This window comes from Sphaeramia orbicularis, chromosome 5, assembly GCF_902148855.1.
Source record: "Sphaeramia orbicularis chromosome 5, fSphaOr1.1, whole genome shotgun sequence".
Classification (NCBI taxonomy): domain Eukaryota; kingdom Metazoa; phylum Chordata; class Actinopteri; order Kurtiformes; family Apogonidae; genus Sphaeramia; species Sphaeramia orbicularis.
Window position 1 is genome coordinate 26,078,388 of NC_043961.1, and position 208,203 is coordinate 26,286,590.

The window sequence follows — 208,203 nt, forward strand, 5'->3', positions numbered from 1 at the left end:
GAAACCAGAACTTCCATAGTGCCAGTGCAGGTAATACAGATGCTCTGGAGTGATGACGAAAGTGTAATTGAACCTATCGTGAGTTGTTGTACCACCAAAATGACCTTGAAAATATAGTTTGAAGGCTGAAAAACTCCATAGAGTTGCTTTAAAATCTTACATATTCTCAGTATAATCATTTGATATATTTTCTATTTTCGACTGTGCATTCTATTTTTCACTCTTTCTTACTTTTGCCTAATATACCATCTTCATTAAAAATATCAGCCCTGTGGGAAGGATGTAGTACTTACAGACCATAGTGACTACTATAAAAACTATGTTACATGATGTTTTCCAGAGGGACACAATTTTGTCTCATGTGACCATTTCAACATAGTGTTCTGTAAAGTCTTCTGTTTTTGTTTTTTGGAAGTCCGCTTGAAATAATCTTTGTTTTGTTTGACCAGTGTGAGAAAATACCACGTCTGCATGTCATAGTACAGCTTGTTTTAAGCTACAGCATTTCCAGTTAAGTCACAGACTGTCACATTTTTTAATAAGTGGTTTTCAAGAAAGCCATTTTCATGCAGTAGCTGATTGACACTGCCAAAAAATTATATAAACAAAGCATAAACCTGTACTCAAAGTTTGATAACAGGAGAGAAAGCAAACCATTCACTGACAGAGGCACTTAAAATGATTGTGATTCTTGGTTGGTATCACAGCAATACACAGTAGGCAAGCTGAGTGCCAGGAACAGAGATTGCAGAATGAAAAATTGACCTCTATTTCTTCAGGCTGTTTTCATATTAAGATTAATTCTAGGCATCATTTTTTAAGAAATTTGTCAGGTAACATTTGTTACCTTAGCTTATTTGGTATCCCTGCTGTCCACCATGCAATATTAAAAAAGAGGAGGAGGACAGAAGGTAGGGTCCTCTAGTATGATAAGAGTGAAGATGGTGACAAGATTGAAAATATCAGTGGCGGGAAGAGGGACTCTATAAGGCAGATGATGGAAAAAGGGATCACTGGCAGCAGATGTGGATCTGATTGCATAATTATATCATTTGGAAAACTTAACCAGATGAAAATGACCATATGCTTTTAAAAATGTCTTTATATTTATTACAGTAATGATGAAACACTGCTTGGATGTGCAGACAGCTGTTTTTTATGTTTCTATATATGTATATCCAATCCAGTCCAATCCAATCCAACTTTATTTGTAAATCACTTTAAAACAACCACAGTGGACCAAACTGTTGTAAATAAAAACCAAAATAACAGAGTAAAATACAAGAATAGATTAAAAACATAAACACTATACCTCAGGTGCGTCCGATGACTGATTTGGATTCAGTGTTGACCCTATTTTTCTAGTGTTACTAATAAAATAAGAGGAAACAGTCCAAAGTTTTTGAGCACATAGTGGATCTGGATCTGAGTGGATAAGTTAATTTAAACTAATGACACTGGAAACTGTGTTAGTTTTGGTCAGCACCAAGACATAGTATAATTTTGCACAGTCTGCTGTGTATTAAAAAATGCTTCAATGAAGCCAACACTTTGCTCTTCTGCCAAGTTTTCTGGAAGCTGGTGCAGGCGTTTTTGTGTAATCCTGCTGATAGCCAGACTGAGACAGACTAATATGAAAAAAAAGGAAAGGTCATTCTTGACGTCCAGTCTTTACAAAACAAATAAAAATGTATCACCGTTTCTCCCTGAAAAGCAGCAGTCGTATTTCATAGAGCACATGTGGTTGACATACTTCTAACATTTTAATGTTTGCACATCAGATTTCATTAGAATTGCACACAGAAAACAGTATGTGGTTAAGTCTGTTAGTATGCGACAATGAGTCCACAACTACTACAGCTCTCATGGCCAGTCAGCCTATGGTTATTGCATTTCAGACACAAGCTTGTATCTGGGCAAAAACATCCAGACTGAAAAACAGCTTCTGTCCGGATGTAGTCAGACTGCTGACCTGCTCCACCCCCCACAGACTGTCCACCATGCACCTTATCATGATGCTGCTGAAGTCACTTACCACTTCATTTCACTGTTGCTGCTGCTCATGCTGCTGCTACATTCACCATCACTTTACCTGTACTGTTACTGCATACTGTGTAAACATGTACATATTAAGAAATTATTTTATTATTACACCACTCCCCGAAGGATAAGCTTGGGTATTGTTTTTGGTTCAGTTTGTTTGTTTCTTTGTTTGTTTGTTAACAGTCTAGCAGCAAAACTGTTGGTTGAATTCATACCAAATTTGGTTTATAAATTGCCAGTGACCCAGAATAAATCTCATTACATTTTGGGCACAGTAGGTCAAAGTTAAAATTTTTTACGAATTTTCAAAACTTCCCATTTACTTATAATGGGGGAAATATGTGTGAGGGGTGGGGTTTGTTGTTCCTGGCACCACTTGTTTTTAATTTCTTTGCATTTTTTTATGGTAGTTTTTATTCTACCCTATCTACCTTTTATATATTTTGCTGCATATTATATAGTTGTATCTTTCTTATGCTACAAAAAACAAGACCTGGGTAATTATATTCCGTTCTATCATGTACCATTGATTGAATGACAAAACAGCTGAATCTGAGTATTCTGTAATCCAAAGCATACTTGTATAACAACATACTCATATAAAACTTTACAGAAGAGTAATATATTGCATGTTTTATTTAATTTTGCATTTATTTACTTTCTTCTGCAAACATTATAAAAATGCACAAATGTATTTGCTTCTGCCATATTTTCCACACACTACACACCAAGAAACAGCTTGTTGAATGTTGCAGGTGAATAAAATGTTAATTGTGTATTTTAGAGCAAAGCAGCGTTGATGACCTGAGGAAGAGCAACTCCCACATGGAGTCAGTAATGAATGGACATTAGCTATGTGTAAATTGCCTGTGCTGTGTGTTTGCTTTATGTTGCTATGCACCTCAGGACTCCTTTGTGGAAGTCACTGCGATGCAACATAAAATTAGGAGACAAGAGGAAGAACCAGATGGCCAGCTATACTTTAATGGTTCTAATCCAGCTGGAACTTAGTTATAACCATTAAGCATAGATACTTATTCTTCAAATCAAGTCAGCTTCTGTCATCTCTCATATACTGGAATTTACTAAAAAATTTGTTTCAGAAGCCTGAGCGGGAATTCAAGGTTGACACAGTGTCAAGTCTGACATTCACCAGTGGTCTCTCTGGACTGTGACGCTAATGCTGTGGATCAATGGCCCATGAAAAGGTGATCTTTAAATCCCTCATAATCGGATTTCACTTGACTGAAGGATACCCCTGATGAAATAAGAAATGTAAACACAGAGTCCTGCTCATTATCACAGTGCAAACGGACCATACTTTCACAGAAACATGTCAATAGACATAGGTGCTTATTTCTATCTCTGGACAGTTTATCCTGTTAAATTTTGTGGTATTTTCTCTCTGTATTTGAATATATTTCAGTTCAAATGTGTTTACTACTTATTTGACACTACTACTCAGGTGCTTGTGTTTTGTAAAGTAGTTTTGTAATAATCCGATTTGTCATGAAATACTTTGTAATGCACTGGAATTAAATAGATGTTATAAAGGTTCTTGATGGGTTACTCTCAGTTGTTCGTCTGCTTGAACACACTGGTAACCCTTCCATCAGTCGTCATTGTCTCACTCCCACAGAGCTGTGTAAACAACCAGCAAATAAACAAGTGGAAGTGATAAACCACAGACAGAGGAGGCAGGCTGCATTGTAATCAGGCTTCTACGCTCTCAGCAGGTCCCGGCAGATAATTGGAGGAATAACTTTACATTTGTAAGATCGTAATTTACAGCAAGATGTCATACGGCAGTTGGTATATCACATCATCATCAGTGTGAGGAATGAGAGCTGTAATAGTCTACATACAGCTTAAACGAAGCAGATGTTCCTGTTTGCATCACTCAATGTGATAACTTGCAAAACTGCGTTGCTCATGTTTTCAGTATCATATATGCCACTGATTTGAAGTATTAAATCTAATTTTTGTTTATCAGCAAGAACATTAACTTTCTGCTTCTCGCATTACTGCTGTCTGCAAAGAACAAAAAACCCAACAACATTACATTTCACCTAAAACTACACATAAAACACGTTTCTTCTGAATTCTTAAACTTCAGTGTTATTTCCTTGAACAATACAAGTAATAGTATCTCATTCACCCTCAAAAACTTAAATAGCCACTAGCCATGAAAAGCATCTACTGATCTAAAATGTTTAATAACCTCTTATCTGGTAGATACTAAGAAATAAGTCAAGTAAAATTGAATTTTTCAGCTTTTCAGCAACATCAGATATAACCCATTTGGATGTTCAGTGTCTCTGTGGTGAACAGGGAAACACAATCATGTTCCCAAAAAGTGATTCACCAGTAAAACACCTGTAGTTTGACAAATGTGGTTGTAGACACTCCTTTTTTCGTTCAGTTTGACATATTTTGCTGAAAAAGTAACTTTATCCTCAGTTTTCACTTTCTGATACAACAACTTTTAGATACGGACATCTACATGGTCAGTGGATTAAATACAGGAAAATGCCTGATTTTCACTGAGAAATACAAATGCAGAGTACAGTATATGATAAAAAATGATAAATAACTGCAGAAATGTAAAAAAATGTAGAGGAAAATCCATATGTAAACAACACAAAAATGATTCTGAGGGTCTTTAAGGGTGTCGCTTTGTTGCTATTGTTATAACCTTCCTGCAAATGAAGCACAATGAATTGAATAGTAAATTCTGTTGTTGATGTATATGTTTGTGTCATTTGCACCAGTTTTACGCTGACAACAGCCACAAAATTGTCTTGTAAATCTGGGCATATTTGCTTTTTTTTTTTTTTTTTCATTAATCAGACACATGCTCAAATGTTCATGGACTGCATCTGTCTGCACTTTTAATATGTTCAGCCACTAAAATGTCATGTCTGTGCAAGAAAACACACACTCACTACCTTGCAAATCATATCATAAGCCGTATGGCTCACTAATGCCCGTAGCTATTACTGTAGATGGGAGTAAGTGTGATGGACCAGCTGCCTCCACAGCATGTTATCTCAATTAAGATGATAGAGAAATACTATGTTATCATGCTCACTTTGATGATGACCATTACATCATCTGTGTTTGGCTCATTGCAGAAGGAAAGTGGCCTTGGACAATGAGCTGGCCCTGCTGGGTTTCATAAAGGTTGTGTGACACCTGCCAGCCTTCTTTTTGTTTGCGGTTGCAGCCAACATCAGATCTGCTCTTGTGCTGTGTTGTAGAAAATTGAAAGGCTTCGGCATCTGCTTGTGGTCAACAACTGGTCATTTTTCTTGAGATACAGGACCCAGGGATGAGAGCACTGTTTGGATTTCAGCGGGATTTATTTTCCATTTGTGTCAAACAAACAAAGATGCTTTTACACAAAAATGCAGATGATAAAGTTCTTTTCAGTAAATATAGGAAATAGTTGTCATGCAATAATTACTTTTGCAGACATGTCAGCTATGAAATGCAGAATTAGTGTCAAGGTCTTATGAAAGTCTTCTGTCATCACCATTGCCAGATAAGTCAGTCTTCTTAATGGTCCTCCTAGAAAACGTGGCCCAGAGTCATCCTAGTGGGTCCTCAAATGTCATTCCACTTTAAAGCAATAACACACAATTTTCTTAGAAAAAAATTCAAGAATAATATGTACAATGCACATGTGGATTTTTACAGAAGCAACACTTTCATTCATTCAGAACGGTTTCATCCTCTGGAGGTCACAGGAGCATTGAAGCACATCCTAGCTGCCATATATCACTCCCACATTCACACCCACAGGTGATTTAGAGTGACTCATTAACCTATTGAGGTGGAAGGTGGGAGGAATACCTGAAGAAAACCCACACAGACAGAAAGAAAGAGAATCACTGTGCTGCCCTTCATATTACTTATGAAATTAATTGCAAAGATTTCACAGCTCTGAAAATTTCTGAAATAGCAGAAATAGAAGATGTGTGCAATGTAACAAATGGTGCAAAAATTGTTTTGCATAGCCTATTTGTAACCTATTTTTGTACTTGATTACAATTGTAGCTGTAGATGCTGTAACAGTGCATTTGCAAAATAATTCTGGATGGCAAGTTATTTTGGTGGACCATGTGCTCATGAGGAATCACATAATAGTAATAAAATGACTAAACCTTTACAAAGAAAACAGCCCAGTCTAAACATTTCAGGGTGTAATTATTCAGAGGTTGTTGTTCTTTCACATATTGAGAGGGACGTTGAAAGCGATAACACACAGTGGATTGTTCTGTTGGAAAATGACTGCAGTGAATCTTATCCGATGCAGTGAGCAGCATCTCATTCCTTAAACAATCATCAGTTTGATAGAGCATAAAGATTGGACTGTCTCAATAGAAAAAAGGTCATGTGGTCTGATGAGTCCAGATTGACCCTGTTCCAGAGTGATGACAGTAAAGAGGGTGAAGTGATTACCCATCATGCCAAGTGCCTACAGAACAAGCAAGTGGGGTAAGTGTTATGATCTGGGGTTAAAGTTATGTGTCCATATAATGAGGTCAGCTGACTACCTGAATAAATTATATGACCAGCTTTGATGATGACGTGTATATATTACAAGATGATAATGCCATGATTCATTAGGCTCAAAATGGAAACAACTGGTTCAGGGAGCGTCAAACATCATTTCACACATGGATTAACCACCACAGTCCAGACCTGAACCCCACTGAGAAACACTGGGATGTGATACAGAAGACATTACACATTAGTTAAACTGTCCATCATCAACACAAGATCTTGGCCAGTGGCAGATGGTGAACCTATTTTTTGCAAGTCAGTTTTCAGATGCACTATAACCACATACCACCACTAGGATATGCCAAAGCACATGCACCATTATTACCTCTGCCAAGGAGGTTATGTTTTTGTTGGCACTGGTTTGTCTGTTTGTCTGTCATTCTGTCTGTGTGAAAGGTAACTCAAAAAGTTATGGACGGATTTGGATGAAAATTTCAGGAAATGTTGATACTGGCACAAGGAACAAATGATTAAATTTTGGTGGTGATCGGGGGGGGGGGGGGGGGGGGGGGGGGCTACTGATCTGCCTTGGCGGAGGTCTGCGCTCTACGAGTGCTTTCCTAGACAGACAGCGCAGACCTCCGCCAAGGCAGATCAGTAGGCCCCCCCACCCCCGATCACCACCAAAATCTAATCATTTGTTCCTTGTTCCAGTATCAACATTTCCTGAAATTTTCATCCAAATCCGGGGCACTGTTCTGCCTTGGCGGAGGTCTGCGCTCTCCGAGTGCTTCTAGTTTTAAAATATTAATTTAACCCAGAAAGACCCAAACAAACGACCAAAAGCATCTACTGTTCTAAAATGTTTAATACCTGTTCATCTACTAATCCTATCATACATGTAAATAATTGGTGTAAAATGCAGTTTGTCATCTTTTCATGGTCATCAGATATGACCCATTTGGACGTTCCATAGTGAACGTGGAAACATCATCTTCTACAACATTGATTCACCAGTAAAACCCATGGAGTTTGATCAGTGACAGTGGATGACGACACTTATGCTCAGTTAATGACAGATTTTTGCTGAGAAAGTCACTTTTTCTCCATTTAATCTTGGTTTCTGATAAAATAACTTTTGAATTTACTCAGCTTTTATGAATACCTACATGATCAGTAAATTAAATATAGAAAAATACCAGATTTTTACCAGAGAAACAAAGAATAATAAACAAACAAAAGGTGTAACAAAAGGTGATAAATCACAAAAGGGTAAATATAGAGAAAATTTTTTTGTGAACTGACATAAGAGTAGTACTGGGCCTTTATGGGTTAAATAAAAAATACACAGTACGTTTTTTCAGTCATTTATTTTTATATGTAAATTTCACCCATGTATCCTTCAAACATGCCATTTTTTCCACAGATTGACTGTTAAAGTCAGTCATGTCCGTGACAAGTGTCTTTTCCACTGAAAGTATAGCCAATGCTTTCAGACCAGGGCTTCTAAAAGTCAGAAGTTACATTACATACTCAATTGCACTATTATGATTACTGCCAGGATTTGTACTCTAGCCTATTACTGTCAGGGTTAGATGAGAGATGGACCCACGATGCAGACAAAGGACAAAAGAAAAACTTGTGAAATGACAAAATCTTTAATGATTATTCCACAATGAGCTGGAGCAGGACAAAGGTGGCAGTTGAATCCGGGGGGGCAGAAGCAGGAACTGGGAGAAAACAGCGCAATCAGAGTTAGCAAAAAATCCAGGAAAGTAGCAAATCAAACTATAGAGCCAAAGTTTATATACTACCACTGATGTGAGCAGACAGTCTGGCGATGGGTGGTGCAGTCCATCCATTATCTGCCGCTTATCCGGGGCCGGGTCGTGGGGGCAACAGTTTAAGCAGGGATGCCCAGACTTCCCTCATCAGGTCGTTGAGCCCTCTGCCATCGACTGCCACCCAATTCACATTGCACCCGGCCCCTATGGCTCCCTCGGTGGGTGCTGAGTCCATCGGAGGGCCTGGCCAGGCCCCATGGGCAAAGGCCTAGCCAGCAGGCGCTTGCTTACGAGCCCCAACCTCAGGTCTGGCTCCAGGGTGGGGCCTCAGCTGCACCATGCCTGGCAACGTCACGTTCTTCGGATGTTTCCTCTTCATAGGGGCTTCTGAATTGCTGTTAGTCTGGCCCGTCACCCAGGACCTGTTTGCCTTGGGAGACCCTACCAGGGGCATAAAGCCCCCGACAACATAGCTCCTGGGATCATTCGGGCACTCAAACTCCCCCACCACAGTAAGGTGGCAGTTCAAGGGGGAGGTGGTGCAATCAACCGGGCTTAAATACAGAGGAGTGGAAGTGGCTGATTGGTGGCAGGTGGCTTGATTGAAGATGGTGTGCAGGTATGTAGGTGAAAGGTAACAAGTGAACTCCAGCTCCACCCAGCTCCACCCAGCTCCACACAACACACACACAAACAAGACAGGGAAAGAACAAACAAGACACACGCCCACAAAAGGGAGGGGGAACACAAGAAAAAACACTAGGATCCTAACAACTGCATGAAAGTCAGCAATGTTGACCACTGAATTATATGTCCATCATGCTGTGTTGCACTCTTTACAGACAAGTCCCCACTGATCTTGGCCTAAACTTAATGCCAGTCTGAATGAAAATAAATGTTGTTACATTTACTGTGAAAATGTAGAAGTGCTGCATGGAATAATGAATGCATCCTGTAATCAAAGCAAGAGGTGATCCAATGAAATATTGTGTGGGTTTTTGTTTGGACTGGGCAGTGTATATCTTACTATCAGTAGACTATTTGTACTTTACTGGAGCGTTGCCATTTATGTAACTTCTACTCCTATACAGTAACCTATACTCTTTAGCTGCTAGTACAGCTTTAGTTGCATCTCAGGTTTTCTACCTCTTTAAATGTGTTGATTATTGAATCTTTACCATGAATAAAATGATTAAATGTTCCTTCATGGTTGGAGAAAATGAGGTTTACTTACTAAGCTAAATGACCTCTTTAATGTCTCTAAAATTACAAATTATTTTAATGAAACTAATGAATAGTTAATTTTTTTAGAGATACGTGGCTTTCATGGGACAATTGCACTTCATACATGATGATCTTATGGAGTATGATGCTTGGCTCATAAATTAAAATGACCTCAACCTTAAAACTTTCATTTTTCAAACCATCGTGCTTTTTAATTTAATGATAATATTTATATAATCAAACAGGCTGAGTATGGTCTCAAAGGCAGAATTTTTACTTGAGAATGTCCATAGCTTATTCATAGAAGGATCTGAACACTTCTTTCACAACAGCTGAAAACTGTGATAAAATAAGAAATATTGTTTTTCCTGCCAGACAGTTTATGTGTTTGCATTCCTTAAGTAGATTTCAGATTTTGTACCACTCAGTCCTCTCTCAGTGAGCTCTGAGGCTGTGGTTTACCTTAGCACTGTCCATCTATCACTCTGATAGACCCCAGGGAAATGAGCTCCTCCATAGTAAAGGATGCTGAGCATTAGTTGCAAGTCATAAATAGATTTATCTTCTGATTGATTTTAACTCACATCTCCAATTTCCAAAATCTTAATCACCAATTGTTATTCATGACGCTAAGGTCCTTCATGCTGTCAGCTTTGTTATTAGTGTAATAACTCTAAATTGGCATGAAAGACTTTAATAATATGAAATAACAAGAGATAAGAGGTGAGCTCTCTCATCTTATGGTTGGTATTTGGTCCAGTCACTGCTAAAAAAAAAAAAAAAAAAAAAGCAATTTTCTCCTCCCCGAGACCAAATCCCAAATTTGCTCCCTCTCAGTGCTCTCAGCGGTGCACTTTTATGGTGCTGCTGATGTTGAACCAACACATCGCCTCCTGGCTTTAGCATCAAATCCTGCTTCGACCTTTCTCCTTTGGACTACTTCTCCCACTCTCCATGAAGAAACAAAAAACAAATACTTCATGATGAAGCTAAAACAAAAAAGCTATTAAACATTATTGTACCATTGTCACCTATATTTGCAAATTCCTGAGACAGCATTGAGACAGCGTGATAATGCAAACTGCCAGGATAAGGGAGCACTTTAATTTTCACTTTTTTTTGACTGACTGCAGAACTGTAGCCATAGACTGTCTCACAGGGGTACCTATGACAAGTTATATTCCACAGCTCTCCTGATTGGACAATATTCTGTTAGATGGTGTATACTATAAAAAAGCATTGGATTCAGCTTCTCATTCAAATTCCTTGCTTGCCTGTTGGTTAATTTAATATCCCTGACTTTCCATTTTAATCAAAGGTGTATGCAAATCATGCTCTACATTAGAATATCCTCTCTCATCACATCTTTTAGATGAAGCTACTGGAGCAGAATATGAATTAGGCACCTGGTAAAAAGCTCTCGGCAGTAAATTGCCCTCTAGAAGGTATTGCTGGAGGGAATACCTGTGGATTTTTTGTTGTTGTTGTTGTTTTAATAATCTTGTCCCAAATTCATTGGTACCCAATGTGACATTAGCATTAAAAAGATGCAGTACAGAAAATCCAGATCTTTGTTGTGAGCTTTGAGTCATTTCTCTTCCTTTTTATTTTTACCAGTGTCATTACCATTTGTAATGAAAACCCACTTTAAGCTGAAAACCAAGCATGAATAACAATTTCATGAGTAATATCCAGATTGTTGTGTATGTGTATATATGTGCATGTATATGTATATGTGTACGTGTATATGTATGTGTATGTGTGTATATGTGTATGTATATGTATATGTATGTGTATGTATGTGTGTGTATGTCTATGTGTTTGTATATGTATGTGTATGTATGTGTGTGTATGTACATGTGTATGTATGTATTTATATATGTATATATGTGTGTGTGTGTGTGTGTGTGTGTGTGTGTGTGTGTATGTATATGTATATCCAATCCAATCCAACTTTATATGTAAAGCACTTTAAAACCACAGTGGACCAAAGGGCTGTACGGAAGAATAATTAAAACCAAAATAAAATGTATATGTGTAACATCTGGGCCAAAAATTGTCCCCACCTGGAATTAACTATTTAAACAGTTCAGATCTATAGTTCTTTAAACCCAACTGATGCAGTGAGTTGCATCTAATTTTCTTAAATGACCATGCTAGGAGACATATCCCATTGCGGTGGGAAAAAATGTAACTGTTTCATTAGGGTCAAATTATTGACCTGCGACAACCAAAGAAAACAACTAAGGGGATTGTTGACACCACTGAAACTGGATTAAAAACACATTATTAAAACCTTAGTGGGGCTGAACCTTCATCTTTGAGGAAGATATTTGGTGGTATTCACACATGATAGGTCTATTATATTCAGTCCTCCTGGAAGAAGATCCAAAGAATTCATAAAAAAGGACACTTTTGACTTTTTTTTTTTTTTTTTTCATTTTTTCATGCAGTTATTCCTCTGACAGAGTGATTTTTAACCACATATGCTGTTGCCCTATGAAATACACAACACATGAATCCAAATCTTAAGTATGTTTTAACAGTCTGGTATTTTTTTGTTTTCACATCATAGTGGAATTATTCACTGTGGTGGACTTGACCTCAGGGGCTGGAGATTCTGCCTTTTATAATAAAAATTACAGGGTTACTGCAGAAAATTTGGAAAGGGGTCCTGGTTTGACTGTGTTTACTGATCTGCTGATTCTGCCATAAAGTTTCAGATCATACACAAAAAAACTGTCTTGCATAAGTAATAGTTTTACAGGAGGTCAGTTACACCAAAATTGTTTCCCTTAGAGGCGACTGCATACTCAGTCACCATCACATGGCACTCAGATGTGAGATTTATGTCGTGCTCAGTTTGGACCTCCCCAAGTGTCTGCTGCATGACATCAGGTATTTCAGAGGTTTTGTTTTGGCTGTTCAGAAAGAACAGCTGTCCAACATGTGCTCACCATCTTCACGTGTCACAGAGACTTAACGTGTTCATCATTGAGCGTGAACTAGACTTGCCAGAATTTTTTTGTTTTAATTTACCTTTATAATAGTAGTGTCAGCTGGAAGATGAAAAAAAAAAAAGTGAATCAATATAATGTCATGAAATGTTGACATATAATTAAGTTTTTCATACACAAGCAAAATGTTTGCATGTTACAGCAAGATGTTTTCATATAAATATCTTCTAATATAAAATGGGACATTTATATGCTAATGGATAACATTTCAAATATGATCACTAGTTATAAAAAAGTTTATAGGTATAATATTAATAAGAAAATATCCTGTTACAGTATAAAAAAAAATACCTCACTAACATCTAAATGGCCTGTTTTAAGACAAAAAACACTTGTTGAAAGGTAAAAATTGTTATAATGTGAAAATATCTGCCATAATGACAAAATCTTATTATAAGATGATAATATTTAGATATAATATGAAAATAAAATGTATAATAAAGCTATCAAGGTTTAGTTGCAGTATTATTTTCAAATATTTTCCCTCCTTCTCATTGGCTTTATTTTCCTATCACCTGCCTTCCCTCACCTCTGCCTCCTTCTATTTGTTGCTGTGGTTCAAGTATCGACTCAGACAGACTGAGAACCAGGGTTCATTGTGATTCAGCTCACAGTACAACTGGAAAACTGTCCCTCCTCACTGATCTGTTAGAGTAACCTTCACAAACATACACATATCTGTGTTTTACAGTATGTACTGTGTGGCTGGCATTCTTTTTTTTTTTTTGTTTTCATTTGCCTTCAGGTCAGAACGTCCTCCAGAACGTCCCCTGTAATTCCCTGATCAAATTATGCAGAAGGTTAAATAAAGTAGAGAAGACTCTTGTGTCTGTTATAGTTATGTTTCAGGTTTAACAACACTGTCTACTGTATACTTGAAAAACAAACATCTTACTTCTTTGAGATTAATGGTTCATGTAGAATTCAGGAGAGCATGCTTCACTGATAACACGTTACATATGTATGATAGTGGTTTGAAAGACCTTCTCTCCTTTTTTTACACTTTGAAGGGCAGTCCTATCAATGTATGAGGACTCAGCTCAGGCCAAGAGCTCATCTCAGCTAAGTGGATTTCTGGCATGTTGACATTCAGTGTGATGCTGCTACAATGTGAATTTGAAGCTTGATAACGAAGATAGTTATAACTTGTGAAAATTGCTGTAATGAATGTCAAAGAAATAAATTGCCTTATAGGAACACACCTCCAGGGCTATCTTGAGAAAAACAGCAATAGTCAATATCACATTCAATATGTAATACAGCATTTAGTGGCATCTAGTGGTGAAGTTGCAGATTACAACCAACTGAAAATCTCCCTCACACACCCCTATGATGAGTGGTAGTGCTTAGATATTGCCACAGTATGCTTTAGTCTGTTGTGCTCTTCTCCTGTTCTCTATCAGACACAATGGTGGAAAAAAAGTTTATGGACACTCCATGCATTTGTGATATACTACATTAAGAATCAGTCTTCAGTCATTGAACTCTGCCAACTCTTGTGCCATTCACAAAATCTGCACATGCACTGTTCTGTTGAAATTCAGTCAAAACAGTCAGCAAGATAATGCCCCTTGATACACATCCAGGGCATGACATATTGAAACTGTCAAGAATTTATTTTATTTTTTTCTTGTTACCACTGAAAAAAAAAAAAGGGGGGTGCTCGGCACAACAAACCCTGCCCGTCGAACGTATTGTAGTTTATTTTGGCATCAATCCAGCTAATGTCATCATATCTATGTGTGTAGTGATGTCAGCATTACCACTAAACATGTGCCAAGTTTGAAGTAAATTGAAACAAAATGGATGTTTTTATAGACATTTGAAATTCTGGCCATTAGAAGTAAATTTAAAAAAAAAAAAGATGCAAAAACTTTATTAAAAATTTGAACTTTGACCTACTGTTTCCAAAATGTAATGCAATTTATTCTGGGTCACTGGCAATCTATAAACCCAATTTGGTATGAATTCAACTAAGAGTTTTGCTGCTAGTGTTAAACAAATAAACAAACCGAACTAAAACAATACCCCTTGCCTCCCCTTTGGTGGGTGGGGTAAAAAATGTGTTTGTTTGTGTCTGTCTGATGCAGCCGCACCTTTTGAAACACAAAAAAGATTTCAGATGGTGCAAAATTTTAAGGGTGTCTAAAAACATTTTACCCACTTCTGTAGATTGGTGGATGCTCTCCAACCTTGTTGTTCACTCTTGTTTTGATTTGTCTCTTTATCACTACTCACTGTGAGTTGTTTGTTTCTTTACAGACTGCTTGTACTCGGAATGTGTGAATCCTCTGAGTAAAGCTTTAATAAATAATAGAAAATACAAGATCCTCTATTTCAGTCTTTCTTTCTCTCACAATACAGAATTCCACAACAAAGGCATTTTAAGAGCTAGTGCTTGCTTTGTCCATGTAAGTGAAAAATAAAGAGAAAAAAAGGTCATTCTGACGTGCTATAGAATCATGGCAGTAGAACATGAAAGACACTATGGAGGGGAATCAAATGCACAAATGTTTTTGTTTTCTGGTGACTATTACACTTTTTTTAAAAAATTAATTAGGAATTTCAGGTATTCCATTTCTAAAGTTAGATCTCCTTAAATTGTACACATGGATCTTATGAAGCAAAAAAGTCACCTATATGTAATTTAATTTAGGAAAAAGACTTGAGAAGACAGGAGGCAGAACTGTAGATGTTAAGTTTTTCTTTGGGAGTGACATGGACAGGACATGGACAGGATTAGAAACGGGTACATCAGAGGGACAGTTCCGGTTGGACGTTTTGGGGACAAAGTGAGAGAAGCCAGCTTGAGACGGTTCAGACATGTGCAGAGAGGGATGATGAATATACTGAAGGATGATGAAGATGGAGTCGAAGAGGAAGAGCAAAGAGGAGATTTATGGATGTGGTGGAGGAGGACATGTAAGTAGTTGGTGTATGAGAAGAAGATGAAGGGGATGAAGGGGAACAGAAACAAGGGATTTTAATGGGTTTTCTAGGCTATGATATATGTGTGTGTGTGTGTGTGTGTGTATGTATACACACATACAGCTACACCAGGTTCCATCCATGTACCAAGTTAAGTTTCACTTCATTTTTCGTCACACAGACATGAAAGCATCATTTTCCATCTAACTCTGGACAATAACATAAATGAGATACTTCTCTGAGGAATGGATATGCTATATTGTGACACATTTGTGCTGAAAGTTCAAAGTTATAAAAATAATTGGAAAAACTTTCCTCCCCCTTGTCATTTTCACTCCATTCTCTTTCTACAGTGAATGTCATTTAGACTCTGATGCGTTATGACTGTTATTTTGTGTCAAACTATCAGGAAGCTTTGTATCTGCTAGATTGCAGTGTTGAATGCAGCTGCAGGGCTGATTATTGCCAAAGAAATTTGGACTCTTTATATTCCAAAAATAACATTTGCCATGTTTCACAGTATGTAGCACTGGCTCTGAATACCATCAAATTGCCAGTGTCTTTCTGTCCTCCGACGGCGAAACAACCCTTCTGTTATAACAAATGTCATCAACGGAGCATTTTAGTCACCATGTTGATTACCAGATTGCAGACTATTAACCCTGCAAATACATGCACCCACCCATTCATCCATCCAGGAGAAATTCTTAGTTGGACAAGTGTAATAAGAGAAATAAATGTAACATATTCAAAGAATGAATAAAATGATGATAGGGGAAAACAGAGTAAACACTTGAACTGAATGCTCATTAATCATCCAAGCAGGTAGACACAACTATACATCTTATGCTACTCTAGAGCCATAAATTCCTGATATACACATAAAGGAAGATGGAATATTTACAGAGCCAAAGCTTTGTAGGTTAGCAGCTGTGGGTCCCACATGTGGTGGTCAGTGCTTTGACATTTGTCTGATATATCACCGCCTGAAAGACCAGCGTGCCCATTCGCGCAGATATACTATGACTGACTGCTTTTCTCTGAGGAACCGACCCCAAACAGTAGCTGACTCAAACCTCGGCTTCAGCTCGCTCTGTTTCACTGGCATTTTACTTAACCATCACAGTCAGGGAATGGACTGAATTTAGCACTACCCCAGAGTATAGGAGATGCCTCTACTGACCGAATTTACACTAAAAACAAGTTCTCTTAATGTACTCATACATTGCAGCATCTGATAATTCTAAGCTCCTTTAATTTTTTTGTGAATGAATGTTAACTTAAAATTAATTAAAAGTGGTTGGTCAGTAGACTTTATAACACATTCATCTCAGTATCTGCCTGTTAAAATATACAAGACATCATTCTTCATGTTCTCTAGTGATCTGCTCTCTGACTCTGGTCTTTTCCCATGATGCCTTACCCTGGATCATCAGCCATCCTGATGTCAGCTGTTCATTGGTCCTCCTTCACTGCTGACCTGGATACACCTTCACTTGTCCTTGTCTCTTTTTCTTGTTTTTCTGTCCTTTGTGTGTGAATATCTTGAAGTGTCTGTTTGAGTATTTGGTTAAACTGTCCTGTCTACATCTCATGGCTGGAGGAGTGAAGTCCAGGTCTTGTACCAGTTTCTCATCACTCCACCTATATTTAAGTCATTACCCTGACCCTCGAAGGGGAGGCAAGGGGTATTGTTACCTCCACCAAGGACAGTGATGTTTTCATCTGGGTTTGTTTGTTTGCCTATCTGTCTGTCTGGGGGGGGCGCGAATTTTTTGTTTGTCTGTAAGCAAGATAAGTCAAAAGGTTATGACATTTTCAGGAAATGTTGATACTGTCACAAGGAACAAATAATTACATTTTGGTGGTGATAGGGTGTGGGTGTGTGTGTGTGTGTGTGTGTGTGTGTGTGTGTGGCGGGGGGGCGGGGTCTGCCTTGGTGGAGGTCTGCGCTCTCTGAGTGCTTTTCTAGTTTTTGGTATGGTTTGTTTGTTTCTTTGTGTGTTAACACTCCAACAGCAAAATTATTGGTTGAATTCCTACCAAATAGGTTTATAGATTGCCAGTGATCCAGAATAGTTGTCATTACATTTTGGGAAAAGTAGATAAAATTTCAGATTTTTTTAGGAATTTTTAAAATCCTTTTTCTTCTCCCATTTACTTATAATGGATGAAATTTCAAATGCCAATAAACATCCATTTTGTTTCAGTTTTTTCAGTACTTCAAACTTGGCACATATATAGAGGCAATTGATATACTGACATCACCACATGCACAGACATGATGACATCAGCTGGATCGATGCCAAAATAAGTTACAATATGTGCAAGAGGCGGGGTTTGTTGTGCCTGGTACCACTTCTTTTCTTTTGATATTTAATAACGTATTGCATGTATTTGGATGAAAGTGATGTTGTTCTACATTGCATTTGTATATATAAGTTATTTATTACAAAAAATGTTTGCTATAACTGTGTAACAGCACAACAGGAAAGAGAAAAACTAAGGATCAGGCTCTCAGGTTGTGTGACCCTATGCTCTCATTGGCTGGCGTTCTGTGTCGCTGCACTCTGATTAGCTGACGTTCTGTGACACTACACTCTCATTGGCCGGCGTTTCATGACACTGTGCTCTCATTGGCTGACGTTCCATAACGCTGCGCTCTCATTGGCTGGTGTTCTGTAATGCTGCGCTCTCATTGGCTGACGTTCCGTAACGCTGCACTCTCATTGGCTGACGTTCCGTAATGCTGCACTCTCATTGGCTGATATTCCGTAACGCTGCGCTCTCATTGGCTGACGTTCCGTGACGCTGTGCTCTCATTGGCTGGCGTTTTGTGATGCTACGCTCTCATTGGCTGGCGTTCTGTGACGCTGCGCTCTCATTGGCTGACGTTCTGTAACGCTATGCTCTTATTGGCTGGCGTTCTGTGACGCTGCACTCTGATTGGCTGATGTTCTGTGACGCTGCACTCTCATCGGCTGGTGTTCTTTGACACTGCGCTCTCATTGGTTGACGTTCTGTGACACTGCGCTCTCACTGGCTGACGTTCTGTGACACTATGCTCTGATTGGTTGATGTTCTGTGACGCTGCGCTCTCATTGGCTGAGGTTCTGCGACGCTCTGCTCTGATTGGCTGGTGTTCTGTGACGCTATGCTCTTATTGGCTGGCGTTTTGTGACGCTGCACTCTCATTGGCTGACGTTCTGTGACACTACGCTCTGACTGGTTGATGTTCTGTGACGCTGCGCTGTCATTGGCTGACGTTCTGTGACGCTGTACTCTCATTGGCTGACGTTCTGTGACACTACGCTCTGACTGATTGATGTTCTGTGACGCTGCGCTCTCATTGGCTGACGTTCTGTGATGCTACACTCTCATTGGCTGGTGTTCTGTGACACTGTGCTCTCATTGGCTGGTGTTCTGTGACACTACACTCTGATTGGTTGATGTTCTGTGACACTACACTCCAATTGGTTGATGTTCTGTGATGCTGCGCTCTCATTGGCTGGCGTTCTGTGACACTGTGCTCTCATTGGCTGGCGTTCCGTGACCCTGCGCTCTCACTGGCTGATGTTCTGTGACGCTGCCTTCTCATTGGCTGACAGTGTGTGACGCTCTTCTCTGATTGGCTGGCTTTCAGTGATGCTGCGCTCTCATTGGCTGGCGTTCCATGATGCTGTGCTCTCATTGGCTGACGTTCTGTGACAATGCGCTCTGATTAGCTGACGTTCTGTGACGCTACGCTCTCATTGGCCAGCGTTTCGTGACACTGCGCTCTCATTGGCTGGCGTTCCGTAACGCTGCGCTCTCATTGGCTGATGTTTTGTGACGCTACGCTCTCATTGGCTGGCGTTCTGTGTCGCTGCGCTCTGATTAGCTGATGTTCTGTGACGCTACAGTCTCATTGGCAAGCGTTTCGTGACACTGTGCTCTCATTGGCTGACGTTCTGTAACGCTGTGCTCTCATTGGCTGGCGTTCCGTCACGCTGTGCTCTCATTGGCTGACGTTCCGTAACGCTGTGCTCTCATTGGCTGATGTTCCGTAACGCTGCGCTCTCATTGGCTGACGTTCCGTGATGCTGCGCTCTCATTGGCTGGTGTTTTGTGACGCTACGCTCTCACTGGCTGGCGTTCTGTGACGCTGCACTCTGATTGGCTGATGTTCTGTGACGCTCCACTCTCATCGACTGGCGTTCTTTGATGCTGCGCTCTCATTGGCTGACGTTCTGTGACGCTCCACTCTCATCGGCTGGCGTTCTTTGACGCTGCACTCTCACTGGCTGATGTTCTGTGACACTCCACTCTCATTGGCTGACATTCTGTGATGCTCCACTCTCATTGGCTGGCGTTCTGTGACGCTGCGCTCTCATTGGCTGGCGTTCTGTGATGCTGTGCTCTCATTGGCTGGCATTTTGTGACTCTCTGCTCTGATTGGCTGGTGTTGTGATGCTCCGCTCTCATTGGCTGGGGTTCTGTGACGCTCCGCTCTCATTGGCTGGGTTCTGTGACACTCCGCTCTCATTGGCTGCTCAAAACAAATGAATGAATGAATGAAAAAAAGCCTGTTTTGTTTAAAATCATTGCTTCCTGGTGCTTTTTAAGACTAAAAACTCAAAAAAGACTGTTCTAGGTAATTTGCAAATGCCCATGTTCCTGTGACGTTTATAAAAGAAACCTCAAATCATCACATCTTTCACCACAATTTTTTGGAAAAGCTGCCACAAAATCAGGCATTTTAGGCCACAACAATAAAAAAAAAAATCCCACGAAATCCTGGAGGGACAGATATATACGTTTTCTGTATTCATTGTGTATCCAAATATAAATACACACAACACTGTCTTGAAACCTGGAAGAGAGACCCCTCCTCTGTGGCTGTGTCTGAGCTTTCTTTCTTTTTTTGGATGGAATTTTTAAAATATGGATCAGATCACTTATTAGAGGGTCCAAATAAAACATGAGACTGGAATGAGTCCTGGAAAAATAAAATGACTGACTGTATTTTTAGAGAGAAATTCAATGTATTTCCGTGGAAGTGGGGGCATTCTGCAGTAGTAGCAGTAGCAGTATTACAATACTTTTGCTTTGCCATGACCCTTGAATAAAATACATTATTATTATGTTATTGCATTATACTTGTGATGTAGTTCTGGAGTTTTAGTTCAGAGCTGAAAACTTAAAGAGAATAAAGTTCCAGTGATAAATGCAGCACTGAGTCTATATGGTATAAATGAAGTAAATCCTCTCACAGGAGAAATCTGTCCTGAACCAAGGTCACTATAAGCTTACCGTGTGGGAGTTTATCATTTTAAAACACAGCCAACTTTAAGATAGATTTCTCCAGAACTCATGGGAATAAAGGTTCATGGACCTAGAATAAGAAAGATTTATCAAATCTTAAAACAAAATAAGGATGTGGTGGATAAAAGGAAGAGCTTTTATGACGCACTCAAGAAGAGATTACTGATCTTATTTACTCTTCTGAATAGTTCTCTAAACATAGATGCGTTCCATTCTCACAGATCTACAAAAATGGTTCAAAGACTTATGTACATTATTTTAATTACCCTATTTATTGTGGTTTTTCCTAAAGGAATGATGAGTATCTCTTCTACAAGACATTTACTTATCAGATAAAGACTTTAGATGGGTACTTCTACGAAACTGGGTTTAATTCTGGTATCTGGCACTTTGCTAGTTTTTTAGACACAATAATAAAAGGGAAATTTAGACATATTTCCCAGGATGTAGATAATGATCACCTCAGATAAATGCAAAAAAATATACTCTTGCTATGAGTCATCCCAAAACTAATGAATTTTTAATATAATATTGGGGCCAAAAATAGAACCAAAACTGGGACATGAAAAGCTACTTAGGTGTCAGTGCATTTGATCTGGAAAATATGGCTTGAAATGGTCTTATATACCACTGTATATAAAGACACTGTGTTAAATTTGATGATCCTAGTGGTTTTACTAATCCAGACATGCAGGATTTTTATGAATCGGCAGTCTAATTCCAGGTTTTGTAACCCGTCATGTCCACTGGTGTTACATGCGGAACCTGCCCATTTAAACACATATAAATTGTGAGTGATTTTGCAACAGTGGTCATTTTTGTGAAACACTCTGCCTTGCATAATTAGTTTGATTCCCAAAATGTATCTGTGAGAGAATAAAAAGATATTCGAAAAAATAGTAGGGTGTAATTTTTGTGTCCTTTTACCGTGTTACATGCAGATTTTTGCATAAAACTAACATAGAAATGTGTTTTATCTGAAAAATACTTTCTCTTTTATCTCAGTAAATATTTAGTTTTACAATAGACCCAAAGTGCTTCCAAACTTGCTTCATAACATTAGTCTACATCTTGTTTGAGTTTTTTAGCCGCCATGTCCTGTTTTTAGGGACCAGTTTAATAGAAGCACCCAGTTGGCTCCTATATTTAACATTATTATTTCATAATAGCAAAAGTAATGAATATAATATTAAAATTATATAGAAAGCTCCCAATCTTCATGCAGGTCTCGGCTGTTTCTAAGAGTCCCTATTGGGCAGGATATAGCAAACAGGGTGCAGTAAATCCCTTCCATCATTTATTGTGTGCCTAAAATCCTTTCGACTTTCTTGGATGTTTGCCAGTTCGTTTAAAGCTTTAGTCTATTAATGTTATTGATTTCGAGCATAATTCATTTCAAGAAGCGAAACAAGAGAGGAACCCGAATGGGGCACCCCTGTTCCTGATGTAATCACTCAAACCTGTCCTCTGTTACCCGTCGCCCCACTGGGGTCAGAGCACCGAGCTAGTTAGTGAGTATTCTCTATTATGAAGCCTCATCTCTAATGAGGTCCACTAAACTCTGTGCCCACTGACCCACAACCCCCTCACCCTTTCATTTGGTTTCTCTTTCTTTCTCATATCCTTCCTCATCCCTCCTTCTTTCTTTTACTCTACCAACACAAGTAGTGACAACATTACAACACAGCAAAATATGACAATAATGAAGGCGTTTTCAGTGACTTCTTCAAAGTTGCCAGCTAGCACTTCTTACGGGAAAATTACAGTTTTATTTCTATCAAAGTTGGTTGTTTCAGCAATGAATTCCCTGCATTACAGGACCAACTTGCTGTAATGGAAACTGATAACCATCATGAAGCATAAATAATATCTGAAGCCAAATAAAACACTGTTCTGAAAAGTGACTCATGCATTTTTTTTTTTTTGTCAAATGAAGCTCACTTTCAATGTTAAAAAAAAGAGTTTGGTTTTAAATGGGTATTTTTGGAGCGATCCTCCTTTCTGTTCTAGCCTTTGTGTTGGAACCATACAGTATGTTGCATGTTACAGTGTTCATTCCCCTCTTGCGTCTCCCATGTCACCCTCCACTTAAAACTGTCCAATGAAGCAGAAACGCCATAAAAAGTCTTGTAAACAGGGAGCAGAGAGCACTATAGAGGTCCTTGTGATAGTTTACAATACTGAACAATAATGATGTATGAAGAAAAATTTGATATAAACAACATTTTTGGATTACACAACCCTTCACTGGTAAATAATATGAAATATTATTTACTTGGTGGTTTTGATACAAATATCCTGTTTTATCAGAAGAGGCCTGTTCGGACCTAAGCCAGCATGTGTGTTATCTAATGCCTGGTTTTATTCTTCATGTCTTTTTGATTTGCCACCCTACTCAACATCATAAAACACTAAAGCAGGGTGATTTACTTCGCCACTTACAGGTGATCACTGCCAGTAGGTGGAAAAACACACAGATTTCCCTGTTTGCCCGGATGGACGACCAGAGTGTCTACCGTCGTAGACAGCGTGCAGCGTTCACCTCGACCTACGTCAGCGTTAAAAGACCGCAGTGAAATATGACGGTGGGGCTGAGAGACCGCTGGGCTGTGAGAAAAAGTGAGAGTTGTGGAGGAGGTGATGAATGGGAAATGGGAGGGGTAGAAGAAAGAAGGAGACACGGAGAGGGGATAAATATAAAAGGACATTATGAAAAGAAAGGGGTAAAGAATAAGTTAAACAAATAGAAAAAGATGGGAAAAGGGCAGAGGTAACAGAGTGAAGGGGTAAATATGTCAGTCCCTGTTGTAAATTTAATTTCAGACACACTTTAATAGCTTTACTGTATTTCTTTTTTTTCTCTTTTTTCCTGTTTTTTTTTAAATCAACAAATCTGGAAAAAAAACAAAGTCCTGTCCAGATGTTTTATTATAATGAACAATGACAGGTTTTTTAACTAGACATATTTCTCATAAGTTTTCTTCTGTTTGTTATGAAGAGAACGTTTCCAAAACCTTCAGCTCTAAGTTTTCTTTTGCAGATTAAACCTGTCTATTTTTCCCCCGTTGATTTCAAAGACTGATCCAGTGCCAATCCCACATAACAGCATTCCTCAAAAAAAAAACCTCTTGACACACTAGATGCACTCTAACTTCCCTTCTTCTATATCTTTCTGCTCCACTGCTGCATTTAACCAGTGGAGTTCTAAATCTAAGCCTTTCCTCTGTATGTGTCCCTCCAGCTATTTGCTTAAAGCTGTGGAAAAAGAGAGGTACTGAAAGTGGATTCTACTGCTGATGGTATTTGTGACTGAGGTCTGTAATCCTATTATGACAAATTAATTTCCTGTGATGCTTGTTATGGATTTTCTGGAAGATTATATATAGTAATTAATTAGTTCAGGTGGCAAATCATATTAGTGTAAATCCATATCTGTGCAGTATGAGAGACTCTGACCTCAGTGACTTATTTGTCAAAGTAAAAACAAGGATAGAGTAATTAACCTAGTAGTTCATAGTTTTTAATGTGACTTTTGATATACTTGATCTCTACCTTGTGGATTATATGTTTAGAATATACAAAGAATCTGTGTTAGAATATACAAATATAAATGTTGTAGTCCTTAACTCAGTCTTGGTCTTGACACTGGTTTCAAGGCCTGTGTATTGATTTATTTGACATCATTACATGCAATTTGATGTAAATTTTTCTTAAAGGCTCCCAGTCTGCCATCGCATTGATTTTAAAAGTTTAATGTTTGTTTTTAAAGCTTTAAATGGTCTGGCTCCTCCCTATTTATCTGAGATTTTAACAGTTCACCGCCCCAGCAGAGCCCTCTGATCCTCCTCTCATATGGTTCTGAATGTCCCCAGGTCCTGATACAAACAATGGGGTTCATTTGCTGTTGCTGCACCAAAACTGTGGAACTCGCTGCCTTCTGACTTACGAGTCCTCACTGACCTGCCCCTGTTCAAGACACACCTGTTTAAACTGGCTTTTAGCTCTTAGTGCTGAGACACTATTAGGCTTTAATCTGTGGTCTTTTTTATGACTGTGTATTGTGTCTTATTGTTTTATGCAAATTTATGGTATTTGACTAAACTGTTAATATCTTATAATTTAATCATGCTTTTAGATGTAAAGTACTTTGGTCTTCTTCACGTTATTGTAAAGCACTATATAAATACATTTTGATTGACTGATTGATTGATGGATACAACCAGCAACTTCTGAAGAGGTTATCTTTAGCCAAATGAGCTACCAATACTGTATGTTTCATGGTGCTGGTTTCAGTTTCTGTCGGCTATTTGCAATCTCACCCGACGAACAGGGTTGCAAATTCAATCATTTATATTGAGCTATAACAACCCTGAGCAACAATTTGTAGTAACAAATTGATGATATGCAGCAAAAAGAGTGTCAGCCTAATGAGAAATTGAGGGAACAGGGCATGTGGTAACTGACACTAGACAGGAGGGATATAAAGTTATGTATGTGTATAGAATTATTTTACATGTCAGCTTTTTATCAGTTGATTTCACCACCATACATTGAGGGATGTAGCAAATACAGCGTTATCTTAGTGAGAGACATGAGGTGGTAAATTGTTGCTCTAAAGTGCATTTTGGTTTGTGATAAACAGTGATGAGACAGGCAGGACACATAAAGATATGTATGTCCTGCAAATAAAGTAACCTGACTTTAGCTAATATCACTCTTTTTCAATCTTTTCCATACTAAGTGTTACACACTTAGAGGAAACCCTGTTTAACTACCTCACAGATGATCATTTTAGGGTTATGGGGAGTAAATGATCTGGTTTGTCTGTGTCAGGCCTTACCAGTCATGTTCTTGTTTAATGATATGAAAAACTTGGATGCCATACAACTTGGCTGTTGATCTGGTCTGGTCTCATTCTTGTCTTGTCTTGGTCTCAATTATATTTTTAAGACCAGTCAACATCACAAGCACAGGATATCTGCAAAAGACATATGCATTGTCTGATTTATTTGTCAACACCATTACCTTGATTTGTAAAACTTCTAACTTCAAATGTACCATAACTTTCTTGAGAATAAACTATAACATATATAAAGCACCTATGCTGACTGTTTCAGGGTACATGTTTCAGTCTCTTAGCAGCTTTTTGTCACAGTTTGGTGAGAAGGCTACATAACTCATTAGCATATGTTGAGAAATGGAACTAATACAGTGTTATGGGACAAGACGTGTTAAAGAAGAAGTTCTTCTAAGGTAAATTGTGGTTTGTGATAAACAATTATAAGACAGGCTGGACATTTAAAGCCATGAATGCATATAAAGTTGCATCAAATCATCATCTATATTATAAAATCAAAGTGGACAGTCTGTGCAACTTGAGCAAAACACAAAATCCAGAAAGAGCTGACTGCTTCAGTTTAACATAATAATGTATTTTTGGTCAAGGAAGAGACTAGCGAAAATAAGTTGATAGGACCATATATTTTGGGAGATACTAGTAATTTTGGAATACAATAGCCTTGCAATATCCTTGCCCAGAATCATAAAATCATAGAATTGATGTGGGTTACCTAGCAACAGATAAACAATAGGGCCATGTTGCCATGGTGTCAAATTTCATGCAGAAACAGGCATGCCAGCTCAGAGGTTATTCAGCTGAAAATGCCAGTGGAATTTACCAAGAAAGTAAAGGAATGAATCAGAGGTAAGTTTATTATCTACCACATCTCAACGTGCTAGTTTACTAATATTGTTCAACTTTTCCCTCACATACCCCAATCGAAAGCCTCCAGTCCGTGTCTGCTGTGGCTGTGTTCAGTGCACCAGTCGTCTGCTTCACCAGTCACCTAAAACTGAATCCAGCAGGTCAAAATGAGGGATTCTTTTTGGCCAGCCACTGTATCCATCCTGTCTTTTCGGATCCCTGCAGTCCTTCTTTAGTTTGTTTAGGCTGGTCCAGGTCCGGTCGTAGCCATCTGTCTTTGTATTTTTTCGAACACCGGCTTTGTTCGTGAAGCTCCCTCCTACTTGTGTTGGACTTCTAATGAAGCCCACAGTGCCAGAAAGCACTGGGTCTCCTCCTCAGTTCACTACTGCTTGTTTTTGGCGTCTATAGCTCTTTCTAAAAACTAATCTAAACTAAAAACCCGCTGGTTGGAGTTTTAAAAATGGCGGTTCACAGTTTTCGCTTTTCCTGTTTGGGTCTGTAATCCCCACCCACCGATGACGCTGGCGGTTTAGTCATTAGTTCTTAGTCTGGCCCCAGTTTAGCCCAAGTCGAAGTTGGTGGTTCCTGTAATCACTTTGGAACCGGTTTGGCTGGTGATTAGGCGGTGGAAACACAAAGAACTGGTGCTTAGTCGGGCATCGGCTCCGACTCAACCCTGGAACCAGTTTGGTGGAAAAGGGGTATGAGTGTTGGTATGAGTGCCGGAAGGGAAGGAAACACACACATCTACCCCCGAGTTTGAATTGCCTTAAAGATAATTATTTCAAGGTTATGAAAGAAAATAATCTGGTTTGGTTTTATCAGGTCGTATCAGTCATTTAGAGAGTATGCACATACGTCACTTCTCTCCTGGGACATGTCCCTCTAAATCAGACTGAGTGGCAAAAACCAACCTGCTCAACATGACGGAGTGTAGCAGTAAACACAGTCAGACCGGGAAAATGTGAAATATGAAATTAAATTAAGAACAATTGGACTGGACATGGATCCGTATAAGCTACCAAAGAACAAGTGGTCCACGAACATCGACATGTGGACAGAAATCACGTATCCTGGCATCCAGGGTGGAGGGGATTATCGCTATTTTTACCTGAAACAAATATACATGGCTTCATCATCACTGACAACCAGGGTCCAAAACTAGGGCCCAGAATCAGCTGATCCAAAGTCCATTTACAGTAGACCGTGTACTGACCCCAGTGAGCATGATCTACTGGTACTGAGGAGATTTACGTCTATAGTTAAAATCAAGTATCTTACACAAGACAGATACGACTGCTGTGGACCAGCAGGGTATGACTGTATTCTTGTAAATTATGATATTTTTCCAACCTGTTTTTAAATTACGACATTATTCTTGTAATATTATGGCTTTATTGTCGGAATATGATGACTTTAATCTCATAAACAAATGACATTTTTGTGAAATTATGAGGGTTTTTTTTTTTTTTTTATAACTGCGACTGTATTTGACTTGATTCTCATAAAATTACGGGGTTTATATCGATATTTTATGACTTTATACTCGTAGTGACAAGCATTTTTATTTTCTTATGTGGCCCTAATACGCCGTCTTGACTTTATTCTCCAGTACACTTGTATTTGAAAAAATAGGTTAGCCTCAGTTTAAGTTAGTTTGCTACTCATGCAGGAACACAAGGTTCAGAATCACAAAATGAAGACAAAAACCATGAAAGATTTGATCATGAAACCAAGAGCTTTACTAAGAAGTAACATTAGCCGAAACAATACACCATTTAAGGTATGATTTTACCCACAAATACAGCATAAATTAATGTTAGCTGATGTAGCAGCTGTACATATACGTTGTGAAAGACTTTTCACACAATTTTTTTTTTCTTCCTTTTCCGTTTAATCTGGCACACACAAAAACGATATGTCATGAAAATCATGCAGTCCGTCTTATGAGGCAGGAGAAAAGGACAGCAAAACTGCTGCTTTTTATCAAATAACAATGTAAATATAAAGTAAATAAAATACATACCTGGCACACACAAAAACGATATGTCATGAAAATCATGCAGTCCGTCTTATGAGGCTAAAAAAATTTAAAAAAAAAAAAAAAACATAAAAAAATTTTTTTTAAAATCAGTTAGCTAACTCCACAATCATACCACGAACATACGTAAAGAACATTGCAATTAAAAAAAACATACTCAACCCACAGAGAGCCAATCATGACACTAACACAACAGTACATAACACTCATTCAAATATGACATAAAGAAAATTTTAAAAATGTAAAATAAAGACAGGACCAACATGTGTGCACTCACCAGGAGAAAAGGACAGAAAAACTGCTGCTATCTTCCGGGGTGCACGACCCCAGCTTGCAGGGGTGTGGCGTTCATGTCCCCAAAATAAAATTGTACTGAACACAACAAAAGTCTGCGATGGCAAGTGGAATCCTACACCACATACCTTAACTCCGTTATACTGACACCAAACAGGATCCACAGACCTAGGTTTGGTTTCCTGGATTTGTGGATCAATCTACCTCTCTTTTCTTTGTCTTTCAGTGTCTGTAAAACGATAGCTGCTTTTCAAACCTGTTCAAAAAATCAATCGTACAACAGCTCTTCCCCATTTTTTATTGAATATTGTTCTTAAATTTAGACAGTATTGAAGCCAACGCTGCCACTCATCTCCCTCTTTCTGCCACTCAGTGGGCAGAACCACGGTGACTTCCGGTAGCGGTGATGTCACGTGCATACCCTCTATTCTTGTGCAACTACATGAATAGTTGTTTCAGTTTCTATACACTTTGGTCTCGGTTTACATGGCCTTTACAACAACATACAATACAAAGAACCAACTGAAGAAGGTTTACCTGCCAAAGTTGGATTTGTTTGGTCTTTTTTCACATGAGAAATTCTATGTTCCTCTCCCTAAAAGTCAGTAGACCTTTATTTCTCCCCTGACAGACAATTAGTTCTGCAGCAACTAATCATTACTGGGGGTCCGTTGGGGGCATTTCTCAGGGTGTATTTCAGAACCTCCCTTCTCCCTTTACTGATGCTTGTCATCCTGAGAAAATCTAAAGAGATCACCCTTATATGACCTTTGAAATAATATACACTTCCTTAGACTACTTCCTCTTTTGGAGGAATATCCAAATGTTTGACATTAGTGTTTTCATCTGTACAAACATGTATTAACATCATGGGACCACAAACTCACGAATCACTCATGTGTCTCACTGTAACTCAATTTACATTCCTAAAATCCCCTCCTAACTTCTCTGGAAAGAGGTTCAGGTAGTCTTTGCATATGGTATTTGTTATTGGTATTTGTTCTGATTTCATTTCATTTTTTTAAAATGTTAAATACACAGTTATATCAGTTTTCATTCTTACAAAAAGTAAAAAAGTGATCACCTCAAAAGCGAAATAATGAATTAAAAAACATCAATTACATACACATTTGTTGAAGTATATGTAATAACAACTGATAAATTTACAGATTTAATTTAAAAAAATTACATTTGCTGATTGTGACAAAAATATATGTTAATACGCAATATGGCTGTATTTTCTGTTTGTGCTTATACACCTGTATTATTAGTCTCATAATTCAGTACTTTGATAATTACTATTTTGCATGAGTTTCAGGCTAACTGACATGCACAAAATGAGTGAATAGAACTTGATAATGGGTTACCTGTGTTTTATCTGCTTATTTTTCATATACTACATTCATAGGGTAAATTCCCACCACATCTGTCTCATGTCACTATTTTAACTTTTCAGACTAAATAAACATTAAGAACTGTTCTTAGTCACATCAATCCCCAGTTTTATACAGAGCTCACATTTTGTTTAGTGTTATTTATACCCTCACATCAAATCAAAACTCTCAGAACTACTCAATTATCCCTCATATCATCTGTTCATCATAACCTGGAAAGTTGTTCCATATTGAGGAAACAACAACTACAAACAAAATCATCCTAACCATGAAGCACATCAGTGCATAAGGTTTTCAGTCTGTTTTGCTGCAACATGGACTGTTGAATTTCATGAAACCTTTTCTTCATGATATCATGAAGATGGAGCATTATGTGGATATTTTGAAGCTTTACCAGAAAACATGAGCCATGAAGCTAAAGGTTAGTCACAGATTGGAATTTGCAGCAGGACAATGATGAATGCACACCTCGGAAATGGAAACAACATGGCTTAAGTCCAACAAAGCAGATGTTTTGCAATGGCCTTCACAAAACCCTGACCTCAGTCCAAGTGGGTTTTTATAAGAAGACCCATAAACCTGACTCAGCTTAAGAGCTACAAGTTCTGTAAAGTGCTGTGTGAAGCACATTTATTTTGTATTTTATTTTAATTTAACCTTTATTTTACCAGACCTTAACCTCCTAAGACCCAGCTATGGGTTTTCTGTCCACATTTGTGGACAAAAGTTTCACAACTTTATACAAAAAAAAAAAAAAAAAAAAGAAAGAAAAGAAAAGAAAACTGTCCACCACAAAGGACATTCCATAAAAATTGTAAAAACTGCATCTGAATAAACTGTTGCATCATGATGTTTCCAATATAGGCACTTATACAAAATAATACAAATATTAATACAAAACAAAAAAAAAGCTTGTACTTGCTAACATTTCCTGGGTCTTAGGAGGTCAAGGACAGCTTCTTATTTACAATGTTAGCCTGGTGAGAGGTAGAAACACTTGAAGGGTAGGGGAGAAGAGGAGAAATAAATAAAATGGGCTGCTACTCCAAGTATTTGATTCAGGATACACAATTTAAAGGGTATGACACCTATTAATAAAGTCTGAAGTTTTGATCAACTAAATAAAAGCTGAAATGAAACGTTCTCTTCTATCTGTCTGAAATTTAGCTTCATCAAAGTAAAGCAGCTCGTCTAACTCAACAAACAGTGAATAGATGTTTATTCATGAAATGTTTGGAATTGCAAAAAACCTGAGTTTGACTACATTTGTCCAAGGTTTATGTTTTTCAGTCTCTTTCTTTTAGGCTGCCCTTCAGATTACTAAAGCTCCTTGTCACCAAACAATATGCACTTTAATTTCCTCCAGAGACAGTGTCACATCTTCTGATAAAACTGGGATTATGCAGACACAGGCTTATCCTGCCATCTCCTTTGTGTTAGAGCCAGATCAATATGTCACTGAGTGGGCAGGCAGAAGCTGGAGCATGTTTTAAGACACAGAAAACAAATGATCTCCTAAAGATAGAAAGATCTACTACCTGTGGATGTAAAATCAATTTGAGGAAGATATTGCAGCAAAACTAGAAAACTTATTGAGTGACTTTGCCATCTTAAATATTATATGTTCCTGGGTAAAAGTGCATTCAATAGACCTGGTCAACAATTTCTATAAAGTCCTGTGAGGTGACTTTGTTGCGATATTGGGCTCTATCAATAAAATTGAATTGAATTGAATAGGAGACTGTGAAACGCTAAATTTCCAAGTCTACCAAACTCAACAACTTTGGAGGAAAGAGAATCATTTCGGAATAAACATTTTATTTTTCATATCAGTGCTCACCAGTAATGTTCAGGTAGAAAATGTAAAATGTAATTTACAGGCTCGGCCCTGAGTGGAGTCAGCCGCCTGCAGAGCGTGACCGCAGAAAAACAGTTTGCAGGCTCCCTGCAGGCCACCCTGAAAAGATGAATACTGCTGCCTTGGGGTGAAAGAAAAATCAATAGTTGTCCAGGAAACTTGTCTGTCTAACACACACGGCTTGGCCTCCAAAAACACGCAAATTTAGAAAAGAGGGAAAGAACAGCACACCATACAAATAAAGCAACAAGTGTAAGGTCTCAGCATGTGGTGTTTATATTGTCCAGACCAGCAAATCTGTAGGACTGAAATCTGATTTACTATCTCACCCTCCACAGATGCATTTGTTCAGAAGAATTACTGGAGCGCACAAAAACTAAAAATGTCCATTTCTTTTATAAAGCTGAAATATCACCCGTCACTCAAGCATTTATGTACAAAGGTGAGGTCAGCTCCTGTGGAATCACATCCTGACATTATTCTGTTTGTATTATAGAGACCCCATGAGTGATAGTCGGACCTGAACACAGCAACTGACCACAAAGAACAAAATGTATGCCAGTTTCATGGGTTACAGTCTGTCATCTCTGGAATGCTAACACTGGAGATGCATCAGTATTTGACAGAGATCCCTGGAGACCAGTCTCATCTCGCTGCCCACTCATCCATCAACAGCTGTCAGACACCGAAACCTCATTAGCTCATAAAACTTTGATTCAACCTGCTATTTTTAGATATCAATTGGGAGGGCTTCCTTTACATAAATTATAAAAAACAATGTGTATTCCCCACAACGATGGATACAACTTTCAGCTATGGCTTTGTTAGGGTATAATTATAAAGGTTTATGATGAACCCTCAGCCTTTCCACAAAACATCAGCCCAGAAGCTGAATGAATGAATGCTTTTAACCAATATAGCTTGGAAATTTTAATTTACAAAAAGCCTGATTATAGCTCCTCACAAAACTTAATTTACAACTGGAAAGGGGCTAATACACCTCAGAACCTAAGCAAATAAACCCAATGTAATTTTCTTGCTACAGCAACTGAATCAAGTGGGAAATAATCTTTTAGAAATGCAGTTGGGGAAAAAAATGTTAATAAAAATCTGATTCATTTCAAGAATCGGTATATTGATGAATCATAATTAAACTGTGAAAAGTTAGATTATATTGTCGAATAATTCCAATTCCTTTGAAAATGAGGTGAATATATGTATTAATTCACAACTGGGAGCCAAAAAGATACTGATGAAATAATTAGAGAGCTCCATGTGAATTGCTGATTGCTCAGTGGGGTTCTGATTTCATTGCCTGTGACTCAATAAATATCAAATCATGCAGTAACAATGCATTGCTTGTAAGACTGCCTAAACTGTGAACTGTAGATGAATATCTCATTAGGTAGTTACAGTAGTCTGACAAGAGCAAATGAAGCTCTCCATCTACAGTTACACCTCCAGGATATGCATCATCCCACTGTTTTACTTCCCACTGATTTCCCATCTCATAAGAGACAAATCATTGGTAATATTCCAGACGTTTTACTCTACCACTGACTATCAAAAATCCCTCATGAAAACACTGAAGTGGAAAGTACTCCACCAGGTGTTGTGTATCTGTTACTACAAAATAAACATCTGTATATCCAGCAGTGCTTTACTGCCTCTTATATTTTGTTGCTCAGCTGAACACTTAATCAATGCTCGGACATGTTTAAAGGAGTGATGTTTTGCTTTTTTTAAAAATGGAATTATGCATTTTAAAACATTTCCCTGTGGTCTACATAAACTGTAAATGCTATGCTTGGGTCTGAATTCTTCATTAATTCAACTCCCCAGGTCCATCTTCAACCCTATTTCTGAGTAATGACACCAGAAAAGTCGTTTTGAGCGCTGACCCTTTAAATGCAAATGAGCCACTTCACACCCCTTTCCCTCCAGGTTGTTGGCTGTGCTGCTCTGTCCCGTTCAACCAACAACTGAACATTTTAGGTAATCAGCTCAAATTTGGACACATTTTCAGTATGGACTACAACCACTGCTGCTGACAAACAATTATGTCATACTCGGAGAAATGTTCGTCAGAAGTCTTAACCTTTTACGTGCAAATGTCATGATATAACTATTTATAGATGTAACAAATTGAGCAGGAATTCAAACAGGTTGTAGAAATCCACTCGATTTTGGCCAAAATGAATATAAAGATAGCTTTACAGCACCTGGAAGGATTAAATTCAAACTTTATAAACTATTAGGATCCAAATACACAAATAAATAAACCAAAGACTAATAAAAGTGGGTTTAGCAAAATATGACCCCTTTAAATCAACTACAGTTGCTCATGTAGTGTGAAGTTATTATGATAATGTGCTTTGCTTACACAAGAGACAAAACAGATAACTCAATAGCTACTTTATTAAAAAATAACATTTAATGCGCGATGATACAACACTGTACAGTCGAGTGTGTGTGCAGGGGGAGCATAGGCGTCCCAGAGTAGACTGAGTGGAGGGAGAGAAGGACTGCTGGTCAGCTGTGAGGACATGCTGTGGTTATCTTATGCTGCATTCATCACATGTCGAGGGATGACTTAGCCAGGTTTGGCATCCCAGAGCAAAACTGAGCTCTAACCCACTCTGATGGTTCTCACTTTTCACATTTTATTTAGCTCATCTTCTCTAGAGATATCTCTTGCAACTTATTTCTGCAATAAGTAAAGACAAATTCGATGGGGAAACTCACAAACCCTGAGTTTCTGACTTATACAAAAGCAGATTCAAGTCAGACTTTGTACTTTTGGACGGCCCTCATGTTATGAATGCAGCACTAGTCCTGAGAGGAAAAAGATTACTGTAGGGTCTGTTGTTCAGGAGTCGGTCAAAGTGGGCAGAGGAAGAACTTGATTCAATTAATAAAAAAAAAAATAAAAAAATAAAAAAACTTCTGGAAGAAATAATCTGAGGCCAATCTAAAACAAATACCTCACATGTAAATGACTAGAGTGATGGAAACACAGGTGAATGTGACTCTTTGCACATTGAGACCCCTGACGTACCACAGATGGGTTCAGCTAATACTGTGTGGCCCCATTTTAGAGTGAATATCTGCAGTCTGGGACAAACGCCATAGTGCATGTCATAACAAAGACACCAGAAAGTTTCTAAATGCATGATCGAGCAGGACTAGTGGTATTTTACAGAAAAACTCACATTTCACAAAATAGTGGAGTAGTCTCACAATAGATTTCTCCATTTTTCAATAAACAAAATGAAGCAATGAAAATGAGATGGCAGTTTTTAGCTTTGCAACAATGAAACGGCACTGATGAGAACAGTCATAACAAAGACTAAAATTAAGTGCCAGATCAGACTCCTCGTCTATCAGTCAAGGCTCATTCTGTGTATATTTTATGGGGATAGTTCAAAGCCTCTCAACTTAAATATTCTCACATAAAAAGTTGGAAAAAACATAAATTTTATTTTTCTCATATTTAATTAGGAAAATGTAAAAAAAAAAAAAAAAAAAAAAAAAAAAAAAAAAAAAAAAAAACCTTCAAATGGCCATCTTCCAAATCATTGTTTTTTGTCAGTCACTCAAAAATTCAACAACATTTCAATTATGAAATTAAGAAGCAATTCTTCATATTTGAGAAATTTAAAAAAAAAAAAAAAAAGTTTGCCATTTTGCTTCAAAACTCACTAACATGATCGGACAAGTTGCCGTCTTTAAAGCAGTTGTTTCAGTTCTTGTGTTCTTAGTTGGTTCTGTGTGATACTTTTTTAACTATAAAAAAAACATAGTGGCAGTGTTAGACAAAGCCAGAAAGTCCAGTCCAGTATTTTGAGAGTGGTCACTCACTCATTCTGGTCTACATTTTCAGTACTAGAATACTGTTTTCAAAATAGTTTAAGTTTACAAATTTGAAACACAAATCTGAGCCCAAGGACAAGAAATTACTGGTTGAAAAAAAGTGGTGGCCGTGCTGAACATTGTTGCATTTTGTAATTTGTCTCAGTTTCAAGGCATGTGTGGAAGACTTCATCATGCTAATTATATGACTAAGGAAAGGCTAGATTATTCAGAAAGACTAGCTAATAACTCAAATTGTGTCTTTGAGATTTAATACTCAGTGACAAGTACAAAATTAAGTAAATGACATACTAAACTGGCTAATATAATTCTATTGAGGGATTATGGCATGGAGAAGTATTAGGTTAGATTAAAAAAAAAAAATCTCTAAGAGTTCCAGAATCCCTAGGTCTTCAACGGTAGGAAGAAAAAGCCTCATCTTATTGGCAGCGATTTCAGCTTTTGTAGAAAAGTTTCCCACATCAATATGATTCACAAACTTGGTTGTTTAACAACATATTTGTACTATTGCCCTGAGAAATATGTTCCCTCACGGCTATGGGTCTGGAGATGCCTTTTGATTTTGTCAGAACGGCTGAAGCACTTGCCACATACTGGGCAACTGTATGGCTTCTCTCCTGTATGGATCCTCATGTGCACTTTCAGGTGAGCCATTTGTGTGAATCCCTTTCCACAAATCTGGCAACGGAAAGGTTTTTCTCCGGTGTGGCTACGTTGGTGTTCCTGCAGCCTGCCAGATGAACTGCAGCATTTCCCACATACTCCACAACGATATGGTTTTTCCCGGGTGTGCACTTGTACATGCACATGCAAGTGGCCAATGTGACTAAATGCTTCACCACAAACTTTGCAGCAGAAGGAGGACATGTGCCCTTGTAGGGGTGATTTTTGATGGGGGCAGTCTACAGCATTAGCTGCTTGGTTGCGCATGTGAGATGCCTGTCCTCTGTTAGCTCCATTTCCAGCTCCCTTAGCACCAACCATCTGTCCTCCATTCTCCACCCCTATAATGTCAATGTTGTTCTCATTCGAACAGTTTGGGTTGACAGGTGCAAGAGGCTGTGCACCGCTATTTGAGGAAGATGAACTTCTGTGGTTTCCTCCAGTCTCTGCCTTTCCATGCCTTGAAGGGCCTCGAGATCCAGGATCCCTCTCTCTGTTCTCCACACCTTGAGTCTGAGGGAGGTTGGATGTATGGGGGGCATCTTGAGGATATTCATTTCCAACACGCGGGGGAGTGAACATATTCTCTGGTGTGTTGCAGGAGCCATGTGCACGAAGCTGATCATCACCTTGGTTGGGGCGGAGATCTCTTTTATCCTTAATCTGAATAGGAATACGTTCTTCATGCCCCATACTAGGACTCCACTCACGTCGTGGATGCTCACCATCCTCCTCATCCAACAATGCCATAGATGGACGATCTGAAAACACAACAGGGGTGAGCTCAGCAAAAAATATTAACACATTTGTAGCAATTATCACCATGTCCACTGCACAGTCCCCTCCATTAAAAAAAGAAAAACAAAAACCATCTTCTATGTACACAGATGTACGCAACAAAATCACATAAATATTAAAACAAACTTCCTCAAAACGTTTGGGGCAAACTTGACAGGACATTATAAAGCAGAGCAGCATGATCTGCCAGAAAAAGCAGGTCTCTTCTGAAAATACCCTTTAATCAGAAAAGTTTTCTGAAATGTGATTTGTTAACTACAACCAAAAGTACCGCAAGTTACACTTTTATAAAGACTATGTAATGTGCCATTACTATCTAGACATTCCTATTTAACGTACTTAATTGTAATTGTTTAGGGATAGCACAATGAAGATACGTTTACTGTTAAAACAGCTAAAAGAAAAAAGTCAAGTAATGTTCATATAAAATGTTTACCACAGCTGAGTTTAACTGTAGGGCTGTTTCTATAGTCTACTCTGTGACAATTAGCTACTTGGGAAAGAGTTTCGGTCTTTGAGTCGTGAGAAAAATATCATAGATTTGATGTTTCAAAATTACATGAACTGTGGCAAGAAGAAAGAGACTTAACATATGTGTCCATCGTAAAATTCCAATAAAATACATTCGCTAATATAGGCACATAGCTACATGTTAATCCGGGTGTAAACTAGTGGCTAATCTAGCCTGCTAGCTGGCTAACGAACAAAGGTTAGCTAATGCGCTAGCCGCTTCCCAACAACACTAGCTAACACCAAGCTAACGGGTAGAGTTAAGATGCTTTAAGATGGGTCTATAAGAGTCTAAAACTAATTTTGTGTGGTCAAGATTTTTATGATTGCAGACATTTCCAGATCACCACTAAATGCCACACCGGGGTCTGGGCTGAGAGGGCATTAGCTACAGTTAGCCTTCAGCAGAGCTAACCTGGCCATATTTCAATTCCAGCGTCTCGCAGCCTGCGTCTCAGATGGTCGTTCTCCCGCTCTCTTATCGCTATTTCCTCCTGGTACTCCAAAATCGTGTCCTCGACAGATTTGTAGATCTCCTGCGCCGCAAGCATGAGACGCTCAGTCAAAAAAACGTTTAAGAACTGCAGTTTGGTCATTTTCTTGGGTTGCACAGAGCTCTCGCTACCATCCAAAATGGACCAAAAAGATGCTCAACCCAATCACGTGACAAGGAGTTGCTTCTTCTTCTGCTTCTTCGGTTTCTTCCTCTGGTTCTTCGGTTTCTTCCTCTGGTTCTTCGTCTCCTTCTGCTTCTTGCAAGTGTTATTTGATTAATGTGTGCAGAATCTGACAAGTTAATATAGTAGTGGGATAAGTAGCGCCTTCTGTTTCAGGACAAGTTAACCTGATGAAAATAACAACATTTGTCTAACTTGTAGAACTTGTATGCACTAAGCCAATTAAGTTCCATTATTTACACTGTTTTTCACATATAGATATGCAGATATATAGACATATTGCAGATGGCAGTTTAACATAGTTTATTTTTAAAATAATAATAACAACCTAATAAAACACATAAAGCAGATCTGACTACCTTACGAGACGAACTTCTTCAAAGAGGTGGTGAGTGTATGTATTTGTCTAAAATATAAGGAGTAAAAGTAAAAAGTCAAAAACTCTGAACTGCATACTGTTTACTGTATACTGTGTACTATACTATAATATTTACACCTCATTTCTTCCCACCTCTGGTAATAACAAAGACATTCGAAAAGTTTGACATAAGGAAGATATTTCATTAAATATTTACATCTTTTGTGTGTATGTGTGCGTAAATCTTCCTCAGAAACAGGTTTTTTTTTTACAATATAGTTTCAGTAGGCATCACCTACCGTGACTGTAAGCGCAGCCTCCGATCGACAGGTGGCGCCATATAAAACAGTTTGGACTTCAACAAAAGCGGAAATGACCAAACATCAGAGTTGTTCACTACTCCACGTGTGAGAGTTTCAGTCACATTGGAAAGTTAGCAGCTTCACAATGAGGAGACCAAGTGAGTAACATTAACAGTGGAGGTGCATTAATGTATGATTTTATAAACAACACGTTGTTTAGTGGCTGTTGTTCTTGAAAAAGATGTTTTGCTATTCAAGAAGCTAGTCGTCTCCTCGGTAACGGTCAAAATATCTGCATTAGCATTTCCTAGCTTTCTGTTCAACTAACACAAAGCTGTTTTCCGTTTTTTTCCATTTTATTTTTAGAGTTAAAGAAAGCAAGCAAGCGGGTATCATGTGCCAAACGCTACAAAATACAGAAGAAGGTAGGTGGGACCTCGACATCAACTACCGACAAATGACATGTTTAGCTTTACCTTGAGGGCTGAATACTTTAAATGGCAGTGGTCTGGTGCTCTTATTCACAGTTCGACTCTTTTTTTTGTTGTTTACAGTGATATTAACAAGTAATGGGGCTCTGGGGAACCACTTTTTATATATGCAAAACTATCCACTTTATCATTAAGTCATGAGAGGTGCAAATTTACACATAAATGAATGATTCTAACTAGATATATTATCTAGGATTGGAAAGAGTAACAATGAAAAGGATGCATTTGATTAGAAATGTTTTGATTGTGTGTTCTTTGTGATGTACTTTGAAATAAGTTTGCACATTTATTTGAACACTAGTTTGTCCTCTCTCATCAGTAAACAATCATCCAGCTATCCATTCGTATTACAGTTCTTAAAATGAAACTTAAGAAGTCAGCAAAGTACCTCTCTTGTCTGTGAGAATGGATGATCTAAAGTATGAGTACTCTTTCAGGTCCGAGAGCATAACAGAAAACTTAGAAAAGAAGCAAAGAAAAAAGGAGTAAGCAAACGAGTGAAGAAGGATCCAGGAGTGCCTAGCAGTGCTCCCTTCAAGGAAGAGGTCCTCAGGGAGGCAGAGCAGAGGAGGCTACAGGTTTGTAGAGCTCATCATAATGCAGTGTTGCAGAAGCTGGATGTCAGGATGTTGCATTGTTGAGCAACTTCCAGACTTTTATCCCTCCAGCCAGGTCAATTTCACACAGTTTAAGCCCTCATAGCAAATTGAACAAATGCTTATATTGCAGATTGAAGCAGAAAAAGAAAAAAAGAAACAAGCCAAAAAAGAGGAGCGTGCTCAGAAGAGGAAGAGAGAGAAGGAAGCGGCAAGTAAAGGAACAGAACCTAAGGCCAAGAAAGCTCGACAGGTAAAAGGCAAATGATGTACACACACAGTGAAGTCAAACTGATGCCATATATTGGTCTGTTGACTCACATTGTTTTGCCTTTTTGCATAGAATGAGAATGGAAAGCAACAAACTGCACCAGACAGGAATTCAAAACATTTCCTTTGCTCTGAATTAAACAAGGTAACACACCCTGTCATAGTGTTTTATAATTTAAAAAATAAATAAATAAATACAGCCACCATGTACATTAGAAAGCCTCAATCTGATGTTCATCTTCACAGGTTATTGATGCATCTGATGTTGTGATTGAAGTCCTTGATGCTCGGGATCCACTGGGCTGTAGGTGTCCACAGCTGGAGGAGGCGGTGCTGCAGAGGGACGGCAACAAGAAACTGCTTCTGGTTTTAAATAAAATAGGTAAATGGAAATGAGATGCTGCACAGGCTGATTAGTACTTTTGATGGGACTTTTAATGGACATCTGTTTTCTTATCTTTTGTATTTTCTGTATGAAGATCTGGTACCAAAGGGAAATGTGGAGAGGTGGATACAGTGTTTACAGCAGGAGTTTCCAGTTGTGGCATTCAAAGCATCAACATACATCCAGGACAAAACACTGGTAGGTGAATATTTGTCTGAACCATAAGCTTTTGATATAGAGACATCTCCTTGTATGTGTTTACCTCACTGTTTCTGTAATTTAATTTAAGTCAACATATTCATGAGATGTCTATCTTAAATTTGCCCCTCTGTGTTAAACCTGTTATAAGATGGCTTGTATTTGGTTTATTCATGACGGTTTTGGTATCATTGCTATTTGGAGGATTGAGAAGGTTGAGCAGCTTGGTTTGTGCTGTTATAACTGGTTATAACCTCCAAGAATAAAAACAAAGCACACAGTTCAGTCACTCTGCCTTGTGAAGGGCTGATATGTGTATTTGTGAACAAAACAAAAATTGTGTTCAATGATTTAATTAAATGCCCTAATTAATGTAGATGACATGAAGTTGTATTTACATTATTTTCTGGTTTCATCTTCATCAGCAAACAAAGAAAAGCAGGATCATGCCTTCCAATACAGTATTGGACAAATCCAGAGGAGCAGCCTGCTTTGGAAACAGCTGTCTTACTGAACTGCTCACAAGTTATGCTTCCAAAACAGAGAGTGAAGCTTTACTCAAAGTGGGCGTAGTTGGTAAGCAATCTGATATTATGCCTGAAGTAAATTGTGTATTGAAGAGTATTAGTTTATATGAAGCATCAGTTATTTATCTCATTGTATTGTTAAAAAAAAAAATATATATATATATATATCACAGTAGAGATTGAAATCCAGTAGGATTCGTAATCCTACGAGGACAGATAGGAATTTTAATTTGTCCTAGGACAAACTGAAATCCTATCTGTCCTAGGGTTAGGGTTAGGGGGGGTTGGGGTGGGGCGGTTAGGGTTAATCTTCAGATCCTAATTTCTTGTAGGATTAAAACCTTCTGTGTGAACTTTTTCTGCACTGTCCTATAATGAGTGTTGCAACACTGGAATTTCCCCATTGTGGGACAAATAAAGGATTTCTTATCTTATTTCAGTTTGTCCTAGGACAAACTAAAATTCCTATCTGTCCTAGTAGGATTACAAATCCTACTGGATTTCAATCTCTACTGTGATATATATATATATATATATATATATATATATATATATATATATATATATATATTCAAACAGCCTCACAAACAATCAGTGCTCTGGAATACAAAGTTTGTTCACATTCCATTACTGCTAAGATCAATTCCAGCTATTTATCTTGTTGAGTGTCTGTTTCACTTGTGACATTTATGTTAATTCTGTTTGTTTTCATAGCTTTTAAAATTATATTGTATTTGTATTATATTTTAAAATCATGTTGTAATTGGTCTCTTTGTGAATCTCCTTGAACAAACAGGTTTTCCTAATGTGGGGAAGAGTAGTCTAATCAACAGTATGAAGGGATTCCTTGCCTGTAATGCTGGTGTCAAGAGAGGCATAACAAAGTAAGTGACATGTACAATAAATGGCATGAAGTAGTAGTTAATGACCAAATTGCTTTTTTAAATAAATGGGATATGTGTAACATTGAATACTGATTGCTGACATATTTCTCCCTGCCCTCTGTATACTGTCCCTCTACCCACCAGGTCCATGCAGGAGGTCCACATCTTGAACAACGTAAAGCTAATAGACAGCCCAGGGATTGTGGCCTCACCCTCTAACCCACCAGCCTCTATGGCTCTGAGGAGCCTGCAAGTGGAGGAGGGCAATGAGAGTGTGCTGGAGGCTGTCAGGACTCTGCTCAAACAGTGTGATAAAACCCAGGTAGAAGCAGAATGACTTTAAGTGTGAGAAGGTACAGCAAAAAGCAATTAGAGGAGAGATTTTTCAGGTCATCTGTCTTCACTGTTTCAGATCATGCTTCAGTATAACATCCCAGACTTCAGAAACTCCCTGGAATTTTTAACAGTTCTTGCTAAAAAGCGTGGCTACTTGCAGAAGGGTGGAGTTCCTAACACAGAGCAGGCGGCCATGGTTTTTCTAAATGAATGGACAGGGTAAGTGTTTTTTTTTAATTGGCTGGAAGGAATGGAGTCCTTTCAGATGTGAAAGAGCATCAATTTGGAAATGAGGACAATATCATGTCGTGAATTATTATGACGACTTTAATCCAACTCTGATCCAAACACTGAAGCAGAAAACAGTGTTAAATATTTCAATGTCTCTTGAGTCACAGATGGATTTATGTGCCTTGGTGTTTCTTTAGAGTCAAGCTGAGCTACCACTGCAGGGTCCCAGAGAACCACAGCCTCCCTGCCTACCTGTCTGACAATGTTGTTGCTGAGATGCAGAAAGGCTGGGATTTGACCAAAGTTAAAACAGGCAACGAGGAAACTCTGAAAGGTACCGGCTTTTAGTGATAATCACAATGGCAGAATAGTAGTCCTTTTGTACACTCACCTTCTCAGTGCATTAAAACCTCAGGAAAGAATAAGCACAGTTGACTAATTCACCAAGACCAACTGTTGTTTTTGTAGGTGTTAAATTCCCCAGCCAGGCTAGCAGTATAAGCTTCATTTCTCAAGGTCCAACTGCAGGCCTGTTGAGGGTCTGTGACATCTCTGAGGAGCAACCTGATACTGGATCCACAGACAAGGAGGAAGACCAGAATCACAAAGTAAGGGTAGATGTCATTTTCTAGAACAATTCCTGATATTACAGCTGTTTAAAATCAAGCCTGTAGTCCCAGCTCTGGAAATGAGGACAACAACGCAAGTCTTGATTTGTTTATGAAGACTTCTAATCCAACTCTGATCCTGCTGGCGAGACCTTTTGTGTGGAAAATATTTTTTTGTGGCAATGATTAATATTGTTGAAACATTTGTTCTTGCAGCCTGAGCACACTGTGGAAGAGTCAGTTACAGTAGATGAAACCAACGAACCACCACTCAAAAGTAAGTTCTCTACCTATACCATATGTGCCACGATTTGTGTAAATCTTAAGCTTTTTTCAATACATTTACACGTCATTTTCTGTTTGCAGAGAAGCCAGCCCAGGTGCAGTTCCAGTCTGTTCCCATAGACATCAGCCTCTCTGCTCCTACGACAGACGATGCCTATGACTTCAACACAGACTTTAAGTGACGCTTTCTTCAGTGACATACAGAACTGAACTTGTGCAACACATGACAAACCTGATGGATACAAGTATCATCAGGATGTGTTGAAACACCTTGTGATGAAAGGCACTGGTCGATTTGGAGACTGTCCTGCTAGTTGACTGGTTTCATGTATATTTGTGGCCTTCCTTCACTCTTGGACTCTGAAGAGCAGTAAAACAGTTTCACACATGAAATGTACAGTCTGTCCAAAACAGTCTGTTTTAAATGTCCAGGTGTTATTTGTGATCCCTTATGTTAATGCAGAATAATGTATATAGATTGACTAAACACATGAAACTCTCTACAGTGTCTGTTTTGTTTCATGTACCATTACTGGTTTTATGGTTTTCTCTATAACCAGTTTATAATTTGAACTGGTTATGAAATGAAATGCAGAGGATTTTGATTTCACATCTAAGAAACAAAATTTGAGACAAATGTGGAAATGGTCAGTTGTGTAAGACATTGAAAACTAGAGACCGAGGATGGAATATCCCTCGGGCACCACACATTTAAATGGTACATGTTACTGATGATTGGTTTCACTGACTTAGTGGAAAATACAGAAACTAACAATGGCACCTTAAATCACTCAACAGCATGTATACAAAATGGAAGAGATGGACAGACTGTAGCAAAAGGCACTGATTAACTGACAAAGTGAAACAAGTGCAGCAATATTTGAAGGTATAGGTTTGCATGATATGCTGATCACTGTATTCCTCAGTATTATAAGCCAAGGAGAATTTTTAAAATATATATATTACATCAGTTGTATGATAAAAAGTTTATTATGTACTTACAAAAGGTGACAAATATTTACACCTGCGAGGTGAATCCTTGGAGCATAAAAATCCTGATGGAACAAGAAGCATTTCTAAGCAAACATATTCTTAATTTCTGCAGGGATGCAGTGTTTTAGTGGTATTCGTGTAATATCAGTAAAAACCAGTCTGAAATAGTTGAGCAAAAGAAGCGAGGCAATGCCAAAATAGTATTTATGGTATTGAAAGCTGGGGCTTGTACTATAACCTGCCTCCAAAAGGTGTGGAGTGATTCGAACACTGTTTAGATGTTTGTACTGAGAGGAAAAGGGAATTGAACAGTATTTCCTAATAGTAATGTCCTTGTGCCGACCTAAACACAGGCCACTCGATAGATGTAACAACATGGTCTGCAAAGATTATGTGCAATTAAAAGTATGGTAATATTCCTTTTCCACAGGAAAATACAGAAGTGAGGTAATGTCAAGGCATCGCCACAGGTAACATAACTGCAGTACAGTGGTGATGAAGTTTGTAAATGTTAACTTGAAGGCAGGATAGTTAGCTGTATATATGATCCTTTAGTTTTAAAATAAATATTTAGTTATGTGCACCAAATGACACCAATGTTTACTTTGACACAGTGGCTTCAATCACAGTCTGGATGCAAAAGAAGGTCTTGGCACACTGTCACATGTCTACATTACGGTTAACTGTTGCTGATGATGTTAGACAATTCACTGATAGTGTTTAAGGAAACACGGGTCAAAGTAATCTGAAAAACACCTTACTTCTGAGAAATAAAACTTGGAGTAATTTGCATGGTCCAACAGTATAGGATGAGACAACTCTGTCGGTGTAGTGGAATGTGAAAATGAAATGATCCAAAAGTTCAATATGAATGATTTAAAAGGCTGGTAAGACAAAAGGCCTTACTTAGTATTTAGTTCCTGAGCTATAGGAAGGCGTGGTCCTGCTACGACAGGGCTGGCTGGTCTCTCTGTGAAGCTTTCTCAACATGTTTATCAGTCTATTTGTCCTCTGTGTGTCTTCGCACAGGATGAAATTTTCCTGTTGGGTCTGGGATGTACCATTTGTCCCACACATCAGAAAATGAGGATGTTCTTCCCCAGGGCTTATAGTGTCCGTTCCAATGGAGGAGTTTGGCTGCTTTTACAAATGGTAGGGAGTACCGGTTTCCAGCCCCCGTAGTTCCTGGAAAATAAGATAATTTCCTGTTGCTATTGTTGTCTACTCCCAGTTCTGTTTTATATATTTGTACTGAAAGACAGTTTTAGATTAGAAGAAAAGTCATCTGTTGTTCTACAATTTGGTGTGAAAGAGCAGTAACTATAACGTCAAAATGTGGATCCTTCACAAGGAATGGATCCTGAACAGGTCTTACAATTTTTAGTTAAACTGAAAGGACTTTATCACATGAAATTGTACTTAAATCCTATGGGCTGTAGCTGTTTAATTGTGGAAGTGCAGTACAAACATCACTGTTTGGTGTTGTTGGGATGTTATATTTAATAATTATTTGAAAATGAAACTGTAAAGGCCTTCTAGTGGCTTTTACGTACCAAGGTGCCTGACGTGCCACATGGGGTCAATGGTGGAATGATGTTTGTAGAAAACTATTAGGAGTGGAGGGCTTGTTATACTCTCGGCCAGTGTCTTACTGTACAGATCTTCCCTGGAGAAAAGAAAGGGAAGAGAAAGAGTTACCATTATTAGAATTTTTTGTACAGTTACAGAAAACATATTTGTGTTTGTGTGCTTGTCTTACTTAGTGTTCAGCTCCATCCAGTGCTCCAGCTGCTGGGTGATGTTCTGATTCTTCCATTCAGTTAAGTTGGCAACAATGACCCCGGGGTTAAAGGTACATGTGTTGGCCCTCATCCCCAGCTTCTTGATAGACTCCTTCTTGAAGTCCAGGAATCCTATGTAGTTATTCTATTGGAATGAAAACACCACAAACATAAATTACTAATAGTTTTAGCAACGTTAAAGTGTTTGATTTTACCTGTTAAAACTTGTACGATGTAAAATATTCAACCCTCGGCCAGACAGACTGTTATAAATAAACAGCTTTTGGTTTATTTCAGTCAACACTATAGGGAAGGGGTGCTCACTTGATTTCCAGCCCCCCGTACGATGCCCTTAGAAGACGCTGAATCACAGTCATCAGAGAAGGCAGCAGCATGTCCTTGTTTTATGTTAGTTTCATAAAGCTCTTGAATATCCCCTGAGACCAAACAGGAAATATCAATTTATTGACCCTTCAAAAAAGACTGGACATTTTAAAGAATACAGATACGGAATGTGACAAGTGAATGGAGGCGGTAAAACGATCCCCAAAACGTGTAACCAAAGAAATTCAATAAATATTTACCTTGTACGATAATGTCATCATCCAAATAGATGGCTTTCTCTGCCTCAGGTATATAAAGAGGAAGATAAAATCTGGCAAATGTCAACTGAAAAAGCAAGAAATTCAGATATCATAAGCTAGTGTCACATTTCAATAAATACCTTGAATATTTGTACTGGCAAAGTGACAGGGCATTCAGTTGTCTCACTGGTTTTGCAGCTTCCAGGTTCAGAGAATCTTTTGGTATTTTCCCTTTGAGGTGCTCGGGGTTGAACACAACAATTTTATGTTTAATATATTTCAGCCTTGTATCACTCAGCCAAGTCCTGTTGATAAAACAAAAACAGGATTTACATTTTTAATAAGTCCTTTCTGTCATGTGCAGTGTTAAATACCAGCAATAATGTACATAAAGCTATATTATCTTACTTCAGGTGATCCACTGTGTCATTCTGAGTCACTATAGTGAACACAATATTGGCTTTACTGTTCTGGTAGACACTGTTGATGGCAGCGACAACAGCACCAAGTCTTTCTTCAGCAGCAGTTATAAGAATAGGAATCTCTTCCCCTTTCCTCTCATACTCCGGTCTCAGGTTTGGAGACGGTTCAGACTCAAAGGGCAGGATCATCCCTGCATCTGAACAAAAGCACATTGGGGATTTCACTTGCTTCAGTTTATTATGTCAGCATTGACTTTGATATGGTGAATAGGATCAAATACTTGTGAGAAAAGCATATACTATATGTCTCACAGTTCTCAGATACATGGATAAACATACCTTGATGTTCTTTGTGTAAAAAGTCACTGAGGTTGAGGAGATTTCGTTGGACTATGATGAGGAAGGCCACAGCCAACAGCACAAGGATAATCACGTTTACTGAAAGACACAAACATTCAAACTACAGCTACTGAAGTGATATACAAGCAACATAATACTCTAAAAACCCATTAATTTCAAAGCCAAATCAGATGTAAGCGGCTGATGTTTTTGCGTCTGTATTTCAATCCAACTTTCTGCTGAGTTCTTGTTTCACGTCACATTCAGTCTAGATATTTATGAGAATCTATTTGAACCAAAACGACTCACCTCTCCTCAGTGTCATGACACCGTCCTCATCCGTCCCTCCAGTAAGTCTGAATATAAATACAACCCGATTGAACAGAGGTAAGTGGAGCCAAATATGTTCACTGGCTAGAAATGCTGCGGCACCGACTCTCACCAACTGCAGAAATAACGGCGTCTATTAATTAGTGCCCTGTAGCTACGTGTAGTGATTAAAAAAAAAAAAATTAAAAAAAATATTTAAAAAAAATACAGAAGCACAACTTGTAGCCACAGGTTCGGTTAAGCACAAACAGAACAATTTCACATTAAAGCCAACTGCCAACTCAACGGCTACAACTTTATTTGCTATCGCAGTGGCACATAGTAAGAGAAGGCAAAAAATATACCTGACTAAAAAAATAGAATATATTTCTGTTATCAACTTACATCAATTACTATCATCGTTCTTTTGCACTATATGTACATTTTTAAACACAAGATGTTGAAGGCAAAACTGTGCTTGTATAATATAAATATTAAAATAAAAGCTCCAGACTTTTTTTTCAGGCAATATTTGACGGATCCTAAAGCTTTCACTAATGCCTAACCAAACTTACTGACACGCAGCGCAGTTACAGCCAATCCGTATGACATATAGATCAGTGATCCTGCGCAGCTTACTAAAGTTACGACACTCGGGAGGAGGTGGATGGGGCCTTTTACAACACGACGTATCTTTTTGAAACCGGATGTTTAACTGTGTCGTTTTGGACCTGTTTGAACTAAATCTCTACGTTTGCATTATTTGAAGTGGAAAAATGCTATCTATATTCAAATCCATTCCGACACATATGGTATGTATCACTTAGCTAATCTGATTAGCGGCTGGGCTAATGCGATAGCCATCTTTTTCTTTCATGCTGTTGTATTTTGTAGTGTTTGAAGTGCTCACAGCTGCTTGCTTGCTAATGCTATACACCCGAATGTCAAAATCAACCAGCTAAGTGGATTTAGTCGTTGTAAACTGGGAGAAAGTTACACATCTTACAAGGCATGTTGCTACTGTTCCAACGGTTTTTATTTATTTACGTGTGCATTCCATTACTGAGTCAGGAAACGTTAGCTTATTGTCACTGTTGTCAGGCTTATGTGTATCTGGCTTGTGTACTTTTCCTGCAATTTACACGGGTTTATTATTTATTGTTTATCCCGTATTATTTGTCTGTCTGTAATATAGCTTAATGTTATTATTCTCCACTTCTGTTACAGGATTATAAGGGTCAAAAGCTGGCTGAACAGATTTTCCAAGGGATAATACTCGTCTCTGCGGTAATAAACACCTCGTTCGTACATTTTTGCTGTTTTCTTCTCTTAACTAATGTTAGATTCACTAATATTGCTTTTACAATGTCTTCACAGGTAATTGGATTTGTGTATGGTCTGATCATTGAACAGTTTGGGTGGACTGTGTACATAGTTTTGGCTGGTTTTGCTGTGTCCTGTGTGGTAAGTTTTTGATTGACAACACATTCTTCATCACAGCTGATTTTCTTCAGTTGCACATTTTTGTTATGAGAAGAAGCTTCAGTGACTAACAGGCTTTGCTTTGCTTTGGCTTTCTCTTTCGTTGTAGCTGACTCTGCCTCCATGGCCCATGTATAGAAAGAACCCTCTGTCATGGCAGCCACTTGTACCAGAGAGCAGTGGTGAATCCAGCCAAAAACCTCAGGAAAGTATCAAAAAGAAGAAGCACAAGTAACTCACAACTACCTGCCTGCTTTTTGTATTGGAGATCATTTAGATTTTTGTTCTACAGTTAACATTTGAATCAATTGGAAAGTAAGTTTAGAGCGTTAGTTATGGAAGTATACATGTGTTCTGTCAATAAACAAAAACTACATTCACTTTTGTAAATCGGGTTGTCCATTCATTATTTGAAAAGTTAAGAAAACAAGAATGATCAGTATTTATTAGAGATAATTCTGCCATGTATCTACATTAAATGAAGAAATACATGTCTACATATGAAATGTTTTCAAACAGCAGTGGAAAAACAAATTAAAATTCTATCATATAATATTAAATAAACCAGAGTACTCTACAGCAGCGAACAGGTGAACATTTCAACATCACTGAAAAGCTTTGCATAGATATCCTACGATTACAGGATTAATAATGTTATTGAAACAAGGTTTTTAAAAAATACATAGTTATTTACAGTGGCACACTTTAAAAAAAATCAGATTTGCTGTGCCATTTCTATGACAAAATCTGAAAATGTGTATTTGCATGTAAAGAACAGCATAGAAAATGGTACTGCCTAACAAGCAAATAGTCCCAAAATGTCATCTGATCTGAACGTCTTGATCCAACATGTTTGTTGATTTTTCTGGAGACAGTCTCTACAAGTGGTGTCATGGAAAGTCATTGAGTATAGAGTCTTTTCTTCCACCTAAACTTTGAAGGCATTGTCCTCAAAGAATTTCAGCTGCCTCACCATCACAGCATAAGCTTCGTATTTCTCATCTCCCATCTGTTCACGAAGGCACAGCTGCAGGGAAGGAAAAAAAATTATGAAAACAGATTAGTGTAGAAAAACAAAGACTGGCAACGCAAATCTGTCTAAAAGTAGCAGGTTTGCATGTGGGTCTTGGAAAATTAATTTACTATTTTCAGCACAGGTCAGTCCAACTTAACTCAAAGGTCTTCATTTATTTGTGAATGAATAAGATACATGTTTATGAAAAAAATATTTATTTCTGATTTCATTATATCCATGCATTAACCTAATAAATTATGTAAAAGCTATTTTTCACTAAAATAATTCACTGTGAAGTTTCAGACCACAAATTCATAGAGGTGGTTTCAAAGTCAAACACTGCAGTGACAGTACAACCCCGTACTTCTGCTGCAGTAAATTTACACCGAAGGCCAGCTTGTCCCACTTTCTGCATGATAAAACTAACTCTAAATCCAAATATGTATTATGTGTATATTTGTCAACTTTTTCATCCCTGATGAATTACTATTGCATTGTTTGTACAGATTAGATAACTCTAGCTGTACAAAGAAGAACTAAAAACAAATGTTTATCACAGTGTTTTAAAAGACGTACTTCTCGTTTAGCGTCATCTTCCTCCTCCATGACTTCTAGGACTCTGTCCAGCAACTTGACTCCCAGACCCTTCACCACATCTGTTCTCAGGTGTTCTATGGCCCTGCGGATTTTGGCTGGACCAGATGTTCCTTTTGAGAAACAAGCTAGTTTAAAAACACAAAATTACCCAAAGAAAGGTGACAATAGAGCGGGCTGAAACTATCTCACCTTGAGGTATTTCACCAAGTGACCAGTCCTCTGCTTGCTCTCTAGCCTTCCCATGAAGCACCAGGGTGTCCCTGTACTTTCTGTTGAGTTTAAATTCTGGCAGTGCAGTTGAACGTCTGTCCACATCACACACTCCGTTTCCACCATCCATCCTTAAAGTCTGTGTCATCATATGGACTAAATCCCGTATGTCATTGGATTCAGCTCTCCTAAACAGAAGTCATAAACGCTGATTAAAATGTATAGAAAATGTATGCATACAATGTTAAACAGCAAATGCATGAGCATAAAATAAGAGCAGCAAAGAATGTCCACACATTTGTATTTTATAACTCTCACCTTTCTCTGCAGTCAACCTCTGAGCGCTCAGTTGAACTTGTCGATGAACTACACTCATCTTCATCAGACCTTCGTTCTGGAATTCTCTCTTGCTGTAGTGAAATGCACACCACTAATTGGACAAAATCTCTGGGGCTGACTTCTGTTTTAACACATTAATACACAGCTCTGACTGGCTTACAACTTTCATATAGGGAATTGAAAATAAAACAGCCCTTACCCTTTAAGTAAATGCATTACATACTGACAGCATAAAATACTAAGTTTTACACCAAATATATATTTTATACTAAATTAATAAATTGTGTTAGTTTATCACACCTTACTGCTGATTTCACTGGAGTCAGAAACTGATCGGCTGACTGGGGTGTTGTGGGGCTTGGCCTTGGTGGATGTGATATCATACGATGACCTTCTTACAGCATTTATACCTGCAGAAGAAAATCAAAAATTTAAAGACTTTGAAAGACCAACTAACCTGATATTGAGATAATGTTTTTTCCCTGCATAGTTCCCCCATCACTCAGTTCTACATACTGGATCTAATTTGCTAATCTTCTGTAAATTAATCTCTGTGGACTTTACTTGAGTATTTAAATTCTGAACATTTTTTTCACTTTTACTCCCAACATTTTAACACATATTTTGAGACTTTTTCCTCTCTGCACCTTCATCTTTGCATCATTGCATGCCTTCCAAGCATAAAGACCAACTTGAACCTAAATGAATGAAACAGAAATATAAGTAAAACAATCCCTTCCTGTAGTTTATCCATCCTTGACACCCCAAAAAAATACAAAAATGAATTGGAAAAATAACAAGGCAAAAACAATGTAGAAAGACATAAGACATAAAAAGCTTCCTTTTACTTATAGAGTTTGACTACATTTCAGAGCCTACACTTTTTCACTTGTATTTTAGTAAAGAAGTTGAATCTATTTCCACTTTTACAAAAATATGTATATCTTGACGAAATCAAGTGTGTACTTTTGGCATCTCTGAATCTCAGTGAATATAAATACAACTGGGCATGCTTTCTCTACAGTCTGCTGAAGTAAAACAGGTTTGTTTTTTTCCACTGCGTCATTCAAATCTTCTGTAACTCTGTTCCTTCTTGATCATCTTTTTTTAAAGCTCAAGTCCAAAAAGAAAGAACAATAAGAAGGTAACTAAGTACCTGACTGACAGACACTCTCTTGAGACTGCCTCAGTCGTCTTCTCTCTCTGGCAGACAGCGGACGATCCTGAAAATATAATTGGTCCGTAATTTCGCCAATTAAGAACCAGCACCTGGTGATGTTTAGAATGCAAATGGAAAGGGTAAAGTCACCTGCGGTAGAGGTAGGAAACTATCCTTAGAGGCACTAACTGACGTAGATGTTGGTGCTGTCACACTAGTTTTTTTGCTCTCTGTGGTCCTCTTGCTTCTCTTTTTCTCTTGCACTGTAATGTTTTCAACAGGAGGAGCTGGTAGAGGTCTATGGGCAGCCACCTTAAACAAAACAGACAAAACTAATTAAAATGGTAACTTCACTGAAAATCATATTTATGTTTTATTATTTGATTTTACTGGTTTTTGCAGTAATAAAAACACATCCTTTTCTAACTGATGCTAGCAAGACCCTACAAAATAAACACAAATTTTACTCTCACCAGTACTGGAGGTAACGGTTCTAACAGCTTTTCAGTAGAATCTAGGCTTTCCTACAAAAACAGAAATAAGTAAAACTGGATTAATCCATTAAAACAAAGAAAACATCCTTCAGATCAGTGTGGGCACTTACTTGGATGTCTGAGGGATGATGTTGTGTTGGAGTTCCCTTGGGAAGGGTCACAGTGTCATTTTTATTGTCCATATCGGTTTCCAAAACCTCTGTAATGTTTTCTGTATGGGGTTTGTGCCCAGATCTCTTCTCAAGGACACTGATAGAAAAAACACCCTCCTTCTCGACCACTAGGTTTGGATTGTGAATGCCAGCCTCTCTTAGTAACTCCATAGTATCATCCTTTTCATCTACATCTGACATCTGTTTGTCCCCTATGAAAAAGACTGCATCCCCAGGGTGTGGTGCAGCCTTTGAATGAACGTCTAACAATCCATTGGATGCCTTCCACTCATCTCCTCCCCTACTGCCAACACATGATACAGGCTTCAGTGGGGGCCAAACAGGAGAAAGAGGGGGAGAAGGATCTTGTTTCCCTCTTTCTTTGCCTTCTTTGTGCGCTGCTTCATTGCTTGCCCGTTGTTGTGACATAACTGACTGGGGCCCCTGCACCTGCCTGCACAGGTCCTCATCCTTCTGCACTGGGATATCAATATTAATGTTGCTGAGGGTTGCCAGGGATGCGTTGCTGGCTTTGAGAGCATCAGATGAAGAGGGTTTAAGAGGTGGAAGTAGAGGTGTAGGTGTCGGGGTTGGAGTGTGGTCAGAGACACCATTTCGACTTCGGTGCTGTTGTAATTTTTCTTCTTGCTGAGTTTGAATGAAAAACAACAGGAATAAGCACACTCTTCTAATAAAAAAGTGAAAGCTCGGCTTAAAAGAAAGAAACTGTCTAGACTTAAAGCATCTCTAAAGGGTAGCGGTATATCAATTTACACCTAACAGCAACAGTAACACATGTCAGTTAAATAAATTAATTGAATTAAACATGCACAGGAAAGGGTGAATACCATGTGTGTTAGGAATTTGTAGATAAATACTGAAATTGATTCAAAGTGATAATAATAAAAGCCTCTAACATGCTCCCAAAATGTAGTTATGCATTTGTGCATCTTTACTGTGTTATACTGCATTGTATTACATTTTTAGTGCAACAGTGGCACCATACCCAAAATGATTCAATGTGATTTTCTTATTGTGATGATGGCCAAATAGTCGTTATAAATAATAACATGGGTTAAAGAAAAAACAAGCAATACCCATTTCATCCTGGGAATTGGTTCTGGTTGGGGACTTGAAGGCAGTCTTTCATATTTTGGCTGCCGTGACGCCACAGATGATGCACTGCTGGTCTTACAGTCACCACTGCCATCCACAGTTTTCTTTCTTGATTTTGCAGTTTTTCTAGTGTGGTAAGAAAACAAAGAAATTCAACAGAAATGATAATTTAATTAGACCTGGAGCAACACAAGCTGAGAAAAAGTTAAAACAATCCCAAGACAATTCAAAGGAAGTAACACCTACTCTTTTGTGGCTTCAAGAAACATTGCAATTTGTCGTTTGATGTAGGGTTGCCGCAAGATGCGTTTAACATCAGGCCTGTCTTCGGGTCTTTTACAGAGCATACTCTTGATCAGGTCTCCCAGTTGGGGATCATATTTACTTGGCATCTGTGGCAGCTGTTGAGAAAACCAAAGACATCATTACTGAAGTCACCAAATGTTTACCTCACAGCTGTTACATCCATGACAGTATTGTTCAAAAGCATCTATCATTGCATGGAGATCAAAGACTTGCACTTAAATTGCATATGGGAGAGGATAATTTATAAAAAATGAAGTTTATTTGAGTTCAAACTGTAAAGCAAATATGAAACTCACCTTTCCTTCTACAATGCGATATACAAGTGAATTCATGTCCTTTGCATTGAAGGCATGTTTCAGTGTGGATATTTCATATACACAGCAACCCAGGGCCCATACATCTGACTAGAAAGACATACAGCAAACTGTCAAACAATCTCCACCATCTCTCCTACATATGTATTAGACATAGTAAGGATAGACAATCAAATTACCTTGTGATTATAGGGTTTATTCGAAAAAAGCTCTGGACTCATGTAGTAGGGGGTCCCTATGAGTGTGCTGGCCATATCGTTCTGGTTTTCCAATACTCGTGCAATTCCAAGATCCCCAACTTTTATGATGTTTGTCTTTGTCAGGAAGATGTTTTGTGTTTTCAGGTCTCGGTGAAGAATGTTCCTCTCATGCAGGTACTGCAAAGCAGAAGTCACACAAATGACTTCCAACGATCAATATCAATAATAAAAACATGTTAAATCCCACTTGATATCATACCTGGAGTGCCATGGCTATCTGGACAAACCATTCCACCACCTGTCTCTCAGGTAAGAGTTCTCCCTTTTGCTGTTTAAGTCTGTGATAAAGGTCACCGCCTTCACAGAAACCCATCACAATATACAGCTGGTAGTCATCTCCCTCCCAAGACTCCCTGTAGGTCACAATATTAGGATGCCGCAACTCAGACAGGAGCTGCGCCTCCTGCTCTGCAGCACGTCGCTCCCGTTTGGTGGAGGTGGTTAAATTCAGTTTCTTTATTACATACTGGGAAAGACAGGAGGGGAAAAAAACAACTTGAGCTACCTTGACCTTATTAATGTTTCTGAAAATGTGAGCATTCATGAAAGAAAGGCACAGTAATATGGAAAAAACATCATTCCTACTTGGGTGAATTTGGTTTTATTCTTACAAATGTATTCACACACTAAGTTAAGTTTTCCCAGGCTTTTACCTAGTGTTGTTGTGATGAAGACCACTTTCAAGACCATTTTTTAAGGTCTTGGTCTCATTTCAGTCTTGACCTTATTTTTACTGAGCCTTGTTTTGATCAAAAATGTGAGGATGTCACTAAACTACCTGAGCACTGTCAGATTTATTTGTGACCATCATTAATGTGAATTGATGTAAAACATCTCACCTAAAATACCAAAAAACAAACAAAAAAAAACAAAACAAAAACAACCTTCCCATTGAAGTTAAATCACCTTACAGATAGTGTTATTTCAGAATTATGATACAAACATCAACTTGTTTGACCATATCATACTATATCAATCACATTTTTTGTGTAACTGCTATTATTATGAACATTATCTGGTCTAGTCCGGGATCTCATCCTCTCAAGGCCTTTTTATCTGGTCTCAGTTTAGGTGGTATTGATTACAACACTATTTGACCAGTGATGAGTCCTGTAAGACCACTATTGATCAGAGTAGTTTTACTCTCCAATCAATTGCATTAGTGGATGTTGCATTCAACGCATTTTACATCAATTATTTAAGCTAGTTTCAATCTCAGATATAGGTATAAACACTTGAGCTAACTTTAGCTAACTCTGCTAGCTGTGCAGTATCACAATGGGCTTGTAGCGTCAAACCAGGTGACTGTACTTCAGTTAACGTTTTAAGTAACTACATAAACAATCAGTGTAAACCATCCACATGAGTTAGTTTAAGGTTTACAGGCGGAACTCACACTGAAAAGCATAACAATTCCTCACCTGTTTTCGGTCTGTTTTGTGCTTCACCAAGTTCACCTCACCATAGCTCCCTTTCCCGACAACCCTGATGAAAATGTAATTATTCATAATTCTTCGAAAATCTCCATAAAGCGACCAGAGAGTGCACAGCGCTTACACAACATTCCAAACGGGAGCGCCCGCGTTCTTTTGTCGCATATTCGAGTTATTAAGCCGATATAAACATCTCAAATCTGGCTGGAAAACTTGGCGCTAGCTCAGTACCAGCGATGAGATTTTGAAAACGCAGGAAATCAGAGGCAGGCGATAGTTTTTCGTCACTAGGCAACTGGCATCTCAGCGTGTATCATGTAGAGAGAGACAGACTGGACACGAACACAGCGCCGTGTGTACCACAGCGCCCCTAGGCGGCTGGAGGTATTACACCAACAGCTTCATTAATAGTAAGTGACACAATGGTGATGATGGTAATTATCTGAAGGCCCTCAGTTCCTGTAGTGCTGGTCTCATGGGTCCTTAATCTCCGTTGTGCTAGCCTCAAGCGGTTTGTCATATATTGTGTGTTGTTTGCAGTATGTTGTAGAACACAGGTGTCAAACATGCGGCCCGAGGGCCAAATCCGGCCCACCAAATGGTCCAGTCTGGCCCTTGGGATGAATATTAACAATCCTTTTAGTTCAGGTTCCACATTCAGACCAATTCAATCTCAAGTGGGCAGGACCAGTAAAATACCATCATAATAACATAAAAATAATGACAACTCCAAATGTTTCTCTCTGTAAATGTACATATTTTCATGTATTTACACTAAAACAAAGTATAATTTTGCAAAAAATGAAGAATCTGAACAAATATGAACAACCGGAAATGTCTTAAGAAAAGTAAACACAATTTTAACAAGATTCTACCTGTTATTAAATGTTTTGTGTGTTTGTAGATCCACTGTGATCTGTAAGCTAAAATATACAGTACAGGCCAAAAGTTTGGACACACCTTCTCATTCTTTGCATTTTCTTTATTTTCATGACTATTTACATCGTAGATTCTCACTGAAGGCATCAAAACTATGAATGAACACATGTGGAATTATGTACTTAACAAAAAAGTGTGAAATAACTGAAAACATCTCTTATATTCTAGTTTCTTCAAAGTAGCCACCCTTAGCTCTGATGACTGCTTTGCACACCCTTGGCATTCTCTTGATGAGCATCAAGAGGTAGTCACCTGAAATGGTTTTCACTTCATAGCTGTGCCTTGTCAGGGTTACTTAGTGGAATTTCTTGCCTTATTGATGGGGTTGGGACCATCAGTTGTGTTGTGCAGAAGTCAGGTTGATGCACAGCTGACAGCCCTATTGGACAACTGTTAGAATACATATTATGGCGAGAACCAATCAGCTAAGTAAAGACAAACGAGTGGCCATCATTACTTTAAGAAATGAAGGTCAGTCAGTCTAGAAAATTTCAAAAACTTTGAATGTGTCCCCAAGTGCAGTCGCAAAAACCATCAAGCGCTCCAACGAAACTGGCTCACATGAGGACCGCCCCAGGAAAGGAAGACCAAGAGTCACCTCTGATGCTGAAGATAAGTTCATCTGAGTCACCAGCCTCAGAAATCGCAAATTAACAGCAGCTCAGATTAGAGACCAGATGAATACCACACAGAGCTCTAGCAGCAGACACATCTCTACAACAACTGTTAAGAGGAGACTGCGTGAATCAGGCCTTCATGGTCAAATAGGTGCTAGGAAACCACTGCTCAGGAGAGGCAACAAACAGAAGAGATTTATTTGGGCCAAGAAACCCAAGGAATGGACATTAGACCAGTGGAAATCTGTGCTTTGGTCTGATGAGTCCAAATCTCAGATCTTTGGATCCAACCGCCGTGTCTTTGTGCGACGCAGAAAAGGTGAACGGATGGATGCTACATGCCTGGTTCCCACCGTGAAGCATGGAGGGGGAGGTGTGATGGTGTGGGGGTGCTTTGCTGGTGACGCTGCTGGGGATTTATTCAAGATTGAAGGCAACCTGAATCAGCATGGCTACCACAGCATCCTGAAGTGACATGCCATTCCATCCGGTTTGCGTTTAGTTGGACCATCATTTATGTTTCAACAGGACAATGACCCCAAACACACCTCCTGGCTGTGTGAGGGATATTTGACCAAGAAGGAGAGTGATGGAGTGCTGCACCAGATGACCTGGCCTCCACAGTCACCGGACCTGAACCCAATTGAGATGGTTTGGGGTGAGCTGGACCGCAGAGTGAAGGCAAAAGGGCCAACAAGTGCTAAGCATCTCTGGGAACTTCTTCAAGACTGTTAGGAAACCATTTCAGGTGACCACCTCTTGATGCTCATCAAGAGAATGGCAAGAGTGTGCAAAGCAGTCATCAGAGCTAAGGGTGGCTACTTTGAAGAAACTAGAATATAAGATATGTTTTCAGTTATTTCACACTTTTTTGTTAAGTACATAATTCCACATGTGTTCATTCATAGTTTTGATGCCTTCAGTGAGAATCTACAATGTAAATAGTCATGAAAATAAAGAAAATGCAAAGAATGAGAAGGTGTGTCCAAACTTTTGGCCTGTACTGTACATGTGGAAATGATAAACTGAGGCAGAATATTGTTAAAGTTACACTTATTTTTTCAGTTTGTTCATGTTATTCACATCTTTTGAAAGGATAATTTGTAGATTCAAACCTTTTCATAATGTAAATTAACTTTTTTTGCTCTAAAACATAGAGAAAAGTTTGGAGTTGACATTATTTATATATTATTATGTTACTATTTTATTGGTTCGGCCCACTGCAGATTAAATTTAACTGAATCTGGCCCCTGAATTAAAATGAGTTTGACACCCCTAGTGTAGAACATGATATCAAATAGGCCTACACATACACTGGTGGCTGTGTCTTCAGTGTCTGTACATATTGCAATATAAATCCACAATACAAATCCACTGTAAATAATATATACACCAACATATATTTTTAATAGACAGGATCCCTGTACACATCCACTCACTGTATAAAACTTCCATTTGCATTCTGTACATATTTCAATACAAATCTGCTGTAAATCTCAATCCATTGTTGTCCTTGTCTCTAGCTGAATGTTTGTTTACATTAGGTCTATGTTTAAGTGTGTTTGGGTTTATGTTGAAATTGTACATCGTGAGCAAAGACAAAAACGATGCCTCCTCCTTGTATGTGTTCACATATTTGGCCAATAAAGCTGATTCTGATTCTGATTCACTTGTAATAAGAATGTCGTAATGGCACGTAAAAGCGGAGGACGCATTTCTAAAAGGTTTTGATTTTAAATTGACAGATAATAGTTACAGAAATTCTTTTTTTAGATAAATTACCCAGACCAGCCGGAAGATAGATATTTCACTGTGTGTGTCTCCTTCTGTGATTTCCCTTTGGACATACATACCTCTGTTTGACTCTGGTGATGTTCTCCATATGGGTGCCTCAACCAAGATGAATGGCCTTCTTTGAATACATGAAGGTATACCTGCTGGATTATTCTGATTTATAAAGCTCTGTTTGGTCTGGTTCCTTCTTACCTATGATTTCTATTATAAAAATCCACTAGTCATTATGACTTGCATTCTTGTGACTTTTATAATTTGTTTTTTCCTCGAGTTTGGACTTATCTGGGGAAACAAGCATTCAGTTTTGCCATGTCAGGGACCTGGGGAGGAAATGGGGGGTTGGGTGCCTTACACAAGGGCATATCAGCCAACTCTATCTCTGTCACTGGTCTGGGAAATCTAGGTGTTGAACGTTTGGTTATAAGCCCCTTCCTTCAAGGCCACAGCTGCCCCCAGCTAAATGCATATTTACCATATTTGACCAGTTTTAGTGTGTTATTCATGGTGTTTTTTTCTTAATTTGTGAAGTGCAGGCCTATATGGATTCATCTGTCATGTAATAAGCAATCTCCCCAGTCTTCAGTGTCTTTCTACACTTGCGCACAGAAACATATCTATCAATAATAATCTTGTGATGTGTAGGTAATGCAAAACATGTTGGTAATTATATTGTAAATCATATGCAAATATAAACAACAAATACAGATAATGATAATATTTATAAGCAGTGTTTTAAAATTTAACAAAGATTTTATTTTTTTATTCTGGATAAGTACCACTGCTACTGAATATTCTGATTATTTTTAATTTTTAAGGTATTTTAAAAATATTTTTAAGTTGCATTTTCATCTTTTTAGTGAGTGTCAAGGGTTCTGTGTTTTTATGTGAAAAATAAATCACTTAAGAAGCTACAACTGATTTTATTATATGCATTTACACAATGACAGTTAAGGCTGTCTGAGTTCTGATTACATACTACCATTACTAGTACTAATACAACTAACAATAATACTAATAAGAATCACCATCATCATCGTCATCATCGTCATCATCATCATATCCCAATATATCATCCAAAGAATTTCATTGATCAAGGTTTTTCTTCCTGAAAAACAGCGAAAAACACCTAATTTGCAAAATCAAGATCATTCATCTGGATACCTGTTTCAGTTTATTAACTTCTTGTGAAATATTAACTGTAAATGTATATTCTCCAGTCATGGTGTTTTTAGTAAAGAAAGAGCATTTTTGAGTCAAGTAAAAAAAAAGAAGGAAAGAAAGAAAGAAAGAAAGAAAGAAAGAAAGAAAGAAAGAAAGAAAGAAAGAAAGAAAGAAAGAAAGAAAGAAAACAACAACAATAAAACACACAAAGTAAATGGTCCATAAGGTTGAGGGGGGTTGAGATGTATTTTTTTGACCATATCAACCTCTGTTATGGACTCAATAAATTCTGTGAAGCTGACGTTAAAAAAACTGACGCTTGTGTGTTTGGTATATTATATTCCACTAGATGACGCACTAGATCCATTCACAACAAACTAATTTGTGACCACACTAAGTGGAAACCAGTAGAAAGACGCACCTGGCACCCAAACCTGCACAGAAAAGCCCTAAGTGTGCTTCATCTGGCACTTTTAATGTCATGGGTGAATGTAATAGCCTTAATGTAAAGTTTGATTTTGTTCTAGGCTAAATCAGGACTTTATTTTGTATAATCCCATGGCGTGATGTGATGTGTTGCTTTGCGTCTGGAAACATTCCCCTGCTGCTTTCTTTGTTTGGAGAGATAATCACCACAGTTACACCGTGATAATGCCTCTCAGCCTTTCTATAACCGCACCAAGTACATGTGAGCCCAGCAGGGGTCAAAACCGCACTCAGAACTCACCTACACGCCCTTTATCTGGAGTACAGCACGGAGTCACGGGTGCAGAGATGTGACCAATGGCGCTCCAGAACTGTTTACCTGTGCGGCGCAGCTCGGCCTCTGATTGGTCGGTGCGCAGCCCTGCCCTGGGGTGACGTCAGGGGGAGCGCTGCCGGAGAGGGTTGCCAAGTACAGATTTGTGAGAGAGATCCGAGTCGGAGAGACATACGGACGCACGGACGCGGTTGCTGGACCTTTGCTGACAGTTCAATCGCAGGTAGGAGCCACTGTTTTTATCCGCATGAGTCAAACACCAGGCAGATGTTAGAGCGCGGTTTCCTGCCCTGGTTATGTGTTTATATTAGTCTAGTGCAGCAGCTGGTCTCAACTACCTATGTGCGCTCATTGATAAGGACTTTTCCTTTAGATTAAAATAGGCCTTTGACTGATTGGGTGGGATTTGGTGACACAAAAACATATAGAAGTCATCCTAGCTTTTCTGTGGGGCAGTCTGCTGAAGTTCAGGATTTGAGGATGTATTTGCACTGTGCGACCTCAGAATAACAGAATGTCATATACTAACATGGACTATGCAAAGACTGATGTTATATAAACTAGTATAGCTGTAACTGCTTGGTAAAATTCATAGTTTATCTGAGAAAGACAAGGATATATTACTTAGTTATTTAAGTAGACACCATTCAGCTACTGTGTAATTTTCCTATTTTTGGGTTTTGTTTTACTATCTATCTATCTATCTATCTATCTATCTATCTATCTATCTATCTATCTATCTATCTATCTATCTATCTGCTGTAATAATTAATTAATTAATTAATTAATTAATTCATTCATTCATTCATTCATTCATATTAAGCTCACTTAAAGAGGAGATTTCTTATTGTCATTGACACCATCTGACTTGGCATCTGTCAAAGCACCACTATTGCACTAGTTGGGTCATTTTATGATTCCCAATTGACTGCAGTTGCACTGGTTGCTATGTGTCAAGTGTAATAACTTCTGAATACAAAGCACCCATTTCTCCAAAGACCCAGGATCTGCAAGTGAAAGTGTTTAACCTGATGAATCATTTGAAATGTTTGTTTGGAAAAGGGTTTTAGAAGCAGTTACAATGTTTTAACCACAGTCAAAACAGGATGTGATTTCTAAAATGAAAGAAAAAGGCCTAGCAGTAAAAATACAAGGAAGAGGACCCTAAAATGCATTGTATGAACTAACCTGATTTCTGTGTCTGATACTGTTTTGTTAAATCCACACCACTTGCAGTGTGATCCTGTGCACCTGGATGTGAAAAGACTGCTCAGCTCTGGTTTTCAGGCCAGATTTCAGCCTGATAAAGTGATCCTACCTTCTCCTTGTCTGCAGCTCTCAAAGAATTTCTGTGGCCACGTGTAGGATTAGGACAGATGATCTAAGATATCATCAAAAAATAGTTTAAAAAAAAATGGCCTCCTGCAAGGTGAATCAGCTCCGAGAATGTAGGTCTTTGGCACGTGTTGAGACTTTGTTCGTAACTTGGCAGCAGAAATCCTCACAGTTTGATGCTGAGAAGTGAGATAATAGTTGTAAGGGTGAGCCAAAATCAATATTTGACAATATTTACACACAAAAGTGAAGTAGCTTCTGAGTGTGTTATTTTCTTATCAGTGCTATGGTAGAGGCACGAGCGAAAGAGTCTCCACACAAAGCAACTGAATGTTTCCTGAAAGGTACTCAAGGCTCAGCTCGGTTCATTAATTAACCTGTGAGATTAATGGTTTTTACAGCAGCTGTATTGTTTTTGTGTGTTGTTTGTATGATGGACTCTGTAGATGTGTGTCTGTTTTTGTGCTGTGGTCATGCCATGTGACCATTGCAAGCGGTGATGCAACTTCTCTGTTGCGCTCCAACACCGTACATGTCATTCAGTCGCATTTAACTGTGCTCGTGTGTATGTGTGTGTGTCTCCTCTGTCTACTGCACATCACAGGAATGGGAAACCAGTGAGTACAGCTGTTCTATGTATACCTTCAACAAGGGTGAATGCTGCATGTCACATTTGGGAATGTGGTTATGGTATTGTGCATCTCCCTATCTCAAGCCTCTTCAATCCTGTTGCTTCTTGGGTTTTGAGCAGCTTCACTTCCAAAAGTTATGTCAGCCGTTGACATTGAGGGGCGGTTTTTGACTCATAAACTACCTGCATGTACAGTATCTCTCCTCTACTGTTCCACATTTTGAAAACCTGCCCTTATCTACCCTTGCGTGTCTCAAACCCGAACCTGAATCTGCTGTTTCTAGCATTAGTCTGTTTGAAAAACAGAACCCCTTGCTCATTGTCAAACAAGGCTTGAAATGTGTCTCTTGAAATGTGATATGACATTGCCATATATAAAGCAGATGTTGCACCTTCGAAGTGAAATGCAAGTGTTATGAACAAGGTTTATGTGTGTTCCTTAGGAATAGTCACCTGTATATTGCCAGCAAACACATTCAAGATAAGCAAGGGTTAATGGATTCACATTTTAATATGACTTTGATGTTTACATGGCTTTGATGCTCTGTATGAACCATTATCAGTGCATGAATTACCATGAATCACCATATGAGCAAGGTGAGATGCTACAAACAAGCAGTATGTGAAAAGTGTTTTCACTTTTTTGTCATAAAATGAACTTGTGCCATTGCAGTTATTTTTCATCTAAAGGTTAAATAAAACAACTGGGATACCCTGCCTTAATGCTGATAGTCAGATAAGGAAGACAAGGCTAGAACTGATGCTTTTATCTTTATTTTCTGGTTAATCCATTCATCTGAAAACTGTCAAAACAGATCTCCATCACAGAACCCATAATGATCACAATTAGTACTTTGTGATAGAAGTATAAATATAAAGTTGAGGAATGAAAGCAGATATAACCAGGCAAATATGTCACAATGTATGCATATGGCAAAATGTATGTTACGTCATTCATCACTTTGTAAAATATTAAATTCACTGTCTTCATCTTGTTAGTAGTAAAGAATTCGACACCCAGTCATTACACTAAACAGGTATTTTCCTCAGCCATCGATCACTGTGCATTCATTTACTACTAAAGAGAGTCATTTTTCAGTGAAAAAATGATGCCTGGTAATGGATCCCCATTTTCCAGAGAAAGAAAATGGTGTCAAGTTAAAGAAGCAAGGACTAGAGTTACAGTGTATATTATATGTTTGTCTCCAACCATGGTTTACGGGCCAGGCTTCTACACATTTGACTGGACTTCCTCTTACTGCTTCCCCAAAGCACATTACTTTGCATGCTGTTTTTTCATGCCTAATTTAGAAATACTTCCTATTACATGAGTGGCTTAAGTAGCATGCAAAATACACCGGGGGAAATGATACAATCATTAAAATGTCCTTGTAAATGTGTTTAAAAGGACACTTGAAAGCCCCATTCATTGTATTTTTGTGGGTTTTATATATGCTTTAATGTGGCAGTACATGCTCTGTGGCCATTTTGAAGCATAATGGATCAACTGTTGTGGATACCTTAACAGATTAGGTTTTTCTTACTGTGTTTGTGATGCACAATATATCAAAAAACTGTAGACGACTCGAGCTACAGTTTGCTATCAAAGTGACTGCAATGGTTTCTACCTTACCTGAGGCTTGCCACAGTTACATCCAAATGTGCTGTATGTGTTTAAATAAATAAACTCTTATTGAGTTTATATCAGTGGTAATTATTTGTATAACAGCTATCTTCACCTAAAATTTCATCATCTTGACAACTCTACCTTAGCTGCCACCTTGCATTAGACACTAATGCAATTTAGCTTCAGATACCATAGCAGCTCCTTTGGGTTACCATGACAACTTGTATGAAACCAACTTCTGACATTAATGGGCAGCCGGAGGACCACCACGTGTATGTTTGTATGTATGAAAAAAATCACTGTTTATGTGGAAATGATACATGATACTGTATGTGTTGAGTGACCTTAGTGTCATGTCCTGTTAACATTCAGTCTGAGATACAGTAGCAGCGTTAATTCAGTCACTGCCACTCCTAAACAAAATGCACCATTAAAAGGAATAATCTTTCATTAAATGATCTGTGCTGCGAGAAAGTCTTTAACAAAAAGACACTTCAATCCATAACATGTTATATCATCTTATATGGACAGGCTGCCAGGCAGGCAGGCAGGCAGGCAGCAGAAACAGAGGAGGAGTGAGGCATGCTGATATGAACAGGGCTATTTTAGTCTCTGAGGTCCTGAGTTATAGGCACTTTCTGGCTTTAGATGATGATAGCTATGGCAGCAGGATCCTCTGCAGCCACTCCCACTCTTTAGACTGACAAACATCTGGATGGTGTCTTCCCCCAACAAATATGAACAAGTAAAACAAAACCAAGAGTGAGAAACAACAGAAGAAGTTAAATTATCTGAGAAGTTTTCCACCAACGGGAGTCTTTATTCACTGGTGTGGTCTGTCATTCAGACCTGTTTCTGAAGCCAGTTTGGTTCATCTCATTTACACTTCAAACTCTTCAGAGACAAGCTGGCATTTTATAGACAGATCAGCTGAGCTGATGACTAGTTTCTTCTTTTTGGATAGAGGGTCAATATTGAATCATCTATAGAAACCATTACACATCAGGAAAAGCCTTGTTGTCTGTTCTGTTGTGTGAGAAGGTCCATATAGCAAGCCAAAGTCCTTCCCCTTCCTGTTGTTCTCATGCAACTTTACTTCAGAAACAAACATTGTATTGCAGCCAATGGCAAGAGACAAGTTATTTTTTGATCCTACTTGAATTATGCATCATTTATACATATGATGTTTGTCAATTTAGAAGAACATTTTGCAATTCAAGAAAGTTGAAGTTTGTGAAAATACATAAATGGAATGATCACACATCCAAAATGTTACAAAGGTGACAACATCATAACTATCACAGTTCACGATCTGTTCAGAGTTAGGAGACATCTCTGCAGCTTCAACATGACTGGAGTTGTTGTCCTTGTTACCTCCTTTTGCCTTAATCTTTGACAGTGAATTAAAGGCAGCACCAGTTTAATGTTCATGACATTTATCACATGGAATAAAATATGCATATGTCCATTTAGTTTAACAAAAAATTAGATGTTTCTTTATTACTTTTGTTATGAACTTTGACTTTCTTGGCTTGTAAAATTATCTTTTAAATTAACAAAAATCATATGTGTAAATGGTGGCACAGTTAAAACAGAATAAACAAAATCATGTGTCCCTCTCCATTGACTGGTGTGCAGATTTTTACTGAAGTTTGATCCCATGGTGCACAGAGAATGGGGCAGGACATCAGCTCTCTATAGGTATTTAGTTTACTGATTAACCTGATTAACCTTGGGGATGTGACCTCTCTACTATAAATTCCACTCTCTCTTTTTTTTTTTAACCTTTATTGAAGCGACACCAAGTGACGTTATGTACAGCATTATACAATATTTATATTACATCATCATAATGTGGGGGTGGGGGGGGGGTTAAGATATATGGCATGTAATATACAAAAGAAACACATGTCAGTCAGTAGTAAAGATCAATGTCCTGTCCTGGTTGTGTAAATGTTCTGTGTATAGCGTAGTGTGCAAGATGTGTATGTGGTGTGACTGTTGTGATGTGGACTTCTCAAGAAGAAAAAATGAAAAAAAAGTAATAATGATAATAATGAAATAATAATAAATCAAAATCAAAATAAGTCAAATCAAATAAAATAAAGAAAAGGAAAGAAATAAAAGTAAATGAAAGTCAGGGATACAAACCAAATACAATCATTAGGTAGCTGAAACTGAGTGAGATGAGGAGAAAGAAAAAGGAGATAGATAGATAGATAGATAGATAGATAGATAGATAGATAGATAGATAGATAGATAGATAGATAGATAGATAGATAGATAGATAGATAGATAGATAGATAGATAGATAGATAGAAGAAGAAGAAAAGGAAAAGAAAAAAGCGGGGGGAAAAAAGGAAAATGGGGGGGTTAATAAAAATAAATAAGTAAATAAATGAAAATGACCAAATGTGGTTCAAAGTACAATTTATCAACATTTGATGCCATTGCCCCCACTGCTTCACCTCGCCATCACAGCACTGCTGCAGCTTTATTTATTTAGCCTATTTATTTATTTATTTTTAAATTTTATTAATACATTTATTTATTTTGCTTTTTCAATAGTGAAAATAAACTCCTGGCCAATGTTGGGAAATGTTTGTATGAAAGTGTCTGCACTGTGCATTAAAAACATGCAAGGTTGTTTGTTCTCACTCCTTGCTTAGTTTCCCTCCTCATTGTGTGTGTATTATTTTTTGCTACATGTATGGGTGCCATTTATTTATCACCATTAAAAAACATTGCACCTGTTGGTGTAAAATGAATCGAATTTACAGAAACTAGGGTTGAATGTGGGAATGAGGGGGCAAATTCCACTCTGTTTAATTGTAAAGGCAAAAATGGCAGAAATACATACATTAAACCTATTGAAATAAAGAAATGAATCCTTTACATTTGAACAGATCCTTTTCACTGTCTGACATATAGGGTCCTTAAACTAACCACAACGTTGCTGTGAGGCATTTGCATAACATACAGTGCATGCAGTGTTTGGGACAGTATGGATGCAGGATTCAAATGAACACAATCTTCTTCTCGCTTGCTCGCAAAAATAAAAAAAAATAAACAGAATGACCCAGTGTTTCTTTGTGACCAGTAATTCTAAGTATTGTTAAAATGCACTGATATGGTATGTGTGAAAAGGAAGGAAGGAAGCAGGTTGTGCCTCATTCTTGAGTTACCTGAAATACATTGGTCAAATTTTGCAACAGGATATTTGCCCATAGTTGTAACAAGAGCTGTTTTTGTACCCTAACTGGTGAGGTCTTTGCTTGTAAGTATAAACTACATGTCGTTCTTTTGATATTCTGAATAATTCCTTCAGACTTCAGAAAGGTGAGCGCTGTCAGTGAAGTATCTGGGGAGGTAAGGTGGATGAAGTTAAATGGTGGGTATTAATAAGCGTGTCTTCCTTCTCCACTTTTTTTCCCCTCATTAGTATTGTTTCTGACCGTAACAACAAGAAGATGCCACTGGGCGAAGATTGCCATGCCTGGAAAAAGAAGACCTCCGATGTGAAGGAGAAGTATGACTTCAAAGAGATCCTGGGAACGTAAGTGTGTCAGCGCCAACAGCAAATCCCTTTGTTTCAGCTTTGTAAGCTCTCTTTTTCACCCTATTGAAGCTATGATGCATGATACATAAATTGTTTTTGTCAGCTTGAAAATGTCTGTGTGTTGTTACTGTTCCCAATGGTTTTTTATGGATTTCTTTAAAGTGTTTGAGTTGGAACTTAATTCATATAAATGAGTGATCGATCTTAGTAAGGAGTGCTTGGTTCTCAATATATGTAAGCTGAGCAAGCAGGTGAGGAAACAACCTTTAATTATGACCAACCTCTGAATCAGGTTTTTCTACTTCTACAACGGCTGGAAATATATTAAAGTTAGGTGTTCATGTGAGTTTCACTAGTTTAACACCTTTTTTCACCTGAAGAAATGCAAATTCAAGAGTGCGGCCTGAAAATGTTGCTTGTGTACAATGACAGAGCTCATGACATTAGTCCACATACCATTTCCTGTCATGCAAACAGGATACGGACTAATGCAATTAAATACAATAACCCTACAGTAAATATATTCAGTAATGGAATAGCTCTGCAAAGCTTATAGTGATCAGTTTTGTTGATATGGTGTTATCAATCCACCCTGACTCAGTGTCAACAAACCAGTCACAAAGTTTGACATGAGGTGTTTTTTTAGTGTATAACCTATAAAGTGACTGCAAATTTAATTTAAATAGCTTTAACGTTGTATCAACACATAACTAAACTGATATACAGCTACTTAGAAAACCATATTACAAGTTACACTGCATCAGTTCTATAGTTGAACTAGCAGCTATTGAATATTTTACTTTAGTGTTTGCGTGCATGTTCACAGCTGCAGAAGGGCTGCTATTTTCCTGCAGGGTTTCATTTTGATGTTGAAGACATTTTTCACTGGTGATGCAGCACACCTGTGTTTATATACAGGGAGCATTATTTGGTTGTTGGCTGTGATCACGAGTGACAGTTGATTATTGAGCTTTTTACATCAGACCAAGTAGTTTGCATGAAGAGGTAGTTGCAGATGTTTTCCGTCCTGCACTGTGTGCCGTGTTGTTCTGCAGGTTTTGTCAATTGCCTTGTGGTATGACCATGTTTACTGCAGGGTGAATTCCATACCAATAAAACTTTATGAAAAGATGGTTGACGGACTGTATTTTGCCCTTATAGATCTGGGTGTGTCTTTCCACTGTTTCTCCTTATTTGCTGCCCTGTTTTCTCTTGAATGTGGATTTTCTCAAACCTGTTGACTTTACCTTACCGGGCAGTGTATATGTTTTTCTTACAGTGTGGAGCCACACATCTATTTATGTAGATTCTTGAGGGGATTTGGCCTCAATGTATTCCCTTAAGTGAATCATCATGTCTGAGGGTTAAGAGTTGTTTAAGGTTAGGGTTGTAGCGAGGTCTCCAGGGAATCTAGATAAGTATATGTAATGCCTTCGAAGCACACATGAAAACACTATATGGGTGTGTGTTTGCTTTCTGGAGTGTATGATGACCTGCCCACTGCTTCCCTCCTCCTCTAATGCCTACTTATATGGCAGGCCATAGTGTGACACCGCTATAAATATCAGGTCAGATAGAAGACCATTCTCATAGATACAGTATAAAACGCACTTGTCCGAACACAAATGTAACTTGGCACCCCCAACAATCAGGAGTATCCCACCACCTAAGCAGGACCATATGTGACTTCTTGAGTTCCTCCTAGGTTGACTTGGTCGTCTTGTCTAAGTGGTCCTGCTATCCATCCTAAGCTTTCCCAGAGAAGAAGAAGAATTAATTTGGACTCTAGTCTAATCAAAAGAAATAAATTGCATTTGAGAGTGGGCAGCAGTTGTATGTAACTTTTAATCCCCCTGAGTCACTCTTTGTTTTATGAGCCTTAAATAATTTATGCTGAGTGTCACAAGACAGGATGTTTATCCAAGGTGTCCTCCTACTTGCACCTTTTACTGTACATACACACGCATCCGTGTTAGTCCAGGATTAGGTTGTGTGAATGCTAACTGATTCCAAGATGAAACCTAAGCTATCCAAGTTTATGAAACATTATCCTCCCTCTGTGGTCAACAGGCTTTACAAAGTTTAGAAAACATAATTAACAGCTAAAAGCACTTTTAAAGTACGTCCTAACAGTTGGTTTGTAGCAGCTTCGTAGGAACAGTGACTACTACAAACCTGAGGTGTCGCTTGAAGATGGTCGGTTATCAGCATTTGAGCCATAAAAAGTCAATGGAAGAAACACAGGTCATATAACTCCTTATCTGTATTGTAAACTATATGTTATAGGAATAATGTACATAAAAAAATCAATAATTTCTTTGATGGTACTGCTAACAGATTTTCAGAGGCCACATAGTAAAAGAAAAAACATATACACCAAATAGCTACTTAAGCCTTTATAAGTCATTCATAGAAATACTCTGAAATTCAACACTTAGTGTGTTATTGAAGGACATAACAAGACTTTATTACTTTTGTGAAATTTTTCAAAATTTTTTATCTTTATGTAGAAAATCTAGGTCAGTGAAGTTACCATATTTGGTTCCTTACCCATAAGTGACAAAAAAAAATCCAACAAGTAAGTATACGAAATATAAGAAAAACACATGTAAAGTGAAAGGAACATGTATTTTACAACATTAGCACATCACTTTTAGAACATTCCAACAACATAAGTGCTGATCCGGACACCTGTCAATATCCACATCATCCCTTTGAACATCATTACTTACATTAGTACCTTTACTTCATGGTACCTAACAAAGCTGATACACTCACTGTTCATTGGACCACATTGGACCTGAGACTATTGACTCACTCTCCTCACTGTAACTGTTGCTGTCAGTGTCTTGTAATGCGTGCAGAAATGACCAAAAATTGTCACTTGCCTAATAAAGGGTTAAAGAACCATGGGAAATGTAGGAATAAAAAAGTTGTTAAAAATAAATAAATTCAAAAGAATTTGAGGTACTTGCCCGAAGTCAGCAACACCACAAGGAAACTGATTGATCAGTTAAAAAAAAATTAAAAAGAAAAAGAATAAAAACAAAAAAGAAAAAACAAAACACAAAACAAACAAACTGACTTTGTTGGTGATTTGTCCAGGACAACAGATGGAAATTATCTTCTCTGCTAAATCTGGTGCATGCATCTTGTTCTTTGCAACTAATGCCAGCACACACTGTCCTGTAACTACATAAATAAATACAAATACAGATCCTTAAAAGTTAATAATTGTCTTAAATGTTTGGTGCAGTGTTGTTAAAGGTTAAAGGCCTAATCCCAATTCACCCCTTGGCCCTCCCCCTTACTCCTACCCCTTGGCCCTTTTGCTTCGCACTACCCCTTGAATCGGAGCTGCAAGGGTTAGGGGTTGAAACATTCCCCTATGAAATGGGACAACCCTTTGCGGCCTGTTACGCATCAGCAGTCATTGATGCCGCTATAAACAGATGCGACAACTTTGTTTCTGAAAGTATTCACCATGCCATCAGGAGCTGTAATCATCTCTGCTGCATGGACTTTGGACATCTTTTTGCTGCTATCAACTATAAACCACAGAAATGCAATCTATAAAACACTGAAACAGCATTAAACGGTTGATCCAATGATTAAGTCGTTTATGAAGAAAATACCTACATTTGTGGGTTTCTTTCATGACACTGCTGTACTTTTTGGCTGTGTTTACCTCCATCTTGCTAATGATTCAAACAGAATTGTGGGAAATTTCTTGTACCCCTCCATTCGTAGTGTGGTCCTGAAATATCTGCGTTTCGAGGGCTATACAGTCCTCCGCCTCAGCCCTTCCCCTCCGTCTAATTGAGAATTGGGACAACACTACCCCTTCACGTGTACCCGCAAAACCGAGGGGTAGGGGTAAGGGGGAGGGCGAAGGGGTGAACTGGGATTCAGCCAAAGTCTCAATGCACAGGTGAATAAAAGAATATCACATCTTTGAACCTGGTTTATAGTGTAAGTGCACAGCTAACACACATAAAAAATGCTTTCCCATCCTTTTACCCCTGTTCCCTATCACCCCTCACTTTCCCCACCTGCCCCTGTTTTGGTGCTGAGCTTGTTTATGGAACAATCCCCAGCTCATCGCATCACTCAGCTGTGTACCACATTCATTTGCCATTGCTGGATTGTTGTCTTGGTAACAACAGGAGACACTTTCCATAATGGACTCAAACAGTCACTATGGAAACAAACTTTTTGATTTGCTATTAATAATCCGCCACTGAGTGCATATGTGTGCATTGTGCAAGAGATAAACTCACTCTCCTTTTTAAAGGAAAAGAGAAAAAAACAGACAGATACTCGCATACCTACAGTCTTCTCCTCTTCTGTTTGTTTGTTTGTCTATCAACAGGATTATGCAAAATTTTTGTCAAAAATTCAGTGCAGTAGTTTTTGTGTAATCTTGCTGACAGACAAACAAACAAACCAACTGAGGATTACTTCACCTCTTTCCTCTAGTTGATGCACACACGCAGACATTTCCATAGATTCTGGCTTCATCCGTGCTAATATGTTATGTGATAGAAGTGTTTTATTACGTTTTTACGATGTTTAGGGAGCATTTGTAACTGACATATAATCAGACACACTGTTATCAATGAAATACATTTTTATCATGTAAAAACAATAAATTAAATAGTTCTTTAGTCTATCTGTACAGTCCTGAACATCCAAAACATTCAAGTTATTAACAACCCAATAACAGTAACTCTTACTCTTATAACTGTCTGGTGGACATACATATGGTTTTATCTTTTTTCCTAGAGGTGTAAGTCCATGTTTCTGTCTTCTTATTTACAGATCAGTGAGTTAGCTCAGTCAGGTTGTTCTATGACTCATCAGTAAATAAGGGGAAAAACTATAAGTAAATGAATGCAAGATAAAATGTAGTGAATACACCCTCATTTGTTTCTCATACATACTATAGTTTTTGCATGTTTATCTTACGGTCGGGCACCTTTTAAACTAATGCTGGTGGGTTTGTGCTGTGAATCCCCAGCTGTAGCCACATGTTTTGGTAATCAAAACAGATGGGGATTAATAATGGCACACAGGCAACCACACTTTCACTACAATCAACTCAAATCCTCTGTAGCCTTCCTTATTTTCTCATTGCCGGGACTTCATGTTAATCCCCCCCCTCTGTCTCTCTCTTTCCGTGTCTGTGCTCAAACCAAAACCACATCTTTGCTGTCTGAAATTCATCCCCACTCCGGCTTCCCCGTCCCTGTCACCTGCTCTACTTCCATGTCCTGACATCCTTTGATTTTACATTATACAGGGATCAGCAAACAACTACGATTAAGCTTCAAGCACTTTTACTTTTCAAGGGTATTGTCAATAAACCATAGTGTGCAGACAAACTCTTCTTAATCTGACATATGAATTATTACACACAGACTCCTATCCAGACCTTCTTGCTTGCAAAGTTTGGGTATTCTTGACTTCCCTTGCCTTTATTTCCTTCTTTTTTTAAATTAAGTGATGCATTACGTAAAAAAACATGTGAAAGACATGACAACAAATAAGACAAAACAAAAACAGATACTAATTACATATTGGCAAGGGCACGGCTACCAATTGTGGGACCCCATGAAAGCATAAACATTGTGGACCCCTCATAAATTGACTATCTTCTCAATCGGTCGGACCAGTGTGGGGGGGTTGCGGTCTGTACACAACGTCACTTATGCTAGCGTGAAACGAAACTGAAACTTAACATGCTTTCAGCGTTCGACTCCTGACTTCTATGCCTGTTATAGAGTGGATCTTACATGAAATTTTTACATCTTCTAACCTGTATCCATTAGACCCCCTCCAATACTCTATGGACCCCCCACAAATGCTGGGCCCCATGAATTTGTCATGTTTGCCCCTCCTCTTATCAGTGCCCCAGCATATTGGCCTTGGCTTTATTTCAGGAATTGACTTTTCTTGCATCTCCAACATATGCTGGTCATTATCCAAGCATAAGTGGATATGGATTCACAGGTCAAGTAAGTGGAAAATGGATATCGATAGTTTTTGTATAAATATTGTGACAGTGTTTCATAAAACTTTTTTTAAAAAATGGCTTTTAGGAATTTTTGTTGGTGTCAGTAGTGTTTTAGATTCATTACATCAGTCTGTACATTAATCTGTTCTTTTTCGAAATAAGCCGCAACTATTACATGATATCATATAAATCCCCCAGATTTTTACTCTGATGTCAGCCTTTTGATTACTAGGAGTTGATGTTTTACTATTTTTTTTTGTCAAACTTCATCGTTCCCACACTCATCTGCCATCTTTGAGGTTTCTCCACTGATGATAATCTTCACAGTGTTGCCTTTACGACATTTAAATGACTGCACATGTTCTCATGCCAAGAGCAGTAAGCCAGGCATTCTCTGAGAGGGGACATTCTTGGCATTTCCAGCCCAGAATGCATTGCAAAACACAGAGGGCATAGAGCTAAGAGGGACAGACCATGAGAGGAAGCAGAGGGTGAGAGTCGGGGAGTGTGGTGTAATCATCTAAAATCGTTAGGGCTGATGGATTGGCGCTGCCTCTTTCTCTCACTCATGTCGAGTGGTGACCCAGTAGCCCCTGCCCTCGCTGGTCGTATGATCAGCTGTTGGACAGAATTGATTTGGAAGAGTAGCATGTGTGTGAGGATGAGAGACAATGAGAAAAGAGGGATTTATAACAACACCGACCCTTAGAGTGGCTGTGATTGTGTGTTTTACTTCCTCACAGTAGTTGTGTATAGTAGGAGCTCATGAGCACCAGTCTGATCTATCTGTATTTGTCTGCTCTCTCTCTCTGTATCTGTATTTTTAGATCTTTGCTTCCAGTGTTTCCACCTCTCTTAATGAACACAAAGCATTTATTATCATACATCTTCTCTCTTTCCAAAGTAAAGAGCCTTCTTGCCCCTGAGTTGTTATTTTTTCTTATTTGATCTTATTTCTCATTAAAACCTCTCTGTGGCATTTACAGTATGTGCCACACAGTTTCCATATTCAGTGAATAAAAGGCCACAAAGATTAAATACCAGTGGTTTTAGCAGTGAATGCTTGACTTTACTCAAGCTGTAGTTCAGTGTTTCTTTAGAGATGCATCGCAGCGTGTGATGCATCTGTTCTTACGTGTTGAATCTGCTTTAATTTATGTGTGTGTGTGTGTGTGTTGTGTGTGTGTGTGTGTGTGTTGTAGATAAGGAGTTTTTGACTGGACACAATCTGTTAGCCAAATAAAGAACCTTTTGCTCTACTTGTTCCCTCACACTCCTGCCTCTCGGCTACATTACACATTACAGCGCTCATTTACCACTTTGTATAAGGGCTCTCTGAATCTGAGTGGAACGGTTCAATAACAACACTCATTGGGATGTGTGTTTGTGTGTGTCTATGAATGCAAGTGTGTCTGTGTGTGTGTGTGTGTGTGTGTGTGTGTGTGTGTGCGTGCGTGCGTGCGTGTGTGTGTGCAGTTGCATCTGTGAACACATGCAAACACTGTAGGTTGTTTGAGAAGAGTTGAGCTTTTGGCTCTGCCTCAGTGTCAAATGTGCTTCAATAAAATCATGACATGAACAACTGGGAAATTGTTTTGTCTAGTGATCTCCTTCTTGTCACACTTTTGTTTAGAGTGACAAACATATCTTGTGTTTTTTTAAGGTTGCATGTACAGGGTGGGGAAGCAAAATTTACAATATTTTGAGGCAGGGATTGAAAGACAGTGTATGACCAATTAGTTTATTGAAAGTCATGAGAATTTATTTGCCACAAGAAAATTTACATAATAGAAAATGTTTTTATTCTATGTGTCCTCCTTCTTTCTCAATAACTGCCTTCACACGCTTCCTGAAACTTGCGCAAGTGTTCCTCAGATATTCGGGTGACAACTTCTCCCATTCTTCTTTAATAGTATCTTCCAGACTTTCTCGTAATAGTTTTGCTCATAGTCATTCTCTTCTTTACATTATAAACAGTCTTTATGGACACTCCAACTATTTTTGAAATCTCCTTTGGTGTGACGAGTGCATTCAGCAAATCACACACTCTTTGACGTTTGCTTTCCTGATTACTCATATGGGCAAAAGTTTCTGAAAAGGTATGGATAATAGTGTTAGGTATGATTATGACATCAATATATGTTTGGTTTCACAACAATTGATGTAGTGCCTGCTGAGAAAAAACAACTAAATGTTCATTGTAAATTTTGCTTCCCCACCCTGTATTTATTAGCTAGGGGTGTAAGAAAATATCAGTTATGCAATATATCGCGATATTTCATTTCACAATACTGTATTGATATTAAAAAGTACTGTATCGATATTTTTAGATATTTATTCAAATGCAGATATTGTGGAGGTTCATTTCTGATTTTTTTGTTTTTCTTTTTTGTTTATATTTTATTTATTATTATTTAACACTTTTATTAAATAATGTTAGTTCCTTTGTTGGGATTGGGCAAAAATAATGTTATGATGTTAGTTATGAACAAATAGAATATGAACATTTGAACAGGATCTTAAACTGTGATGACTATAAAACATAATTTTGTGATATAGCATTAGATCCTGTTTTGACCAAATAAAAATATGTTTAGTATTTGTGAATATTTCTGGTGTAATTCAATTCTTCAAAGAAATAATCATTTAAAAAAAGAAACAAACAAAAAAATTGCCTTTTTAACAGTGTCATGATGTATCGTGATATATCGTATCGTGATCCTAGTATTGTGATTTGAATCATATCGCCAAATTCTTGCCAATACACACCCCTATTATTAGCTCGGTTCAGATGAGTTCAGATCTTTTTTATTTGGTTGTTTGATAAAAGTTTAGTTTAGTTTGTTAGTTTATTATGTCATGGATAATCCCAATTAATTAACTGTATCAATAACAGTAAAAAAGGCAGCTTCAGCCAACATGGCTAGTATCCTGCTGTAGCCCCCATCCTGATGACAATAGGCACCCTAAAAAAAAAAAAAAAAAAAGGGCTGAGAGACAGAGTAGGTAAAAGGCATGTAGTAAATGATCCAATCTGGAACTAGACCAGGGACTCCGCACTGGAACGCCCCATTATACATTATATTGCATGAGATTAGATCATATTTGATGAGGTAACACAACATGTATTGTAATGCAGGGGCTATGATTATTAATGTATGCATGTACTGCAGTGCTGGGAGATGATATAACATAAGGAAACCTGTTGCAGTGTCACCATTTGCAACAAATCTGAGTAAAAAACAACAATTTTCTGTCTCAGTTGTGATGTTGCAGTAGAAAATTAACAATGTTAAACATAGATTACAACAGTTGAAAAATATTAATTAAAGATCAGCACTAAAATGTATGTTTTCGTGAATCAAAATATAATATCATGATCAGGACAGGATTATAAAATATTAATAATGGTTAATTCCATTCAATAACTCACTATATATTTATAAACTTATATTTCTTAAGTGGTTATTGTGATGCATTTTTCTTTCGTCTTTTGTATTTTTGTTCGCAACATTAGCTAAAACACAAATATTTCAGCATTTTGTTGCTATATCTAATTTTACTCTTCATATTTTCATGTTGAACAAGCATGTGAATGTTAAAACAAGCCCAAATAACAGGAAAATCTAGTTGAGATACTGACACTGAGAACAGATAGTCAGCCCAGGCCGACTTCTACGTGTTATTTCAGTCACCTCTTTGTTATTCAGTGTTTTCATGATGAGACAGAATCAAATTAATTCAAGATGATGATTACCAAAATAGTTCAGACAAAGGGAAACAGCCACCTTTATGGAGCAGATGAGTCTCCCAGCATGAGAGCTGTCCCAGTTCATCTATTTTTCATCTCTCACTCTCTTTGCATCTCTTTTCTGTGTCATTCCACCTCTACCTCTCACTGCATTTTTCACTACTATTATGACATCATATCTCCTACTCTTATATCTTTTATTACTGCTTCAGTTATCTTCATTTCCACCCTCTCTTCCCAGGGGCGTCTCATTTGACACCACTCTGAGTTACTGTCCCTTAGCTTTTTTTTTTGCTTTTTTCCTTTTTCCTTGTCTTTGCATTGCACTTTTTCTTTGTCATACCGTGTACTGTGCCTAAGCTTTGGGATAAGAGAACTAAACCCTTCCTTCATTAAAGGGGAGGAGGCACACACAGCGCTCACAGGACATAGGACGTGTTATTGTGTTGGCGCCTGTAATTCTGTCTCAGCTGCAGATAAGATCATACAACAGTTATACAGATGGGTTGTGATACACTATCTGAATTTGCCCTAAAGCTTCTCATCCTTTCCTTGTTACTTCAGAAATGCATTTTAGCCCAGAATTTGTGCACATACAGTCACCTTTAAAATGCATTACGAAGTGGATTTAAGCCACTGATATGTTTCTTTGAAATAAAATGCACACTTGTCAGACACCCCAGCATTCACAGCAATGACAGAGTTTAACCGCTCCTTTGAAAAATGATAACTTAATTTCCAACTCCGACCCAATCCTGAAAATCCATCCCTGCTTATGGCACCCTCAGCCCTTCAGCCCTGCCCTGACCTAATTCGAACAGAAGCCTGCATCTCAGCACAGCACAGCTCAGCATGGCATAGCCTGCAGTTCCTGGAATACACACGAGCTCAAAGACACACACACACAAACTCATATATGCCTGCTGTTTGGCCCACTTATGTATCTCCATCTGCTCACAGCAATGTATCCCTCTGTAGCAGTTTTAACTACACTTCTGGACTTGTCATATACATCTTCACACAGTTTTTCTCTGTCGTTCTTATCCCTTATTACCCATAGTCCCCCCGCCAGACAAGCTGTCCACATATTAACAAACTGGCCCGGAAAGACCGCCCATGTGCTTTTTATCTTAGGTCCCAGAAATCCTCAGGGAAGCGTGTTCTCTGCTTTGCAGCTTAATTACAATCTACTAAATGATTTTGTTCAGGATGCAGTTTTACTGTTAATCCTGTCAGTGTGTCTCCTTGAAAAAGAGGAAAGTATGTTTTATTTTACTTTAAAAGGAACCTCTTAAAGCTCTGTGAAGTGATTTCTGCATAGTAATGTTAATATACAATATGTCTGCAGCCTTGTGACAAATGTACAGTGTTATGCAATAGTCTGGATATATGGGATGTATGTACAGCAGTAAAAATAAACATTTCAATAAAAAACAGCATCTGTAAACCAAAGAGGTCATATTTAGTGTGACCTCCCTTTAACCCTATTGTTCAGACAATATGACATTTATTGCATTCATTTTCTGATGTTTTCTACCAGGTTTCATTCAACATGTGTCTCTTCAGGATGTTTCTTTCTACTTCTTGTCATGGGGTCAGGGATCACATTAAATAGTGAGTTTAATCTTTGGAATCCATTTAGTTCAATTTTTTGTGTGTCTTTTAAGGCTATGCATATCTTCCATGTGTATTCTTGTTGTATGTGATGAAAAGAGAATGAAAAATAAATATGTATGCTCATTTCAATCCTGCAAAAACAACAAAGTTAAAGGTGGTCTAAGGCTTTTCCACATTTGCGTATAAGGGATATATCTGATCTCCTGCAGCTGCTGAGGACGATATCCTGGTTCAGCTTGTTAGATGTTTCACATTCTTCAGCAGCTTCCTGTGAATTCTGCTTGTCTGTGTTATTTGTTGTTGAGCAGGTAACAAACAGACCATTTCTGGCTTAATTGCTGCTTCTGCAAAACAAGCTTCACACATTCAAAATCTGACTGTAAAGTATTAGTCACTGCTGCTTACAGATTTACAGATACACAGTAATGTTTGTGAAGTATTCCTATCAGAGCTACCAATTGCAGGATGTGAATATAAGGTCAGTATTGGTTTGGACTTGTTAGTTTTTTAACACCTGTCATTAGTAGAAACACCTTTCATATAGATGATCTCTGTATTGCTCATAATTCTTTGTTTTTGTTTTACCTTTCCCCTCTGTGAAATCCCAGCACATTAAGCACTAAGACCATTGACCAGAACAGGTCCTGGACACATTTATGTTCAGAAAGGACAATTGTGAAGGCGCTGTGTCCGGTATCATCTTCATCATTGTCGTCATCTTCATCTTCGTTAGCAAGTTCTTGCATCTTCTATGACAAAACTACTTGTTGGGCCCTTGTATACCAAAGTCATGGTATAGAAGCTCCGTTTAATGGCAACATGGGTTCCATCTGAATGAGTATTTTCTCTAAGACAGGACTAATATAATCAGAGAGAAGTTGCCTCAAGATGGCAAAAGTTAGATCATTTGTCTTCCTTAACTCAAATATGCCAAAGGATAAGAAGGAGAGGCAGTAGAACCCACAAAGGACACAACTGCTTTATTATTTCAGGGATGTCTTTAATTTTGTTCACACTCCAATAAATATGAAGTTAAATGAAGTACCTGTTTATGCTGTTCTACTCTATGCAACTGGCCCCTGAAAGATGCTCAAAAATCTGTTTTCTTTTCATGTTTGAAGATTTTTCAGAAAAGTAACGCAATAATTACTTTCCCTGGTAACTAATTACATTTATAAGGGAATAATTCAGTTAATTACTTTTTTTGGGAAAGTAACTAGTAACTATTACTAATTGCTTTTTAAAAGTAATTTGCCCAACACTGTTCATTCATTCATTATCTGAACCCGCTTTATCCTCGCTAGGGTCATGGGGTTGCTGGAGCCTATCCGAGCTACTTTATGGGCGAAGGCGGGGTTCACCCTGGACATGTCACCAGTTCATCGCAGGGCTGAACATATAGAGACAAACAATCACTCTCACATTCACACCTATGGGCATTTTAGATTAACCAATTAACCTATCAGTGCATGTCTTTGGATGGTGGGAGGAAGCTGGAGTACCCAGAGAGAACCCACGCAGAGACGGGGAGAACATGCAAACTCCACACAGAAAGGTCCCACCCCCATCGACTGGTGTTAGAATTGAACCCAGGACCTTCTTGCTGTGAGGCGCGAGTGCTATCCACTGCACTACCATGTTGAATTCATTTCAGATTTTATATTTAGCTTCCTTGGGACAATGTCCACAAAATTTCTTCACCGTTTTGAGAAATTTTGACTTTTGCATTGTTGATGAATTTTTTAAATATTAAAAATTTGCTTTCACTAATTGTGGTCCATATTTTGATCGTTTATATGGAAACAGTTGCAGATATCAATATAGTTACTACTGAGCACTGATAGGAAGTCCTATATAGATGGCCAAAAACCAAAACCTCCTATCTGCAAATTTTTAGATTTTGAGTTTTCACGTTAAATGGTGAGAACAAGGATGACTCCACATTTTCAGTGTATCTGCAAGATAATCCCACCCTTTCTTATGACACGAAGGTCACCTGACAACAACAACAAAGACCATACTACAATAAAACTAAACCATCAATCAATCAATCAATCAATCAAATTTTATTTATATAGCACCAGATCATAATAAAAATTATCGCATGACACTTTACATATAGAGTTGGTCAAAACCAGACTCTAAGCCAATTTACAGAAACCCAACAGAATCCTCCAGGATCCACGTTTTTTTTGTTTCCTGAAAAAAGTGATTTTTTCAGATGGGAGGTTTTGTATTGTGGCCATCGATATGGACTTTCATTTAATTTGTTGAGTTCTCCTCCAGTGAAAGTACCACCCACTTCTATTGTGAGATTGATATCCTGCATCAAGACCACAGAACTGTAACATATCGGCAGAACCTGAAAACTTCGCTAATTTAAGTTGTTATTGATTCTTAATAGAACATGCCGGTGAGCTACAGGGCCATTGGTCCTATTTTGTTTTATTTTTTAATAACTGTTAGAATTGGCTTTTATCAGCCTTGTTGACAAATGTGATGTCAAGTGAACAGTACACGGAACATGTCTATGTGAGAAACTGAGTTGTGACTTTAAAATGACTAAATCCCCACAAAAGAAAAGACTTCATAGAAAGATATGTGTCAAAATTTTTCAGATTGCAGTTGCAGCTCAGGGGTTGTTTTTCTTTCATGTAGCAAGGGGGATTTTCAAAGCACAGATAGCAGACGGAAGGAGAGCTACAATCCTGCTACTATGTGACTGAAATATTCACCCTTATTCTGGCACAGTTTTTTCTGCAATCCAGACTATCTGAAAAGTAAACAGCAGAGCAGTGCAGAGAAACAAGCAGTGTGGAAAGGGGTCGTCACAAAAAAACTAAGAACAAACATAAGGATTAGTAATGGTTACCGTTCAAATCACTGTTTTCAGAACTCAGTATTGGCCCAGAGTTTCATGGTCATACATCACTATGATCAAGTGTATGAATGACTCTTCTGTCTTCAGTTATGACTCATGAGCCATTCTCTAAAGCTGCAGTGCTTGATCGTTTTTTGGCATCAGTGGGCCAAAATTCCATAACTACCTTTCAGCATATTATAATCCAAACCTTCTGAGTGAATATGAGGCTTCTACATTTACTTCTTGTCTGTGTTTTCAGGCTGTAGAAAATTACCCTCTGATGCACCAGTGCTGTCTTATAGTGGATATTTTCAGACTAGGTAGAGGATTAAATACATGATTGACAGCTCTATTTACCAAATGCTGATCAGATTCTGTTAGATGACGAGTGAATTGATGCAGCATGAAACAATGTCAGCCCGTCTATATTCATATTTAGTCTTTTGGTTTGGACTGAGAGGAGAGAGCTGCAGAAGGAAAGTATGTATTTTTAAATTCTGGTGATTTCAGCTTCTGATGTTAGATGTTTCTAAATTAAATGTTTCTCTATTCCAAAAATATACCAGGTCATTACACCAAAAAAAATGTCTATATCTTATGAAATAATGAAACGAATACTTTAAAAAGACTGAATGTTGACTCAGTTTCATTTAACATTTTGTGACACCACTGCCATGATTATATACCTACTTGAAGTCACTCTGTAGTTTGACTTGACGCATCCCATAGTGCCCTCTTCCACTACATTGTTGCGCACTGACAGGGCTCTAGGTTAAAGCATGATTCTGATTGTGTAGATCTCCAGGTTTAGAGGATCTATAGAGTAAAGATGTTCTTTGAAGTTTCATGGCCACTATCACAGTTGGGTGTCCCTCAGCTCTGATTGGACCAGATGGTCCATCCCTATGTCTCACTGACCTTTCCACAGTTACCATTTTGTCATCTGTTTGCATACCTTCTTGACCAACTTCTCAGCAGGACAGATGGCATGAGTGGTTGCAGTTTGAAATCGTGGGATTTACAGGGAAAAAAAAAATATGGCAGAAATTCAAAGATCTATTTTCTCAAAACAGCACATCAGATGAGGAATGTTTCCTTGTTTAATTTATGATCAAACTCAACATTGGTATTTCAAACTTACTCTGCATTTTAGTTTTTCTCACACGACATATGTTTGCCCTGGCACAGACACCGATGTTCACAGCAGATGGTAACGAAAGACAAAACAGTCTTCAGAAAAAGGGAAGAGGAGCATGAGCTGGATCTGCACAAAGAAATACCAAATTATGGGTCTTTTGTGATGACCGCATGTTTACACATATGTATGCTTTTAGTGTATGAGTACAAAGATGCAAAGGCCCTATTTTAACTGTTAATATTATTACTTATGATGCACTGTTATTGGTAAGTGTGGATGATCGAAATCATTATAGCTCAGCTGGTTTTATCACTCAGTAAGTTACATTTACACTGGTACATGTTTGCTTTTATGTTGGCTGTGTGCGTGTGGTTATGTATTTTTTTGAGCACAAATGCACACCTGATGCCATATCAGAGCCTAAATGTTCAGTTTTAAATTCCTGCGATACACAGGCTGAGCCATGGTTGGCTTTGCACATGAAAAGGCTTGTAGCAACAGAAACTAAGCAACACCATTCCTGTATTTCAAGCATTCAGCTCGCTCAGGAACAGACAATGTTTGGAGATGGAGAGATGTAACAAGGAGATGAACAGAGTGAAATAAAAATGCTAATATTTGAACTTCACTCTGGAGCATTAATATAAAACGGCTACCTCTGTCTGCGATTTGTGGGAAATACGTGTTTGGATACAGATTTTGTGCACAATACATGGAACACCATATACGTTCTGCTCCATATATACTGATGGTTTCAGTGGGGTGTAAATATTTACACTATATGAGGCTTCATACATTTAATATTCATGTCTGTCAGTCTATATTTAAACTGTTGCATAAGGTATTTGCTCGGTAAATTTCACAGAAAATGCCCCAGTGTTTGGACAGTGGCAGTAAGCGTGTCTCTATTGAGGATTTGGCAGCTGATCATTTTGCACTAGTACTCTGTGCGTGTGTGTGTATTTGTGTGTGTGTATATATATCCTCTTCCTGGACACAGGTCCCATGGTGGTGATAAGAATGTCCTGTTAGGAACAGGAACAGCTCAGTAGCCTCAGCTCACTGTTGTTTACCCTACAATCCAGCTAAAACCCTGCAAGGATTAAGCTCAGTAAACTCACCACCCTGTCTCTCTCTTCACCTACCAAATAAATGCCCTCAACATGAAGAACCCGCAATGTTCTTTATTTTTTCAGAAGGTGTTTCAGTAACACAGAAAAAAAATGTTTGTTTGTTTGTTGTGCTTGTTTAGCTGAGGGCATTTTGCCCCGTCTCTCTGCAGTATTGAATATTAATTTTTACAGAAATTTTATTTGTAAGACAATACTTGGAAAACTGAAGAAGTGGCTTGTTCATCAAAATATATAACTCAACATAAAAACAAGCATCTATTAAGGACTCAAGAATAGCAGTGTCATGATTAATGGGAGAAATGGACAATTTTCATTTCGACATCACATTACTAAAACCAATTGTCAGTCACAAAGGTATGTTTGTATTGAACAGAATTCAAACAATAAAAATAAAGTAACAAAAAAAACAAAAAATAGATATCTACAAACATTGTCATTTGTTAAACTGTTATAGGTTTTACCAGTGTCATATCTGATGCTGCTAAAAAGCTGAGAAACTGTATTTTAACTGAGATATTTAAATATATTGATAGGATTTGAGGTGCAAAGCTTATTAAACATTTTAGATCAGTCTTTGAGGGTTTAAATGTAAGCTTTAATGTGAGAAACTAGGTTCAAATAAGGACTAGGATTAAATTATATGCAAAAAATACAAGAAATTAAAAAAAAAAAATTAATGATTGCAATTATTTTGACAGTCATTCTGATTGAGTTATGTCACAATACAAAAATGATGTGACTTTTTTTTAGGTCTCTAACCAAACATGTCTCCATCTGTCCAAATCTGATTTCTAGGCCAGTCGTCTCTGTAGCTCCACATTCCTTCATTTATAATGGTGTGTTTTGGCACATTTTGCCTCAGTCCAAAAACTGTAGCTCCTGCTTTGTAGATATTGCACTTGGCCATAATGGGATTTCAATAATATTTTGATTAACTTTTGAGCCCTGATGTAGAAGCATGATCCTCACCAGTGTGTTTCTTCATGAATATTTCAACAAATTCCATCACATAATCTGTGCACTTTTATCAAGCATGAAAATTGAACAACGTTGTTTAGTCTACTTTATTTTTTATCTCCCTCCACTTCAACAGCTTAGTGAAAATTGTTCTTTATCGCTTGCATAACAGTCCGTTCTTGTAAGGTATTGTCATTGACAGTTAAACTATGAATATTATAATTATTACCCACAATGACAGTCATTTTAGTCAGAAATGTTTTATAGAATCAATTGCAAAAGTGAGAGTGGGTGCAGTTCACCTTCTTAACCCATAAAGAGCCAAACCATCTACTGATCTAAAATGTTTAATAACTGTAAATCCACTAATCCCATCAATATGTTGAAAAATTTGGCATAAAATGCAGTTTGTCATCTTTTCATGGCCATCAGATATGACCCATTTGAACATTCAGAGGCTCCGTAGTGAACGTGGAAGCACCGTCATCTTCTACAACATTGATTCACCAGTAAAACCCATGGAGTTTGACAAACGGTAGTGGATGGACACACTTGATTCATGTTCAGTTAATGATAGATTTGCCTGAAAAAGTCACTTTTTTCTTAGGTTTTCTCTGTTTTTGATATAATAACCTTCAAGCGTAATCTCATCAAAATCATTAAAGTACATGATCATTAAATTAAATATAGGAAAATACCTGATTTTCACTGGAAAAAATGCAAAGTATAGAGGATAATATTATTATATATGGTGATGAATCACTTAAGAAAGGTTAAATAGAGAGAAAAATTCATTTGGGAGCTGCTGGAAAAGTAACACTGGGTCTTTATGGGTTAATGACATTTAGATAAACTGGGAGGGTCATGTTAATGTCATCCTACAGTTTTTCGCAATTCAGAAAGGAGGAAGTGTTATCTGGAACTTCATGAAAACTGGATCCAGTGCCATTTGGTGACAGGAAGTAGAGAGTTTATTTCTGATAAACAGTGTTCTGCTTGTCTGAGCCTGCAGTTCAGCTGACCTACAGTGGCAGTTTTAACCCTGTAAGACCTAGAACTATTTTTGTGGCAATTTCCAAATTAGGTTTTCTCTACATTTCACCTTTTTGAATTGATTCATCATAATTTGTCATATACTGTCCTCTGTAATTTGCCTTTTTAACCCATAATGACCCAGTGCTACTTTTGTGACAGCTTCTGAATGAATTTTTCTCTCTATGTAACCTTTCTTTTGTGATTTATCACCATTTACTATCAAATTACCCTCTGCATTTACCATTTTTTCAGTGAAAATCAGGTATTTTCCTGTATTTAATTCACTGATCATGTAGTTCATAAAAGCTCAGACTAAAGTTGAGAGTTATGATATCAGAAACAGAGAAAACTGAAGAAAAAGTGATTTTTTTTCAGTAAAATATATCAATAACTGAACATAAATCAAGTGTCTCCATCCACTGTCACTGATCAAACTCCATGGGTTTTACTGGTGAATCAATGTTGTAGAAGATGTAACTACGAAGCCTCTGAACGTCCAAATGGGTCATATCTGATGACCATGAAAAGACAACAAACTGCATTTTACACCAATTATTTACATGCATTGATAGAATTAATGGATAAATGGGTATTAAACAGTTTTGATTAGCAGAGGATTTTGGTCACCAGTGGCTGTTTGGGTCTTTATGGGTTAAAGAAAATCTGGTATTTACTTATATTAAAATTTCTAATTACTTAAAAGCCCAGAGTACATTCAAAGAATATTACAGGGTGGGGAAGCAAAATTTACAATGAACATTTGTTGTTTTTTCTCAGCAGGCACTACGTCAATTGTTTTGAAACCAAACATATATTGATGTCATAATCATACCTAACACTATTATCCATACCTTTTCAGAAACTTTAGCCCATATGAGTAATCAGGAAAGCAAACGTCAAAGAGTGTGTGATTTGCTGAATGCACTCGTCACACCAAAGGAGATTTCAAAAATAGTTGGAGTGTCCATAAAGACTGTTTATAATGTAAAGAAGGGAATGACTATGAGCAAAACTATTACGAGAAAGTCTGGAAGATACTATTAAAGAAGAATGGGAGAAGTTGTCACCCGAATATCTGAGGAACACTTGTGCAAGTTTCAGGAAGCGTGTGAAGGCAGTTATTGAGAAAGAAGGAGGACACACAGAATAAAAACATTTTCTATTATGTAAATTTTCTTGTGGCAAATAAATTCTCATGACTTTCAATAAACTAATTGGTCATACACTGTCTTTCAATCCCTGCCTCAAAATATTGTAAATTTTGCTTCCCCACCCTGTATATCATAACAGAATATGTCAACATGAAAACAAGCGTGTACAACCAGTGTCATTTGTCAAGTTCTGTTGGTTTTACTGGTTTCCATGTTCACAACGAGCCTCTGAACGTCCAAATGGGTCATATCTGATACTGCTGAAAAGCTGAGAAACTGTATTTTAACAAAATTATTTAAATATATTGATAGGAATTGTGGTGCAAAAGTTATTAAACATTATAGATCAGTCTGTGAGGGTTTAAGTGTAAGCAATAATGTGGTTCAGTGATTTTACACTTCCCTTAACTTCATAAGCAGACTCATGAGATCTTAAACTTGTTCTACTGGATGGGAAATGTAGATAAAGTTATTGTGGGGAATCATTGTTATAAGATGGTTTATGCTTGTTATAACATAACTATCAATGACGTGTTAGAATAATGTGTTCTCAGATTTGCCCATTGTTTGTGTGAACCCCTGGATGACACTTCCCTAGGGCCCTTTGGTCTGTCAGTAGGAGTATGGAGAATGTCAACTAAATCCTCCAGATGCTGTAGAGGAATTTGCAGCACCAACGCAAACTGGACTCCTGCCAAAACTAATGGCCTCTCTGTGGCAGTTTTACTCTGTAGTTTAGATGTGACCACAAGGCTTCGCTCTCAGGATAATTGTTACTTTGATCAGGAAATGTGTTCAGTGTTCTGTCAGCTTTGAGGTTAATAACACCAGATGAGCCTTATGTAGGTCAGCCACAGTGAAGTCTTGGAATCAGGGATAAAAATGAAAACAGAAAAGTAATTGTAAAATCCAGATTTTCCTTTGTAACTTTAAGTAGCCCTGGTGAAGTCTTCTCACATGCAGCTGGGTCATGTTGTGGATTTGGTTTGTGTTACATGTGATAGCACTACATATTATATTATTACAAAATGAAGAACTTGTAATGTTGAACAACGAGGAAAAATCATTGTTTGTGGTTTCAAATTTGACTTAATTCAATTCAAGTTTATTTACATAGCACATGTTGATCAAAGTGCTTTCCAGAAATGCATCAATGAAAATCAGTAGTACACAACAGTATATAAAATAGGTAAAACATAACACATTAGACACATTAATGGTTGATTTTAAAAGGTAAAATGCCAGAATTGATCTTAACAGCGGCTGTTTTACACCCCGAGGAGTGCAGTTTTCATAGAGTGGTTGTTGTCTCTAGGTCATGAAGTCTCTTTTTTGGTGATACTGGAATGATGCAGTCCTTCCTAGTTTGTAAAGCTGATAAGCTAATTGTTGTGTATCTGTAAACCTAGACATTGGATGGTTCGTCTCTGCCCTCACGGTGCACTTATCTTTAGTCTTAAAGATACAGTATGACACAGACTGACAGCAGACGTGACATGATCCTGGACCCATGTAAATGCTTCTCAACTCTAAGAGAGATGTTTTCATTTTGGTTTCAAATGAATGTCAGTTTCATTTAACCTAAGTTGTGTAAGGAAATAGAGACATGTTTGAGCATCTATACTCACTAGATTAGATAATATCCTGTTCCAAAACACACACATGCCTGTTCATGCTAAGTGGATGTGTGGGGTAGTAAAACATTAGAGGAAGTTTGAGTATGAATTCATGCAAACTTCCCTGTAAAAATGTGGTCAGCCACATTCACCTAAAAATATTTTTCTCTTTGGTTCAGATACACGCTCAGTAAGTAGCTTTCTGTGTAACAGTCATTCATCATCATTTCTGTAGAAATGAAAGTACCACCTCTTAAAAATTAGGATTGTATCAAATATAGGACAGATATAGTTCTGCATGGAAACTGTTTTTGATTTGATTTTGCTATGGGCTTAGGTTTCCACCTGAAAGCAAAGTGATGTTTCAAACAGGGTTCCTACGCAAGTATGTAAAGTGTGGAAAAGTATGGAATTTGATTTTATAAATTTCCAGGTCTGGAAAAGTATGGAAAATGGAAAAAAATGTATGGAAAAATATTCAAGTTTCCAAGACAGTTACCACTGTTCTATTTTCTAAAACATAAAATTATGAATATCTAAAAAAAAAAAAAAAAAAAAATTGATCAATCTATTTTTTTAAGGCGCTTGCTAGTGCAGCTAAAATGTTTGTGTGAGAGCACATACAGTAGGCTACGTGTCCCAGAAAACATTTGGGCAGATTGACAAGTTGAATGCCCAGCTTTCTGCTCTTATCCTCCTCTAACCTATTTTAAGGCCCGCCCAGGTGTTGTGAAGTTTCACTGCTGCTTCAACAGACAGGTGATGTCCACACACTGTTTGTGAGGGAGCTATTCAACATGTTTTGTGTGATCATTGGCAGAACTCATAATGGGCAGATGTGATGGGTTTATCACATCTACCCATAATGTGTGGGTTTATGAGCCAGTCTGACGACTGGCTCATAAATCCCAAATATAAAGACTGGTTGGCTGGTTGGAATTTTTTTACCGAGACATCTGGAAATTAGGGTCTGGAAAAAGTATGGAATTTTGACATTTCAAATATGTAGGGACCCTATTCAAATACATTTATTTTTAACCCCATTTAAATTAATTGTGATGTACCCAAAGGCAGGGGTTTACTTTTAACTTTGGTAGAGACCCATAAAACAGGGTTGTCTTGTTAGTTAATACTGTGGTTAACTAAGTTCACCTGACATGATGTTCTACTTTAGAAAGACTTGCAACAATAGGCAGCAGGATTCATGTTAAAATGACATGGCTTTTGACTTGTTAGATGTTACTGATGCTCTCTGACTGATGAAGCAGCTCCTAATGTCTGTTTAGGTGATGGCAGATGGCATGATAGACTTAACAGACAGTACACACAGAAGAAATGTTATTGTAGTTTTTTGTAGTTAATGTAAGTCTATGTACACAGCCCTCTAACTGTCATCAGAAAGACAGGATAGTAAGGCAAGGCAAGGCAAGTTTATTTGTATAGCACATTTCAGCAACTAGGCAATTCAAGGTGCTTCACACAGGACATTGAAATACAACAATAAGGGAAAAAGAAACACATTTAAAACATTATAAAAGAAACATGTAAAAGGTGATTAAAAACAGCAAGTAAGAAAACAACACATAAAACCCAAAAATATAAAAACACACACATATTAAAGTAAGAGTTGCAGTGCAGAGTTTTGAAAGAGAATATGAAATGTAATTTTTAAAATTTAAAATTTAATTTTAATATAATTTTTTAAATTTAATTTAGTATAAGTTCAGGTCTAGTTCTGTCCTTCCAGAAAGTTGGTTGGGACTGTCCGTATACTGTGGATGTACACAAATAATTGGCATTGGCAACATCTTTTTTTTTTTTTTCTTTTTTTTTGGGAGGGGGGTTATCAACCACTTTTTATTAGACGTGGGAGTGAGAGGCAAATTTCTAACTTTGTTTTCACTTCATATAGAATCAGAATTAATGTGTTTTTTTTTTTAGCTCTACTGTTGCCTGAGTACAGTATAAGTGAAGCGTTTAAGTATTAAAACATTAAATGGTATGACTAAACTAAACAATTCATCAATTTGAATCAGCTTGATTATTATTATTATTTGCCCACGGCTATGCAAACCTACAGTCATGGCCAAAAGTTGTAGCAGTGACACAAATTGCCTCTTTGCATAGATGTGTTTTCCATTTTCCAGTAAAAGTCTTTGAAACTTATAAAATGTTTGGCCAAAATTTTTGTCCATGATTCACATATTTAACACTGGCAACATTTACTTTTCCATAGCAATCAGTTGCGTACAGTACTATTTTGTGATGCACGTGTCTGTAAAATGTCTCTTTGTTTTTCTTTAACTGTATTTTTTTTAAATCACATCTTTTGTAGACCATTAGACTCTAACCTTTGAGCTATAAACAGTGGAATACACAGATGCTTTTTATTAATCCTAATTACTGAAACATCTGTATACAGTCCTTTGACATTCGTCTGGCTTTGTTTTCTCTGTGACTCACAAAGTATCACGACCAAAAGTGTACAAATAGAGCCAGCAGCTGCTAGCGTGTGAGAGAGCTCTCCTGTAGCTTTTGAAATATTACTAAATATAAAAAAGAGTCATGGCCATACAAATCAAAATAATATCAAAACACAATGAGGCCTATGTTTACTCATCTACTTGTAAAATTGAGTTTCTCTAATCCATTTCCAGACACGACACTTGCCAAGGCCTTTGGTTCTTTGTGTTGTTGCTGCAGTGTGGTTTACATTAGAAGACATCACACAGTTTACAGCAGTTGTGTGTGATTTTAACCAACACACTTTACTGACGTAGACACGAGGAATTTTATGCATGTAATAAATTTGAGACCACTCCCACTGTGTCTCTATGTACATCAGTGGAAACTTCGAAATGGCTGAAGATGTTTCATTTCATGTAACCGCGTCATGTCCTCATCCTTCTACACCATCAGCTTCAACGGCAGTATTTCTGTCATAGTTTGCTTACACTTCTGCATCAGTTGGAGGGTTTCCCTTCCGTATCTCAGTGCTGTTTTTATATTAGTGTTGACGTATGACGCTTGAGCTTTTGGTCTGAGCCCAAAATGCTTGGACCACTGCCAAAAGCCGCTTGTGTAGTTATTTAGGTCATGGGAAAAAGTCAAAGCTGATTTCTTAATTTAAAGTTCTATTGCTTAACAGTCAGGAGACAGAAAGAAAGTCATAAAGAATAGAAATGTTGATGTTCTTTAAGGAAAACCAGCTAAATATATCAGGTTCCACTGCAGTCTTATGTATGCCACAATAAAATCACACTCAACACAGCTTTCAAAGACACACTTTACACTTCCACTGAGCCAAACCTCCGCAGTGGATATTTTGCTTCTAAATGATCGCAATACTGTGTCCAAAACTTGACTCAGCAACCATAAGGCTTCAAGAGGAGGCTGACGTTAAAAATAGACACAGTCTGGTTTTAGTGAGCAACACTTTATACCAATGCTTTACAGCCTATTTAGCATCAAACGACTTCACTTTTTACATCCATTTGAGGTCACAGATGCATGTGAGAGCTGTGTTAAGCACTCCGTGATGAATGGATCAAGGTCTGACTGACTGACCTGTGTGTTTGTGTTTCAGGGGAGCTTTCTCTGAGGTGGTCCTGGCTGAGGAGAAGAGGACCCAGAAATTGGTGGCTATTAAATGTATCCCCAAGAAGGCGTTAGAAGGCAAGGAGAACAGCATAGAGAATGAGATAGCAGTCCTGCACAAGTAAGTGGACTTCCCAAATCTGAGAAATTAGCTTTGACACACCCTATGTTACATTATACTTACTGGTTTTACTTCATGATACAGTAGTGGAAAAAAAGGTTTTGGTTACCTTTCAAATTTTACACAATCTCAAATATTATGACATACAGTCACGGAAAAAAATTAGCAGACCATCAAAAGTCATCAGAAACAGTGGTTATGCAATCAAGTACTAACTCCTGTATGTATCATGTGACTAAAACAGAAAGAAAAGAAAACATGGAATGCCTAAAAGCACTGTTTTTGGCAGTACAATGCCATAGCTATTGATGTAAGAACTGCAGTGATTTTGGTTATTATCAAGAAAACCATGAAAAATGGCTAGATATCAGCTCTTAAATTAAACTCTTATCAGCTGTTTTTGTTGTTATCATTATATTTGTGCAAACAAATGTACCATTAGTTGTACCAGGCATTAAAATGAACAAGAAATTGAAGAAAACAAGGGTGGTCTAATATTTTTTCCCATGACTGCATTTGCGGACACAAACATCAGACAGACACAAGCAAATGAAAGAGATTTTTTATGTTTATTGTTAACAAGAAAAAAATACCTAAACAAATTGACAGTTTCAATATCTCATGCCCTGGATGTGTTTCATTATTTTGCTGAAACATCCAATTTGGACCTTGACAGAACAGAGCATGTGCAGAAGGGAGCATGTGAGTTGCATGTGAGAATGGAACAATACTTCGCAGAGTTCAGAGACTTAAGAGTGATTATTAATTCATTATGTCACAAATGCATGGGGTGTCCAAAAACTTTTTTGTACCTCTGTGCATGCATTTATAATCAGTTGTTAACTGGCTGTGGGGAATACTCACTTCTGATTGGTCAGTGGCAACTTATTGATTTACTTAGTGGGTAACCATGAAATATGTGAAAATGTATACAGTGGGTTGGTCATTATTGCAAAACAAAACATTCCGGGTGATTCAAGTCTATTCATTTCACAATAATACCCTGTTCTGTAAGGCTGGTGATATGACCAAACATGTTGTTATTAGTCAATATTGGTAACTATCACAATAAAATCATTATTTCTATCAAGTTTGAAGGCATAGTTTGCGTGTGAGGGGAAGAAGACAGACAGGTATTTCTGGTTTTAAACTATTTATAAAAACTACGGCATTGCATGATGTAAAACAAAAACATGCCTATGGTTTCTCATTTAAGCATTATTTTCTTCATTCACCAGGTTTCACAACACTGAATTAAAATAAAGAGTGTCCTATTGAGGAAGATGAAAACAATGTAAAAGACAGTTATGAATGAGTAAAATTACACAAAAACAGCGAAACACTGAAACATTTGATTTATAAAGAAAAAAATAGTCGCAATAATATTATTGTATTATATTGCAATAATCATAGTCACAGCCATGTCAACTGGTAATAATTTAATATGAAAAGAATATCATTCATTATTGTAAATTATTATTGTTTTATTGTCCAGCCCTCCTTGCTTTGTTTACATTATCCCTTTTGCAATCCATAAAAGTTTATAAAGTATTAGAAAATGCATTTGTAAGCCATTCTATGTTGAAACCAAAAACCTGTAGATGTTTACTAATGTGCAGCATCAGCCTGCATCTGAAATACAAGCTACAAGGTTCAAGATGGTAAATTTTTCATCACTATGTCTCCATTACAGCATCATCTAAGTTGTATCACCTCACTAGATATCATATATGTCGTATATGATAGTAGTAATACGATATGCCGACATGCATGTAAAATGCATCATATAGAATTCACTGTCTCACTTGATCGTCATAAGACTTGGATTGATTATATCGATCGTTATAGACAATAGGATAAGTTTACAAAAAAAAAAAAAAAACACTTGATTTACGATCTCTACGTCTGTCACCACCTCTGACAGATATTTAATTAATGGTGTCAACATTATTTAAAAAAGCATCTCAGAAATTCACTAGCAATTCAGACACGCATACACACACACACACACACACACACACACACAGACACACACACACACACACACACTCCTCTACCCCAGGCCTCCCCAGGCACTATAGCAATTAAACAAGTTGCATCTAGACATAGTATTCTGCTTTATCAGAAAAAAAACACAGATCACATGGTAATAATTTACTAAAGAACTGATCTTTTAAAAATTGCAGAGAGCATTTTAAACTTGATCTGATCTTTAGGAAGGAAATGCCACTAGAGTATATGTAATTTTAGCTGGCCTTTGAACATCATGCAAAGTTGCATTACTGCACAGTTTAACACTTAAAGACCTAGAATTATTTTTGTGGTGACTTCTAAATGAATTTTTCCTCTACATTTAACCTTTCATAAGTGGTTTAGCATCATTTATTATAATATATTCCTCTGTATTTTGCATTTTTCAGTGAACAGCAGGTATTTTCCCATAGTACATTAGTGATTATGTATATGTTATTATGTCAAAACAGAGAAAACTGAAGCAAAAGTGACTTTTTCAGCAAAATCAGTATCAATAATTACATAGAAAAACAAGCATCTACAATCATGCTATTTGTCAAACTGCATGTGTTTTATTGGTGAATCAATGTTGGAGAAGATGACAGTGTTTCCATGTTCACTACGGAGCCTCTGGACATCCAAATGAGTCATATCTGATGCGGCTGGAAACCTAAGACACTGGATTTTACCTGAAATATATTTTATGTACTGATTGGATTTGTAGTTGTCAAACATTTTAGATCAGTAGAAGGTTTTAAGGTTCGATCTTCAGCTTGTTTTCTCATCCTAACACAATTAGTGTATTCTGTGTACTGTATTTTAATCAACAAAATAAAAGTGGATTTGCTCGCTCTCCAGAATCACATCGGTTAGTTGCAGGTACAGACAGATCTGTGCCCGGGAGTAATTACACCTGAAAAGTTCTCTGGCTACCCGTGGAAGTAACAGGAAGACAAGGAAAGTGATGGTAACACCCCCTGTAATTATGAAGCGTTTCAGACTTACTTTTCTTTAGATGTGTGGAATTACAGGCCATGGTGAAAATGGCTAATCTACATCAGGTTCTAAGTTATTTTTAGAGCTCTTGTTGCCTGGGTTACAGGAGACACACAACTGCAGCCAATATACAGCTATGATCCCTCCTGAGGTGAGGATGGTGGAATGAGAGAGGTGGGGGTTAGTTAGCAATTCAGTTACAATGTTGACAAATGGAGTAAAGTGATGTAAACTTGGCCTAAAAACCACCGCTCGCTCGCTTCGTCTGCAGTTTGTATAGATTCAGACAAAGGTTTCATCAGTCATTTTATCGCACAATCTTGGATTCCTCTTCAGTACACAGAGCAGAGGAGACTGTACAGATGTAAATGTGATGTAATTTAAGGACAAATCACCATTTAAATTGGTTGATTTTCCTGGAGGGCATGAAGTCATCAGATTAAGACTTCAATTAAAGATGCAACCGGTCATTCTTAACTTTTAATCACACAAAACTGATCATTTAATTCTACAAAGTGTGTAATATTTAGAGGGATTTAGGATGATCTAACTGAGGAAGGAAATATAATATTCAGAATTTTATTTTCATTAGGGTTTTATTTCCCAGAGTACCAGGCAGCTCACTGCTACCAACATGCTATGTGCTAATGCTAATGCTAATGCTAGGTGGTGTGTGTCTTAGGATGGATAAAATGTCATGACCGAAGAATACTAAAGTTAGATAACCACTAACCTTTGACCTTTAATCATAGAAAACAGAATTTTCACAGAATTCCCCATGTTATGGTAGCTGTTAATGGGCTTCATTAAATTTTATAGTAGGTAACATCCAACATTCTTATGGCACACAAAGTACTTCCTGATATTAGTCAGAAAGGCTAACTTCAAGACATTTTATAAAAAAGAACACCGGTTTCTAATGTTATTTCAAGTAGGTATTAGTTTAAATCTGGAACAGTGTGACAGTTGTAGACTAAAAATGAGTTAACTTCACTTGAACAGGTTGACAAGAAAAGTAAAAAAGAAAAAAAGATGCTATTTTTGAGTATCACAACCTTAATATGAGACACAAACCTTCATAGTACTAGTGAAATGTAAATTAGATGTTATCCTATCAGCTTATTTCAAGAAATCTTACCAGGAAAATGTTCACTTTTTCCATCAGCAAATTTTTTTTTTTTTTCTTTCTTTTTTTTTTTTTTTATTTGTTTATTTATTGTTTGTTTGTTTCTTTGGAGGGAGGGAGGGAGGGAGGGAGGGAGGGATGTTTTTTTCTAGTGCATTATTATCCCTTTAACTAAAAAATCCAGACCCAATTATTTTTTCATATTTTTTGCTGCCACTACTAAAAATGGTGACCAAGAGATGCAGTTGGTTGAAATCAGCATCATCACTGATTATGTCACTTAATATAATACACTGAACCTTAAACAAAGAAAATAAAATCTTGCTTTTGTGTGAGAAGTAAACTGATTCTACAAAAATGTCTTTCTTTCATTGCCTACATTTTAGGGTTATGTTTAAAAATTTCCCATTTCAATCTATCTTCATATCAGTAAATAATATAGATAGATGCTTTTTTGTAATGTACAGTATCTTTCCTTTGGATGAATAAAGCTTGACCTTTCACCCTGTTTTTCACTTCTGCACTGAATAGATCTTTCCACTTGGTCATGTTAAACAAAAGTGCACTGTTGTAACATAATAATAAACAGTCAATTCTTTATTCATACACTCTATTTTTTGTTAGTTTTGCACCACGTAAGAGTATTCCTCTTGCAATTTACAGAATTATTAAAGCAGAATTGTTGTAATTGAAATATGTTTAACCAAATGTAAGATTAGATACTGAATCAAAATGGAAATGAGGAAATGGGTGGCGATACCCAACCCCACTACTGTTTACCTTTGCCGCCACAGCTTATTTAAATATCAGACAAACCTGTTCTATTATTTTGTAACTACAGGATACAGTTCATTATTTACACAATTAGTTTATTTTTTTTATAATTTTTATATGTTATTGTTTTAACTATAAAGCCAACAGCACATGTAATCTGGATTTTGTTGCTCCTTCCTGTGGGTTAAGAGCCAAAGTCTGACATAAATGTCACTTATGCTGTGTTTCTCACTTGTTCAATATTAATGTTTATAACCTATACGAAGAAATAGAAATATTCTATCATAGCTTATGTGTGAAAAAAACCAGCTAATGTAGGTCTGCAGATCTTGATGATCCTTTTGGGATGAACTCTGTGAACTCATATCTCTTTCTGTCGTAAGATGAAGCGTGTGATGCGTGTAACATGATAGTAGTTTGATATACTGGTAATATTGCTCTGTAACTTCATTACGGTGTTTGTCTGGCTGTCCTTCCTCCTCTCATGTGATCTAGACCAAACATTTACTCAAACAGAGCCATGTGCAGATACAGTGACTAATCACCCTTTGCTAAGTCACTTTTGTAGTCATACCAATCAGAAGACTTGGCATGAAGAGGCTGTGTTGAAAATCTGCAGAGATGTGTGTAACCTAACTACATGTACTGTGTATTTTACTTGGGATTGTCAAGGGGATCCCGCTCAGTTCATGTTGGACATTAAAATGACTGTGAGCCTTTTACCACAGGAACATTACTCATAATGTTTTTGGCCTGAAAACACCAAAAGTCCCATATTTTTTAGATGTGTAGGTGTTTGAGGAGGACTACAGCATGTATTTAAACACAGTCATAATAGTCTATGAAATTTAACAGGGGCCTGTTTGTACTCAGTTGTCTCTTTGGCAAACAGATTGTAGAGTTTGTGTTGCTATTCAACATACCTATAATATCTTCACATATTCTCTGTTCATGAAAGTTATTATGAAATATATTATGACTTTCTACTATTAGATGAGGTTTTTTTTAGAAGTCATGCATTCAATAAAGCTGGTTTCTTATCACACTGATAAGAAGCCAGATTCTCTTACCCTTAACTCTCACAGACATAAACAGCCAACAGCGACCAACAGCATTGACTGATCTAAAATGTTTCCTAACCACAAATCCTATCAATACATAAAAGTAATTCAGGTAAAATGCTATTTCTCTGCTTCAAACTCTGTAGTGAATGTGGAAACAATGTCTTTTTCTCCAATAGTGATTTACCTGTAACACCCATGTTGTTTGACAGGTGGTAGTGGTTGTAGGTCTGGTTTTGCATTCATTTAATCATTCGTTTAATGATATATTTTGCTAAAAAAAAAAAAAAGTCACTTTTTATCCTGTTTTCCCTGTTTTGATATAACCTTTGAATTTACTCTGAGCATTTGTGAACATCGATATGATCAGTTAATTAAATGATGAAAAATTCCTGATTTTCACTGAAAGATGCTAATTTAAGAGGATAATCCTATTAAAATAGTGATATATCACATGTGAAGGCTTAAATGTGCAGAAAGAATCATTTGGAAGTTGCCACAGACTCATTCTAAGTCTTTAAGGGTAAATAAACTGAAATCATCGAGTGTGTGATTATTCTACAAAATAGCTTTCTGTGAAGAAACATTCAACAGAAACCACAGGATACTTTTTGACACTTATCTTCCTTTAGCAACTCATTTATCCAAAAGATTCCTATAATTAATCTATAGAGTTTCTGATCATTTGGACAACTAAACAGCCTGAAGATATCAGCATCAGTCGATCTGCCTCCCTCCCCCTGATGTCTGATATGGTCATTACTGGCTGCAGTGGAGGCACTTCTGTCTTCTAATTTGCTGACTGCTTTGTGCTGAGGCCCAGCGAGACCCAAAGGTGCTGACAGGGGTCAGTAAATGACTCACCAGCCCTCAGCCGACATCTCAGTTCTCTGCCAATTACCTTGACCGTGTCCGCCATAACTCTGGTGTTGTATATCACCCACACAAACACCTCTGCAAGTAAATGCAGTGTCCTGTATTTACCCACCGTCTGTTATTGTGAGTGACGGCCCATGCATGAGCTCACATTGGTTCACACGTGTCTGCCCACTCTGCAGGTTTAATCCTTCATTCATCCTTCACTGAATCGAACCACTATATCCATCCATACCAAGATAAGCAGATGAATTAAGGCGTTCATGCATTGTTAGCATTGTTACAGTAAGGATCAGAGTTATCGCTGTAATCCAGTATAAGCTCAGATGGACACACACAATGTACTTCCAGTACAACTCAGACACGTGGCTTTATCTTGGCATGCTCTCTACCTTAAGTCAACTCAATCAACTGTGGACTCTTTATATATGTAAACCAGACACTGATACCATTTTTTTTGCACTTACCTTCCATAGTTTAAGAAACATTTTTGTAGAGACGCTTGTGTATTTAACAAAACAAGGCACACTATAAATAAAATTAATTAAGTGATATCTCAGAAAACATCTGTCACTTTGATGATTGGTAGCATTTCCAATAACTCTTTCCAGATATTTAGTGTGAGTTTTTGGCGGGTTTTTGATACATAAACCTCAAACTTTCTTGTCAGCGCTGATCTGATGACCTGGAATTTCTGCTTTCAAAAGACGCAGACCAAAATGACACTGGATATAGAAGGAAGAAATTGATTGCAGGCACTTCAATGGGTCAAAAAACAAACCTTGACAAAGTCTCAGTGTCATCAAATTGCACTGGCAGCTGTATTATAATTGTATTTTTTTTTTTTTTTTTTTTTGTATTTTGCTTTTTTGCACTACTCACTTTCTGAATGTGATTAATTTTTTCACAACAGTCTGTTTTTGTTATTTTGCTTTTTATGCCTAAGGATATTAATGAATAAACCTACAATGAGCAATAACGTGCTGGTAAATTTAACACAAAAACATTATCTTGGAAATATGAGAACACACATTATTGCTTTAAGCGTAGTTATTTTCATGGAAGGGACTATACCAAACAGACAATGTCATCAGCTGAATCAATACTAAGTTATACTCCTTTTACAGTATTATCTCTTTTCTGGATCATAACATCTAGTGTCTTAAGTTTCGGTAGTTGTTTTGAACACATTAAATGCAACAGAATCATGAGTGCATATTTTTGAGCACTTAAAAACCATAACACAGCTGTAGATGAAACATACACACTCAAACGAATGGTTCTGCCACTGACTAAAGCCGGACCACTGTTGACGTAAATAAAATCTACAGTGAAGGCAAGCAGAGCATATGTAGTCTGAAATAAGTAGAAGGAAATGAGTGAGAGGGTCTATTCAGAACATGAAGTGATGTAGCTGCCGATACATCCTTCACTCATACATCTGAAATATATTATTATCATAGTATTGTCTGTTACAGGAAGAACAGTTCATGTTGCATTCAGGGGCTCCCCCTAAGTTTTGGACTAGTGGAGTTCCTGCATAGACAAAAGCTCATGCTCAACTGGAAGAATCAGAGGTGGCAGTCCGTCCTAGTATCAAACCTGACCTGTGTAGATACATGTCTGCCAAGTGTAAATCAGGTTGAATCAGATCACTGCCGGACTGATTTGCCAAAGCAAAGATCAGTGTGGTTCACAGGCTAATCTTCTGGATGATTAACAGCATTTCCTGTAAGTCTGTCTACACATTTAGTGCCAGCACGAACCTAAAACCTTTCAACCAGTACAAATAAAATAGAACGGTTTGATAGTCAAGCTTAAATAACACAGTGAAGATTTTAGCACCTTAACTGAGGCTGATCATTTTAGTTTTTACCTTTTTCACATTTTCATCAAGTTAAACAAGCGAAGTCAAGTTAATTTACTCACATAAGTCAATGTCACAATCATTACACTACAAAAACCAAAATCTTACCAAGTGTATTTTTCCAATTTCTAGTCAAAATATCTCATCACACTTATCATAATAATAATAATAATAATAATAATAATAATAATAATAATAATAATAATAATAATAATAATAATAATAATAAGATAATAATAGATAATAATAATAAGACATAATCACCTAAAGAGTAACTTGTAAGTGGGATATAAGAACTTATTTTTAGACAGTAGATCTTGGAAATCTTATTTCAAATAATCTTACCAAGATAATTTTCACTTGTTCCACTGGCACTTGAATTAAGCAAAAAAATCTGCCAATGGAACAAGTGAAAATTATCTTGGTAAGATTATTTGAAATAAGATTTCGAAGATCTATTGTCTAAAAATAAGTTCTTATATCTCACTTACAATTTACTCTTTAGGTGATTATGTCTTATTTTAAGTGTGATGAGATATTTTTACTTAAAATGAGAAAAATACGCTTGGTAAGATTTTGATTTTTGCAGTGTACATAGTCATATATTTATTATACACAGCAATGAATGTGCAGAGGAGATGACGATCTACAATTCAGGAAACATCAGTATAATACATGTGCCGATATGTGCTGTGTTTTATGATACTACAAATGTCTGTGGTTTCAAGAGGCAAATGAGCTGCTTGTTTTGATCCACATCAAGTTAAAGGTAGAAGCAGATAAATAAACCTCTGTGTACATCATTGGGTAATAAACATGGGCCCAGGTTTTTATATATAATACTGCACTGAAACCCAGCGTATTTGTTAATAGCATGTGTTAGAGACAGCTGAGGTGTGGTAGCTTATAGTACACAGCGGTCAGGCGATGTACAATGTCAATCTAGATGTGGTGTGTCACTGTCATTGTCACCCCTGCCACTGCACCCACGGGTCAGAACACAGAGTTCAGCCAATTAAGGAGCTGCATGCCATCACACACTGCACTGTAGCCTCCTGTATGGCCAGTAAGGAGAACATGTGACTGGTGCATGAAGCAGTGTGGCTGAAATATTCGCCGATTTCTCCCAGTTATATGATTTCATAATGTAATTGTTGTTTCCTGAAGATATATAGATATGTCTATGAGACTAATGTGACTAACAAGTGTACCCCCCCCCCCCCCCCCCCCCCCCTTCTCTGTTTTCTCATCTTCCTTCACACAGGATTAAACATACCAACATTGTGTCTCTGGAGGAGATATTTGAGAGTAAATCACACCTCTACCTTGTCATGCAACTGTGAGTATTCACATATGTGTGGGTTTCTGTGGTTCATCCTCATGTGATTTTTCTGTTTGATACTCCCTCCTTGTGTGATCTCCCACGCACTGCATGTCACATGCCATTAATTGCGCACACAGCAGCAGCGTACTACGCCTGCTCTTGAACAGCAGTGGGGAGCAGGCCCTCACACCTGCAGCCTGTCAGCCTCCCACCCACCACAACCCCTGAAATGTCAGAGACAGAGGAGGAAGGACACATCAGGATTAGGAGCCCTACTAACTGGGAGACTTCCAAAAACATAAATCATTTATGCATTTATCAAAGTCAGACTAAATCAGAGAAATTAAAAGGAAGGAGAGGAGGAGGTTGTATATTTACATTTACATTTATGCATTTGGCAGACACTTTTTTCCAAAGCGACTTACAGGGGAAAAAACAAAAAATGAAAGAAAAATACAAGAATAGATTAAAAACATAAAACAGCTGTACAATTAAAACCCTGTCGTACAGAAGAAGAATAAAAAGCAAACTAACAGACTAAAATACAAGAATAAATTAAAAGAGACATAAAAGCAGCAGTACACTTAAAAACAGTGAAATAAAAATAACAAGTAAGTAAGTGGACAAGGTAAAACTGATGACAAGACACCTTTATCACTCACTGTTTTTAATTTAATTTTTTTTTGATCTGCCTAGTAATTCCTCCCTTCTTCAGGATGTTTTTTTTTTTTTTTTTTTTTTGAGAATGTGTTTATTCATATGTTTTTCAGTAATATGTGAAGTTCAAACAAAACACCCTCATACTTCAACACGTTCTGTAAGCAGACTAAAGTCTCCATCTAGTGGCGTCTTTGTCTAATATCAAGCATGTGACGCTTTCATTTCTACCACTCTGGGTCCTTTTTCAGATCCTGTTGTCTGTTTGTGTTTTTGCATTTTGTTAGTTACAGATGAACAACAGCAGTATATTTCAGCAGAAATATTTCAGATTTCTCTTCAGTTTTTTGACTGAATCCTTCTTCTTTGCAGCGTCTCCGGTGGAGAGCTGTTTGACCGGATCATAGAAAAGGGCTTCTACACAGAGAAAGATGCCAGTAAACTCATCCAACAGATTCTGGATGCTGTCAGATACCTCCATGACATGGGAATTGTGCACCGTGACCTCAAGGTGAGTCATGGGGCAGAAATCAGAAAAATGAGCCTAGTAATTTAAAAAAAAGTACAATGTGTGGCGTTGTATTTTAGCAAACCCAATGAAACATCCAAGATATCAGAAACCTACTTTCTGCCTTATGTAATAGTTATCAACATTTAATAGAAGGCTGATTTATCAGTTTGGCTCAGTATTCTGTGCCTTTTAGAAACTCTTGTTATTAACTGAATTTAATCCAGTCATGGCTAATGCCTAATATTAACCTTCTCAGCCGGAATTATTGACTTTAAAGGAACCACCTTTATCTGATTTAATGTTCAGTGATTCAGATTTATCTGTATATTTATTAGTTCTATGGATTTAGATTTTTTATTTATTTATGTATTTATGTATTAGGGACAGTGCATATTAATGAACATCTACAACAATTGCAGCTGTAAATACAGTCAAGGAAAAAAATATCAGACCACCCTTGTTTTCTTCAATTTCTTGTTCATTTTAATGCCCAGTACAACTAAAGGTACATTTGTTTGGACAAATATAATGATAACAACAAAAATAGCTCATAAGAGTTTAATTTTAGAGCTGATATCTAGCCATTTTCCATTGTTTTCTTGATAATAACCAAAATCACTGCAGTTCTTACATCAATAGCTATGACATTGTACTGCCAAAAACGGTGCTTTTAGGGATTCCATGTTTTCTTTTCTGTCTGTTTTTTAGTCACATGATACACACAGGAGTTAGTACTTGATTGCATAACCATTGTTTTTGATGATTTTTGATGGTCTAATAATTTTTTATAACTGTATGCCAGATTGTAGCAACAGTGCTAATTTAATCTGTAGTCCCTAGGCAGGTGATAAGAAAGACAATTGACAAAATGCAAAAATCATAAAAACACACACAATAACCAGTTCATCAGTTATTCTGGTAACTTGCATTGCTGACATGCTTTACTTTATTGAATAGTTAACTCTCTCACTCACTCACTCACTCACTCTTCATGTTTCAGGCTGCTCTGCTATTGTATATAAGTAGATACCTCTGTTTTTATGTATAAAGAGTTTAGATAAAGTTGGGTGTTTCTATTAATATTCCTGGTTTTGCTGTTTTTCATGCCCTAGCCGGAGAACCTCCTGTACTACAGCATGGATGAAGACTCCAAAATCATGATCAGTGACTTTGGTTTGTCTAAAATCGAGGGCTCGGGCAGTGTAATGTCCACAGCCTGTGGGACACCTGGATATGTTGGTATGAAGTTTATATCTTTTCATTACTAAAAACATCTTCACAGCTGACACAACAATGATGCTGAAAATGTGTCAGACATCATGACATGTTTATTTTATGTTTATCGTTCTTTTAGCTCCTGAGGTGCTGGCTCAGAAACCCTACAGTAAAGCAGTGGACTGCTGGTCTATTGGTGTCATCGCCTACATTCTGTGAGTACACTTTAATAGCTGGCACAAGATAAATACGTTCAAATACTACTACTACTGTCCTTTCCCATGTCTCTCAGATTGTGTGGATATCCTCCGTTCTACGATGAGAATGACGCCAAACTGTTTGAGCAGATCCTGAAGGCTGAATATGAGTTTGATTCTCCTTACTGGGATGATATCTCTGATTCAGGTACAAAATATATCAGGGTTGTTGTCTTCAGCAAAAAAAAAAACAAAAAAAACCTAAGGTTGCCATGGCTCTTGAACTGGTTCTCTTCAAGGTTCTTGGAACCTTGGTTCTGTCTTGTGATGGGACTTTTCTGATCAAGTCATTAATGGAGGACAATGCAAAAAATACACACATACATACATACATACATACATACATACATGCATACACACATACATAAATACATACATACATAAATACATACATACATACATGCACACATCCATGCACACACACATCCATACATCCATATATCCATCCATACATACATACATACATACATACATATAAACATGCATACACACATACATAAATACATACATACATACATGCATACACACATACATAAATACATACATACATGCATACACACATACATAAATACATACATACATACATACATACATACATACATACATAAATACATACATACACACATACATGCATACATACATACATGCATACACACATACATAAATACATACATACATACATGCATGCATACATACATACATACATACATACATACATACATACATGCATTCACACATACATGCATACACACATACATAAATACATACATACATGCATACACACATACATAAATACATACATACATAAATACACACATACATGCATGCATACATACATAAATACATAAATACATGCACACACACATACATGCATACACACATACATAAATACACACATACATGCATACACACATACATAAATACATATATACATAAATACATACATACATACACACACACATAAAAACATAAATAAGTCCATCTAAAGTCCTGTTTGGGTGGGACTTGTATTACCTTAATTTGTAATAATTATGGAGGTAGTCTGTGATCTGTGATCAGTACAAATCCACCATGTCTGTAGTTTGTATAGTAAAAATTACCAACCCTCTTTCATCAAACACTGAAACCCTGAGATAATATTAGTCCTGTGTAATTCAAGACTGTGCTGGTGATGAGGGTCTCAACTGCTGTCAAAGCAAGTGGTGAGAACCCATCCCAGAGATGTACCAGGTGGATGTGGTGATCCTGGATAGTTGTTGTAACCGTGCTGTGAGGTTGACCTCCTGCCACTCTGTCTGTAACATCGATTAAGTCTTGATATAAGGCTATGACAGGTGCTACGTCTGTCTGTGTACATACTGCTAGTGCACACCATTAGCCTGTTCACATCGGTTCGTACTCAAGTGTTGGCCTGATGAGTACTGATGACTAGAAAAGATTTCCTACCCAAGTTTGTATGGCCACCGGTCACGATGTGTAAGGCCTGAGTAATAACATGTTGACTTAAGCCTGACTTTGAAGGTGTTATTGGATTTTATGTAAACTGAGAACAGATGAATTTGTTGTCAACAAAAAGCCTGACACAATGTGGAAGACAACCTCGTAAAAACAATAAATTAGCGTCTGTTACAGATTTTTTGAAAATTTGCACAAAAATTCCATTGTTTCATAGGTCTAAATGCGCGTTCTTAAAGTCACTGAGTATACAGAAGAAAAGAATTAGAATGCTTCAACTGAAAGATTCAACATTTACTTATACCATAATTTTCACCAAAACAAAAATGCTTTCAGCATCAAGGAGTGTTTGTATACTTCTCGTTTTGAGCTATTGGTCATAAATTATATAAAAAATGTTTTTTTCCAGTTTACTATTTCCCTATGAAGCAGCAAAAGTCAGACATAAAAATCACTTTGTCAACATCTGTTTAATTATTTGTTAGCTACAGTTGGTATACAACAGTAGATTTCATAAAGTGAACTCGTCCTTTATCCAACATGTCCCTTGAGGAAGTGCTTGAACAGATTTCTCCACAGTGAAAGATGCCGTTAAGCTGTTTGCACAGGCCAAGGAATGAGCCCATTTTGATTTACACTCACCCCTCCCTCTGGACCGGATCCCAGTTCATCACTTCCAGACAAAGACCTAGACAGCTGATCAAGTATCTGTTTGTTCGGTGCACTTAAATTACTTCAAGACTGATCATGCACTTAGTGTTTAGACACTATAATGGACACTGAAATAAGGGAGTTTTTACCTTTTCTTTTTACAGCTAAAGACTTCATAGTCCACCTGATGGAGAAAGACCCAAACGTGCGTTATACCTGTGAACAGGCTTTGCAGCATCCCTGGTACTTTTCTCTTTTTTTCACTCCTAAACTTCAGTTTGACTGTTGCGATATAATATGGCCTGTATGTCTCAGACATGCATGTAAATACAGACAAACACTTACCTTTTTGTGTGACAGGATTGCTGGAGATACTGCCCTGGATAAGAATATCCATGAGTCGGTCAGTGCTCAGATCAAGAAGAATTTTGCCAAAAGCAAGTGGAAGGTAATTCAAACACATCTGGATTTTTCTTTATGTGCCTGACACAGTATGTTCCTTTACCTTTTTTATTTTAACCCATAAAGGCCCAGTCCTACTTTTGCGTCAGTTCCCAAATAATTTTTTTCTCTATATTTAACCTTTCTTAAGTGATTTATCACTATTTATTGTAACATTATCCTCTTTATTTTGCGTTTTTTCTGTGAAAATCAAGTATTTTCTTATATTTAATTTCCTGATCACACATATGTTCATAAAAGTTTAGATTAAAGTTGAGAGTTATTACATCAGAAACAGAGAAAACTGAAGAAAAGGTGACTTCGTCAGCAAAATATATCATTAACTGAACATAAGCCAAGTGTCTCCATCCACTGCGATTGATCAAACTCCATGGGTTTTACTGGTGAATCAATGTTGTAGAAGATGACTGTGCCTCCACGTTCACTACGGGGCTTCTTAACGTCCAAATGGGTCATATCTAATGACCATGAAAAGATGATAAACTGCATTTTACACCAATTATTTACATGGATTAATAGGTTCAGTGGTTCAGAAGTTATTAAACCTTTCACACCAGTAGATGATTTAGGATGTTTGGGTCTTTATGGGTTAAGCAGGAGTCCCTCAATTGCTTTCCTTTAAGTTTCAAGTTCCAAACCTGGAAAAAAGTAACATAACTGTAACAAATGCCTGAGTTGCTTTCCAGGTTCTAGTTTTTCAGCTTGTTGGTCTGAGTTTTAAATAATTGCCTCTCGTCTCCACAGCAAGCGTTCAATGCCACAGCAGTGGTTCGTCACATGAGGCGTCTCCAGCTAGGCACAAGTCATGAGGGACCCAATCCAAACACTCTACCCAGTCCATGCCGGGCCCATCTGCTCTTGCCGGAGGATCACCTGCAGCATGCAGGTAACATCCAGGAGCAAACACACACTTCCAATTAGAGGGAAAGCTCATGGAGTCTGGTTAGCTGTTGATAGTCATATATGGCATAAATTATAAGGAAAACTGTATATAATTGTAATTTATAGCCAATTGTATATTGTACTTATGTGGGTTTATATTTAGCACATATGTAGTGGATTATGATGTAGAATTATAATTATTATATTGATTGATATAGACACATTTTGTATTAATATAGATTGATATAGTTTGGGTTTCGTATTGTAATGAAGAGGTGGGAATAAATAAGTGTTTACTTCTTTCCATTCCTTTTTGGATGTATAAATAACACTGAAACTGTTTTAAGAATAAATTTTTTATAATTGTAGAAATGTCTTCTTTGGTTGTCTTATGTTGATCATTTGCTTTAGGCATTTGCTTTTGTTGGTGGTTGTATTGTACTTTTTATGTCAGACATAAAACATTCATTCATTCATTTATTTAATTATATTAAATTGTGGCTTAAGTTTGCATAGACTCTCAAATATTTAATACTTTAATTTGAATTCTTTGATAATGAATGAATGATGTTTTGTAAGTGCTGTTAAATCCTGGATGGATACAGTACTGATTGTTTTTTTGTCTTTTTTCCTCAGAGGCTCATTGTGAGGGAGGCTGCTCCCAGAACGTCGATAACAACGCAGGCGCTCTGTCCAACTGCACATAACATTGCCACCCATTCGGCAGGGTGTGATCTCTGCACCTGCTTCACTTACCTGTCTAATCAATCCCAGTGACTTTCCAGTTTTAACCTTTTGGTGGAACCAGTGGCACCACCTCCCCCCTTATCTGGTGAGGAATACAGCGTCATTCCAACCTCTCGTCTGCAGGGGGAGCAAGTCTGTGCACCATGACAAGGAAGAAATTAAACGGGTTGATAGACAGAGAACTGATGATAATGATGCACCAGAGTGGATCGCTTTTACAGACTGCTCTTGTAGTTGTGGATGGGTTAAAATAGGGAAGACATACAAAGGAAGAAGGGCAAGCAAAGACTTGTCCACCAGCATGTCAGGGTTATTGTTTCTAACTGAAGCAGGACAGAACTTGTTGGACACTGTTTTTATTCATGGATTTTGATTCAACCTGTCTCTTTGTTTGTTTTATTGTTTATTGTTTTATATATTTTTGTGTTGTCATTTTAACTTCCTGCTGTTAGAATAATATCTGCATGATCAGGAGAAAATTTCCCCATGCATGTTTTGTTATCTTTAAAATATACCCTGTTGCACAAACGCAACTTCACAGTACAATGCAGATGATGAAATGTCATGAGCAAAATTTATTAAAGCAAAAATGCATAGAGCATTTTAATATATTGTAGTATTTGGGATGAAATTAAGTCTTATAAATGAGCACACACAGATCTGCATTCTGTGTCTTTAATTTGAGCTTTTAGACAATCAGTGATAGATTAGTTTATGCAATGAAAACTCCATCTGAAACCTCCATCTTTTCTGGTGATATAACCTAGCCTTTATTCTGGTGATATAGTGGTTCCATTCAGTGGTTAAGCTTTTTGGAAGGAAAAGGTCCCCCCTTAGCTTTTTTCAAGTCCAAACCTCTTTAACCACTTCAGCACAGGGATATATCTTCTTGTCTAAGGTGCCTTTAGGATAAACAGTGTGATGGGTTTATTTTTGGGGATCTTCTGAAAATCGTTCCTTTCTGCATAATTCCTACAGTACTGACTCTTTCTGAAGCTTCATATTTTTTGCTTGTAATACATTTCCTGCTTTAAAAGGCAGTTTTAAGCTTTTTGTCTCATTCTATACTTTCAGAATGGAGACTTGTGCACATGGCTTACACTGTAACACCCTTTATATTTTTAATTTATAGTTATGTTGCTTTAAACAGAGATATTACAGTATGAAAAACACAAGAAATCTACAGTAATGATATAAAATCCCCTCTGAAAAAGATATCATTTCTTAGAGATATTTTTGCCAGCTTCCTCAGTGAAACTTACTAGTGTTTTTATATATTGTGATACAGAACCTGCATTATATTTTGTGCAAAAAAATTATCAAGCATCAAAATATAGCTTCACCTTCCTTCAGACCAGATTGACTAAGTCAGACTTAGTAGTTTGCGTGGATGCAAAAAACAGGTACCAAAATTTGATATGCATCTGTCATCATGTACTGTTGTCATTTCTATGACTTTTACATTTTTACAGGTATTTTTCTCCACAAGCAGCCTGTTTAGAAAGAACCCGAGTTGAATATGCACCAGACTGAGTCATGTTATCATTACTGAACATTCATCTGTGCTTTCATGTGTGTGTCGACATCCTTTTTGGCTTTTTTCATTCGCTTCATTTAAAAAATGATGAAAACAGCAGTGTTGTCCCTTTTTTACAGTATCCTATGATGTACATTGTTAGCGCTGACAGCTGGTTATCCTTGTGTATCAGACGTAGAGGAGTGTTGTCTGGATGTACTGTACAGTCAGGATGTGACAGTTTAAGTTTAGCTCTTCCATCGACATGTACTCCATGCCTCTTCTGATCACTGGCCTTTAAAAAAAGCTTTCCCTACTTTTACTGCTACATCACTAAAAACAGTTAGAACAGATGTGATCTGTACTTACTTTATGTTTGCATGACGTGGCTTAAAAATTGTGAATCCCATGATTGTCAAAAATAGTGTCCACACTGATTGCGTAACTGCCATAACGTGAAGAAAAGGGGATTTTTTAAAACTTTAAATAGTTAGAAATCTCCTTCCAAAGTGTGCCATGCAGAACAGCAAAGAGTGATTAAATCTGTATGGACATTTCTACAGGTTAAACCAAGTTCAGTGTGCTGCTTCAAAGTATTTCTTAGCTTTATTCTGCATTTCTATTGGGTAAGCGCTGTAGTGTATTTGGACAGTAATGTAACTGTTGACTCCAAACTGTAAGGCATAGTTTAAAGTTATATTTCAGGGATTTTTAGTGTGAAGTGTTTGAACCTCATGAATTAGTGTGACAGAGGAACACCAAAAAGAGCATGGGAAGGCTAACACATGGAAGCAGTTGTCATCCACTATATTATTAATAAAAACATATTGATCATATTTTACAAACTCTCCTGATAAAAGAGACAAATCTGCTAATCTAAAATATGGCTCAAATAAGTTTTACATACTCCTCCCCTTCTGTTGGCTTAGTGCACCCTGTCCCAGAAGTTCTCAAAATGTTTCCCACAATCCCTAAAAAAAAAAAAGGATTTAGTATGAATTTTATTTGTTTTGTTCCTTGTTTACACAAAGACCGTGGAAACTAGAAAAATAGAAAATTTTTACATTCCAGTGCAATGACACAAGTGGTGATGAAATACATAACCAAGTAGTATCCCATTACTTCACCACTCACTCACCTTGGTAGGAAAATAGCAGCAGTGACCTTAGAAGCACAGTTAGGTGAAATAATTAAGGTTAAATTATGACGCGAAAGTTGTCTGATGGTGCTTAACAGCAAAGGGAACGAGGTTATTAGTGTAATATTTTGTCTTTTGGTTGTGTTTGAATCTTTGATCATTCACCAACCACTCTTCAAGTCAGTGTGTGGTAAGATTTACTGTACAAATGAATATTTGTACCATTAATATGTTGCCTTTTTATAAATGATGTTTTGGGCTATTCTACTTCTTTTGGTATACTCAGATGCAATGCATCATGGATTGTTGAAAAGTGACTACTGCTCAGTGTGAAAGCCAGTGACTGTAAGTGAAACATACATTAAAATCCCTGTCTATGCATTATGGATTTGTCTGAATCATTTTTCTCATCATGTGCCAAAAAAACAAAAACAAATTTTACATGTATTACGACCAGATAAGATCAGTGCAAAGTTACTCATCCCTTTATAAGAAAAATAAACAAACATATTTAGGGCTTTGCAACAGAAGTGATACTGCTCTCAACTGGTGAAATTCAGCAACTGTTGATCTCATGAAATAGTTTTGTGGCTTGAGAGGTTTGTCATGAATGTTAATTTCATAGTCTGCTACACGGGGCCTCTCTCGTCCTCTCCAAAGAATGCTGGGTAATTGAGGCTTGTGGTTTGGCTGCAGCAGCATCACACTGCAAGACAGCCGAGAGCAGAGAGAGGGGGAATCTGGTGGTCGACCTCATTCATGAGACAGTAGACAGAGTAAAAATGATGCGGTCAAACCAGGAACAAGGGACTGATTCAAAATAATGGGAGAGAAAACGTATGCATCACAGGACAGAAAGCGCTGAAAGATGGAAAATATAACATGAAACACGGCCAAGGGTGAAATTCTGCACCGCACTGAACAGCACAACTAAATTAAAGATGAGACCAGAGGGGAGTATGTCTGCATTTTGAAAGCTAACACACATATCTTGATGACAAGGTTCAATTTCTGCCACAATAACGAAACAGCAGCTCATTGATGAAAATCCGGTTTAGTCCTCATCCTCCTCCTTGCATGGCTTCGGAGTGCAGTTGCCCATGCTTGCATGGAATGTGAAATAGAGACTTGATACAGAAATGAGCCAAAAAAGTGAACAACACTGGAATGACTGACTCACATCTTCATTGTTCACCGGTTGATTTATATGAGTAGTGTCAATCACACTGAAACTTTTAATAAGGAGCAACACGAACAAAGTGCTGATTCAAAGAGTTGAGAGGAGGAAGCAGCTGCTATCACATGAACAAGGCACTGAAATATTTACACATGTTTGCCATAAGTAATGTATGTAAACAAACTGCATGCTATGGATATGGAAGTGTCTGGGTAGAAAAATGGTTTCAGTTGAGTATCATTTACAGTGTTAAAACTAACAAAAACCATGCTAAATTATCACATATCAACAGGATGTTGTAAAATATACGATTTTAGGTAAATGTTTCAGGAAGTTTGACATGAAGATCTGTAAACATATGGTCTCACTGAGAACACATACAAGCAGTGTTGAGGAGCACACTGAAGTTACCGATGTACAGTAATGTGCATTTAATGTACATGTTGTATGAAAAAGCTACAGTATCTGGAGAGAACACACACAAATTCCACATAAACATTCGCATTTGGCCAGATCAAACCCAGGACTTGCTTGCTTTGAGGTGACAGCACTGAGGCACCCTTTACTTCATGACAATAAACAATATTTAAGTCATGTCTCAAAAATATAGACCATACAAGTGAAACTAGAGAACATAACACTGTAATTTACTGCAGTAAGAAGTAAAAAGTAACATAGCAGTCTTTGTTCAACACATTCACTGAACATTAGACAGTGTAGAAGTGTTAGAAATATTCAGATCTTTTATTTAAAAACTACTAAAACGCATGTACAGTATATACTCAAAATATTGCATGTAGAAGTACTAATACAAAATGTGAAGATACTAAACTAAAAAAAAAAGGAAAAGTTATGTATGTGATCCATCTACACCTGTTGAACATATTCACATATTGTGTTAATTGAATTAGGAAGGTCCACCTTTAGTTACTATGTTCTACATACTTGGAATTGGCTACAACAATATTTAAATCTGTCCTCAATAATTCCACTGAGACTCTTCCAGGGTTTAACCACTGATTTTATTGATTTCAGTTGCTTTTGCTTTTAATTTGACTGCTTTTACTTTTTAAGTGTTTTCTACCTTACCTGTAGCATGGTTTACCTGTAGTCATGTTTGTAACTGTTAAATCCTTGTTGGGCTTTGTTTTATGTACCTTGACACCACTGAACAACCTATAAGGACTTCCCTCAGTGTGTTTGAATGAATGAACCAATGAATGAATGAATAAGTGGTGCCAGGCACAACAAACCCCGCCCCTCATACATATTGTAGCTTATTTTGGCATTGATGCAGCTGATGTCATCATGTCTATGCGTGCACTAATGTCAGCATATCAATTGCCTCTACATATGTGCCAAGTTTGTAGTAAATTTAAACAAAACTGATGTTTTTAATAGACATTTGAAATTCTGCCCAATATAAGTATATGGGAGGAAAAAAGATTTTAAAAATTCATAAAAATTCTGAACTTTGACCTACAGTATGTTTCCCAGAATGTAACCACATCTATTCTCGGTCACTGGCAATCTATAAACCCAATTTGGTATGAATTCAACCAATAGTTTTGCTGCTACAGACATTTGAAATTTTGCCAATTATAAGTAAATGGGAAAAAAAAGATTTAAAAATATCATACAAAATTTTAACTTTGACCAACTTTTCCCAAAATGTAATCAGATCTGTTCTGGGTCACTGGTAATCTATAAACTCAATTTGGTATAAATTCATCCAATAGTTTTGCTGCTACAGTGTTAACAAACAAAGAAACAAAGAATTAAAAAAAAACGAACCAAAAACAATACCCTTTGCCTCCCCTTTGGGGGTGGGGTAATGAGTAAATGAATGAATGGATGAATAAACCAATGAATGAATGAATAAACCAATTAATAAACTAGTAGCTACTAGCCAACAAATAAACAAACCAACAAACCGATTAACCAACAAACTAACAAATGAATGAATGAATGAATGAATGAATGAATGAACCAACAAACCAATGAACAAACCAAGGGGAAAAAAAAGAAAATCAAATCAAATATATATTTTTTAAAATTTATATAGCACCAAATCATAACAAAAAACCAATGACCCAACAAACCAAGACATGAAGGAAGGAAGGAACGAATGAATAATTTGAAAACTACACACACAAGGTCCAAAACTCCTGCATTCTACACCAAATTTACAAAATGCTGTTTTTTTTCTGCATATTTGTTACACAACTTCCTTATATTCCTCTTAACTGTGTCAAAGTACCTTTAGTTTCCTTTAGTTTCAGTGAGTCTTAACCTTTTTAACCTTTGTCCCTTGTATCTATGACCGGCTGCTCCACTAGTTATGAAGGTAACTGATAACATCCTGCAGGTCAATGCAAATGAAAGACAGGCTTTAGCGGCATCATAATAGCATAATTTACTTTTCAAACTGAAACCTTTCTCCATAAAACTTCATTATTTAAGGTTTTACCTATATGTCAAAGTGTTGAGTAAAGGTTTGAAGTGAAATGTGTGTGCAGTGACACAGAAATTCTAAACCCTCCTGTCTGTCAGCAGGAGTCTATTGTGCCTCTACCAGTCCTTGCTTTCAGGACGTTCATGTCCTTCAGCATACGTAGGTACAGTAAGGACAGTGTTCACATGACTGTTTAGTTTCCGCTTTGTTCCATTCGCTCACTTCCAGTCAAAAAAAATGTTGATAAATATCCAGCATTTCTGCAGCAAATTCACAGGCATTATCTTGAAAATCCATTTAAAAATCACTGCGTAAATGTTATATCTTCGTACCAGGAAAAAGCAAGTAATCTTGAAACTGAAAATGAAGCTACCTAAGCTAAAATAATTGTTTTTAAAAATAAGTTAAAATAATGATGACACTTAATGAGCACCAGGATAAAACCAGTAATCTTGAAACAGAAAATGATGCTACCTAAGCTAAAATAATAATAATAAAAAGAAAAAAAGCAAAAATAATGATGACACTCGATGAGCCATAAGTGAAAAATCCTATTATAAATAAAAGTCTCAAAGTGCATGATCATCTCTATCTCATCCCTGGATTAATTTACATTAAATTTAAACAAAGTATGAATACAATCAAAACATCCAGGATGAAGAGAACATTAGATTTAATGACTAAACAGATCATATTAAGTGTGTTTATTTTAATATAAAGTGCAGGAGGATATCATCAGGCAGTGTATAACGTCATATAAAGGGTTATTTTTTTTTATTTTTTTTTCTAAACAAACACAAACACTCAGTCCCCCCCTTGCATCTCAGTTGTGCATTTGTTTTGGATGCAGTGTCAGATAGCTAAAAGCATCTTGGCAAAATATTGTCACTGGAACAAAACACAGAAAAACAGACAGAAATCATTAATGTAACAGGACTTTCCAGTTGCGAGCTGACCATTTTTCCGTGGCCCTCTGGCTCCTTTGGGGATCACTTTGTTTTCAGGAGTCAAACCAGGCTGTTTGAGTTTGAGCAAGTCCTGGTCCCTGAAGTGCTGAAAACCAGCGGAGAGCAAAAGACTTAAACTATACAGTGAGATCACCCTCCTGTTCACGCTGTGGATTTGAGTGATGTAAAGTTTGTGAACAGTCCACCCACTGTGAATGATTCATACAAGCAGATCTGAGTGGGAGAGGATATGAGAAATTAGAGCATGAATGAAACATGAATCTGTACCAGCTAATTTAAATCCAAAAAATACTGAGGGACATTTCTGAAAAACAGCAGAACAACTGGAGCATATGCACTGAGTACTGTAGCTCCCCAGGCCAAAGTGCCACAGTTTATGAAATGTTGCAGATCCTCAAAGTACTGCATGACTGTGCAAACCACAGTCGGTAATAATAAACAGGATGGAGAGCAGGATTTAAAAAAAAAAAAAAAAAAAGAGTATCTGGTGGTATAAAGAGAGCCACTAATTTTCCACTTTTGGGAAAATTCAGCCTGCAATTTTGGTCAAACTTTGCCAGAAACTTGACATCCATGTTACTTAGATTAGCAATATATCTGATACAAGCCCCTGCTGGGAGTTCACCCCGACTATGTCCATCAGACGAAAGCATTTTGGAACACGGCAGATAAAAAGGAAACACGCTGTCAGGAGGAAAACATGAAAAGAGCAAGAGAGATGGAGAGGAAAATGATCAAAGAGGGGTTTTTCCACACCTTTACACATCTCGAATATAGGATTTGACTGATTTCGAGGGGACAATGCATCAAAGCGGACATCAGACAGGATTCAGATTGGAATTCTGGGTCGTTTGAGGTCATATTGAGGGTCGGTGTCGCAGAGTATGTGTGAAGTACATCCACATGAATGACTTCCTATAACTGACTTTCATTCACATATTCACTGCAGCCAAGGAGAGTTTATGTTCCTGTTTACATTCTGACATTTGATATTTCACTGTTGCTTACATACTAAAAGGCTGACATTTGTTGTTTTCAAACTATTGGCTCTCCAACCTGTATTTAAACTGGGACGTCAGTGGAATTAAAGGGCATTTTGGCTCTTACTTTCACCGTGAAATGATTCTGAGCAATCATCATGAATGTTTTTTTTTTCTCCCAGATGTCAGATAACTGGTTTGTACTTGTTTAATGTGAGAGCAGTCAATTATTTATAATACAATACATACTTTTTTCCAATCAACTGTAGAGAGTTTTTTTTTGCAGAGAATGTGAATTTGTTTCTTTCATCTTTTTGTTTAATGTGTTTGTTTGTTCAATGGCCCATATGTTAACACGTGACCACTCATATTCAGACTTTACAGTTTTATTATACAGTACACAAACTATTAAAAAGAACAAATATGCTCTCCCTTTGTACCTGTTTTAATCAGCCAGGCTTGTCAATATGCAAATGGAGACATATGTGCAAATACATCAACACACAATCCATTTTCCTGTCAGTAACTGGTGTTTACAAAATATGCTGTCTTTTTACACCAGGGTGCAAACTGTGGATCTGTTCTGCAAATGAAATATGCTCAAACATGCCCAATGACTCATTTCAAAAGGAACTTAAAAAGATGAATATGTATTGGATCAAAATCCAATACATCGTCTAATATTCTGTGTCTTCTTACCTTTTCTGTAACACAAACAGGGCTTCAATTAATGTACTTGTAGAGATACAGCCAGCAAACAGGTTTCAGGTTGAGGTTTTAAGACCTGGTTCCTGCTGTTTGGATTCGTTTGCTTTATGAGGTCATCAGCTATTAGTGAATGTGTGGCCCATATGTGGGCATTCATGAGCGGACCCTCACAAACACATATGTGTCAACTAATCTGGCTGCTATATATAGTGCATGTTTGTACTAATAAAGTCACAGTATTTTTCCTGGTAGAGACTGTACTGAAAAACAAAATAAGAGGTGTAGATGTGCTGCACCTTTGACTGCGTCTTGGAATCAAACACACAAACATTTAAAGTCATTTTAATGATTCAGTGATAGGCTCAGCTGGCTATAGATGTTATAACCAATTTGTACTGTACAATATGTAAGTATTAAATTTTATTTTATTTTTCTGTTCACTTTAGTTTTGTGTGTACTGTACAGTGTCTGTACAAGTATGTGGATGAATCACTAACTGTGCCGCTTTTTAATCTAAACCTGCTTTTCCCAAATTCATACCAAAAATGGGTTGCAGAACCTATTTTGGTGTAGAAAAAAACAACAACAACAACAAAAAAACACACAAATGAATGCAATTGTATGCTGGCTAATGTTTCTAATTCCAGTGGTGGGGTATAAGTCATCATACAGTATTTACATAAAGGTTAAAAGTTAACTTTAAGTACAATAAATACAAATTTAATATATTTGTCCTTAACCAAAGTGTTCACGTTATGCTAATTTAGACTTCTACTTCATTATATTTCTGTTCAATTTTTTTACTCTTCTGTATTTTATACTTTTCAGTAATTTGTATTTTTTTAATGTAAAAACAAGTGATGTGTGATTTAATGTAGAACTTAAAGAATGTGATTTACAGTATATTTTCAGTGTTCTAGAGTAATATAACACCTTGAATAGAGTTATTTTGCCAGATGAGAAGGTCTTACTTTTACTTTTGATGCTTTAAGTAAATGTTGGTGAAAATACTTCAATATAACATACAGTCGTGGAAAAAATTGTTGGACCACCCCTTGTTTTCTTCAGTTACTTGTTCATTTTAATGCCTGGTACAACTAAAGGTACATTTGTTTGGACAAATATACTGATAACAAGAAAAATAGCTCATAAGAGTTTAATTTCAGAGCTGATATCTAGCTGTTTTCCATGTTTTCTTGATAATAACCAAAATCACTTCAGTTCTTACATCAATATCTATGGCATTGTACTGACAAAAACAGTGCTTTTAGGCATTCCATGTTTTCTTTTCAGTCTGTTTTACTCACATGATACACACAGGAGTTAGTACTTGATTGCAGAACCTTTTGATGGTCTAATAATTTTTTCCGCGACTGCATCATGTGTCACTATGGACTTTTTAATTAGGTAATTCTTCACTGTGATATTTCTACTTTCACCTCAATAAAGGATCCCAAAACTTTGCATATTTCAAGTAGTAGAAGAGTTTTGCTTTTAACTCATATCCCTCTCGTGTGCACTGCTCTGAAAGTGGAACAGTCAGTAAAAAATGAGGATGTTAAGTTCATGGTAAATTATTGTAGGTTTGAGCCAAGAGAAGGTGCTGAATTTGTCTTTTGGGTCTTCAGCTGAAAACATTTGGGAACCCCTGATCTAAACGAGTCCCTGTTGGTTAAAACAGGTTTAAAAAATGTCAAAGATAATTTGCAATGTACACCCTTGACGCATGTACAGCTGTGTCTGAGAGTTTTCTGGCAGCAACAAACACAGCAACTAGTTCAACAAAATACTGTAAAAATGGGGTGACACAGATATAAAGATGACGACTACATGCTTCACATATATTTAAACCTACACTGGGAAGCTGAAGAATACTATTTTTATTGTCTGTTTAAGAGGCCAAGCTATGTTGATGCACTCCAAGACTGTTCATCCTGACTTTTCATCAACACTCTGCAGGACTTCTACTGCTCTTTCCTTTGGCTGCTCCTCTAGTTTTCCAAAAACCTCCACCTGTCAATGTCATCACCATTCAGGTACATATTGACTTAGACAATAATAAAAAGCAGAAGCAGTGAAAGGGCTACGTTTCTGTGACCAGAGACGAACACCACACCTCTGTATTTATTAAACTAGAAACACGCCGCACAGAAAAACAACAATCCCACAGTTTGATTCTTGTACTTTTCCAGAATCAAGCCAAATCCCTCAAAATTGCTGTAAACATCCGAGTAGGGAAATATGTGAATGTAAACCTAACTTCCCAAAGTTTAACCATGAGGTATAAAAATGGCCTGGCGGCGCTAACAACAAACACATGAAGCTGAATTCCTCTTCCTTGTGTCGTCAGGGAACAGGACAAAGAGAAGATAAATTGCAAGTGAAGGACTGAGGAAGAAACTATGGGCGGTGGTGAGAGAAAAAAAAGAGAGTCAGTAAAAGTGAAAGAGCCAAAAATGAGAAAAAGTAAAGAATAAGTATGACTTTCAATCTGTGAGTATTATCATGGCCCATTATTTCCAAAGTGAAACCCCAATTTTCATTTATGCCCCTTGGCCTTTTGCAATTCACAACCAGGCCCTGACATTGAATCTGGTGTTATACTCATTATTGCAGCCTTAGAGTAAAAACACCGAGCTCACTCCATCGGGTTAGCCGTGATACTTATGCTACAATTCCCTCTCTGGGGTTTTAAAATTCAGCTTACAGTACAGACTAGGGCTAAAAGCATGGTATTGTGATTTTAGTTAGACTGGAACAGCGGAGGTCTCTGAGGGCAAACACGCACATCAGTCATTCTTATTGAAACAGACATGGACAGGCAACAATGAAAAATCACCTCCTCCTCGCCAGAGTACAGCTGGTCAAGTGTAAAGAGATGATGAGGAAAAGTTTCCAGTCGAACCGAAGCCATGTTCACAGAGGTGCTGGGTTATGGAGACTGGAGGAGAAAAGGGAAGGGACTGCTGCTCTGCACTGGGATGTAACATTATATACACATGCCATTTTTACCTGAAGTGCAGTCGTTCCTCTGCTCCGTGGTATTCCTGTATCCTTTTAATGCATGTAGGAAACCAAACTCTTACAGCTGGAACTGTCACTGGGTGCACATCTTTGCTTTTGTAAAGTAACAGGGAGGACTAATTCAAAGCAAACTGTTACTTAAAAGCTTTTCTGGTGCATTCCCAGTGAATTAACTTCATAAATGATGGAGCCAGTGGCAGGTTAAAGCTCAAAATTACAATCCTCTGTGGTGGATTTCTTCAAGCAGAGCGATGAATGACAGACACAATGAAAGACTGAGTGTAGCTGCTTGAGAAAATATGAACATTTGGGGAAAATATGGAAAAGATACACAGCATCAACCAATTGGACACTCTGAGATAATCAATGCAAAAAAATTTAAAAAAATAGGAAATTGGAGCAGCCGAAGAAAGTAACAGAAATCAAAAACATAAAACATGGCAAGATAAATAAACCATGTCTGCAGATAGCCAGGTCCTCTGGATGGGACCACCACTGTGCAGTCGTATTGCTTGACATCTGTTTTGCAGCTTGGCCGTGCACAGTGGTTTATGTTGAGAAACCAGTGTGTGTATATCATCTTTGGCCCTGGTCCATAGGATTTTGACAGTTGGCTGCAGGCAATGCTGCCTGATGCAAAGGTTTCTTGGGGAGAAGAAAGAGCCAACAAAGAGAAGAGATGAGCAGCAGTGCACCGATCTCTGCAACACTGTCTCTCTTTGCTTAAAAGGTCAAACGATAAGCAAGAGGAAAGCTTGTTAACGTCGTCCTCTTATCCCGCTCTACTACAAAGAAGGAGAGCTCTGATATAAAACATGTCTGAAATGTTTCTCGTCTTGCCATGCAAACCCTGCCTCTCACTGCCTCCATTTTATGCGACACCACCATATGGAAGAAATTTGGTTCAACTCTTCTGGAAATTGTGTTGAAAATTTCATCTGCCAAACTGATTTCACATCTGAAATGGTCCTGTGTTCAATTAACCTAAACCAGACAAAAACTTGAAAGAAAGAGATTAGAACAGGGTGAGTTTATTTTTAGGATTTGTATTGCTTTTGAATTTGCACCAGATCTTTGTAGGTTTTTTATTTATTAGCAGTGATTTGCACTGAACATAACGTACATGTCAGACTGCATTTATCATTTCTGACTTCGACACTTGGAAGCCAGGAAACATTAGGCTTCAGCACTGTTGAGGTCTGAAACTTTCACTCATCTTTGTTACAGCTCTCACAGTAGCTGCTTTGTTCTGCTGCGTGGCTAGACACATTTATTTTATCACAATAACATTAGACTTTAGAGCGCGCCTGCTGGATATCAGCAAACCCTTTTTATGGCAGACTTTACAAGTTGAAAACCAATACATTAAAAGGATAAAAGCTCAAAAACAGCAATCAGACAATGAATTCCGATTTCCTTGTATTTTACAAGGTTGGGTCATTTTCCACATTGTTTAGTCTCAGCTATTGAATAGATGACTGCTGTTTTTTGGACTGATGTACTGCACAGCGTTTTGCAATTTACACTATCACGGCTGCATATCAGGACTGGTGTTATAAAAATAACCATTAGTTTATTTTCACTTGAAATTGTTTATTTCTTTCAACATTCTGATAAAAAAAAAAATGCCTCTTACGGAGACAAAATCAACAGTAATAACCTCAGTGTTGACTTTATTTTATTCCCTGGTTAGCCCAGACATACAGAGTGCAGCCACAGTGGAAGTTATGAAAACGTTCATTTATTTATTTAAAAAACAAAATAAAAACAAAAAACTCAATAACTGTGAAACAATCGATTATGCCATATTGAAAGCAAACTAGAAAAAGTAGCAAGCATGTTGAGCAAGCAAGATAATAATGAATGCAAATACACAGAAAATTTAACAGAAGGAAGAACAAACTTTCATTTCTTACACGAATAGTCCAAATCCTGGACCTCTAACAGCTGGACCTATTGGGTGCTCAGCACCCTGTTTTAAAAAATAGGCAAAAAAAACAGAAAATAGACTTTGGTTCCAAAACATTTCAATGACCTTGCAAAACAGCTGCTTTTCTGCATCTGTGGGCTCATATACAAAATTATGCTTTGGCACTGCTACAACACACATTGTTTTAATTCATAATACCCTTCCACATTCAGCATTTTTAAGCATTCCACATTATCCTTTTTTTTAATTAATGTATGTAGTAGGTTATTTCTCACCTTGCATTTAGTAACTGGCCTAATAATTTGTCCCCTAAATGCTGCCGATAATATGTTAGAAAATCACCACAGCTTTCAGATTTCAATGTAAAATCCATCCTGTGCATTTCTAACTGAAAGAAAAGATCTGTTCACAAAAACTATAGACAAAAACTTTGGACTCACACTAAAACATAAAGCTTGACCTGGAGCATTTTGGCAACAATACAAAAAAAGACATACAACAAATTCTAGTATTAATACACTGCATAATGTGTCCAGCACAGTACAAAAGCTATTACCAATGCTTTAACATTGTCCACATGCTGTTGCATCAGTGCATCTGCCAGCTTTGAGCGTTATTCATTATTCATTCATTCCTTTGGAAACTTTTGTGCTGCCACTGAATTAAAGTATCAGAGAATGGCAAAGGTTGGGTTAGGACAGGGAGCGGCAGCATGTTGTGAAAGAATGGTGTTTGCACTGGACTCATGGACTAAAATAAATGATAAAGAGATTTTTATGATGACGAATTCCTCCTGTTGATCGATTTAACATGATCCCCTTCCCTGATATAAAGCCAGAGTTACCATCTAAACCAGGCATTACAGCTATTGTGTTTATAGAGTAACATAAAAGACCCCTTTGGCAGTTGAAAACAGAGCTAATATCATCACCTTTCTCTCTATTGTTGCTGCATTTGCTGCTCCCCCCAGCTTTTCCCACTCTATCCTTTCATTTTGCTTGATCACTGATGCTTCATGCTTCAGGGATTTATACACAAGTGGTTAAAAAAACACTCTAGTCTTTTAGCTTCTTGGAGAGGACCTTTTTTAGTGGGGGTCTCTTTTCCTCCTGGGTCGTGTCCTGATCAGGGTGGGCTTGTGGTGTCTTTGACTCATAGAGCTGTTTGAGACTGAGGGTCTGTTGCTCCTTCGTAGTTTCTCGCTGCGCTTGGCGGAGCAGGCGTTTCATGGTCTTCACCTTTTCCCTCAGGTGGCCGTTGGCTTTCTCCAAAGTGCGCACCTTCTGGGAGAGAGTCCTCACTCTCTCCTCCTCCTCGAACAGAGCCTTCTGCACAGTGGAGCACAGCAACTGAGATGAGAAAACAGAGAGAAAATCAGTTTAGAGGAAGTTAACACAGTAACATAGATTTCATAAGAAGCATATTTGACAGAAGTTTGCACTAAATACTGATCACATATATCATACGTTATGATCACATTTTGTAACATTTATGAAAAATTGCCTGACAGATTTGCTCTTTGGAAAACAGGATCTCCTTTGGATACGTCAAATAGATGCTGTTTGGAAATCATCCTCATCTTACAACAGGTGCCAACAGCTCATAAGTCTTTCAGCATATAACACAGTGAGCAAAAGAAAAAAGAAAAAAGGACTGCATGTAGCCAAAAAAGAAAGAGAAGGGAAGGAAAAAAGTCAAGAAGTTAATGTGTAAATAATAATTTTGAAATGGTACCTTACTTGCTGTGGCGTAGAGTGTGGAAATGGTGAGAATTTAAGTACCATGTACTGTGTCCTGTTCATTATATATTTTCATACATGCCAAAGACAACACACTGTGGCTCTAGCTAAGCACTAAGATAAATATGAGCAAAGAAAAAGGTTACACAACTAATTTTTTCTCCTTTTGGTGACACACCATTGTGAGGTGAAACTCAACATGCCTACAAACCTGTGACAGATGATCCAAAGACTTGGACCTTTCCGAGGTGAAAAAATGAGCTCCAGATGCCTCTGCAGTGTGCCTGTCTGCCTGAGTGTGGATTTCCTCCACAGATCCTAACGCTTCCACATGGCCAGTGTGAAACACTGATGTAAATTCCCTACCATCAGATAACAACCGCTGAGGGTTTTGAGGAAATGTTAAAAATGTGCTGCCGGCTGCCAGCCCACATCACTGGTTAGTACATTACTTGCTATAATATAAGCTGTGGACTTTTCCCATGTGCTCTTACTTATAGCCTGTAGGGATTTGAAAAGGGTATGAAACTTTATAATGCAAAGCTTTACATTTAAGAGCAAGAAAATCACATTATGTAAAGCGGAGGATGTAAAATAAAACATTGCTACTTTCAGTATCCATGGGATGGTCTCACTTTTGTCAAACTAAATAAACATGGATGAGTGTGTGCCTACATTTTTGACAACTCCTGGGCTTAATTTAGGATGATTTTCCTGGAATAATATTAACATCCTCCTCATCACTGCATATTTCCAACAGGTTAAATCTCTCTCATAAACCCTTTCCTCTTGTTGCTCTCCATAATATTTCCAGCAAAACACAAGTTATGATCCAGTTTTCCTCCTGTCTGTCATTGGTAAGCAGGTGTCTGTGATTGTGGTTGCCATGGAAACATAGTCCGCCGAAGTCTTGCGGTAAAGTGGCCAACTTTATTGGCAAAAAAAAAAAAAACACAAAGAGACAGTCTTGTTTGCTTTGCAATAATAGTCAGCAGCTATTTCCACATTTGCAATGTTGTTTCAGACTATAAGCTACATTGTGGACAAATACTTTGGTAATTGCCCTTGAAAAAGTCTGGAACTCAAACTGACATGTAATCTATCATGCATTATTGATAAATTGAAACTCCTGATATGAAGAAATATTTTGCTAATCATATTTAATGACACATGAACTATGACTGTTTACCACCACAAAACAGAAAAAATAATAGGAAAACAATCAGGACACAAGGTTTTAAATCAATTAAAGAATTTCAGGCTGTTAAAGGATGCTTACTGGCCATAGACTTAATATAAGAGGTCAATCAGTAGGGGATATTTAAAGGCCGATGTGATAATGACAGTTGGAACGGAAAAAGCCAATAATTGATTATTTTAATTGATATTGTCTCCACCCTAATCCCCCATAGTGCTGACACTGGAAACACTTAATGTATGTCTGTAATGAACTGTTTCACCTTATTAGAAACCGGCTGAACTGACCATCTAAGCCATATAATAAATATCCAAATGAATAAATCTGAACATTAAAGTCAATCATTAATCAATATATATGCAGCCTAATATCAAACATAATGTAAAGAAATTTAGGTTTTGATCTATTATTTTCCTTGTTTCCCAGTTTAGAAACCTAATATTAGCCATAGCCCACTATCAGAACCAACTTCTGCCAATACCAACAGTTACGAAAACATCCAGTAAAACTGATTCATTGCTCTGTCTCTACTTATTATGTAAATACATACTTACAGATGGATTTTAATTTATGATCTACTCACAGGAAAAGTGGTTTGTGTTAATAATTCATCTCCTACGTTATTGCTTTGAAAACATCCACCAACTACTGGAACATATTAAGTGTTGATGAAAGTAAATGCCAATATTCCCACAGGAGCTTCATTATTAGATACACATCATACCGCAATACGCAAAAACAAAACAAAACAAAAAAAAAACATAGTATATTTATTGTTTAGTGCTTAATTTTACTAAATCATTTGTATTATTTAGTATATAATGCACACCAACATCCTCACAAGCACTACTGTAATAAATAAGGTCATATTATCGGCTGGTATCAGGCAAAGGAAAGGAAATGCTGAAACTACTAATGTTGGGTTAAAAAAGTGTCAAACACAGTATTAAAACTTGGAAGGACAGGGGTGAATCTTCATCTTAGAAAGAAAGCCTTGAATGAAATCTTATATATAGATGTTTTATGATTTGGTGAAATAAAATTTAATCAAATAATCAAATAGATCTTGAATAAATTTAATAGTTTAAGTGAGTGCTTTTCTACACACAATGTGAAGAGAACTCAGGGGATTGGGATTGTGTAGCCTTGAGAAAAACACTTATTGCGAAAGGCTTTGATTTGTTTGAGAAACTAAAGATTCAAAGTTTCAAAAGGGTCATTTGGTCTGATGAGTCCAGATTGACCCTGTTCCAGAGTGATTCAGGGAGCAGGAGACACTACTTTCACTCATAGACTGGCCACCACAGTATCCAGATCATAATCCCACTGGCAACATTTAGGATGTTCTGGAGAAGACTACACTGTGATCCAACTCCTATTATCAAGACAAGATCTTTGCAAAAACATAATGCAGTTCTTGCTAGAACGCTATGGCTTTGCTTAAACATATCCAAATCTTACCAATGTGAATGTGCGTCATAATCAAAGCAAAAGGTGCTCCAATGAAATATTAGATTATGTGACTTTGTGGGTAGTGTCCAACATATAATCTTAAAAAAAAAACATTGTGAATCATCCACACTGAAAAAAATCAAGATCTAATTTCTGACAACATCACACACATTTCCACCTCCCTAGCAGGTTAGTAGGTTGTGTGTTGGATTCCCAGTAAGACCAAGGCCTTTCTGTGTTAAGTTCAGTTCCTGCAGGTCCTCTGGGTCCCTCAGTATCAAAAACAGGTATATGTAGGTCAACTGACCAAGACCGAGGATGTGACAAAGACCTGGACTTGGTTCCTGAGCGACTTCAATGACAACTTACTGCTCCCAGTGTGCTGAATGATTATGCTAATTGCTAATGCTAGGTGCTGTGTGTTTTAAGAAGGGGAAAATGCAGAGGTCAAATGTCCCCATAGGGTTAATAAAGTGAGTTGACCTTAACCTTTTAACCGTATTTCATTATATAAAATTATGTGGTAAATGGTTAAGTTATTGTACGTAATGCAAAAGGCAGACACCATCTGAGTTGGCATAAAATGTTAAACCTACGTAATGGTTTTTACAACAAGACTCATTGTTGATGTGTCAGTGAAAATTGCATTTACATGAACATGTGCAGACCTCTAGAATATGAACATGTTGTTTTAGTTTACATTATGCACTAATTTAATGCTAAAGGAATGCAACACCGATGTTTCAGGTTAATTTATAGGTCTCATGAGGGGAACTACTCAGCCTATAAAAACAGTTGGTGAAATATATTTATTAAGTCTGAGAATGACCACATGAATAACAAATACTGCTACAGTACAGAGCTGAAGTCCCACCGATTCCAATGGACCTAATGGGGTTAGAGTCAAATAACTTTTTGTTCCAGTTTGAATTAGGCCTTCGTTTGTCAAATTTAAAAAAAAAAAAATTATGAGCCAAGAAAGTCACAGTGACTGGCAAAGATAGTAAAGAAAATCTAGTTTATGTTAAACAGCTCAATGGACTGTATTTCTTGTTGCCCAAGGCACACATCACCAACACCAAAAACTGCTACTTGGCACATTTTACTTGAATGAAGAAGTATTAGAAGACGTGAAAATCACTATGATCATATTGATCATGCTGCAAAGACATCTTCACCAACTTTGAAAAGATCACACAGAGACATTCAATGACTTTCTGGTGTGTAGTCTTTCTATTTTTGTATCCTCACATTCTGATTCATCAACTGTTTTACCATAAACTGCCATTTTCATGACTTGTAAATTTATCCTTTAAACTGACAAACGTATGTGTAAATGGTGGCATATGGGATCAAAAAATGACTTGACTCATGCCATTGATTATAATGCAACTTTTTTTCCAAAGTTAGGTCCCATGGGGCACAACCGGAAAAGGTGGTCCTTCAGCTCCCTATACACTTAGGAGGCTGTATATCTGTCTGTAGGCTAATAAATGGTTCCTTGTGGTACACCTTTAATTAGATATTTTACCTGATTTGATCCGAAAAACTGAAATTCCACAAAAGATTCATATTTTGTGGACCATCTGGCAAGTTTCATTTCCTGATGTTCCTATGTGTCCTGTGCCTTTTTAAGGTCTGGACATCAGGTCAGAACAGTGTGTCTCAACTTCAAAAGCTAATATTTCTACATTTATATTAGGAACATGAAACCCTGCTTATTAAAACAGTGTTTTCATTGCTGGTACTGCTCTTTGGTGTCCAAACTTAAGATGAAAGTCTGCCTTTTGATTTACTTTGGTAGACACTGGATTCTGCGATTTGTATAGTATGATCTGATCTGATGTGACTTCAGGTCAGTTTTCTAAACCATATGCAGAACCAGTAAAAACAAAGTCTGTTTTTATTTTCCTATGGGGAAATCTAATCACAAGAATGATGTAAGAAAGCTGCACTGATATCTAAATGTCACTCTGTAATTATAATCACAGTCCTGACCCAGAAGGTTGCTGTTAATGGAAATATAAACCATGTTTTTATTTTCTTTATCCATGGCAGATTCTGCTTTTATGAGTAGTCAGCAAATGATTGGAAACAGACAGAAGAAGACTGACCTAAATCAGAGGGATTATGCCAAAGGTTTAGATTCATTAAAGGGGATAAGCTAGTGGTAAGTGACTGGAAACCATTTATATACTGACACATAGACTCTGAGAGGGAAAGCAGGAGACTTTCAGAGTCAGGGAGACCAGGTGTCATGTTTGTTAAACAGATTCAGGTGCAAATAAGCTATGATGGCTTTAAAACACGAGACTCGTGATGTGAACTGGAACATAAACATACTGATTGAAAACATTATAAAATATCATCTGCATATATACATACGGTAGTGACCTTCTCTTGCACTGTTATATCATCAATCTTCAATGTCCTGAGAGTAATCCTAGAACTTTTTTTCTGAGTTGTAATTTACTTTTATGGTGTATTAACTTTCTCTGGTTCTACTTTAGTCAGTGATTATCTTCATTTCCATAAATACCTTTTACGTCCTCCAGAGGACAGACCTGAAATTGTTGCATTAATCCATTTGTTATATAAGTCAGAGGCAAGTTAGTTTTTCCATTTAAAGAAAAAAGTTACAATTATGTTTAGTTGAAATACTGCTTATCCTGTTTTCTGGTTACAGCTTTAGTCTATTATTCCAATGTCACACTTTCACTGAATATTGGTGTAAAACAGCATTTGCTATTAAATTATGGGAGACTGAAACCCAAACCTGTGTAAAATACTTATCACATCTATCAAAGACCACTGGAGTTAAAGTGGACCAGCCACCACATGATGTCATGTACTACTTCATTAGGGCTCTCCTCTTTTCATTTAAGAAACTACTCCAACAGCATCAAACAACAAAACAGTTTACCCAAGCCAAGAGCTGGCAAAATGTTTTTAAAGGGATTTTCCTTTACACATAGTAAGTTCTTTGTCTGACTAAACCTCAAGAAATGTGTTTTTGGTTTCCAGTGCATTAAGAACATATTTAACTTGCATGCTTCTCCATACTACTGCTTTGAAAACAACAGGATGTTATGTTGAATCCTTAACGTGTTCAGCACAGTACTTCAGGCAATGCTGCAGACTCATAGAGGGTAAATTCCAGTCTGCACCAAGCAAATTAAAGGTTTTCACCAACTGAGTTTGACATCGACGACAGCAGTGAATCTACATACCCGGCTGTCCTCCTGAGCCTCCCACTCTGGGGTATAGCTGTGGACCTGAGTGCCAGGTGTGCAGTTGGAAAACTGGAAGAGACTGGCGAACATGCGGTGGTTCTCTGCAGTGTCTGGAAAGATGGCATCCTGGAAGTTGACTCCATGAGGGACGATATTGTAGTTTTCATCCATCCTTTGAGGAACAAGGGGAAGATATGACAGTCATCATCACAAGTACCAATCAAGTACTGTAGTTTGGATATTCTTTTTTTTAATGCTTTTATTCCACTGTATTTCAAAAACAAACAGTGTAGTTTTTATTCCACTTCCAACTTTATCTACTTTGGATTATAATTTTTCTTCTCCTGCCCATCCAGTAGGAAGACACAAAGCTGCCTTTGAAAAAATGGAACAATAAAATAATTATTCAAATAATCAAGGAAGAAACATTATAAAAGAAAAGTCATTCATTATATTGTGGTGTGCTTGCCGCATTGCATTGTGGGTAAATCTGCACAATACCTTGTTTGAGCATCGTCATTGCAATGTAAGTGTGCGCAATAGTCACATCACAGGTCCTGCAATGTAGGAGGCAAATGAACTCAACGTGTTCTCATCTAATTTCACAGGTACCTGACACACACTGCATACAGCGATCCCCCAATCACAATCATTCTTAATCAGTTTACCGGATGAGACCACGCCCCTGTACATGGAATGAGTCACCGGTAACAACATTGAAAAATGAGCAACAAACAAGAGAAAATCACCAAAAATGAAGACTTGGTGCCAAAAAGAAAAGCAACTGCAGTTATCTGGAATTATTTTGGCTGTAAGAAGGATGATATTGAAATGTGTTCTGTGTTGTTAGTGTCTTGCACCCGCTGCCAGGAACAACTAATTTATTTGACCATTTACATCGGCACCACACAGCTATTATATCCTCCTGAGTATTTTTTCATATTGCAATATGCATCGCAGGGTTAAAAAAATCGCAATGTCAGTTTTTTTTCCAATATCGTGCAACCCTACTTGTGGGTATTGGATATTTTGCTGTATTATGTTTTGTTTTATGTGCAGGGGTTCAGGGGGGTTATTGTGTCTATGTGAATTGAGGTTAATGGGTGTGTATGACAATGTTTAGGGGCCTTTTTCTGTTCATTTGTATTTTCCTTAATGTACATTGTAAGCGACAGCTGTAGGCCAAACAATCCCTTACCTGTTCATCTATGTTTAGTAGTGAACATTGATTAAATACTGGCACTTCCTCTACACCACATCTCACTGATATCAATAACCCTAATTCACCCCCTGAAGTGCTACAATATAGGTAAATTTGCAAAATTTCTCTTAAAAAACAAATATACCCATACGCAGCCTGGCCAAATAAAAAAGAAAAAACACTCCTTTATTCATCTAAGAAAATTCATAAGATCTTTCCATTGAATATTTACTGCAGTGATTAATATGTTTCAACTGCAACAAATTCTTTAACCCAAACTAATGCAGTGAGTAGATTCTCACATCTGAAACAACCACCAATTTGATAGAAACCATAAAGACTGATCTGTGGAATTATGTGGAAAAAGTCATGTGATCTGATGAGTCCAGATTGACCCTGTTCCAGAGGCATGGATACATATGTATTGGTCACCACAGAGTCCAGACCTGAACCCCAGTGAGAATCTTTGGGATGTGGTGAAGAAGACTTTACATACATGTACAGTCTGACTCTCCCATGATTAATACAAGACCTTGGCCAACAATTGATGCAAGTCTGAATGGAAATAACTGTGACGTTGCATAAGCTTATTGAAACGATGATCTGTGTGCTGTAATCAAAGCTAATGGTGGTCCAGTGAAATATTAGCGTGTTGGACGTATCTCCACATGTGTTGATACTGAATGTCTGTGCAGCTGCAGTGCTTCAGAGTTTTTTAATGTTAATGGGCAAAAATTCCATTATTATCTTTCATATCGTAATTCAAGTGTTCTGGTGAGTAGTTTTGGTAACTCACAAGCCTTTTCTCAAAAGTACACAATTGACAGCTGTAATTACCAATTGCTGATCAGATTCTGTCAGATTTGACGTGGACGTGATTCTACTGTTCTCCTCCAACATGAGAGCTTGGAAAAGTGGCTTCACTTTTCTATAACAGCATGAAAAGACATCAGGGCATCTGTCGTCATATTTAGCCTTGTGATTTGGACAAAGAGAACAAAGCTGCAGATGATGGCAGGTATTTGCAAATTCTGGTGATTTTCTCTCTTACTTCAGCTCCTGCAACTTCAAATGTTCCTTTATGGGTTGACTGAAATAAATGATCAAAACCACTCTTAGGTTAGCTATAAATGTAAATGAAAAGTGTCTGAGCTTATGAAAAGTTTGACATTTTAGAGATATGTGGTTCTCACGTATGATGATCTTACAGGCCATGAAGCAGTGTTGTAGATTAACCTCCCCAGTAGTATATAAAGTAGTTCAAGTAAGATTGGTGTTAAATGTCTACAACAGTAAAATGTGCCATACACATTGATGCAGCATTAAAATTAATCCAAAAACATCCTACAATCGTATATACCCTATAATCATCCTATAATCAATCATAATATATTATCAATGGTCAGTGGATGCAACTTTTACTTTTCATTCTTTCAGTATATTTTGCTGTTAATACTTATTCTAAAACTTTAATTAAAGATGGAAATTTTCAAAGTGTGATATTAGTACTTTTACTTAATTAACCCTTTATTGGGCAAGTGACTATTTTTGGTCATTTCCTCACACAGTGGGGACAGTGAGGCAACAATCTCAGGTCAACTGTGGTCTACAGGATCTGTAAGGTCCACCTCTGCATAACCAGTGAGTGTACCTGCTTTTTTAGGGTACCATGAAGTAATGGTACTAATGTAAGTAATTATGTTAAAAGGGATAATGTGGTTTCTGGATCAGCACTATTGTTGTTGTAATGCTCTAAAAATGTTTTTCTATTGTTCTAAAATACATGTTCCTTCCATATTACATGTATTTTTCTTGTATTTTTCCATATGTAGTTCATGAATGTATTTATTTTTGCCACATATGGGCAAGGAACCAAATATGGTAACTTCATTGACCTTGATTTCCTACATGACAATAAAAAATGTAGAAAATTTTCACAAAAGTAATAAAGTCTTGTTATGTCCTCCAATAATACACTATGGTTAAAATTTTGAATTTCAGACTGAGTATGTCTATGAATGATCTTTAAAAGAGCCAGATACTTCTTCTTTCACTTCAAAAATTCACTTGTGCATATGTAAGACATAAAAGCACAAATAAACAATATGCTTTCTCATACATTTTAACAATTTTTGCAAAAATGAATTATATAAACCCTAACCCTTACCAGGAGGACACTAATTTAAGCAAACACATTTTCTGCAGCATTGTCAATGCAGACACTGTTCACTGTCTTTAGAAACCACAGTGTGTAAAGTTGACAGGCATCTGTCAACAGTAAAGGAAAACCTTGCAAAAATACAAAGATACAGAATTGCTCACAGACCTTGACCTTCTTTTATGCAAATTCAAGATCTGTGTGGAGGAATTAAGCCAGAAAAATACAAGCCCAAGGGATTTGCTGCGACTGTTTCATATCTTCTCCTATGATGTAAAGTGTGTGAGGGAGGAAGTCTTGAACCAGTGGGTTTCCATACATCTGGATCCCATCTCGTATCCCTCGAGGGACATCAAAAGTCTGGTTGTCGCTATCACAGACAGAATGTGTAGGTGTGTGTGTGTGTATGTATGTGTTTATGTTGAGAAAGCAAGAAGAAAGTTGATGTTTTGCTTCAACAGAGCAGGTCGGAGGTTAGATGTAAGCGCTGTGTCCGGGAGGTCATCAGCCTCTACAGTGACAGAGGAATAATAAATATCAGGAACACTACATTATACAGAGACATCCAACTCCTTTTCAGATTCACAATGTTTCCAAAACCTTGATGTGAGCCACTTCACCAATTCTACTCTCCAAAACAAAAAAACACACTGACTGATTCTTCTTCCTTGAGTGTCAGTACTCAGTTACTTTCTCTTCACAGTGGAGTTGAAAATCTTGAAGGAGTGAGATATATGCTGAAGTTTTCCCAGTGAACATATGGCTCAAGCATAACACTCAATCTGTCTCATTTAAAGGTCCTGTGGGAGATCTATCATTGCATTTTTCTCTACACTGGGCTGTGATTCGTCCTGTCCGGGGAACTTATACTCATGATTGATTGGAAAGACTATTTTAGTCCGAGACAATGTTGTTGGGGTTTTTATGACAGGAAATGGACGTCCGCTGGAGACTACGATGAGAACTTTTCACTTTTGGCCAGCTCATACGTTTTCAGCGCTTGGTGTTACAAAGCAGGCACAGCACGGCTGCCTTTAAAAATCTGCACCATTGATCTTATTAAGGTTTACGACTGAAAGAGCGAATACCACAGGGCAGAATTAACTCATTTATTTTAATGAGCTGATGGGAAACTGAGCAGTACCATGCAGTTTGTATGAGTCTTTGGGCGATGTGACAAATATGCCTCATCCACTAAATCAATGAGGGTTTTAGAAACAAAGTAAGAAAACTTAAGACTAAACTCTACAAAAAAGTTAAGAACCATAGTAATTTGGAGGTTGTAGTATTGAAAGTTTTGCAAAATGTAGTGCATTGAATTACTTTTTAGATCTGTAGTTGCATTGGCAAAAATGAGATCATGGAAGTTATTTTGAGCCACATTTGTTTTGAAACAAATCCTACCACTGAATTCAACTCAGATTTCAGTTCCCTTTCCTCAAAACATTTGGCAAAGAAAACGATTTAGTACCACAACAATTTTCAGGCTCAATAGTCACTTGATGTCTTACCAATGACCGAGAACAACTCAGATTTGGAGGAAAAAGGTTTATTGTCAAAAGCAATAGAACAGTTAGGAGCAGGGCTGAGTGAAATGGCCAAAAGGAGAATTAAATCTAGATTTATTTATTTTTTTGCAATGTTTTATTCATCTTTTTACCATTTCTATGAACATGTGGCAAAATATAGTTAAAAAAAAAAAAAAAGTATTCTTTAGCAAAACTATACTCTGTATATGATTGGAGAAACATACTGACAATGAATACATTACAAGACACACACAAGGACGTTGGATTTTTGTCTCCTGAGAAATAATCTTTAATTTTGAAGCTTTTTGCACAATTTCCAGAAAGCCAAATCTTGATAATCAAATTAATTCCATGTATTGCTCAATTTTACTTAAGAGGCACAATAAAAGTATGAAAAACACAATTTTAGCCATTGGTGTGGAGGCGGCAGGCAGTTCTGAGGATCATATGAGGCCGATGTGATGATCAGACTGGGTGAAGCGTATCGGAACACAGATACAGGACACACATATTTTGTCTACAAAAAGTTGGCTTAACTCTTTGTCCCTGCATGAGGTAAAATACTAATAAGTAAATGAAAATGAACTCAAATGAACTGTTGTAATTATTAGGTAACAGACACCATCATAGAACTCCTTGGTGGCCAAAGCAGGATAATAGTCATTAGTCCTCATTCTGTACCCAAGGTAACTATGTTTTGTTTCCCGTAAAAGCTGACATCAAAAGAGAGGTTGCAAAGGAAAATGTGGGTAAACATTTCAGGAGGGTTGCTCTCTTCATTACATCCCTGATAAACACCACAAAACACTACTGATTTGGTTTAGTGAAATAATCATTGTTTCTTAATTATCATCCGGTCTGCCATTTAGCAGAGCTTTGTTGTGACTAGCCTCAGGAAGTTTCCAAAAGCGGTTCCCTGGCTAGTTAGCAGTCTTGGATGTTTACACCATTACAGAAGGGGCCAGCAAAATCATCCCCTGAGGTGTGATTAATTGAAATCAGTGAAATCATACACAGCTCTTTCGGCCATCATCTCAAGCACACCATGATCACACAGTTGAATGTTGATGAGTTAGTCATTTATGAAAAAAAAAATACTCTACTGTTCCCTGCTGCAGACCCTCATGCAAGACGGTCACACATTACATTTCAGGAATGCTTTTTATTGCCCCCCATGAATATATCTGCACCTTTATCTGTTTGATTGAAAAAGCAGAAATGGGAGACAGATATAAGTGAGGCCTGTCAGCACATGCTCCCTTTGTAGAGCAGTATGCTGGTGTCCTACAGCAGCTCTGGGCAAACAAAAGGTGGTCTTAACGACCACTGGCGGGCAGATAACTCTCTTGAGTAAAAGTGCTTTGTAGGTTTACCTTCAAGCTGTTGGGAAAAGTCTGGCTCTGTAATTACCCTGGCTGGAATGCAATAGGTTTCCTGAGTAATAGTGTTGTTTCTGTCCAACACAGACGTTTAGGAATTAACCTGCCTTAACTTTTTTGAAACTGGAGAGGAAAGTTTGGCAATGTATTAAATGCGTTATTAGCCTAAACTCAATACCGGATCATGTGCAGTTTCTGATCAAGAGCATGTGTGAATAATGACAGTGCTGCAAATGCTTTCTTACTTGCTGACAACTAACTGAATCCCACCCTAGTCTTTCCCTCTGTTCATGACAGATTGCTGCAGAGGTCTGCAGAGAAGTGGACTGGTTTAAGGCAGAGGAGAAACTCAAACCACAGACTTTATACAATACTCTCACAAAGCTGTACAATGCATTAACCGCATTAGCTCATATGTTTTACATTAACTACTGCATTAATTAAAGGCAATCATTTAGTTATGATTATCTGAAAGTGTTTGGGAATTGTGCAAACATAACTAGGTCTTGTTTGCACAAAACCACAATAGTCTATAAAACACTATATTTCTAAAACACATTCCTACAGTAACGTCCTCCTGAGACCTAGTAAGAAAAAGTTACATTCAATAATTGTCTTGATTGGAAACAGTTTTCAGATACATTTCATATTTATTTTTTTTATGGAATATCCTTTGCAGTGGACAGCTGTGTTTTTTTTTCTTTTAAGTAAAGCTGTGACACTCTTGTCCACTACAGAGAACAAAAATGCATTGCTGGATCTCGGGAGGATATTAAACTGTTATAGGTGTGAGATCTCAATGAGATCAGGAGTGAGAGGTAAAGATGTGATTGACAGCTTTATCCTATTTTAATATGATGATCTTGTAAAAAATAATGGCATCTTAACCCATAAAGAACTAAACATCTACCATCTACCAAAATCATCTACTGATATAAAATGTTTAATACCTGTTGATCCACTAATCCATGTATATAATTGGTGTAAAAAGTAGTTTGACATCTTTCCATGGTCATCAGATATGACCCATTTGGATATTCAGAGGCTCCGTAATTAATGTGGAATTGCTGTCATCTTCTACAACATTAATTCTGCAGTAAAACCAATGGAGTTTGATCAATGACAGAGGATGGAGACACTTGGTTTATGTTCAGTTAACCCATAAAGACCCAGTGCTACTTTTGTGGCACTTCCAAAATAGATAACTTTCTATATTGAACTTTTTTTAAGTGACTGATCACCATTTATTATAAAATTGCCCTCTGCATTTTGCATTTTTTCAGTGTAAATCAGGTATTGTCCTGTATTTAATTCAGTGATTATGTAGATGTTCATTGAAGCTCAAGTGAAAGTTGAGGGTTATATCAAAAACACAGAAAACTGAAGAAAAAGTGACTTTTTCAGTAAAATATATCATTAACTGAACATAAACCAAATGTCTCCATCCACTGTCATTGATCCAACTCCATGGGTTTTACTGGTGAATCAATGTTGTAGAAGATGACGGTGTTTCTACGTTCACTACAGAGCCTCTGATTGTCCAAATGGGTCATACCTGATGACCATGAAAAGATGACAAACTGCATTTTACACCTTTTTTTTTTTTTACATTTTGATAGCATTAGTGCACAGGTGTCAAACATGCGGCCCGGGGGCCAAATCCGGCCCGCCAGAGGGTTCAATCCGGCCCCTGGGATGAATTTGTGAAATGCAAAAATGACATTGAAGATATTAACAGTCAAGGATGTTAAAATCATTTTAGACCATTTCAATCTAAAAATGATCAGACCAGCAAAATATATCATAATAAGCTATAAATTATGAAAACTGAAATTTTTTCTCTTTTTTTTAGTGTAAAAAAAGTTACATTACACTAGAATATTTACATTTACAGCCTAGCCTTTTACAAAAAATGTGAATATCTGAAATCTCTTAAGAGAAGTACATGGAATTTTAATAATATTCTCCCTATTATTAACTGTTTCGTGTATTTTGAGATTCACTGTGATCTCTAAGTTGTGATTTACATGTATAGATAATAAACTAAGGTGTAATATTGGTAACATTGCACTTATTTTTCTTAAGAATTTACAGATTGTTCATGTTTGTTCATGTTAGGTTTGAGTACAATTCATAAATGTAAACATTTCTATTACAGAATTTTACTTTTTTCACTCAAAAGTTATTATCTTATTATTTATATTATTTTACTGGTCTGGCCCACTTCATATCATATTAGGCTGTATGTGGCCCCTGAACTAAAATGAGTTTGACACCGCTGCATTAGTGGATCAACAGGTATTAAACATTTTATATCAGTGAATGATTTTGGTTGCTGGTGGATATTTGGGTCTTTAAGGGTTGATAGATTTTGCTGAAAAAGTCCCTTTTTTTCAGTTTTCTCTATTTTTTATATAATAATCCTCAACATCTATATGATTAGTAAATTAAATGTTGGAAAATACCTGATTTTAATGAAAAAAAAAACACAAAATACAGAAGATAATATTACAATAAATCAGGGCTCTCAAACTCATTTTCTTTCAGAGGCCACATTCAGCCCGATTTGATCTAAAGTGGGCCAGACCAGTAAAATAAAAGCATAATAATCTATAAATAATGACAACTCCAATTTTTTGTCTTTGTTTAAGTGCAAAAAACCCATTAAATTATGAAGATACTTACTTTTATAAACAATATGAACAAAAAAGATGTGAACAACCTGAAAAAAATGAAATTTCTTAAGAAAAATAAGTGCAATTTTGACAATATTCTGCCTCAACTTATTTCTACATGTACATTATGGATCAGATCTACAAAGACACTAAACATTTAGTAACAGGCAGAAAATTGTTAAAATTGTGCTTAATTTTCTTTAGACATTTCAGGTTGCTCATATTTGTTCACATTATTCACATTTTATTGTTACAGATAGTTCAGAAACTGTAAATATTTTCATATTTTAATGTTATTTTTTGCCCTTAAACAAAGACAAATATTTGAAGTTGTCATTATTTATCAACATAGTGTGATTTGTTTTTTCTCTTCAGAAAAAGAAGAAAATATGGAGTCATTCTTTTTTGTAGGTTATTCTGCCGTTATTATTTGACTGTAGATCATTTTGGTCTGTATGTGGAACCTGAACTAAAATGAGTTCCACAGCCTTGACTGTGGAATTTTAGCCCTTTGCAAATTCACCCCACGGGCCGGATTGGAACCTTTGGCGGGCCACATTTGGCCCCCGGGCCGCATGTTTGAGACCCCTGCAATAAATGGTGATAAACCACTTAAATTCATTTGGGAACTGCCACAAATGTCACACTGGGGTCATAGGGGTTCAAATTAAAACTGTGATGAACAGTGATTGAATGTGGTGTGTGTGGCTGCAAAATCCTGAGGGCCAGTGAAACCTTAAGCATATGTGACAATATAGGGAAAAAAGCGGGGAGGGGGGGGGGGGCTTTCTCACCTCAGAAAGAAGTAGTAGCTGTTGTTTTTGGTAACACTGTATGAGAAGCAGGGGAAGTACCCCAGACCGGTGACATTAAACCTGGATCCTGCGGGGACTTCCAGCATACTACCCCACGCCTGGTCGCACAGCAGCTCGATCTCGGCGGAGAACAGCAGGTCCGTGTCGTGCTGCCACGGCAGGTAGTTGTACACGTTGTACGACTCTTTGTGCAGCGCCAACACCTTTGCAAAGACGATGATCTCCGCCAGCTCCGCACGGCACGCTTCTGTCTGCGGTCTCCAGTCGTGGGGCAGCTGGCATCCATCGCTCCCACCAGGACCGGTCAGTGCCAGGATAAACGCCAAAATAATCCACATGATCCGTCGACGAGAAGGCGTGAGTGGGTCAGTGAGACGCACCGAGGCGCACGATGGATGATGGATGATGGATGAATTCACGGAGAAACTGCAGGGATTTCACTCCATGCTTCCACCAGTGTTTACTCAGTTGACATCAAGAATTGAAGGAGTAAAAAATTAAAAGTGCTTCAACAACAACAACAACAAAAAACCCTAAACAAACACCCCAAACAGTCAGTGTAGGTCTGTCTGTCTGTCTGTCTGTCTGTCTGTGGTCCCTGCTCCCTCCTCCAGCCACACTACCTGTGATCAGGGTTCAGCCCATTCATCCCAGCATCCCCCTGCAAAAACTGCACCCCTCACCTTTCACATGAACCCAACTGCGAATCTAGACTTTTTGTTGAAATTAAAATAAAAGTAAACCCCTATCTTTAAGGATGTTAAGAAAGGTGGAAGCGATGCTGCAGATAAACAGTGGCAAACTTTAGAGAAGCAAACAAAAACACTCAAGAGAACAAGTTAGTCGGACTTTACAAAGAAGGTCAGTGACGCCCTCTGGTGGTCAAAGGTAACTTTCTTGCGGCTGTTGAGAATTTCCCAGAGGACATTTCTCTGGTACTTCAACTAGGTAGGATTTCTTTGGTGGAGCACTCAGTACTCTTATAAATTTTCCATTCATTTATTTTAAATTCCATAAAGACCCAAACAACCCAAACATCTCTAAAATGTTCAATAACTATGGATGTAATTCTATCAATACATGTAAATAATTGAGGTAAAATGCAGTTTCTTATCTTTTAATGGCCATCAGAACATGGAACAGTAAAAATTGATTCACCCATTGTAGTTTGACACATGAAAGTGGCTGTAGACACTTGTTTTTATGTTCAGTTAATGGTGATTTTCTTGAAAATGTCTTATTTTCCTCATTTTGTATGATATGATCTTATAATGTTTGAATTTACCCTGAGCTTTTATGATTCATTTCTACATGATCAGTGAATTAAATTTAGGAAAATACCAGGTTTTTGCTGAAAATGCAAAATGTAGAGGTAAACATAAAAAAAAAAAAAAATGGTGATAAATCACTTCAGAAAGATAAATAAATCATTTGGAAGTTGTGTCAAAAACAGTTGTGGGTTAAGCTGCCTGTTGAGCGCTGAAATATAAAAACAAAAAAACAAAAAAAAAAACCAAAAAAAACCAAAAAAAAAAACAGTGAAACAAACTGATGTGTCCGTTCTTCTTAAAGTCGACGGTTGTGTCCGAACTGTGACTGGGAATCGAATCAGTGACTTCTACACGCTGGGGCCTATAGGGGGCGCACTTTGCATGCGCTGATAATAGCGATTTCAGGTCTTCTGTGACGTGGATACAGTGTAGGGCCAGTGGCGCAATGGATAACGCGTCTGACTACGGATCAGAAGATTCTAGGTTCGACTCCTGGCTGGCTCGACTTTTTCCATCTCTTAACCATACTTTTATAACTGGGACATAGAATAGAACAAATCTTAATTGTCACAGGAACAATGAAAATCAGTTTAGCAGCTCAATTTTATTCGGCTGCAAAAAGGATTGTATTGCAAAATATCACAGAAAATACTAAGAAAATGGAGGCATGTGCAAAGGCTCCAGAATAAAATACTAAACACACATATACTACTAAAGTGCTACTAGAATTACTGAATATACAAAAGCTAACACTATTCTGCAGATGAGAGACATGTACAATGAATAAGGATATATACAGGTAACAAGGTCATAGTTAATTGGTGAAATAGCAGACCACAAAACATGGCTATAGGCGAGAGCACATTAAAATTAGGTTATGGTTTTCCCATTTTTCGATTTGTAACTAATGCCTGCACGGGGTAAGATTTCATATTGAACATTGTTAGAAATAATACACAATCAAAACAAATGTGATTTAGTTTTCCTCTGAAAAGTACACTCTATAACTAAATTACCTAAAAAATCATTGCAGTAAAACTTAAAATATAGATAAGAATTGATAAGAATCGATAAGATAAGATAAGAATGAATAAGATAAGAATCGATAAGATAAGATAAGATAAGATAAGATAAGATAAGATAAGATAAGATAAGATAAGATAAGATTTTACTGATTCCATTGTAGGGAAATTAATGTTTCAGCAGTATATACAGTAAAGTGAGCATACATAAAACATAAAATATGAAGAATTTAAGAATACATATTAATTTAAAATAGTAATCAAAAATCTACACATATACCAATATTTACAGACCATCAAAGAAGACATAAAGCAAAAATCAGGGTAATTCAACATTAGCTGCACATGTGTTGCTCATGTAATCCTTCCTCACCGCACAAAAATGCCTCCTCCTGTCCTCTTGAGTGTAGTTATGGGTGTGGGTATTTGGAATAGCCTGTTCTGTTTTGTTATAAATCACATATCAAATGCAAAAAAAAAAAAGAAAGAACTGTTTTCATTACATAGTCCGTTAAGTAGGTTAGTAGGCCTGTGCACTCATGTCTATTTCCACTGTAAAAAAAAAAAAAAAAAAAGTACCAAAAACAAATCATTTCAAAGTTTGATATTAGACTAAATGATTTAAAACATTCTCCTTCTTTTTATAATACAAGAAAAAGTCAAACAGTCTTTCTTTCTTGTTTTCTTTCTTATAAAAACACCCATTGTAAAATGTCATTAAACACAAAACAGGTTGCTTTTATTACATTATACTCAAATGGGCTAAAATTTTGGCAACTTTACAGGACTTATTGATTGTTGCTGTGAAATGTATCAAGTTATAGACAGTTTAATTAATATCTTAATGAATTTCAAGCAGTGTCTATGTTTTAAGTATGCATATTAATGCATATGTAGGTACTTATGAATTTATGGGTAGATTTTATTTCTCTACCTTGATGAATTCAGGATTACCTGAGTGTTTCTCCTACATTTATTCGCCTCTAGCTAAATAATGCAAATACATTAAATGCCTGCTGTCCATTTGAAAATGCTACTGGGACAACTGTGGGCGTGGGGGTTTCTCAGGTGACAAACACAAAGTTCCAGGACCTGAAAGGGCAGCACCATTCCATCGTGTAAGGGATGAAGAGTCTGCACAAGGACATGGCTTTAACTCTACTGAGTGGGATGCTCATGATCACTTACATCTGTGAAGGCGGTGCGTCCACCACTACTTATAAGGTGAGACAAAATGAGCTATGGGAAATTTATTTTGTGTCATTTATTTGCATTATAGCGCTGCTGAAGAAATCATCAGCATCTGAGTTCCTTCAGAAAATCAGAGAGAAGCGTGATGCAGAGTGTTTTCCTGGAGGCTGCAGCACAGAGATCAGCGAGGCGGAAGAAATGATAAATGAAAATCCAGGATATGTAAGTTTTATGTCATTATTTAGTAAATAATTCAATTCTATTTCTTTATCTTCTTACCAAAAATGCACCTGAAACAGACTTTACAAATGGTTTTACAATTAGCGCCTGTTGTATAGATAGGCATTTTCCCCATAAATTACATTCTGCATCTGCTGCAATGGCAAGAAATGTCATAGATAGTGTTATGACAGTTGTTTAACTAAAAGTGGTAAACATAATTGTGTTAATGAAATTAGTCTTGGCCTACTTTTTAACTTTAGTGTATTGAAGTCAAGCTTTTTCTTAAAGCAATGGATTATATGTCAAAAGCTTCAGTATCTGACATGATTCTCTCTACTCAATATTCATTCAGTTCCAGTTGGCACATTCTGCTTGTGTAAATGTCAGCAGCTATAGTTCTGTCCTGGCTCTGTTTGTGCATCTTTAGTCCCTAGACAGAGGAAGATTCTGTCTACGTGAATCTGGCCATCATGAATAAAGACCATGCCTTAACTGGACTTTAGATTTGAGAAGCACTCCTCTGTTGGACAGGGATAAGGTGTAACTCAATCAAGCAAGTCACTGAGGCGTTTACCATTACTGTGTTCCTACATACCAGGCCTGCAATTTGAAGACAGAGTGAAGGCAGGCCATTAGCATTGACTTTGTTACTTAATGCACCTCCTGCAAATATCAGATGGCAAGCATAAAAGCCAGCAGAGAAGTGGAATGTTATCACCTAAGGATGTTTGTTGGAGAGAAGGACATGTAGTTATCTTTGTTACCAAATATGGGCAGAACTGGTCACAACTAAGCAGCACAACTGAAAACATAAACATATTGTAATTTGACCTATGTAGTAGTATAGTTATGCAGCCTAACAAATAAAAATATAACAACTTATTTTCAGGATGTGAATTCGAATGTGCTGAATAATGGACATGCTGGTCACAGAGCAAATGTAAGTTGTTATTCATGTGTTGGACTCTCTCTTCTTTGTGTTGCTTTCAAATTAATGAAACTTAAGATACACTGATTTGAACTTTAACTTAACTTTATGACTGCTTGTGTGTTGTAGCAGAACGTTGGATGGGATCCTGCGATGGATGACGGATCTGGGATGTAGCCAGGGAGGAGGACAGCACAAGACAACATTGTTGTTGTTGGTTTAAGGGCAGCTTGAGTTTCCCAAAAGCATTATAGTATCAAGAACAAGACTAGCTTTGTTAAAATGCATATTAACTGAACCATAACTATTAGCATTACTAGTTAACTATAGATGTATGTTATTGGTATAACCTGTGATGCATAATCATCTAGAGGAATAGCAACCTTTGTGGTTGTATGAAATTAGGGTTTGTGTCATGATTAATCTGCATGCAAGTTTTCTTCTTCTGTTATAAAAAGACTAAGAATCTTGATAGAAAAATCCACCTATCCATTTGCTATAACTGTTTCATCCTCTTGAGGGTCATGTTGGGGCTGGGGCCTTTAAAGCTTCCATCGGGTGAAGGCAGGGTATGCCCTGGACATATTGGCAGTTCATTATAAGAACAATTTCAAAAAATATATTTATATATTACCTTGAGGTTTGTATTGCTTCACTGTACAGTAAGTGACACAAAAAGGGTTGGAGCTGAAGGGTTAAAAGCACCACCCATGATTCCCTGTCTGCCTGGTTTGATTCCTGATCCAGATGACCTTTTCTGTTTGTCATTCCTTTCTCTCTCCTTCCTCTTAACTTTCAAATAAAGGCAATGACATGCACATTCACCTGCCACTAACATTTTAAAATAGAAGCATTTGTTAGATAATGACTAAGAATATATGCTGTAATCAGCCTTTGAGTATAAAGCCTGGACCATTTTTTGAAGATTTACTGTCTGATTTTACCAAAGTTCTAAGTACATCAGTGTTGGGTTATTTTGCAAGCTTACAATAACTATAAACTAATGAAAGATTCAGATACAGATACAGATACAGTTGCACTTTATTGATCCCCTGGTGGGAATTCACTATATTGTCAGCTAAATTAGATATTTGGAATATCTCTATGTTAAACTATTCTTAAATTACTTGGCATTATTGACATCAGAGTGTTTAAGAAAATCAGTTTTTAAGTTAAGCCACTTATGTCAGTGCATTAATGGCTTTTATATGCATCTGCACTGAGTTGTAATACCACTTTAAACCACTAGAGTGAGTAGTGAGCCACAGAGGCCGTGAGTCTGCTGATCTTGACACCTGTCCGCTCCCAGAACCTTGTCTCTGCCTGAGTCTGACCTAATTGTAAACAGGAAGTAACACCCCAGTGGGCCTCTCTTTATGCATGTGAACTCTTAACACAACAGTAAACTGAAAGACTGACTTTTGTGAAGTGAGTATTATCAGCAAAACCACCCACTCCCATAAGAAACAAAGTTCAGTCAAAAGAAAATAAATGATGAAATTAGAAGCAAGGTCAGAGCCTGTGCGGCCAGTTTTTATGCCTCTTTCAGCCTGTAAAGTATGGGTAATGATGTTGAACTTGGAACACCCCTTAAAGGCTGTTAAGTTTGTGATGAAGTAATGCTTGTGACGGAGTTTGCAGCTATTGACAGTACAAACCCCTGCTTTACTTTGTGGGTTAAAAGCAGGCAGGACTGTTATAAAGTGAACTGATACAGGCTGATATAGCACTTGACGATGATAGGAATGTTACTTGGAGAATGTTACTACTTTCTGCTGTTTGAAGGTGAAAACTTGTTGGTGCTTTAACTCAAATATAAGCATGTATTTTGCATCGAGTGAGCGGTTGCATTGGAATACTCTATTTTCATGGTAAGATTGTAACTGGGTCTACTTACCTTTTAAGAATAAGTGGCAACTTTAGCCAATGAATCAATCAAACATGCAGACTCAATGTCCAGGTAATGACAAGAAAAGATCATACAAAATGTAGGACAAATAAAATGTAAAAAAAAAACAAAAAAAACAAAAGGCCTGTCAAAGCACAATAATGATGATATAGATTCATATAAATCAACATCCTAAAAAATAACATCTGCAATGTGGAATATAAACCTTATATTTGACAAACCCACAATAACTTAATTTTCCTTAAGATGGCCAATTTCTAAATGAAATATCTTAGAACAACATGAAAACTACTGAATTTCACTGTGTATTCAATATTACAAATATTTGACTTTTACTACACCATCTAGGTCTATTCATTAAATAATCTCATAGCATCATTAAACTACCATAAGAGTTAATATTTCAAAGACAGGACTAGAAATAACTCAAGTTGGAAACACAAGGGCTCCTATACTAATAATAATAATAATAATAATAATAATAATAATAATAATAATAATAATAATAATAATAATAATAATAAGAAGAAGAAGAAGAAGAAGAAGAAGAAGAAGAAGAAGAAGAAAAGGAAGAAGAAGAAGAGTCTCTGAGATTCTGAAACTTGTGGCAGCATATTATTTCAGAGCAGAGTACATAATAGCACTTTGATGTGGTCAAAGTGCCAAGACACACCTAAATCTCAAATCTGAAATAAGGTTTAGTTAATAGTTCTGGTGCTACAATGTACATTTGTAATACTTGAAATCGATGGAACATCAGTGCAGATCTGAACTAAGAGGACAAATATTCTGGCAGATGGGTGGAGTAGCTTAACTTCAGTACCACACCAACTGATCTGTTTCCTGGCACTGACGATTCAGCCTGAGAGTCTGCTGAAAATTCTTATTTGGCCACTGCTTTTTATTTCTTTAAAAAATGGCCTTATTTGGAGATAGAAACATTTTACCAATAGGTCCATTTTGGAAAAACTCACACAGAAGCCAGCTTTACTGTTTGACCACATGTGCAGTACAGTATGCTCTGAACAGAGATATTTTCACTCCATCTGGAGAATACATGCACTAAACTTGCAAAGAGGAATGTTTTTTGCCCATACATCATCATCTGTCATTTGTTTAATAATTAAATAACAGCTGTTCAAATTCTCCAAATGCTTAGGAAATGACTTTGAATGATTCCCCAAGCATCTTCTTTGGCGTATGATACACTGGACCATTATTTATGAAAGGAAAGGAGATGATGCAGGTGAGTGAGACTGGTGTACAGATTTTATTCACATTTCGACTCTGCCGAAGGGGGAAACACCACCACTCATGAAAATGATCAGCATGATAACCAGCATTCTCTACCGTATGTCGTACCTTGATAATGTACTTGTATGTTTTGAACATACAGCAATCGGTGAATTATGCACATGACACCAGTGTTTATGAAAAATGTGCATAACAGTTAGTTCTTTAACTGATTATGACGATATTGCTTAAAATATTATTATGAATTATCCAAATTATGTTTTTTGTGCATGTGTATCTTGCAGACATTTGTTTTCATGCAATCATACTATCAAATTGTCTGCCATAAAATATGAGTTTATAGATGTGTGAATGACTGGGTGCCTGCCTGCATTCTATTCTATTCAAACCTCGGTAATGCAGTCTTATTTTTCACCAGCTTTCCAAATGCATAGCTGCATTAAACAACATGCACAAGTTGAAATATTCAAGGTAGGCTTTTTGGAGTCTGTCTGCAGAACATTATTATTTCACCATTACAGATGAAACCTCCGAGTTGCCAAAAAATGTGAAAATAATACTAATAATAATGAATGATTTTTGTTTTGTTCACTATAATGCCTCAAATTATGTCAAAAACAATACATCAAACCACGTAGATTTACTCTCATTTTATCAACTGAGCAAAGCATTTAAGTCGTCCTGTTTTCTTCAAAAACAAAAGTAAAACATTTTTCCATATTATTATTATTTCATATAGATTATATACAAATGGACATAGTATCAGATTTTAACTAATTCATTAAGATATTTGGCCTCTCTGTTCTAGCATAGAATCCAGAGGACTCTGTTTATTCGCCATATACTATTTCAGAATGTCAATAACTTCTGCAGTAGCCTACATTATTGTACAGTTTTTGTTCCCATGTCACATGATGATCACGGGCTTTTGATGGTCGCTTCTCCATGCTTTTTCTCCTGGACACAGAACCAGAAACTTGAGTGATGAAGAGCAAAAATACGAACATTTGATACATCACTCTTATGTTTAAATAGCTCTTTCAATATCTTGCCGTATTTAAAGTGGGCATTTCGTTCCATTTAATGTTTGCTGTATTCTTATTTAATACGTTAATAATTTAAGTTATGCACTGAGGGGCTGCCTACTACGGCCTCCTAAATGCTGCGTTCAAACGCTCCTGATGAGCTCGAATTTTCCCCTTTACTAAGTAAATGCGAGATTTCTCAACTAAACATGAAATTCTGTGTTAACATGAGCCTGTGTCTGGGATATGTATTCAACATAAAATAGCATGTAGTAACTAAGTGCCAACTTTTGCCTGCAAATATCTTTTATAGTATTTACGAAGAGAGAAATTGCATTTTAAAGGTACATTTTATACTGTGAACGACTCAGCCAAATTCTAGCGTATCCTGATATGGGCTAGAGTTACATTTTCACACTAGGCAATAAATTAATAATCAAGATGGAGATGCTATAGTTACGTTCACATTTTTGTGTAGAGGATGTATTTCCGGCAACAGCGAAGGCAGCACGCCAACCGACGGCAGTAACTGTTACGGATTTACACACTAGCATTAGCATTAGCTTACTGTCAAGACACAACGGCGGAGTCGTCTCGTTAGAAGAAATACAATTTCACAATGTAAGTATCTAATATTATAATGATGTTTCAAAACCTTTAATGTGTTTCTTCTCCAAAGTTGACTGACATACCCGGACTTCCGTATAGTTTGGTGAAGCTAGATCACAGAAAAAGCAACGCCCAAAACTTTGCCTGTAGCAAGCAACAAGTGCTAGGAGGTTATTATGCGAAACGTAGCCATTTAGCAAAGTACACTGGCTAACAAGGTTACGTTTAACTTTAAGATGTAGGCAGGTAAATAAAGAAAAGTATGTTGTGATAGAGTTGTACGATATCCATATTTGTCGGGATATCAGTGTATGACAAATATCTCAGGGTCAAAGACTGTTTTGTGAACTTTGCTAGTTAGCTAGCAAGTTATCAATTAGCATTATTTGTATACACTTTTAGCTTCAGTTAAGTCAAAGAAGCCATTGTTCTGTTGCTTTGATTATGCATTGTAGGAAGTAAAATTGATATCATTATACCCCCATTAAAGGGAAGCCATGGTAGTATAAAAATCCAAAACAGGAAATGTAATGATGGCTGAACAGGTAGCTAGTTGATGTGTTTAGGAAAGGCTCGTACAGTATAAAAAAAGTAGTGAGCCACATTACTAATTTAAAACATTTGTTACCTCATTAAAACCTTTAACCTCATTTCACTCATTAGCTCCATCTAGCACTTACCTTATTGTTTAAACAGGAAGTTTCCGCTTGTTATAGAAATGTAGAGGCAAAATTCATATTGTAAATGCATTGCATTTACGACATGCAAAAATCAGACTTGCACTTACTTTAAGATAGATTCTGTTCATTTAAATTATATTTTGTTTTTCTAATTTTGCTTTGTTTTTTTAAAATTTTGTTTCTTTGCATGTTTGAAATAGATTAATACATTTTTTTAAAATTATATATATATATAAAACTAAGAATATATTGCGTCACTTGATTAACTTTTTTTTTTTTTTTTTTTTTTTTATCCGGGATTAATGTGTTCTCTAGAAAGTGATATTTTGGTGGTCAGTTTTAGGCTTTGCAAATAACACTGCCATGTATAAACTATCCCAGATGATTCACACCCATTTCTTCATGATTAGAGGTTGCCAGGCCTGAACAGCCATTATCTTGACATGAACCATATGTGCTACCCTAACGTCACTGGTAGTCATGATTTAAGATGAACAAATGTATGACACATGCCATGAACTTTACTATCATATTTCCTATGTGCAATTCAGCATATTCCTAATATTTCTTCACTTCTACAGTTTAGAGGAAACATTTTCTTAGAATTTGTCAATAAATTCGTAATGCATCCACTGCGTTAACTAAAGAGTGGTGTATTTAATGGGATCGTCTTTGCTTTAGAAACATCAGTTGTTTCATCACATGTTCAAAGTCATGACCCGGGTTATAGTTGTAATGAAATTGTAAATGAAATTCTTTCTTTCATTTCTACTATATCACAGATGTTAATTCACTTTTTATTGTCTAAAATCAGTCTGATTATGTAAAAGGAAAAATTGAACTAGAACTTGAGCTGCGACAATGAATTGATTAGTTATCAATTACCAAATTAATCAAAAACTATTCTCATAAATAATTTAACAGGTCATCATCAGGTGAGTATTTTCTGAAATTTTGTGACATTTTACTGACCAGTTAATGAATCAAGAAAAATAATCTACACAATATTCAACAATAAAAATGAACATTATTTGCAGCTATATTCGTGGATCGAAATACAATTATGAGTTAAAAGGAATTGCTGGCATCTGGTACTGCCGTTGCCATTACCTGTTTTACCACTGTTTGGGATTTTTGTTTCCATTTTCAATATGGATTGTTTTTCTTGTGTGAAATGGTATATAGTACACCATTGTAGCTCACACTGATATTTTCCTAAACCAAAGTTAGGTGTATATGGTGTGGTCTGTTATACCTCACCTCAATATAGCACTGATACTATATTCAAAGAGGAATGTAATTTCTAGGCACCTGCTATATGAGGATACACTTTAATACTATTTTGTTTGTGACATTTATTCTCTTTCTTTACTAATCTCTAAAGTGGCTTGCAGGTTGGAGAACGAGTTAGCTGTTTAATAAATATTTGCTTTTTGTCTTAGCTGTTATATAGAGCACTTAAGGATGTTAATATATGCCTCAGCACATTAATCTGCTCCATCTTCAGTTCCAGTTTCATAACCTTTAGCTATCCTGGATTGAGAATACATCTTTAAATTTCCAAGAATACTAGAGAAATTGTCTGATTATTGTGTTTTGGAAATTGTTTGTCTATTTAGACATATTTTCCTTTTAGACTTCTAATGTGAAAAACACTTCACATGTTCTGTTGTGTGTGTATATATCGCAGGAAAAGGGTGTGAGGGTTGGAAATTGTCAAAGGTTTTGTGATCTGCAGGTCAGTGTGAGTGCATTTGAGTGCAACAATTGGTAGTCAGCTTCCTGCGAGTTTGTGTACTTTAGATCTAGTCTGTTGTGGGGTTGTTACAGGATTCTAGTGGCAATTTGTTGCTCTCACTTTAGTTTGTATGTCAATGGAATATTAAGCAAAAGACATTTAGCTTTTGTCATTTTAGTTTTGTTTGTTTTTGTAATTGGCTTTCAGACATCAAATACTCAGATGGTCTGGCTTTTTTGACAACTCTGTAAAAGAAATGTGATCTATCCACAGCTGTCTTGGCTTCAATGTTGGTTGAGTCTGTGAAAATATTTTGCTGGACTCCTGATCTGTTGTCTCATTGAGGACTGTAGTTCAGTACAAATCCCTGAAGATATTCTGACCAGTTGACAGCTCTAAAGTTAAGTGAGATCACTGCAGGGCAATGCTGTCTCAAGTCAGTGGGTGGCAGTATGTTACCACTGTAAAAGAAAAAAAAACACTTGGTTAAGAGCACCTATCAAAAATGCTAAAACGATAAGTTATGCAGTATATTTAGTCTTAGAAGTGTTTTTGTTTACTTTATTTTTCATTTATTTTTACACTTGTTTCAGGTCAGGTGTTGCTCCAGAAGGTTCCGCTGCAGGGTCGAGCAACCGGCGCTTGCAGCAGACCCAGGCCCAGGTGGATGAGGTAGGGGGACCACAAAGCACCGATTGTGTTTACATACACAAATATTCCCATTTATACCTTTTCTCCCGTTGGGGCAATAGCCTTGAGAAGCTGCTTACAAAAAGGAAATGAAAACTCTGCTACATGCAGCCTTATATACACCTCCCTCCCTTATATCTTCAGCCACCTTGGTGAGAAGGTGTAAACGAGGAATATGGTCATGACCCGCAGTAAAAATCCAAAGTTAGCCACATATTCTGAATGTACTAATACGTGTCCAAAGAATGCTCATAAAACTGGAATATAAAAGCATATCCCACAATACTCAGTTTGAAAAATGACTAAATTCAGAACCATGCAATATTTGGTTAACATAATCCATATCATGTAAATATCAAATTCATTCAAAGAAGCTTCAAATTCATGAAAAAATGGGTAACTGTTAAACTGAAGATCTACAGTTGTGCTCATAAGTTTGCATAACCTGACAGAATGCACATGGGACAGTCTTGGATGTTCCAACATGACAGTGACCTAAAACACAACGCCAAGTCAACCTATCATTGGCTACAGCAGAAAAAAGTGAAGGGAAGGAGTGGCCATCTCAGTCTCCTGGCCGCAATATCATTGAGCCACTTTGGGGAGGTCTCAAACATGCAGTTCATTTAAGAAAACCCAAAATCTTAAAGGAATTGAAGGTGTTTTGCCAAGAAGAATGGGCAGATTTACCATCTTAGAAAATAAAATGCCTCATCCACAACTACCACAAAAGACTTCAAGCTGTCATTGGTGTTAAAAGGGCTAATACTAAGAATATAATATATAAATATTAAGAACTAGGGTATGGAAACTTTTAAACAGTGTTTGTTGTCAGTATGATTTTAAAAAGAGCAGACACATTTGTTTGATAATTGATGGCTTCATCCAATGACTAGCCATGAGTGAAAGAAAAGTTTTTGTATTATCATTCATATTCTCTGAAAAATGGCCAAACAATCATAAATTCTCTTAGGGTATGTAAACTTATGAGCACAACTGTAAGTTGAAGTAATAAATACTTCGGTTAAAAAAATTGATATGTGTATAAATGAAAGTAATTTTTAAATCTTGAGCTGAATTTAATCACAAAAAAAAACAAGCAGTTATGGTTGTAATTGTTTTGGGAGCTAATACACCTAATTCCCCTAAAAGTTATGAACTGGAAAAAATGAACCAGGAATATATAACAATAAATAACACTGATATGTCTTCCCACTCCAAATTAATTATAGTCTTATTTAATGCATTAGGATAAAACCATATAAAAAGTTCCCATAACACAGACCAGGACATTTCCCATGAGCATATACAGTTATTAATTCAGCTAGTGGTGTCCTCAAGCCTCCAGTTATGTAGTAAGTAGGTCTGGCATGACACTGAAAATTGAGTAGACTTTTAATTGCTATAGAATTGTGATTATGTAACTCCGACTGCCCTAGTGATATGTGTTTCAGATATATTAATGTTTTTGGAAGTTATATCTGAAAAACTGTTGAAACGCTAGAGTGGAGTGTGGACAGAGATCTTTTTTCAGAAATTCTTTGGTGAATTTAGCGCAAGTTTCTCGTATTCTTCCTCTTGAGTGATTTTATTGTGCGTAGTTTTGTGTCCCAGCATGCGCCAGTTGTTTCACCTAACACACACTATTGTTATACCCTACCTCCCTCAGGTTCCCTCTCCTCAGGCGCTGTGTTTGACTTCTTTGTGTTTTTGATGCCAGTGTTAACCAGAGAGTTGCGTAACCCTTGGCAGCAGTGGCATGAATTGCCCTGATGTGAAATCTGAGTCTCTCAGATGAAACCCCTTTCCTCTGCTGTGCGAAAAAACATGAAAAATAACACTAAAAATATCAGCCAGGTACCTAACCTCCTCCCCTTTTTTCAATGGCTAATGTCTTAATCCTATATACTCTACTCTCTGTTATAGCCCACTTGAAGCTAGCTCCTCCCACACAGAACTTTAACCTTAGCGTCTTGCATAAAGCCTCCAATTGGCTGCTAGGAATTTATGTAATCACTGTCTCCATGGTTATGTAAGAACAGCATGGGCCTACACCACCCTGCCGCTCTGTCTGAAGGGAGGGGCAGGAGTTGGGTTTGTGGATCAGTGGAACATATGGGTTATGTGTTTTCTGTGATGCCGTCTGTGCACATACATGTCTGTCTGTCTGTAGGTTCACTCTGCTATTTGGCCAAAGTGCGCACAATTTTCTCATTGTTAGGTGTGGTCTTTTAAATGTATCTGGGTTAGGTAATTTTAGAGGAGGGAGGAAATTTAAGACCTTATACAATGAATGCTCCCATGAAGTGTATTTAAATGTCAATTTAACCCATTAAAGTGTTTTGGCATTGTGTGTAGGTCGTGGATATTATGCGCGTTAATGTGGACAAAGTGCTTGAACGAGACCAGAAGCTGTCTGAACTGGATGACAGAGCAGACGCACTGCAGGCTGGAGCCTCCCAGTTTGAGACCAGTGCCGCTAAGCTGAAGAGGAAGTACTGGTGGAAAAACTGCAAGGTGATGCAATCACAATAATGTTCACAAAGCACAGTCCTGAAAAGTTTAGTCTACAGAGAATTTAGAGTTTTTTCATTGCAACATAAATAACTCATTTCGTAACTGCTTCATCCTTCAAGCCATAAGACTCCTGAACTCGCAATAAAGGAAGTCAAACACCCACAGAGGAATGACAGACTAAAAATTTGCTGCTAGAACTATTTATAGACTTTTAAACAAATATCAGACTTTTAGAATTGATTCTATTAATAGTATGCACACAGCACTTTTCTATAAGACAGCACTTTTTCTATCTATCTATCTATACAAATAATAATAATTTATGCAAATATGGCTGATAATGAAATTTTCTTATCCCTTTGCAGATGTGGGCCATCCTGATAGCTGTCATTTTGATTATTGTGGTCATCATTATTAGTGAGTATTCATGAGCCAGTGTGTATTTCAGGCTGATTTTTGTCACAAGATGTGTAACATAATAAATTGCTATGGCTTTCAATACAGAGATTTGAATTTTTGCATAAAAGATTTATTTGTATGGTTTAGGCACTTAAATGGAATTCAAAACATTTCCCTGAGCATTGTAAAGCATTATATTGTGTATAAAGTCTGTGATGTCAGTGTTAAGTATCTGCCTCCTTCCTTTTCAGTTTGGAGTCAGTCATAAAACAACACCTGAAGGAAGAGGGGTGGAGGAGAAGATGAAGACAAGGAGAGGAGCAAAGTGCAAATTAATGTCAGAAGCCACATGATTACTGCCTACTGAGCTCCACAGCAACTTTCTCCGACAGGGGGTCTTCATTCCTAGTCCTAGAGTGCCTTGTATGTGTGTGTCTGCATTTATACCTGAGTAAATATGAACACGTAATACTACAATTGCACCCTGTTATTCTACTCGACACCAGACGTCAGACGTTTCAGAATTCCACTGCACATGCCAAAGAGAACAGAAACATACACGCAGAAACAGGTTGATAATTAAGGTGTGATAAATCAGCCTCTTGGGGTGATGTCAGGTAAGGTTTTGGAACCATTGAAGTAAACAACTAGTGCCCCAGTTTAGGGTTTGTGTAAGTCAGTTGACCATGGCTGTATGACAAGTATACACACATACTACAGACTCAGGACTACAAATGACAAATGTTGTTGTAAATTCTCCTCAATGTATATTTTCTTTTCATGTTAAATAGCCATTGATTTTTTTTTTCTTTGTGTGTGTGCCTGACTAAGAGAAGTGCCTTTGATGATGTGCTGTTGTATGTTGGTTTCAGTTACAATAATACTTCAGCATATCATGAAAGAGATACCCATTTTGAACACATGTATACCTCTGCTCATCAGAGTGTGCCACCAATATTTTGAATTGTCCCCATTTATAAAATTGCTGGTCTGTTACTCAGTGAAATGTTAAAGATGATCGGTGCATGGTGGAATTCAACACCTTATGTACAGTATGTTTGTGGTTAGATTTCAGAAGAAGAATTTCATTGATGGACTCCAAAAGGCATAACAGAAGCCCATGATTACAGCACATTTTTGTCCTTTATCTGCCTTGAATAAATAGTTTTACAGATGAAGCCTTTTTTTTTTTTTAAATTTAGAATAAGTAAGGGCTTATATTGTAACACTCACAGCCTTAAAAAGACTATAGAGACACTCCTAAAACGTAAAAGGAAAACTGCTGCATTCTAAAGTCTCAAGTCAAAAAAATGGTTGGTGTCAGTTTGGCGCTTTCCAAAATCTGTCAATGTTTGCCAAGTTTGCCTAGTGTAAAACCCACAACCACACAAATAAAGAAATGCCTTCATAGGTTCCTCTATTGGGGAACAGCCAAATATACAGCCCTACCTTTTTGATCCTTTACACCAGCCGGTTAAAGACTAGTGCCTTATGAATAATCTGACTTTCCAAACAGTCATATAATCTGACTTTCCAAACAGATACAGTGCTGCTTGCTTCAATCACATGAGTTTATTGACCTTTCAGATTTTTTTGTGCATTCACACTGGTATTCTCATGTGTGTTGCTTTTATTCTATTATCTCTCTTATGAGCTATGTTGCTAACTTATTTGTAGAACTAATCCTAGGGAGACTGTAGTATTGCAAGATGCTCATTGCAGCTAAGCATCATTGGTGTACAGGTAAAACGTGGTTGAGCAATGACAGTGTATGATATGATATATGAACACTGGATGATTGCATCTTCACCTGTTGCTTCCAATTTATTAAAAAGAAATTAATTTTAATGATACAAAACATACCTTGTCTTTGTACAATAAGTTTAATCTCAACACAATTTATGTTTTTCTTACTCTAAAGTGTTGCATTTTTAGTAGCTTTAAGACTTGTGCCAGGTATTTCTTTGGTCTTTGTAGTGCATGCATTATAATATCCAGCCACACTAACAAAAATAGTAAAAACATATAGCCAGTTGTAACTGTTAAATACTTGTCTGGTATTTTCAGAGGCCACTGGAATCATTTTCAGGGGCCAGTGCTTTTGTCATCATCCTCTCTTGTGTAAAAAATGTGACACGTAGTAACTTTTATGCCTTGGTTAAGTCTACCCACTGGGAATGCATTTGGAAAAAAGTGCAATTTTACTCTTTGGCCCTATATGCCTTTTGCTTGAATAAAGCGGATTTAACTTGAATCTGGGTTGTTTTTGTTGTTCATTTTCCAGACATCCTCTGTCATTTCAGTAAAAATGGAGCCCTAACTGCTTTATGTTATTAGAAAAGTTTAATGGCAAATATAACCTGAGTCCCTGTGGATCTGGGACCCTTATAGTCCAGGATTATTACTATTTTTTATTATTTTAGGTCATGTTTATTAAAGACATGTCATGCATCTGAAGACAAATTTATGTCTGATGTGGTTTAACATGATTTTTGTTGATTATCTTATTTACATTCCTCATAAAAAAATAAAAAAAAATACCCAATTTGATTATGTTAATTTTATTTTCTTCAAAAAGGAAACTGCTAGTATGTCTTTGGTGCTAAGTGCTGCTTTCCTAGATGTCCATTTCAGTGCATGTGCAGTGATGACTAGGAGTTTCCATGTCGCACTTCTGAATATTGCATATTTCCAGCACGATTGGCTCTATTATTTGATGTCAGATGTCCTGCTCCAAGGCCTGCCTACTCCTTAAACTGAGCTTTATGTAAACACAAAAAAAATCCCCCTCGGCAGATCGGTGCATAATCAACTTGATAATGTTACATGCGAAAACATCAAAGTGAAAGCGGATGAAAAATGAAAGAAAATGGAGGTGCTCAGTTTGCAAACAAAGGAGTGAAAAACTGACAAAACACCTTTCATGAATTGCTAATATAATATCCCATTTATTTATTTCTAAAGAAGAAAATGTAAATGTAACAAGATGCAAGAGCACATTCAAGAACAAATAAGATGAGCAACTATCAGACTATCACTATACAACATTTACAGTACGTCCCGTGAAAGTGTTTATCATGTCCCATGTGTGAAGTGCAACAGCTTGACCCCTGCAACGGCTGTGTTCATTCATTCCTAGCGGTGGCGGATGGGGTGGATGCAGCGGCTTGTAATGAACCAGTGCTTGCGCAGTTGACACGGTTTGTTGTCTGTGTGTTGCATAACATGGCCATACACGTGAATCTCCACCACAGCGGTATTTAACCACACCCACTACCCTCCCTGTATCCAATCACACAACAAAAGAAAAATTCACTTGACCAATCACCATGCTGCGGGCGGAGTTTCTATATGCCGGCCTCACGTTGCAGAAATGTGTCTTGCGCTTCGGAATGGGTGACTGTTTAGCTACGTGTCTAGGATAAAATTAAATAAATATACCTTACGTACGGCTTTGTAATCGGTTCGATAGATTTGTAATATTTGGATATTGGAACTGAGGCATTCCTGGAGTCACAAAGGTAAATTTTGCATGAAGATATCATAGTCTTGATGTGACGTTAGCGATTTGGCTAGCTAGCTACGTTAGCTAACCACCTCGCCCACCTGCACATTTATATTGAACAAGAATGTAAACAAATCAGAAATAATCTCGGTTTTTATTTTCTAGTCTCGATGTGCTGTTTTACTTATTGGTGACAAAGTGGTATTTTGTAGGTGGATGTTTTACATATATAAATAGTGTGGTGTGTGACTGAATACCATGGTCTGAATCATGTTAGCTAGCGGTTAAATAACATGCCTGACTTCAGACGGGGTGTAATAACCGAGTTTGTACCGGGCTGATTAAGGTGTCAGTTCGTAATACACTCATTTCTCTGTGAGACCCTGAAAATAAGCAAGTTTTACTGTCACATGAGTCTTGAAGTAAGATAGTTTTATCAGTGTATATTTTATTGAACAGTCAAAAGTGTAGGTATACGCTTACGGTTTAATATCATTTATCTGCTTATGCTACATTTATTTACATCTAACTGTGCATGTTACATCATAAGAGTTATTGTAATGCATAGATAAGAAAAGATAAATGACTGATGCATATTTAGGTTTGGTGTAGTAGTAGTAGCCTAGTAGTAGTATGTTTCTGCCCTTGAAATTAAGATGCACGGCTGCATGTTGACGAGGTTGCTGAGGTTGCTGGGTTCATTGTGGGGAGGGGGTAATAACCCGTCCAGTGCGTGTCAGGATTGTTTTGAGTGAGATGGGCTTGTAAGCTGCTTTCTAAGCCTAGAAATATTTTCTTTTCTCGGTGAAATGAAACCGTGTCAAATAGGTTTGCTTTAGTATGTCCTATAAATTGTTTTGAGTCGTATTTTACGTATTTCTTGACGTGACCTATATAATAAACATGCATAGATCCGTACTGCACGTACTGCCACACGTACAGGATCTCTGCACTTGTTTTCCCCTTGTGTGCATAGAGCTTATGTGCTGTGCTGCGTGGGGTTGTGGTGCTGACGTCATTTTAAGTTTATTTTCCTTGTTTTGGACCACTACCCTTACATTACTTGTCACATAATACTGGTAAGACTTATTATCATAGTCAAAACATATTCAGTTCAATTATTTTCAAGGTTAATGAAAATATATGTGGTTTACCATAATAACAATGGATAAATAAATGTTGTGGCAATAAAGGCTGCCCCTGCTAAACCACAATGTGTACTAGCATTCAGTAAGTGTATCTGATTTTAGTCAATATTGTTCAACATGCACATGAATATCTATGCAAATTTTCTATATTATTAATTATTTCTTTAGTTTTAAAATGCACTGTTCTTGGCTACTAATGGGCTAAAAGTCATTTAATGTTCAGAACTCCAATAAAAACACTTGAGTGCAGGGCCTTCATAAGGAAAAAAAAAACATAAAATGTATATAAAGATGGATACCACAATGCATTACTGCCAACCCCAGTTAAAACATTAAATACGAAAAAAAAAAAAAATAATGATGAGAATGTTGACAATTTGATCACAAAACAGTTATGAGACAGTATGCCACTGTGACTTACTCAGCATGCATAAACAATTGCACAGGCAAATTTCCAAATAATCATGGAAGTAGTAATATGGCAGTAGAAAACAGTAAGTACCACTGGCAATGTTGTCTTGTTAACATTATATGAACCTGACAAGTAAATCATACTTTAAAATCACAAAAAACTGGTTGACTACTGTGATATGGATTAGTCAGACTCGCTAAAGCATAAACTAGGCTCGGTTGCAATATAAGCAGATTTCTAAGAGCAGATTTTAATGTCACTGTAGGGCAAAGTAATGCTCATTGACTTATGATTTTACAGTAAATGAAGTGACAAAGGATGTGAAAAAGTATAGCAAGGTATAATACATACATTAGATATGAAACACTCAAGGTATCAGGAAAAAAACAATATTTGTTTATTTGATACACTTATCCTATATAATCTGTGTTTTATATTATTGTACATAGGGTACATGTCATTGTCAATTAGTGCTGCAACAACGAATTGATTAAATCCATCCAAACTGATTCTTAAAAGAGTTGGCAACAAATTCAGCAGTCGATTCATTGGGTCTTGAGCACATTAGTATTGAGGCATGCCCACACACTAACCGGATAACCGTAGCTGGTTGAAGACTATAGCTTGCTAGTCTCTAGTAATAACAAGGGGGCCCATTGGATATAGGTTAGAAGTTGTGAAAATTTCATGTAAGCTCCGGAATAAAAGAGAAGCGTAGAAGCCCGGAGTTGGACATCCAAAGTTAAGTTTGATTTTCGGTTTCACAACAGTTACGGTAGTTGCAGAATGTAATCAGTAGCGACTTGTCTGAAGCCTATATTGCTTTGGGTTAAATACCGATCTTTGAGAATTGAGTCTTTTGTGTTTATCTGATAAATCGATTAGTTATTAAAATAATCTACAGATTAATCGATTATTAAAATCATCGTTAGTTGCAGCCCTGTTGTCAATAATGATTAAAAAAGTGTTGATTGAGCCACAACAATACCGGCTGTTAGGGAAGAGTATCTATAGAAGCAGTCACCATACCAGTAATAGAACATGACCAGCCACTAGAAATTGACATATGCCTTGGTTTGTGCTGCTGAAGGAGTGGTGGTAGAGCATCCAAGGTCGGCGGCTGAGTAGTGACAGTAAAATCAACATGTGCCCAAACACCATGAGCCACTCACCTTTGTCTTAGTTCTTGGTGTTAGCATCTTCCTCCCCAGACTATTGCTGATTATATTCCTTGATTATTATAGCAAAAGTAATCAAAAGAACTTAACCTGATTTTAGTGTTTTAATGCCATCCTATAATTTTGTGATTTCATAACCAGATGTTGAGCACTGGATGTACCAATATATGCTGTTCCAGGTCATTACTGTTATAGTTTGATTTGTAATGGTGCTGTGCATTTGTTCCAGTGGGACCATGCTGGGAGGATTTCATTAGAGATAGCACATATCATGTGATTGAAGTGTGTTTGAGAAGCTCTTAGAGATAACAAGGTCAGCTGCTTGAATAAGATTCGTTGTTGTTCAGTCATGAAGTGTAGCCTAACATTTGGAAATAGGTAAGGGTACTTTGTGTCACAGGTTTTGTACAAGGTGCAAATCCATCGAAAGCCAAAATATGATTTTATTTTTTGTGAACAAAATGTTAACAAAAGGTATTATTCATTTAACTGTGGTTGGGATGGCACTATTCTAGCTGAGGTGAGTTGGCTTGAGCAGTAGCAATTAATTTTGTCCTGTTTTAGCTTGGAGTGAACTATTTTACACTATGCCATTTTGTTTGAAGAAGATCAGTTTAGCATTAATAAGCTTCAGAAAAATTATGATGTGATGAAAACCTTATGCCATATTATTGTTGTAAATATTACGGCAAGTTAAGAATATGAGCAAAGTGTAACTAATAACCAGTAAAATTGATAATTAGACTAAAAGTTTGTGTTTGTTAGCTAATGTAAAATAAGTAAGACACATTTTTTTTCATTTAGTGTTTTGCCATAATGTATATCACTATTAGTAGACAATCTGATTCATATTGCGACTTTTTTCATTATTGAATATTCTTTTGGTGGCATTAGTCTACTGTAAAATGATGCCTCGTGGAGCTTTCTTCAACCAACAGTTTATCACCTAAAGATGTTTCTCTGGACTTTGGTATGAGATGCAAACAAACTGGGGAAGTCACCACTTGAGATTAACAAGGTGCTGAAAACAGTTATTCAATCATCATACTAATTGTGAATTGTTCTTTTTTCTGATTGATTAGTCTTTGCAAATCTAATCATGATAATGCTATCACAGAACTCAAGAGCTACCCTTAATTTATCATTTTGTATTATTTCTTTCTTAGTGAAAAGATGGCAGGCAGGTTCTTTCTCCATAAATTAGCATCTACATCCTGGTATGGTTAATGATTGTTATGTTTCATACAAATTTAAATGCTTCTTTAATCCTGTTTCTCATTTATTAACCATTTACAGCACCAAAAAACTATAGCGTGGACAGTTATTTTCATCACTTATAAGTCTTTTATTGAAATTATTAATCAATCAGTTAGGGATTGATAGTGTCAGTTTCCTCCTCTGAGAAGTGGGTAAAGGGTGGGATTACAAACTTGGCTCAGCACCTTGACCCTAGCGAGGCCTTATCAATGTGTTTGTGTGCTTTACTAATAAGATGGTCATACTACTTAAATCTACATGCCGCACATGCAGGAAAGGTATGAAGTAGAATCGGGATGGCTTACAAGAGCTGAATTGAACAAGCTGGTTATGTAATCCTGCAGCGACGACCTGATGAACACTGCAGGATATTTTCACTGCCTGAATCGATGAGTCTCACTTTTATTATCTCATTGTTATGTATATGTCTCTGAGGAAGGATGCGTTTCTTTTTTTGGAACAGAAGTTATTATTAATATCGAAGAGGTTGATGCCATCCATTCTTCTTCTTCTTCTTCTTATCATTATTATTATTATTATTATTATTATTATTATTATTATTATTATTATTATCATCATTATTGCTATGGTTGTTGTTGTTGTTGTTTTCTGGCTCTTATTTGTAATGGCTGTTGGCAGTATCGACAGATGAAATGTGCCCATATGTGAAACTTGTGAATGTTAGGAATGAGTCACAAAGCTTTGAGCCAGTTTGATGGTCAGATAGTCCAAAAAGATTAGATAACATGCCAGATTGTGTTTGTTCACATTTGAGAGCAATCCATGTCTGAAGCATTGTCTTACTGCACAAAACATTTGTTTATATGTGGTTATAACGTGCCCACTGAGTGTCAGAAGAAGGTGATGACGGTTTTTGCTTTTTGATTACTGTGTTGTTCTTGTAACTTACGTCACAGTTATTTGGCACCGTAATTTCCAGTGTCAAATGTCAACAACAAAAGATCAGGTGTATCACACTTCACAATAGCTCAGTTGTTAAGATGCTGGTGTTTAGGATCACAGTGCTGAACTGCCACACCTATTATAAACTGAATGCAGACGTAATTAAAGTTATTAATTTTCACCTGCATTATACCTCCAGAAAACCTATATATTATCCTATTCCATGCTACATTCCATACTGAGCAGGTATATCTAATTGTGTTCTCACTAGAAATAAAGGGAAAAACTATACACAAAATTATGACTGGACATTATGGATAAAGTATGTGTTTTTTAGGGTGAGAACATTTCAGAAATGTAGACCTATAATATTCAAAATAATTAAAATGATGAACTATTTAATGTCAACAGTGGGGTAAACTTAAGGAAAATAGCACAATACAGAAAAAGAAAACTTCTATAGATCCTTATACTACTTCAGAATATAAATGGACTGATATTGGTCTTATTTTGTACGGGTACCATAACAATGCTATAATTACTATCTTGTGACATAATGGATGCTTTTTTTATTATATTACTTAACATTCCTCACTTCTCACTCCTCAGATGACAAAAGGAAGGTTTGTGGCCAGCGCAGTATGAGCAAGGATACATGACACCTTCTCTCATGAAAGTCTTTTATCAGACTGATATACCCCTTTTATTGGAAATCAGTTGGTGATTGTGTAACGCAGCTGAATTCAGAAAGCAACGTAACTGAAATTTAATACAGATATAAACAGAAGGATTATAAAACAAACAGAAGACTCCCAACTTTCAAGAGGTTTGTGTCCTGATTCAGTGTCTAGTTAACAAGAACTATAAATCAGTCGGATGTGTATATTCTCTTCATATTGTAACCTGTTTATGATGTCAGTTCAATTACTTGCAGGTATTGAGCTGACAGGGCAATATGTCAAATTAATTCATTCAATCAAGGACTTATTTCCTGAAAATAGTGAGAATGCCTAAATCATAAAATTAAGATTATTCATCTGGAGCTCTTTCTTGCTCAATGAAAATTCAAAGTGCATCTTGTTTGCTTCTTGTAGTATATTAATTGCAGGTGTGTTATTCCAGTTATATATGGCATGTACAGTAGGTTTACCAAACAGACACTGTCTTTCAATTAAGATTAAAATTCTGAGTCATCTGTAAGATTGGAAAAAATCAACATTTTTTTCTGGTCATGTTGCCCAGCTCTACTCACAGCAATAGTCAAAAATATTTTTAGTGAGATCACGGTGACCTTGATCATTGGTCACCAAAATGTAATCAAGGCAGTGATTAATTGTGCTGATAAAAATGGTTGCACATGAGCTTGCATTGACCTTTAATCTTTTATCTTTGGCCAAAAAATCATCTCAATTCCTCCTCATGTCCAAGGCAGCACTGGTGCTAAAATTACTGACATTTTGACAAACTGTTTCTATGATATAGTATTTTAAATATAATGGGGACCAAATGATAGACACAGATGCATAACCATTGTTAAAGATGCACCACAGGCACATCTTAAAAAGCTAATTTTCAGCATTTCCAATTGTATAATAATTTCATGCTTACAAAACAAAAAGATACTCTAATTACAGAATTACTTTGCAAACAGAATTAGCCTTGCAGATGCATATAAACATTCGGTTAAAATAATTTGCAGGTAGAAGCAGTTCATGTGAGTTCACTGTTTGAGCAGTGAAGTACTTTTGTGCTCTGAAGTAAAATGAGACATTTAAGCATGAGAAGCAGCCAATGTGTCAGGTTGTTGAGCAGGAAAGGTGACCTGTTGATAAGTCTCCCAGGGGCTGAGGTTGCATATTTCCCAAAACCTGCACTGTTTTTTGTATACAGTTTTAAACAAACCACCAACCTCACATTTTCATTTGGGAGCTGTAACCACAAGATCTGTGTCAGATTTTATTTTCACGCCCAGAGGCTTTTTTTTTTTTTACTTCAGAAGAGTGCATGTTCTTCTTAATGTATTCTTGAATAAGGTCTTAAGATAGTCTCTCGTCAACGGAGGTGGCTAAACTTTATAAGCCAGCATATATATGAGAGATTTGTTCAATCATACATACATTTAGTGTCGTCTAATCTAGGGTTGCAATGATGTCATGGTGTTACGATTAATACGATTTTTAACGTCACAGTTGATTTATCGTCAAGGCTGCCAACAACCATCTCATAAAGTACAGTAGAGCAGAACCAAAGACACAAAAGCAACATTCCACAAGCTGTATTCAACATTCCACAAGTGAAAATGACCAAGTAGGAACAAGCTGACTGTCTTTCTTAGAGGGCGGCCGTATTTCTAAATTGTCTTGACCGTAAATATATTTTCGATGTGGGCTCACTATTGTTTCCATAGAGTTTTGTGTTCGCTACTGTCATCTACATAGTTTTAGGCTACAATTGTGCAACCCATTCACAAGAATCTGTCTGCATAGCTTTGATAGAGTAAGGCCATTCCTCTCCAGCAGTTCAGACTGTCATACAAGCTTTGGGAGGGTTAACTTTTGAATTGATGCAGTAAACACGCTCTGTTTGATCACAAGGCAAACTGCATAAAATAGTCTGATGTTCCTGTAGAGCAGGCCCAGTTCTGGGGGGGGGCAAGAGGGGGCAATGTCATGTTAAACAAAAATCCTACCCCCTCAAATGAAAGTTAGCAAAGTTTCAGGAGGTAGGGAAAAGATAAATGAGCTTCACAACATCAGGAGACATAAAGGAATTAGTAACACGTGTTAAGGTTCACTTTCACTTTGCAAAGGGATGCACAGTTGTATGATCTGTGCGTGCCCATTGTGAGGTACGCGTGGCATGGGCTCCACCCTCCACATATAAACCCCCCACAAATTAATCGTAGGAATCGTGAAACCGCAATAATTTCTCTGACAATAATCGTAGCATCAAAATCTCTGATCATTACATCTCTATTCTAATCCACAGAAACAGAGACTGTTTCTTATCATGTTTTTTACTTTTTTGTATCTTGCAGTGATCAAGACCCTCAACCCATCACTCAGCTCTGATTCAATGAGATTTACCATCCCCACATGGAACTCATTCCCCTTGTTGAACATATGAAGATTCATTCTGATTACTGCAAAAGGTAAAGTTACTAATAATGTGTGACCAAAGTGCGGAGATGGCTGGTGGTGACAGCGGCCTAGATGGGGAGGAGGCTGCATTACCTGCAGCCACAGCAGACGGTGGAGGGTTGGTGAGGCCGCAAGACGAAGGGGAGCAGTCGGAGCGTCTCAGGGGAGAGGAGGGCACCGCCTCAGGTGGAGAAGTGGGACAGGAAGATGAGGAGATGACTAGTGGATCACATGAGCTCTCCTCCTCGGCCAATCACAGCCCTGGTAGTGCTACAGGATCCACCTCAGCTTCCACCAAGAGGTATGCACTTTAAGCATTAAGCCTACTACTACTAAACATACCACTACGTATACTCTGAAAAAGCACTGTATCTATTGCTCTTGTGGGCTGATTTCCCTTATGTTTATATTTTACCTCTGACTGACTGTGTGTAGCAGTGAACAAGCAAATGGTGGCAAAGGACAGACACACAGAGAAGTGATGATCACTGTGGCTGAGATGAAGAAGAGACTTCCATCAGACAAGCGCAGTCGTAGCAAAGCCAGTACAGTTGAGGCCTTACATTATGCACTCAACTGTGTGAAACAAGTGCAAGGTAACATCACCAAATATTCCCTGGGTTCACACTAATAAACGTACTGTATTTGTTAATTTTTAAGTATTTACCTGGAATTTTTGCTCTGTAGCCAACAGTGAATACTACAAACTGTTGATGAGGAATGGACAAGATGAGAGAAGAGATGCTACTGTTTGCACTCTGGAGGAGTTGGAGAGAGTGACCTCTGAACACACCCTTAAAAATACGGTATACACGCACACAAAATTAACATTTAGTGCAAGTGTAATTGCCCACACTTATTCTTCTTACGATACAATAAATTAACTGTGGAGAATTTGTCGACAGCTGACCTCGTACTTTATTTTAAAGTAGGCCCTATAATTTATTTTGTGAAGCAATTCAGTGTTTAAGACCTGGGCTGGGTACTGAACTTTGATACTTTTGTGGTACTGACTGAATTGCCTAATTGCTGTTGAGTACTGAAATTGTCTGGTCTTTGGATACGAAATTTCAATACCTGACGAATGAACATCATCAGTGTCAATGCCTGCAATGCATATGCACCTTTTATACATTTGTATTAATGATGTTGTGTTAACAATCATCTTCAGGTTGTGGTAAAAAGGTTTGGTTTTTTATGTTATTGCTATACTAAAACTATAACTAAAAAATATAGAGTTGAAAACAGAGCTTTATTTGCACAAGATTTTGGTGAAATTGTTTTAAGTGTATAAAAATTCAGGTTAGTGAAAATAAGATTCATGATTATATGTGAGGTAGTTTTATTTTTCTTAAAATTGAAAATTCGTATCAAAAAAACTGATATCAAATCCAAAGTACCTGTATTAAAAATTTTTGAAGAATACCCAGCCCTTTTGAAGACAAACACACTTGTTCCACTTGTGTGTTTGTTTTTGCCTCACGCCTGAGCGGGTGTGTGAGTGTATGTGTGTTTACTGCTTTTGTGTGTGTCTGTGACTTGGCTTGCTTGTGTGCTTGTGTCTTCCTACATGTTCGTGCGTTCGCCTCTTTGTGTCTGTGTGTAGGACTCCTTCGTGGTGGTCTTCTCTCTTTCGAGTTGCCGTGTGCTGTACGCATCAGAGCAGGCTCCCAGCATCCTTTGCTGCAAGAGGAAGTTCCTAGAGTCGGCCAAGTTCGTGGAGCTGCTTTACCACCAGGATGTCAACGTCTTCTACTCGCACACGGCACAGCCACACCTCCCACCATGGAGCAACTCTCACTCAGGTGAGGTTTTTTTTGTATTTATTTATTTTTGTGGTGCATTAAACGGTGGTGCAGTGGATAGCACTGTTGCCTCACAGCAAGAAGGTCCTGGGTTCGACTCCAACCAGATACCTTTCTGTGTGGAGTTTGCATGTTCTCCCTGTGTTTACATGGGTTTTCTCCAGGTAATCTGGCTTCCTCCCACCATCCAAAAACATGTACTCATAGGTCAATTGGTCAACCTAAACTTGCCCATAGGTGTGAATGTGAGAGTAATTGGTTGTTCGTCTCTTTTTATGTCGGCCCTGCGATGAACTGGCAACACAGGGTGGAACCCGCCTTCACCCATAGGTAGCTAGGATAGGCCTCAGCACCCCCCACAACCCTAGTGAGGATAAAACAGGTTCAAAAGATGAATGAATGAATGAAAATTTCAGTTTTACTTATGTGTGACACATTGACATAAAAACCTATCCATTTTCCAGTCATGTACTTTTTTGTCTTGGTGTGATTTTATTTTTATTTATTTTTTCTGCAGTAGCCATATGTATTTTATATGTGGGGATTCAGGTCATTAATACTCTGTTTTCTGACTTTACAGTGGGGGTTCTGTTTGACTGTGCCCAGGTCAAGTCTTTTTTCTGCAGAATCAGGTCAGTGTTTTTACTCTGTTTCATTTCTGTTAAGTTTTATTCCTTACCCTCGACTTTATAAGGATTCCTATTTGGAACACAGAAGTTTTATGGAAAATATGAGTTCTAGCAGATCATTCTGCAATCACCAATGTCTACCAGTAGATGGCAGTAAAAATGAATCTGATTTGGACAGCTGTTACCCCAGTCATTATGTGTTGACAAAATTTCATAATTTTATGCTTTCTCAGTTGTCTTAAAAGTCTGTTGTTTTTTTTTTGCTTATTATAAGTGAAATGTAAATTTGTATGCATTTTTAGGGGAGGTAAAGACCGTGAAGGTGAGATGCGCTACAACCCGTTTCGAATCACACCCTACCTGCTGAAGGTCCAGGGGACTGGAAGTGGCGGGGAGGAGGAGGAGCCATGCTGCCTGGCGCTGGCTGAACGCATAATCTCTGGATATGAGGGTCAGTTTTTCACCATCACAATCTGTACTTCACACATGCATGCAGAAGAGTAACCAACAGTTTTATTAGTTTAAATTTGTTTTCAAACACTCAGCTTTACTCAAAGGCAGTAACTAATACATTTCCTCTTTACCTTAAGAAACTACTGACATTTGCATGGATGTCAAATATCACATAATACAGTCATTTGTATGTTTGTATGCAGTAGCAGAAATATTCATGTGCTTAAGCTTGGAAAAAGGATTTCACTGACAGCAACTAACAGTGATTATTCATACATGCAGCACCGCGGATTCCCATGGACAAGCGCATCTTCACCACCACACACTCTCCCGGCTGTGTGTTTCTGGAAGTGGACGACAGGTCACTACAAACTCAAAAATGCACAATAAGTGATGATTTCATTATGTAAGTCTCTATAGTTTACATCTAACCTGTTCTGATCATGATTATCCACACAGGGCTGTGCCGTTGTTAGGATACCTTCCTCAGGACCTGATCGGCACTTCATTGCTGACTTGCATTCACCCTGACGACCGACCACTGATGTTGTCTATGCATCGGAAAGGTAAGAGAGGTTGATACTTAACAGTCTTTAATGTTCAACATGGAGACTAAATTGATTAGACCAAAGGTTAATTTAGTCTTCATGTTGTCTTTGACATTATATATGTTGTTTTTCACTCAAACTCTTCATGCCATGTGCAGTGTTGAAGTATGCAGGCCAGCCTCCTTTTGAACACTCGCCAGTGCGTCTGCGTTGTCAGAATGGAGACTACATCACCTTGGATACCAGCTGGTCGAGCTTCATCAATCCTTGGAGCCGGAAGGTGGCCTTCATCATTGGACGACATAAAGTCAGAACGTAAGTGAAAAATAGAGAAAGGACAGGAATCGACAGCATCTATTTTTCTATGTTTTTTCACAACAGTCTTACAGTATGAAGTAGAGGTTTACTGTGTGCTTGACCACTTTTGTAATTCACCTGTATGAGACTGGTGGCAGAATATTTAATTAAAATACAGTAAAGATGACTTCACTATGCTGTTGTCTTCAGGAGTCCACTTAATGAAGATGTATTTGCGGCCCAGACAAAGGATGATTTTCCTGTTACCCATGAGGAAATTAAAGATTTGCAAGCTAAGATTTACAAGCTTTTCTTGCAGGTAAAGTCAAAGGTTTAATGATAAATATTCCATTTAATCACAGCCTTACTTCATTGTTAATGAAAAAATCAAAAACTGACATAGAGAAAAGCACAAGCTTTTCTTTATGGCACATATACATGTTCTGTGCACAATATATCTCATAGATTTTTTTCTTTTGTTTCTCTTTTACTGTGTTTCTCTTCATGACTTGCGTGTCTTTGTGTGCTCAACAGCCGGTCCACAACAATGGCTCTAGTGGTTACGGCAGTCTGGGGAGTAATGGCTCTCATGAGCATTACATTAGTGTAGCTTCTTCAAGTGACAGCAATGGAAACCTATGGGAGGATTCACACCGAGGACCGGTGAGACATCTCATTGACATCACAGATCAGGAAGCCAGTCTGAGCTCAGTTTGTAATTATGACCAGTAGACTAAACCACACATTCTGTGTGTGTGCTATTGCAGATGACCCTGCAGCAGATCTGTGCTGATGTGAACCGAGTGAAGACTTGGGGCCAGCAGGCATATCTGGATTCCACTCACAAAATTGCTGTTCTTGGCAAACCTGCCACAGGTATGAGTTCAGAAACACTGGAATTATTTTGTATACATAAAAGAGCAAATATAGTTCATATAATATGTGCTAAAATTACCCTGTATTCACCCACAGCGCATCGGCTCCCTGCAGCATCAAACCCTGAGGTTAGAGATCATGAAGAAGGCAGGAAACAGACACACATTCCCTCCTATCAGCAGATCAATTGTGTGGATAACATCATCAGGTGTGTAGCTGTCATACCAATGTGCTAATTCTCAAAGTATTGTAATTACTTATTACTTTTTACTTGTATTACTTATTACTTACTAAAGCATCTATAGAAAACTAATACAATATTAACTGTGTGTTGAAACTGTGTTGTGTTTTAGGTATTTGGAGAGCTGCACAGGTCCAGTTCTTAAACGCAAGAGTGAATCCCATTCTTTGGCCACATCTTCATCCTCCTCCTCTACCTCAGAAGATGATAAGCCCCCTGGGGCCACTGATACAGCTCAGACCAGTTCAGATGGTATAAATATACGTTAACAAAAGCACTACTGTGTGACTTTGTACATTCTGTCATATTCCTTTGTAAGCCATCTTTACCTGTTTTTCACAACAATTTCCTCTGTTTCCAGTAGTGGTCTTAGACAGTGAGGTGTCAGTGGGTCCTACAGCTGCAGCTGTAGTTGGAGCACCGCTGACAGACCTCACCATGTCCACCAAGGCCATGAGTGTCGTCTCTGTCACCAGTCAATGTTCATACAGCAGCACTATTGTCCATGTGCCACAGCCTGAGTCAGGTATGCTATGTTTTGCAAACCCCACATTTGTTTATAATATAGATGTCATGAACTGAATATATGCTGAAAATTATTCATAGAAAAATCTAATTTTAAGCAAATAGCAGTCAGTCAGTGAACTGAATCCACTTTCAGTAAATCTTAGGTTTCACTTTTATGATTTTTTGAGAGCGTGAAAATTACTGAAATCTCTATTCAGAGTTAAAATAGTCGATTTTTCTGCACAGAGGCCACAGCGCTGGAGGATGCACCCATGGGTAGTGAGCCTACTGATGCTACTGCAACACCAGCCCGTCCAGCTCCAAGCCCCGCCACAGAAGAACGAAGGTTTGTGGGCCTCACCAAGGAGGTGCTGTCAGCTCACACCCAGAAGGAGGAGCAAGAATATGTGGATCGATTCCGCCATCGCATCCTCCAGAGCCCTTACAGTTCATATCTACAACTGGACAACAGTTCTATGGCGCATTCTCACCACCCAGGTATGTACTTACTTATAAACATTACAAACATCATATGTGTTGGACAATTTTTGCAGCCTTTGTTCATCTCACTGCAGGCGACTACCTTCGTCCATTGAGTGGCGGTGGGTGGAACCGCTCTCGGAAAGGAAAGGCTAGACACAAGCGTCCAAAACCCCAGGGTTCCTCAGACAGCTATGCCTCTCCACCAGGTCCCCCTCGTCGAGTCCCTGACTCCTCCTGGCCATCTTCTGAGTCGTCCCAACCCCAGATGGGGGCGCCCTTTAGCCAAGCATCCCCACTACAGGCTCCATTCTTCCACATGATGGCAACCCAGCCTGGTCCAGAGGAACCACCAAGACCACAACCAATGCCTGGAGTGACTCCTATGGTGCTCCAGCCTTCTGACCAGTCACAGATTCATTACAACTTTAATGTCATGCAATCAGCTCAAACCATCCCAAGCATTCAACCAATTCAGATGGAGACAGTTCAGAATCTACACAGTGTTCAAAACTTTACCAATTTGCAGCCCATGGCTCCATCCCAGACCATCAACCCTTATATGACTCCAGTCATGGCTGTCATTCTGCCCAACTACCCAACTTTCACTGCAGGTTACCCGTCCATTTACCCACTATCAACTCCTGTGTTGCCTCAGGCACCTGTCAACATGACAGGTTTTATGCCTGGCAGTACCCCTTACCCTCAGCCTCAATTCCAAATGCAGTCTAATCCCCACACTCAGACTTCCCCCGGCCCCCTGCTTTGCTCACCCAGAGCCAGCTCCTCTGTCGGAGAGGAGGAGGAGGCAGCAGGTCCTCGAGCTTTATTCTCCAGCTCTCGCTCAAGCTCTCCTCTGCAGCTCAATTTGCTGCAGGAAGAGTTGCCCAAGCTGAGCGAGGGGCAGGGCAGTACAGGGCACAACCATGCTGAGAGCCTCCACGAACAACATGCCAATGAGGTGAGACAGATTTTACAAATCATTTTTAATACACTCAATCCAAGGCACATTGTGGTCATATATACCAGTAGTCCTCTTTTCAGTCCTGTTGATGTATACAGGTCTTTGCTTTTTGTCTGCAATAATATTACAACAACATTTGATTTGCTCAGGGTGATGCCCCAAGTGACTCTGGGAACCATGATGCTCAGTCGACATCAAGCGAACTGCTTGACCTGCTGCTGCAGGAGGATGCCAGGTCTGGAACTGGCTCCAACGCCTCAGGTTCTGGGTCAGGGGAGTCTGGAGGTTCTCTGGGATCTGGATCTGGAAGTGGCTCAAATGGAACATCCACATCACATACTGGTATGAAGGAAGAACATATAGTTAATCACAAAAGCAACACATTTACAAAAGTTTTTCATAGTTATCAGTTAACATTTCTGCTCCCATGGCCATCGTGTCCACAGCATGAATGTTTTTTGTTTCAGAAACCACTTTGTCATAGCTACATTTAATTCAGTTTGTCTGTAAACACATTGCAAATGAGTAAATGTGTACTACTAAGGTGCAGTTTAGTGCAATTCAAAGCATAAGAGAAACAGCAAATTTACAATGCTCATTAGTGAGATGAGGAGAAATAGCAAAACAACTGTGTGGTAAGTAATGAGACTGATGCAGAGGTCTTGTGGGCTTACAGGCAGCAGCAACAGCAGCAAATACTTTGCCAGCAATGACTCATCAGACACTTCACGCAAAGCCCGAAAGAGCCAAGAACCACCGGCAGAGCACAGCTTTGAGACTCAAGTTGAGAACTCGCTATGGAGCATGATCCAGCACACGCCCGAACGCGTCATGATGACATACCAGATCCGCACCAGGTACACTTACACACCAGTGTTCCTATTCCTGTTCAAAGAGTGTTGATCTGAAGGTTCATGTTATGACAGCAGACACATCTTGATCTCCCCCTGGTGGCTGACTTCAGTATACATCATAAAACCTCCCATTTAATCCCAGTGGGCCTAACTAAAGTTTCAAAGCACACATCCAATAAATTTTGCCTAAAAGCAGCCTCTGTCTTTTTTATTTTGATTTTATTATACTAATATGAGTTCAAGTCAGGGTTTTTTGTACAATTTTTTTAAAAGTTGAATTTATAATAATGATATAGAAATGTGTGATTGACCAATGTAATGACCAATCTCTAAAACAGCAGGCCAACCAGCAGACAAACATCAAATCCATGCAGGTCTACAGTAAAGACTCTGGCTCCAAATTGTAGCATACAAATAAAAAGTGGCTTCACTTTTGCTTAATGAAAGTATGAAGCATCAAATTGCGCATCTAAAAATATAGCCTAAGTTTCACATTCCTTCTTGATAAACAGAGGTAGAATCCATCCAGAGATAGATGGCTATTATTTCTCAAATTTGTATCAGCTTGACACTTTTTCTGGACTGTCGCTGTGGATCTGTAACTCTTCTACAAACATTGTTCAGTCAGAATGGCTCAGAGGCAGAAGGAACCTTTGGTCTTATAGGCGTTTTCTTACCATACACTTATATTCCTCCAGGGATCAGAATGAGGTGCTGGCAGAAGACCGAGAGAAACTCCGGGTACTTCAACCTCTCCAGCCCTGGTTTACCCAGGAGCAGAGAGAGGAGCTAGCTGAGGTGCATCCCTGGATCCAACAGCACACTATCCCACAGGAGATAGACACACAGGTGGGCATTTCCACACATGCACCTCACACCATCCACACACCTGTTAATGAGACATTTGTAACACATTTGTGTGTCCCTCAGGGTTGTGTGAGTTGCAGCGCAGGTGCAGGAGTGGCTCACTCCCCTCACCCCCAACTCCCAGACAGCTCGTCCCCTTTGGAGAGCCCTCAGCCGGACTCCATTGGACCGGCGGTGGACACTTGAAAGACCTACAACCCAAAACAAAAGCCACCCAGCTCACAGTGAACCAGCCCTGCCAGAAAACTTGACAACTCCCAACCATGCGTTCCTTCTGATCACTCTAGAGGAGTGGGTCCCTGTGCTTTAGTTAGATGTGTAACATGTTTTGTAAAGGTATCACCAGGTTGGACCAGGTTTTAAGAAAACACAAGGAGGACACAAGAGAGGCGGGTATTTTCAGTGGCACTTTCTCTCAGTCAGCCTAATGTGACTGCCTTTATGGGACCATAAATATTATACCTCTCTTCTTTTTGTCTGTAGTGCCCTTGGGGCTACATTGTATTTAAGACTGACCAGATCCTTTGGCACAATGAGCCATTTGATTCTTAAAGTAAGAAGAGGGTCCCATGGTTGCTGTCCATATGCATGAGCACTGTGTACACACACCCAGTCTGTAGGATGATCATGACTGGATGACAAGACAGAGACAGTGCTGGCCCAGTGTGAGTATCTGAACACACGCCACGCTCTTTCTCAGTGATACGGAGTGAAGGTTGTACAGTGTGTGTGTCACAACAACTCCTCCAACAATGTAGTAACTTGCCATGGTTGACTCATGGTAGCTTTCTTTGATGGACACTAAGAACATGTGCTGCTCTTTGTTTTTAATGTTCAGCTTCAAATATTCAGTTAATTTTGATTGGAGTGAATTGTCTTATTCCACGTGTTTGTTTCCTCCGGCCCATAACATCCATTTCCATGCTGTCAGTTTCAAAGTGAAATTAGATCCACCCCTTTACCTCAAACATCCCATAGTGAGTGCTTTCTCCATCCAGTATCCTGCCTGGTCATCAACCCCACAGTACTTATAGTTTATTTGTAATTGTAAACAGATGCAGTGAGGCCCCAAATGTTCTCTGGTCCTGAGTGAACGACTTGCTGTCTGTCTGATTCTGTGTGTTTCTGTGTTTTCTGTGTTCTGTACCTGTGTGAAAGAGAGGCATTGACAAACACACTGTAGTTCTGTCAAACTTGTCATTCTTTTTCTTGTACAGGTGAAGTCGAGTGTGTGGATGTGTGTGTGTGTCTGATTGAGAGCTGCTTCCTTCGATACAGTTGTCCGACAGTCCAAGACAGAACAGGGTTTTCTACTGTTTTTAGTATGAGAGTATATTACAGTACCATTTATTTTATAGAAAATGTACACAAAACCAACTTCACAAATGTAAAAAAAAAGCCATTTGTTTTGAATTCAGGGAGTGTTCTGTGACACAAAGGAATGAATAAAAAACATTATGTAACATGTCCTTAGGACTAATGGCCTAATTATCTTAAAACTGATAAAAAACAAAGTTATACATTCTATGTTGTCTCCTGTCATTTATTTAAGGAAGTTGCCCTGCTCATCACATACTGGTGTTACCAGTAAGAACAGGCCCATCACAGCAAACACATGTTATGCAACAACCAGGGCCTTAACTTGTCTTCAGTGTGGTCTTTGAAAACTCACAGGCCTTAGGGTTGGCTTTCTCCAGAATAATTTTGGTTAAGCAGGAAATATCAAAATGCAACAAGTATAAACTAATGAAAATTGGTATGTAGACTTAACTGGAGCACATTTTAACTTAAAATCCTAACATTTCGTAACTGTTTTAATTGTTTAAACAGGACTGTTCTACAGGACTGAATTTTCTTTACATAAAACATCAAAGCAAATTGAGATGAAATGAAAATCTAAATCTTTTAAAATCTTTTACTTAAAAGAAAAAAGGAGTACTGTTTTAAGTGTTTACAGATAAAAATGTGATTTTTATTTTAACCACCATCATCACTGATATTTTGTCACATTCAGAATGTGTGACAAAATGTGTTCATCTATCTATATTATCGAATTGTTTCTATTACCTTATTTGCTGGAACAAAGCCACACCATTAGTTCCCCCATCTTTTTCCAGAAAGGCATAATGTCTGCTATGAAAATGTTTTTGTGGGAACAAGCAAACAAGAGTTTCTAATGCTTGCAAGGCTATTAAGAGTCTCATTAGTAAGATTTATTCACAACAAAATAACAAAATGGACAGACTCAGAGGGAGGAGAGAGGAAGTTGAAGCTAATGTATCATTCACAAACATTTCTCCACATTACGTACAGAAATAATTACATTTACTCTGAATACAAGATGCATTATTATTTCATCAAAAACAAAAACACCGCCTGAGCATTGAAATAAACCACATTTACATACATATTGCTTTATTTGTCAGTTATTACAGAGCTTAGCTCACAGAGTTAATTGTAGCTTACAACAGGAAGCAGCACACTGAGAGGACCACTTCCTTCAGTCCAGTCAGTTCAGCAAAAGGTGAAATATCTGAGTAAACAGAAAACAAAATACAAGGAAGTGTTATCAGGCTTTAATGCAAGGAATAATGATCAAGCTGTAATAACTGAATTATCATATTCACTTATTCACAAAGTGTAACAGTGAATTTTCATCCACTGCTAATGCAAGTCAAGCTTTGGTCAGGACTATCCTTTGGGTGGCGCCAAAAGTCCCAGTCCAGTCCCGTTGGTTTATTATGAACACAGAAAAACAAAATCAGTATTTCGACAGTTTCAGACCATGACTCCTCTGAGAGCTGTTGTGTGGCTGTTGAATAAAATGTCACAACAAAGCAGTAAGAATACATTGTTTTTTGTTTGTCATCTCTCCTGCCAAGACAGTTTAGTTTGGAGAGCAGCCTCTGGACCCGCCAGTGACTCCTGATTCATTTGTTCTTGTGGTTATTTCTTCACTTGCAAAACTTCTGCATCTCTGTGAACACAAAAATCGCACACAAAAAGAGGAAAAAGTTAAAAAACGTGAGATAATTCAAGAGAGACGACTCTGCACGTGTGAGTTTTACCTTTATCGAGATCGATGACTTTAGGTTGAGGGTTCATGTGGACCTTTTCTTTCAGTAGGTTGTTTTTGTAGTCTAAAATCACAGGGGACGCAGTTAACATACACACACAGACAAGAAACATGTCACAGCCTCTGCTCTTTCTATTAACTCACCGAATCTGGGCTCCTCTCGGGTGCAAACCTTCACCTCAGCAACATCCATCTCAAACTCCTCTGAGCTGCTCTGACTTCTGCTGGACCTTTCAGAGGGAGAAAAAAAAAAAAGCTGAATATGTGTGTTTAACTCATAAAGGCCCAAACAACCACTGGTGACCAAAATCATCGACGAATATAAAATGTTTGATAACTTCTAATTTACTTAACCTTTTAATCCATGTAAATAATTGGTGTAAAATGCAGTTTGTCATCTTTTCATGGTCATCAGATATGACCCATTTGGACGTTCAGAGGCTCCGCAGTCACCATGGAAACACCATCATCTTCTATAACACTGATTCACCAGTAAAACCAATGGAGTTGGATCAATGACAGTGGTTTTTGATGCTTGTTTTTATATTAATTTAATGATATATTTGGCTGAAAAAGTCACTTTTTTTCAGTTTACTCTGTTTTTGTGTAATACCTTTAAGTTTACTCTGAGCTTAATGAACATCTACATGATCAGTACGTTAATTATAGGGTAAAATACCTGATTTACACTGAAAAGTGTAAAACATAGAGGTTTATATTATAATAAATGGCGATAAATCACTTAAGGAAGGTTAAAAAGAGAGAAAAAATTCATTTAGGAGCTGCCATAAAAGTACCACCAGGTCTTTATGGGTTAAAATGTGCTAAAGTGATTAAATTGTGCTAAACAGATATAAAATTGCATAGAAAGAAAACACATCCAAGTCCTCTTCTTCAGTGGATGGAAACACTGGATTTATGTTCAGTTAATGATATATTTGCCGAAAAAAATTACTTTTTCTTCAGTTTTCTCTATTTCTGACATAATTTTATGAACATCTACATGATCAATGAATTGAATATAGAAAAATAGCTGATTTTTGCTTTTCCAAAAAAAGGCAAAATACAGAGGGTAATACTATAATAAATGATAAAGCAATTAGGAAAGGTTCAATGGAAAGAAAAATTCAGTTTTGTTTTTGCCACAGAAGTGCCACTGGGTCTATATGGGTTAAGGTAGCACAGTAATCATGTGTATGTGTGTTTACAGTACTCACCTCATGGATGACTGCGGGTAAAACTCTGAAACACATAAAAGATCAGATTTAGAATAACCCAATATCTAACAATGCACAATCAGACAGACATATTGCAGTTCAGACCTTTCGTTTTACGTCGACACGTGACAAGGACGATGATGAGGATAATGAAGGCCAGGAGGAGGAAAGAAGTAAGGACATAACCCAACGGCAGGAGAAAGTGGTGTCTCTGATCGGGCAGAATCACATTGATGACTCGTGTTGAGTCAGCCTTCGTGGAGTCTGAGTAACACAGAAATAACAACGGTCAGCATTTCATGTTAATCCAGTAATCATTGTTATACTTAAAAACAGACTATGTGTCATCATGAGGTTTACAAATGTTGTAAACAAAACCAGACCTAGAATACAACAGTCAGGGCTCACGCCTTATGAGTAACATAGAAGCAGTCTTTTGATTTAATAATAACTTTCACTTTATATCCTCAGAGCATCCTTCAGTGAAATCATTTTAATTCATACAGTGTGTCTCTCTGTATATGTGGAGTTTAAAAAGTAGAGTTAAGCCATAAAAACCCACAAAGTTGCCGGTGACCAAAAGCATCTACTCTAATGTTTAATACCTGTTGATCCACTAATCCTGTCAATCCATGTAAATAATTGGTGTAAAATGCAGTTTGTCATCTTTTCATGGTCATCAGATATGAGTCATTTGGACATTCAGAGGCTCTGTAGTTACCATGATAACACCGTCATCTTCAACAACATTGATTCCCCAGTAAAGCCCATGGAGTTGGATCAATGACAGTGGTTTTTGATGCTTGTTTTTATTTTCATTTAATGATATATTTTGCTGAAAAAGTCACTTTTTCTTCAGTTTTCTCTGTTTTTGTATAATACCTTTAAGTTTACTCTGAGCTTTAATGAACATCTACATGATCAGTAAATTAAATATAGGGTAAAGTACATGATTTACACTGAAAAATGCAAAACACAAAAGTTTTTATTATAATAAATGGTGATAAATCACATAAGAAATGTTAAAAAGAGTGGAAAAAATCATTTAGAAGCTGCCATAAAAGTACCACTGGGTCTTAATGGGTTAAAATGTGCTGAAGTAATTAAATTCTGCTAAATCGATATAAAATTGCATAAAAAGAAAATACATCCAAGTGGTCTTCTCATCCAATACCTAAATCCAGCCCTTTTGGTGTACAAGAGTCATAAAATTTATGTAAAATCCCCCGACTGTTTCATCAGTGCCAACACTTTGACATTTCTGGTTTTGTTTCAGAAACTGCTGGATCGATTATTGTAATATCCGTGTTCGCCTCAAACATCTTGAGTGAATCTTACTTGAAATAACCACAAACCTCCACAAATATTCCCATCAACCTAGTCAATATTAAATAATACAGCTATAAATACCACAATATAAACTTTATTATTATCATGTAATGTTAAATGGTTTGGCTTGGGTTAACACTTCCTCTACATGGTTATTTCCTCACAGTGGAAAACCTAAATATCATCATAAATATGTCCTATAATGAAAAGAAACTAAATATTCAATGTTTCACTGTAAAAGTAGGTGTAAAACCAGATGTAAAATGAAGGTATTTCTAGTTATTAACATTCACTGTCATGCTTTTATACATAATTTAACATCTGTTTTTAAGAATTTGTCTTGGATTTACACTGCAAAAATCTGAATCTTACCAAGTGTATTATTCTCATTTACTAGTCAAAATATCTCATCACACTTAAAATAAGACATAATCACCTACAGGGTGACTTGCAAGTGAGATAAAAGAACTTATTTTTAGACAATAAATCTAGAAAATCTTATTTCAAGAAATCTTACTGAGATAATTTTCACTTGTTCCATTGGCAGATTTTTTTGGTGAATTGAGCAAAAAAAATCTTGAATGAAGCAAAAAAAAAAAAAATCTGCCAATGGAACAAGTGAAAATTATCTTAGTAAGATTTATTGAAATAAGATTTTCAAGATCTATTGTCTAAAAATAAGTTCTCATATCTCACTGAAAAGTTACTGTTTAGTTGATTGTGTCTTATTTTAAGTGTGATGAGATATTTTGACTAGAAATGAGAAAAATACACTGGGTAAGATTTTGATTTTTGCAGGGTATTAACACACAAAAACTTCTACACAGTACATCTTTATTTCATATATATCTATATCTATATCTATATCTACAGGGTGTCCCATAAGTCTCCATGCATAGGAAAAATAAACGTTTCTTGACATAAACCATTTTTATTTATATAATATGCACTGTATGACTGCCATTTTGTCGGGAACACATTTCAATGCATGTCCTCCACTGCTGAAGAACTATAAAGAAGAAATATAAAGAAATACATGTTAGAACCATAGGTATTATGTCTCCTATGTATGGAGACTTATGGGACACCCTGTCTATCTATCTATCTATCTATCTATCTATCTATCTATTAAAAAAAATATATATATATATATATATATATATATATATATATATATATATATATATATATATATATATATATATTTTTTTTTTTTTTTTTTTTTTTTTTTTTAATTTATTTATTTTTCCCAGGGAAATCCATTGTTTTTTTTCCATGACAGGCTACATGCTAAGACTCTTATGTTTCTGCTCATGTGACATGTGTATTTGTTTTTGTACGGCTTTGAAAATAATTATTAGACCTCCAGTGATTTTTATGCAGAAATTCACCATAACGGCCCTTCAACATGATATTTTGATCTTCTCTTCTCAGACTATGAAGGGTCTCTAAATATTTTTTTTCCATCATCAGATGTTTTTCATTTCTGTTTGTTACTGAGCAAATTGTGTTTTTCGTTTTCCTGAATTTACGTACAGTTTATTTCTTTATTACATTTGTAGAGCAAATATTTCATGTTTATCAGATTTTTGCCTCACATCTGCACAAAAGAAAGCCCTGATGTCACTTCTTTGACAAATGTTTACTTTATCTCAGTGACTCAATAATGATTTCCAAAGCTGTGTGTGCTGTGTGTGTTATGCCATGTAAGCTCTACCACTTTACAAATTGTTTTATGTACTTTTCTACATGTAAGGACACCCTGGGTCATTTCCTGGCTGTAAAAAAAAAAAAAACGCTGAACACATTTTCAGGGGCAGTGAGAAATAATTAGCCGATCGGCATTAGGTGAGATGTGCGTTCTGCTGAGTGCTGAGAAGTAGAGGAGCGACGAAAGCCTGGTTTCATTTTTCTTCATTATAAAAGTGCAAAGCAAGAAACAGCTGCAGACCTCAGACTCAACATATCTGAGCCAAAATGAGATCCAGACTGAGAATCATGCTGTGATTTACTTTTCCTGGCAGTAAAACACAGAGAAGTAAAGAGAGGGAAGGACAGAGTGGGGTGAAGCAGACGACTAGAGCCAAGGGAGAGGAAAGGGACGGTGTGATGTTTCTCCAGAGGTTTGTCTCGTAAAATGAAGATAATACAGAAGACCTCGCCTGGTGAATCCTAAACACACACTTCCAGCATCTACACAGCTGCGTGTCTGCATTGCACATCATAACAGCATCCTCTTTAGCATAACAAATCCTCAAAACCTTTTATTTAGTTGTGAGTTATTTTTTTGTGACTCAGATGACAACATATGTGTTTGTGTTTAGACTGCCTTGTCCTCTCCCTTCCCAAACAGTGCTGACAAATGACTCTAATGGGATGAAGGGAGGGGTGACCTACATCTTATTCCCCAGTTTTCATTTGCAGACTCCTCACTCCTTTTTCCCTTCTGTTTATTTCTCTCTATCTGAGAAACATCCTCCCTCTGAGTCTTCTTCATCTATGTCTCCGTGTCAGTCAGTCCATCCAACCCATCCCCCCCTGTGTGGCCAGATGCTGCACAGATGAAGCCTACTTCCTGTTCTTGTCCATAAACTACCAAAAAGAGATGAAAGGCATAGAGAAAGGGAGAAATAGAATGGAAAAGAATGAAGGAAAGGTGGTGAAAGCAAACAAATCTGAGAATGTGGGACCCTCAAAGGAGGAAGACAGAGAGACGGTAGGGTAGAGGGAGGAAGAAGAAGGTGGGATGAAGGAAAAAAGGCCTGTAACTCCTCCAGAATGTCAGAAGAGAGCCAAAGCAAACAGGCCAGCAGACTGTCAGAGAGGGCAAAACAAGCCAAAGCAGATAAGGAATGAAATCCTGCAGTGGGCTACAAACGTCTAAAAGCCCAGAGGAGGAAATTGTAACATTGCTGCTCTGTTTAAGAAAGCTTGAGGTGAATAAATCAGTTATGCATCTTGTTTAACCAGCACAATTCCCATGGTGCAATCCTACTGTATTATTACAGCTAAGAGAGTGAAGGATAAATCGTGTGGGCAGAGCTAGACTTTAGTCCAAAGACTGTATTCAATAGATTCCACTATAATGAGAGCGGGCTTGGCACGCTCACTCACACAGACATACAAACAGTCACACAGATGGGCTTGGCCACAGGCATTCCAAATTTCTAAAGCTCTCTCAATGATTTTCCCACATTGATACATGTGCCATTATCGGCTTTGCTTCAGTTACCGACTGGAAACACACACATGCACCAGAAATGCTCTCATTCTCCAAGAATTTGAGGTAGGCAGCTGGCACAGCAGCGTGCCAATCCAACTCCCCCACCCTCTTCTTCTATCTTTTTATTTCCTCTTCTAATATGTGCTCAAAAAATGACCTTTTTAGGCAGAGGCTGAGAAAAGTAGCGGAGAGATTTACGCATGTGGTTAAAGACAAATGTGGACAATGCACTGAAGACAAAAACAGACACAGACAAAAGAAGCGATAAATACAGAGAGTGTGTTGAGTGTTTCCAAAATGATCAAATAGTGTAGAAAGGTGGGTTGAGAAGAAGGTGAAAGGCGATGAGGGCTGGGTGGGGGGGGGCTGTGTGGTTTAGGGGGGTCTGGCATTAGGAAAGCTGACTGTGCAAGAGAAGAATCTTTGGAGAAAGAAAAAGAAAACTTCAGAGAAAAGTGGGTTTCTTCCATCACGCCTCTCATTTCATGCTATGCTGCTCTGGTCTTTGGAGAATCTGAGGCAGAATGAGGACGTTAAGAAGGTAGGGAGGGAAAAAGTGAAGAAAAAAACAGATGTGTGTGTGGTGTTTTAATCTAATGATGCACTTAATAGTCCAAATGCACAAAGTTTTAAGACATCCCTCAGCTGAAGCTCCTGTAATGACCTATGATTAATTAATAATAATAATAATAATGGATTGGATTTATATAGCGCCTTTCTAGACACCCAAAGCGCTTTACATTATTGACCCATTATTCATTCGCGCTCACATTCGCCCTCTGGTGGTAGTAAACTACATCTGTAGCCACAGCTGCCCTGGGGCAGACTGACAGAAGCGTGGCTGCCATTTTGTGCCTACGGCACCTCCGACCACCACCGAACATTCATACACCAGTGTGGGTGGCACTGGAGGCAAGGAGGGTGAAGTGTCTTGCCCAAGGACACAACGGACTGACTAGGACAGAGCGGGATTCGAACCGCCAACCCTTCGGTTATTAGACGACCCGCTCTACCAACTGAGCCATGGCCGCCCCCCTAATTAAAACAAAGAGGAAAAAAAAAAAACTGTTTGTAGTTGGATGTGTGTTTGTGTTACCTTTGTCTTCGCTGGGCAGTGCTTTGGCTGGCTGGGTGGCCTGAATCACTGGGGGTTCCACTGTGACCTGGAACTGTCTCCTCTCATGCAGCCCACAGTAATGATGGTGGAGGTGGCAGGAATACAGCCCCTGGTCTGTGGGCTGGGGGTGGAAAACACAGTCAAACACTTGCATGTACTCGACACATGTCAATGATGGGAGGAACACTGGAAAAAATCAAAATCTTACCAGGTGTATTTTTCTCATTTCTGGTCAAAATATCTCATCACACTTAAAATAAGACATAATCACCTAAAGAGTAACTTTTCAGTAAGATATAAGAACTTATTTTTAGACAATAGATCTTGAAAATCTTATTTCAAGAAATCTTACCAAGATAATTTTCACTTGTTCCACTGTCAGATTTTTTGGCTTCATTCAAGATTTTTTTTTTTTTTTTGCTTAATTTAAGATTTTTTTTTTTTGCTTAATTCAAGCAAAAAAAAAAAAAAATCTGCAAAAAAAAAAAAAAAAAAAAAAAAAATCTGAAAATTATCTTGGTAAAATTTCTTGAAATAAGATTTTCAAGATCTGTTATCTAAAAATGAGTTCTTATATCTCACTGAAAAGTTACTCTTTAGGTGATTATGTCTTACTTTAAGTGTGATTAGATATTTTGACCAGAAATGAAAAAAAAAAAAACACTTGGTAAGATTTTGATTTTTTCCAGTGTAGATGTGTGGGGTACGACTGAATCCTGGATATGAAGGTTTTTAAAGGAGTTGTCAACCTCGCTTGGTGGCAATAGTCTGACTACATTTGTGTTTGAAGGGTATTTAGAATTTATTTAACCCTAAAATACTCAAACAGGTGCCATCAACTGCAGGCATCTACTGACCTGAAATATTTATTAACCTACCAATACATGTCAAAAATCCAGGTGAACTGCACTTTCACAGCTTTTCAGTGGCATCAGATATGTCATACAGTCACGGAAAAAAATCATTAGACCACCTCTTGTTTTCTTCAGTTCCTTGTTCATTTTAATGCCTGGTACAACTAAAGGTACATTTGTTTGGACAAATTGAATGATAGCAACAAAAATACCTCATAAGCGTTTAATTTCAGAGCTGATATCTATCCATTTTCCATGGTTTTCTTGATAATAACCAAAATCATTTAAGGTCTTACATCAATAGCTATGGCATTGTACTGCCAAAAACAGTGCTTTTAGGCATTCTATATTTTCTTTTCTGTCTGTTTTAGTCACATGATACACACAGGAGTTAGTATTCAATTACATAACCATTGTTTTTGGTGATTTTTGATGGTCTAATATTTTTTTCCACGCCTGTATTTGGATGTTTACAGGCTCTATTGTGTCGCCAATAAAATCCATAGTTTGACAAATGACAATGGTTATAGATGCACTTTTTACATTTAGTTAATGGTATATTTTTGTGGGGAAAAAAAATCCCTTTTTCTTCAGTTTTCTCTGTTCTAATATAATCATATTTGAATTTACTCTGAGCTTTTGTGAACATCTACATGATCCGTAAATTAAACAAAAGAAAATACCTAATTTTAACCGAATAATGTAGAGGATAAAATAATAACAGACATAGTGGAAAATTCATTTGGAAGTGACTGCAAAAATAGTTCTGATTTATTTCTAGTTTAATTACCAAACGGATGAAAGTCTATTTATTGTTTCACTGATTTTATGTTCATATTCATATGACTTTAAATAATTGCAGCTGTTTATGTACATAGTGCCAGATTTGTGTCTGTAATCGCTGTAACCAGAACTTGAAAAAATAAATTTCTTCATGCATTTCACTTCTTCTGCTCAAAGTGAAACCTTACATACATTACAGGAAAAAAAAAAACTCATTACTTTGGCCAAAGTTCTGTTTTCATTATAGTTGTTTGTCTGTCTGTCTGTCAGAAGGATTACACAAAAATTTTTATTAAATTTGTGTGTGTGTGTGTGTGTGTGTGGGGGGGGGGGGGGGGTTGGTGGGGTATGAAACAAGCCCATTCGATTTTAGGTTGGATCCAGGAAAAGAGGCTGATCCTATTTTTAGTGTATTTACAGAACACTGCCTACAACTATGCATTATTAAAGCCTTCAACGAGCATTGTCTCGAAATGCTTTTAATTATTAAAACACAAAACAAGAAAACATTTGCCTGTCAGCGGCTCCTTGTTGCAGATTGGAAAACTGTTGTTGTTGCTGGGCTATGGAGCCCCTCTGAGCCTGTATTTAACCTACATTCTCTGATTCATGAGCTGTAACAGAAACTATGGAACCCCCGAGAATTCCTTGGATTTATGTCTAATTTTTCTTCTTACAAACAGCACAGGAAGTAAGTTCTTTTGGAAACATGTTGTGTTTGTTTGCTGGTTTTTGTTATGGTACTGCTTAACATGAGAATGTTTATTGCTCAATTTGTTGCCAGCCTAATTTCCCACATGGAGCAATAAAGCGTGACTTGACAGGAGCTATTACTGATGAAAATTCCATGTGCTTTGGAGAAACACACTGCATACATAAACCCCACATACACTCCTTACACTGCCGTTAGCTGAAGGACATGGGCACACACACATTTATGACACCGGTGGGAAGTTTACCTCATTCCATGGCAGTATAATTTTAGCCTGTGACTTAAAACTGCCAGGCTCCTGCAGAGTTTTCTGTTCTTCTGTTAAGTTACACTCTTTGTACAAACACAAGACACACACCTGCAGGTCAGATATGCTAAGAGAGAAGTCTCCCTCTGCGAAGGCTTGATTGCTGATGTTCATCTTCCTCTGGAGGAACAGTGGACCGTAGCTTCTCTGCTCCCCAGAGGCGTACAGGTCCACCAGCCGGTCAGCACGATCATGATAAACTCCCTGAGACTGACGGTCCCAGTGGACGACCTGCAGGCCACGAAGGCAGGTATTAGATACAGGTTTCAACTTAAACTCATGCAAACTCATGAAAGTATTAAACTTAATATGAACTGGGATTTTCTGCAAATAAAGCCCACCTGCTGGTCCTCCTCCTCGTTGCTCCAGTCGGTCCACACACTCCGTCGGTTGATGCACGGCAGCACCACTGTGCTTCCAGCAAGCACCACATACACTGCCTTGTGTCCATCCCAGAAACGCTGCTCCTTACGACCTTAATGTGCACGATAAATAAAGTCTTGATGTCAGTGCAGCTCTGATATGTGTTTAAGATGATGTTGGCAGGTAAAGGTATGACAGTCGTACATACGTGATTTAGTGACGTTGAGCTGGACTCTGACGGTCTCATACAGGTGACAGTAGAGGTGATGGAGGTTACAAGAGTACAGACCCCGGTCATTCATGGTCACGTCTATCATCACATGCACAAACAAAAGTACCAACAAGATCACTCATAAAGATAATTATATTATATTACAACTAACATGTTTTTTGTGTAATATAAGACACTTTATATTTTGTATATTCTTGCTGTTTCTGGGTTTTCATTAATGTTACAATAGGTAAAAAGTAGTTGGTGAACATCATTTCACCTGAAATTTAAGTTACTTTATAGAAAAGAGTAACTGCATGAATGCAGTTATGAGCCAAATTAACTGGATTTAATAAAAATTAAGGCTAATTTAGAACTACCATTGACAGATATAAAAACTAGAGAAAGACTACAGCGGGCAATATAAGATGACCTAAAACAAAAAATTGTGTTGTGTGAAATCAGTCTCAATTCATGTTGTACAAGGATTCAATGGTTTTACACAATTTGAAACCTTCAATAAACATGAGTTTTATAGATCATATTTGTTTCCTTTTTATGCTTCTTTAAATTAAGGACCTTTGTTTTAACAGAGAAAATAAAACTAGTAAACTAAATAAAATGAAAGAAAATAAAACTACATACAGTATGCTCTCTAAAAGTAACTCAAGCTAAACTGAAATTAAAAAACAAACTGACAGACAAAAAAATAAACACTACTGAAATTTCCAAACTATAATAACATTTTAAAGCTTCTCCTTGTTTTACACTGGAAATAAGATGAGTAGTTTGTTGAATCCATAACATTTTTCAGTCTAATGTCAAAGTCATAAATGTTAAAGGAGTTCAACATGTCCACAAACACATGCGTATGCTCCAGTAACAAAAAGGGTTTCACTACAGCCTTTGTATTCAACTGTGCTCCTGTGAAATACAGTAAATTGATCCTAAAAGCAAATTAAAATGGATAAATGAGTTATTGCTGATGGATTACACGATACAAACATGTACGTTTGACAAGGAGGATGATCAGTGGTAAAAACATGATAAACATTTTATTACGTGTCTAGTTTTCTTGATTGTGTTTATCTTGTTTTTGCACTTCTTTTTTCCTGTGTGCCTATACTTTGCTGCTGTACACCTGGAATTTCCCCTTGTGGGACTAATAAAGGCATATCTTATTTTATCTTATCTTATCTTATCTTATCTTATCTTATCTTATCTTATCTTATCTTATCTTATCTTATCTTATAAACAAAGCCTGGACCAGTTCACAATATGACAGGCATGATGGTCCACAGTTGTGACCTCAGTGTGACTGTACCTTTGATGACCAGGGAGAAGTTTCCATCCTTGAAGGCTGTGGGGTTGAGGCCGACCCTGCCCATGTTGTAGGAGCTGTAGACTCTCTGGTCCCCTGCAGAAAACATGTCCACCACCCTCTCCATGGCGTAGTCTGGATAGGCCCGGTACAGGTCCCAGTGGAGCACCCGCTGTCTGTCCCTCACCCTGTCCCTGGTCCACACCATGCGTCCACTCACACACTGCAGCACCACCCTCGACCCAGCGGGGGCGCTCACATTGTAACCTGCTACCACTACACTGCTGCTGCTGTCAGACTGACCAGACACTGATGGACACAGAGGAGACAGACTTTACATGTCCACAAGAAAAATAAAAAATCAAATGGAAATTACAAATGCAGATGAACAAACATGCACAACACACCTGCAGCGACAAGACAGACCACAGGGACTAAAACAGAAGAAACAGGAACAGGCTGATTACTTCAACAGATCCTGACATTTGAGTACTTTTTAATGTCTATTTCGGGAGAAGGCTCAATAAACATCTACAGAAATGTGTCACATTAGTAAAATAACCCATCATAAATAACATTTTTCAGTGATATGTAGTTCAGAGTTGAGCAGCTGATGCTTTATTTCATTATTCTATCTAGTGACGCCTGATGCCTTTGACTCCTGACTCAGTGAAACTCATCTGTCAGGAATGTGTGAGTATGAGGCTGAGGTGGACAGGTCTGGCTTTAATATCAGTCGGAAAGTAACCAAGGAGCCAAATCATCTGCCTCAGCATCAGCCAAGCAAAAGAAAAAACATACTTTCACCTTTTAATCATCGTCTTTACTTATCATTATTTGAAGCCTAGAATAAAACAAATGTGTCAAACATACGGCCTGCAGGTCAAAACCGGCCCATCAAAGGGTCCAATCCAGCCTGTGGGATGAATTTGTTAAATGCAAAAATTACACTGAAGATATTAACTGTCAAGGGTGTGAAACTCATTATAGTTCAAGGGCCACATACAGTCAAGACCAGTAAAATACTATCATAATAACATAAATAATGACTTTAATTTTTTTTTCTCTTTGTTTTATTGTAAAAAAAAAAACAAAAAAAAGCAAAATCACATGAAAATGCATTGTAAAATTACAAACTATCCTTTCACAACAACAAATATGAACAAACTGAAATACCTTTTGGCAAGTAAGTGCAAAGTTACTGATATTATGCCTGATACTAAATGTTTCATGCCTTTATAGATCCACTGTGATCTGTAAGTTGTAATGCACATGTGTAAATGATAAACTGAGGCATACTGTTGTTAAAATTGGTCTTATTTTTCTGAGAAATTTCATGTTATTCATGATTCTTCATATTATTCACATTTTTTAAAGGATAGACTGCAGCTGTGAACATTTTGATCATGTAATTTTAATTGGTTCACTATTAAACGTAGAGAAAAGTTTGAAGTTGACATCATTTATGGGTTATTATGTTATTATTTTAGTTAAGATCATTTTGGGCTGTATGTGGCCCCTGAACTAAAATGAGTTAAACACCCCTGGAATAGAAGGGAATTAACATGATTTAAAGGCATTTAAAGGCTGTTTTATTTCTGGTGATGCTGTTATTGGTTGTTTTTGTATTAGCACTCTTCTCTCCTTTTTTTCTCTCTAGTTGTTTTGTTTTGTCAGATGCACAACCACCTGTATCTAATGGTAAACAATGCAGCACCAACTGGAGTCTACTCACTGTGAATCAGGAGGAAGGTCTGGAGGATAAAGTCCTCTCTGTCGGTCTTCATGGTGACAACTGAAAGGCTTAGAGGAAACTTGTCAAGGCTGGACACCTTTCAGACGGACCTGAGAGTAAGAAAACAGGCTGTGTTTACCCATCCGCAGCAGTAGACGGTCTCGGTTTGGTGAGGGTTTAGACTGTTGGAGAAAAATGCATTAGGCAGAGCCACGACAGAGCTTCGCAACAGAACCAAAACAAGACCAAACCGAACTGATCCCACCCGGGAAATGCAACCCGACACCGGCGGCCTGTGTCCCCTCCTCAAACACAACTCACATGAACTTATTACAGGGCAGCATCTCAGGGGAAACATTAGAAAGAACAGGCTGGAAGCTTTTTGTTTTAGAATGGGTTTTCTTTTGTTCTGAAATTCTGTGTCAGTTATTGTAACTTTTTTACTGTAACTAATTTCAGTAAAAAAAATTAAAAAAAATGTAGGTCAAGTTAACATCCTGATTTATTATTCACTTTAGTCCTGCCTAGGTCTTCTTTTATTATTGTTTCGATTATTTACATTGTCCTTTCATGCAGATTTTATCAATGAGAAGAGAAGAGAAGAGAAGAGAAGAGAAGAGAAGAGAAGAGAAGAGAAGAGAAGAGAAGAGAAGAGAAGAGAAGAGAAGAGAAGAGAATGCTTTTATTGTCCCACTATGGGGAAATCTGCATTTTGCAACAGCAAGACAGTACAGAACAAAATAAAGTGCACTCAGATCAAACAATAAATACAATAAAAGAGATTAGAGAAAAAAAATCCCTATCAATTATTTGCAGCATGCATGGGAAGAGTAGTTATGAATGACTGAATATATTAGAATGAGTAATAATCAGAGGATAGCAAGTTGTATATTGCACACAATAAACACAATAAAATTTTCCCTCTTATTATTTTTTGTCGTTTTTGTCCAGATATGCAGTTTCTTATCAGAATTAAAATTAAAATATTTTATATTTTTAAATATATTCTTGTGGATTAAACCCACAAAAATATAGGAAGAGCAAACATGTATATTAAATGGAGTACTTTTAACTTAAAGGATAAGGTAAGATTGTCATTTACTCTTATGTTATTCTCTTTTTAACAGAATAAATCCTTCTGTCATTGTCAAATTGCAGAAATCGCTAATTTATCTTTCATTACAAAGGACTATTAGCATATTATGTCTCCTTTTTGCCATAACATGCAACCACTAAAACTATATTGGTTGTATAATTATGTCTAACCAATTTACTGAAAGTCAATCATGTCACCAACCCTGCGCCTTTTCCAGCTCAGTAACGACCCCTGGTGGTTGATATGTTCCACAGTGGAATAGGGGAATGGGCTCCATGCACAGCCCCACTACTTCCTCAACTTCAGGTGGGTCCTTTGTTTCCTGTCTTTCATTATTGGACACACTGATTATTCCAGGTGTGTTTGCTACTTGTTGGGACAACTGATTGATTAGACACACCTGGATTAATCAATGTGTCCAATAATGAAAGACAGGAAACAAAGGAACCACCAGAAGTAGTGAGGTTGTGCATAGAGTCCACTGGATGTTCTATGACTGAAGTATTTCTGTATCTTGTTAGTAAATCCGTCCCGTTTTTTCTTTGGCATGACGTAAGACTGAAATATCGCTTCTTGTGTTTGAAAACATATCCTTCCCATACCGGGAGTCGAACCCGGGCCGCCTGGGTGAAAACCAGGAATCCTAACCGCTAGACCATATGGGACTGACATATAAACCGAAGACGTCTTCAACAACAAACAAAGAAAACTACTAATGCACAGGTGTCAAATATGCGGCCCGGGGGCCAAATCCGGCCCACCAAAGAGTTCAATCCGGCCCCTGGGATGAATTTGTGAAATGCAAAAATTACACTGAAGATATTAACAGTCAAGGATGTTAAAATCATTTTAGGTCATTTCAGTCTAAAAATGATCAGACCAGTAAAAAACTATCATAATAACCTATAAATAATCAAAACTGTAAATATGTCTCTTTGTTTTAGTGTAAAAAAAAAAAAAAGTAAAATTACACAAATGTTTACATTTACAGACTAGCCTTTTATAATTTAAAGTGTGAAAAACCTGAAATTTCTAAAGAGAAGTATGTGGAATTTTAATAATATTCTACCTGTTATTTAATGTTCTGTGTATTTGTAAATCCAGTGTGATCTCTAAATTGTGGTGCACATCTATAAATGATAAACTAAGGTGTAAAGTTTTTAACATTGCACTTTTTTTACTTAAGAATGTTGAGGTTGCTCATGTTTGTTCATGTGAAGTTTGAGTACAATTCCTAGATGTAAACATTTTCATTATGGAATTTTTCTTTTTTCACTCAAACGTTATTATTCTGTTATTTATTTATTTTACTGGTCTGGCCCACTTTAGATCATATTAGGCTGAATGTGGCCCCTGAACTAAAATGAGTTTGACACCCCTGTACTAATGGATTATATATATATATATATATATATATATATATATATATATATATATATATATATATATATATATATATTTTTTTTTTTTTTTTTTTGTTTGTTTTGTTTTGTTTTTTTGTTTTTGTTTTTTTTTTTTTGTTTTGTTTTGTTTTGTTTTGTTTTGCATTTAAATAATAAGCCTATATATTTGCTATCAGACTGCAATATCAGGCATTCTTTTATTAACCTGTGTTTAATCCTCCGGCGTTACTAGCCGTGGTTCAGCACTCCGTTTAAATAGGGTCCTGACCTCTTGTGTCTGAACTGGGGTCTTACCCTCACGAACTAACCCGAAGAGGTACTACTCAGCTGAACTTATTTTGGAACACTCGCCTGTCTTCTAACTACCTTTAATCCCAACCTCTGCCCCGCTAACCCTGGTACCAGAACTGCCAGGAGAAACCCACTCTGTGGTCAGTAATAATACCAGTCCAGTTGGTTTTTGGTAGCTGTTCCACATGGATTAGTGCACTTGTTACATGACAGGTAATAATTTAAAAGCCAGGAAAACAGGCTTTCGGGACATAAAATAGTAGGTGGATAAAGGCCAAGATACCTTTGACACCTTTGATGTTATGCACACAATAAACCTAATGTTTTACATTCCCCAACATATTATGCCACACAGGGAAATAACTCAAGGAGAATTTAGAATTTACTTTTTATAAATTTATTGTAGGCAATTTTAGCAAAGCAAAGCATATACATAAATCATCAATCAATTAATCCCTAATAAAATCATTAAACTGAACTTCTAAAACCATAAATCAATATCCTGATTATTAAACCTAAACTGTCCTCAATTTTCCTTACTTCAACGCAATCCCTGTTGTAATCTCTCAACCCACAGTTCAGCCTTGTGAAAATGTCCCTAATTGTTGCCTCGCTTGATGTCCTCAAGGGGAAGAAAAACATAAAAATAAAATGGTGTTGAAAGTCTCTTTTCTTCAATCCAAAATTGAAAGAAAATCAAAATTGGAAAAGTTCTCAAATGAAAATAATTATTTCTCTAACCCGAGTATTAATCGGAAAAAGTTACAAAACCGGAGTATTCGGATAAAAATCAAAAATTAAAACTTAATCAATATCAAAAACGTAAATAGGAAAAAGTCAAGAAGTTAGAGAAATTGAATAAATGTAGAAAAATCAAAAACCAAATTTAATCTAATTACTGTAAAAAGTCAAAAGGTAAAAATTAATTTAATTTGCAAAGACAACCTCAACAGCTTGATCAGGGCTGCCGAGTTTTACCAAAAGGTGGTAAAAGCTCTTAAAATACAATTCTTGCCTTTAAGAGTCTTTGGTCCTTTGTCATCTGAAGAAATAGGTCTTTGCTTTTAAAAGTTCGATCCGTCGATGCAAAGTTATTCTATCAGATGAACCTCCAGCATTATTTGAGAAGTAAGATTAACTCCGAAGCCAATCTGCCATGCTCCTTTCGGGTCTCAAAAGAGCATCGCTCAGAGTTATCTTCTCTACGTTTTACAACGTAGGGCACGCAACTTCTTAGAGCGTCTCGCACTTCTGAAAATGCTATAATAGCGGTTCTGGTTTTTAACCAAACTCTAGGCATTACCTCATTGATGCCTAGACAGTTGACTTCATTGATAGATGAGTAATGTCTAAATGCCTCTGGCAGAACTTCCCTTTTTTACCGGTCTTGACCAGTTTTGGGTGCAGAAAATAGCCTATTGTTTATGTCACTTCTCTTTTCTTAACGTTATCAGTTAGCTTCAGCTGCAGATGGCTCGGTGCTGCTTACTTTACTTCTCCTTTTCTGCCGGACTTTGTCCTAACATGCCCTTTCACTGCTTTAACATGTCTCAACTTGTCTCCTCTACACACAGTAGTCACAAATGAATCAACATTCATTTAAACATTCTTTTCTTAGCTATACTTATTGATCACATTACATATATCTAATTTAATGCAATACATCAGTTCAAATCATCTTTTTAATACTAAGCTGTACTTTACATTGGTTAAAATGCTGGGTGTTACACTTCTTTATGAGGCCTTCTGGTGCCTGGTGTGACCTGTGGGGCCCTGACCTCTGCCTAACTTGACACCTGTTACGTGCCTTAAGTAATTATATTTATTAACTTGATTTGGATGTTTATATTTTCCCTTAGTGCTTATTTTGATTCAGTGTGGGTCCTAGGGCAATTTCAGTTCTTCTGTATGTGCTATAGACTTGACTTCATTGACAATAAAACAGACTTGGATTAGATTTTGACTCATTATGACAACAAGCCACATTTAAAAGTAATTATATAAAATCGTGGTTTATTTATATTCATTTTATACCAGTATATAGCAGCATATGTTACATTTTTTTAACGCAGCTTTTCATTACTATTACGAAATAAACAATATCCTGCAAAATCCGAACCCTCAAGAGCGGAACGTTTCTGTTCTGTTTGTTTCCAACAGGGATTTTTATCCGTTACACCCAAAGACGCTTCCCCCGAAACAAGCGAACTCATTCAAGGGTCTGCGACTGGAGGTAAATTAGTCTAACAAGTGCATCGTTTTGTAGTATTTCCATTGAATACTTAATTCATGTCGTGTGGAATAAAGTTATAATGGTCAACTGTTGATGTTGGACGCATACGAACAATTTTTGTGTAGTTCTTTTACTGTTTGGCTGCGTCAGTTAGCTAGCACGCTTGCCAGGCACTACAGCTAACCTTAGCTAGCTAATCACCCGGTGTAACGGCAAGGACTTTGCTTTTTAAGCCATTTTAGTTTTTTGTGTAGTTCAAGAGTCTCATATGAATCCTGTTTACTTTGCAGGTCCTGTATCAAACATTAAAAGATGTTTTTGACAAGATCGGAATATGACAGGTAGGTGGTGGAAGCTGCACAAACTGCTTTGTCATATATTGTGCGTCTCTTGGTGAGAATGAATGAGAATCTCGATGATGTTGGGAATTTATTTATTCAATATTTTTAATTTAAGCAACAAAAGAAATGATCGAAGTACTTAGTTTTCACCACTTGTACCTTTGCCACTGTTTGTTTCAGGTAGCTAGTTAGTTAGCATCTCTTCGCAACAAGTTTGCTTTCGCTTTCAATATTTCTTTTTTTTTTTTCAGTTAAACTTTATGTAATTAGATAAAACAAACTCTGGTTAACAATGTGATATTTAAAAGCCTTTTGCTTGAAATGGATAACACAAGGCCGTTGATAAAGTGAAATGTAGTATTTATTTTTATCTGTTTTTCAAACGGATATCACCAGAAACAAATCCATTACAACACTTACTAGCACAACACGATAAATGTATAATAATAATTGTAATACTGATGTTAATGATAATAATAATAATAATAATAATTATGATTGAATTTTGTCTTTCAGAGGAGTGAACACTTTCTCACCTGAAGGAAGATTGTTCCAGGTTGAATATGCCATAGAGGCCATTAAAGTGAGTAGTACATCTAAATCACTTCAGTTTACTAATTCAGTGGTTCTTTCACATACCAAAGTTAAATTTGAAAACACTTGTCCATGGTGAAGCTCATAACTTGCCCCTGTCCTTCCTGGCTCTCCCAGTTGGGCTCCACAGCCATCGGTATCCAGACTTCCGAAGGTGTGTGTTTGGCTGTGGAGAAGAGGATCACCTCTCCCCTCATGGAGCCCAACAGCATTGAGAAAATTGTGGAGATAGACAGTCACATTGGTAAGTGAAAACACACAGTTAATGGCAAACACAGAATGAACCAGTCTCAAATTTTAATGCAGGTTAATGTTGTTGACATATGCAAACGTGAATCAGCTTCCAGTCAGCTTCAGTGGTATTTGAACATCGTGAGAGGTGCGATGAAATGTAATGCATATTATTTTTAATGTTTAATTGTCTGGACTTTTGTAAAGTAGAGGGAAAAAAATCAAACCAACAAAAGAAAAAAAGATAGAGTTGAAATGAAAAGTGTAGCTGTAGCTTCAGTAGTAAAGAATTCAATGTTGGTATTAGCGCTGTACCAGAGTCTGTGTAAGTCTGTGTCCAGGTCGTTGTTCATCCATTGTTTTAGAAGTTCATTTGGACCAGTTCTTCTTGAAAACATTTTGTTTCTCATCCAAGAGACTTCATTAGTTCTGAATTGTGTACCAGAGACATATTTTGATTGCGTGAAAAGGAGATATAAACTAAATAAATTATAACAAATAAGCAGTGTACTTTAAACATGTATCAGCTTTTCTTTTTTTTATAAAGTATGTCTGTAATCGAGCTTTGAATTGTCTCTTTCTCTAACTCAAAGGTTGTGCCATGAGTGGCTTAATAGCTGACGCCAAGACTCTGATTGACAAAGCGAGAGTGGAGACACAAGTATGTATGCATACTATTGTGATGTCCACAGATTATTTAATAAATGTAGTGTCTGCACTTACTCTGTTTATTGTTCTCCTCAGAACCACTGGTTCACTTACAATGAGACAATGACAGTAGAGAGCGTAACTCAGGCAGTTTCCAACTTGGCACTGCAGTTTGGAGAGGAGGACGCAGACCCTGGTGCCATGGTCAGTCATTCAGCTCAACTGTTTGGAGAAATGTCTTTTTTTCTGATGCATAATAATTGTTATTGTGGGAGCATCAGCGTAACCTGACTTTCTCTTTCTGCTTCCGTGCCTTCGTCAATGCAGAGTCGACCATTCGGTGTTGCACTTCTTTTTGGAGGAGTAGATGAGAAAGGACCTCAGCTGTATGTATAGATTAATGGTGCAATACTCCAGAAAAGTCTGTATGTGTATATCTATAATTTTAAACTTTGCATAAACTTTGTTTTCTCTATCTCCAGGTACCATATGGATCCATCAGGAACCTTTGTGCAGTGTGATGCTCGGGCCATCGGCTCGGCATCTGAGGGAGCTCAAAGTTCCCTGCAAGAAGTCTACCACAAGGTATCCATCCCTGCATCTTTGCAAGAATAATCAGCTTATTGAATTATAATTCAATTCAACTTTATTTATAGAGCACGTTTCATGCATAAGGTAGATTCAGTGTGCTTCACAACAGGTATATAACATAAATACATAAAAAAATGTAGTTGGGTATGAAAACAAGCAAAGTCAAATAAACAGTAGAAGAAGGGAATGGCTTAATGTCCTGGGCATCCCCCGTCCTTAGACCCTCCTTCTCGGCAAGAAAAAACTCCAAAATCCCAGTGGGAAAAGAGAAACCTCGGGAAGAACCACAGTGAAGGAGAGATCCACTCTCATGGACGGCCAGGCTATAGATACACCAGGACTGATGGACGTCCATTTGTGGATGTAGTTCCAGTCTGTAAAGATGTAGTAGGGTGGGGGCACATGAGGGGGTCCATCTAGTCAGATGAGACAGGTGAGGAGGTCCATCCAGACAGGTGAGGGTGGGGGACGAGGTCTGGGGTCACAGGTCAGGACAGGACACAGATGAGTCATCTCAGATCCCATCGTCATTGGGCCCCAGGCGGCTACAACTGAAACAGTAGCCACTCCCCCGAAGGGAAGTGGGGAAAAGGGACAACAGGTTAATATTGAACAGTCTAAGTAAACTATGAATTGGAAATTATAAGTACAGATAATGACTTCTGACTCAGAGCTTGATAACATTACTATACCTCATACACACATTAATTATAGAATTTAAACTGTAAAAAAAAATAGGTTGAAGAGTAACATCTGTCCCTGTCCATATGTAACTGCAGTCGATGACATTAAAGGATGCCATCAAGTCGTCTCTCACCATTCTGAAGCAGGTGATGGAAGAGAAGCTCAATGCCACGAATATAGAGGTTTGTCTCTTTATTTTTTGACCTTTGTGTTGCTGCTGTTTGCTTTAAGATATTTGAAGATTAGCTGGTATTTCCATCTTAAGTACAGCCTAAAACTGTCCAGTGCAAACTTTCCCTGCAGATTTATTGGATTTTTGATTGACCACTTGAACAGTTTTGTTTTAACTGGGGTTGCAAAGTTTACATACCTGGGTTTAACATCCTTTTGTTGCTGTGTTTGTTATCTAGCTGGCAACAGTAGAGCCTGGGAAGACCTTCCACATGTATTCCAAAGAGGAGCTGGAGGATGTGATCAAAGACATCTAGAACTGAGAAGAAGAATAAAACTCAAACCAGGAATCATGTTGGTTTGAGTTTAGGCTGAAAATGAGAGTGCGTGGAAGTACACCTGGACTGAATGTCACAACACAACCACAACTTTCCATCAGCACAGTCTCCTTTTTGCTACAGTCAGATTTTCAACATTGCATAACAGGTTTCTCTTTGTCATGTGCTAATTTTCTTCTTGTCTCTCAGTCTCTGTACAGCTGTGTACTGACAGCACTTTCCACTGAGGGGCAGGAAAACAGTTGGGGGGGATTTTTTTGTTACGAATCAGTACCACAATTAAACTTGTATTGTAAAAGATATTTGAGTGTTTGCATTTCATATTTTTATTTTGTAAATGTGTCTTTACTGTCATAGTTGCATAACAGAGCGCGATGAGAGGATGTTTGCAGGAAAATACTGAACAGCAGACTCAGAAACTTGCACATTTTTCATCTATTATCAGATACTATATGTATATAAAACAAATTTGGAAGCACATACACTAACAAAAAGAGGTTTATTCAGTTTCAAATGACCATATATATTTATTTTACATATTTTTTGAAGTTCAATTTTGGGTTATGTGGTTAGTTTTTCTAAACTGGTTATAAATCAATATTTTGTTTTACTAGTTTGTGAGGAAGAGAATTCATTGCCTAACCATTTGATCAAACTGATGGAACATAATTTGCAGATTATCTACACCAGTGGCTTTTTTTTTAGACTGCAAATCTGGAGTTATGAAAAAATATTGAGCCTTCTTTATAATTTATAACAGTGGCTAGTCATCCTGTGCCTTCTTATGATTATTTGGTTGTGTACATTTGCATTTCCATCATGATAATGCAATATTTGGTACATTTATGAAATCATGTAACTAACACATATAGCCCAATAAGTGGGCCAGACCAGTAAAATATAAGAAGTAATGTCAACCCCAAACTTTTCTCTGTTTCAGAGTAAAAAAGTAAAATCCCATTATGAAAATGTTTTCATCTGCAAACTACCTTTTGCTTTACATAGACAAAAAAAACAACATAATAAAACAGGTAACAGCAGATATTAATGTTGCACAACAAGAGCAAATACTATACATTCTTTTCATATGTTTCTATCAAACAAAAGTTTTTGGACACCTTAGAAATTTTACACAATCTCAAATATTATCATGAAATACTTGCAGTTTTTGTTTGTGTGTATGTTTCAAATATGTAGCTGTATCAGACACACACAAAAAAATACAAATGATTTTTTAAAATGTATTCATTGTTAACGTGTTAAAATAAAACTAAATTCCTGACATTTTCCACATGTCATGGCCTAAATATGTTCCATTATGCTGCTGAAACATCCAGTTTTGACTTTGATGGAACAATGCACATAACAGAAGAGAACATGTGGGTTTGGAGAATGAAACAATACTTGGCAGAGTTCAAGGACTGATTCTTGATGCAATATATCACAAATCCATGGGGTGTCCAAAATCTTTTTTCCACCACTGTAATAGACTTAAAGCCGTGGCATTTCTCACATCCTGACCACAATGAAATCTTTAAAGCTACAAACTGAAACTCTCTGTAAAAATACAACTGTGTTGAACTGCTGAATGAACCCATAAAGACCCAAACATCCATCACCGACCAAAACTATCTACTGATCGAAACTGTTTAATACCTGTTGATCCATTAATCCTATCAGTCCATGTAAATAATTGGTGTAAAATGCAGTTTGTCATCTTTTCATGGTCATCAGATATGACCCATTTGAATGTTCAGAGGCCTATGGAGTTTGATCAGTGACAGTGGATGGAAATGCTTGATTTATGTTCAGTAGATAGATAGATACATAGATAGATAGATAGGTAGATAGATAGATAGATAGATAGATAGATAGATAGATAGATAGATAGATAGATAGATAGATAGATAGATAGATAGATAGATGGACGGACGGACGGACGGACGGACGGACGGACGGACGGACGGATAGATCAGTTCGAAGTGGTCATGACTGAGACCGAGACCCCCCCGACCACTCAGTGATGAGTTGTACAATCTGATGGCCAGAGGGACAACAGCATTCCTGAGCCTGTTTGTGGAGCAGGTCTGAGGCAGTGAGCTGGAGCTGAACACACTCCTCTGCCTGATCATAATAGGAATGATGTAGGAATAATAATATATTTTACTGAAAAAGTCACTTTTTCTGCAGTTTTCTCAGTTTTTGATACAATAACCCTCAACTTTAATCTAAGTTTTTATGAACATCTACATGATCAGTGAATTAAATACAGGAAAATACCTGATTTATACTGATAAAATGCAAAATACAGTCAGACATGGCAATTATTAAGTTTAAGGTTGTCCAACGGTTGCATTATTCTAATGACAGACGGTCTAAATCATACTCTAATGTTGCACCAAACTGTGCTAGATGGCAAAATTCTCCTGTTTCTTTGGGACACATGTTTTGGTCATGTCCATCTTTGTATGGTTTCTGGTCTTCAATCTTCCAATCACTTTCAGCAATACCTGGAAAAAACCTGCAGCCTGACCCTTTGATAGCGATCTTAGTGGCTAGTGTAGTTAGTGATGAACTAAAGTTGTCCCGTCTCAACAGAAATGCAATTGCCTTTGCATCTTTGCATGCCCGCTGTCTGATATTGCTGAACTGGAAGGGGAAGAACCCTCCTGCCTATGTTCATTGGATTAGAGAGGTGATGTTAGTTGTTTGAATGTTTTTGTTGTTGTTTAATTTTCTCTTGCTGTTTTATGATGTGCAAATTAAAAAAAAAAAGATGTTGGGATTGCACCTGGAAAAAATTCAGTATACAGTACATGGGTTGGAGGATAAATATGACAGAACCTGGTCACAGTTCATATCTCATATCAAGAGCCTGCCTTTGGCCTGACTATTTGTTTTTACTTAATGTATTTATTTTTCTTTCTTTCTCTCATCCTAGACTTCTCAATGCCCACACTGACTGCTGGGACTTTTTTCTTATGCCAGAGGCCCAGAATGTTGGTGGTATGACCAGAATGATCAACACAGATTGGTTTGAGTCTTTTTTTTTTTTTTTGTCTGTCTGTTTTCTGTACTTGTGTAAATGTATTTATTTATTTATTTTTTTCTTTTGGTGTTCTGTTTGCCTATTTGATACATGTGTGTTTATGTGGATGTATTTGTGGGGATGCCACCTGGATTGGGGGGGGGGGCAAGTGTAATACTTTAAAGATGTCAAAATTGTTGATATGGAAAAATGATAAAATTGTTAAAAAAACAAAACAAACAAACAAAAACCCCAGAAGATAATATTATAATAATTAGTGATAAATCACATAAGAAAGGTTAAATCAAATCAATCACTCAAATTTTATTTATATAGCGCCAAATCATAACAAAGTTATCTCATGACACTTTACATATCGAGCTGGTCGAAACCAGACTGTAGGTTAAATATAGAGAAAATTTAATTTGCGAACTGACATAAAAGTAGCCCTGGTTATGGGTTAATGTCTATTTATAAGGTTTACATCAGTGGTTTCCAACCTTTTTTGGCTTGTGACCCCATTTTAACATCACAAATTCATGGCGACCCAAAACATTCAAAACAGATACTTTTTTTTTTGTTGCTAAAATTAATTTGTTTTTGATCGTGTAATAGTTTGCTATACTATGTTGCAAATAAATGTTAATTTTAGACCACATTTAGTCTATATCATGTGTATTATTATGGACAGAGGCAGAAAAGCCATGTGTAGATTACTGCACAAAGTGAGAATTTGATTTTCCTTGGTCAGGATATGTACAGTCAGTCCAGCTTGGATTTACAAGGCTGACAATTAACCCTTTCATGCATGAATTATGAGAACCTTAGTCAATATTTTTTTCTTGAATGTTTTCATTCCTCTTTAGGCATGAAAAAAACAATGCAATTGATTTTTTATGTATTTTTTTTTTTTTATGAACCTATTTTTCGTGGAGTTACAAAAATGTCCACTCAGCTGGACATCATGCATTTAAGTTTTGAAGCAAAGAAACATTTATTAAGAACTCATCATCAGAAAGTGATATACTGTGTGAAAACTATGAAATAAAAACATTTTTAATGCCACTAATTGCTAAATTGCTACTGTTTTCTCACATTTTTTTCATACTCTAATACTAGTTATTACTTATTTCATGGAGATAAAATCCTCCTGAGACCTAGGAAATTGACAGTTTTAGCTTTTTTTTTACACTAAAGAAAATGTCTTGATTGGAAATTGTATAATGCAACAGTTTTTTCAGATACATTTTTAAAATTATTTTTATTTATTGATTGATTTTTTAATAGAATGTCCTTTGCAATGCACAGCATTTTTAAAGTAAAACTGTCAAACTTTTGTCCCCTACAGAGGACAAAATGCATCTGGGTTTCAGGAGGATATGAAAAAAAGAAAAAGAAAAAAAACAACAACTTTTTTTCCCCCAGAAAACTGTTAATTACAGTTTAATAACAATTAGCAATTAATTTCCACTCAAACATGTTACTGCAGATCAGGTTTATCAAGAACACCAAAGTTACAGTAATTGTATGAATTGCAGTGTTTGGGAGGATGCATAAGAGTCCACTATGTTGAGTGACATGGAACTAAAACAACAAAACCCAGGAATATACGATAGAACAGCTGGAGAATAACTGTCCACTGTAGTGACTGCTATGCATGAAAGGGTTAATACTGAACAAACAAGAACTCAAACTATGAATTATGAAAGAGCTGCAGCATCTGAAACCAACCACAATGAACATTTGACAAATAAACAGTAGCACAGTGCTTCAGTTTCAGATTCACAGTTTGTCATGGCTTTTATGTACTGGGATTGTCT

The 208,203-nt window shown here is 37.3% G+C and overlaps 11 protein-coding genes and 3 non-coding genes across 22 annotated transcripts; 8 read left to right on the forward strand and 6 right to left on the reverse strand.

Moving 5' to 3' along the window:
* Positions 1-34,506: 34,506 nt before the first annotated feature.
* Positions 34,507-39,071, reverse strand: LOC115419658 (zinc finger and SCAN domain-containing protein 22-like). The gene is made up of 3 exons (XM_030134567.1): positions 39,067-39,071; positions 38,363-38,568; positions 34,507-37,400 (listed from the first exon to the last, which is right to left on the reverse strand). Exons 2-3 carry the CDS (start codon positions 38,541-38,543, stop codon positions 36,481-36,483), a joined length of 1,101 nt encoding a protein of 366 aa, XP_029990427.1. The 5' UTR covers positions 38,544-38,568; positions 39,067-39,071; the 3' UTR covers positions 34,507-36,480.
* Positions 39,072-39,302: 231 nt separating this feature from the next.
* Positions 39,303-44,596, forward strand: gnl3 (G protein nucleolar 3). 2 transcript variants are annotated; one of them, XM_030134562.1, is made up of 15 exons: positions 39,303-39,442; positions 39,651-39,709; positions 40,213-40,353; positions 40,505-40,624; positions 40,715-40,786; positions 40,888-41,023; positions 41,121-41,220; positions 41,649-41,800; positions 42,548-42,635; positions 42,780-42,957; positions 43,048-43,190; positions 43,400-43,536; positions 43,671-43,810; positions 44,027-44,087; positions 44,177-44,596. In XM_030134562.1, the coding sequence occupies exons 1-15, from the start codon at positions 39,430-39,432 to the stop codon at positions 44,275-44,277; spliced, it is 1,641 nt and encodes a 546-aa protein (XP_029990422.1). In that variant the 5' UTR covers positions 39,303-39,429; the 3' UTR covers positions 44,278-44,596. The 2 variants fall into 2 exon arrangements, with proteins under 2 accessions (XP_029990422.1, XP_029990421.1); XM_030134561.1 differs by having other exon boundaries at positions 39,304-39,442; positions 41,121-41,224; positions 41,650-41,800.
* Positions 41,424-41,556, forward strand: LOC115420262 (small nucleolar RNA SNORA47). The gene has a single exon (XR_003935531.1). It is a non-coding gene; the product is annotated as a small nucleolar RNA SNORA47 (small nucleolar RNA).
* Positions 44,597-45,062: 466 nt separating the features above from the next.
* Positions 45,063-48,712, reverse strand: glt8d1 (glycosyltransferase 8 domain containing 1). 2 transcript variants are annotated; one of them, XM_030134566.1, is made up of 9 exons: positions 48,524-48,712; positions 48,215-48,313; positions 47,862-48,066; positions 47,641-47,758; positions 47,454-47,538; positions 47,194-47,306; positions 46,848-47,014; positions 46,642-46,754; positions 45,063-46,273 (listed from the first exon to the last, which is right to left on the reverse strand). In XM_030134566.1, the coding sequence occupies exons 1-9, from the start codon at positions 48,537-48,539 to the stop codon at positions 46,089-46,091; spliced, it is 1,101 nt and encodes a 366-aa protein (XP_029990426.1). In that variant the 5' UTR covers positions 48,540-48,712; the 3' UTR covers positions 45,063-46,088. The 2 variants fall into 2 exon arrangements, with proteins under 2 accessions (XP_029990426.1, XP_029990425.1); XM_030134565.1 differs by having other exon boundaries at positions 47,862-48,072.
* A 468-nt stretch (positions 48,713-49,180) lies between these two features.
* Positions 49,181-50,385, forward strand: spcs1 (signal peptidase complex subunit 1). Its single transcript, XM_030134568.1, has 4 exons — positions 49,181-49,335; positions 49,751-49,810; positions 49,901-49,987; positions 50,115-50,385. Exons 1-4 carry the CDS (start codon positions 49,300-49,302, stop codon positions 50,238-50,240), a joined length of 309 nt encoding a protein of 102 aa, XP_029990428.1. The 5' UTR covers positions 49,181-49,299; the 3' UTR covers positions 50,241-50,385.
* A 48-nt stretch (positions 50,386-50,433) lies between these two features.
* On the reverse strand, positions 50,434-57,721 carry nek4 (NIMA-related kinase 4). Of its 2 annotated transcripts, none has more exons than XM_030134560.1 (15): positions 57,389-57,721; positions 56,167-56,433; positions 55,887-56,084; positions 55,690-55,797; positions 55,334-55,488; positions 55,069-55,213; positions 53,930-54,619; positions 53,799-53,849; positions 53,476-53,637; positions 53,323-53,389; positions 52,467-52,576; positions 52,146-52,237; positions 51,807-52,015; positions 51,597-51,727; positions 50,434-51,032 (listed from the first exon to the last, which is right to left on the reverse strand). In XM_030134560.1, exons 1-15 carry the CDS (start codon positions 57,473-57,475, stop codon positions 50,934-50,936), a joined length of 2,571 nt encoding a protein of 856 aa, XP_029990420.1. In that variant the 5' UTR covers positions 57,476-57,721; the 3' UTR covers positions 50,434-50,933. The 2 variants fall into 2 exon arrangements, with proteins under 2 accessions (XP_029990420.1, XP_029990419.1); XM_030134559.1 differs by having other exon boundaries at positions 51,597-51,730.
* A 5,034-nt stretch (positions 57,722-62,755) lies between these two features.
* camk1b (calcium/calmodulin-dependent protein kinase Ib) lies at positions 62,756-114,730 on the forward strand. 2 transcript variants are annotated; one of them, XM_030134563.1, is made up of 13 exons: positions 62,813-62,894; positions 64,611-64,623; positions 69,707-69,820; positions 94,687-94,818; positions 104,796-104,870; positions 105,885-106,023; positions 107,136-107,262; positions 107,378-107,453; positions 107,531-107,643; positions 109,766-109,844; positions 109,962-110,049; positions 110,808-110,949; positions 111,582-114,730. In XM_030134563.1, exons 2-13 carry the CDS (start codon positions 64,613-64,615, stop codon positions 111,650-111,652), a joined length of 1,167 nt encoding a protein of 388 aa, XP_029990423.1. In that variant the 5' UTR covers positions 62,813-62,894; positions 64,611-64,612; the 3' UTR covers positions 111,653-114,730. The 2 variants fall into 2 exon arrangements, with proteins under 2 accessions (XP_029990424.1, XP_029990423.1); XM_030134564.1 differs by lacking the exon at positions 64,611-64,623 and having other exon boundaries at positions 62,756-62,894.
* Positions 114,731-125,383: 10,653 nt separating this feature from the next.
* ccdc3b (coiled-coil domain containing 3b) lies at positions 125,384-143,678 on the reverse strand. The gene is made up of 3 exons (XM_030133447.1): positions 142,947-143,678; positions 133,208-133,382; positions 125,384-126,937 (listed from the first exon to the last, which is right to left on the reverse strand). Exons 1-3 carry the CDS (start codon positions 143,303-143,305, stop codon positions 126,644-126,646), a joined length of 828 nt encoding a protein of 275 aa, XP_029989307.1. The 5' UTR covers positions 143,306-143,678; the 3' UTR covers positions 125,384-126,643.
* A 991-nt stretch (positions 143,679-144,669) lies between these two features.
* trnar-acg (transfer RNA arginine (anticodon ACG)) lies at positions 144,670-144,742 on the forward strand. The gene has a single exon. It is a non-coding gene; the product is annotated as a tRNA-Arg (tRNA).
* A 7,517-nt stretch (positions 144,743-152,259) lies between these two features.
* vamp3 (vesicle-associated membrane protein 3 (cellubrevin)) lies at positions 152,260-160,676 on the forward strand. 2 transcript variants are annotated; one of them, XR_003935503.1, is made up of 6 exons: positions 152,260-152,410; positions 155,410-155,488; positions 157,865-158,023; positions 158,389-158,440; positions 158,674-159,485; positions 159,540-160,676. XR_003935503.1 is itself a non-coding variant. In XM_030135347.1 (5 exons), coding segments are annotated over exons 1-5 (309 nt in total). In that variant the 5' UTR covers positions 152,260-152,408; the 3' UTR covers positions 158,691-160,676. The 2 variants fall into 2 exon arrangements, 1 of the variants encoding a protein (XP_029991207.1); XM_030135347.1 differs by having other exon boundaries at positions 158,674-160,676.
* Positions 160,677-161,782: 1,106 nt separating this feature from the next.
* On the forward strand, positions 161,783-180,013 carry per3 (period circadian clock 3). 4 transcript variants are annotated; one of them, XM_030135340.1, is made up of 22 exons: positions 161,783-161,943; positions 169,863-170,266; positions 170,401-170,561; positions 170,653-170,771; positions 171,572-171,770; positions 172,351-172,402; positions 172,702-172,850; positions 173,135-173,213; positions 173,312-173,418; positions 173,559-173,715; positions 173,908-174,016; positions 174,232-174,360; positions 174,465-174,573; positions 174,670-174,781; positions 174,927-175,066; positions 175,176-175,340; positions 175,568-175,819; positions 175,897-176,762; positions 176,915-177,107; positions 177,442-177,622; positions 178,318-178,468; positions 178,550-180,013. In XM_030135340.1, exons 2-22 carry the CDS (start codon positions 169,992-169,994, stop codon positions 178,670-178,672), a joined length of 3,828 nt encoding a protein of 1,275 aa, XP_029991200.1. In that variant the 5' UTR covers positions 161,783-161,943; positions 169,863-169,991; the 3' UTR covers positions 178,673-180,013. The 4 variants fall into 4 exon arrangements, with proteins under 4 accessions (XP_029991200.1, XP_029991202.1, XP_029991201.1 ...); XM_030135342.1 differs by having other exon boundaries at positions 175,179-175,340; XM_030135341.1 differs by having other exon boundaries at positions 174,465-174,567; positions 174,664-174,781.
* A 735-nt stretch (positions 180,014-180,748) lies between these two features.
* Positions 180,749-198,683, reverse strand: LOC115420110 (matrix remodeling-associated protein 8-like). Its single transcript, XM_030135345.1, has 13 exons — positions 198,540-198,683; positions 194,735-194,844; positions 193,407-193,433; positions 193,003-193,308; positions 191,676-191,777; positions 191,446-191,579; positions 191,156-191,335; positions 188,428-188,569; positions 182,885-183,043; positions 182,780-182,804; positions 181,707-181,792; positions 181,555-181,626; positions 180,749-181,463 (listed from the first exon to the last, which is right to left on the reverse strand). The coding sequence occupies exons 2-13, from the start codon at positions 194,784-194,786 to the stop codon at positions 181,441-181,443; spliced, it is 1,308 nt and encodes a 435-aa protein (XP_029991205.1). The 5' UTR covers positions 194,787-194,844; positions 198,540-198,683; the 3' UTR covers positions 180,749-181,440.
* On the reverse strand, positions 196,424-196,495 carry trnae-uuc (transfer RNA glutamic acid (anticodon UUC)). Its single transcript has one exon. It is a non-coding gene; the product is annotated as a tRNA-Glu (tRNA).
* A 998-nt stretch (positions 198,684-199,681) lies between the features above and the next one.
* psma5 (proteasome 20S subunit alpha 5) lies at positions 199,682-203,657 on the forward strand. Its single transcript, XM_030135346.1, has 10 exons — positions 199,682-199,757; positions 200,048-200,098; positions 200,615-200,681; positions 200,810-200,936; positions 201,517-201,584; positions 201,668-201,775; positions 201,899-201,957; positions 202,054-202,156; positions 202,942-203,028; positions 203,257-203,657. Exons 2-10 carry the CDS (start codon positions 200,070-200,072, stop codon positions 203,332-203,334), a joined length of 726 nt encoding a protein of 241 aa, XP_029991206.1. The 5' UTR covers positions 199,682-199,757; positions 200,048-200,069; the 3' UTR covers positions 203,335-203,657.
* Positions 203,658-208,203: the final 4,546 nt, after the last annotated feature.

Coding starts and splice junctions, on each gene's coding strand:
- LOC115419658 (XM_030134567.1), bottom strand. CDS start 38,543: ATGACCAAACTGCAGTTCTTAAACGTTTTTTTGACTGAGCGTCTCATG. Junction 37,401..38,362: donor TGGAATTGAAATATGGCCAG/GTTAGCTCTGCT, acceptor TTGTGTTTTCAG/ATCGTCCATCTATGGCATTG.
- gnl3 (XM_030134561.1), top strand. Junction 39,710..40,212: donor GCTACAAAATACAGAAGAAG/GTAGGTGGGACC, acceptor GTACTCTTTCAG/GTCCGAGAGCATAACAGAAA. Junction 40,354..40,504: donor CAGAGCAGAGGAGGCTACAG/GTTTGTAGAGCT, acceptor CTTATATTGCAG/ATTGAAGCAGAAAAAGAAAA.
- glt8d1 (XM_030134565.1), bottom strand. Junction 47,307..47,453: donor TGATGACATTATCGTACAAG/GTAAATATTTAT, acceptor GTTTGGTCTCAG/GGGATATTCAAGAGCTTTAT. Junction 47,015..47,193: donor TACGGGGGGCTGGAAATCAA/GTGAGCACCCCT, acceptor TCATTCCAATAG/AATAACTACATAGGATTCCT.
- spcs1 (XM_030134568.1), top strand. CDS start 49,300: ATGCTATCTATATTCAAATCCATTCCGACACATATG. Junction 49,336..49,750: donor AATCCATTCCGACACATATG/GTATGTATCACT, acceptor CTTCTGTTACAG/GATTATAAGGGTCAAAAGCT. Junction 49,811..49,900: donor GGATAATACTCGTCTCTGCG/GTAATAAACACC, acceptor ATGTCTTCACAG/GTAATTGGATTTGTGTATGG.
- nek4 (XM_030134559.1), bottom strand. CDS start 57,475: ATGAATAATTACATTTTCATCAGGGTTGTCGGGAAAGGGAGCTATGGT. Junction 55,489..55,689: donor ATCGCATTGTAGAAGGAAAG/GTGAGTTTCATA, acceptor TTTTCTCAACAG/CTGCCACAGATGCCAAGTAA. Junction 53,390..53,475: donor GTTTCCTACCTCTACCGCAG/GTGACTTTACCC, acceptor TTATATTTTCAG/GATCGTCCGCTGTCTGCCAG.
- camk1b (XM_030134563.1), top strand. Junction 107,454..107,530: donor GGTGTCATCGCCTACATTCT/GTGAGTACACTT, acceptor CATGTCTCTCAG/ATTGTGTGGATATCCTCCGT. Junction 109,845..109,961: donor CAGGCTTTGCAGCATCCCTG/GTACTTTTCTCT, acceptor TTTGTGTGACAG/GATTGCTGGAGATACTGCCC.
- ccdc3b (XM_030133447.1), bottom strand. CDS start 143,305: ATGTGGATTATTTTGGCGTTTATCCTGGCACTGACCGGTCCTGGTGGG. Junction 133,383..142,946: donor AGCTACTACTTCTTTCTGAG/GTGAGAAAGCCC, acceptor TGTTCCTCAAAG/GATGGATGAAAACTACAATA. Junction 126,938..133,207: donor AGGCTCAGGAGGACAGCCGG/GTATGTAGATTC, acceptor TTCTCATCTCAG/TTGCTGTGCTCCACTGTGCA.
- vamp3 (XM_030135347.1), top strand. Junction 155,489..157,864: donor CCCAGGCCCAGGTGGATGAG/GTAGGGGGACCA, acceptor CATTGTGTGTAG/GTCGTGGATATTATGCGCGT. Junction 158,024..158,388: donor ACTGGTGGAAAAACTGCAAG/GTGATGCAATCA, acceptor ATCCCTTTGCAG/ATGTGGGCCATCCTGATAGC.
- per3 (XM_030135340.1), top strand. CDS start 169,992: ATGTGTGACCAAAGTGCGGAGATGGCTGGTGGTGACAGCGGCCTAGAT. Junction 171,771..172,350: donor ATGGAGCAACTCTCACTCAG/GTGAGGTTTTTT, acceptor CTGACTTTACAG/TGGGGGTTCTGTTTGACTGT. Junction 172,403..172,701: donor TCTTTTTTCTGCAGAATCAG/GTCAGTGTTTTT, acceptor ATGCATTTTTAG/GGGAGGTAAAGACCGTGAAG.
- LOC115420110 (XM_030135345.1), bottom strand. CDS start 194,786: ATGAAGACCGACAGAGAGGACTTTATCCTCCAGACCTTCCTCCTGATT. Junction 193,434..194,734: donor GACCTTCCTCCTGATTCACA/GTGAGTAGACTC, acceptor CTTCTGTTTTAG/TCCCTGTGGTCTGTCTTGTC. Junction 182,805..182,884: donor GTGTCGACGTAAAACGAAAG/GTCTGAACTGCA, acceptor TATGTGTTTCAG/AGTTTTACCCGCAGTCATCC.
- psma5 (XM_030135346.1), top strand. CDS start 200,070: ATGTTTTTGACAAGATCGGAATATGACAG. Junction 200,099..200,614: donor ACAAGATCGGAATATGACAG/GTAGGTGGTGGA, acceptor TTTGTCTTTCAG/AGGAGTGAACACTTTCTCAC. Junction 200,682..200,809: donor ATGCCATAGAGGCCATTAAA/GTGAGTAGTACA, acceptor TGGCTCTCCCAG/TTGGGCTCCACAGCCATCGG.